The sequence below is a fragment of the Crocodylus siamensis genome, chromosome 5 (genome assembly GCF_052110815.1).
Source record: "Crocodylus siamensis isolate JL-2025a chromosome 5, ASM5211081v1, whole genome shotgun sequence".
Lineage (NCBI taxonomy): Eukaryota > Metazoa > Chordata > Crocodylia > Crocodylidae > Crocodylus > Crocodylus siamensis.
In genome coordinates this window covers 152,784,573-153,072,930 of record NC_143399.1, presented here as the reverse complement: position 1 = coordinate 153,072,930, position 288,358 = coordinate 152,784,573, and the positions used below count along the sequence as shown (strand labels likewise).

The 288,358-nt window shown below is 43.1% G+C and overlaps 2 protein-coding genes across 11 annotated transcripts; one reads left to right on the top strand and one right to left on the bottom strand.

Moving 5' to 3' along the window:
* The first annotated feature begins 136,967 nt into the window (after positions 1–136,967).
* On the top strand, positions 136,968–244,275 carry PALS2 (protein associated with LIN7 2, MAGUK p55 family member). 4 transcript variants are annotated; one of them, XM_090046756.1, is made up of 12 exons: positions 136,968–137,173; positions 196,813–196,913; positions 203,844–203,996; positions 214,518–214,670; positions 215,908–216,135; positions 219,921–220,052; positions 222,566–222,665; positions 223,290–223,358; positions 223,939–224,100; positions 228,388–228,590; positions 229,545–229,673; positions 232,787–244,275. In XM_090046756.1, exons 2-12 carry the CDS (start codon positions 196,815–196,817, stop codon positions 232,961–232,963), a joined length of 1,605 nt encoding a protein of 534 aa, XP_089902882.1. In that variant the 5' UTR covers positions 136,968–137,173; positions 196,813–196,814; the 3' UTR covers positions 232,964–244,275. The 4 variants fall into 4 exon arrangements, with proteins under 4 accessions (XP_089902882.1, XP_089902879.1, XP_089902880.1 ...); XM_090046753.1 differs by having other exon boundaries at positions 196,813–196,931; XM_090046754.1 differs by having other exon boundaries at positions 196,810–196,931.
* Positions 244,276–250,574: 6,299 nt separating this feature from the next.
* On the bottom strand, positions 250,575–287,196 carry GSDME (gasdermin E). Of its 7 annotated transcripts, none has more exons than XM_090046746.1 (11): positions 286,918–287,195; positions 286,385–286,490; positions 282,234–282,461; positions 279,983–280,175; positions 266,946–267,117; positions 265,751–265,871; positions 259,813–260,001; positions 257,756–257,883; positions 257,461–257,644; positions 254,931–255,004; positions 250,575–251,527 (listed from the first exon to the last, which is right to left on the bottom strand). In XM_090046746.1, exons 3-11 carry the CDS (start codon positions 282,442–282,444, stop codon positions 251,297–251,299), a joined length of 1,503 nt encoding a protein of 500 aa, XP_089902872.1. In that variant the 5' UTR covers positions 282,445–282,461; positions 286,385–286,490; positions 286,918–287,195; the 3' UTR covers positions 250,575–251,296. The 7 variants fall into 7 exon arrangements, with proteins under 7 accessions (XP_089902872.1, XP_089902874.1, XP_089902871.1 ...); XM_090046748.1 differs by having other exon boundaries at positions 287,041–287,189; XM_090046745.1 differs by lacking the exon at positions 286,385–286,490.
* Between the last annotated feature and the right edge of the window lie 1,162 nt (positions 287,197–288,358).

Below are 288,358 nucleotides of genomic sequence, written 5' to 3'. Positions count from 1 at the left end.
CTAACTAATTTAAAAAGCATCACCAGTCAACTCAGAGATTGACATCTCTTGATCCACTACCCCTCTGCCATGAGGTCACTGCTCAGGACAATAAAGAGCTCTCCCCTCTCATCAGTCACATAGGCAGAGCTGGTTGCTTAGCAGCTGGAGTGATAGACACCTGTGACTGAGGGAGGAGGACATACTAGCCCCAGGGTAAGGAAGAGTTTGGAATAGAATTCCATCACGAGAACCACTATTGTGGCTACCTCAATGGTTCTCACAACTAGGGTGCTGTCGCTGTGGTCAGGTAGAACTGCCCTGTGGACCTTATGCATGAGCAGATTGGTAAGCGAAGGGACAGGGCATGCGTTCCTACCTGCATTAGTGTTATCTGATAAGCTTCAAGCAGGCAAGAGTGACTGCTTTTGCTACAGCCCTTCCTGCTCTGTGACCCTCCCTTTCTCCCTACCAACACACCTCCTAGAAACAAAGGCACACGGGCCAGTTCCACCTGCCCCAAGTACCTCTGCTTCCAGGAGACACCCTATGGGGTCAGGTTAGAAAGGGATGCAGTCAGACTGGGTGCTCCTACCTGCTGTAGGGTTTGTCAGATAACCCTGATGCAAACAGGGGGCTGTGCATGAGGCATGTGGAGTAGTTCCACTTCACTATAGTCATGGTGGTGTCCAGGCTTCAGCCTACCTGAAAGGGTTGTGTGGAATGCCAATTAAGAACCACTGTTATAGAGATGTACAGGAGAGTTGGTAACCATTGTAACTATTGTTTATTGTCTGAGTTTTGTTTTTTCTCCCTCTTTCTTTCTTAAGTAGTGTAATAGTAAGAATTTTGCTTGTCTTTCAAATAGGCTGTGTTTGAAAACATAAAAAAGGCCTCAGATTGCGTCTCAAATAGTGGAATTCACATCTCTATATTGGTATTAAGAGAGAATTAAGATTGGGAATTAACATTTCTTGTTTTTCCAGGCTATAAATTTGAGTAACTTTGAAGAAAGAATCACTTGGTGTTCATCAACTTAGAATGCTTCTCTCTAACCCATAATTAATAAAAAGACATGCCAATGTATTCCTTCCTATTCTCCCAAACCAGAATTATTTAAGAAAATTAGTATAATTCATATGGTCCTAGAATGTATCGATCATATACTAGAAATATGTTGCAAGACTTAAATCAGCATTTCTAAAATTAATTAAGTACAAATTCCACAATTTATTTCTTTTTGACAAAATATCCAAACTTTTCTTCAGAGAAATGGAAAAAAATGTTAAATGTTCTAATAGATGCTGTTGTTTTGCCACTATCGATGTATGCATACCCTCTAATACAGTTTTCATGCAGGTGAAGGCAGATCCCTTAAATGAGACATGAATGGTTTATTTCAAATGCTGAAAATCATTATATTGTTATATGCTGCCATCTGAAATGGACTGATCTCAAAATCATTTTATAAACCAAAATTATGCCAGCATTACAATAACTGGAATCTCGTGTGTGCAAAGCCAATTATATAGGATACCAACAGGGACCTATCAGTTACATGAACTTTTATATAGCTTTCAGCTAAATCACAACTGTAAATGCAAATTCTATCACTTGGGAATAGCACATAGATTTGTGATTCTCCTTTGAGGACTTTGCATTCATAAACCATTGTCTGAATTATACTCAGTAATTCACAAACTCTGAATTATTATATCATAACTCAAAAGATGTCAGGTTTGTCTGTTCAATTTTAATATTTAATAATAATTTTATTAATAAATAATCTAAAGACATATTAATACAAGTCACTGATGTAAATTAAAAGTAGTCCTCACTTTAATTCTCTGGTCTAGAACACAACTTGTGAGAAATGATAAAGGAAAGTGGTTCTCAACTTTTTTGGACTCAAGGCACCCCTCAGAAAATGTTAGTTCTTAATTTTCACTTTTTTTTACTACAGGAAAATAATCAATCAATTTCTTCTGTTACAAAGAACTCAGAAAGAGCGAGACAGGTCAGAATGCTTGAACTCTATGGATTTCTGTTTGAAATCTCTGGGTTATCTTGTGAATCATTTGCACACCTAAGAGTGCTAACATTGCTTGACATGCTGGTTGAGATTCATTGTCACAGTATGTAAAGTGCTTGGGTCACAGTTAGGTTTGGCATAACTTGGAAGAAAATAATCGAGGTAAAGGTCTTGGTTGATTTGCAGGACTGAACATAACGTTGTGGCTTGCATGAGGGTCTCGGTTACAGCTAGTATTTAGGATGCCTTTTCAGAGCTAGGTTTAGTTGTTGATTCATGCACCTGAGCAGAGCCAACATAAAATGAATTTAAGTACTGGGCAGAGGCTAAGGCCTGGTCCTCTCCCTCTTCTACTACTCTGTAGATATGAAAAAAATTAGCTAATAAGGTCTTGCATGACCAGGGATCATAGAAAATTAGGTTTGGAAGGGACTTCAGGACATGGATGTCTGGTGCCTTGTGAGTCAGGGGGGCACATGCCCCACCCAGTGGCCAGTCAGTGACCGGGCGGGAGGGGTGTCGCCCCACGGCTGATGGCTCCAACCCAGAAGTACCAGTGGCATGCCCAGAAGTGCCAGTGGCACTTCTCCTGGAGCCCCACTCCCCAGCTGGCACTCTTGGGGTGGGGGGGCACCAGCGCTCCCATCTGCTTTCCCTGCCCATTGCCTAAGCAGGGAATTCTGGCTGTCAGGGGGTGCACAAGCACTCTCAGGGGGTGCACCTGCACCCCCTACACATCACCACTGCTTCAGGAGGTCATCTATTCCAACCCCCTGCTCAAAGCAGGACCATCCCCAACTAGATCATCCCTGCCAAAGTTTTGTCTAGCTGGGTCTTAAAAATCTCCAAGGATGAAGATTCCACCACCTCTCTGGGTAACCTGTTCCAGTGCTTTACTACCTTCCTAGTGAGAAAATTCTTCCTAATATGTAACCTGGGTACACCCAAGGGTGTGCCCTATTCTCAATTGAATGGGGTGGGTAGGCAGGAGGGAGTGTTGTGAGAGGGATGCCAGAATTTCAAGCAGATCCCTCTTTCCTCCACAGAGTTAGCCCAAGTCCAAAGTTCTTAACTATATATAATTTATTAAGTTATAATATACATAAACATAAAACTAAATATCATATACATATATTTACACGGTGAACACTAACCAATAACCAAGGTGAAACCCTAAATAACACTATTTACAACATCACAATACAACATTTCAATTACAAAATGTAAGGTGCAAACATGAACAATCTTAATAACATCTGTCCCTTAATATAGTCCCTGACCCATGGCAAGAGATATTCCACCTTCTAGTGGGGTCCCTTGGGGGGTGTCCAGGAAGCACCAGAGGCCCCTCCCTTTAGGGCCTTGACTAGGCCAGGGGGGTTGCTCACCCAGCCTCTTCTTGGGTTAGTCTGCCCCTAATGTCTTTCCCCTGTGCGACCCAAGGGTCCAATGACTCACGCTCCCTCAGGTGGTGATGGTCAGGGTGCAGCTCGATGGGGGTCTCCTCTGCTGGAGTGCCTCTCCAGGCCGCTCCCGTGCTGTTGGGTTCCTCCCCACCCTGTGCCCTGCTCTGGGCACTGAGGGCTCAGCTCCTATCAGCTGCTGGCTCCTGGGTGCTGGGCCTCATGCTGCAGCAGTACCATTTCCCCATGCCCTGGCTCAGCACTGAGGGCTCTATTAGCACAGGCCGGGCCCTTTAGGCTCCAGTCAGCCATCCTCATGCTGGGTGGTTAACTCAAGCAGCCTCCGCTGCTTCCTGGCTCCCAAGGCTTGGGCACATGTGCCACCCTGCGCACTGTGGGACCTGGCCACTTGCCGGGAAATGGGACCTGAGCTGCCTCACTGTAGCCCCAAGGCCTCTGCCCCGTGCAGTGCCCCATGCACTGGCCCTGCTGGCATTGCAGGCTCAAGCCACTACTTGCGGCACCCAAAACCTGGGCTCCGTGCACCAAACCACACACCGTGATGGACCCAATTAGTCTCGCACCACTCCCAGGGCCAGATCTCTGCGCACTGTCCCTGTGCACTGTCAACAGCTCGAGCAGTCTTGCACCACTCCCAAGGCTGCTCCTCCAGTGGCATCTTCAGGAGTCTTGGGCCTATTGTCCACTGGAGAATAGCTCCCCAGCTTTTCTTGGTTCTGCTCTTCTTGAGTCCCTCGCTGCACCTGTCCCTCGTGCTGGGCACACAGCTCCTTTTACACACTCCAGGGCTCCGCCCCAGAAGTCTTTCAGACCTGACAGTTTACAGTCTTCAATCAGGTCCAGGGGAACTCTTCTCCCCCTCCCCTCAGGAAAGGAGCATGACTTTAGTTCTTCTGCTGCCTCCTGATTGGTGGATAGGCTCTACCAATGAAAACAGCAGGATGTCAAGCCTGGGACTCAACCCAAGCTCTGAAAGGTGAGCCTGCTACAAATATCTAACCTAGAATTCCCTTCCTGTAACTTGAGACCATTACTCCTTGTTCTGTTGTCTGCTGCCACTGAGAAGTCTAGCTCCATCCTCTTTCAAACATCCCTTCAGGTAGCTGAAGGCTGCTATTAAGTCCCCTCAGTCTCCTCTTCTCTAGACTAAATAAGCCTAGTTCCCTCTGTCTTTCCTCATAAGTCATGTCCCCCAGCACCCTCACTATTTTTGTTGCCCACTGCTGGACCCCCTCAAACTTGTCCACATCCTTCCTGTAGTGGGGGGCTCAAAACTAGACACAGTACTCCAGATGTGACCTTACCAGTGCTGAATAGAAGGGAATAATCACTTCTCTTGATCTGCTGGCAACTCTCCTCCCAATACAACCCAGTATACCTTTAGTCTTCTTCTGAGCATACTGTTGGCTCATATTCAGCTTATTGTCTGCTGTAATCCTCAGGTCCTTTTCTGCAAAGCTGCTGCCCAGTCCATCCACCCCCAGCCTGTACCAATGCATGGGATTGTGTTGTCCTAAGCTCAGGATTTGGTACTTGTCCTTATTGAACCTCATGAGATTTGTTTTGGCCTAATCCTCCAGTTCACTCTGAATCCTAACCCTACACTCCAGCATATCTACTACTCCCCACAGCTTGGTATCATCTTCAAACTTGTTGAGGTTGCACTCTATGCCATCTTTCAGGTTGTTGATGAAGACAGAGAACAAAACTGGCCCCAGGACCAATCCCTGGGGCACTCCATTTGATACTGGCTGCCAGCTAGACATTGAGCCATTTATTACTACACTCTTAGCCTGATGCTTCAGACAGTTTTCTGTCCACCTTACAGTCCACTCATTCAGCCCATACTTCCTTAGCTTAGCAAGAATGTTGTGGGAGACTGTATCAAAAGCCTTGCTAAAATCAAGGTACACCACATCCACTGGTCTCTCCACATCCACAGAGCCCGTCTCCTCATCGTAGAAGGCAATCAGGTTGGTTAGGCATGACTTGCCCTTGGTGAATCCATGCTGACTGTTCCTGATCACTTTCTTCTCCTCCAAGTGCTTAGAAATGGATTCCTTGAAGATCTGCCCCATGGTTTTTCCAGGGACTGAGGTGACGCTGACTGGTCTGTAGTTACCTGGATCCTCCTTTTTCCCTTTATTAAATATGGGCACTATGTTTTCCTTTTCCAATCATTCGGGACCTCTCCTGATCACCATGAGTTTTCAAAGATGATGGCCAATGGCTTTGCAATCACATCAGTCAACTCCCTCAGGACCCTCAGGTGCATCCCATCCAGCCCCATGGACTTGTATATGTCCAGCTTTTCTAAACAGTCCTTAACCTGTTCTTCCACTACTGTTGGCCGCTCACCTCCTCCCCAACTGTGCCACCTGGAGCTGACCTTGCTTGTGAAGATTGAGGTGAAAAAGGCATTGAGCACTTCTGCTTTTTCTGTGTCCTCTGTCACAAGATTGCCTCCCCCATTCAGTAAAGGACCCACACTTTCCCTGGTCCTCCTCTTGCTACTGACATACTTGTAGAAACCATTCTTGTTACCCAAGCAGTTGCCCTCATCCATTGCTCCTAAATTTCCCTGGACCTCTGATAGACACTTTGTTCATGGGACTGCTATGGTACCTGAGGTGGCATTACCTGAATTAAGGCAATACTTTAATTTGGGGTAAAATAGCCCAAAATAGGACTAGATATTTGCATCAATTCATGGAATAAAGCAAGAGTTAGGAGTAGCCCCTCGAACTGGGCTTAGGCCTGAGGAATATTGGGGGCTGTTGTAGGCGGAGTAATTCACAGCACAATGGTAATGCATCATGAGCTCTCATTAACCATCATATACTATTTTCAAAGTAATGCTTTTTTTTTCACCGGAAGGCTGGATCCTAAATAAATTATATTAATAAAAAAATGTTATTTACTGAAAGTTCCCAGTCCAGATGTTAAGACGCCTATGGACAAGATGCTCTCCTTTCAGGCAAAGAGAAAATTCTGTCAAGCCAAGATATCAGATCAATCAGAAATGATAAGTCCCTTTTAATGCATAACGATGTGAGCATTTTGACTTTCATCTGCCAACATTTGCTGCCTCCGAACCAAAAATTGAGAAATAACAGAAAATTGCTATGACTCTTGATGTGTAAGCTGTGAGTTTTCTGTACCACAAGCTTAATATAAATCAACATTTAAAGGATGAATCATATTTAGAACTGCTTAAAAACCCTTCTTAAATTGACTGCCTTATCTGTCTTAGCCAGAAGGATATTTTACATTCCTTCACATACAAACGGAGGTGCCTGTGTCTGCTACGGTGGTGCCAGCACAGAATGTTTGCGCAATGGTGTTCATAGTAATCATCACAATAACATGCATGGACTGAAACGCATTTCCTATACAATGAGTCAGACATGGTTATTAGTAATGAACTACATTTTAAAAGGTAGAAGTAGTTTTTTAATTTCATTTAATAGGACTGATTTTTTAAAGAAGTTTCTTTTTTAAAAATAATTCCTTGAAATTAACCAACAAAAGTGTTTCAGATTTCTGCCCTATTAAGAAATGTTCCACTTAAGTTTACTTAAATATGGTTATTTTTGATCAGGCAAGCACACAATTTCCTTTTGTTTTTTTAAGAGGAAAGCTCCTGAGATTTAATTAAAAGAATCTTATCTCCTCTCTTCTTAGAATTTAATATTCATCTTTGGTTTTAGATAATTTAATTAGGAATCCAGCCATAAGCTTCTGAGCTTTTAAAGATGAACTGGGTTTCCAGAAAACATGTCATAGTTAGATGCAATGCTGGATACAACTGTGAGTGAAATTTTGTGAAGAACAAATTTCTGATTCTTGGATATTTACTTGAAAATAATTTTAAACTACTTTAAAATTTGCTTAGGACATCTTCAGAGGTTCTCGTTATTTTGTAGCAGGGATAACATCTAAATAGGAAGATGGTCTTATGAATACTTCTCCTCCTAATTTGCTGTTGCATATAATCACTTTCAGTCCTGTTCATGGTCATGTTATAGTTCCATGACAAATAAAGCAATTTCTTTAGTAAAATAGTTACATTCACATTCCATTTTAGCTTCCTTTAATGCTATATAGAAATGGAAATAAGGAAGACTTTATGTAATTTAACCAACCAGCTCTTCAACACCAGCAGTTATTCCCTGGACTGTTAAGAATCAAAGTCTGAGATATATAGAGGGATATCTTCTAAGTAGATGTATATACTTATTTAGAAACATGTTCTATCATCCTTACAGTGCCTTACTCCATATGGACTTCCTAAGGGTAGACCCAGAGAGGTTTGGGTGCATCCTGTCCTGCTCCATTTGAAGTTCAAAACCAATTGCCCAGCAGAAACAGCTGCAATTCTATTCAGGTGGAGCTGAGGGAGTCAATTTACTTCATAGCTCATTATTAGTTACTTGATTCCTGCTCATTCCTTTGCTCCATTGGTTTTAACAACCGTTGATCATTCTCTAATCAAGCTAGTCTTTCTTATACAATTATCCTGTCTGTTACCTACTCCTGGTACTGTTTCTCTGCTCATCCCCCAGCATGCCCAGTAAAGTTATGCTGCTATCTAGGAACCTGTACTGGATGGCTTTGTTTCTAGGAGATTTGAACCTGCAACACATCAGAGACAGGGAGGAGAGGGGCAGAGCTAAAAGCAGGCTGAGCTGGGTAGTGGTCCAGCAGTCAGAGGTACAAGGGTTTGCAAAGGTGAGGCAAAGAGGTAAGTCACTGCAGTGACTCTTTCCTGGGTTATTCATTGCAGCAGATGACAGGCGTATAAAGCTGGGCATGGGTGGATGAGAAGGATTGATCTCCCAAGGTAGAGACAGCCAACAGCTGAAGTGAGTTCTCCCCTCAACCCTAACTGTATGTTGAGGGTGGAGGGCAGTGGAAGCCAGATATGGGGCATGTTTGAGAAGGTTGGGGATCAGTGGAGGGGGGCAGTTACAGCCCTGCCAACACCTACCCTATGGTTGGGGCCTGTGAAGGGCAGGAGGAACTGTTCGGCAAAAGTTTTGAGGGGAAGAGACTCCTGGGAGTGGGGTGAGGGGATGGGTAGGGGTTCATGGGCACCAAAGGGCTTTCATGGAGAGGGTTTGGATGTAATGGGGATGAGTGTGCAGTGGATTCATGGGGGCAATGAGGGGTCAGGGTAGGACTCAGTGGGGTATGAAGGGATGGGAATTATGAGGGTTCTGGGGCATGATGGGGTGGGGCTGAATAAGGGGTATGTGGGATAAAGGGGGACAAAATGGAGTTGGGATATTTGGGGTGGCAGGGGAATGCATAATTTGTAGTGAGAGGCACTTTGGTACTTTGCATAAAGTGCCATGAGTTAGAGTGCCTCCCTCTCCCCCCCCCGCTCCCCGACCCAACAGACATTCACCTGGGTGGTGGGGAAGAGGAGGTTCGAGCCTGCCTGTCTGGCTTTCAATCAAGGCTTGGCTGATACAGCCCTGCCCCCCACTCACTGCTCTGGTGCTGTCTACAGGCAGGGAAGGGGGAGGAGGAGGAGGGGAGCTGCGGCCTGGGGTTTTCCTAGCCTGAACTGAAGGATAGGGAACAGGCAGAGCCACGATGAAAGGGGGCTCCAATCCACCTGCTCCTCCCCCCTCCAGCTCAGGCCAGGCAAACCCCAGTCCGCAGCTCCCCCTCCTCCCTACCTTCCTGCAAACTGCACTAGGGGCAGGGCTGGGCTGGGCTGCATCAGCCCAGCCCTGATTGCACTGACAGATTGACCAGAGGGAGGACAAGTTCCCTAAGGCACTCCACTTTGGAGTGCCTTCATCTGATCCCTCATTAGATAAGGGTTAATTTGTCATGCAATTGGCTACTTTTAAAGTGCTCTGCAGCCATGCATATGTGTCACAGCACAGCTATAGAGTGCTTTCAGAGGGCTGATTGTGTGACAAATATCACTTCTGTCAGCTCTTAAAGAGTCAGGCTCTCCAGCACCAGATCTAGTCCAATGACACAGAGTTGCTCTGGATTACAGTATTGTATATATCATTTGTATACAGAAAAATTGAAGAGCAATGGATGTCAACTTTGTGGGAAAAAAAGATTTAAAAGGACTGAGCATCACATCCTCCAGCAATGTGAACAAATCTAAGGGGAAGGATAGGAAATAGTGTGCAGGATATGTGATACAACAAGTGCTAGAATGTTATAAGGGACGGTGGTGCAAAGTCACCTGGAAAGTAAATACTTCAGTCACAGAGTTAGATTTAATGCAAGATTGAGTCCTTGTTTTGATAAAAATATCACTGCAGCATAAAGCCACAGGGAGATTTCCATGTTACCTTTGAAAGAACAGATTCATTATTAGGCTTATTTCCCTCTAAAAACAAAACAAAAAAAAACTTGCCATTTTTGGAGTCCAATAGATATGTGAATAGGTCTGATAACTGCATGTAGCTAGCTGCACTACAGCTCAGAGTAAAAACTTGATAGAGGTGAGCAGAGCCCCTCAGAGCTCTAACAACAGACATTAGGGGCAACAATCCACCTCTCATTCCCCCTTGCTTCATTTGGCAGCCTGCATGCTCAAGCATTTGGTAAGGCAGAAGGCCGGGCTGTATGGCACCTTGTACACTAATTTATTCAGATAGGCATGAGCTTCCTTAGCAGGGTAAGGAAAGCTCCACTATCTGGAGCTATTAAGTCACTGAAAGCAAGCTTCACAAAGCATACTGGTAACCAACTATCTCTCATCGATAAATAGCTTTTTGTACTCTACCACACCATTGACCACACCAGAATCAGCCAGAACTACCCACTGGCAAAAAGAATGGGAAAAACTAGGCAGCAAAGCTTTGAATGGAACTGTGAAGGAATTACCCCCAATAAGGAGTCAGCATCCAGCTCCAACTACAAATGGCATACATGGTAGACCCTGAACAGACTGAGAGTGGATCTTGGAAGATGCAACTTTCTCATGAAATCATGGGGCCTCTACGCAACCAACCAATGTGTTTGTCAGGAGAAGCAAACCGTGGATCAGTTCCTGAGATGCTCCGTAGCACCACAATGCACTCCACAAGATCTGGGAACACCAATACCAGAAGCAGTGGCCTGTGCAGAATATTGGGAACAGATCATAGAGCAAAAGGTCAGATTGGAGACCCAACTGAGGAGGTAACCAAAGAAGGCATGATATACTCTCACGTGTTTAAAGAGAGAGGGAAGAAATTCCACAAATTAGATGGATATAAATTAGGTGACCCGTGGAGACGGAATGGAATGTAAATTTAAATCAGTTTCTTTTAGTATACAAATGAGCCCTCTTTATTAGGGAAAGATCGGCCCACAGCAAGGAGCCATAATTGAATTAGTATTAGTAGGGCCTGAGTGCATACTTCACGGTCTACTTCAAAGAGAGCCAGTAGTCTACTTATGCCCTACCATGCTGTGGCTCATCAGAGAAAAGTGAAGATTTTTAATTTTACATCTAATTTAAAAAAATCAGGGCATGGGAGGTTTTTCACAGCAATGAGCCCCAGCATACAAAACAGTTCCCAGCAGAAGGGTATACAATGGTTATAATCATCCCTTTCCTATTTAGTATTGATTCTTCCCATTTTTTAGTTTCCCAACATACTTGGATTCTGGCTCCCATAACTACAGCAATCCATCACATAATTCCAATTTTCCTCACTGAAAAAATAAGCTGGTGGCCAGAGGGCCACAAAAAATTGTTTAAAAGGTGTCTGGGATATTGGGAAAAAAAGGAGGCAGCTTAAAATTGTAGTTGTTCCCTTAATTCTATGATAATTCTCCTTCCTTCACTTCCCCTTTTTCTTACCTTTCCTCTTCAGCCTTTTTCTTCTTTTCTACCTCCCAGACAGTGACATTTAACTAAAAGCAAGCTGGCTGCTTCCAAATGCTGCTCACCTGCAGGAAGAAGCAGGAGTCCTTCGATGTGCAGCTGCTGAAGAAGATGAGCAAGGAAACATATTCTTCATCGTACAGCTAATTATTGGACTTGACAGTGTCTAGAAGCAGCCATCTTAATTTTGAAAGGGAAAGACAGGAGAGAAGAAGCTGTGAGAAACCTGAGGAAGAAGGTGAACATGAGGGGAGAGTAGAAGCTTAATCAACAACACTGCTATTCTTGTCGTTTCTTACGATATTTAGTGCTTTTTCTGGTGGTCCGAGCTTCTTGATTCATGTGAATATGTAAGAGCTGTTGACATAGACCTTCTCTACCTGTGCAGGTAATGGCACGATGGGGTCTAAAGCATAGGTGTCGCATGCCTCCTGAGGCTAGGGGGGCATGGCAACCACTCATGGGCAGCAATGGCAAGGGCAGGCCGAGCGGGGACTGGCTGCAGGCAGCCATGGTGGTGTCGGCAGCAGGGTGGGAGGTTTCTCCCGTGACCAGACACTGGGCCTAGAAATGCCAGCAGCACTTCTCGAGGCGTGTGTGTGTGGAGGGGGTCACCAGCACGCTGCCTGCCCCCTGCGCCTGTTGCCTAAGCTGTGACCACGCATTCTCAGGGGAGGCACCAGCACTCTCAGGGGGTGCACATGCACCCACTACGCATCGCTTATGATCTAAAGTGTGGTTCACACGATCGTGCCTTCTGCCTTGCTTCACATGGGATTGCACATTTGATCTCATCACACCATAGTGCTGGTCCAGGGGGATCTCCCTGCCCAAGGGTAGAAACCCCCAGGACCAGAGGATTGCTGCAGAGCAATTCTCCCTGCCCTGGGGCTGTGGGAAATCTCTGGGCCAGAGGATCACTATGATCCTCTGGCCCCAGGGGTTTCCTGCACCCCCAGGATGGGGGGAGATCATTCCTGTTGCAATTTCCTCTCCCCCTCCTCAGGGGTTTCCCACACCCTGGAGACCTAGAGATTATGGCAGCTACAATCCCAGGGGGTTCTGGGGGTGTGAGAAACCCCAAGACCCTGAGGACTGCAGCTTCCACAATCCCTAAGGGCTTAGGGGTTTGATGTTGGGCCTGGTGCACCCCTGCAGCTGGAAGCCCCATCTGTTGACAGGGCTCCCAGCTGTAGGGGAGACCCTGCTACACATGCAAATTAAAGCTCAACAGCAAGCAGCTAGAAAGTTAGTACACATTTTTGAAGGTCTAACTCTAGAGTTGGTTGGAGCTTTTTCATCATGTGATAGGTACTTTACATGTGTAGCTGGACTCCAAATAATTGTGCAATTAATCAGTTAATTGTGCAATGCCTGTAATGTGTAGAGGGGGCCACAAGGTCAGAAGGGACCTCAACAGATCCTGCAGTTATTTCAGTTGTCATTCTAAAAGTGTAAATTTTGGGCACTTGAAGCTCCGACTGCACAATACAAATAAAGGGACCTTAAAGAATATGTTTCAACATATCTTACTTTTTAATGCAATGTCACAATGACTTTGTGGCAGGGGTGCTTGTGGTTTTTTCATGCATAGAGTTGGCAACTTCTCTTGCTCACCCCATTTCCTTTTTTTATATCTACATTATCTGTTTGACAATCAAGTGTGTAGCATTTCTTTCACTGATCATGTGATAGCCTCATACCAGGGGAAACTTCAACATCAGTGTAATGGCCTAATTGGCCATTTGTCATTGGCCTTAGTCAGCACATGTTTCTGGACTGTGTCCACAGCTGTACTCTAATGATCATTGAATCCTCCTGGCAATTTTGAAACTGATTTCTTTTCCTCCAGCTTTTGGCTCCAGCTCTTTCAAATGTCAGTCTTCAAACAACGCAGAGACTTGGGTAAAAAAAAAAAAATCACCAGTAGGTGAAAACCCTCAAATGTTGTAAAAGTACAGAAGAAAAAGATACCCAAGGGAACCAGTAAATTTATTTGGAAGAGATCTTTCTGTTGTATATCTCATGCAGCTGATTGAAATGCTAACAAAATGATATATGAAATTGTCTTTGTTTGTTTACCGTGTCCACAATCAGACAATCAGTCCACAGGGTATAAGCTACAGGGTCTTCCTGAATGATGCACTTCAGGGGGCTTCTTTTGAAGCCATCTAATATGGTTTGAGACATAATGCTGAATTTCATGATTTGTCTGTCCCATTGTAGCAATTTCTAGTTTCTTATGGCTCACTAAACAGCAGCATTAATGTTATACATGTACTCTGTCATAGTTGCTGCATTCTTCCCAAAGATATTTTGTATTGAATTCTAGTTTATAAACTGGAGTGGAGAAAAGGAGAAATAACTAAAATGCAAAACAAAAGCCATGTGTGATCTTTCTCCTAAATGTCATTATAAATAATTATGTGACTGTTAACATCTAATAGAGGGGAGATTCAAAATGTACTACCATAGTTATAAGCACAATTGGTTCCTTCTTAGAGAAGGCTGACAATTATTATTTAGTGAACATATTCTGATATAAACATGTTTAGTCGAAAAGAGCTGTGTAATACTTTCCTACATACTTACATACCTAATGTTTATAGCACTAGCTTTCATATGAAACACAATTTGCATGTCATTGCTACAAAACTATTTTAATAACAGCCAAAGGTGATGATGATAAAACTAACTTTTTTCCCTTTAAGGAATCCAGATATTCTTGAGAGAGAATCAGTGACCAAATCTGTCTTAGAGAATTACAGGCCTGAATTCAATTTAAATACATTGTGTTGTGTCAATATTATGTCCTCTAATATATTAAATAGTGTGGGCTGTACCTAAATTTCAGCCATTGATGCTTGTCCCTGACGGGCCTTCATGAGTCACTACTAGGAGTCCTGATTTCCGTGTTGTTGACCACTCCCTTTACCGGACGTGGGTGTTACCTTGGTCGTTCGTCCTCCTGAGTCGCCAACCCCGCTCTCGCCTGCTACGACTTGCTGTTACAATAGTGGGGCGGGGCTAGTTCACGGGTCCCTCGGTGGCCCAGGTGTGGCTCATCAGTAACACTTGGGGCTCCGCCACCCCTACACCCCGGCCTCATGCCACCTGTGGCCTCCACTCCCCCGTGCCTGCTCAGTGATGGTCCTGCAGGCTTCTATACCAGCCTTCGTCTTTGAGTTTTCCCCAAAACCCTTGGGTTACTCCTGCCCTGATGTCGGTTCCTTCGCACCAGCCTGTATTGGTGCCTTAGCCCTACTACAATAGATACTTCACCACAGACCCGTCACCCTACACACCATGTACTACGTGCCTCCTCAAAGGGGTTCTACTGTACCGACTACCTCGCTGACCCACCACCAGCTCCCTATGATCGTGCCCAGGAGTAACGCCTCCCGGCTGTTTAGAGCTGCACCCCTTATCCCTCAATCGGCGTCCTCTATTCTCAGCAGTGATCCCGCCCCAATCTCTCGCCAGCCAGGTGATCCTTCGGCCTCTCGCCCCTCTTCAGTGATTCCCACACACACCACCTCGGCACTTACTTTGGGGTGGTCTGGATCCCCCTGGGTTGTCCCAATCTTCCTTCGCTCACCCAATCCGGCACTTCGAGTTTGATCTGCCGGCGATTCAGTCATCACTCCTCCTCTCTGAGCCACCGTTCTCTCTGGCACGCTGGCTCTTCTCCATCTGTCCAGCAGGGCTAGCGTCGGGGACGGCCCGGACAACCATTTGCTCCCCTTGCTATCCGCTGCCTCTGGAGCAGCGGCCGCCATTTTTAAATCTGCCGGCCAGTGTCTGACGTCACCGTCAGCTGCCGGCCACAGCTGTACATAGAAGCGGCTAACGAGCCGTGCTGTTCTCCCTCCGTCGTGGCGTCTCTCCTGTCCTGCTCTCCTGGTAAGTTTTCCCTGCTTTCTCAGGCCCCGGGACAATGTTATTCCTTGGAACCACTGAATACAATTAAGACAAATCCTATTGGGTTTGGCCTTAGGTATCTGTAACCTCCCGTGCCTCTCCCCTGTATGTCATGGGTAGGGATGCCTCTCGAACCTTGCTGTGGCTTCTCAGAATGGACATTCTGGTCACCAAGTGACTTCAGGGTGGTTCCCCAGGGGCCTTTCTTTCCATGTCTTTGATTAATTGGTTTGAATCGGGAGGATGATGTTTGGTCCTGCCCCCCTGAAGTCTTCCCTTGGTCGCTTCCTCTGCTGCCTTTTATGTGGGGCTTTGTCTCCCCTACACCCCACCTACTGCCAACCGCGATGTTACCACTCATGTCATCGAGGGTGATGTCCCAGATGGTCTTCAACACTCGAGTTCATAGGGTCTGATGGCCACAGTCAATTGGTGGTGTTCCTTCCCTAAGCGTCTTCTGCAACCCTCTTTTTCCTGTTTAGGTGTTGTCTGTCCTTGGCACCATCTTATTCCCCATTGTGTCATCCCTTTCTTGGATGGGGTTCTTACTGCCCATTGGTGGCATCCGTTTTAAGGTGCCACTGGGTCCCACTGGACCCCAGTCTTCAGTGGTGCTGGTCAGTGCCAACTATGGCTCCATGGGTGGCTCCCCCAGCTCACGTTGGCTGTGGATCCCTGAGGCTTCCACCTCCTGGGGTGCCCACCAGGTCCCCTCCCTGGGACCATGGGCGCACTCCTGTCCCTACAGACTGGCTGGGGCTTTCTTTTCCGGCCCCCCCGCCACTCTTCCACCAGGCCTTTTATCTTGGCCCCGGGCATCTGGCCGGCCAATCAGCCCTGGCAGGCATGTAAAAAATGTGCCCACACTGATGCGGGAGCCATCCCCAGCTCCTTCTGGCTCATCCATTTTTTCTCTCTTTGAACTTCTGCCACGGCAGCTCCGCCCACCGTGGTTTCACTTTTCCCATGCTCGTCTCCCAGTGCAGCGTCCTGCTGCCTTCCAGCTTCAGCGGGTAAGTCTTTTCCACAATATCCTAAACCAAGTATCCTGTTTCTCATAGTAACAAAAAGGGAAGTGTATTTAAATAGGCTATATCCAAAATGATCTGTCCCATTTCATCTCTAGCTACAGCCTCCAACATTCTGAGATCTAGAATTCCTTTTTTTTTTTTTTTTGAGACTGCAACACACATTACCATGTTTAATGCCCACTTAGGAACACATTCTCCATGAATTAGTCCAATCCCCTTTTGAATATTGTTAAATTATCAGCTTCTACAATGGGTGGGCAATTATTTCACACAGAGGACCGCTTACCGAGTTTTGCAAGGTATCGAGGGTCACATGGGTAGCCCCACCCCTTGACAGGTACCCCACCCCCTGATTGCCATCTTGGGACCGGAAATCATGCCCCCTTAACCTCTGATCTTCGTCACTGGATGTCCCTCCTCTTGCCCCTGGAAGTACTCCTTTGGGGAAGACGGCTTGCCAACTTAGGGGGAAAAAAATAAATTGTATACCAAAAATCAAACATCCATAATAATAATTTTAATTTAATTTAAAAAATATATATTTGTCCTGATTTGTGTGTGTTTGTATTCTATATGTAGAAGTTATTGCATAATAGTTTAAGATGCAGTCTTACTCATATATTGTGTGGGGTATGCAGGAGTGTCAGAGGGGTATGGGTGGGTGTGGGGTTTGTGGAGAGCTGTGGGTACATGGGTATGGGGGTTTGTGGGGATGTGTGTGTGGGTATGATATTGTTGGTATGGGAGCCACAGGGTGCAGAATGGCCAGGGGGCAGGCAAGAAAGTGGGGAAAGTGGTGGTGGGGGCAGGTAGGGGGAGTGGAAGTGAGTGGGTGAGCAAGTGTGTGGGAGTGCGGGGCCTGCACTGACATCCTGGGGCCAGCACTGGTGGGGCCCAGAGTGGGGGTGGTAGGAGCACAGGGTGCAGGCTGGCAGGGGTCTATGGCAGGGGTTCCCAACCTTTTCTATTATGGACCTGCAAGCTATATAATTTACAGATTAAAATTTACTTTATGTGTTTAAATTTATTTTTTACAGGGTGGGTGGTGGGCTTGTGAGGATCAGATTGGGTTGGGACACTGGGGGACCCTGCAGGGGGAAGGGGCTGAGCAGGTGATGGCCCAGGGGGACTGTAACAGGTCGCCCTCCCCAGCGCCATCTTCCCTGGTAATCCGTGCCTTATGTGGGGTCCCCTTGAAGTCTTCTTTGGAGTTCTTATGCCCTGCCCTCTACTCGCCTGCCAAGTCTTGATGAAAATTATTGTTGATGTTCTTGCGAGTGGGAGACTGCCTAGTGTATTTTGTATGTTGGGGCCTTTCGCCCACACAGGCCTGACCCCTGTCTTTCTCTAGCTAGGCCTTCCAAATAGGGTTTGACTCCGAGGCTCTAGTCTTTTCCAGGATCTTGAGCTCCAATCTGAAGCCTGGTCCCGTGGCAAGGCCACTAGCCTCATAGCCAGGGGGCGCTGCAAGTTCAAGGCCAGGGGACGGCCCCAAACTCACCCTCTCCCAGTCCAAAAAAACCAAAAAACCAAAACAAAATTGCGCCTCAGGTGCACCAGCCCTCCCCAGACTTTCAAGATTGTGCCTTCAGGTGCCAGTGTCAGAGCACCCCAAAATCCTGTGCCCCCACAGGCTCTGGGGCCTAGGTACCCCCAAAAAGCCGTGCCTTCACTGGCACTGGGGTCTGTGCCCCCAAAAGCCATGCTCTCGCTGGTGCCGGGGTCCCCACTCCACAGTGGGCCCCAAAAATGAGGCCGCCTCTTTCCCCTAATAGCCTCACCCAAACCACTGGTGTTATTCAATAATCAAAAAGGGAAAAGTAAACAGTCCCATCCATGCGTAATAACTGCCACCAGCAAATATGATCAAGAAAAACAGCATGTCAGCTTACATTTGCAGAGTTCATGCTTCAGCTCCCCTTCCGATCAGCTGACTAGCTGGTCAGGCTCAGCATTTAACCCCTTCCTTACCAGCACTCCATGCCCAAAAAGTTCTGGCCTTAAAGGGGCGGCAGATCTGCTTTCCAGTGACAAGGCTAGGGTGCCCTGTTACAGGGTCCCAGATGGGGCTGCCCAGAAAGAAGGGGCTCTGCTGCTTTTCCTAGGAGCTAGCAGTAGAGCCGCTTCCCTGTTCTCCATCCCAGGTATTTGCCTGCCTGCATCCCCCTTCTCCCAGCTGTAAGAGGGGCTGGAGGGTCCTGCCCAGCCCAGCGTGCACCTTACCGGGTACAGACACGGTGGTGGGAGTGGGATGGGGTGCATAGAGCCAGATGCCTCTCTCCCAGGGTTGCCCCAGCACCCACATGTAGCTTCTGGTGGTGGAAGCCATGGCCTGGTGGTTGGAAACCTCTGGTCTATAGAGCTGGGCTGGGCTGCACTAGCAGGGAGAGAGGGGATCTGGCCCGGCTCCATAGAGCCCCTGCTAGCTGGGACCTTGTGCTCCTGCTGCCTTGCTCTGGGTCCCACTGGCATGGGTCGCACATTCCCATCTGGCTGCCATGTGCCTGCTCATTCCCAGCCCTGCCTGCCCTAGCCCTCCAGTACAAGTGGGGATGACTGCAAGCAGCCCCAACCCTGCGTGTCTTGTGCTTATCCATCTGGGCTGAGCAGTGGCAGCAGTGAACAAACATGCTCAGCACAGGGGAAAAGCGGTTCCCTGCTCCCCCTGCCAGCACTCCCTGCTGCAGGAGCTATTGCAAGATCCTAACATGGTTTTCCCTGGGTCTTACCGCCCCTGGCTGCTGTCATCTTTGACAGGCAGCTGGGGCAGATAACTATTAATTTTCTATATTTTTAGGTGCCCCACAGGTTGGATAGAATGGCCTGGTGGGCTAGATTCAGCCTGGATCCACCCCTGTTCTACAACATCTTGTAGTAATTGAGCTCCCCAAATTAATCACATATTATGTGGAAAAGAACTAACTTAATATAGTTCAGAATGATGATGTGCAAAGTTTAGGGTCATTGCCAGGCCTACACTTCCCTTTTTACTTACTGTCACATGATGAGTAAAATGCAGAGTTGCATCATTTCAGAGAGGTGAGTAGTACTTGTAGGGTATCATGGCCAGAGGGAGGAACAATATTGTGAGAGAGATGGACATGGGCAGATCTAGAATTTTTAGAAAGCGGGGTGCTGATAGTGAGATGCATCATCACACAAAAACATCTATTTTTTGCCAGTTAAAAATAAACAAAAAGCTTCAGTAATAGGGGAGTAAGGCTGTATTATTCAGTTTAAGATTGAAGCAAAAACAAATATAACTTCACTGGAATAAGTTAAAAACAATCTGCAGAGCTGTGAAATAGGAGCTTCATTACTAGGAGCAGGTAACAGGCAGCAGAATTGCAGAACAAAGGATAGTTTGATTGGTGGAACATCAAAACCACTGAACAGAAGACAGGGTTGTTAACATCTGTGGAATGAAAAATTTAAAAGAGATCAGGTAGATCATAAGAAGCCTTGAAGTCAATTGACTCCTTCAGCACTGCCTGACTAGAAATACTGCTGCCACTGCCAGACAGTTGGTTTTAAACTTTGGGTGGAGCAGAAATCAAAGGTGGATGTAAATGTACCAGTGCACCCTGCCTGGATTTGTCCCTGGAGATTGCCATCTCAGTCAATAATCTGTAGCTGCACCAACCACTATGAAGTTGGTGTCGGACATTTTGGAAAGGTAGTGGGGAGAACATGCAGGGAAATGTAGGCCTGTGGTCAGAGAAGGGATTCTCACCAGGGGGATATGGACATTCAAGAGCACAGTTCATCCACACAGAGTTGACCCTGGTCCAGGAGATTTTCTGTCAACTACAAATGACCCTGGCAGTACATAGATTTAATACCTTAGTAATCGAGGAATTATGGTCCATTTGAGTTTCTTTATTTCCCTTTTTTCTAACTCTCATAGAGGGAATATGATCAGAAATGTCTTTTATGCAGTTTAGCAAAAACCACAGAGGGAAATTCTTCAAAAGCATATTGTCTTATTAAGTTACCTGATTTGTGGTCCCAGCTGTTTTTGTCTGAACAAAGCTATAAGTGGTAAATCCTATATGGAGAAAGATTACTTTTGCATTCTGTTTGAGTTGTTCTGGGTAAAGATTTTACCCAACTGCACTCATTATGGCACAAACAGCTTCGGGGCACTCTGCTAAAGCAGCCAAATGACTGCTGCAATAGGAGGTACAATCTCACTCAAATCTCAGAAGTGCTATTGCAGGGTTGTAAAGGAACTCTTAAGTGTTGTGCAAACTACAGTGAGGTGTTTGATTTCCACTAATCAGTTTAAACCAAGCAACTTGAACATACCTATTTAATGAGCATAAATCAACTACCTACAGGCACATCCCCACAAGCAGGAATGAGCATTTCCCCAGTGACAACTAGCAGTGGTAGTGCACTCTGGTGTGTGCCAGATTGCCTGGGTGGGGTAAGGAGGCTGGGGTCAACACCTGGGCTGGCCCCAGTAGCCTTATGTGGAGTCCTGGGAAGTGCATGGAGCCTGGCCAGCAGCTGGAACATGGCTCTGGCTGGCCAGCCTCCAGTTTTGGGTGGCACATGTTGCAGCCATGTGCACCACACTTTTTGTTTGTTTGTTTGTTTGGGTTTATTTTGTGTTTTTTTTGGGGGGGGGGGGCGCTAAACCAGGATCTCTTGGTATCAACCCCGCCTGCCACACTGCTAATTAGCAGCACAGCAAACATATGCAGGTACAGTGTGTGTGGTTTGCAGCATCACAAACAACACATGCACACTCATGAAGACATGCCCTATATGTTTTCAAGTACAGCAGTGAACATCTTATTCCTGAGGAGATGCAGAAAACCTAGGAGCTCAAATCCACTGAAGTGGAAGAGAGTTGTAAATATGAGGCTAAAACAGAATTAGTCTTTTTTTTAAATCTACTTACTTATAATAGCCTCCATAACTAAAACAATGCACTTCACATATTACAGTATGCTGCCATTGGTACAGATGTTGTATAATGCATTAGGCAGTCTTCTAGAGGGGACAGTCCTATGTGGAATAGGTAAAAATGAGATGTCCCAAAAGGACTTTTCAGAAGGGTGTCATTGGGACTAGTATCTGCAATGCCACAGGAGCATCTTCTGATAGTTTCTGTTCCAGAAATTAAGAACCGCTGAACTACTTCAGGCAAATTATAATATCCACCTTTCCCTTTAATGCTACCTTAGACTGTGCTCTGCAACTGTCACATGTAGGTGGAGATGACATAAACAGATAATTAACAGTTCTCTTAACTTGCCAGTTAAGGATCTGAGTGAGAAATATGGTCACTTCTCTGTCTTCTTCTAATACATTTTAATATATATACATTTTGCCAAGAAGTTGCCTTCAGTCACTGTTACAGAATTGTGCTACAAATCAATAAAAGGAATCTTTTTCCTCAAATAAACAGACCATTAAGCCTCCCTACTAACTAGTGTATTTCCACTGTGTTTGATGTCTGGGGAAGCACTTCTTGCTAACCAGCACAGGAGATTCTAAACTGAGTAAATGGCCTGGGTCTGGCCAGCTGGGAATTTCTCCATGTGGGAGCTTCTAGCTGATGTCAAGCCATCTAGTGTAAAGGGTGCATCTAAAGGAAAAAAAGCATTAGTCCTAGAATTAACTCCAGGTTCAGTGCCAGTTTTCTTGGAGAACCATTGTTGATTGGTGTCAGCTAGAGCAGCCTCTGTTTCTCTTTTGTACGAAGGCTTGAAGGAAGGTATGTGGGAAGGAAAGGGGATGCTGAAGACATAATTAATATTGAGGCATGGAAGAACCTTAATAATTGTTTTTGTCTTTGTAACAAGTGGGTGTCCTGGGGCTGGTCTTATCATTGGCTTCCCACTTGTTTCAAGGCAAACTGCTTGCCTACCTCGCCTGCCAAGCCTTTGATGACATAACTGAGTGATGAAAACAAGGCGGAAAGCTATCCATTTACTCGCCCTGATGCCAAAGGCTTATATACATGGCTCTGAACATCCCCTTATACCATGTCCATGCTTTGCAGATGGCATCCATGGCCTAACGCCTGGCCATTCAATCACTTGGGGCTCCCAGCCCTTCACTGTTCCTTGGGCTCCAAGCCTGGCTCTACTCAGGGCTCCCAGCCCCTAAGGCTCCGAGCCCAGCTTGGGACCATCCTGGTCCCCTCACACCCCCCACACTGGGACTTTATCCCCTGTCATATGCTGGGCTCAAATCCCCTTTATCCCTTTCCCTGAGGAGCTTCAGACATAGCTCCCTCATAGGCTCATGGCCCCACCCCTTTGGAGCCTCACTCCTGGCTCCTTTAGTGTGCATCACTAGTTGCTGTGTGCCTGGGTTATCTCTGGCCCCTTGACCCGGCCAGGACCTTGCCTCCAGGCTCACAGTGACCCCTGCTTTGTTCTTTGGGGTGTGCTCCCCTAGACTTTCCCCTCCACAAGGTCATCCGAAAGCCAGCAGGACTGAGGCTGTCTGGCACCCCATACTCGCCCTTCACTGGGGAGGCCCCAGGTGTGGCATTTCCTGGAGACTGCCCCACCACTGGCAGTCCCACCACACCAAGCAGCCCCAACAAGGTGTAATTTTGGGTCATGTCCCAGGACCAGGAGCCTCCAGCCATCCCCACAGCTCCTACCTTTACCTTCAAGCTGGTATGAGCAGCAGCTCCAGCCAGATGGTGTTCTCCCAGCCGCTAGCAGCAGATTGCTGGCCATGCTGCTCAGAGCTCTGTTCCTATGGGGAACAGCTGGGCCCTGTTCCCAATCAGGCAGTTGTGCCTAATTGGGATTGCAACCAGCTACAGGGTCCCTTGCTGCTGCTCACACCCCTGTGAGTGACAGAGCACACCCTATGCTCTGTTACAGTCTTGAATAATTGTTTTTTATTGAAGTTACAGGTTCTGTCAATATTGAGCATCTCCATAAAGCAGTTCTCCAAGATGTGTGCCAGCAGTTCTCTGAGATGTAGGAATGCACAAACTGGTCACAACCAGATAGGGATAACAACCACAAAGGCTCTATTAAAAAGGATAATTCCCTGCTCAATTTGTGCAGAAGACCATTTTAAAATACTGTCAATGTGCAAATGTAGAGATACAGAATTCTTCCCTGCCCCGAGTGATGTTGATACTCAGTGGGACAGACACAGCAGATGGATAATGACGGTCACATCTCTCTGTGAGGTAGAGGACACATATTTCAGATAAAGGTGCTTACTTTGGGTTGGTTTGGAGATGCTTCTTGGAACCAAGGTGCTTTAAGTAAGATTTGAATGCAGAGCATTTGCCTGTTTTGCACAAAAGGTTGGGGAAAATTATCTAAGCACAAAGAGTGATGTGGAAGAAGAGGCAAAGAAATAGACTAACAAGAGGTTATTTAAAGAGGCTGGTTAACCTACCTGCTGATTTGAGGGACCAGCATAAAAAAAAAAAAAAAACCCAAGTAAGCATCACAGGTATATTGTGTGGCCTTTAGCAACTCACTTAACCTCTAGCCTCAGTTTTTCCATTTTTAAAAATGAGGATGATACTTACATAGCTCAGACGTGTCATGTGGATTTAAATAGTGTGCTATTTATTTAAATAATGCACTATATAAGTGCAGGTTTATTTGTATTGTTATTGTATTGGCCTGTGTGTGTTATTTTCTCCAGAGCTAAACTCCATCCAGATAGCAGGAAATCATTTCTCTGCAGTGGGCATTCTGGGATGTCTCCAGTTCATTGCTATTATATTTTAAACAGCTAATAGTGAGTAATCCCAATAGCAAGCTATTTTTATATTTTAAGCAGAAAAAACTTTTCAAAATAGTTTTCATTTCTACAGCTATAGTCTGCAGTGTCAGCAGTGACTCTGTAGATATTGACAAGTAAAGAAATGTTGTATTGCAGGAAGTGGCCTGGGAGGAAAAAATAATCCCTCTTTTTTTATAGATAGATTTGGATAATTGCATTTACTCAAATCACCTTCATGTCCTTTCCCTTTCCTTTCTGAGAGAGACAATGTTAGCCAAGGGAAGTCTGATGTTTTCTTGGTATTAAGGTAACCAGATTGCAGACTCTTCAGTCATAATTAGGATTTTTGGAAATGCAATACATACCATGTGTGATTGAGTTTCTGCCAGCATTTCATTAGATAACTGGCACAATACTTCTCCCATCGTGCAATATTGTAGAGAAAAGATGTGAAGAAAAGGAAGGAAACAACTGAAGAATAAGTGGCAGATGAAATAAGCAGCAGCACAGGACTAGATTACATGAAAGGTAAAGATTAAAATAAAAAGGTCTTGTCTACATGCAGAGGTATGCTTATTTGCCCAAGACCTCATATCCATGAGAAAGTTGCAGCCGCACAACTTAAACCAGTAGTTAAACTGAGTTAAATGAGTGCAAACCCCTTTGTGGAAGCTTTAAGTTTAAGATTAAATTTATTCCTAATTTACTTTAATAAACCCATCTAAACCAATTTTCAACTGAATTAAGTGTGTCCTCAGAGGGATTTGTGCCAGCTTAACTAAATCAGTTTTAATATCATAACTGCTGTTAGATCTGTGCAAGTCTCTTGTTTAAATAAGGCATTACAGTGTGCTTTTAAACAGGTTTGGTTATGCTACTGCAAACTTCTCTGTGGACATGCTTACTTGGGCTTAAACAAGTTTCCAATTGGCTTGAACTAAATCAAAGTAAGCTTGGTTTAAATCAAGATAGAGTCCACCCTGTGTCTTGCAGTGCATAAAGAAATGGTTTAAAGGCTGGGCTTTTCTATACAAGGTTTCAGTTAAAATGTAATTTGAAACTGGGGCAAAGCTTTTATTTCAGTTTAGCTTAATCAAAATAAACCATTCTGACACCAAAATAAGATTTCTGCCCACTCATGGTTTCACACCAGTCCAACCAGGCCAGCAAAAAAAAGCAATGTAAGTTAAGCTGGCACACCTGCTCCATCTGAAAAAGGCCAAAGGTCTTTGCACCAGATGAGTAAGCCAGGGAGCAGTATTTTGGCATGTGAAAGGAAGGCATGTCTACACATGCTTTTACAAGGGTTTAAATTCACTGTGCATTAAATTACTGTGCAGTAAGCAGGAATAGGCCAGTGTCTACATGTGCAGGTGTAAAAGTGTATTAACGTTGTGTGTGGACTGTCTTGGGACTAAAGTTAGTCCCAAGTCAGTCCACACACACACAGTGTTACTGTACAGTAAGTCATCTGCATGTGCATTATTGAGTAGTAACTCATAAGATGTAAATCTGATACCTTCATGTTGTGCATGCATGTGGAGATGTATGCCCATACTGTGCAGTAATTTTGGTTACTGTGCAGTAAAGGCTCATGTATAAGCATATCCAGAGAGGGCTGGGGACAACTTTGGAGAGAAAAGGAAATGGGAAGCAGCTCTGGTTTTCATTGTCTTCTATCTGTGTCTGATCTACTTTTCCTTGTCTATCTCTCTTCTTTCCTCCTTTTTTCCTTACATTTTACCTCTTCTCTTAAGTATTTTGGTTTCCTCTTCTTTACTTTTAATACTTTTGATATATATGAAGAGAAAGGTTTTTATGTTCTTTAAAATCGGTAAGATTATATAGCTTGATTACAGCCAGTGAGTTGGTCCTAAAGAAATCCTTGAATGCATGCATTCAAAAGTAATGTGGAAATAAATCTATTGTGTACAATGAGTATAAGCACAAGGATGAAAGACTCAAATCTTCATTTACTAACTGCTGTTAATCACATAATTCAAGGAAGCTAAGCCTTATTGCAATATTGCAAGGATTATCATTTAATTGATTTTCTCAGCAGAAGAAACCAGATTGCTAAATTTACTGCTATACCGTTAAGCTTTACATCTGTTTTGTCAGTTTTTTACGGTCACCCTCTTTGTTTCTGAACACATCTAAGCACTTAATCCTGATACATCCCAAAGCCCTCCAGCTATGGTGGCATGCTCATATTAGTATTCAGGAACATAAGACTAGATAGGACCTCTTGTGCTATTGAGTTTAGTCCTCTGTGTTTGTGGGCAATCACCTACCCAAGGATTCCTTAAAATGACCACTTCAAACCCTCACACACAATGCCAAGGTGCAAAAACAGCAACACCAGGGGTCTTCAGTCTGCACTACAAGTATCAGAAGTGGCATGGACAGCTTCTGTGTGTGGCACATGGCAGATCAGGGAGGGGAGAGGCAGCACAGGAGAAGATAAGGCAGGAAGTAGAAGCTAGAGCAGGATGTTCGATAGGGAGCAGAAAGCAAAGCAGACTGGGAAGAGGAAGGGGATCAGAGTGGCATTCAGGGAGGGTATGGGGCTAATTTGTGGCATGCCTGCCTAAAGGGTGGCTCCCACTGCCCTACAACAAAGCAGAAAAGACAAGGGAACTATCAATTCCTGGCAGTACATACATACATAAAGATATACAGACATGCGTGTGTGTGTGTATAAATTATATGTATAGAACTTAATCCATCTAATCCTTCCTACCCAGAAAAGCTGTACCAAAGTTGCATGAAAGGCTTATGATGAACTCACTTGATTTCAAATTTGCTAGCTTTCAGGTTTCAATACAAACCCCAATTTTGCATTTAGGAGGAATAGACCTTTTTGTCAACCTCCCCTTCCCCTCCTCCCAGACAAGGAGAGAAGTAAGTTTTGGGGGGCAAAAAGCTGTCATTCACAAGGTTTATACAATGCTAAGAGCAATGGGCTTCAACATGGTTGAAGCCTCTAGATGATACTACAGGGAAAACCTAAGAAACTTGGAAAGAAGTAGAGGAGTCTAAGTTGAAGGCTGCTCATATGCTTACCTCCTCAACGCAGCACCAGCCTTGGGTGCTGACTATGAGGGGGCACCAGAATCCCCCCTGCCAGGAGTCTTTGCAACAGCAGTTGAATTGCCTCAGTTGATTCTTCAAGTCATTTCCTTCTCCATTACTTTGGCCATGATTCTTTGATTCCTTAATCTCTGCACTGACTCTTCTTCTGCTCCCTCTTGCAGTTCAAGCTTCCCATCATTATCATCATATCCTATAGAATTCTAGTCCTCCTTGCCTTTCTGTCCTGGTTTCTCTGTCATCTGCATTTTTATGCTCTCCCATGAAATTTTGTACCTGTTTTTTGTATACCTAATTATGGAAGTAGAACACCCACAAACATTTTGTAGGGTTGGTCACTTTGTTCCCACTGACTTCAGAAGACTTCCCCTAAAAACTGAATAGTGACCTCAAGACGGGATCTTGAGTTGAATGAATTAGAAGATAGATGCAGTAGGAGAAGGAATTGATTTCTTGGATTTTATCATTTTCTTCTGATGTTTACCATTGCTGCCATTCCTCTGGTGGCAGCACTTCCACTTGCAACTGGAAGATGAATTTCATGAGCCTGTCAGGAAGTTCAGTACAATTAAATATTCTCAGCTAAATTGATAAGCTTTCAAAAGCTTGGTATTATCAAGCAAGTGAAATAACATAAATATCTGCAACTTGCAGGGGAGGGGAGAAGAAACAGTAGGGTACCATGCCTGAGTGTTAAGATGCACCATTTTAGTTTTTTCAGAGCCTAGACTACTCCTTCCAATCAAAAAAAAAGAGATAATTCCAGAATTTTTGAAAATGAGTCTGTTGCCTGTGAGCCAGATGACTAGGACCTGGGAACGTAGATCTCTACAGCAGTATCACCCTTACTTTTATACCGGTTAGAAAAAGAAAAGAAAATACCATTATTCTCATTTTATAAACTGTGAAAATTCCCACTATTATCTGATGTGTTTATTACTCTTGTAAGCTTTGTGTGTAGGTGATTTCCTTTTAAGAACTTCTCCTTAGCAATGATATATGGTGAAGGTATTGCAGCAGTTTAGCAATTTACAAAAATTGCTAAGGGGAATATACCCTTCTTTCTGAAACATGCAGTCTTGTCATAAGGGCAAAACAGAATGTTAAGGACACAGTCAATGGCTTATGTACAAGAAAAATCAGAAGTTCAATTTCCCCCATGTTTTTTATGGAGCTAGTGGGACAGTATTAAAAAGTATGTGCTCAAAATGCCTGAATAGCTTAGGGATTTGGAAGTGGTCTACAGGAAGTTTCATGTCTAGGGCACTAGTTCATACAAATGTCATTGCTTGTTATGGCAGCCGAATTGCCTGAAAGAAGAGAATTGATATATCACAAAATCAACCCATGACTGGTGCTAATTGATCCACTTGTTGAAAATTTTGACTAAGGCCTGAATGGCTACTGGAATTGCATATAGTCATAAACTATCTAATTAGGCATTTAGATAGTATGATTTGAGGCTCTGCCAAGCAACCTTCAACATTTCCATTGTGTCCAGGAATGATCAAGGTTGGGTGAATTCAGTGGTTTTCATTGATTTCAGTGAATCTGGATTGTGTTATTAGCAAACAATATGATAATTTGAAACAGAAGTGCCTCTGAATTGCTGATGTGATTTTATATTTTAGTAGTTTCTTTGGAAAAGGGTTTAGGTGCCCTAGTGGGAAAACATGCAACATCCCTGTTATTTATTCCTTTTTTGTGGCAATTTTTGCAAGAAACTTCATTTTTAAAAGATAGAATAAAAACAGTATTAAGAATAAAGAAGCAGGTTGGGATATGGTAGGCTAGTGCAAGAAACTCTCATGTCTGAAGTGACTGTAGTTTTGCATTTAAAGGAAAGGTGGGATATGCATTACCTCAGACTTATTTCCTGATGTTTCTCTAATGTTTTTATTTTGTGTAACAGCTTTCTGACTTCGCTGCCAACTGCATGTTCTGGTAACATTTGAGACTTTGCCAAACCGCAGTTCTCCTTCAACAGTTTTTTTGTAGGGACTTGGATCTGTCTCATGCTGCAGTAGGCTTTGGAGGAGTTCCTGGATCTCCATTCGTGCTGCAGTGGGGTCATGAAGAGTCATGAGCTTTGCTACAGCTGCTCATAGCTGGGCATGAAAGACAGACTCCCAAAGGCCCTTTGCCACCAAACTACATGTACCAATAGGGGGCATAGAGCAAACTTGTCCTTACTCCATGACAAAAGAGACAAGTACTTTCCTAAGTAGGCCCTCTGCTGTTACCTTGAAACACTCCTTAGTGTAAAGTTTTTTGTTGAAGAAAGGACCCTAGTGCCTCCTATGAGGTACATTACCTATATTTTTTTGGGAAAAAACAACATTGTTAAAAGTTTATATATGTGTCAGATGTGACTAAAGAATGGTCTATTGTGTTCTACAGTATAGCTTACAGGCATCCTCATTCAATAATACAGAGTAGACCTGGTATGAGCCTGGGGGAACCATCTTGTACTAAGAAGTAGAAAATATCTTCATTTTATTGGGTCTGAGTTGTGAAGTAAATTGAGGTGAAAATATGTGCAGCAGTTCAGCTCATGTAAGTGAATCCAAGATTTATTTCAGTTCACTTCATGAAGCGGTACATCTTTTTAAATCTGCCATCTTACCAGTGTGACACCATAAATAACTCCATTGTCAAGTTAGGTTACTAAAAATAAAACACTTTGTCCCCTGAGTATTTTCTTGGAGAAAAATATAGCAGACCTTTCACAAGCAATGAATCATAGGAAAGTAGCTGGCTGATAATGGGAAGAAGCTGAAGAGGTTAGTTTCTCTCATTGCACAAGCAACCCCTGCGTATGTTAACAGAAGATCAGCACAGAACTATAACCAGAGAGGTAAACCTTGAGTGCACTTGCCATTTTATGCATTGAGTGAAAGCATGATTATAAAAGAAAATGTGGAAGAAGAAAGAAGTTTCTTTTCATTGGCAGAAATAACCATGAACAAGGAGTTGGTGATCTGTTCTTCTACTTGGCGGCATAACAAAGAGTCTGGACATACATTCATTTATAGGCACTCTTGTAGCACTGCAAAATAGAATGTATGGAATAACCCCTGGCTGGAGCCCCCACAAAAGCAAGCTCTCCAGCAAAGGATGATAGGAAACTCCTCCCTGCTCCTAGGGGAGCTGGACAGGCTCGCTAACCAGTTTGCCAGACCAGCTGTTGCTGCCACTGAAGTGAAGCAGGGCAGCAGTAGCAGCTGTGTGACAGTCTGCAAAAAGCAGAGCTGCCATTTTGCCCCTGTGAGGTGTCATGGAACCAGCCACTCACCCTCCATCCTCCGTGGAAGGGGGAGAGAAAGTGGAGCACACTGGGGTGGTGGAGGTCCAAGAGACCCCCTGTAGCATTGCATCTAACTGTCCACATGTTGCATGTGGCGCAATAGTAGGAAGCACCACACATAAATTCCTATGTTAAATGTATGGATGTTTATGCTTTGTAGCACGATAGGGGTGTATACAGCATTAGAGAAGTAGTGTGTGCCCAGACCCCAATTCATATGGTCAAGAAGCAGAACCAATGAACTCACATGCAGCACTACACCAACGTGCAGCTCAACTGCTTCCACTTCTGGAGCTACCATGAGAGATCTAGCACATCCCTCGTAAGATCTCAAAGGGTATGCCTCTAAACATGAAGAGCATTATTTTTATATTGATCGATACAGTTCCCTGCTTAAAGTATAAAATTTTGTGGAAATATTGTAATTTCTCTGTTGGGTCTTGTCACCGTTGATTTTAGCACATTTGAGATGGCAAATGATGGACAGAAAATGTAGAATTTGAGATACAGATTTGCATCTTCACAGACTTCTTGTTTACTTTAACTTCTTTTCAACCTTGGAGAACTCATAAAAGCAGCAAAGTCTGCCAGTGCCTGAAGAAGGGTGTTTGTGCCTGAAAGCTTTCACGAACTTTTATTTCAACTTTTTAATTGGTCTAATAAAAGGCATCACATCTACCCAAAGAACCTTGCCTGAATTTGAGATACTTAATTCAATATAAGCATTATTGGTAGGGGTCTATTTAATTTGCAGTTTTCATGGAAACTGTGAAAAATGGCATTGTCCATGATCACCAGGAAACATTGCATTGGCTGCAATTTCCAGCAAAATCAAGCTAACCATCCCCTCAGAATGCTATTCATATCAGACGCTGTTTTAAACTGTCCCAATGCTTACTGCATTGTAAAGGCAATGAGACAATCACTGCCGCCATAGATCACGTGATTGAGAGTTACAGTCTGCTAGTGACATAGACTAAGTGAAGGCACCAGTCAGTGAAGTGAAAATGTTTCAGCACCATCTTTTAAGAAGTTAAATGCTCCTCCGCCAACCAGTGATGAGGGGAAGGGCCACCAAGAAATGCCTGCAAAATTGACTCTTTGCACTGTGACCAAGCGGTGCTTTGTCTCACAACAAGTGGACCCCTAATTATTGGTGTTAAATTCCCTAATGATTTCCACTCCCCACCTTTTCTTTTTTAACAGGCTTAGGACTAAGATGTCTATCAACTGTCTACCAAGCTCTGTCACTTTAGAAACTAAAGCATTTACCTGTTGATATATCTGAGAGAACTTTCCTTCCAATCAACATAAACTGTTAAGTTCTTCACCAGGGCTGACAATGTAAATCTCATTTTCCGGGTATATATGTTATACAAAACCTCTCATTTCTCAAGCTATGCTACTCCTAGGGCACGTCCACATGTTGCCCTATGGCACGCTATGGCAATGTAGCGATCATGTAGGTCTACATGTGATTGCCAGCTACGTTGCCATAGTGGTGCCCTCCCCGGTTATACTGCACTGCTACAGCAATATAGCGGTGAAATCTAACCATGTGCCATGTGCACAGTGCAGTAACTGCCCATACTGCGCTACATGCACAGTGCAGTAAGTGCTCAGACTGCACCGTGCTTTAGTATTTTCACATCTACACATTGCCATATGGTGACATTGCTATGGCACCATGCTTTAGTAACACACCAGTTTTTGATCTCTTATACCAGTTTATGTGTGATTTCTGTCCCAAGCCCAGGGGACAAATTTAGTTAGAGACCAGACTGTATCACAACAAAGCTAGCTGAAATTGCAAAAATGTATTTGCAAACATTAATTGAAGTTTTAATGACTTTGCTTTAAACATGTTTGTGCTCTTTCTAAATTGCCTTCCATTAAAGTTCTCATTAAACATTTTGCTTGCAAGAATATACAAACATTGACTATACAAGCTTGTAAATATTTGTAAAAATTAACTTGAAATTTATATTTACACCTGTTCATCTCACATAACCGATCAGGGAACAAAAACATGTAATGTGCTCTTGCTCTCTCTGCCCAAGCAAAACAGTTCAGATTATGAATTTTTGCTATGTAAAGCAGTACTACCAGCAGACAGTTTTCAGGCAATTTATAGACTAAAATGTGTTTGCAAGAACTCATAATCAAATAATTTTAACCAGGAAACAAATTTGAAGAGACTGACTGTGGTATGCTCACACATCATTTCTTTTGGGGAAGAAAGGGCTAACTTCAACTAAAAAAAATATTTGGTGGGAGCAGTTTTTCCACCTTGAGTTACCAGTTAACTGGTAGGTAAAATAGAAGCCAGTGTTTGTATAGGAAGTGCTCCTGTCAGGTCACACCTGTCTGGGGAAATACACTTTCTCTTATTAACTCTAAAATCTATACATACAACATCTTCAATACATCCACAAGGAGGTATATGAAACAACTGAAGTCACTGAAAAATAACACTGCGTAGTTGCAGTGTTACTGATGTTTTCTCAGCCACTTAAGACATTTCACAGTAAGCAGTCTTTTCTAAACTTCCCATCTTTGTCATTCCATACTATCTTTCAAGACGCAATCTAAAGCCAATTGCTTTTGGTGCTGTTACTTCATTTCTGGTAACTGGAGAATAGCATTCCGTTACTGGTGGGGCAAAAGTATTAATCTTTTCTAGTTATCCACCACCAAAACATCACATACTATAACTGTGTATTACTGTACCCAAACTGAAATCATCACAGCCTTGAGAATATATCATAGTTTCCCTTGATGACAAAAATATGCTGCATCCCCACTATTGTGAATGCTGACTAGCTCTCTTTGGGGAGACGGGATTCTAAACAAAAGTAGATTGTGAAATATTGCAGAAGGGGGTAAGGATTGTATAGAAAAATCACAATATCCATTTCTGTGTTTGGACCGTTAGCTTACTGTTGGCTTTTTTATGAGAGTGATTTTTATTTTTTCAGAAGACTGGCTTGCAAAAAAATGACGCAGGCCCCTGTAGGCATCTGTTCTTGTTATATAGACAATGAGAGTGCTGTAGGAAAGCTGGTTTTGTCAACAAACTTTGTCAGCAATATTTCTATTTTTTAAACATTACAGCAGTCGGAAATTTTGAAGAAATACCATTATCTGGGCAAATCCTCCCACCTGATGCACAGCTTTGCAAAAGCTCCATTCTCTATAGGTCAGGAATGTAAAGTCCTCCCTTAAGGAGGCCACAAACAACCAGTTAAATTGCTTTCATGACTGAAGCTTCTAGTTGCATGTATTCTCAGACTGTTTAGCTACATCTATAGCTTTTACTTAAAACTCACATTAATTTGATTAGTTCTGTTACCATTACTATAGGATATTGTGAGCTTTGAGAGAGGGGATGGGATGTGTTTCTATTGACTCACATACTACAACAGTGTTTCCCCCCAAAATTAGCCCTCTAAAATGGGAGGAGGGAGATTGTCTGAAGCAGGGAAACTGACTACTTCCCTTCAGTGGAATAGAAGCAGGGTGGAATGGAGGAAGCAGATGTTGTGAGTGATGGCTGCAAACAACTGGAGTCCAGTATTGACCTTCTTACTGTCCCTGGTAAGGCTGTAGCTTTTGACTGAAGAACTACTGAGCTGGCTGAGGGTGTGTGAACTGCTGTATTTGAGGCTTGTGGTATGGAAACCACATTTCATTATTACAGGAACTTATATAAAGAACTGTTTACAGTGAAGAAATAACAGTCCTGCTACTGCTCTTGCAAGGGCCTGAGGCTTAGCCTTGTTGCTGTCCTTCCACCCTGCCCAGGCTGCCTTCTGGCATGCCACACTTTCTGGACATTTTCTGTTTCCAGGAAGACTTAATCTGTGTCACACAGGCAGACATTACTCTAGAAAAATCTTTTTTTCCTACGTTCTGGCTTCTAAATCAAGGTGCATGTTTTATGTAGAGATGTGTGTTATGTAAGAAAATACAGTACTGCTTAGTATAACAGGATTTTGATTCTGTTTAGCACTGCCACAAATCGGATGATAAGTAATAGTGTAATAGGTATTTATCTGGTGCCCATCACTGCAGTGCTTGGGGAAGCTTTTGCTGGCTTCATTTACTTTAGAAATATAATTGCTTATATAGATACACATTTTCAGAGGTCCTGAGAACCTGTCAAGGTTTGGCCCATGGGGAAAGACTATATGGCCTTGTGGGCACCATATAATACTGCAACTTGACACAGCAGCAATTGGAAATTTCTCTCAGGGTCTGAGTACTGGTGGTTGTAGAGCTGCTTGGCTGGAACTTTATAAACTTTGGGTGGCTTCTTTTGTATGCATTTTGTTGCTTCCTGTTTTTGCCTGACACTTAACTTAGTACTTACAAATATTTTATTCATGTTTGTTCACATGCCATGCACCCCTAATTAAAACATTTGCAGGCCCAGGGAGAAGTGTCCGCCATCTTGGCAACCATGAGTCACAGTGTCTACTTTCTCTATTATAACCTGCTCCTGTTCCAGCAAAGAAAAATCAGCTTCCCTACTTATGGGGTCACTCTCATGGACCCAGAGGAACAGATTTTCACCTTCAGCTTCCTCTGCACAAAAATTAAGTTTATTTTCTACCTATGGGGACTTTTTACAATCTCTACTTTTCCTTGAGCCTGAGGAAAGGCGTGCGTGCCCGAAAGCTTGGAGAGAATGATTTTTTTTTTTTTTTTTTTTTCAATTTCTTGGTTGGTCTAATAAAATGTATCATCTCTGAACCAAGAGTTCTAGGCTAGGGACAGACATTGAAAAAGTCTGAGCCTGAATTGATTCAATCTTTGCAGGTTAGTCTAACCCGGCTAGGCTAAACTAGTTTGTAACCACACAGACATCCCAAAAACATAGTCAGATGCCTTATGTGGCTCAGTCTAGAAGCCAGGTGCACTAGAGCAGCCCTCCCTTTCTTTCCATAGTGTTCAGCTGGGGAGCAGGGGAATGGCCAGGCCCCGGCAGGATGCTCTGATTAGGGAGGGGTTCCCCCTTCCTTGATAACAGAGCATTTATCAGCTTTGTTATCAATATTTAACACCCCATCAGAAAACAAAGTCTCTCTCATGAGTTCAAGCTCTTCTTAAACAACTTTTTTCAAGGAAGGGAAAATTCCAAGGAGGGACATTACCAGCTACCTGTTGATTAGCTCCAAAAAGGACAAGCCCTGTCTGCCACAGTACGGATCGTAGCCAGCATGTGGTATGCTAGCTAACACTGAGAGGTGTAAGGCAGAGGGGAGGTGGAAATCCTTGCTTAGCAGGCAGTGAGGAGGGGAGCAGGAAGATGCCAGGCAGCAGACTCTTAAAGTCTCTGCTGGAGTTCCAGCCAGGGAGCAGAGAGGAGCAGCCAGCTCTGCTGTGGAGCAGAAAGTCCAGCCCAGAGATCATGCCAGGATCCTGGGGATGTCTGGTTTATCTGAAACCAGGAAGGGGTCTGGGACAGACATTGCATAAACCGGTTTGGCCCAAATCAGTTAAGTCTTATACTACATTCAACCAGGTTTATCTCAAACCGGTTTCAGCCATTTCCAAACTGGTTTATGTGCACTGAACATCTGTTCTGTTCACGGTTTAAACCAGTTTCTGATCACTTAAACCAGTTTATGTGTAACATCTGTCCCTAGCTTTAGAGTTTTGTATTTCTTCCTTGCTTAGGACATGCACCCAATTTTTGGAGGGGTGATTTTTTGTAGGAAAGGTGTGCATGACATGCAAATAAATATGTTCTGGAAAGGTTTTAGCTTAAACTAAAAGGTTTACCCTCCTGAGGATACATATAATGGACTGAGCAAGGCAACTTTTTGCTTGTTTACGCTGTACTGCACTTTTCCTTTGTTAAAAAATGCTACTAGCAGGAGAGACAAGCTCAATTTTATTTTCAGTTCAACTTAGTCTGTCACAGAGGAGATGCATCCAATTTGTGCTCCTATGGGGACTCTATTTTTGCTTTTTCCTGTTTATTGATCTCTAGATCTAAACTAAAGGTCATTCTGAGGGTTTGCTCCCTGAGTATGGAGAAGGAAGACAATAAGCACAAGCATTTCTGAGGTGATGTTTTGAGGTTTGCTTGATGCTAGAAATGAGGCAGATAAAGTTAAGCTGCTGGTGCATCATGAAGAAATGAAGCCTTAAGCCACTTCCTGCATTGGGAAGGACTAAGGAGGTGTTTTGCCTGAGCTACCTCTTCTAAACAACACTGCTTGCCTCACACATGCTGGAAGCACAGTTCTCAGCTGGCCCTTCTATCTCTAGGCCAGTGTATTATGTTTTCTCTATAGTACTGCAAACCAGTCCAATCAGTGCCAGCAGCTGATGCAGAATGGAGAACCTCTGGAGAGCCAAGAGCTGTTGCTCAGGATGGAGACGAGCCAAGGTGAGACACAACCCAGCTCTTATTAATTGTTGTCAAAGTAGTACCTGGAGCTCTGAAGTAAATTTTCTTCCCTGTGCTACTGCTGAATAAGTATATAAAAGAAATAATACTTGCCTTGGTGAATTTGTAGCCTAAGTTCAAAGCAAATACAACAAGAAGGTGCACCAAAGAAACAGAATGACCAAAAAGAGAAGGATAAGTAACAGTATTATTTTTTGCACAGAAGTACAATGCACAGAATGTATGCAACAAAAGCTTTGCAGTACATGGAAAATGTATGCTTTGAAGGTCATGGGTAAACTATGCCTTTATTGCTGTTAAAACACCACATGTTACTCACCTAAAAGCTTCTACGGGAACTTAGGAAAGGGATCAGTTAACTAGAGAAATGAGGTTTCTGCAAAGCAAACATAAAGCTAGTTTTAATGTCATGTATCACATGAAAGAATTTGCCAAATCAGTTGTATGTTTCAAGTAAATACTACTTTGAGAACAAGAGGGGAAATGATTTAAAAAGCATATGATGAAGTAAGATTACTGGAGGTGTTTGTTCCCGAGAAAGGTAAAGCTGGGAAAACATAAAACATTCATAAGAAACACGAATTTATAGGGCTCTTGTTCAAAACTGCAAAATCAGTGTTTCTATAACAAACTTGTGTTCCCAGGAGTTGTGACTTGTCTCTTAAAAAACCCCAAAAAACCCCTGCTTCATGCTAAAATGTAACTTTCAAGGGGAAATATTTTCCTTACCTCTGGTTGCAGACATGCTCTTGGTATAAGACTTATTTTTATGTTCAGCCCATGCCAGCATGGTAAGCTGGGCAATGTGCTGGATTCCAGGTCCTCAGGGTGCCTGTAGCCCTGGGAAACGCCCTCAGGCAGGTCTGCTGCGTGGAGTGGCGTGTCCCTCATCCCCCAAGAATATGGTCCACACCCAATAAACACACTGGGTTTTTTATTATATACAACTATATACAGAAAAAATGATTAATCAAAAAATGAAATAAATATATATATATATCACACTGGGTGGTCCCACTTATATCAAACAACGTCAATAATTACATTCACCTGGTGATAACACCTTACAAAAAAACAGTTTCCCCCCATAACCCAAGTTGATTTCCCTCTGGTCACACTCCCCTTCCCATAACAATAAATGGAAACTCAGCTTTAACTATGATCCACCACTAGATGGTGGAGGTGAGGCTTCTGCTGCTCCAGGGAAAGTGGACTCTGGTCTTTCTTGGTAACTCAGCAACAAGAAGTCTCTGATCAGCCACTGCAGGTAATAGGCTTCTTTTCTTTAGTTTCCTTCTGAAAAATACACCTCCTGCAAACACTAAGGGTAAGTGTCCCGTCACACACCCATGAAGATTTGGGATTTTCACAGCCTGCTCCCTCTCTGGCATAGGTGATATGTAGGGGGTGCACAGGGGTGCACGTGCCCCCCCCAAAAGCACTGGTGCCCCCCCTGAGAGCAAGTGCTCTCAGTTTAGGTGACAGGCAGGGTGAGGGAAAAACAGATCGCTGGTGCCCCCTCCCCCCCAAGATGTGCTGTTGTCACTTCTGGATGTAATGTCTGGCCGCAGGCAGACATCAGCACAGCCACCTGTGGGTGGTCCCTGCCTGCCACTGCCATGCCCCCACCCCCACCACTGCCTGCAGGCAGTCACTGTGTCCCACCAGCATCAGGAAGCTTGTGTCACCTGTGCTCTCTGGGCTGTCTCTCCCCCAGCACCTCCACATACAGACAATGGATTCCCTCTGCAGGTCTCTATTCCTGCAGTATGAGCCTTTCCTCCACAGGTCACTGACCAGGCAGTTTCTCCCAGCTAGCTTAACAACCCCTCCCCACTGTTTCCCTGGATACCTGTGTCCCTGATTGCACAGCTCTGATACGGGTGGGGAATCAGCTTCTCCTGGGATGACTCAGGCTCTCCTCCATCCTGATTGTCTTCTCCCCAGCAAGCCTAAGCTCTGTTCCCTCTGCCTGATGGGAGAAGGAGGGGCTGAGGCTGCCCTTCTCTCCAGGCTGGTGTTGCTCTCCTCTGACTTCTCCCCAGCAGCCTGGTGGCATGTGAGGCACTGTGCAGCACAGCAAGTAAGTCTGCCATGGGGAAGGGGCATGGGGGCACAGATTGAGGCCCCCGCAGTGAGGCAGGGAGTAGGACAGAGGCAGGGACTGGGGTGAATGGGGTCCCAGGGCTGGGGTGGGTCATGGTACACTTGGAGCCCAGGTGGCTCATCCATAGGTGTAAGAGTGGAGGCTCCTGCTGCTGTGTGCACCCTGGTGGAGGCCCAGGGGACACATGCCCCTCAGCTCTGTGTGCAGGGCAAAGGCAGGCTGGGCTCTGTGCCCCATACCCACAACGGCAGCCTGCCTCTGCCCCATTCACAGAGCCAGGGGACACATGCCCCCCAAGCTTCTGCCAGGGTGTTCACAGAGGTGGGAACCCCCCAGTGCCCCTGGACAAGCTCCCCTGTCACAGTAAATGTGGATGTGCCTTCACCCTAACTCCTTTCCAAATATGGGGCTTAGCCAAATAAATGATTTAGGTAAAGGTCCTCAATGGTGTTTAGACACATAGGGCATGTGTGTACGACACTTTAAAGTGGGCTAAATACTTTTGCGCTGCTTTAACGGTGTCGATGTTTTCATCACTTGACAGTGTATTGTGTATTAATTCCAGCTGTTGTAGGAAATTCAGCAGCATAATGTGCCTTAAATGACTTGGGGCTCAGCAAACAAAAACTCCTTTGAGGAGTTTTCGTTTGCTGCCCCTACAGCCATGGAGCAAAGCACCGGGCTCTGTGCAGCTTCACAGCTCTGCAGGAAGCCCTGCAGGAAGCCTGGCAGCAGCCTGGGAAAACAGGCTCTGCCCAAGAAAAGTGGTGAGCCTGATCTTCCCCCCTCGCCTTGAAGCCTGCCTGCCTGCCTGCCTGCCGGAGCTGTGCAGGGGCCTGGTGCTTCTCTCCACAGATGGGGTGCCCCCCGGGACAGCCTAAGCCGGGTGCCTGCGGACAGGTGCTGCCTTGTGGGGGGGAGGGGGGGCACTGCTGCCATGGAGGGAAGCACCAGCCCTGCCCCATAGCCCAGGGACCACTCCGCCCACTGGCAGCTCACCCTCCCCTTCCTGCCAGAGAGGCAGGTAAGGTGTGTACACGACACAGAGGTTTAATCAGCCCTAAATTGAAACGGTGTTTTTTAAAACCCACCACTTCAATTTCGAGCCCCCATTTTATCTGCACATGCCCTGATGAGAAGGCTGAGGTTGACGCCAAGCTGTTGTCCTTAGCTTGGGCTCTTTAAGGCAGCTCCTTGCTCAGAGTACTGGCTGTTGTGAATCCCACTGTTGGCATGGCACCCTCTTGCATCTTATAGGGAGCCTAACTTAGGGCTGTGGAGTTCACTAGGCCAGTGAGGTGTGGTTGCTGGCACAGGACTAAGGTGAATTACTCTGGGCACTTCTACGTGTGCAGTTAACCAGAAGCTATAAACTATGGAGCTTATTGTTTCTGGGCACACCACTTCCATGCGTGTCCAGAACCACAATGCATTGAGCTGGGTTGGAGCAGCCCTGGCAGGCAGAGGGCCCGGCGGGGGTGGGGGGGCCACCTGCCAGGCCAGGGCTGCTCCCCCCACCCCCCCAGGTGTGGGAGGCACTGGCTGGAACACAAGAGTCTTTCAGCATGAAGCTAGCTGGCTGGCAGCCCCTGCACTAAAGCACCCTCATACCCCAGCCAGCCAGGGCAGCATCTACACATGTGCTGCTGTGGAGTAAATTAGTTTACTCCAGCCTAATAGAGGCATATGTATAGATGTGGGATGTTTACTGTGCTCCTAATTAGTCTACTATGCAGTAAACATCTCATGTAGATGCACCCTCTTTGAACTTAATAGTTCAGCTTCACCTAGATCCCATTTAGATGCCTAAGGAAACAACTTGATTTTGGCCCTAAGCCCTTTTGTAGATCTAGCACTAGGGGTGTATGTACATTGAGGCTGTTCCAATAAGCTGTAATTAACGGGTCTGAGAAAACTCAATTGAGTCTGCCGGGTAACTGAGTAATTAAAATTCAATTACTGTGCTCCAACAGACATCACTGTCATGTGTATCAGTGTCCCCATGCTGAAAAATGGCAGTGGGGGCACTTTAACTAAAGCTCGTTCAATGAGCTTTAATTAAAGCACCCCAATGCTATTTTTCAGCGTGGGGACACTGATGCACATGATGTTCCAGGTATCCTCCCAGACCATGTGTATAAACGTATAAAAAAGTTTCATTTTTGAAACTCAGACTTAACCACCTAAGCCGCTTAGGGCCAGTCTTTTAAAAGTATTCAACTCTTCGTATATGGGGAGATAGATGGCTATGCCCTTACAAAAATCCCACAAGGCACTTATTGTTGGGAATCTAAAAACATTTAAACACCTAGGCCTGGATGCTTAATTGTATGGGGGGCTGATGCCATTCTCCAAACTCAGGAAACACTTTAACTGATATCAAAGAAAATTTTGTCTGAATAGGAAAAGAACAAGTCCAGAAATTGCCTTTTATTTTTGATGTATCATGGAAATTATAATAGCCATAATAAAACAATAAAATGTCTGTATCCAAAGAGTCCTGAAGGCAGAGTATAGGCCAGGATAGCAGATGGATGGTGTGGAGACCCCCTAACAAAGTCCCAACAAGCTCAAATTTGATGGCATTAAAAGGAACACAAATCTGACTAGTACTAAATAACTAAAGCCTGCCTCTCCTGTCCAAATAACAGCAGTGGTAGCACTTAGGAAATGTACTCAAATTCTTTGCATTAGCACTTCATACACATCTATTTTCATGCAAGTCCATTGTATAGGTAGTAATATCTGCTGTTCCCCATAATTTGCCTTTTAATGATGCACTGTTATTACATTACAGTGACCTGAAACTGCTTCTTAATCTTCTAGACCCCATTTGCACAGCTTGCATTGTAGGTTTAATTTCACAGCTTTTAGTTTCCCAGAATACAAATACCAACAATTTATGGAACAAAATTAAGAGTTTATTAGAAATATCAGTCACTGTGAAAATCCTAAGGGATAATTCACAACTCTGTAAAGGGTCACAATATAAATAATTCCTTGATGAATATGGACTATATCTGTTTGTTATTAAGCACCAGCAGAGAGCTAATATTCTTTATTAGTTCTGCTAAATGCTGTCTGATGGGCAAGGAATTCACAATCAAATAGGATAATTAGGTTAAACAATTACTTCTTGACTTCAAATGTATGCTTTTCATCATGAAATAGGTAAAATAGATATACACTGTAGTTTTATATTTTAGCAAAATTCATAGTCTTTACCCTTAGTTTCATAGTTTCTAGGGTCGAAAGAGACCTGAACAGATCATCAAATCTGACCCCCTGCCCTGGGCAGGAACAAGTGCTGGAATCATAATAGCCCAGCCAGATATCTATCCAACCTCCTCTTGAAGACCCCCAACGTAGGGGAGAGCACTATGTCCCTTGGGAGCCCATTCCAGAGCTTGGCAGCTTTAACCATAAAGTAATGCCTCTTGATATCAACCCTGAACCAGCTCTCAATCAATTGGTGGCCATTATTCCTTTTTATCCCAGGTAACAGAGCCTCACCTATTTTCCACTGGTCCCCCCGGTGAGATTATAGAGGCCACCAGATCCCCCTCAGTCTTCTCTTGTGGATGCTGAATAGATTCAGGCCCTTTAGTCTATCTTTGTAGGGCCTGGCCTGCTGCCCCCTGACTGTGGAAGTGGCCCTCCTCTGGACCCTCTCAAGGTTAGTCATATCCCTCTTGAAGTGCGGTGCCCAGAACTGGACGCAGTACTCCAACTGCGGCCTGACCAGCGCCACATAGAGGGGAAGGATCATCTCCCTGGACCTGCTTGTGATGCATCTGTAGATGCACAACAAGTTGTGGTTAGCCTTACTGACTGCTTCCTTGCATTGGTGGTTCATGTCCAACCTGGAGTCAATGATGACTCCAAGATTCCTTTGAGCCACTGTGTTGTTGAGAAGGATGTTCCCCAGCCTATAGGTATGTTGCAGGTTCCTTCTCCCTAGATGCAGCACCTTGCACTTGTCTGCGCTGAATTCCATTCTATTCTCAACCGCACACCTCTGTAACCTGTCCAGATCTAGTTGGATTCTGTCCCTCCCCTCCATTGTGCCCCCTTCTCCCCACATCTTTGTATCCTCAGCAAATTTGGACAGCGTGCTTTCCACGCCTACCTCCAAGTCACTGATAAAAATGTTGAATAGCACAGGCCCGAGGACCAAGCCCTGGGGAACTCCATTGCCCACATCCCTTCAGGTCAAAAAGAACCCATCCACCGCCACTCTTTGGGTGAAACCATCAACCCAATTTGCCAACCATCTGACTGTGTAGGTATCAATGCTGCAGTCACCTATTCTTATGAGAATGGGATGAGAAACAGTGCCAAAGGCCTTCGTGAAGTCCAGGTAGATGACTTCTACCTCAATGCCCGCATCCAAGGAATCGGTGACCTCGTCGTAAAAGGAAATACAGTTAGTCAGGCAGGATCCACCTGCAGTGAAACCTTTTTGGTTGCCCCTGATCATTACCTCCCATGCTGGGCCACTGCAGATGTGCTCCTTGAAAATTTTCTCAAAGGTCTTCCCAAGGACCAAGGTGAGACTAACTGGCCTATAGTCCTCCTTTCTCCCCTTCTTGTAAATGGGGACCACATTGGCCCTTTTCCAGTCCTCTGGGACTTGTCCAGAGCACCACGAGCACTCATACAGCCATGCCAGAGCCCTGCTATGACCTCCACCAATTCCCTCAGTACCCTCGGATGAAGAGCATCTGGACCTGCTGATTTAAACACATCTAGCCCCTCCAAAAGTTCCCAAACTAGATCATCCCTGACCCTAGGCATGGCATTGTGTCCCCTGAGCCTGTCCATAATCCTAATTGGGGAGTTGTTCCAGTCCCTGCTCAGAAATATGGAGGCAAAATGTCAGATCCCTCACCAGGTCATTTCCTGTGGCAAGGACCAAGTCCAGCAAGGCATTTCCTCTGGTGGGATTGTGTACCTCCTGGGTTAGGTGGAGGTCCTGTATGCAGGCTAAAAACCTGCGTGAGTGTTCAGACCTGGCTGACTGATCCTCCTGGCAGATGTCTGGGTAGTTTAGGTCACCCATGACAACCACATCCCTTGTCCTTACAGCCTCCGTGACCTGACCTGAAAATTCCAGGTCCAGTTCATCCCCGTGGTGAGGCGGTCTGTAGTAGACGCCCACTATGCCCAAGTCCCTTTCCCCACAACCCCCTTGCATTCTAACCCAGAGTGCCTCAGTTTGCTCCTCTTCTGAACCCATCCTGATCATCGAGGCTGTGTACTGCTCTTTAACATAGAGTGCTACACCCCTCCCTCCATTTTTTCCCTACTCTGTCCCATCTATACAACCTATAGCCCTTGATATCTACTGCCCAGTCATGGGTAGAATTCCACCAGATTTCTGTAACCCCAACCAGGTCTGGGTTTTTGCTAGCTAGCAGGAGGTTTTTGCTTTGCTAGCTAACTCTCTGTTAGACTATATGGTTAGGAGTAGTAATAAAGTATTCTGTCATTTAGCAAACAATCTTTTACATTATGTCCTGAATCTAAGATACGTTAAAATAAAACACCCTAATAATGGGGATGCTTCTTAATTGTAACTGCTGCCAGGAAATGTGTCCCATGTCCCTAAAACAACGTAACTGATAATTTTAGCTTGCATGCACTGTATGGCCCTAATCCTGACAACTCATTCTGCACAGGCAGATCCTGTGCTCCCATACATCTTCCAGTTCTTTTTGTGGATTTGGGACTTAAAGATCATGAAAAATATTAGAAGCAATAAGTATGGTTGTTCTTATTCCTATTATAGTGAGTTTCCCTCATCAGTAAACACATTGCCTTTTTTTATACAACAGACAGTGTACAATGACATTGCCTCTAATTATAACATATTATAATTTCACATCACAGTAAGTATGGGGCCAAAATGTGATGTAATCAGGAATGCAGGGTAGTGAGAGGGGAGGTGATACAGTCTCTCATGTGCCTAGATAGAGTACGGTGATTGAGGTGATGCTTGGGTCCTGAGTTGATTAAGTTAGACACTGTTTTAGGTGTTATTTTTACAAAATGTCTCTCTAACTTGAATTTCTGCTGTGATGGGTCCATGGAGGTAAAGCAGTCTGAATGTGGAATGAGACCATGGGAGGGTGTTGCGAGTGGATGGACTGGCTGGGTCTCAGCCCTGCACAGTTCATCACTGTTCCTGGTTTTAATGCATGTTATTAAGCTTAAAGAAAAGACACAGTGGTTGTGTCTATGTGAGATGCTGACTACACAGTTATTACTGTGAAGTCATTTAATATTTGCCTACACAAGTATTAAATGACTGTGCAGTAACTGGTGTTATGGCGCAGTAGCATCCCCACATGGCTTCTTGTGATGCTGACTACGCAGCAGCTTATTACTGCACAGTAGTGTCACGTCATGCTTCTTGCTGCACAACACTACTGCGTGGTAGTAATGAGCTACTACACAGTCAGCATCTTGTGTAGACGTGCCCAGTGAGTGTAACTTGAGAGCTTTTAATCACTGCTGGCTGCCCGATTAAACTGGTTGACAGATTGGAAGTGCATAGAGGTCACATGTCCAAAGTGTGACCGAACAATTTAATCTTTTATAACTTTGTAAAACCAGTAGCAGTTACAACACACCCATACAGGTACAACATACCCAGTACAGATGCCCATGCAGGTTTCTTCTGTTTTATTACCAGTTAGTTCTCTTATTGTTATTGTTATTTTCTTGTTTCACTTCCTTCAAACCTCCCTATCTTTCTGGAAGATGTGTCACTGCATGGGACTTGAATTCTCTTGGCTCATATTTTTGAGAGCTAAGCTGGGCCTGGAACTGTCTTCCAGGAAAAGAGAGGGAAGTTAGGAACTTAGTTAAAAGCAGGGAACTCATTAAATCAAGGACAAGGTGGGGGGAAGAGGAAGGGAGGGAGGCCTGATAAAAGCTGAGACCTTGTTGAGCCAAGGTGTTTTGCTAAAGCCTTAGCAATACAGTCAGGGTCACAGAGCCTGTAGTCTATCTAACAGAGAGTGGAAAACGTAGGAGGAAAGAGTGGGAACAGGAGATGATTTAAAGCAGGGAGTGAATGGGGACAGAGACAGGCGATGGCTGACAGCATTGAGAAGTGTCTCCAACTGCCCTTTCATTTCCAGCAGTACCTGCCCATAGACTCTGGGCATCTACATCTACCCACTCCTTGAGCTGCTCCAAACTTTCTCTCTTTATACAAAACACCCACTCCTCCCCCTTCCCACACACACACCTTATGTTCACTCCAGTAACTACTGGGTTTCTTTCAACCCCAACAGTTTCTCCCTTAGCTTGGCTCCCCACAAATTGCACCTGGCTCTCTTTCAGATCTTCTGAGGGTACAAAACAAAACAAAAAAAGGACAGGGTTTAGGGAATGTGTACCCATCTTCCCCACCCAAAAGCCTGTTTTCACTTGTTCAGTAAAGTTAGTTTACCACAAATTTAGATTATATCAAATATAACATGAAAAGAGTTCTAAGGTTCAAAGTCAAGTTCTCAACAGAACGGGTCAGGACCCCTGGATGATCAAACCCAGACATTAGCATCTCCAGGCAGAAGCCTAGGCTGCACTACTCCCAGGTGCTGGCTAGATGCCAGACTCAGCTTAGCCTGGGGTTCAGTAGGGTCCATGAGAGGTTTTCAGTGGGAGTGCAGTTAATCTAGATAAACCACTGAAAGCCACAGCCCCTGGTTGTAGGGTTGTACAACACTCCCTCTTTCTGCAGGGCCTTGGCCTAGTAGCAGCACTTGGACCTTCCAGCTTACATTCTGGTTGATCTTGTTCCTGTCCTGGATTTCCCGGCCTTGATCAACTGCTTTGCTCTGACCATGACCCTGTTTTGTTCCTTGGATTGATATCCTGGACCTTGGACTAATACCTGGCTTTGACCTCAGCTGCTTCCACTCTGATAAACTGCAGACTCTTATCCTATTGTAAAACATTAGGCATGACTGCTTGTACCTTGGTCAATCTTTTCAGTAAACATGTGCCAAAATTGTTTGCCCTTATTCAGTTTTCTTGTGCTTATGCATTATGATATCGCTCTCCTATGCCTGAAGAAGGGTGTTTGTGCCTGAAAAAGCTTGCAAAGAACAATTTTTTCAACTATTTAGTTGGTCTAATAAAATATATCACATTTACCTAAAGAACCTTGTCTGCATTATGATATGATTTTTAATTACATGATTCCCCCTTTTTTCACAGATTCCCTGCTGTATTCAGTCGTACGACGTATGGTGCTTTGTGGATGAATTGGGTTTGAATAGTGAATAAGTCTCTTGGCTGTAGGACTCCTGCTGTGCAGCAGAAGCTGGAAAGTGTGCAGTGAATAAGGCAGGAAACTGGGACACCAAATGATTTTGTGCTTAAAGCAACTGAATGCCCCCATGGAGAACTGAAGTACGTCATTGTCTCTCCTGCAGAGTTTTTGTGTGATAGTGGTCAAGTTGTGTAAACTGTATAAAACATGTAAAAACCATCTTTGGAGTAGGAACTAGAACCCAGGTTCCCCCTTTCCAAGGGAGTGCCTTAGCAGCTAAGCTCATGTTCCTCTGTCACGCTCTGTTGCATTGTCCCTCTGCCTGATGAGTCTTGGAGTATTCCATGCAAAGTGGAACAGCTTTTAAGAGAAGGGACTGAGTTGCCTCCTCTCCAGAATAACCTGTACCCTGGTAGGGAGTGTGCTCTTATGGGATATATGCCTGTGATCTCCCTTCTGGTAGAGGAAGAAATTGAACAGATGCTATGAATACTGAGTGCTCTAACCACCAAACCTTTGTAGAAAAATGGGGAGTAGTACCGCTGTTGGTCCTTTCTGGAAGTGGTTGCCATTTTATTTTGGACAAAGCCTGGTCCAATGGAAGTGCTCTAGGAATGCCCACCATAACAAGCACATTGGGGGAGATAGATCAAAGAATATCTAGTTTCTGGGGCTTAGGTGTGAACTACTTGTAGAACTGCCCAGACATCTCAAGACTGGGGCACTTTTGGGCATGCAGAACTTTAGGCGGCTAGAGAAATTTACCGTATTTTTCGGACCATAAGACGCACCGGACCATAAGACGCACCCCTCCTGGAGCCTCAGTCTCCGCGGCAGTGAGTCCCTCCTTCGGACTCCTGCCCCGTCTGTTCCGGCCGGCCATTTTTATTGCCAGCTCCCGGCCACCGGCACGGGCGCCGGCTTCCGGTCTAAACAAGCGGCGGATGTCCCGCTCGGGCTCCGCCGCCTCCGCGGGCAAGCTCCGCCCCGTCTCCCCGGGACACGGCATAAACAAGCGGCGGGTGTCCCGCTCGGGCTCCGCCACCTCCACGGGCAAGCTCCGCCCCGTCTCCCTGGGACACACACCTTCGGACCATAAGACGCACCCTCGTTTTCCCCCCACTTTTGGGGGGAAAAAAGTGCGTCTTATGGTCCAAAAAATACGGTAGTTTTGAAAGCCAAGATGATGATGGACTTGGGGCATTGCCAGGGTTAGACAGCGTCTGAGTGGATGTTTTGAGGATCTAAATTTTAGATTTAGGTGCTTATGTCCTTTATTTATATTTAGTCCTAAAATGCTAAGATAAAAGCACCACTGGAAAACTTGAGAAAATTAATAATTCTGTGTTTGGTTCAGGGTTTAAACAGTGGGAGGCCATGCAATGATGGATGAGGGTAAAAAAAATGTCAGTGGTTCCTCATTAATAAGCACCTTGCATCCTGTTCATTGAGTGAACCAGGAGTCTTGCACAAAAATGTAAATGTAGTAATGCATATGCACGAAGGGGGTGAACTAAGGTTACTGAGGCAAGTTTAATTCTGGCTTTTCTAAACTTTTTAATGCTTGACTTGATAACCTTGGAGTTTTTCTAATGTAGTTTGTTGCATCTAATTGGAAATGCATCTGTCACATTGGATGACAAATATCTTAATTAGCAGTTTTAAAGAAAATTAATCTTGTAAATAAAGTGCTAATAGGAAATATGGCAGAAAATGTTGTAAGGGCAGAAGGTGAATCCCGTCTACTGCTCTGATAGTGTCACCTTTCCAAATTGGAACAACATAATGGTGCATCATCTCATGATTTTCAGCAGGTAATCAAGAGAAATAAGGCATCATGACAAAGAACTATGTGAGGGTAATCTGTCCCTCCTTCCTGTGACAGTTGCAGCATGTAGTTACTCCTCCATAATTTACTCAAACTACTAGAAATGTTTGAGGAAAGAGTTATACTCTGATTTTTAAGGCAAACAATTTCCTTTCACATGTGGGTCTACTTTGACAAGTTTCTTTGTAAGGCTATGTAATTGGTTTGTTCCTTTTGTGTACTTCACAGGCCAGCAGCACAAGGGCTCTGCATTGCTGAACTACAGAAACAACTCTCAAACTGGAGCTTGTGTGTTGCATCACTTAATTTTGACCTCCTGGGCAGAGATAATTTCACTCCTGTATGTAGTCCAGAGCACTAGTCTCTGGCTTAATGACAAAGGTAAAATTACAGTATTTTTTCCCTTATTAAGCTCTGCAGATCCTTCACTGCTACGAGACACTGATTCGGCTTCTAATCTTGCTGGAACAGCCTCAGCAGAATTGCTTACTGAGTTCCAATTACAGAGCCAGTCAATTACTTCTGCAGAAGCATTACTAGATGGAGCATGTGGAGTTACAGAGATGCCAGGGAGGATGTATTTGAACACAGGAGCTAGGGGCAGACATTCAAAAAGCCTGAGGCTGAATTGATTCACTCTTCGCAGGTTAGTTTAAGCTGCGCAGCTTAAACTGATTAATAACTGGACAGACATTCTTTGTTAAACCAGGAAATGCTGGCTTGTGCCTGCAGTGGCTCAAACTAGAAGCTGGTGGGTGCTAGAGCATGCCTGCCAGCCACTGCCAAAGGGGAGAGAAGAGAGACGCCCTTCAAGGCTCTCTCCTCTCCCTGCTGCAGCAGAGGGGGCATGGCCAGGTACCAGCCAGGGCTAGCGGGACACACAGGCTGCCAGCCACCAGCCTGACCATCAAGGAAGCAGGGTTTTCAAACTGGTGGTAGGCTCTGCCTTCAGGCTGTCCTTGCTAGCAGCTGAGCATAGAAAGGGAAAAGGAAAATGTCAGGGCTGTCTTTAAGTAAATGTAATTGATCAGGGTAACTCATTCAAAAACACCAGTCCAGGATAGTTACATGCCAATATGTTTCTAAATACATTATAAACATATAGATAGAAAAAAAAAAGCCCACGGGGCAGGGTGTCCAATTCTTTTTTAGGTTATACTGCTGTGAATGAGAAGTACAGTAAAAGCTGTGTTAACCAGCATGAGTGGGATAGGGGGGTTTTCTAAAAATTGTATCTAAAAATTCCAGTTATCTGAGGCAGGGGTTTTCAACAGTTTTGAGGCTGGGGGGGCAGGTGGCAGCCACACCCAGAGCAGCAGCAGTGCAGGGTGGTGGGTGGCGGTGGTGATGTGCAAGCTTCCCTTCTTCCCCCGCGGCCAGCCAGGTGGAAATTCTGGTTAATAGAGTGTTCTGGATAGTAGAATGCTAGTTAACACAGCTTTTACTGTAACTCTGTTTAGGTCAATGGTGTTATGCCAGGGAAAAAATGGCATCAGGGAGAAGAGGTCTGGACCTAGTGCTTCTCAATATTCACTTTGTTAAAATAATAATTGGACATCTTTATTTTAAATTAAAGATGTTGGGCAATGAATTAAAGAGAAGCAGGTGAAGGGCCCAAACAAATGTCCATTATAATTAGTGGATCCTTTTTGAGTGCAGTGGGGAGCTGGACTGGGATTGGTGGTACCAGTATAGCTGTGCTTGCAGAATTCCTGCTATAGCTACCTCTAGAGCAATGGGAACTGGATATGTGGGCCTCTAATTATCCTCCAGCATTTGGCTATCGCTATGCTTGAAAACTGTTGCAAACCCAGCATGGACAGAGTCAAGGTCCTGGGGCATACTTGCTAGCTCCACATTTGCTTGGTAGGGCTGATCCAATTTGGCGGAGATTTGGCCCAATTCAGCAGCTGAATCTCTGAATCCGAATCGAATCAGGAGACCCTTTAATTTCTCTGAATCGAACTGGAAGTACTTCTGGTCCACTTCTGGGTCCACTGCTGAGCACACAGGGTGGCCCTCCACGCTCCTGTGGGATGCTCTATCCTCCCCACCATCGCAGCATTCATGAGGCACATTCACGAGCCTGGTACCTTGAGGTACGTAGAAAAAAACATTTAAAGCTGTGTCTATGGCTGAATTGCTGATTTCCGAATCAGCATCGAATCTTCAGATTCGGATTTGGCTGAATTGAATTGGGACAGTGATCCGAATCCATGAGTCAAATCACTATCCCCAATTTGGGCCGAATCCGAATCAAATATGGCCCATTTCACACACCCCTACTGCTCGGTGGTCTCTGTACTTTATGGCAGCACACACCCAGTCCGCTCTGCAGCCTCCTGACTCTCACTGAAAAGTTCTTTCTGGGTGATGTGCCCTCTCACTGTCCTAGTCTGACTCTAAAGGACCCCTCTAAAGGCATCCTGCTTTGGTGCCACTTGACCTGTGAATCTCAGGTGGCTGCTCAACCAAAGGGCCTGAGGTTTGTCTGTACAATAAGAAAGGTTCAGCGCTGTAAAGCCCTATGGAAGGACAATACAGTCCTGCACTCTGGATGGAATCACCTCTACTGTGAGGTGTTTTTACCCTTGTCCTTCTGACAGATCATCTCATTTATTTCCAGCAGCACAGGCCTCTAGCTGTGGAGTAGGCAGATCCAAGTTCTCTCCCCGCTTCTTCCATGAAGTTCCAAGTGGCTCTGGTGTGCAGCGGGGCACAGTTTAAAAGATCAGGCTGTTAACATCCAATACATGTAGTATGCAAACTCTTACCTGGAAAGTCACCCACATCCCTGAGTAGTCTTGTCCCCTCTATTGCCTATAATTTGTCTTCATGCCAGGGAAAAGTACTTCAGAGGGTCTCAGATGGAAGGGGACCAGGACCCTTCCAATAGCCCCCTTTTAGTCTTTGCTGCTACAGCCCCCTTTGTACCTATTGATCAAGGAATCCATACTTTTTCCTTCCCTCTACTACTCTTCAACCAACTCCCTTCAAGTTGTGTCCTCCATTGCCTTCTGCCACGGTTTTCTGGATTGTCACCAACCCCTCTCAGCTACTGTTCCCGACCACCCTCTGGCTCCTGTAACTGCCCTCTTTCCCTAGTCCTCCACCATTTTTATTTAACACCCCCCGCCCATGCGTTCTACATCACTTGTTCTTCTTTCTTATTGCTGGTTGGGCACAAGCACAGGGAAATCCACACAGCAGTTCTTTTCTCTCAGTTTCAGGGCCTGGCATCACAACACACCAGAGCAGCTAGTGCAGGGCAAAAGTTCTGCCTCCAGGGTGAAGCATGTGCAATCACTCTTTGAGGATGACATGTGCTGTCTATTCACACTTTGAAGCAGTGGGGGCATAGAGTATGCTCAGTGCAGATGCAGACTTCTGAGAGTCTAGTTGCCGCACTCTAACTAGTATCTAGTGAGCAAATTTCAAGTCCCTGCTCCAAATCATGAAGGCATTGAAGTTTCTTAAAAAGATTTGCAACCCATTTCTTAATGTTGGCAAGAGAACATATTTTCCCTTAAACTCATCCTCTGAAACATCTGAAATATTTTTTCCTGAAGCTTCCCAGAATTTATCCCAGAAAAAATTCAGAGATAGATGCCCAAATGCAAAATCAGTTACAGTTAAGGCTAAGTTGTAAGCAACTAAATACAAGGACTTCTAAAAGGAAATGAGGAGCAACTTTATCTATAAGGATTGCTACAGGCTCTAATGAGGTACCAATGGCAACCAGAAGCATTACCATCATTTCATTTAGACTTGCTGTGAATAGGTTTAGATGGCACAGTAGTTAAAATGCTAGCAGATGTCCAAAGTCCTGTCTGCAATAAGGGCTCACATCTTTTCTTTGTCACTGGTGCTGCTGTATGGATGTTGGCAACTATGAAATTTTTTTTTCCAGAAAATGGATAATCTAGACACAGTGAGGGAGAAAGGTATTGAAGTGTCCCTGAAATGAATTCAGAGCCCGTTTGGGTTTGCTTTGTCATCTGATTAAGTAGAAACATTCCCAGAAATACTGGGAAGAGTGCAGATGAATTAGTAAGTTTTAAGTCAGCCTCAGTAGTTCAGTAGTGACTGAATAGTGCTAAGAAAAATGAGGTTAGCGATGTTTATTTTGTTTGATTAGCATCTTTATAGGTAAAGTTAATTTTGATTGGACTCTACATCTCAGGGTCTCTTACTGTCACAAAGCAGTGACATAAACAGAATGCTGCATTGGGCTCTGGAATGCTTTGCTCATTCAGCTAAACAAAAGATTTGTAGTTTACAGTAAAATTGCCTCCACTTCTATTGCTTTGCTGCCTATGTATGTTAGTAGCTACAAGACAATGAACTTGAACTATAGCTTAGCACTCCTTGCCATGTTTGCCTGATGATAAATGTCAGGGTTCTATTGGATATAAGCAGCAAAGGAAATAAGGCCAAGGAAAAGGGTTGTATACTGCAGCATTTTTTAAACTGGCCCCGTGTAATATGGTACATTCTTTACAATACATACTAATTGCTCAGGTTATCTGTTGCTTTTGCTTATAACTATAGTTATAAGGATCATTCTTTACTTGCTCTCATTTTGCCAATAACATCTACTCCACTCCCTGAACTACTTCCTCCCCACCTAGCCACCAATCTTGGGATTTAAAAATATATTAAATTTGGAGTTACTTTTATTTACCCTTTGGTTTCTAACCCACTAGAACCACATTTTCAAGCTTCTATTTGCAATGATGAGGTTTAGGGTGAAATCCTAGCTCTAATTATGTCGATCAGAGTTTTGCCAATGACTTCAAAGGGTGCCAAATTTCTGTCCTTACTTTTTTTCCCCCTAGTGAACGTTGATCACCTAGCTTTAAGATGCACAGTAAAAGACTGAGAGTCACATAATTTGGCAACACTGCCAAACTATCCAAATATTCAAGGAACTCTCAGGGGCCAGAGGGGTTGAATGGACTAAACTTTTTATGTCTATTCACTGAGACTTGACCCAAGATATGAATAAGCTGAGGGGAAAAAAGATATAAGTGACCTATTTACAAGACCACCAAGATCTCACGTGATGTGTAAAAAACACTAGATATTATCTAATTTCATTGCTTGTCATAAAGTGGTAGCTAATGCTCACAGATAAACACTACAGAATCTTAGGTCCACTGTTGCAATGTTTTTTGATAAGACTTGAAGATGGGCATTTTTGCTATGGCTGACGGTAGTCTGATGATTTTTACATGGAGCATTAAATCAACTAAGATACATATTGTTAAAGCACCCTCTAGTGGGGCAATGAAACAGTTGCTTTTAGTAGTTGAGTAGAATTTATTCTTTGTGGTATGTATGCATTACGAGTTATGCCAAGTAAAGAGATTGGATACCAGTGAGGACCAGTACAAGGACACTTACAATAGTTTAATCTTTCAAAAAGTGAAAGTTCATTCCCCCAATACCTACCCTTAAGTATTCCTAAAGTGTAGACATATTATTGTTATATATGGCATAGCTGCTCAGGGACTTTAAAATATCCTTAGTTTGAAAAATTGGAAGAATTAAAAAGTTTCTGCAAGGTAATCACAGTCATTCTAGATGCAGTCTGCAGCCCTGGTCCCACAAGAAGTTCAAGCTGCAAGTTCAGTATTAACCTTTGTGAGAACCCTGGAGGAAAATTTAGGCATGTGCAGTAAAACGTGCAACCCAGGTACACCCAAGGGTGTGCCCTACTCTTAATTGGATAGGATGGGTAGGCAGGAGGGGGTACTGTGAGAGGGATGCCAGAATTTTGAGCAGATCCCTCTTTCCTCTATAGAGTTAGCCTAAGCCCAAAGTTCTTAACTATATCTAATTTATTGAGTTGTAATATACATAATCATAAAACTAAATATCATATACATATATTTACACAGCGAACATTAACCAATAACCAAGGTCAAACCCTAAATAACACTGGAGGGACTGGACGTATTTAAATCAGCTGGTCTGGATGATCTCCACCCCAGAGTGCTGAGGGAATTAGCTGAGGTTATTGCGGGACCCCTGGCATGGCTTTATGAGCACTCATGGTGCTCTGGTGTGGTGCCAGAGGACTGGAAAAGGGCCAACACGGTTCCCATGTTCAAGAAAGGGAGGAAGGAGGACCCAGGAAACTATAGGTCAGTTAGTCTTACCTCAATCCTGGGTAACCTTTTTGAGAGAATTATCCTAGCGCATGTCCACGAGGGGCCAGCAGGGGAGGTTATGCTTAGGGGCGGGTTCATTAGAGGCAGGTCCTGTCAGACCAACCTGGTGGCCTTCTATGACCAGGTCACAAAGTCCTTAGATGCAGGGGTAGCAGTGGATGTAGTCTTTCTGGACTTTAGGAAGGCCTTCGACACCGTCTCTCACTCCATCCTCATTAAAAAACTGGGGGACTGTGGTGTCAACACCTACACAGTCAAATGGGCCGCTAACTGGCTGGAGGGCCTCACCCAGAGAGTGGTGGTAGATGGGTCATTTTTGACCTGGAGGGATGTGGGCAGTGGGGTCTCCCAGGGCTCGGTTCTTGAGCCCACACTGTTCAACATCTTCATCAGTGACTTGGACAAGGAGGTAAAAAGCTCCCTGTTCAAATTTGCTGATGACACTAAGATGTGGGGGGATGTGAGCATGTTAGATGGGAGGAATAGGCTGCAATCAGACCTAGACAAGTTATAGGGGTGGACGGATGAGAATAGGATGGGATTCAACACTGAAAAGTGCAAGGTGATGCACCTGGGGAGGAAGAACCAGCAGCATATCTACAGGCTGGGGAACTCCCTTCTCATCAGTGCAAAGGCAGAAAAGGATCTTGGAGTCATCATTGATGCCAAGATGAACATGGGCCGGCAGTGTGGGGATACAGTCAGGAAGGCCAACCACACCTTGTCATGCACCCACAGATGCATCTCAAGCAGGTCCAAGGAGGTAATCCTCCCCCTCTATGTGGCACTGGTCAGGCTGCAGCTGAAGTACTGTGCCCACTTCTGGGCGTTGCACTTCAGGAGGGATGTGGACAACATGGAGAGGGTCCAGAGGAGGGCCACTCACATGATCGGGGGCAGCAGGGCAGGCCTTACGAGGAGAGGACCTGAACCTGTTCAGCCTCCACAAGAGAAAGTTGAGGGGTGATCTAGTGGCCTGTTAGAAACTAGTCAGAGGGGACCAGCAGGCACTGGGGGAGTCCCTGTTCCCCCGAGCACTACCAGGAGTGACTAGAAATAATGGTCACAAGCTGCCAGAGGATAGATTCAAACTAGACATCAGGAGGCACTACTTCACTGTCAGGGGGGCTAGGATCTGGAACCAACGTCCAAGTGAAGTGGTGTTGGCTCCTACCCTGGGGGTCTTTAAGAGAAGGCTAGACGAATACCTTGCTGGGATTGTTTGACCCCAGTACTTTTTTCTGACAAGGTAGGGGGTTGGACTTGATGATCTGCTCAGGTCCCTTCCAACCCTACAAACTATGAAACTATGAAACTATTTACCTAGCGCAATAAAACAATTTCAACAGCATCAACACAATGCAACATTTCAATTTACAAAAATATAAGGTGCAAACAGGAACAATCTTAATAACACCTATTCTTTAATATAGTCCCTGAACCATGGCAAGAGATAATCCTCCTTCAAATGGGGTCTCTTGGGGAGTATCCAGGAAGCACCAGGGACCTGTCCCCTTAGGGCCTTGACTAGGCAGGGGGGTTGCTCACCCAGCCCCCTCTCTGGGTTTGCCTGCCCCAAACGTCTTTCCCCTGTGGGACCCAAGGGCCCAATAACTTATGCTCCCTCAGGTGGCAGTGGTCAGGGTGCAGCTCGATGGCATCTCCTCTGCTGGACCACCTCTCCAGCCCTCTCCTGCGCTGCTGTGCTCCTCCTCACCCTGTACCCCGCTTTGGGCACCGAGGGCTCAGCTCTTCTCAGCTGCTGCACCACCGCTGCTGGCTCCTGGCTCCTGGGCCTCACACTGCACCACTACCATTTCCTCATGCCCTGGCTTGGCACTGAGGGCTCTTTTAGCACAGGCCGGGCCCTTCAGGCTCTGGCCGTCTGTCCTTATGCCGGGTGGCTAACCCAAACGGCCTCCTCTGCTCCCTGGCTCTGCTCCCTCGTGCACCGCCCTGCACACAGTGTAGCCTGCTGGCCTCCGGGCTTGCAGGCTCAAGCTGCCGCTTGCAGCTCCCAAAGCCTGGGCTCCGTGCACTGAACCACACACGGTGATGGGCCCACACCACTCCCAGGGCCAGGTCTCTGTGCACTGTCCCTGTGTGCTGTCAACAGCCTGAGCGGTCTTGCACTGCTCCCAAGGCTGCTCCTCCAGCGGCAGCTCCAGCAGCCTTGGGCCTGTTGCCCACTGGAGAATAGCTCCCCAGCTTTTCTTGGCTCTGCTCTTCTTGAGTCCCACTGCATCTGCCCCTGGTGCTGGGCACACAGCTCCTTTTATACGCTCTAGGGCTCCGCCCCCGAAGTCTTCCGGACCTGACGGTTTACAGCCTTCAATCAGGTCTGGGGGAGCTCTTCTCCCCCTCCCCTCAAGAAAGGGGCGTGACTTTAGTTCTCTTGCTGCCTCCTGATTGGTGGATGGGCTCCACCAATGAAAACAGCAGGATCTCAAGCCTGGGACTCAACTCAAGCTCTGAAAGGTGAGCCTGCTACACATGTAACACTTAAGCATGTATAAATGTTTGTAGAATCTTGGCCTAATACAAGCCTAATCATTGCATATAATACTTAGCACCTGGGTGATAAGCAAAGTACATAAGGTATCTTACTATCTCACAGTACTCCAGAGGAATCATTTTAAGTCCCACTCTGGACTCTGTCCAAATCTACTCCCAGGTGAATTCAAAGTGATACCTCTTAACTTAGTCTGTTGGCTTGATAGGCCTTGGCTCAGCACACAAGGGACTGCCCTCAAAGCTGGTTTCTGCTGCTCATCACACAGGTTCCAGTTGTAGGAAACTCCTGGTCTCTTTGCTTTGTCACCTGCTCCTCGTGATTTCTGGTTCTTGGCCCTTAAGTTCCTGACTGGCTGGTCTCAAGGCTTGATTAGAAAATACCCCGTGGCACAAAAAGATTTCTCTAAGGACTAATACAGTGAACTTAGGTCCTGGGTCAGTGTTACTGGAAACATGTTTGTCTGGCTGTTTGTGAGAGAACAGTAAGATTAGAGAAAGTGAGAAGGAAGGCATCAAGATAGTAGAAGGCACAGCCCAAATGAGTACCATTCTGAGGAAAAAGCTGAGAAAATGGACTTTCCCTTTAGCAAGAGAAAACGTATTGTTTTGGAAAGGAATTTACGAGTAAAACGATTATGTCCTACTCTTTATTCTACCCTTTATCTGATTATAGTGTAGAAAAGAAAACACAGAGAAAAAATAACCCAGCCCAGTTAGTAAGTGTCCCAGCAAGTCTGGCTCTAACCGTTTTTTGCCCAAAAAGCATTTTTTTTCTCACCAGTGCAACCCACACTATATGTATATCACAAAAAATGACTGATTTTTTTCTGTTCCCTTTCCCCTTAATAAGAAGGAAAACACATATATGCATGCACACACATGTGTATGCACGTGCGCACACACATGCACATGCATGCACACACACCACTTAGCAACTATGTGACTGAACAGCAAAGCAACCTTTTTTGTTAATAAAGTGATCAGGATTTTTTCTGAAAGCCAAGAATGTTCCTATATTTGAGCCAAGGTTATTGGTTATGTCTGAGTTTCAAGAACACAGTATGTTGTTCTCAATTTCTTTTAACATGGAGAAGACCTGAGAGGGAGCAGCTGGGAGCTGAGCACATGACTTGGATTACAAAGTGAACGCAGATGCCCCTCCTGAACATCCCCCATTTCGGTCTTGATTGTTTACAGTGATTTCTTGCCACAAGCCAGCTCTTCCACCCAGAGCCTGGTTTTCAGCCATTCTGCCAAGTGCCCTCAAGCTACACAAGACTGATGCTTGATTCTGCCCGCCACCTCAGAGCAGGCTGGATTTGGGGAAGGATTAGAAAGATGATAATGCCAAATCTTTCAGAACTGGCTATGTAAAGTTAGGTCCCTGTAATCAACAGTTGGGCACCCAAAAGTAAGGTTTTTTGTTTGTTAATATGTGCAGAGCCAATAGTACCTTACTGTGGGCACTCATGTTTGAAAACATTGACTTAATCAAGGCCACAAAAAGAACCACTGCCAAGACTGGGATTAATCTCTGTCTTTCCCTAGATCCTACCGCTTTTCCCTTTAGTGAGGTGCCCTGTGATGTAATACTGCTCAGTAAAGGAACTAGCTGGTTACAGACAGGTCAAAGGCACCATAAGGGTGAATAACAGAGCAGAATGGGTATCCAACAATTTCCCAAGGAAGCCACTGCTATTAGTCAAGCATCCCCTTAACACAATGAAACCCCCCATTGTGATGGACCGTTTGGAAGAAGCTGTAGGAAAGAGTCTCCAGAGCCTTGGAGCTGGCATGAAGGCAACGATCCCCCCACAGCATTAGACCACTGTACCTGGGAGATCCCCTAAAATCTTGGGGGATGCATAGTCTTTTGGAAGTTATGCTTCTTCTCTGATTAATAATTAGAATACATTTCATAAAGGGAATCCTTGGATAGTTTTCCTTCCCAAGAGCTCTTCTGGCACTTGAGACATTGTTCCTTTAGCTTTAGATCTGTAATTTAGGATTGGACTTACAAACAGCAGCAAAAAAATCTTTCCCTACTAATCAAAGAATGGGCTTTATAAATAAGACAAGCACTTATTTAATTTTACAGGTTAATAGTTTTTTTTTCTATTGCCACAGTACTGCAGAAGCAGGCCCTTGCATGTAAGCCTGTTGTTAATTTTATATATTACGACAACTTATTAAACTTGGCATGTGGAGAGATGAAACTGAACCTTACTTTAGCATTTATAGCAATACTTGATCAAATATGGTTTACGCTCATATACAATTTCTGACACTAGAGGGAGTGCATAATTTATTTTATGAAGAAAAAAGTAAGCCGCACTTGGCTTTTTTGGAAAGAATCTAAATCAAATGAAAAAGTATTATATTAGATCATTTTACTCCCTCTCTTCAATAACAACAATGTAAAGAGTTGCCAAAGAGGGGTCTTGCACATCTCTCTCAATTTAGGTAGTTACATGATATCACAAATAAATACTGAAGCACATAAAGGCATTCTGTGGGCCATATATTGAACTAGAATGTGTAATTTGTGTGCATTACTGTAATGTATTTAGGATTTCTTTTGTCCAGCCACAGAACTCTAACTGTAGCTGTAAAATGAGCAAGTAACCGAAACAACACATTACTATGGTGGTATCAGATCATTTCCCAATTACCTTCAAATGACTGAATGCACGAATTGAATAGGCCATAGCCTACCAGACTTGGTATCTGTACATGTATTAATGGGCATGCCCCTATTATTATACAGTAGGAGCACTTTATAATTTTTTCAATGTAGTTATCTTTAATACAGTTCTGTGAGGTAGGAAAATATTATTCTCCTACTTTACAGATGGGGAATTGAAGCCGAGAGACCAACCTTGGCTCAAATATATCCATGGTTTCACACAGTCTGGAGCAGAACAATACATTGAAAAATAGTTTATTGGATCTGTGGCTAGTGCTTTAATAACTGGACCCCCCCTTCTTCTTTGATATTGTGAGGGCAGTTTCCCATATGAGACTGATTCATTATCCTGTCTGGGGTTTGCTAATCTAAAACATAGCCCCTACATGCTTTCTTTTCCAACTCATGAGTAGGAAAAGTGACCTCTAGCACTTAACATACAGTGAGCTTTTGTATTACTGGAAACGTGTGGTCATGAAACCAATACCCATCTCTTGCCCACTATTGCACATCAGCCTATGCAGAGCTGTGTGAAGACTTCCTCAGCATATGAAGAATAACTCCTGGCCATTCTGTTTATGCTATCCCTGTGAATGGGTGCGGTTGAACAGCACAAGCCTGCTTCTATTACCAGTGAATGTCATTTTGATGAACTGGATGATCGTGGCCTAATATTAAAGTATCAATTAAGATACAAGAGCAATAAAACAGTGGTCAACAGAGTAAAATAAAAACATAACACTTCCACATTTACTTTTATATCTTAACAGGCTGTAGTATATGACCGTCAGAGGGGTGGGCAATTATTTGGGCCTGCGGACCACATAGGGAGTTTACTGAGCTGTCACAGGCCAGATCAGCCCCCTCTCCCATTTCACCCCCTGCAACAGCTCACCCAAACTCCCTATGTGGGATGGGGCCATGGGTGGGCAGAGAGTGGTGTTTGGGAGCAGGACAGGTGGGCAAGCCTAGGATCACAGGGCAGAGTCGCAGGGCACCAGTTCTTGCCATGGGCGCCAGTTCCACAAGCAGGAGCATGCAGGGAGTGGATCATGGCTTGGGCTCGGTCCCACACTGTCATCACTCAGCAATCCTGGACCCAAACCCAAATGCAGCTCCCTGCCTAGCCATGGCCCCATCCTGCTTGTGTGGCTCCTGGCCAGTCTCCATGGAGACCCCATGATTGCAGGGCAGTGACACAGCAGGGCCAGGGCAGAGTCGTGATCCACTCCCTGCACATCCCTGCCAACAGATCCAGGGCTCTGCCCCAGGCCTGGCCATACAGTGTCATGGCCCCATGGGGCCACAGCTGGGCTGAGAACTGTGTTTACGGTTGGGTCCAGGATCTTGGAGGGAAGGGGTGACCACACAGGGGCACAACCTGCACCAGTCACGGGGATGTGTGGGCAGTCCTGGTCCCAGCCCTGTGTTGCTAATGCCCTGTGATCCTGGGGTATCCCAGTCCCTGCCTGCCCATCTTGCTCCTGGATGCTGTTGTCTACCTCGGCCCCATCCCAGCAGTCTGGGTGAGCGCCTTGCCTGTGTAGGTCTTGCTCCTGGCAGTGGGTGCAGGGAGGAGGGGCTGGGGTGCCCAGGCAGCAGGGATGGGTTTGGCAGCTGAAAGGAGCTACTGCCACTGCTAGGGCTGCCAGGAAATGGGGTTCAGCTCCTGTGCCACCCCAGCCCCACTGCGCACCCAGGAGCAGTGGGACCAGCTGCATGTGCCATGGCCAGGGCTGCCCGCAACACTTGGGCCAGGCAGGACTGAGGGACCTGCTGTGGGCCAGGCAAAATCCCTCAGTGGGCCACATTCTGCCTCTGGGTCATATTTTGCCCGCCCCTGCTCTATCATATCTGTATCTGAATACAATCTTGTAAGTATCTGATACCAAGATCTTCATATTGTTAGTTGCACATCTTGTAAAAATATGACTACAGAAGTTGGATAACTTCTGAATTTTTAGTTTCACCACCATCATATATAACAACAGTACTACTATTAGAATTGTCTTCTCACTGGCACAATGGTAGTGTTGTAGATTATGTTACCCATATCCAGATGACTGTTTGTATTTTGGCCTTGTTTTGTCCTTCTACAGGACTCTAACTACAGCTGTAAACATAATTGGCACATACCATGATGGTGCATTCCAATGTGACATTATGTTAATTTTTACAGTACCTTCAAATACCTATAAAAATCAGTTGGGTGCTACATATTTGCTTTAGGGGTAGGTATCCAGGCCAGTTAGGATTAAAATTGTACATGCCATTTAGAAGCTACTTCCTTTATATACACAAAAGCATACATTGTGCTCTGTTGTCTGTTTAAGAAATGTAGGATCTAAACTTTGTATGGCACCAGTATTATCAAGCCTCAGGCCCTTCTTTTTTCTTTTATTTACCTGTATCAGAAATATTTCTATTCCTCTCATCTACTGTCCTCTTCAAATATATTTTCCCTTATTCTATATATAAAATAAGCAAAATAAGTGAAAATCATCAACATACTGTCAAAGGCTCTATTTGCTACATCCACAAAAACTTAGCATCAGAGCACAGTGACTTTATCTCTTTACATATGCTTAAATATATATCCTGTTGTGTCCCAGGAAGGAATGCAGGCACAAAGGAAACAAAGAGATGCCATACTTCAGAATACATTCTTTAAAAAACATTCTATTCGATTCTGTGTTTCATAGATTCTGCTGTTCTATTCTTCTGTCTTACAAGGTGGGCATCATCAGGTAGTGCCTTAAGCGATGTGACTAACATTTATCCTATGAGGTTTGTTCATTGTTTTATCCTGTCCCGGAGGGGAGAACAGTATGTGTAGGGGAGTGCTTTGTTTTATTAGGGTTTTGTTTTGATCTCTTTGTAGACAAAGATATATTTATTTTGAAAAAACAGACTTTTCTCTAGCATACTTGTGACAAATGCTGAATAACTGTTACCTAGCATCTGTTTAAAAAGGAGAAAGTAAAGTAAAACCCCACCTTATAAAATTCTAAGTTCTTATGCAAGGGAATTAAAGGGGACTTGAAAAAGAAGGAAAAATGTTATGCTTTTTTTCCTTCCTTGAGAGGACTAATGAATAGGTGAAAGAGGCCTTATTTTCTTTTTCAGTGAACAAAGGGTGGCAACTGAGGGTGAGACTGGAAGGAGCTGAAAGAAAAGGAAATGATTTGGGTACTAACTTAAGATTTCAAAGTTGCAGGTGCGTTTCCTGCTTTGCTACAGGCTTCCTACATGAACAAGGTAGCTCGCTTAATATGGAACAATCAAGGTAAATACAAATTGGAGAGTGACTACCTAGGTTGCAGTACTTGAGGAAAGGTTATAGTGGATCAAAAACGGAATCTGAGGTAATAGTGTACTAATGTTTCAGAAAAAGTAATAGCATTCTGGGATGTATTAACACAAGTGTTGCATGCAAGTCAAGGGAAGTGATGTTCCACTACTTAGCGCTGGTGAGGCCTCACCTACAGTGCTATATCCGGTTTTGGACACCAAACTTCAAGAAAGATGTAGGTATATTTTAAAGAGTCCAGAGGAGAACAAGAAAAATGATTAGATGTCTAGAACACATGATACATGAAAAAAGGATGGAAAAGCTATGATTTTTACTCTGGAGAAGAGACAGCAGTGGGGATTTGATGACAAATTTCAAAAACAAAAAAAGCTTGTTATGAAGAGAATGAAGATAGACCTATATTCACAGGGGATAGGACAAGAAGGGAGAATTTAGGTTGGATATTTCAAAGAATTTTCTACCTGTGACAGTGGTTAAGCTTTGGAACAGATTACTTAAAGAGGTTGTGGACTCTCCATTATTGGAAGTTGTTAAAAACAGGTTTGACAAATGCTTGGCTGAGATGATTTAGACAAGGCTGATCCTGCCTTAAGCAGGAGATTGGAGTGGATGACATTCTGAGGCCCCTTTCAGCCATATTTTTCTAAGTCACATAGGCCCAGATCCTCAAAGATATTTTAGGTTAAATCCCACTGAAATCATGCAAAATTTAACATGTAAGGCTATATGTATGAAACCCTTGGTGATCTGGGCTGTACTCTTTTTTCTGTAAAACAGGGAGAGACTGCACTAGTGTTGTGAGGATAAATATTGTAAAAGATCATGAGACTCTTATGAAATATAGTCACAGGAGCCATAAAAGAAAATATTATGTGACTAAAGAGAGTATCTAAGGAGATTTTAGATGGAAGAGAGTGGGGAAGAGAATGGGGAAAGAAAAGTTAGGGAAAGGAAGAAAGAGAGGGACAGTTTTTAATAAAAAAAGAAGTGGAGTGCATTATGGAGTGCATTATGGAAAGCAGAAAAGAACAGAAAACTTGGGGGAGACAATATTGTTAGAGAGTCTGGTGCAAAAATATAATGAAACAACATGACTTGTAGGTGAACTTGATTGCTGGAACTGGAATGAAGGAGATTAAGAGATTTGGCTGTGGGTGGGAGATGACTACAGAAACCTAGCATTCATAGACAGGAGCAGAAGCTTTCTTTTTGTCTATGATTTTGTACATCAGTCATGCTGGCATGACATGTTTATATGTACATGGCAGGGGAGGAAATGAGCAAGTTTGGCAGCTAGTGGTTTTGGTGTATGTTTACTGGTCATATTTTTTAAATAAATATAATTTAATATCGGCAAATAACAGTCCAGCTACCTTCCCTTTTAATTATTATTATTAATAAAATGTCCTGGAAAGTCTTAAACTTCTTTTAAATTCAAGGGATTAATTTCAGCAGGTACGTCAGATTTTCAGGGAAGAGCTTCTGGGGTCCTCTTGTTTATTTATTGTCATATCAGTATAGATTTTCCTTTCTGGTTAAGTCTAACCTGTAGTTTTTATAGGATTGGGACAGGCTCTTGCTCACCTCCAAACCCCTTACATCTACATATGTATGCTTGACTGGCTATGAATTCCTTTTGAGTACATTTCATCTCTTCTTCTTGCTACATTTTGTCACTACAAGAAAATACAGATGATATATCATGCTGTGTCATTGTCAGTCACCAAAATTGATCAGCAACCCTTCTGAACCACTAGCTACTAGGCCTGTGTGAAGCTTTGGGTGCTGATTTGATTTGGAGGAGATTTGGCCAGATTAGGTAGCTGAATCTCTGAATCTGAATTGAATCAGGGGACCAATGCAAAGGTCCAAATTGATTTGAAGCTCTCCAAATTGATTCAGAAAAATTTGGAGAGCTTCATATGATTTGGGCAGTCTTTGCTGGCTGCAGCAGGGAGCTGGACCCAAACTCCATGCTGGTAAGTAGGGGGTGGGAGGAGGGCTGGAGGAGGGAGGAGGGGACCATGGGGGGACCCCTGCCAGGTCCCATCCTCTGCCTGCTCCCCAGATCCCCTTAGTGCCCCTTGACCCCTGCCTGCTCTCCCAGCCCTGTCCCCCGTGACTGCCCACCCCAACTCCTGGCCCTTTAAAAAAACAATAATCCTGCACTCACTGGCTGGGGCTGGGAGCTGGGGCCAGGCAGGGCAGCCATTGAGAGTGGGCGGGGGATGGGGCTTGTGTGATTCGGAGATCCAGCTGATTCGGCAGCAGCCGAATCTCCAAATCAAATTTGGCCAAATTGATTCAGGACAGTGATTCAAATCACCAAATCGAATCACTGTCCCTCGAATTGCCCGAATCCCAAGTGAATACGAGCCATTTCGTACAGGTCTACCAGCTGCATGGTAATAGGGTTTCACTCTTTATATTTGTAGCTCTTAATTTCTGCTGAGATATATAATCCACTATCACCTTTTACTTTCATTAATTTCTTAGTTTGTTCTACATTTTACTCTTCTTTTGAAATTGGTAGGTTTTAATATTATGTGATGTACTTAACTTTGAAAATAACTGTTAACTTGTGTTATGTCGCACACGTTCTTGTCTTCATCTGCAAACCAAAAAAAAAGTCAGTATGTCTGATTATAGGCTTATCAGCTCTGACAGTAGCTCTTTACAATAGCCCAAGTAAATGGAATACATAACTTTTTACGTTTTTACAAAGGTATTTTATAGGGAAAGGTAGCAGGATTATGATGAGTAGCCTTTTCTATCGCATATGACTCTACTGTTCATCACAGAGAATGCAAACATTGCACACTTTTAAAATTTGTCAGTGAATTTAGTCCTTATAAAAGTGAAGGATAGACAACATTGTTTTGAGCTGGCAATATTGGGATAAAGTTGCTGTGCCAGCTTCTTTCCTTGTTCTCTATGTAAACTGCCCCTACTGTTCCAGTTCTTAGTATCTCTTCTATAGAAATGTATACATAAAGTTTTAGTGTTCAGGGTACTTAGCATTTAGATAGAAATGGGAGAAAGGAACTTACCATTGGCATATAGATACTGTATTATCACACGATAGAATTATGACTGCTTTGATCCTGCAGTCTTTGTGTGCCCCAAACTCTTTGAAGTCAGTGAAATTTTGGGTGTACAATGACTGTGGAATCATCCCCAAGACAGTTAAAATGAAATTCCTGATTGAAGAAAGAATGAATTTATCCTGCCTCTAAATTGGATTTTGGCAAAGCAGATTCACCAATCAAACCTAATATCTTTACTCTGTGACGTTCAGATGAGACAATTTAAAATGAAAAAATGTTCTTTCAGTTCATGTGCTCCTTTTCTTAGCATGTCCAGATGGATTTTTTGTAACTGATGCAAAACCTTATGAAAATCCTTACTTTATATAAACGCAAATTAAGCCAACATGCCCAGTAACTGATGGAGATTTTGGGAAATATTTCATAGGAATTCAATTTACAGATAAAAAAAAATCATTTTCTATCTGCAGGAACCATGAGTTTAATAGGGAATGGGGGTGAAAGAGACTGAAAACTTCAGAGCAACGTGTCTACATGAGACTCATTAATTTGCATTAGCCTAGTTTGCTGTGCAGTACTGGTGCACATCGACGTGTGCAGTAAAATTAGCTAATTGTGACTAAATTTGATACTTGAAAATGCAGGTATCAAATTTAGTCACGATTAATTAATGCATGTGTAGATGCAACCCAGCACTAACTTTAGTGCTGGGTCTGCCCAGCCACTAGTAGGCAGGCCTGAGTCCAGCCCCAGGGATCCTGGCTGGTCACCTCTTCTCCTCCAGGGCTGAGCTGCAATCTGGCAGCCCCTAGCTGCAGGGTATCTGTGCAGTGTGCCCCATTGTGTGTCTTGGGGCACACTGCACAGATGCCTGCTGGAGCCTGTGCACTCTCTGGGACAAGAGCAGGCCCCATGTGACCCCTGGACATCCCATAGCCTGCCTTTGCCTGGCCTGTCCCCTTTCCACAGGTGCCCCTTGCCCAGACCTGATATCCCCCCAGGGCTGCTGACTGGCTGTGTCTGGCAGCAGGGCCAGCACCTGCTCCCTGCTGCTGCTCACCCCCAGAGTATCTCCTGTCCTTGCATGCCCTGTGGTAAAATGCCTCTGCCACGCAGCTCCCAGTCCCTGGCTGTGCCCCTGCGCTGAGTGCTACTACCAGCTTTCCAGAGCCAACATCACAGGGACAGCTGTGTAAGGGCCCAGAGAGCTGGTGCAGGATATGATGCCATCAACTTCCTCCCCACTGAGCCCTAGTCCCGCCCATGTGCACATATCTGTGCTGAATGCTCTGTACCCCAACTGGTCCTGGGAGGAGGCTGGACAACTTGTGGCACTCTGGGGCAGTGCCGATGTGCAGAGGCAGCTTGTGCAGAGCAAGTGCTTGAATACCCAATTTATGAGGCCCTGTGTCAGACAGAATGCAGCAGCAAGGACACTCCTGGTTGGCACAGCAGTGCCACATTAAGATCAAGACCTTGCGGGCACAGTAGATGGCCATGACTGACTATAGATTTCATAGATTTCATAGACATTAGGGCGGGAAGGGACCTTGGAAGATCGAGTCCAGCCCCCGCGCAAAGGGCACAAAGTCAGCTGGGGTCAGAAGATCCCAGCAAGATAAGCATCCAATTTGCTCTTGAAGGTGTTCAGTGTAGGTGCTTGAACCACCTCCGATGGCAGGCTGTTCCAGACCTTGTGGGCTTGGACAGTAAAGAAATTCTTCCTTATGTCCAGCCTGAAACGGTCTTGCAGTAGTTTATGACTGTTCAACCTCGTCATCCCTTGGGGCGCTCTGGTGAACAAATGTTCCCCCAGATTCTGGTGGTCACCCCTGATAAACTTATAGGTGGCCATCAGATCACCCCTGAGCCTGTGCTTTTCCAGGCTAAAGAGCCCCATGGCTTTCAGCCTGTCGTCGTAAGGTCTGTTTTCCTGACCTCTGATCATGCGTGTGGCTCTTCTCTGCACTCTCTCAAGTTTCTCCACATCTTTTTGAATTATGGAGCCCAAAACTGGATGCAGTACTCCAGCTGCGGCCTCACCAAGGCTGAGTACAAGGGGAGAATGATGTCCTGGGATTTGCTTGAGAAGCATCTATGGATGCAAGCCAGCGTTTTGCTCACTTTTCTAGCCACAGCATCGCATTGCAGGCTCATGTTCATCTTGTGGTCAATGATGACCCCCAAGTCTCTTTCTTCCATAGTGCTAGCCAGCGTAGCACTGCCAAGCTTATAAGGATGCTGCAGGTTTTTCTTCCCAAGGTGGAAAACCTTGCATTTTCAGTGTTAAACACCATCAGGTTCTTGTCCACCCATTTGCTGAGCCTGTCCAGGTCAGCATGGATCACCTGCCTGTCTTCTGTTGTGGATGCTTTGCCCCAAAGTGTGGTGTCATCGGTGAACTTGGCCAGTCCACTCCTGACTCCAATGTCCACATCATTAATTAAAATGTTGAACAATATGGGTCCAAGGACAGAGCCTTGGGGGGACTCCACTGGTCACAGGACACCATGATGACTGACTGCCATCAATTACTACCCTCTGGGTCCGACCACGGAGCCAATTTCCCAGCCAGCAGATCATGGTGGACCCAAGGCCACAATTGGCCAGTTTTGCCAAGAGGTGATCATGGGATACCAGATTGAAGGCTTTATAACAGTCAGTCTGATGGGGCCTGCATGACCATGACCTTTACGCAGGAGCTTATGGGCGACTGCTGCCACCTGAGTCGGGGGGGCATGTACTCCCCTAGTGGCCAGTCAGCAACTGGGGGGAGTCCCCCTGTGGCCAATCTCAACAACCGGGGGGGGAGCTGCGGCTGATTGTGCTGACCGGGAAGTGGGAGTGTCACTCTCAGAAGTGGCCGCGGTGCTGCTAGAAATGCCAGTGGCACTTCATCTGGTGCCCCCACTCCCCAACCGGTGCTCACAGGGGGTGCACCAGTGCTCCCACCTGCCCCCCCTGCCCATCTCCTAGCTGGGAGTGCTGCCTGTCAGGGGGTGCACCAGCACTTTCAGGGGGTGCACATGCACCCTCATGTACATTCTACATGTCACCACACTCTGGGGGAGGCCGGCAGGGCCAGCACTATGGCCAGCAGGAGCATAGCAAAGCAATGAATAAGCACCAGAGTGGCTATAGTTGATTTTCTGTGAAAAATAAAGAAAACATACACAATGAAGACTTTTTATATGGGTTGATACTAGTAGTAGTTGGAAAATGTGGCTTTTTCAGAAAAAATTATCATTTTTCAAAACTGAAATTGTTGACAAAATTTCAACATTTTTTAAAAATCAAAAAAACCTTAATTTTCTTGGTCAAAATGTTATGGCTAAAATGATTTTTTTTAAATTTTGGAAGTATAACAACAGACCACCATCAGAATTGTAATTCAGGTGCCTCGTCCCCCCTCCCCACAACCAGCATGGGCTGGACCCTATAGCTAGATTATGTCTCCAGGATGAATCAGAGTTCCAGGTTCAAACCAGAGTTCAAACTAGTAACTTGGCTTGTTCATGTGTAGTTTGACAATTTAATGCATCAGAGGTTCACCATAAGAGACAGAAACAAAGGAAACACCTGTAAGATACTGATATATAACATTAACTTGAAGAGTGAATCACAGAATTGCCCTAGGGTCTGCTTTGTCATTAGGAAAAGAAAGAAGAGGAAAAGATGCAGGTACTTTGACTTCTGATCAGAGCAATTTTCTTCCCATCCCTCTAGCGCTATGAAAATGCTCATACGAGAGTAATAAGAGGAACATTAAAACCATAGACCTAATGGAAAAAACATAACTTTCAGAGGATGTTTTTAAGGGCATAGCATTTGTAACAAACTTTTAAATCCAGAGGCAGTAAGTTAGAGATGCACAGGAGTTGAACAAGTCATTTGTTAAACAAACAAAGAAACCTGGGGGATTTATATTTGGTAGTTATAAAAATCTAAAGCCATTTAAACTAACATGGACTAGAAAACATAGCTCTTATCTATCCTCAGAAGGAAACGTTAAGTTGATACTAGAAGACTTGAACAGAAAAAAATCAGACATTTCTTTCTTGACTAGAAGTGTCAGAATTTTTTTTTCCTTTGGGGAATGCTTTCCAGCAGAAAACCTGAAGCAAATTTGTGTGCGTGTTGGGTTGTTCAGGTTTTAATAAAAATATGAAGAACTTCTATGTAAAGCAGAACCTTTTTTTGCTAGAAATAAATCAGTCAAAAACCCGAATGAAAAAATTATAAGACACGTACACACAAAATCCCCACAATCCAACCACCTGTAAGCTTGGCAAAGGCAAGCCTAAAACTTTTTCTTAAATCAGTCTTACAGTAAGAGAGTCAGAAGACATAGTCTTCTTCTACTACCAAGTTTTAGAAAGAAGCAGTTGTATTACTTACATGACTTATGACAGTGGTTCTCAACATTTTTAGACTTAGGGCACTCCTTATTAGACTCAAGACACCTCTTGGAAAATGCCACCTCTTAGCGTTTACTCATTTTTTGACTATGGAAAAATAATAGAGCAATTATTCTGTTATAAAGAACTCAGAGAGACCACAGTAGATTCAGAATATTTTTGACACTATGGATTCCTATTTGAAGTCTCTGGGTGAATCTTGTGAATCATGTGTTGGTGTCTGCACACCTAACAGTCTTATTATTGTATGGAGATGTCTCTTAAACAGTGTGTTATGGGCCAGAAAAGCTATTTTTGGTATCACAAAAACCCTAGTGAGCCCGAGGTATATAAGCCTTACTGAGTGTGTCTACACATGTAATTAATTTGAAGCAATAAACTCCATAGCAATCTGAGCCAGCGTAAACTACTCCTGAGTGCAGCAGCTACATGTGTTCCTGGACAGCAACAATTTGAGCTGAGGTGGAGCAGTTTACACCAGGGCTGCACAGCCTTGGCCCGTGGATGGTGGCAGCAGACAGCAGTGGGGCTGGCTGAAGCGTGAGGGTGCTGAAAGTGTGGAGCTGTGTGGCTAGGCAGCAGGCAGGAGTCTGGCTGGCTGGGCTGATTGGGTGCAATTTACACTGATGATCAGCATCTACACTCTCTGGTTTACCACTCTGCCACTGAGCGCTGTTGCTGGGGAAGAACAGTTGTTTCTCTGGTTAGCGGGGTAATTTACTGGTTTAATTGCAATAAATTACCCCAGCCTAAGATAGTACTGTCAAAGACAGTACTATCTTATTGCAGCAGTAAGGGGGTTATTGCACTGCCTAAAGTAATGTTGCCTCCTGGCTGGAATAGTAGCGTCTTATTGTAGATCTCCTGCCATGTCTTCAGTGTTATGAGAGATACACTTAGGCACTACTGGGAGGCAACTAAGAATGGTTATGCACTCAAGATGTCAGCGGCTTTTCGCAGGGCTCCATCATCCCCATAACCTGCCCTCACCACACCTAATGTTCCGGCCCCCTGCCACAGCAGCATAAATTAGTTTACTGCAGCCTAATACTGCTGCATGTGCAGATAGTGATACTTTACTCCATAGCTAATTAGTCTACTCTACAGTAAAGCACATGTGTAGGCGTGGTCACTGATTATTAGTCTGCAGAAAGGCGGCTGAAGCAAAAGAGAGAACAAGGATGTATCGCTCAGGAATAGGCTGCCATATTTGTTACTGTACCACCTTTAACAGTATATGATTGCAGATGATCACCTGCTCGCAACTGCAAGGGTTGCAAATCTGAAATTTGTAAATTTATCTGTTGTGTTTTGGCAGCAGAAGACACTTCTGGCAGGCATTTAGTAGAAATAAACTTCCTGTCCACGGCTTAGAACCACACTGCAATTGCTATGGAGTATTTATGCCCTTTCCACTATTTTTTTCTGACAAGATGTAGTTTACCCAGCTGCAGCACCGTAATTCAGAAATGTTGTTTTGTATAAGAGAGAAAATGCTTTAGCCCTGAGAGAGATGAAGCTGCCAAACAGGTTAAATAATTATTTCTAGAAAGTTTGCAACCTAAATCTTGGCAGAAACTCCTCCTTTTGGGTAATTTAGAAGGAAGTGGGAAGACAAACTGTAATAACTTGGTTTAGCTCATCATTTAGTCCCTGACTACTTTAATTGTTTTGCATTGAAAGATTTGGTCCACCTTAAAAAGTGACCTGCTTTTCAGTTTAACTAAATCAGTGGTCACAAAACTATACATACATGTACCCCTTATGGGGAGCTATATGTATTAGGGGTGTGCAAAGTGAGCCCTATTTGATTCAGATTCGGCCCGAATGAGGGACAGTGATTTGATTTGTTGATTTGGATCACTGTCCCCGATTTGATTTGGTAGCAGCATGGCTCATGATTGCTGCAATGCTGGGGTGGATGGAGCATCCCACAGGAGTTGGGGGGGGCCCCCATGTGCTCGGTGGTAAATCCAGAAGTGGACCGGAAGTAATTCCAGTCCACTTCCAGGTCCGTCGGGGAGTGCACAGGGGGCCTCCCGCACTTCCTCGACTTGGCAACCGGCCATAGGGGAACCCCAGGTGCCCCCCCCAACCCAGGAGGCACTAGTCATGGTGACTTATTTTAACTTGTGCATAAATTTGATTTCTGCATTATGCAGGTATCAAATTTATGCCCAATTAGTTACCGTACAGTAACTCGTGTAGATGCCTTACTATGCAGTAACACTGTGTGTGGGGCTGACTCGGGACTAACTTTAGTCCCAGGTCAGTCCACACACAGCGTTAATGTGCTTTAATGCCTGTACGTGTAGACACTGGCCTATTCCCAGTTAGTGCACAGTAACTTAGTGCACAATAAATTTAAGCCAGCGTAAATGCATGTGCAGACACACCCACTGATGAGGAAATGCTGAAAGGTTCCCAGGCCTGGTTCAGTTATATAAGTACCCCAAAGTCTGGATGCTTGTCTGAAGCATTTTACAACTGTTTTGAACCACTTGGGACTGAAAATGAAGCTTTGAATTTCATGAGAACAGGCTTTCCTGTAAGAGAGCCAGGATACTCTCCTTCCAGTCACAATGGGACTACCATGGGAACTGCTTCTCTTGCACAGTTCAGAACAGCTGCTTCCTTTAAAAAATTAGTAGAACTTTCTTGAGCCTGAAAGAAAGTTTGCTTTGGGTTCCATTTGGGTTTTGAATGAAAGTTTCTGAGCAGGGAGCTCTTATTTTACCAGAACTTGTTTATTTTTTCTTAATAATAATATATAAGGTACTAAGAACAAAAATACAATCTCCTTCAAATTGTAGAAGCCAAAACATTAGGTCACTGGGGGCCAACCTTTTTAGCAGGCATGCCACAAAAAAAACCCTGTACCCTCCCAGAGTGGCACTCTGATCCCCTACCCCTGCCCGATCTGTTGCTTTGCTTTCTGTTCCCTGCCCTATCTGTCATATATTCCCTGGTATCTCCCTGATCTTCCATATGCAGAGGCTATGGTATGCATGCTGCAGGTGGACAACCCCTGCATTAGGCAAACAGTAGACCTGGTTGGAACATTTTTGACAAATTGAAGATCTGTCAGAATATGCTGTTTCATAGAAGCTAAAACATTTTGCGAAGATGCTGGTTTCAGTAAAGCTTTCATCAGGAAAAAAAGATCTGATCTAGGGACTCTCCGGCCTCTTCTTCTCAGGTGGTGGGAAGAGAGAGAGAACCAAAGACTTGTATTGAAAAAATGATCATCTTGACAGAATTCCATTCTGTGGAAATGTTCAAAATGATTTTGTTTTCATTCCCATACAGAACAAAAACAATTTCAAAATCTTGAAAGCTGTACAAGATGGAATTGTCATCATTCAGACTGCTCTGGTAAGAAATGTCAGGCTCTCTTTTGCAGGTTGAGGGGAAATGGGTGTTTTATATAGAATTACAGGACTGGAACAGTGGACAGCTGTTCCCAAAAGCAGCTGGTTCTACCTGGAATGCAAATGCAGAATGTATGCAATAAATGGAGTTATTTAGACCATAATCCTGCACATATTTACAGGTGCTTAACTTTATGCCCACGGCTAGTTCCATTGAGCTTTTCATGTGTATACAGTTAAGCATCTGCACAAGTATTTACAGGATCAGTGTACGTGTAAATCTGTTCAACAGGGACCGTGTGTTATTCTGAAAGGCAACTGGTACAATTTTGACTGCTCAAAAATAAATATGGGTAAAGTTTATAACAAGTGCAATTGTTGTGAAACTTGTTATGCGCAAGTGCTATCACAGAGCTTGAACAGTCAAAGTCTTTCATACCATACACATTCCCTACCAGAGCTTCAGTTTCTCCTGCCAAAAGGTAATGTCAATGCTCTTACATAAACTTTAATGTGCAAATTATGATGTGGGAGGGGAAGAGGTATCTTTCTGGTAAATACAGCAACAAAGGCTGTTTATATAAATAAAATATTTTCTAATTTTTTTCTTATATAGAACTAATTATGGAAATGTATGCCAGTTCTAAAAGTGAGTTGGTACAAGGACAGTTGTTGATCCTGAAAACTGTTTTTAAATTGTCTACTTAATTAGCTCAATGCTGATGTTGTACTGTGTAGTCTGCTGACCAAGCGGTGTAATCTTCTCTGTTGTGCTATGCCTATACTAAGTCCTCTGATGAGATTCTGTAGAAGGCATTAACCTTCTTTGTTTGACCTTAACCCTTTTATTTGCATTCCCCCGAGCTTTCATTCATTTCCTCTGCCAATGCAGTTATGAAAAAGATTGCTTTTTCATTGGCTAGTCTGTGAGCATATATATGGCATCTTACAAAGAAATGCTTATAGTGCAGAAAAAGCTCAAAATACTCCAATGTATGTTTTAAAGACAGTGTTCAGAGACATAGCAGCATGATTCCCACTGACATTGATGGGAGTCAGGAGGCTAAATCACAGTACATTGCTTTCAGAACTGACCCCAGAAGATATTTCCTGGTGGATGTAGACACAAAATAAGACATCAAAGTTTACAAAACCAAAGAACTGAAATCATTGAATAAAAACTGGCAGAGGGTGCAAAATGGAATGAGTTATGAATCTGATAAGTTTGTGCGTGACAAATAAATCTCTCAGGCAAGTGACAAGATAATACTTTATCACAGTCTCGCCATATATATATATATATATATTTCCATGATGTGGAAAACTTGGACATGGCCCCATTTTTATTTACCTGATCTAGAGGTCCTAATGCTGTTTAATAGTGAACACTAATTGACAGGCTACAAAAGCTGCAAGACACTTATCCTTCCAGCAGGTGGCTTGGCAGAGCAAAATTTGCCTGGGATTCTGGGGCTTAATATAACCAGAGGAATGTACAAGGGAGCTATTCATGAGCTATTGATGGAATAAACCACAGTTACATTTCAAGGAGTGAGTTTGAAGGCTGAGTTTCTTCCATAAACCCAGGACTTCACCAATATTCCATGAATATACAGCCAGAAATAAAGAATTTTGTCTGTGTTTTTTGGTTGGGAGGGTTTTGTGTGTTTTTTTAGTAAATCAGGTTATGCAACTTTACATCACCTGAGAATGTAAAGTGTACATGTAAGAAGAATAGTTTGATCTCTGCTGAGGCATTAGCCAGTAAGAAAATGGATAAAAAAATAGGTAGTAGGGAGGACTGATGCCTTTTCTGGAAAATGGAAGGATTAACACACCTGCTCTGTGAGATATCATAAATTAGCACTTGTGTGGCAGCTAGCCAAGCATTTTCTATGAGATCGCCAGTAACATTTTAACAAATGCGTCAAAGTCACATAACAGTTTAAGCGCCTGACTTTCCTTTGAAGATGACACAGGCTCATAAAGCTACAACTACAAATTTACCATGCCCAATAACAGTGCCCTCAGACATGGCACGTGGCTCTGCATACACTACCTCAAGACTAGAAGCAATGTAGTCCCAACCCTGAGGGGCCAGAGGCAAGTAATTAGCACTGCTCAGAGTCAATGCCAGTTAATATGCCCTTGGCCTTGTGCAGACCTGGCTACACTGCTTCCAGTCTGGGAGGAAGCTCATACAAAGTGATTCAGCATGTTTGCAGGCCTTGCTGTCAGGCATGGCAAATTTGACATCTAGACGTGGCTTCGGTTACTTATTGTTTTGAAAATGTTATCCCTTAGCTTTGAGGAAACGAAACCTGACAGTTGTATTAATACAGATGAAATGTAGACAAGTGAGACTTGGTTTTCTTGTTGTTAAACCTATGCCTCCAGTTGTTTGAATAACATATTGTTTACAGTATATAACACAAATGAGGATTCATGGTTGTGCGAAGTTGCCATAAAGGAAAATAAAACCAGGGGGGAAAAAGTTCTTCTTTGGGAAAGTGACAAAAAGTGATGAAGAACTCATAGACTGCAGACATCTGGAGTTCTAGTTTGCAAATGAAGACTGTAGGAGTGGGATGATCCCTCTCCGTGGTCCCTGCCACTGGGTGAGTAGGGCCATGGCCAGGTCCGGCTGGGGGAGGGCCGGAGCCCGGGCGGCTCATCCAGGCTCCTGCTGCTGCACACACCCTGGTGGAGGCCCGGGGAGCACGTGCCTCCCTGTTCTGTGAGGGGCAAGGCAGCTGCCACTGTGTACTGTGCATGGCTCCAGCAGGACTCGGGGCACAAAGCCCAGTGTGCAGAGGCAGCCGTCTTGCCTTGCACACAGATCTGGAGGGCACATGCTCCCCGGGCCTCTGCCAGGGGCAATGCAGCAGCAGAAGCACCCCCCTACCCCCCCCCGTGAGGCTGGATGAGCCACCCAGACTCCAATTCTCCCCCGGCCCGGCCTGGCCTGGCCTAGCTGGGGCCTCATTCACCCCTGCTCCTGCCCCACTCCCTCCCTCACCTCAGGGACTTCAATCTGTTCTCCCCCACCCTGCAAATTACCTGCTGATCTGAGGAGAAGGCAGGGCGGGCGGGAGTGCAGTAGATTCTGGGTTGCCCTTTCCTTCCAAAAGTGATCTTCACCTTTAAAAGGTTGGAGACCACTGTGTTATAGCATAAAACTGTGCTGAGGCCTTGCTTGAGATGAGCAAAGGACGATGAAGTTGTTTGAGGGATATGCTTTTACTTCAACAAAAATGCATGTCATGTGCTACACGGTGTGGCGGCTTCTTCTGCTCTCTTCCTGAACTCTTGGGACCATCAAACTCTTTAGACTTGGTAGGGAATTGAGCACTGGACTTATCCAAGCTTTGGCTTGTGTGCAATAACATGTTTAGACAATATTGTTTATGCTTGTGGAATCATGTTTCAGATTGTGCTGAGGAGGGAGAATAATGATGTACATGGTCTTTATAAATATGGGTAATGAAACAATAGTGGATCTTCCTTTATAATTAGCATCAGGGCATTGATAATCCAAACAAAGATAGGATTTGACTCCTCTTCCTATACAACGACTCTCTTTCCTTCCCTCTTACCAGTGGAGCCCCCAAATCTCTACCTGTATCATTTCTGTCTCCCAAAGGCTGCATCTGTTTCTACTTAGTGATGAATGACAGTGGCAGGTGCTTTCAGTCTCCTAATGAATCCTCTAGAATCACTTGCACCAACTGTCATGGTATTTCAGCTAGAAGCTCTGCATCAGCTAGTATGACAGCTCCTGGGATATATACGGGTTCTAAGGCAGCTATTAGGCATATCTGAGAAGAGAGAGAGACCTTTTTGAAAAAGGACCTGTTTGGAATCTTTAACCAAAGCCAGAGAACAACTTTGATCAGACTTCTTGGTGAGTGCCTGCCACAGTTCCAGCTTTATTCTGACATTGTCCTCTGAGACTTTATACTTTAGGCAGGGGTCACCTATTTATATGTGCATTTGTATTATTGAAAAATTTAGTTTTAAAACAAAACAAAAGCAACAGTTCACAGACAAGAGGTGATGGTCAGGGAAAAGAAAACTTTTGCCTGTGTGGCCAAAGCACAAAAACTTATCCCAAACACACAGGATTACACTTTGCTAAAAAGTGCCCAGTTGTGAGATCCTGAGTACCTCCTGTCTGGTGCTGAATGACCTCCATTCTTGCTGTAGTGCTGAGGTTTTAAAGGTGGTCATAACTCTAAGACTGAGTTCTTAGCTGACATGAACCAGTAAAAAATACCCCATGCCCACACTCTTATCAAATATGTTGATGATACAATATTTAAGTCATAGACGCCAACAGAAGGCAAGATCTTATGTCCTTAGGATTAAATATGTTACTCAGCTTTATTTTCCGAACAGAGGGATAAGACACCTGCATAATGAAGCAGATTAGCTGAGAGGAAATATGAAGCTGATAAAATCAGCGAGGAGGCAAAATAAAGCTAAAGACATTTAGGATCATTGATGGTTTGTTGGGGTTTTTTTGCATTTAACACAAGTTGTGGTATTTCACTTTTCCAATTTACAATGACACCTACTGAAAACTTGCATCTGGTAATGATATCTATGTATATACAGTGTTATTTCCTCTATTGGAAAAAAGTTAGGTGGCATTGACAGTCATTTTGAAAAGTGTTTCATTGTGTATAATTAAGGCACTTTGCTTTCTAATAACAAAGAACCTGATTTTGTGAGGGGTTGAAAACCTCATCCCTCTTGACTTCATCCAGGACCAGGGTGGCCACCCTGCAGCACATGTGCTGCAAGCGGTATAGGCAGCCTCTTAGTGTGGCACATGCCAGATGGGGGAGGGGAGAGGCAGTGCAGTAGATCAGCTGGGGAGCACAGGGTAGGGAGCAGAAGATTGTGCAGGGAGCATAGGACACAGAGCAGAAATCAGGACAGCAGATCAGACCGAAGAGGAGGATTGGCGTAGCAGTCAGAGAGTGTACAGGGTTAATTTGTGGCATGTCTGTCAAAAAGGTTGGCCCCCATTGTTCCAGGACAGGGGGTGCTCAACCTCTGGCCCATGGGGCAAATGTGGCCCATGAAACCATAGGTATCCAACCTGCAGGGCTCCCAACAGATAGGGAAATTTGGTGGCAGAGGAGTGGTGGCAATAAATATGGTCACCCTTCCTCTCTGCAGAATACCCAAACGGTGAGCCCCACGTAGCAGGTCGGGGCCAGGTCATCCCCTCCTCCCCCATCTCCCATGGATGGATGAGGCTGGGCCATGCCCCCTTTTTCCTGTGGGGATGGGTTGGTGCTGGCTCAAGCCCCTTCTCCCTCACCCCTTCGTGGCTGCATATCAAGCCTACTGCCCGCTTTGGGGTTTGGTTAGAGCCGGGCACTTCCTCCCTTCTGCAGGGCCAGGTTGGAGACAGGGTGCCTTTTGCCCCTCTCCACACAGTCAGATGGAGCCCTGTTGTGACTGTCCCATGCCAGATCAGGACCATCAGCTGGATCCAGCCTGTGAATAGCCTGGGCACTGCCCAACTGGCCCACCAGCCAAAAAGGCTGAGCACCACTGATCTAAGATACCTGAAGGCATTTATCATTTCACAGAAGGTGCATATTACCTTCTAAGCATGAAATTATAGTTCCATTTGTTAGTCAATTTTGCTATTACAGATTAGTTAATCACCTTTCATCCCCTAAAGTAGAAGTGTACAATAGCAGACCATTTTAGGCACCTCATTGAATCTCCAGAGGCATAGGTTCAAGCTTTGTGCCAAAGGTTACCCTGATATGACCCAGATATACAATAGGTTCCTGATTAGTCAGGCTGGTGAGTCAAAGACAGCAGGACGTGAAGCTGATCACATCGTTCCCTTGTGCACTAGTGGCTACAGAAATTAGTAATACACTAGCCTGATATACTAGGCTTAGATATGTCTTTGGCCTGTTTTATGAATTAGCCCTGCAAATTCCCTCAGTGATGAAATTAGCCTTTAATATATGGCAAGTATTTGGAACTTGCCATATTTTATAGGCTTTCTATGGAACATTCACTCAGAATCTCCTAGAAAATATAACCACAGACAAGGGTGACTGTCTTGCATTCACAGCACTTTCCAAAGCACGGAGAAATGAAAAGGAGGATGTTTGCCCTGGTAGAGACATCTGTCATACAGCTCGACTGTGTGTTGCGGATATATTGGCTAGTTTTAGGATTGAATATGTTCATCTGAGTACATATAAACATAACCACTGCCAAAAAAGCTACCATTTAGAGTCATCCTCTCCCCTCCCCTAATAATTGAATTTAATTGGACTCATTTAGTAGATTTCTAAATAGCATCTTTGTTTGTTTAATATATCTAAATATCAATTAGAGATCACTAACAATTAGTCATACAGGGTAGATAATATGACAGATGGGCCTCCTCCATGGTTGATTACACTAAAAAATGCTGTGATTCTATTTTAAAAATACTGTCATTCTAATAATTTTGTTCCATGCAAATAAATTGCAAGTCCATAATATACTGGTCAGAAATTGTACTTCCTTGTAATTTTGCAATTTGCACTGGCTGTGTAGTATAAATTGCATGGGCGTTTCATTATTGCTTCCTATTATCTCAGGATTATTACTGAAAATGATGGCGTGGCTTGTCCTAAAATGTGTTGCAATAACCTGATTATGATCATTTCGTTAGTCATGTTTTTTTCTAGTATGAGATTGATTAAAACATCAGAAACATAGGGCCACATGTAAAAACTTCCCAGGTAGACCTACAAATAAGCAATTTGCACATATGGTTATGGTAATTTGGCATGTAAATTTGGTAAGTGATTTAACACACACTTTTAAATGACCTTGCACTTCTGATGTTTTCAACTGGCCTCTAATTGTCAGCTATTTAAAAATATCTCTGGTGATAATGATGAGGGACTTTTTTCCCCCTAGAATATGAGATTATGATGTTGTATGTGTTGCTGCCTTTGATATGCTTAGTGTGTGATATAAACTATGCTGTAGATGCAGGATCCTTTCATCTTAAGCATCAAAAGGACTTTGACTTAGATTTCTGGCACTATACCTATTGTATCAGCTATTTTATAAATGTCCTGAGACTTCCATTTTGTCCAAAGGATTACAAAAAATTAGCATGGAAATATTCTATATAGTAGTGGTGGTGAGGTTTTGATTGTATATTTGTATGTTTGATTTCCTTTCCTTTTTAACTCTTTCCCTGATTTGTACTAATTACACAGCTTTTTAATACATGTGTATGTCTACAGAAATTGAGGCTTAGCAACATGACATAGTATGATAGGCATCTCTATGAGAAGAAAATAATACCAATTTCATTTGTACCCTTGAAACAATTCTGAAAAAGTGGGGGAAGGGAGAAACTCCACATTGCAAACAGCACTGTACCTAGACTCCTGGCAGCCCCAAGCAAAATTTTGGTATCAGGCCCCCCTTTGCCAGAGATAATGATAATAATGATTTTTAAATTACCATTTTTGAGCCCCCTTTCTGTCCTGGCCCCCAGTGGCCGCCCAGTTCACCGATACCTGTGTCTGGCCCTGATTGCAAAGAAGCAGAAGAGAGAGAAATCCTTTTGAGAGACATGACTAAGAGAATTTTTGAGAGGGAACATGTCAGAGAACATAAAATAAGCCTTTGAAAAAAATGATCTTGAAGGATTTCAGCCTAAGACAAGGTGAAAGGCCGTTTTAGGTAAAGAAATATCCTAACTGAATTGCAATCTTGCACTGTGTGGTACACTTATAGCACAAATCTTTGTCCTCTTCATTTATTTGGATCAATGTTCCTAAACCTTTAATTTCTGGAGAGCCACTTTGTCAGTTGGACAGATGTACATGGAATACAAATATTAAACCAGAATCTTACCCTTACACCATGGGTAGTTCTAGTGGCAAAGGGGTGCAGCCATACCACCTTGATTGTGAAGCACATGAGCAGTGAAGAGAGCTCACTGTGCTTACACCACACAGCTGAAGTGGGGCTAGTCATTCCTTGATGATATCCTGGATGTCAGGGGACACTTTGAGCACACTAGCAGCTCAGCATAACTCCTACAGCAGCTTTGCACATGCTGTAGGCTTACTAGCCGGTTAGCACAGGGTCTGCTTGGAGCCTCTGCTTGGAACCCAGGGGATGAGCACTGCTGCTGTTAGAGCAGAAGATACAGTCTGATGTGTGTAACGGCTTAACTGTAAAAATAACAATAGCGATGCTATTTAATATTAGTAAAGCAAGCATCAGAACCAACGGTTTTTTCCTCCACATTTAGCTTGTTTGGTTGCCCATATATAAAGGCTAAATGTCCATCTGTCTGTCTATCCATCTTTGTGAGTTTTCATGTTTAAGTTAGCAGTTTTTCCTGGAGCAAATGCCCTGTTGTCATTAAGGCATGACAATAGGAAGAATGTCACTAAGGCATTCTATCCAGAAAGAGCACACACCAACTGCAGAGACTTCCTCAGCCTGACAAAGGGTTTTTAAACCCAAAAGCTTGCTTAAAATTTTTTTTCTAACTATTTAAGTTGGTCTAATAAAAGATACCAGATTCACCCAAAGAACCTTGTCTGTTGTTATTAATAGACTGTATAGTGACTTAGCTAGAAACACGGACTCTGTTCTTTAGTATAAGAACTGCGTATGAGAGCTCAACCTTCATGAGCGAAAAGTCCTGTTTATTTGCATGTTTTACAAGTATTTGGCTATAGTTTCATTTCTGTGAGAGAAAGAATAGACCATATAATGGGATTTCTAGGTAATTCTCTGGGTAATATATGACCCATTATCACTATCTCTTGACCCAACCCTCAAGTAGTTTTTGAATCTGTGACAATGAAAAAATCCACAGCCTTAAGCTTCTGCCTCATTATTTTAATAGACTTGAGTAAGGGTTCCATGATCAAAGGGTATCTCCATATGACTGTATTAAGTTGACCTGAGGATGATATGGTTTGATAAACTGGAGCAGTAGCATTGGTTGGAACTCCTGGTGAAGAACTACTGAGTTGTCTGGGAAGGATCTACAGCAGGGTTGCCCAAATTTGGAGTGACTAGGGGCTGCAGGCCCCCCATCTTCACATCACACATTGCACTCAGCACTGTGCAAGTCACCCTTCTCCCTGCTGTACCACACAAGCCTTCCCTGCTGCACTGCAGGGGCCCCCAACCCGCTGCAGGAGCCTCTCTTCCCTGTACTGCAGGGTCTCCCAACTCAATGCAAAGCTTGAACCCTTCCACAGGGCCCCTGATGTGCCATGCCACGCTGCACAACCCCCTACCCTCCAGGCTCCCACATGCCATATAGGCCCCCAACATAATGCACAGGATCCCTGTACCACCACACAGCAAGCCATACCACTCAGGGCCCCTGGGCATGTACTGCATGGGGTCCTTGGGTCCCTGCAAGCCCTCTGGCTATAAGCTCCTTCAGCCCCATGGATTGTATCACTCCTCTCCACCTTCAGATGTGGGTGCAGGCAGCAGAAGCTGGGAGGGAGGAAGAGCCCAGAGCCTCCAGCAGCAGCATCAAGAGAGCAAAGGGGGAGTAGTGCCAGGGTCAGGAGCATGGGGGCTGCAGTTTAATTCCTTGTAGGCTACCAGATGGACAGCCCTGATCTGGAGTAACCCTCACCCAGTTGCAGAGGGAAGAAGACAGAATCTAGATATACAGCATGTCACCTGAAGTGATTAGTAATTCCTGCAAGGCATGCTGTTTTTGGGGAGGGTTGTTTTTTGGGGGTGGGGTGGGGGAGAGTTTGAAGGCTCCATCTATTTTCCCTGGCTTTGTTTCAGGAAGCAGAGACAGGGAAATTGCAGGCTGTGGGCACTTACTGTGGTGGCACAGTTTATTATTAAGTCCAACTGTTTCTCTGTTAGGGAGGAACCTGCCCTCACCATGATACCAATGAGACACTGTCTGAACAGAGTTCACCTACAGTGGTCTGACTACTGTATGAGACTGCTGGGATTCCACCTTGCTAGGAGGTGATTGGGTTAAGCTACCAACTTCATGCAACTGGAGCTGCTCTTTGGAGATACCTGGGGCTCTGTGTCACGAACAGTTTTAAGACCCAGATTTGTCCTAATTTTTTGCCATCTCTGACATGATTTTCTATGCAAATGTTTGTGGAACCACGTTCCCCCCCTTTTTTTTTTAACAAGGGTAAAAGTGATTGCTTGAATCAAATTGGCAAATATATGAAAGATGAAAAAATATAGTATGTAACATGATTCTTCCTGTTTGCCTATTGCCAGCTGGGATGCAATGGGAAAATGAATGTTTGGGGTTTTGGTCTGAATTAGAGAAAGTGAAAATGTTGGTACTGTTAATATATCATTGGGTGATTGGAAGTATGAATCTAATGTTCAGTGAAAGGGTTATGAAGTGTTAAGTGCAGTTTCTCGTTCAGAACAAAATATGCCAGCACGCAAAACTAGGAAAGCCCAACTTTATTTTACCCTGGGCTATGTCTTCCTCCGTCAGAGCTCTCTCCATCACACTTGTGGGAGTAAAGTACTAGGCATAGAGAAGCTCAAGTCCTAAGCTTCATCTCAAGTCATCCCTCTGTGAGCTGGAGGAGGAGGAGGAGAAGCCCTCAAACTAACAGATAGGATGTCCTTGCATGCTGATGTTCTGATCCTCCAGTCTTCCCAGCATGGTTGCAATCACTGGTAGGATTTCTCTGTGGCAGCATAGTAGCAGCTACAAGGGGGCCCTAGGAGAGTCAATTCTGTGTCAAGCGTCATTAATTGTAACTTGGTTTTCCATTTGAAAATTCTTATTGTCAGCTTAGAATGATGTTCTGGAGAGTTGTTAGATCCCTTTGTTCATCCCTGAAAAAGCCCCACTGCAGAGCTACCTCAGATGAGTTTCCTTTATGTCCAAAAGATGGGGAGCAACTTTGTACAGACAGAACTTTCATCTCTCTTCACCTCATACTGTAGAAATGCTGTTTTCACCCTTTCTACCTAGGGAGTCAGTCTGGTTCTGAGATTTTACTTCACCTAAAAAAAAATTTAAAAAGTGGGGAGGGGGAGGGGGGGATTTTTCAACATTTAGTCTGAAAGATTTTTTTCCATTATTATGCTTATTAAGCTGCCTTGATGTAAGCCAGTCCATACAAAACTTCTAAAGTATAAAGTTTTATGCTTGATATTGTAAAAGTAATAGTGTCCCAGGTTCCCATAAAAGTGTGTTCAGTAGCACAGCTGCATTTATATTACTTCTAATAATTCAGATTATATTCCATACTATGACTCTCAAGCCGAAATGTTATGCTTCTGTTAATAAATGCACTTTTTAAGGACTATTTGGACTGGAACAAAATTTTAAACCTCTTTGCTTGTGACATAGTTTAGCTAGTTCAAATAAGGGTTTCCTCTTTAGAATTTAGCCTTTTAATGCTGCAGAAATTTTCAGATAGCTGCCCTTGACCTTACTTTCAAGACTTCTACAATGTCATGAGCACCGGAGATTTCTTTGTACCTGATGACAAAAGACGTTTCATGGTCACCTGATGACCTTGTTTACAAGTATGTTATTCCCAGAAGTGATTGATGGCTCATGCTCAGTCCCATGTTTCCTGCAGCTGCCACTAATGATTAATCAAAACAGTCTAAATCTCAGACTTTTCCTAAATTCTGCTCAGTAACAGCAATCTAAAAGCATTAGTATTAACCCTATGTCCAGGGCTTGGAATTTTCTAGTACAGAGTGCTTCTTTCATTAAAACCTTACTATATTTGTTGTATAATATTGCAGCTTGACATAAAATATGTCCCGATTCTGTTTGATCCAAATTGCCATTTGACTAATCAGACATGGATCTGAAATAGGCCATAACAAGCATTTTTACTTTGGAGGAAACTATTCCTCCAGTAAATTTTAAACTTAACATTGGGAGCACCTTCCCCCAAAATATTTTTGATGCCTGATACAGTTGGAAGGCACTCTAATAGAGAGGAATATGTTCTTTTTTTAAGATAAGCCAGATTCTTTGCTGGCATAACTCCAATGATTTCAGCAGAGTTGCATCAACAAAGAATTTAGGCTATTTACAAGACTTTTCCCTCCACCAGACGGTTTTTTTCTTATACAGAAGTTTCATTTCAGTAACCTGCTCCTTCTGTTGAGATAAGATGAGGGATGGTTTCAAATCCACCATGCCTTTTGGTTAAATTCCAAAGGCGTGCAAACTACAGTTTAAGTGGGGCATAAATATTGCCTAGACCTTGTGCAGGCTGTCTATTCTAGGGTGATTTTTATCCTCAAGGAGAGGGAGAAATATTGAAATAATCATTGTAATTCTGGTTTGAAAAAAAATCAATTATGAAATTGTCATTTTATTATTCCAGAGACACCTTGATATATATACTCTAAGTTTTACAATCAGGCTTTAAACAGTCTTTGGCATTCCTCTGTAGCAGTGGTTTTCAACCTGTGGTCTGAAGATCCATGAACTATGGATCTTCCTAAAGGGTCTGTAAAAGAGGACTCTGATCAATCAAAAGTATGTGGATACCCACACTTACCATTCAAATGGGTCCGTACCTCCACTTAAAATTTTCAAAGGGGTCCACAGATGAAAAAAGGTTGAAAACCACTGCTTTGTAGCTAAAATAGCCTTGGATCTGTATTTCAGATACTTGACTACTGCCCCTGTCTTTATGAAAATGACACACATTTTCTACAAGCTACAAAAAAGAAGCTGGTTTGAAATGGGCCTTTTAAATGTCCAGAAACATTGTTTCAGGAGCACAGAGTTTGTCTTCCCAGATATTACTCAGTTTACTTTTACTCAAAAAAGGGGCTTAGCTTTTATTTCTTATCTGAAATTAATGCAGGAATCATACTGTCAGGCTAGGGACAGAAATTACACAAACTGATACAAGCGATCAGAAACTGATTTAAACCTGTAACACAACAGAAGTTCAGTGCACATAAACTGTTTTCAAAATGGCTGAAACCAGTTTAAGATAAATCAGTTAAATCTGATACTACATCCATCTAGGAGTAAGTTAAAGCGGTTTATTGAACTTCTATCCCAGATCCCCTCCAGATTCAAATTCAAATTAAATTAATTCAAATTAACCTTGGTCCAAGCTGCCTGCTCCATCTGAGCAGGGATGTGTGCTGTAGCATTCTCTGGCTTCTGGCTTGGGCCACTGCAGGCATGTGGCTGCATTTCTGAAATCAAAAGTGAATATCTATTCACTTGTTTATCAGTTCAATCTACACAGCTTAGACTAACCTCCAAAGATTGAATTGATTCAGTCTTAGGCTCTTTGACTGTCTGTACTTAGCCTTACACTTGTAGTGATAAGGGTTAGACTTTGGAGACAGTCCCTTACAAGGGAATTTCTTATCAAGTGAGGAATTTGAACATGATCCCTGGGGAGTAAGGGAAAAATCAAGATGGAGGCAGCCACATGGTCTGTGCTAGAGGAACCTTGTGATGTGGTATCATTAGAGATCTGTTCTCTTCCTCATTCATAGTTGTCGTTATTCACTGTGGAACCTAAATCATTACAACACTGTCAGATTGTTATCAAGAAAAAAAACACACACATATATTTTGCAGTCATGGCCAGCTGATCTCACTACATGGGAACTAGAAATCTTGAGAGAACCAATTCCCCTTTACCTGAAATAATTAATGGAATTAATAGAATTTCATATAATTAAAGTAATTTATTTTAATATTTGTTGAAAGTAATCTTACCATTTTAGGTATTTCTAAACAGGCAGTCAGTAAATAATTGCTACTGATGATGTTTGAAGATACAATTTTTTAGTTTTAGCAGATTTTTTTTTTCCTTTTTGGTAACTTTGAGGGGTTTCAGTAGATGCATATATAGAATCCTAGAAGCAGCCTCAAAGGTCATCAAGGTTAGCTCCCTGCACAGATGTGGAATTTGCTATTCCTAAATCATCCTAAGTAAATGGTGTTCCAGCCTCACCTTGAAAACTTCCAATGAAAAAGTGCTGCCACACTTTCTTAGGCAGTTTGGTCCATGGTCCTAATGTTACAGCTAGGAATTTTTTCCTGGGATTTGATCTCTGTCTACTTTGCTATATATTAAAAACTCACTGCCTCATGACCTGCCATTGCAGCAAGGTAAAACATCTTCTTTACGCCAACCTTTCAAAGGCTGGAAAGCATGGTATTATCCCTCCCTACTTGTGACAGGGAGCACTCTCCCGAGGCTGGGTCCCATGTCAGCCTGCCCACCCATCTCTACTGGGCAATTCACCCAGTCTCACCTGCCATGATTTTGCTGTTCTTACAAACAGATGGTAAATACAGGAGACTGCCCATTACATGTCCCGATGCCAGGGGGCACTATCTGCAGCTCTGAACCTCCCCTACGCCACAGCCCATGCCTCACAGATGGCATCCAGGTTAATATTACTTCCAGTCTGAGACCAGAGCAAACTGAGTCCAAAGTTGGGCTCCACACACACATTCATACCACCTCCCCTCTCACAGGAGGCCTCTTCCACTCTCTCACCGGGGCCTTTGGCATACTGCCCATTACTGGGCTACACTCCACTGCCCTACCCCATCTTGAGTGGCCCCTCTTGGGCCATCAGGCTTCGCTACTCCCATACTGGCCTCGCCACAAAGGACCTTCAGTTCCTGCAAATTCCCTTACTCTATGTGGTTCAGCCTTGTGCCAAACCCTAAGCTAATTCTGCCCCAAGCCTCTTATCAGGCACAACTTCTCAGGGGGCTGTCCCTGGCGCTGTACTTCAAGCTTACACCCATTCGGCCCTACTCAGTGCTCCCCTTGGACTGTCCTTCAGACCTACTCCAACTTCAGCCCTACCCAGCCCCCTCATACACATGGCCCTTCAGGCCTACTTGGACTTCAGCCCAACTCTGTGTGGGGCCTCCCAATGCTCTCTCCACACTGCCCCTCTGGGGTCTCCAGGACCTCATACCCCTGCTGGGCTCAGGCACCTACATGTGGGTATATCTGGCCCCCACTACTACCACCTGCTACCCCCTCTGGGCTCAGGTGCCTACACATGGGCATACCTGGCCCCCACTACTTTCCCAGCTGTCTCCAATGCCCACCCACAGATGGGGGCTGGGGTTAAGATGCTCCTCCCCACCTTTCACTGGGGAGGTAACTGGCCTGGCATTTCCTGAGGACTCCCGCACCACCAGGAGCCCCACCAGGCCACTCTTTCCCAGCAGGGTGAAGTTTTAGGTCATGCCCAGGACCGCGAGCCTCCAGCTCCTACCTACAAGATGTTCCATGCAGCAATTCAACCAGGCAGTGTTCCTGCCTGGCTGCCAGCAGCAAACTGCTCTGTTTATATAGGCATCCAGTGTTTTAAAATGGCTGCCACAATCAAGCACCTGCCAGCTGCTTGACTCACTCCTTAAAGTGGCAGGCACTACCAGTGCCGTGGCACACCATTCAATGCTTTTGTCGGTGCAGTCCAAGATAGCACTTCTTTTTTGCCATAGCTAATGTTGAGTTTGTGGTTAACCACAAGCCCTTGCCCCTTCTTAGTGCTACTGCTAAGCCAATTATTCACTATTACGCAGGCATTAGGTGTGTGCAAATTGGGCAGTATTGGATTTGGCTTCAGCCCGATTCAAGGGACAGTGATTCGATTAGCTGATTTGGATCACTGTCCCAATTCTATTCAGCCAAAACTAAATCTGAAGATTTGATTCTGATTTGGAGAATCAGTGATTTGACCATAGACACAGATTATATGTTTTTTTCTATGTACCTTGAGCTACCAGGCACGTCTCATGAATACTTAGATGGTTGGGTGGATGGAGCGTCCCACGGGGTGGGGGGTGGGGGGAGTCCCCTGTGCACTCGGCAGCAGACCCAGAAGTGGACCAAAAATACTTCCAGTCCACTTCTGGATCCACCGCTAAGCACACAGGGAAACCCTCCTTTACCCCCCACCCCCCAATCGGCAGTCGGCCATGGGGGAACCCTAGGTGCCCACCCAGACCCAGCAGGCACCAGTCACTGAGCCAGGGGGGTGGGGGAGGTGTCTTCCGTGCACTCTGTGGCAGACCCCCCCGCACTCCCATGGGATGCTCCATCTGCTTCACCATCTCAACGTTCACGAGCTGTGCCTGGTACCTCGAGGTATGTAGAAAAAACATATAAAGCTGTGTCTATGGCCAAATCATTGAATCTGTCCAAATCAAAAATCAGAGGCTTCCAAATTAATTTGGAGATATAATGAATCTTCTGATTTGATTCGGATTCAGAGATTTGGCCACCGAATTGAACCGAATCTCCTCCAAACCAAATCAGCGACTGAAGCTTCACACAGCCCTGGTAGGCATGTGTCCCTTTTGAGGTAGCTGCTGTAAATCAGCATAGTTCCATGTCTTTATGTGCATCAGCGACAGATCTGGAATTGTAAATCATGTATTCATTTTGATTGGAAACATTTTAAAATATAATTAAAAAATTTCCTGAGGAACAGAAGCCAGCTTTTTACAAAGTAGTCTCTTATATGTGCTTCCTTATTCTTAGGTACCGTAGCTCCAGTTGGGAAATAAAGGCAGTCAAAAATCAGAGGCAACTTTTGGAAATCTGTGCCTGCACCTGCTGAAAAAAAAAATCCTACTGCCCTTTAGTACTGGTAGCATATGCAACTGAAAATCCTTATCATAGTGCATTGCTTTTCCTGCAGGTGCTATGGCAATGGCAACTTCATCTGAGCAATCCTAGGGGGTAGTCTGACATTTTAAATATAAATATTAGAGATCAGCCTGAATTAGAATCTCAAACACTGCCAACATTCGAATACAGACGTGAGACTCAATCCCATGTTTAATATATTTATTAAATTTGGGCTTAGGGAAGCTTACAGTAAAAAAAAGAATGATTTATAAAAAAGATAAAATATTAAATAAGATATATACTTATACAATTAAAACTCCCCAGCCAATACCTCAACTTCTCCTTACTTGTAAAATGCCTGCCTAAATAGAAAGTCTTGTAGTGTTTCCAGAAGATGTCCAGGCTTGGGTTTTGGTGCACTAAAAATTGGAGGGAGTTCCATAGAAGAGGAAAGTGGCTTCCCACTGGTTTTTGCCAAGTGAACTTGGTGCACAGATAGTTGCTGTCAGCTGACCTGAGGAATTGAGGTGGGGCATAAGAGAAGTGGTGGTCCACAGAGCTGCAACTCTTTAGGGCCTAGCAGATCAAAACTAACACTTTTGAATTGTAATTGGAAAGCTGTTAAGAGTCAGTACAGACTCTGGAGTGCCGAGTTATATGCTTCTAGTGACTCACCCCACCAGATGGCTGGCTGCTGTGTTTTACACCAGCTCTAGGATGTCAGGTGCAGCCCCACGTAGAACTCATTGCAGTAGTTGAGTGTCATGGAGCAGGGTCCTAGAGGTGGCCGTAATCTCCCCTAGTGCCCCCTACCATGCCAAGTTTGCTTCAAAGCACCCTCGTTCTCACCCACCACGTCTTGATCTTATGCAAATTAAAGGGAGGCTGCCTCTTGTCATCTTGGTCACAGTTCTCCTGCTACCCCACGTCTGGCTTCTATAATGGGGTTCCAGGCACCCCAGCCTTATGGGCTATGCATGGCTCCAACCACCTCTGTACCATGCCCCAAGCCTTGCAGATGTACAGGACATTGTTTGGTCTTAGCTGCAGCCCTTGTCTCTCTCTGCGCCCCACAGGCGCTCAGTCTCTCCACAGCCTTGTCTCTCTCTGCACCCCACAGGCGCTCGTCAAATCAGTTCCCCCTTGGTCTGGGGCTTCTCATGCTGCCCCCTTGCTCTGGGGCTCGGGCTTTCTGCAGCCTTGGGGCTCATGTGGCTGTAGCCATGCCTGGGCCCCAGCTCTCCTCCTTGGGGTCTCAAACCCCCCGCAAGGCTCAGGCGGCCTCGGCCTTATCTGGCCTCTCATGCTGCCCCCTTTCTCTGGGGCTTCTCACACTCAGGGGGGCTCAGGTGGCTGTAGCCATGCCTGGCCCCAACTCTCTACCCCTTATCTAGGGCTGGGGTCCATGCACCCCTAAATGCTGTGCCCTCTCTGGCACCAGGGTCCCCACACTACCATGGGTCCCCTATGAGGCCTCCTCCAACCCCTAATAGCCTCACCCAAACCACTGGTTATAAACAGTAAATGGAAAACTCAAGCCCCTGGACTGCAATGTAAATTCAAGCCGCTTGACTATAACGTTAATCCCACCACATCAGGGGTGCTCTATCCTGCCCCCAGTCTTGGAGCTGTACCTGCAGTCTGGCTTCTCCTTTTTGTTCAGTCCAGCAGAGCCCCTTCCCTCATGGCTGCTGGCACAGAACTGCCTGCCTGGCCTCAACCTGGGAGTTATATAGGAGCCAGGCCCTGCCCCTTCCAGTCAGCTGACTCCCACTGGTTACCCTGGCAACCTGCAGCTGGGCTCCTTACTGGCTGCTCCACAAGTAGCAGTGCCCTGCTACACACCTCCCCTCTTTATAGGAGCAGAGCACCAAAGTGCTCTGTGACATCTAGCCTTGAGATAATATGGTCCAGCCTTGAGGTAACAAAAGGGTGCCTAAACCTGATTGAAAGAGAGGGTTACAGCCTTATCACCAGATGGAATTAGTGAAAGGCTTCTGGCCATTGCCTCAGTTTGAAGATCCAGATACAGCAAAGGATCCAGGTTCACCGCAAGGTTGAGAACCTGAGTGACAAGAAGAGGCTGAACTCCATGAATGATGAGTAAATAAGTTAATAGTCTGTTCACTCATTAGGTTAAAAGTTCTAGCTGGATTTAAGTTCAATGATTCTGTTATGAAAGTACCATAAACAAATTCAACTGAAATCTCAGACATGATACACTTCAAACAATTACATTTTCTCATTAAAAGAAAGCTAAACCAACAAGAAATTTCAAAGAAATGTACAGGGTCCTTAAGATTTTTTTAAATGTTATATCAGGAATTCTAACTAGTAAACTAGCACACCAGCATAGGTAATTTGCAATTGCTTGAATAAGAACTAATAAATAGAACATGAATTTACTGCTACTTGAATGCATTATGTTAGTATGTCTAATGTGTGCTGGAAATTTGTTTTTCATTAACATAAAATGATTAGAATTGTATAGCTCACTAGAGTTAGGACTCAATTGTTGGAGGTACTGAGCCCAATTTAGATTAGGAAAATGCCCTGAATTCTCACCAAAGCCAATAAAAATCAAGATGTTACAGTGCATCACAGAATTAAGCCTCTAGTTAGAAAGTGTTTGTAAATTAAATGAAGGCCAGTCCTCAAGTTTCAGTTTCGAATTTAACTTGGAGCCATTAATAAGATTGCACATTGCTGTAAATGTAGCCAAATGTCTCTATTAATGTTTTAAATTATATTTATGATTCTTACACACACACAAACTGTAAATTAAATTATTTATATCTTCACGCATCATCCAGTATCAGATTATCTCTTTAAACCTGCTGAACTATCTCACTAGGGAATTAAACCAATTCTGCCAGTTTTATAGAATGCAATATTATTCTGGTTAAATTCACAAGAAGTATAGATCCCAGAATATCATTCAGCAGCAATTAATGTTCCATGACCAATCTGCCTGGTTATTCATGGCACTGGAATGTATCTGGATATTGCCAGATCCTTGTTTTTTAAAGGCAGAGTCTGGTACTTTTCAGGATCTGCCTTGTCATTATTCGGTATGGAGAGTGTTGTGGGATCCAAATACAGATTTTTAAATGTTACAATTTTTAAATATTTTCATATGAGATACTGATGAAAAATAGTCACATCTTCTTTGTTCAGTAAAACTAAAGCAAAGCAGAAATGGAAGAGATTGATCTATAAGTTGCTTCATTCAAGTATCTACAGGGGAACTCCATTTGGTTTAATGGAACTTCACACAGTCCTCAAAGTCTGCCCCCACAGCAGTTTGCAGGATTTCAGCCCCAAAATGCAACTGTAGTGAAAACTTTAATCTACCCTTCAGGCATCAAGAAATCATTTTTAAATATAGAGCTACTTTTTATGTAGGATTTAGCACATGAAAGCCTGGCTCTGTTTGAAGTCGATGGAAAAACTCTCTCTGATTTCAATGGTGATAAGATTTCACCCACCATTAGAAGCCTTGCTGTTCTGAAGAAATGTACTTAGTTGAGGGAGAAGGGAAGTAGGGTAGCACCTTAAAGAATAACTTATTGAGAAAGAACCAGTTAAATAATACACTATGGGCCATATCTGGGACAATTGTAACTAAGATCAAAGATTCTCCGACCCTGATTCAGCAAAACACTAAGGCTAAGTACAGACAGTCAGAAACCCCAGGCTGAATTGATTCAGTCTTTGCAGATTAGTCTGAGGTGCATAGATTGAATTGATAAGCAAGTGAACAGACATTCACTTTTGATTCCAGAAATGCAACCACATGCCTGCAGTGGTCCAGGCCAGAAGCTGGAGGGCACCAGACCACACCTCCCTGCTTGGCTGGAGCAGACAGCTTTGGCCAGAGCAAGCGTGCCCACCCTGGGAGGGGGTGGTCTGTGGGAAAGGTGCAAAACATCCTGGGATGTGGGGGGACTGTGAGTTAACATGAATCTGGAGGGGATCTGGGACAGAAGTTCAATAAACCAATTTAACTTAAATCAGTTAAGCCTGATACTGCATTCCTCCAGGCATGAACAACTGTTGCCTCCTGAGACTGGGGAGGCACAATTTGTGGGTAGTAGAGTGGGCAGCGCTACCGGTGGGGTGGTGAGTGGTGACCGCCTGCAGAAGCTGGTGGAGGTGGTGGTGATGGTGGCAGGGGTGGATGGGTGGGCAGGGCGTGTTTGCAAGCAGTGAGTGGTGACTGCCTGCAGAAACTGGCAGTGGCGGCAAGTGGCGACCACCTGCAGAAGCCAGGGGCAGCGGCCAATCTCGGGGGGGTCATGTGGCCCTCTGTGCCCTCCCTACAAGTCACCTATGCCTCCAGGTTTATCTTAAACTGATTTTAGCCATTCTGGAAGTGGTTTACATGCACCGAACTTCTGTTGTGTTACAGACATGAACTGGTTTCCAATCACTTGTACTGGTTTATGTATAATTTCTGCCTCTAGCCTTAGTGGGTTCAGACATAGGTAACAATTGTACCTTTCCCAAATGTCACTGACTGGGAACCAGTTCACAATTATGTGAAATTCTGTGACTCTGACACCAGGGCATGGGAGTCAGAACCCAGATCAGCACACCACGCAGAGGAAAAAAGTGTGTGTGGGGGGGGAGGGGAGAGGCAGGGGGCTGTGCATAATTGTTGGAGATTCCAGAGGGTGGGTGACCTGTGCTGGGGGTGTTTTTATTTCTGTGCTTTCCTCTTTTTCCTAAAGGTGAGTTCAGTTAGTTCCAATAGCCTGCAACTGATTGAAGTCTGCAAGGTGTTTCCCTGACTTTAAGGGAGAGGCACAGTGTTTTCACACAGGCTTTTTCATTCCCAGTGGCTAGGAGGCATGATGAAAGATGCAGTCCAATAGGGAGTGAGGCACAACTGGTTGTTAGAAAGATAGCTTTAATTGAACAAGCACTGCAAGGGAGCTCATTGATAAAACTGTTAACAAAAGGAAAAGAGGGGGCTGTAGAATTCTGTTTGTGTATTCCAGCAGCCAGTGATGTGTGTGTGGGGGGGTGAGAAGCAATGTAGTGTGGGATGCCTAGAGGACTAACCAAACCCATGTCACGGAACACTTGGTGTCCACAAATAGCACTGATGAAGTTCACAGTTAACCTGTTGAAAACAGTACTTGATTTTCCAGATACATTTTTGAAACATTCCAAGTAGCTTTAAACGGGTTTAACAGGCTTATATGTCTGCCTGCTTCAGGCCTAAACCACACTGAAACTGTTCTAAGTGTTATATGTATCCATACCCTAAACACAACCATATCTTTTGAAGAATGTACCAATTTGTTTTCCTGACTCTGGGTCCCTATTTTCAGAATTATAAAGGCATTGTTATCAAGAAATAAGTAAAAGAAAGGCATTGTACTCTGGTTGTGGTAAGTCAGGGAGGAAGGAGGAACCACAATTTATCTGGAAAACTGAAAAGCTTAGCACTCCTACCAATTTAGTTTGAAAAAAAATGTAAACTAAACAGCCCTGCAAATATATAATTTTATGTATATATATTTTCAATATAAGAATATGATCTCACATAAGAAACTAAACCCACACAACATAAAATAATATTCAAATGCAGTGGTCTGTAATAGCAGGTCATTCTTTTTAGGTCTAACAAAGGACTTTAAAAAGGTAACTTAAATAAATAGCTATTATCATTTTACAGGGCGGATGTACAGGAGAGAAAGAGATGTGGACATTATAAAAAAGAAAAGGAAAAAAAAAGAAACAGAAATATTTTAAACGGGCAAAATGAAAAGAATATTGACATACTTTGCAAAAACATTTTCTCTTGGAAAATGTCCATACAGCATTCCAAGTGTTGTGTGCAGAAGTTTTCAGACATAGGAAATGTTCTTAAGCCTTCTTCCCAGGCTGATGCCCGCATATGTTTTTGTGGCCACTGACTTTAGGAAGTCAGTTCTTTTTATAGCCATGTTTGTATGTAGTAAGTAACAGAGCTCTATCACGTGTTCAGTGTAAAAAGAATAACTAGGAAGTGTGACAAGGGGCTGCCTTGAGGCTAGACACAATGTCAGCCCACCCACCCATCTAGGGCAGTTCGCCCACCTAGCTCACGTGCCATGCCTTTGATGTAATTGAATTAGTTGTTTATAAGGCGAAAGGCTGCCCTTCAATTCCCTGATGCCAAGGGCATAATACACATCTCTGACCTCCCCTTTACTGTTTCCCATGCCTCGGAGATGATATCCAAATTACTTCCAACTCCCCTGGCCCCATTGCTGGGTGGCACTAGGCCACTGACTCAAACTTTCCGCTATTACTTCCCCCGCCCCATTACCGGGCCATACTCTGCCTCAGGCATCCAGAGATTTACCTTGGCCACAAGCCCCCCTCACCAGGGCCTCAACTCATGCCCTTGCTGGGTTAACTATTCTGCCCCCTCACTGGGGCTCACTCTATCAAATTACTGGGAATGACTTATGTGCAGTCCTTCAGGACCCTCACACAGACCCTACTCTTTGCAGCCCCTGTGCAGCCCTTCAGGCCTGCCTGTTTGGACTCTGCGCAATCTATGCACAGCCCTTCAGGCCCCCATACAGACCCTACTCTACACCACCTACTGCTCAGCTGTTCCCTCCCATATTCCCCTGCTGGGACCACTACACCGCCCTCTCACTGGGGCTTCTAGGCCTTAAAACCCTTAGGCGTCTGCTGACATACCTGGGCCCCAAACCTGTCCCCGCTATGGGATTACCCACCAGGTTGTGGGGGCTGAGGCTACAAGGCACCCCATGCTTCCCTAGTTAGAGGTGAGTGTGCCCACCTGGTCTCGAACATCAGGTCACGCGCCATATGGACCCGAATGTTCGGGGGTGTTCGTCTGTCCGCCCCTGCTGTCCCACCAAGTGGATATCTCTCTCCCATGTAGGCTCTCATCAATCTCAGCTGCCATGACTTTGGATTTTTTTCCAAATACCGGGGGTCTCTCAACTGTGGGACAGCTATATGGAAATCTTCTGCGAGGCTCCACCTCTCCTCTACCTCACCCTTATACCCTGCCTTGACGGGTTCACGATGTCCTTCAGCCATTTCCCCCGACTGTTGGGGCTCTGTGTGTGTTCACTGGGATGGTTTTATCGGCCTGCTGGGCCTAACCCTACCTTTGCCCACAGCGCCTAACCACTGCCTTGCCTCCCAGGGGATAGTAACCCCTTTTAGGCCTAAGCAACACTTGGGCTCTAGATGCCTTGCACATTGATATAGAAGATATAAAAATAGTTAGCTTGCTTAATTAAGAAGGTCATAAGTTTAAGTATAAGTAGACCATAGGCTTATAAGTTCATAAGTTCAAGTATTCTAAGTGTTGGTTTAACAAATTGTGTAGTAAGCAGTTTAACCTATGCATAAATGACTAGATGTGTACTACTAAATATAATTTTAGGAAATATAAGTACTAATACAGAAAAGTCTAATCCGAGGACAACTTGACCCAACTGGAAAGAGGAAGATGCCCTTATGATTCCCATCGCAAGAGATAATTATAACTAACAGAAAAATATGTTATGTATAACAATGACTAATCTCATTGCAGCCGCAACTAAACATATGTAAAGGAAACCATATAAATATGGAAGTTAAAAATTCCTCTAGGTAGCTCTCGGTCCTTAAGACAGGAGATTCTACCCTTCTGCAGAAGCAATAAATTTTCTACTGGCACTCCTGTGTCTCTTGACTTATATTATCACGGCTAGTGCCTACGACGCGAGACCAAGTTGTCCTTTCCAGTTTGGACAGCTAACTCGATTTTGCTAACAAATTTGGCGACCCAGATGGGACACTAGCTCTCCAGGCCTGAGCCGCCCTCCCCTGCAGCAACACCCAAGCCGGCCATGGGGTAAGTTTGCCCTAGGGGTCTTGAAGTGGGGGAGGTTGGTGGCTCTGGCACAGAGGTAAGGTGAGGGTCTGAGACAGGGGTGTCAGTACTGTACCCTGAGTACGGTGTTTCTCAGGAAGTAATTGGCATAATGCTAACCCTCATTCTGAAATATTTGGTATTGACTGTTTATATGTGTTTATTTGGTCTTGTCTGTGTATTATAGGCCCATCTCTCTCTCAGTTCCTCACCTGGTGACACAGGTAATCCTAGTGGGTTGTCCGTCCGACCCCTTTGGGCCGGGAAAGCTGTGTGGCACAGCTTATGTCTCTGTTTGCACACTGAGGAACTGATTCCTATCTCTATCCTCTCTTTGATAAGTCCCTCTCCTGTCTGGGCACGATTCTGAGGGGGTTTTTTTGAGTCGACTCCTGGTATTTGATATTTGCTCTGGTGTTAGAATAAGGGGTACCCCGCTGAGGGAGATAATATGGGACAAATAGGATCTGTCCCTATCCCTCTAGAAAGTCCCCTCGGAACTGTTCTGTCAGATTGGGCTGAAATCCCAGGAACTAATCAGGTTAAGAAGTCTAGACTAATTCAATTGTGCACAACTGCTTGGCCTCGATATACATATGAGGATCCAAGCTGGCAATGGCCTAGTCTTGGTTCATTTAACCAAGAAGTTTTAAGATATCTAAGAGGTTTTTTAGAAAAATCCCATCCTCGTCAGATGGATTTCTGGTATGTTTGGGCAAATACAGCCATTTTAAAGAAAAGAGATCGTAACAATAATAATCCAGTAAAAACTCAAGCCCAACACTTGGCCCCTCTTCGAATCAGTCCAGAGAATCCTCCTGGAGCTTTACCGCCTCCATACATCCCAAAAGCTCCCTGCTCTGAGAAGGATGAATGGCACCCAGCTGAACTGCCGCCTCACCCTGTCATAGATCTAGACTCAGCCTCATCCCCAGGGTCAGCAATGTCCTCAGAAACGGAGGACAATATAATGGTTAAAAACTCCTAGGAAGATAATCCTGCACACCAAGCACTGGGTGATAGCTCTCCAGTATCTACACATACAAGAAGCCAGAATAAAGAAAAGTTGCTTGCCTGCCTAGCCCCGTTGCATCAATATCCCGTTCCCACTGGACTAGGGGTCAGCTTTCCATATACTCATATCCCATTTAATCCTCAGGACCTCGTTCTCTGTCAAGCTAATACTCCCAAGTTTAGGGACGATCCAGAAGCGGTAAGACGCAGGGTAGAGACTATAATCAACATCCACAATCCGACTTGGACAGATATGAATCAGCTTTTGGACACTCTTCTTAGTAAGGAAGAGAAAGCAGAAATTATTAATCAAGGCAATTTGTGGGCCATAGAAGGCGATGGTCAGGACCACACCGCCTGGCCCCTAGATCCTCCAAATTGGGACCCAAATGATGACCACCATGGTGCTGATGATTTGAGGCTTTTACAATGGGCCCAACAGACCCTCCTTGAGGGATTAAAGAGAGCAGGGTGGAAGAAGGTAGACTGGACCAAAGTCCAAGCCATTAAACAAGGACTAACTGAGCACCCCAGTGATTATTGCCAGAAACTTTTGAGTGCTATGACCAGACATGGTGGTGATTTTAACCCTAATAACCCTACCAATCAAACAGTGGTAAATTCCACCTTTGTGGGCCAAGCCACTGAGGATATAAGGAAGTATATTACTAAACACCACCCTGATTGGAATACTAAGACGCTCCCTCAGTTAGTTGATCTAGCCACTTACGTTTTCGACTGGCGTCCCGAAGTTCAGAGGCAAGAAAAACTAAAATTAAAACAAAAGGAAGTAAACATGTTAGCTGCCGCCCTCACCCAACACTTTCAAGCTGCGCCTCGCCACAACTATGGCCAAGGCCAAGGGAGAAGACGAGGACAAGGAGGAGTCCACAATAAATCACCCACAATAAATCACCGCAAATATTTGATCAGCCAGCAGGGCCATGGCCAAATGACACCTGTAATTATTGCAGGCAGAGAGAACATTGGAAGAGAGATTGCCCAGTTCATCCACGGGGGCCCCCCACACCATTTACTGCTTCACGCTCAGCTGCCACCTTACCTGAAATTGATCATCACCAACAGCTCCTAGGAGATTTACTTGGGTCTGAGGAGTGACTGAAAGGGGGAGAAAGGGGAATGAGGGCTCTTCCAAAATGAATTTCAAGAACTTTAATACAACAGCATACAAGATAAGGTGTCCTTCTTCCGAACCGTATATTAACTTACAAGTTCAAGGCCAAGTATATAAATGTTTAGTCGACACTGGCGCAGATCTTTCTTCACTGGGTGTCTCTCCGGGGCAAGCTAGATTACCAATAAGAGGAGTAAGGCGGGTTATGGGAATATCAGGAAGGCCTTTTTATGTCCCATATAGTGTCCCCACCCCAGTCACCATTGGACCCCTTTCCACTGAACATGCTTTCTTACTGTCGCATGGGTCACCTGTTAATCTACTGGGAAGGGACTTGCTATGCAAGCTGCGAGCGGTTCTGGAATGTAGCCCACACAGTATACTAATTACCATCCCTAGTGCAAATCTTTTGGCTTTCCAGGCCGTCCTAAGTGACGTAGAGCATTCTTCTCTCCCAGTAGACCTTCTAACTTTACCCAAATCATTGTGGGGCTGGACCCCCATGGCAGTGGGGCTTCTTAAATCTGCAACCCCAGTCATTATCCAAACCAAGGCAGGTCCACCTCCATCAGTACCCCAATATCCTCTATCCAAAGAAGCAATAGAAGGTTTACACAGCTATTTAAAACAAGTGATATTAAAAGAGTGCCTCTTGCCTTGCAACACGCCCATCCTCCCAGTTAAGAAACCCAAGCCTGATCCCAACGGAAAGCCCGTATATCGATTTGTACAGGATCTCTGGGCAATTAATAACTACCTTGTCCCACAACACCCCGTGGTACCCAATCCAGCTACTGTCGTGACTACCATTCCAGTGTCAGCAATGTATTATACAGTGATTGATTTATGCGCAGCTTTTTTCAGTATCCCTATACACCCAGAACCACAATACTTATTTGCTTTCACCTAGGGAAAGAGACAATTGACTTGGACACGATTACCCCAAGGATATGTAGAATCCCCCACACTTTTTTCACAAATCCTCCACAAGGACCTATCTTCAGTCACCTTGTCCTCAAACACTGCTTTGATTGTCTATGTAGATGATCTTTTATTAGCTTCAAATGACATAGATTCTTGTAAAAAAGATACTAAAAAACTACTCTTAGCCTTGGCAGATAGAGGGCATAAGGTGTCTCCCTCAAAGCTGCAATACTGTCAGCCTGAAGTCGAGTATTTAGGTTATGTACTCAGAGGAGGCACGAGAAAATTGTCCCCTAAGCATTTACAAGCTATCCAAGATCTTCCACGACCTCAGAGTAAAAGACAGGTTTGCGCACTCTAAGGTATGGCAGGATTTTGCAGACCCTGGATCCCTGGATTCTTTGGGGAAATAGTACAGCCCTACGAATTGTCCAGTCCACTACGAATGAAGCCGAGGAACCCATACACTGGTCTAAGGATAAGGAGCAAGCTTTCCACCAGATAAAGCATGCCCTTATGACTGCACCAGCCCTGGGTCTCCCTGATTACACTAAACCTTTTATCTATATGTTTATGAGAACAGAGGAGTCGCTTCTGGAGTACTAACACAACCCTGGGGAGATCGGCCTCGACCAGTTGCATACTACTCAGTCCAACTCGACCCTGTTGCCCGAGGAGTTGTTGCATGCTTCCGCTCTGTCACTGCTGCTGCAACGCTGGTACAGTGAGCCCAAGTTCTGGTCTTGGGCCACCCGCTCATCGTAAGAGTACCGCACTCAGTCGAGGCTCTCCTCCTTCAGCATAATAATCAGCATTTCTTGAACCAGAGACTAAACCGATATCAAGTTCTTTTGTTAACATCTGAAAACATCACCATACAGCGATGTGCGCAACTCAACACAGCCACCCTCCTGCCAAAGGCAGATGAAGGACACTCTCACCATGATTGCTGCAAACAGGTTGAATTTGTGGAAAAACCCCAGAGTGCAGGGTACGCAGTGACCACAGTGCAATGGGTTTGGGAAGCCAAGCCCCTTGTGCCAGGTACTAGTGCCCAAGCTGCAGAACTTATTGCCCTGAGAAGGGCTTGTGAGCTTACTAAAAACTGTTCAGTGACTATTTTTACTGATTCTTGATATGCATTTGGCATTTTTCATGCAATTGGACAATTGTAGAAGCAACAAGGTTTCCTTACCTCGAACGGACATGCTATTGCACATACCACTGAGGTAAAAAGACTTTTAGATGCTATTCTGCTTCCCAAAGAAATTGCTATTGTCCATTGCCCAGGCCATTCTAAAGAGAGCACAGAAATTGCAGTTGGGAATAACAAGGCTGACACGGCAGCAAAAGCTGCAGCCATTCAGCCTATTTCTAATAACTATGATTTGCAGCTTTCCTGTATTACTTTACCAGACCACCCCTCCATATATCAACATCTACAGCCAGCTGAAGTTCAAATGTGGGAAGCTAAATATGAAGGGAGAAAAGGAGCAGATGAGGTCTGGAGAGTACCCGATGGACACCCCATCGCTCCCCATGCTATTCTACGCATACTGGTCCAGCAAATCCACCGTTTGAATCATTCTGGAGCAGAAAATTTGGCACGTAGCATGCTCCGTGAGTGGTTTGCTCCCGGCATTTATGTGGAAGCCACTAGGATTGTAAAGTCTTGTCCTACATGTCAAGCCCATAATCATTCAACAAGAAAAATCCCTCATATTGGAGGAAGACCCTGGGCATACTTACCGTTTCAGAGGTTGCAAATTAATTACATAGACTTACCAAAGGCTTTTCATTACAAAAATTGTTTAGTAATAATTGATCAGCTTACCGGATGGCCAGAAGTTTTTCCAGCTATGCGAACAGATGCATCTACGGTAGTTAAGGCCGTTCTTAAAGACATTATACTGAGATTTGGACTTCCCGAGGTAATTGAATCTGATCAGGGTTCACATTTCACTGAAAAGGTGGTACAGGAGACCTATAAGGTCTTAGGGGTCCGAGCACAGTTCCATACCCCTTACCATCCGCAATCTTCAGGTCAGGTAGAAAGACTAAATTTATCTTTAAAAACCCTTTTAGGAAAGATCTGTGCCGAAACTAAATTGAAATGGCCTGAGGCCCTGCCTATTGTACTGTTTACCTTTTGGCATTTATCATTGCAGCATTTTCTCAGTTCTCTTCACAGGTCTGCAGTACTGGTACAACCAGTACCCCTTGACTCTAATCTTCATCCTTATAGACCCGGCAACTGGATGTGGATCAAAATACACCGGCGCAAGAATTCTTTAGCCCCACATTGGGATGGACCCTTCCAGGTTTTGCTAACAACCCACACTGCGGTTAAGATTGCCAAGAAGGAATCTTGGATCCATCACAGTCATCTAAAACCTGGACAAGCACCTGTAGCTGAACCAGAACCGTGCAGTATTCTACCTGTAAAATTCAAGAAGGCAGCAGGAAACGTATGGAAAATTCAATGAACAAAAGGACTTAAACTTTTCCTTGTTCAGGCTGAATAGTATGCAATATATACCCTGGGTTATTTTTTTCCTATTTCTTACCCCTTGCCTGATATTTTTCTTAGTACTTTGTTGGCTATGGAGGGAGGGTCAACTCTAAAAATTGTTCTTTTGTTTGGAATTTATGTTATTGGAATAATTGCTTATGAAAAGAACGTTGTATTACAGCTGATACAATCATGGGCCAAAAGACTCAATACTCCAGGCCTCACGGCTTGCTTACCCATCCCCAAGTCAGTAGAAGATAAACCACTTAGGACGTATGTAACACCCCTTGACATAGATAAAACCTTATCCAAAGGTCTTAATCATAGTGGATCTGTGATACTGGCAAACTTTTACTTAGGAATGAAGGCAAATATTTCCTGGCCAGCCCAATCCCACAGCTTAGATTGTTTTAAACCAAAAAGAGATTCTGATGAAGGAAACAGGGAATGTCGAGTTACAGTCATTCCTCTAGCATTCAATGGATCCACAGCAAAAGAAATACGGGGTTTTGATTTAAATTTTTCACTTCCCTTTTCCACCATACCCTGGGGAAGAGCCGCTGCTGTTAAAACTGACTGGCCAAAAGGGGATCACTCCCGTGGGGCCCTTTAATGACCCTGGAACCCTCCATGGTATATCGAACAAGGATCTACCTTTAATAACACATATGAGCCATGGAGGAAAAAAATTGACCTTGCCCCAGGACCAGGAACCTCCGCCATCCCCATAGTTCAGGCTTGTCCAACATGCGGCCCTCCAAGCTGTTTTCTGAGGCCCAAGGTGCTGCGACAGAAAACAAAAGTAAACACTGTACTTTCATTTCAGGGGGGTGATGTGATACCGCTTCCTGCAAGGTCTTTGAAAATGGCTTGCTGGCCCACTGGGTGATAAAAAGTTCATGATCTGGCCCCACATTCAAAAAGGCTGGACAGCCCTGCCATAGTTCATACCCTGACCTCCAGGTGTTCTGAGAGCAGTAGCTCCAGCTGGCAATGCTACTCTGGCAGTGTCCCAGCAGCAACTGCTAACTTTGTTCCCCCGGGCCTGCTCTTATGCTAAGGCTATGTAGCCCTGCTCCAATCAAGGAGCCTGCTAATGGTCATTTGGCCACCTAATTAGCTCTGCAGTCACCTGCATGCTGTCTCACAGTCTGCTCAGGCCCTTAAAGTGGCAAGCACCTGTAGGTGTGCCGCCACAGGAAGTTTTATGTAAAGGCCATTTGTGACCTTTACAGCAGCCTAAGTCTCCTGGAATGCCCAAACTCAGGCCAAATTCCTAGTTGTCCCATTGATGAGCCCCACTATATAGGTCTAAACTAGAAGGCTTCAGCTAGGAAGTAGTTAGAGCTTTAGAGAAACTTTGAGAGTTTAATGCAGGGCCAGCCTACCTGCAGGCCAAATCCACCCAGCAGAACCATAACATGCAGCCCACAGAAATTCCCAAGAGTCAAAAAATGTGTCAGCAGGGGAATGGTAGAAGCTCTGTGTGGCTGGATTCAGCCTCACCCAGGTCATTGCCCATGTAAAAGAATCAAGGCTGCTCCCCTCCTCCCCTCCATACATCTGGATCAGGTTGGGCTTCTCCTCTTCCCCCACCCCTCATATGTCTGGGTAAGAGCCACTCCATCCCTGTGCACCCTTGCATATCATGATTGGGGCAGCTCTGCCTCTTCCCTGGGTCTCTGGATTGGGGCTGCCCCACCCCATGTGGCCAGATCAGGCCCCTGCCATGCTGGCCCCACATGCCAAATTGAGCCCACTGGCCAGATCCAGCCCACAGAAAAAAATGGACCTGATGGACCCAGTACAGCCCATCTAGCCCACAGAAAAAAAAGGTTAGGCAACACTGGTTTGAAGGATAGCTATTGGGATACAGTTGCTGTCTTGTTTACTCAAGTACTTTGGTTATAGTCCAAGGTGAGAAGTGAAAAAAACCTGTCAAATTATGGTTATTTGTTAGTAGTCTGTGTGAAATGAGCTGATGATCTCATTTTATCTACATGCACTCATGTCAGTAGAACATGATCACAATAAACAGGTTCAGTTGAAATGCTGAGGCAGCCCAATCCAGGCTGCTACATGCATTAGCTGATGCATCAGGCAAAATAAGAAGGGTGTCCGCACAGCATCACTTATATGGATTAATGTTAGGTTTTGTACATGGGTTTGTTTCCCTCAAATTGGCAACAGTTTTTGGCTCAGCAGCCAAAAATTGTTGCCAGTTTGAGAGTTGCTACGAAGAGGTTAAGGCTGGATTACATTTTTGCTTCTTGCTGTCCCACAAAGACACTGGCAGCTATCTTGCAGTGCTGTCTATGAAAAAGCCATCCCTAGGTCATTCCCCTGGAAAAAAAAACAACTTTTTTTCTACATTCTGCCTTCCAAAAACATGGTATAGATCTTATTTGTGGGTGTGTGGTAGGTAAAAAAAAAACTATGGTGTTTTTAAAACTCTTGTAAAACAGTATTAGATAACTAGACTCTATTATAATGTAGTTTTCAGAGTAAGATTTATATAGCTCTTTGGGGTTATTCCTAATCCTGATGTATGGTGAGATAAGAAGGAAAAGAGTTTCTGAGATGTATCCATTTGTTGCTTCAGGTGCTAGCACCCTGCAAGGAATTTCACAGGTCTCTGGTGCACACAGGATCCTCAGCATTAACATTATTTTCATTAGAGACATTGCCAAGAAGAGATATGAAGGGGAATGAAACTTCAAGCTTCTGGTCAATGTTAGTATCAACTATAACTATAGTCAAACCTTTGGTAATTTTCTAGCTGTGTTCTAGGATCAGATAGCAGATGTATCAAAGAGTAAGATAAAAAGCTCTACTTTCTTACAATTGGGAAAGATATACATCACTATTAACTCAAAGAAAAGTTCTTGAAGGTACACAGAAATTAAAGGCTTGGGATTTATTTTGAGGAGTGGAGAGGTGAAACCTGTATAGGACTAGGACAAGGTCAAGGTAGAAAAGCAAATTAAGTTTCCCCCACTAAAAGTGAGGTGAATCTAGCCAGCTGTTACAGAAGGCTTATCATGATTTCTATGCATTTGCAGACCCATCAGCACACATTGCTGAAGATAAATTTAAAACTGTATTTCTGTTCTAATATGCACCGATTGTTGTGGAAATAAAAACATGGATGTAGTATTCTTCAGTTGCACATAATTCAGAATTTGAGAAACCCGTTATTCTTTAAAACAGTATTTACACAACAAGAGCAGTGTTAAAATAAAAATCTTCAAAAGCAGAACTCCTATTTTTTACCCCATTTAAAAATTGTTCTTAGGAGAATAAATAATGGAACTGAAATTATGTTATGATACAGCAGATATGCCTGGCTAGTACATATTTTATGGTTAGAATTTATCTTAATAAATTATTGTTATCTACTAGGGTAGGAATTTGCTAGATGTACACTATTGCCTACTAATCTGGATGCAGACAAAAACACCTGAATTATTTCAGAGGAATAGGTTAAGAAGTCGTAAATGGGCCAAGATACCAACATGAATGATGTATTTTTATGTACCACATGGAATGAATGGTTATGTCTGTGTGAGGGAGAGAAGGAGCTGGCGGGCTCCGAGGTTCCCCGCCCAGGCGCAATTACGCTGAACATACGCACCCCGGCCCAAAAAGTTGGGTGGGAACTCACCTTGTTCAGGGGGACATCTGCTGAAGGTCAAAGGAGACTCCACCCTCTAGGCCATCCCTGGCCCTAGCCTTTTTGTGTTGATCCTTGCATTTCTTTTACGGACAATTTGAGCGAGACCCAACCCGGGGTCTGCTCAGATAAGCAGTCACCTCCTGGCAGAACGGGCGAGGGTGTAGGGGTGGCTGAGCCTTCATCAACGCAGGACCCACGAGAAGCAAAGGAGTCTCACTTCTGGACGACACGTGCTGGACCATCTGAACCTATAGGCATTATCATCAAAGTCGTGGCAGGCGAGGCGAGCGCAGTCAGACGTCCAACTGCAGGTGAGCCACTCCCTTGGCTACCGGTAAGCGGTCCCGACACGGGGAGGCGGTGGCTACTTTAATTGCCCCCCCCCCGACAGTCTGATAAACCTGAGGAATAAGAAGCATGACGTTCCTTTTTGATTACGAAAGTATGTGAGGACGTGACACTTCTCAGGATTAAGAGAGAGAGGAAAACATGACAGGGGCTAAAAATAAAAATGAAGGAGTCTTAGCCAGCAGCTGTCACGTGTCAGATAGTCATCTTAAGGAGGCAGCTGCTTTTCTCTCTCAGATTTAAAGCAGAGCATTGTGGGAAAGGTTCTTACAAAATGTGAAACCAAAACTGGAGAGGTAGTCACAGAGGCCCAGTTGTCATTTATATCCCTGTTTATGGTGGAGGTTCATAGACATGCTTCTTCGAAATACCTGCAGAAAGCATCTACCCACTGCGCCAGTCCCTTAAAATGAGGCCGTGTTCTCTGCTCACCACAGCAACTTAGTTATGCTGCTAAATGTGGAATAGCAGGGAGGATTTGGCCCTTTGCTTTTCAGTATGGAAGCTGAGATTCTGGAGATAAGACTTTGAAAAAAAGGTCATTTCTTTTTAAGTCTCACAATAAAATGGTGAGAGTTGGCAAGGCAGCATCTTTAAGGACCTGGAGTCTGGGTGGAAGAGGTTTACACAGGTGGCACTTGCTGTGGGTTGAGATGATCATCGCTGTACTAGAGCTGAATTTAGGGCAAGGCTTGTTGGGAGGTCAGCAAGGAAGGGTTTATGTCACCTTTGCCCTTTTGTATTCTAGGCTGCTTTGGCCCACAGAGCAGATTAGAAAAGTCAAGAAAAAGCATGTGCTCTGTTGCCTATGGCTCCCATTGAGCTGTTCCAGCAGCCAGGAACAGCCAAAGCACAGTTATGCTGCCTTCCTGTTCCTGTATTGCTGGGGATGCCCTCAATTCCCCTGGCACTCTGCCATGAGCTTCTGCTGAGGTTGGCAGAGAACCATTACTGTAGCTCTTCAGCAGAATTCCCTGAAGATTAAATTCACTGACAGTGGGCACAAAGGGAATAGGGCACAAAGATGAATTGGGGCCTATGTATTTTTTATTAGCCTGTGATACTCTAGTAATAGAATAAAAAACACACTGATTTTTCAGACATCATCTGCTGTCTCTGCTCAAGGTTTACCATATTTTCCATTATCACAAAAGACGCTATGGAGTTGCCTGATGTGAATGGATGGTAAATGACGTAGTTACTGGTAGAAACCCTGTGTGGGAGTAGGGGATAATAACCCTAAAAAGGAGTGAGGAGTTGCTTTAATACATGGGTTCACATCGTGATATTGCTTCCCTCTGGTACATGTTACAAAAGAGCCTAAGGAGCTGAAATAAGCTCAGAGTCAAAGGACTCTGGTGTGAGAGGACCAGTATGGCAGTTGGATTAGAAATGCCTTAAAAGTAGCAACAATATGTGATAAAGCTCATTCAGATGTTTTTAATCTAGCAATGAAGTAAAGGAAGATTTTGCAAGTTGCAGGTTCACATAGTCAGAAAGCAATAAAATATTATTTGTAAACGAGCCTGGTTGGAATGGGGACCTCTTTATGACAGCATGCTGTGGCTGTAGTGTTTTGTAAAACTGTGTGATAAACTCCAAATAGCTTCTCTGCAAATCTCTAGAGGCAGAACTGAGCTAAGGCTGGCTGCTGTTGCTGCCACAGCTTTCAATGAATGAACTCAAAATGGACCCTCTAGTGACAGCTCTGTCAAAGAATAACAATCAGATATGCTCAAACATAACCACTTCAATATATTTTCTCTAAGTTTAAACATATCTGATGTGCTGGTACCAAAAGAAACCAAAGGCTCAGAGCTCTTATGATGTACAGTTAGATTATAAACAACATAAAATCAACATAGATAGTACTGCATTTCTTTTTTTCCCCATTTTAGTTTGCAAAGCACGATTCTTACTAGAATTGAGATGAGAACAGAATACAAATATGTGAGGGAATGATTGGTTAAAGGATAACTCTGACATCACCCTTAGAGGGGAAATGTGATGGGTAGGCATCATCGTCACTACCTGGTGCTTTAAAAAAACCCAAACCTATTCAGAGTGAATTGATTGTTAGAGGGATGAGCTGAATGATTTATTAAATCAGCTACAGGCAAGCAGCATAACAATCACCTTTGGATAAGATACTTTACACTGCAAAAATCAATTGGTTAGAGAGAGGCTTAATCAGAATCAAATTATTACCTCATGATGTTACTGGTTTCTCCACAGACAGTTGATTTCATATGCTTAATAAAATTTTGCATCTGCAGATTTGTTGCATTCCTTCTGTTGAGTAGTAGTACAATACAGCCGGGTATGCTTCAGAAAAGCACTGGAGGCTTTCCAGCCGTGATATGTGCTGTGGGTAAATGGACCTGCATGCTTGCATTGGGTGAAATAAAGGCTCTCCTCTGACTTGTTATCTGTCCTAGCTATGAGAATATCAGGCTGTATGCTAGCCATTGTAACACAGAAGTATATGGCACTTTTTCACAGCCACACCACAGGAGTTAAAAATCAATATGAAAGGAAAACTGTCCTTTTCTGGATTCTATTCAGGTATGACCGATTGCACAGTCTGCTGGAATTACTGCTATTGCCAATAGAAAATTAAAACAAAGCTGACTTGACTAATAAAGGACTATGAATACTAATGTGTTTTTTTTAAACTGTCAGGAAGTTTGAAGCCCCAGTGTGATATGTATAACCATTTTAAGGGGACATCATTCTACTGGTGTAGTGTTATTTTTCAATTTTTATTAAGCAAAAGGTTTGTAGTATTTTCACTGATCTTTTAGCAACCAGATGTCTAGGGAATATAGGAGCAGACTGTAAGGATTAAGTATGAAATGTAATAGTACAGAAATAATAAAAATAATGGTGCCATGTCTGCCTGATTCTCCAAAGGGCTGAGCATCAGAATCATTGTCCTATGGCTCCATCCAACAAAAAATTCCATATGATATAGACATATATTTACAGATATGCCAGATGAGATATACACTGTTTAGAATACTGGGTCATAGTCACTGAAGTTCTGTAGGATATTTTTCTTGGGTATGTATTTTATAATGGATATCCTTCAGCAGTTTGTCTTAAGTCACAATACAAGTCTTTGACATTGACTTTAAGCATCCACATTGCTTTAAGGGGTTGAAATTTGTCTTCTGTTCCATGTAGAACTTGTTGCTAGGAAGAATGACCCTCTCTTTGAGTATCATTGGTGCTAGATAGAAATAATAGGTAGTACATTTTTGTATGAGATTTCCTTCATTCTGAAGTGTCCAAGTATCTTGTTGCTCTTCCATTTGGATACTTTGGGAAGACTTACTCCCTGACACTTCAACAAATAAAGCATTGTCATCAAGAAGCAGATTTATCCATGAAATAAACAGGGGGCTTTGAGTTTGCTCAAAGAGGATATAGAAAAAAAATATACATTCCTTTGAGTCCTGTTTCTCCATGTATTTCATAGATCTGCCATAAAAGGCATCCACATGATGTGGCTGAGAGTGTCTGTAATTACCTCAAAGCATTAGACAGATAACTTTTTCATCATTCCTTTCACCTTGAGCCAGGTAAGCCTTCTTTGTTCATTGCATATTTTTTTTCAACTCTCCAGCTGTCTCAATAGCTGCAAAATTATTTGGTCCAATCTCTTGATAACTCTGTTGAGAAGTGCTAGTTGACCATGCAGAAAACTCAAGCCGAACCTCAGAAACTGGTTCCTCAGTGAAATTCTGTGCCGTTGTAAGGAACTTTTCTTGGGACATGAAGTTTGACATCAGAGCATCATAAATTTGCAGAATGTGTCATCACTAAAGAGTGCTGCTATGTCCCAGAGAACTTGCAAATAGCCTTCAGTTCTTGCACTTGGATGGTGTATGTATGAAAGCACTTGTACATTTTCATGACTCTGCATTTCACATTGAATGGCAACAAGCCATCCGTTGTTTGCCCAGTATTATGCAGTATAACCAATACAATTTATCTCTCTGCTGTGATGGTTTTTATCATCACATTTATCTCAGCCTTGTCCTTTTTCAGTTTGAGTGCCCCCTGCAAAATTTGTGTTCTCCCCTTAGAAAGCTGTGTATTTCTTCTCCGTGTTTTCCCTCAGTGTTGTGATGAGGCGATCCACAAGAGTCTCTGTTGATTCCTCTGCCACAGCAGCAAATTCCAGTGACCTTGTTTGCTGCTGACAGAATCGAAGTGTCACTCATGAACTGGATCCATTCTGATGTACTTTTAGTTAGATGTATCCATGGCAGCACTCAGGTATGTTACCTCTTTCAACTCAGCTCTGTTTTCTTCCTCAGAAAAAGGAGCTGGTACTTCAGTCGTGATCATTTCAGTTTTAATGCAGGCTGATGTAAACTTAACTTCAAACATCTTGTTTCTGTGGTACAATTTATCTGCTGGAAGCATGCAAACAAACACCATGAGCATCCCCTATACCTTCCTCTACTCTCAATATTAGTTCACTGTCACTTGCTTGTTTGCTTTAAAATCGTTTAATGAAAAGCTTGAAATTTGTGCTTTGGATGCTAAGTGCAAAGCAAGCTCTGCCAACTCTATGCTGCTCTTACAGCAGCTCCCAATACAGAGGTCATTCCAGGGAGGAGTAGGGACATTGCCTTTTCATGCTGAGGTTTTTTATTGGGAGTTATGTCCAGTTTTCTTCCATAAATGATGGAGTGTGATGAGTTGCACTGCTTGCAGGGCCCTTCCATCTTCAATTTTATTTCAAGAAAAATTTATTCTTTATCCATTTATTTACGAAAAATAGACTTCCTTCTCCCTGCCTGTACCTACTGCCCCCTCCCTCCCTCCTCCCCATACTTCTGGAAATTATTTTAAGGAAGGGAAGAAGGAAGATCCAGGGAGTACAGACCAGTCAGCCTGATCTCTGTATTTGGAAAGATCACGGAGCAGGTCCCAAAATAATCTATTGTGAAGCACATACAGGAGAATAAAGTAATCAGGAAGAGCCAGCATGGGTTCACTAAAAACAAACCATGCCTAACCAACCTGATTTCCTTCTATAAAGGTGACAAGTTCTGTGGGTGGGGGAGAGCAGTGAATGTGATATATCTTGACTTTAGTAAGGCTTTTGGCACTGTCTCTCAAGACAGTCTCACTAACAAGCTAAGGAAATACAGACTAGATGAAAGTACTGTAAGGTGGATACATACCTGATAGGATCCTTGTGCTCCATGTCTAGCTTGGAGAAAGTATCAAGTGTGGTTCCCCAGGGATCTGTCCTGGATCCAGTATTGTTTAATATCTTAATTAACTATTTGGATGATGGGATCAAGCACATGCTTAGCAAATTTGTGGATGAAGTTACAGATACTCTGGAGAGTAGAGCTGGGATCCAGAATGACATGAATAGACTGGAGAAATGGTCCACAATCATTTGGATTAAATTCAGCAAGGACAAGTACAAAGTCCTACACTTGGGATAGAATAATTGCATGCTCAAATACAGTCTGGGGAATGACTGGCTATGCTGCAGTACTGCAGAGAAGGACCTGTGGGTGACAGCAGACTATAAGCTGAAAGTGAGCCAACAGTGTGCTCTTGTTGCAAAAAATATCAACAGCAACCTGGGTTGTATTAACAGGAATGTCATTTGCAAATCAAGGGAAGTGATCATTTTTGTCTGTTCAGCACTGGCATAGCCTCACCTAGAGTACTGTGTGCAATTTTGGGCCCATAATTCAAGAAGGATGTGGACAGCTAGGAAAGAGTCCAGTGCAGAGCAAGAAAAATGATAAGGGACCTGGGAGGGAAGACTTTTAAGGAAAAGGTGAGTGAGTTAGGGTTATTTAGCCCGGGGAAGAGAAGACTGAGGAGGGATTTGATAAGTCTTCAAATACCTGAAGGACGATTATAGGGAGGCTAGAGATGAGCTTTTCTCTGTGGCTGTAAAGGACAGGACTAGAAGCAGTGGTCTCTGGTTGCAGCAGGGGAAATTGGAGATTAGGACAATGATGGTGGCCAAGCTTTGGCACAGGCTATCTAGAGAAATTGTGGAATCCCAATCCTTGGAAGTTTTCAGGAGTAGAATAGGCAGATTTGGTTTAGTCAGGAATGATCCTGCCTTGTGCAGGGGACTGGACTAGATGACCTTATGAGGTCCCTTGTGAGCTTCTTTCCAGCCCTACTTTCCTACGATTTTAATATTACAACTCTTTTTCACATCAGTTTAATAATTATTCATTAGCAATACTTGTCTACAGAAAACTATACTAAGCAACTGCCAGGAAAAAAAATGCAGCAACATGGGCAGGTGGAAGTTGCCAAGAAGTGCTGTCAAGAGGTATCGTGGCATTGCTGAAATCAACTAATCTTTCCTGCAAGGTGGTGATAGATTACCATTCAGCTGTGGCCAGAGATATTCATGAAAAATAGGGCCCCTATCCAAACTCGGAGAAATTAAGACTATGAAGCTTGTGGGGACACAACACTGCCTAAAAACAAGGGATCCTGGGAAGATCGGGACAATTGTTAGCTTTACCTCTAGCCCTTCTGCATATTCTAATGAATAACATCAGTACAGAGGGCCTTTATGCCAGGTGATCAACAGTCTCTGCCTACAGTATGCTGCTTTTGCACCAGCTCCCAGTACTAGATACATTTCAGGGGCAGAGTGGGGACATACCAAAAACAGAGAAAACACATCTGAACTGAACCTGAGCCTTAGTGATTTTTAACTCCTGCATGGCTCTGTACAGAAACAGAAACAGAAACAGCCTGACTTACAGGTGAGAGCACCACCTATTGACTGAGCAATGTCACTTCCTAGAGCTTGTCTGTGCTCCCCCCAAATGCTGATCTTTTCCAGTTTGTTTGCTGGTGATATGTTATCATAGGATCAAAGATTACAGTGATATATTTATTTCTTTTTCTGCATGATTAAACAAATATATAATTCTGTAAATATATCAGTGTTAAAACTTCCCCATTATTCTCCCTGACTATCTTGACTTCGCTTTTTGGAATTTAACAGCATCTCCCCAAAACAGTACCAAGACAAGTGAAAAGTCAGTGTGCTGGAAGTGTAAGCAAAGAGCAAGCTGTATAACAGATGACTCAGGCTTCTTTCACTATAATGATTATAATAATACATTTTCTTTATATAGCACCTATCTGCATGGCAGTTGAAGTGCTTCAGTGAAATGAAAGATGACAGCAAACAGATTAAAAAGCTAAGATTCCTCTTGAAATGAGAGAAAACAATCAAATGAATCACAAAACCAAAGAAATGCAAAAAGCATAAAAACAAAACAAATGAAAACTATTCCCTACAACTCTTCTTTCTCTGCTGAAAGATTGAGTGACATCTATAACCCTGTGCAGAGAGCCAGTATAAACCCTTTGCACCACTTATGCCTTTTTTTGACATCCCCAAATGAGACTTAAGTGAGATTTAAGTTGTGAATAGACTTTGTGCTGACCCTCTGCCTTGGGGTGTAATTCATCCCTCAAGCGCCTGCATAATGCACTGCAGTATCTCTTCTCAATTACATTATTCATTCTGGCACAAGAGGGGGCACAGCCCTACTGTCCAGCTAAGAGGGGGGACACTTTTTTTTTGCCAAATTTTAAACCCCCTCAAACATAATGGATTTTAAATTGACAGTAATGTGGCAGAACCTCTTAATATTCAGGCTTCATTTTCCCATGTGGCATTTATCAGTTTCTTAACTATAATTACTTTGCATGAGGTTGTCAGTCAGCCAACCTCAGTGGTCCATTCATTTCCTTCTCCTCTTCCCATCTCTGTACCCTCATCTATTTCTATTATTTATATCCTTCCCATTTTCAGTTTCCCTGCCCCTCTGTACATTTTATTTTGTACCTCCAAGTAGCTTTTAGTGATTTCTGTATCCTTCAGATTCTGCATAGTTTCTAGGACCAAAATGGGCTCTGGTGTAAACTATCAGGTCCTTTGACTAATTCTAATTTATGGCAAACTGACTGAAGCCCTCTGTCTTCTGGTGGACTTCTCAGCCCACACTGAAAGTGCATTAATGATCCAAATATGTTGCTGGAATATTGTATGAGAGATATGATAGGGGACAGAATCTGTCCCACCTGTGAAAGCCAGAAGAATTGATCTGTCAAGTTAATAAAGACATACTATAATTAGGGGTTACTGAGCCCCTCTTCTTTGTGTTCATAAACCTAAACAGCTGGGCATAATAAAAATACATTAACACAGAGACATGTCAATTATTTTCCTTGGTTAGCAGCTGGTCAATTAAAGCTTAACTTACTCTACTGAAATTGATAGCAAATCTCCCCTTTACTTTAGTGCCTCAGAAATGGCCCTCATAATACAATTAGGGCTTTAATATAACTGACCACAATCCTTACACCTTCTGAAGGAGGAAAAGAGTATATGACTGTTTTAAGATTTTGCAGAAAGAAATGTGAGTGCCTGAAATTACTTGGTGTCATCTCTCTAATTCTGCTGGATGATAAATCAGGTCGTAGCTAATCAGTTAATGACATATGGCCAGATCCCATAAACGACTTTGGCACCTAAAAGAGAAGTAATGTAGAGCCTAACTTTTGTGTGTCCTCCCCCCGTGCCAGTTCCAGAACTGTGTGGTAGGTAGGTACCTAGGCTCCCCATACCCATGGTGAGGATCAGGGCATGTCAATATGGTGACAAGCAGAGCCATTCAGAGATTACCCCAAACTAACTTTATGTGCACTTGCTCAGGAACCAGGAGTGGTATAGTTGCAACAGTACAAGAGCTGCAGCTGGGCTATTAAATTCTGCCTCTCTCAGCAGAGCTAATTAGCTGTGTGAGTGCCCAGACAACACAGCTACACTGCTTTGAGTTCTGGCCCCAGCACGTACAGAGATGGTTTGGTATAATCACTGCAGGGCCTTGCTTTAAATTGTGCAGACATAGGCTTGGCACCTCAGAATGGGATTCAGTACACTGATCAGGGAACATCCTAGAGCTAGCTAGGGAAATATTAAGGACAGGGACAAATATAAATCCTACTTGTGTTTCCTGGGCACTTTACTATGGGTTTCAGAGAGAAGTCTCTGCTCAAGTTCCACAATGCTCAATTCTCTCTTGACAGCAGGTACTGACAACCTTTGCTTTCAAAGGACTGAATAGGCAAAGCAGGTGTTGATGCCCCACCCCTTATATGCAAGCCTACTGGTTAGCCCTCCCCCTCCCACTTCAGAATTGGAACAGGTTCAATTCCTTCCTGTGCCTGAGGAGGTTCAAACGTACATCTTCTACCTCCTAAGAGAGTGCCTTAGCCACAAAGTTGTACATGAGGGGCAGGCAGCTTTATCTGGCCCTGGGTTGGAATAACTCACCCCCGGTAAGAGGCAGGTAGACGAGTGCTAGGACCTGACTGCCACCACAATTTGTCCCCACAACAGCACAGCAAGAACACCAGTAGGTGAACCCCTGCCACCACTGAATGCTGCCAAAAGCCCACACCCACAGGCTGGATTGAGGATCAGAACTGGCTCATGGGCCATAATTTGCCAACCCCTCCTGTAAAGTAATGCTCAGTTTATTTAACCTAGGGAAAGAAATAACTCAGCTTTAACATTTTATTTTAAACAGTCTTAGGAACAGGGAAAGCTGCAACCCAGTATCCTCCCCTTGATGAGTACCCTAACCATTAGACCATGGTGCCATGTTGTTTCAGACAGAAGGGGAAATTTAACTTAGGCCTTGCATGTCCTTGAGTGCTCTACTTTGCATTAGATTCAGCACATACTTCCTGGCAGAGTTCATGTGAAATCCTGGTCTTTTAATCTGATGGACCTTTATACCCACTTTGCATAGGGGTAGACAACTACACCAAGTGCAAAGGAGCAGAGAAGCACATTCATCAGATTCGTGGGAACAGAATTGCAAAGTGGTATTTTTTTAAGGGTACTGGGGAATAAGGATAATCCACATACCTGTTTCATGGTTATTTTACATTACATGGATGCCTAGGGAATGGCAAAGTCAAATGCTAGGAAGGAGGGAAGTGGTCTTGGGGGAATAGTTTCATTTGGGAGAATCCATACGATTGATTCCTTTACAGTTAGAGAATAGGACCACATGAACTATAGTGGGATAAAGCTCTTCTCTCTCCCAGTCAGTCAGGCACAGATTGGGAAGTGAGGACAGGATCTCTTTTAAAAATAGAGATACCAGGAGGGCATAGCTACTGGCTGAGAAAGGACATTGTTGAAAAGGGTCTGCTGGGAGATGCTGATTGAGGCTGCAGTTGGGCTGAGCTGTCACAAAGGCCTCAAGGAGGCTGTAAGACTCCTAACCCAGAGAGACAGTAACTGTCTGCGCCTACAGGAGAGCTGTTTCATTTGATTTGAGTCTGAACAGAAGAGGAGTGTTAGGCCTGAGAAGCTAAAAAGGGGCTGGATTTTGTAAAGGATATAATAAACCTGATCCCAGCAAAAGGGATCTAAGGGATTTCAAGGACAGAGAGGGAACTGATGGCCACATGCCTGCAGGCCCATGCCAAGCCATAATGGAGTGTGTGTTGGGCCAGTGGCATGCAAAAAACAACCGTGTATGTCAAAAAGGAGTTAGCTGTTTGAATGGCTAACTTAAATTATCATCATGGCCAATTATGCCATGACTATTTATTATGTCTATCAAACAATATCTAGACCTCTGTCATACGAGATTAATTAACTGACCAGAAAAACAAACTGACAGCAGACCAATCTCCTACAGAATCACAGAATATCCATATATCCAAAATGGTAATATAATTTGTTACAAATTTTCATCCCCCATATGCTTAGAATAATAGTTAGGATATGGTGATGTTTGCACATGGTTTTGCACAAGGATTAAGGTAGTGGCAATATCTTTGTGTGTGAACGAAGTGTCCTTTTTCTAATTTGGTTATAGTGAAAAGCAAAAGTTTTGGTTCAGATACCATAATAGCTAGATTTTAGATTATATTTGGATGATAGACTTGGTGGTAAGAATCAGCCTAAAATCAGCTATGGAAGAGATGTATGGTAGGTGCATAATTATAGCATACGGTTTGAATGTCTTTGAAAGCATACTTTTCCTATTAGGGCATGCTAGGATACCACTGATGGGAATTAAAAAATATTTTTTGACAGCCCAACAGTCTCTATATTTTCCCATGACTACTCTAAAAATATACTGAAAATTACTAACACATTACTTAAAAAAATGAACACAATAGTTGTGAAATACATTGTGCATTTTATATTACATACATGGTGAATATTATATTATATTATATTATATACAAGCACGGTTTGTTTTCATGTAAATTTGCTTAATTTGCTTAATGCTTATATTATGTCTAGCTCTGCAGCAAAACTCATGGTTCACTTGTTTTTATTAAATTCCAAATATTTTTGGAATTAATCTGACTAATCAGAGGACCAATCCTACCCTCACTTTCACAAGTCTAACTTCAGGGGTGCTGTTTTTTTTATTCCCATGGCTGTAAACAAGATCAAACAAAAAAACCCGGACATGTGTACCTTTTGAAATAGAAAACACATTCATTCTCTAACAAATCATATGTTTTATAAAAATAATTTCCACTAGAAATGAAGGGCCCACTTCTGAGAAAGCTAAACTTTAGCTGAAGTGAAAAGAAGTCTGCATTTAACAGTGGTAATCTAATCCTGTAAATTGCTGGCTGGTTGACTTGAACCCTGTTGACTTAATTGGCAATACAGTAGTGTCAAACTAGAAATACGTTGTTTTTGTAGAGCTAAAAAGTTTGCAATGCTACAAAAATAGATCACTATAGGGGCCTCTGCACACGCACATCCCCCTGGCTGGAGTGCAACAACAGCTTCATAAAGGCAAGCTGTCCAGCCAGGGAGCAATAAAACGCTGCTTCTTGCACCCTAGCCCTCAAACCACATCCCAGGGGAATCTGTCAGTGAGTAGGAAAGGCTCACCAGCAAGCTCCCTTGATCAGCTGTCATTGCTGTGACAACAGTAGATGGGGCTGCTCACAAGCCACCTGTAGCAAGGGCTGATCAAGTGGTGGGAACTGGCTGATCAGCCCCTGCTGCAACCTTGTCACCATTGCTGACTGGTAGCAATGGCTGATGGGGCTGCTTAGCCCGGTCTCCCTGACAGCTTGTTTGCTGGGCAGGTTATCAGAGAGCCAGCTGCTGTCTCTTCCTCTTCCTCCCTCCCCCCACACTTTGGAGGAGGAGAGAGGAAGCACAGCACTGTGGGATACTGTGGGGCAGAAAGACCTGGAGAGGCGTGTACACACATTAAATTGTCATTGACAGGTTCAAAACAGCAATTCGTTTTGTGGATCCACTGTTTCTGTGATGTATTTGCCATCTTTTAAGTGCTACAAACAGCATGAACATGTAACCTCTAGCTTTTTTCTCATGCTAAGAGTAGGTATACATTGTGACAAATGTAACCTGTGTCTAGGGCCACAGTGATTGGAAAAGAGCAAGAAGTGCTTAGCATCCAGAGGGATGAGATCTTTGGCTGCCACAGACATCTCTGTTATTTAATGAATTGGAAAGGAACATTTTGAAAATATTTTAAATATTAATAGAAAATAAGTATAAGAGATTAAGGATTTAGTCATGTGCTATACTGATAATCTCTTAATTGGATGCTGAGAGCCTTTGTCCCCTTTTTTAAAGATGTATTTAACTCATAGGATCACATTTTCCCATTTAAATTAAACATTTCCATATTAATAATCATGTGCTCCCAGTTAATAATATAATCTTTATGTTCCCAAATTTAATGAACATCACAATTAATTTTAAGATTATAATCAGAATGTGTGATTTGCACTTCGTGATAAACAGCAAGTATATGAAGATGTAAAATAAGAATCTTCTTCTATTTCCTCCACACATTTTTGATAAATGGGGCACATAGTACTGTAAGTTTTGTTGTCTGTGATGTTAAAGTAAAAAAGTACAAAACCATCAAAATAATTACATATTAAGGTTTAATAATCAGCACATCAAGTTCAGTTTTGCATAAACAGATACTGTTTTTGTAATTTGTTTTGAGTCACTTCCATGTTTACCTCTATTGCCACAGCTTGCTTGCTTCACTGTATTTTTGTATGTCATTTTTTTTTAAGTCACTGGAAAATTTAAAGCTATTTGCTCCTTTGTAAACTGTCGGTGTATACTAATTTGGATTGCTTTGCTGTCATCATCATTTTTGTTGCTTATTTGTTAAAAACTGACAAAGTACAAGACACAAAAGTACAAAGACAATCTTCTCCTCCAAAGAATTTATAATCTCAAAGACAGGCTCAGAAAAAATGGATTGGAAACCCTAAATAAGGAGTAAATTTGGATTATTTTTAATTAATCTGTTCTGGTTTAAATAATCTTTTCTCTTTTTGAAACATACTCTGTAGTCTTAGCCATAACTAAGTTTGAACCCTGACAACACCATCTGAATACTGGTACAGGGAAACGAGATGGGAAAACAATCTTCATGTCTGTAAAACAGAACCAAATCATTCCTTCCTGCATGTATACTTGTGGAAGGGACATAGTAAATCAAGGAACTCCACATAGTGAATGCTGTCAGTTTTCCATTGATGAGGGATGTCAACCTCATCCAAGCCTGTGGGCTGGAGGAGGTTCTCTAGGTCAGTCTGTGGGGCAGATTAGGCTGCGCCAGAGCCAGAACATAGTGTTGATCTGGCAGGGTGCTGCATACAGCTGGGCTGTGTGTAGCTGGACCACATACAGCATCCATCTCACTGGGCCAGCCTAGGTGCCACCTGCAGCACATGCCAGCCCCAGGGCTTGTGCTGCCTGTGGCATGCTGGACCCAGCACCATGGGTGCTGCATATGGTCCAGCTACATGCGGTGCCCCACTGGACCAACCTTGTGTGCTGGATCCAGCACAGCCTGTTCCAAACCAGCCCCAGAGCTAGTATGCCAGGTTGGTCCAGCACAGGCACTGCATACAGCACATGCCCTGCACCAGCCCTCTGTGCAGCAAACAGTGCCAGTGGCACTGGGTCCAACCTGCATGCTAGGACGGCCCTGCACACCACATGTGGCATACTGGGTCACTCTAGAACTACGGGCTGGATCATACATCTCCATAGGCTGGATCCAGCCATAGATCCTTACGCTGCCATAGAAGAGGGGCTAGAGAGCCCATGGAGGCACCTTAGCAGGATTTCCATCAGGCAACATTAACTCTAAATCAAGAATCTGTAGGAAACTATGAGGTATGACTGGGTAGTTCTGCACCTTGGACTGCTGACAGTCCTGGGAGAGTGGTGGCAGCGGCTGCTATTTTTGCTCCCTCTGTCCCCAAAAGTCAGTGCCTGGGGCTAATCCCCCATCTTCTTTCACTAGACATAGGGTTAAAAGGGACAATTACACTAAGAGTACTGCAGAGTTCTCTCCATGAAGCGCCAAAAGAAGTGTCAGGAGGGGAGACATTTTCCATTCTATCTACCCATCTATCCTTCTTTCCTTACTTAAGTTTTCCTATAATGATAATAGCTGAGCTATCTAAGCTGAGGTATCTAAGTATTAATTTACTTGATTCCCATCCCCTTCCCCCTCGGAGTAGAAAGGAAAATCTGACTCAAAATCTTTTCAAAGAACTTTGAGAAACATCATACTTGGGGGTTTTCCAACTCTTTATCTCAGGATATTTACAGCACAATGTTTTCACTAATTTTCCGGGCAAAGAGTAAGTCGTATGTCTCAGTTGAATTCTACTTCTTTCCTTCCATAATATATTACTTCAGTAATAAGATACAACAGTCCATGTTTAAGTGGTCTATTGAAATGTGTCTCCTGTGCATTGTAAAGAATGAGGCTGAGTAACTATAACCACCCAAGTAGACTAATTAATGTAGAAGTGTACCAAATATATACCAATGAATGCATACCTTGCTGTGCATTATTTCTCTAATAAAATAGTAATTTTGCATTTTATAGCAATTGAATTATAAAAATATGTTGTGTGTATTTCATTTACTTTTTTAGGGAAAAACGATTATAGTAAAAGGTAAGTTGGACTTTGGTTTATTATTTGTAATGAATTTTAAACTTTGTCATTTTAAAGTTGATTCACTGAAATGATAGAAGTTAATCATAAATCCTATTTGTCTACTGGGTTAAGAATTAAAAATGGAACAGATACTACTGTGATTGGTAACAGTTAATTCCTCCAAACAAATTTAAAAGGCGAGATTTTTAACACATTCTCTTAAGCAGGTCACAAGAAAAGAAGGACAAAATATAAAAGACGGATGTACTGAGCCGTATGTTCTCTACTGTTTCTGTGATTGGAAAATAGCAAACAGCTGTTGATTTAGGCAACCAAATGGATACAGAGCAGGGACTGCCAGCTCTATGGTCTCCTTTCAGTGGTTACACAAAAGCAGTTTTCCAACTCTGCCAACATTAATTTATGCTGGATCCTCCACAGTGGGGTAACATCTCCTCTTTGCTAAAGAGGGCTTAAAGGAAGCACTATGGAAGTTTTGCTGCTATAGAGCACAGACAAGATCTCCAGGATCTCTGCTTTGGTCACTGCAGATACTGGAGATCAGCATCTGTTGAGAAAAATATTAAGAGTCTCAAATCTTAACCTTTTAAATTTTTTATTTTAAATTATTCAAATAGCAGATGTCTTCTTTAACTGCTTGCTTTTTAAAGCCTGATTTCTACATTTGCTGTTTTAGAATTGCAGGGCCTCTGTTCAACTGTCACTTTTATTTCCATCCTGGGACATGAGCCTGTTAGATTTCACAAATGGCAACACTGTATACATTATCAGCAGTTGAATGGCAAACCACCAAGGAGCACCAAATCCTACAAGAAATGGTAGAAATAGAGTAGGTGTTACATCTCCTTCAGAAGCAGCAGCAAACTAAATGCCAGCTTGGAAGAATATGCTCTTGTTGCTGGTGACCCAGGTTCCTTCCTGTATTAGGGCCACATTATGCTAAGCTTTTCAGCTCTCAGAGGCCAAAAAGCCACTGTTGATGGCCACAGGAGGGTCACTTCTGCAAAGGACTGTGGTTTACAGCTGGTGTAACAGGCTCCTGCAGTGCTGTCTTCCCACTGTTTACGTGTAGATAAGAGGACATGGCTGGGACTTACCTGTTTCCTGCTAAACCCCAGTCACTCTCTAAATTATGACAGCACACAGCTGGAGAGCAATTGGGATATTGCAATAGCAGCTATAAGTACATTGGTATCCACCTTCTGAGCTATGCTGTGTGTTATTTGGCCACGGATGAGGATCTGGGTCACTGCCATCTAGGTAAAGTGGTATAAAACAAGGGATTTGACCAGCTGTGGTGATTAAAGAACATAGGGCAATATCTGGAAGAACAGGGTTGCTAAAATGGATTCTTTGGGATGACCAGGGACCAATTAAATACAGTCTTCTCAAATTCAATCTATAGTTAAGTTTGGAATTCAGCATAGTACTTCACTTCCTGCTCCACAGTGTTTTGTAAAATGGATGTGCACCATTAAATATCTATACTGTCTCTTCTGGCAAGAGGTTACAGTATCCTAGTGATTAATTAAATTGTGCCCTTATATAATGTGAGCATCAGCTCATTAAGTGTTTTGGGATTTCTGAGGTTGAACACCAATTCATAACAATGCTGAAGTAGTTACCAGTATTTTGCAGAATAGCTTTGAATAGTTTTATACCCAGGATGCTACTGCTTTCAGGGTTTTTTTTACTGAAAATGTGTTTAATTGTCTAGATTTTTTTTCTTTAATGAGAAATGAAAATCATACTTGCCATAACCATAGATGAAGCACTATTAAAAGCCACTGGCAGTCTCCTCTGAAAAAAAAAAATGCCTGCCTTTGATGGCACTAGCTTAGCTGTGGTTCCCAGAATTGTACCTGTCTCGCTCTGGAGCTTTTAACTTTTACTCTTAAAAAAAAATAAAAAAGAATAGCATGGTGCTTTAAACACCACAAACCATTTGACCTTTTTACTAAATTAAAAAAAATGTTGAAAAGAAGCACTATGGTGCATTCAGCACTTTTAAAAACCATAAATGTGCTAATGCCAAGAAGAGGTCTGCTAAAATCTGAAGCCAGAAAAAGAAGTGTGAAAAGAGGAAGGCGGGGGGGAGCTAACATGTATGCATTATGACTAAAAATAAGCGAAAGATGTTGTTATTTTAATTGTAGTTTTATAATTATATTATTTATTAACAATGAAAATAATAATTTTAGCTAAAGTGAGCATTTTAAAGGATGTAAAAGTCAAATAGAGTTAAATACCTCTCTTAGTCTTTTCTTTTTCTCTTTTTTTCTCCAACTCTGTCTAACTAAATTGCATCATATTTTGTCTCCCCTGTTTTTCTTCTTTTTTCTCTTTAGGCAGAAAAATCTCCTCTGACGCTACTGTCATCCTTACCAGATTTACTTGTGGTTGCATTTAAATGAATTTGCCATGGCAGACAGCAGGGAACAGGTAGCAATGCATGCTACTGAAGATCATCACTTTCTACAAGACTTTAGTGAACATTCAGAATTTCACTGGCATCCCAAAGATCTACAGGCACTGAAAATTATACCCTTTGATTCTAGAAGATTTGCAGCTGGTCAAGGAAGTTGGGAAATATTCAGTCTTTTTCAGACATAGATAGATATTCACAGCCTAGAGAAGACGGTCCTAAGGATACTAATATTGTGCAGCACTATGCAATATATTGACTGCAGTTTGATTTGATATTCACCCAAATTCAAGATGACTTTGAATTTAAGACAATCCCCTCTGCCAATAATTAGATTCTATACATAGAAAATTATAAATGTGTTAAAATTTTACATGTATAGAAACTAATTATTAGAGGATAGTCTTAAATTTGTCATCTCCCACCCCCCTGCCTCCCTCCCATCTTTCTGTAGCAGTGAAAGCAGTGGCAAGGGGCTAGATCCCCCTTGGTTTTCATAGATATCCAACCCAGCTGGCTTCTTGAACTTGCTCTGCCTAGTGTTTTGGCTCTCATTTAGATGCCTTGACCCTGGCTACACTTTGGATCTTTGACTATTGATTGGTGCTAATCACTAGGGCTGTGTGAAGCTTCGGTCGCTGATTCGATTCGACAGAGCCTGATTTGGCAGCTGAATCTCTGAATCCAAATTGAATCAGGAGACCCTTTAATCTCTCCAAATTGAATTGGAACCCTCCAAATCGATTCAGAGAGATTCAATGATTTGGACATAGACAGAGCTTTAAATGTTTTTTTCTACATACCTCAAGGTACGAGGCGGCTCATGAATGCTGAGGTGCTGTGGCGATGGAGTGTCCCACAGGAGAGCAGGGGAGGGGGCAGAGGTCCTCTGCGGAGCACACAGGGGATCGCCTCCCTCCACCTGCTGGCTTGGCCACTGATGCCTCCTGGGTCTGGGGGGACACCAGTTGCCAAGTACTTCTGGTCCATTTCTGGGTCTGCTGCCAAGCACACAGGGGGGGAGGGAGAGGGGGACAGGACTGGCCTGCGCTCCTGTGGGACTCTCCATCCACCCCACTGTCGCAGCATTCATGGGCTGCGTTCATACAGCATTCACAAGCCTGCTACCTCGAGTAACATAGAAAAAACATTTAAAGCTGCATCTATGGCCAAATCACTGATTCTCCAAATCAGCATCGAATCTTCAGATTCGGCCAAATCTAATCGGCACAGTGATCTGAATCAACTAATTGAATCACTGTCCCTGATTTGGGCCGAATCTGAATCAAATACGGCTCATTTTGCACACCCATATTAATCACTAGTCAGACTGCCTACACCTCAGTACATGACACTACCCCCCTGGTGTCTGTCCCCCAGCCACTTGCCCCCTCCCAATGTTTGCCTTCCTGACTTCCTGCTGTGCCTGTGTCTGACCTGCTACCACTTACCCTCCCTGCCACTTGCCTCCCTCAGTGCCTGCCCCTATGCCATGTGCCTTCTTGCATCCCCATGCCTATGTCTGCCTCCCTGCTCCTTGCCCCCTGCACTATGCCTGCTCCTCTGTGAACTATCCTGACCAGTCCTGGTACTGGCCTCTCTATCCCCTGGTCCCCCTGTCACAAGCAGCTCAAGCTGCTTTCTTTCTGCCAAGGCTCTGACTCTGGGCAGTCAGTGGTAGTGGCTCCAGGGCAACCTGGCCAGGCAGAAGCAGCGTTGGCAGCTCTGTGCTTGGCCGAGTCAGAGCTGGAGGCAGAGCTGAAGGTAAGCAGTGGGGAAGGCAAGTGGCTGAGGGAATGCAGGTGGTAGGGGGGGCAGGTTGTATAATTTCCCCTACACTCCCTCCAAGTTGCATGGGTCTCCCCCACATCCCTGCTCTCCACTGTGTGGTCCCCACAATGCACCTTCCACCCTCACTGTGCAGTCTTTCCTGTGCTCGCATCACCATGAACCTCCTCTACTCCATGAGCCACCCTGGCTTGGGGCAGGCCGTGGCTCTGGCTTTGGTCCCAGGCTTAGGGCTTAAGATAGCTGAGCAACCACCTGCCGTAGAGCTGGTGCTCAAAACTGAGTGGGGGGAACCTCATCTTGGATTTGAGTAAATATGGTAGCTTTCTGGCAAGAAGCATTAGAAATACTAAACTTATCATTTATTTTGGCTTGTAATGGTATATTTTGTAGTGTGGACTATTAGGTAGTAAGCAGATCCCATTCATGTAGGCCACCACACTGCAGCTTTTCTAACTTGCTGAGATCCACAAATGATTTAAATCCCCTGAGGTTATATGAAGTTTTTAATTAATTCTTTTGCCTCTGATTTTTTGCATATGAAAAAAGATTTCTTGGGACTGATTCTTATTTACACTAAGGCCCCTATACAGCCCTCTGGCAGTGTAAAGGGGCCTTCCAGTGAGCATAAATTACATCAATCTAGCAATGTGATGGGAATCTTAGTGCAAAGAAGAATTTGTATTTATTTTTTTTACTGACTTTAAGCTTTTATTTATCTGGATTGATGAGGTGTTGCTGCAAATTTGTTGAGAATTATTACTTTCATATCTGAGTATCACTGAGCTTGCATACAAAGATTTCCACCAGGTGAAGGCTCAAATAGGCTTCAAAATGTATGACAAATTATGACAGCACACAGCTGGAGAGCAACTGGGATACTGCAACAGCAGCTATAAGTTACATTGGTTCCCCCCTCTGATTTGTGCTGTGTGTTCTTTGGCCACAGATGAGGATCTGGGTCACTGCCATCTAGGTAAAATGGTATAAAACAAGGGACTTGACAAGCTGTGATGATGAAAGAACACAGGGCAATATCTGTAAGAATAGGCTTGCTAAAATGCACTTTTTGGGGTGACCAGTTAAATATAGTCTTCTCAAATTACAATATTAGAGAGATGCAAAATGAAAAACAGCAAAAATAGAAAAGAAAGCTTCTCTGATAACTTGGACAGCTCATGACAGCTTTGTTTCTTTGGAACAATGAAATTGTCTGCCTCTGGGGTGAAATATGTGGGCAGGAGACAAAGCTTTCTTGCTGCCCCAGACAAAATAATTCACTACTTCCATATTAGCAAGCTTAATATCATTGGTCAGGTCTTTATGAAGCTATTAACGTCAGTGCAAATTTGGTATAAAGCACTAGCATTCTAATCTGGTAATGTTCTTGTTTTGTACTCACTCTGCAATATTGTAAATGACCGTATAAGTTATGGGGGAAAAGTGAATCAAACCCTAAAAGAGAACCCAGACCTCATTTCTTTTTGATCCAAACTTACTTCTTCAACTTACTTATTATGTATATAGCTACCTTAGAATTTAGGAGCAGTCCTATAAACCCTTGGAGCATCCACATGCAGGGAGAAAAATTGAGATTAAATTTATACTGTAATTTCATGTTTTCTCAGTTTTTTTGTCAATTAAGTCAAACTGCAAGAGGAGAGTGAGTTTTGACTCTACACACTAAGGCTTAAGAGCTGAGAATATAAATAGGCTGTCCACAAAGAAGAGGAGTTGAGCCACAGAAAATAATTAATGTTCTCTGTCTAAACTCTTAAAAACATCCAAGTATAGAAATTCCAAAACAGGTTTCTTTGTGGCCTGTTCCAATGCTTTACTACCCTCAAAGTCAGAACATTCTTCCTAATATCCAACCTACATTGTCTTTGTGGCAATGTAAGACCTTTGTTTCTAGTCTTGTTCTCTACAGCCAGAGAGAATAGTTTATATCCATCCTACATTTCACCACCCTTCAGGTGTCTAAGACCATTATCAAATCCTCCTTGGTCTTCTCCAGATTAAATAACCTTAGTTATATCAACCTATTCTCATAATTCATGTTGCTCAAACCTCTAATCACTTCTGTCACTCTCTGCTGAACTCTTTCTAATTTGTTCACATCTTTCTTGAGGTAAGGGGCCCAAAACTGGACACAGTACTCTGGCTGAGGCCTCACCAGTGCTGAATAGAATAGGAAAATCACTTCCCTTGATCTGCCAATGACACTTTGCTTCATACAACCCACTATGCTATTGGCCTTTTTGGCAGCAAAAACATATTTGTGGCTCATATTCAGCTTATGGCCTCCCAGGCCTAGCAACTCCCAGGTCCTTCTCTGTGGTAGCACATCTTAGCTAGTCTTTCCCCAGTCTGCATTTGTCCATGCAATTGTATAGTCCCAACTGCAGAACCTTGCACTTGCTCTTGTTGAATTTCAGCTGATGGATTCAGACCTTTCTCCAGCTTATCCAGGTCCTTCTGGAACCTAGCCCTACCACCAGCATGTCTGCAACTCCACCCAAATTTGTATGATCTGCAAATTTGCTAAGTGTGTACTCAGTCCCATCCTCCAAATTATTAAGAGTTTCCTCTCAAGTTTCCCATTGCCTTCACATGTGCACTTTCAAATTGTACAGTATGAATTATAGCATATAGAAATTGAATTTTTTTCTTTGAAATATGAGTTTCTAAGTGACTGTCCTTTTACTATAATCCTTCTACCTTCTAAGAAAAAATATAAAGGGCTGCCACATTCTTATGGATAATATATGTCTTGCAAAAAGATATAACACAATATTTTCAATTGTAACTAATATCATCTCCCTGATGCACACATTGAAGGAAAATAAAATTCAAGTATACAGACAGAACACCTACAACAATATGTTCATGCAATTAAGAAAAAATGAACAGTATTTCTAAAGCAAAATATTCCATACACATGTCATTTCAGCTTCCAGCTAAGAAAAGCTGATTGTATTTGGGACTAGGAGTTCATGCTTGAACCACCACAGGAAAGGATTGAATTCCCAGAGTCTATACTGAGCTAAACAGAAGAGAATGTATATTTGTAACAGTGGAGGCAAAGCCACCTTTAAAATCTTATTCATTGCCATTTTTGTGTCTAATCAATCTTTTTTGGGATGGTGTACCAGTCTTAAATAGGAAAGTTTCTGACAAACACTTAGCAAGAATGTACAGAGGCAGTAATGTTTTCACAGGATAAGTATTTTTTCAACTAATTCAATTATTTATTCCTAAAATACTAGACTTAATAGGGAAGGTACTGCATACTAATACAACAGGCATACAAGACTTTATCTCCTGTCTGTCTGGCCTGCTAGTCCATCTGCTATACTTAGTACAGCAACCAACAGGAGTAAATTTCTTTTTTGCTTTAGAGTAAGGTACCTCTGCCTACTAATAATGAACACAGTTAATTGTCCAATGTTGCATATAAAGGAAACATCTTCTCCTGACCCTGCAGGGAAATAGTGTGTTGAAGCATGAGATTTGATTAGCCTTATTTTCTCATCTTGCCTTTTTACTAGTATTGTAAGCTGTCTTGAAATTATCTGACCCTTTTAAAAGTCTAGCCACAGTATTCGTCTTAATTATCTCCTCTTGTGGTGTTGAATTGTACAGGCAAATATACAACAGTGATGGAAACAGTATTAGAACTTGGATAAGTAGACTTCATGAAGAAGTGTTCCTTTGAATTTATTCCAGGTGTACTATCCAGCTTAATGTAACTGAATTTTCCCCTAATAGTTACATTTGGGGTCAGGAAAAAGGGGAAAAATTGGTCAGTTTTCAGTTTCCCTTCTTATCATTCTTATCATTCTTATCCCTAAGAATTATTTTCCTGCCAAAGCTAACTTCTAAAACTGTTCAATTTCTTATCAAATGTAGATTGTATTGCTTATCCCCTTTGTTATTCTTTGGGGGAGTTTTCTATTCATGTTTTGAGGGATGTCTCATGAAGAGACACAAGTTCATATTAATGCCTCAAACTACAGAAAGAACCTGGTATGAAAAAAGCAAGCAAGCAAACCAGCCAGCCTTAATGTTGATTATGATTGTCTTGGACAGTATGTCAGTAGATACATAACCAAGCCATAACTCCAGATGTTAGCAAATATGGCAAAGGACTTGCAGTGTGTTGATTATGTCACATAATGTAATAAGCAGTGCAACACAGTAGCACACTAGATCTCCAACTAAGCAATAATAATAACAATTGCATTTTCTCAAAAATCTCTAGAGTTAGAAACCTAACCAAAGAGTGTGTTGACTGGAAACACTCTCCTTTACAACTAGATTGTAAAGAAAAGATTCTCTGTCAAAAGATAGGGTTTTCTGAGAGTCGATACGTTCACTTCTTGGTAATTAAATCAGAAGCTACACAGAGCTAGATACAGTTAGACACAGATGGAACTGCACAGAGTGTAAGACAAATTTTGGCTCATGAAGTAGCAACTGGACAATAATGGGTAGGTGAGGGAAGGAAAAGTTATTCCTACTTATGTCCTCAGGTGAAGGGTAGTAGGTAAGGCAAAGGAGAGATATGTAAGATTGTACTAGTGAAACCCAAAGAAAACCATCACAGAAACAGGAATCCTAACCTCTGTAGCTTTATTTACAAGAGTGTCAGTACTAAGACTAGGCATAATGAGGAGATCATTCCACCACATAGAGAGCTATTTCCTCCTAACGCAGAGGACTGAGTCCACAAATATGTAAGGTCATAGCCTCCATTTAAAGTATAACCCTACTTACATTATGTATAGTCTGCTATGCTTATGTATACTCTGGTAGAGTTGTATTCCTTTTCTGCATACCTTCAATAGCATGCTTATTCAAAGGTATTGGAGGCTACTCTTGCTGGAAGGGCCTGTTAGATCAGAACTTTGTGTCCACCAGGCATCCCTTCCAGAGTTGTGAGATTGTAGGTACACAAATGTTGCAAGCTGAAAGTAGCTCAAAGGCTATTAAGGGGTCAGCACTCACTGTGAGCTGGACAGATCTGCAGTGGGATCAACCTGTGTTCGCTGTTAATTCCAGCACAGCAACTGTATATGTATTTATGAAGAGCCAGTGGGTTCAGATAGAACCTGATACTACATCTAAAAGAGCTAAACAGTGGCATAACTAGGGCAGCATGACCAGAGCAACTCCCTGGGCTGTCTACTTGTTAGGGGAGGGAAGGCTGCAGTTGATTGCCATGTGGTCATTAACATGCTGGTGGCGTGGTAGCAATCAGAATTTGTGAATGCCCTGGGTACCTGGCTGTGTCACTATGTTGCTGGAGCTGAAATCATTGAGCATGCTGTTGTATAGGCCATGGTCTGTGTGGCGGAGCACAGGTGGGTTGCTCACCACGTGACTTGGATGGCAGCAGGCTGGAGAACAGCCAGCAGGGAAAACACCTGGGAGATACCCCGAGGGTCATGTTTTTAAGGGGGAAGGTGTGTGGTGGAGCATCAGTGGGGTACTCACCACTCTGGGGCTGTTACAAGCTCTGTGGGAGCCCGCTTGCATAGCAGAAGGGGAAAGCCTCCCCCAGGAACCATTTTAAGGGGAAGGTGGGTGGCAGAGCACATCTGGTTCCTGCCACTTTAAGAGCTGGCAGCAGGTGATGCCCCATCTCTGATGAGTGGCCAGTCTAGATCCAGGCTAGCAGAGCTGAAGGTAGCAGTTTGCTGCCAGACACTGAGGAAGGAAGACTGCTGCTACTCCTGCAACAACTAGGAGGAGGTAAGGGCAGGAGCTTATGGAGATGTCTTGGAGGCTCCTGGTCCTGGGCATGACCTAAAACTTCACCCTGCCACGATAGGGAGGCCTGGTGGTCCTGTCTGTGGCGGGGCAGGGCCAGGAAATGCCAAGTTCGAGGATCATCCCAGTGAAAGGTGGGTTGGGGTGCCTTAATAACCCCTGCCACCACCACCCAGTGGGTTACATGATAACATCAGAGAGAGAGGAGTGGGGCCAGGGATGTCCATAGGGGACACCTGATCCCACTGGGGGCGTAAGACCCTGAGGGGGAGTAGTGAGGGCCAGGTAAGCTTTGAGAAGCACCTGAGCCTGAAAGTGCCTGTGCTGATGAGACCAGGGCAGAGTCAGCACAGCATTTTGTGAGCAGCCCAGCACTCGCTCAGATGAGGGTAGCAGGAGATGCCCAAAAGCTGCATGTTTGCTGGCCAGGGAGTGAAGTCTGAGGACCCTCTGGGTGAGGGCAGCATGAATGTGGTCCACAGGAGAGAAGGGGCAGTATGTGTGGGGCCCAAGAAGGGCAGGATGCAAGAGACCAGGTGGGAGCCGGTGGAGAGCGAGAGGCCTTTTTGAGAGGGGGTTGCTATGAGTGTGACCCTAGCAGAGCAGAGTGAAAGAGACTCAATACTGTGACAAGTTGGGCCTGGCCTCAGGCTGGAGCTTAACATAGCTGTGAGCAACAACTGCAAGGCATGGGACGCGTAAGGGGAGGTACTTCTGGCACTTAGACATTAGGGCCCTTGAAGGGCAGCCTTCCACCTAATTATGAACCAATTACTTAATAGCACTTCAGGAAGGATGTAGACAGCATTGAGAGGTTCCAAAGGAAGGCAGCTCATGTGGTCGGGGGGGGCAGGCCCTACAAGGAGAGGCTACGGGACCTGAACCTCTTCAGCCTCCACAAGAGAAGGCTGAGAGGGGATCTGGTGGCCATCTATAATCTTACCAGGGGAGGCCAGTGGGGAATGGGAGAGTCCCTGTTCCCCCGGGCACTACCAGGAGTAACTAGGAATAACGGCTACAAGTTGACTGAAAGTAGGTTTGGGCTAGACATCAGGAGGCGCTACTTCACAGTCAGGGCGGCTAGGATCTGGAACCAACTTCCAAGGAAAGTGGTGCTCGCTTCTACCTTGGGGGTCTTCAAAAGGAGGCTAGATGATCACCTAGCCGGGGTTGTTTGACCCCAGCATTCTTTCCTGCCCATGGCAGGGTGTTTGACTTGATGATCTGCTCAGGTCCCTTCTGACCCTACTAACTATTTAGTCTTGGGCAAAGACTGATGTGGTAACATTTGGGAGACGTTCCCTAAGGGGTCTGCAACTAAGCAAGCAGCAGCTGCAGGGGTGGGAATGAAAGAAATTCTAAAAGCTGTGGAGCGGTCAAGGCACTTTGTATTTAGACATTTTTGTTATAAGGAAGTAATGGGATCAAATGTTTCACAGATTTTGATTCAGGCTTTTGGCCGAATTGTAGCAAGAAACTTCAGAGTTTTATAATAGAATTGTGATTTTCCTGCATTGACCTTGAAGGTAAAGTCAGGATTTCATTATGCTGAGACAAATTGCTACATCTTTCTCATCCTCCTTACTTCTTAAGTCTTAACAGAATATTTTTTAGACTCTTAGAGTGCAAGACTCATAACAGACGTGTACAACAAGATGTGAGGCGGGAAGCTTAGAATCAGATGACAGTTATAAATGTTATGGCTCAAGTTCAAAATGGTTTTCCATTTATTCCAGGGCCACAAAAACTGAACAGGGGGCAAAAGAGAGGAAATGCTTTTACATTTAATTTGTCTTGCTATTTTTTTACCACTGTGAATTTTGTTGTCTTAATTGATGGGCCTTGAACATGGAAAAAGAGGATTGGTTATAATCTGGCTCAGCATCTTTAATGAAATGCTGAGCTTTCTCTCAGGTTCATGAGGGAAATTACAATGGGCTTTGTAGAGAAGGATCACAAATGAAATGAATGTGGATGTTTTCCTGAGAAACTGAGTACTGAAAATTGTTTGGGACAAGGGACTTGTGAATCCACATGTTTGTACAGCTCCCTGCAAAATGACTGGGCCCTGGTTAGAGCTTTCAGTTGCGTACTGCAAATAGTAAATAATAATTAAACAGGGATTTTATAACCTAGCTCCCTAAGGTAGGATTGCATGTATAATGGCAAGATTATTGCATTTTTGCTGCTTAATCTGCAAAAGGTTATTAACACACTGCTCACTATTTCAGTTTTAACTGAGCCCACTATATATACCCCACTATCTTTGACGTCTCTGGCTGTATAAAAATGAGCTTGTTATCTGATGGGAAAGCACAACCTCAACCTCTTAAAATGAAAATCAATACCTAGTGGATTTTCTGTCCAAATGAACTCTACCCTCAAGCAGCTCTGACTATTTCTCCTCCCCACTCTGGCTGCTCCCACTGTGAGACCCAGTACAAACTGTACTGAGCTGCATTTTTAAAATTTGGATACGCCTCTGGTGGTATGTGGCGAACTTCAGGAGGGTATGCGAGAGGAATGAATGGGAGGAAGGGAAAGGGGAACTATGAATGGAGGAGTAAGACAAAGGAAATAGGATGAACAAGTAGTAAGGACTCAAGAATTGCCATTAACTGGGTCAGACCATAGGTCTATCCTGCCCAGCCTCCTGTTACAGTGGCAGAGAGTGGATACTGACAGGGAGACTGAACTGGGTCTGACCAGGGGGTTTAGGGGATTTGTTTTGCCACTGTTCCCCTCCCGCTCCACAGTGGCTGGTGGGCTCGTACAGTGCGATGGCAGTAGTGCCACCTCTCAACTGCCAAAGCAGAGGGGTGCGCTGCAATATATCGCGCTTCACGTGGGGCGGGGGAGGGAAGGAATGAAACAGCGTGAGGCACGGGACTCCCGGCTCCGTCCCTCGGGCGCAGGGGCCCTGCCCGCACAAACAGCGCAAGGGGCACATCCAAGCCCTCGGCGCCTGGTTGTATTTCAGCCTCCCCACAAGGGTCGTCCCCCCAGCCCCCGAAGCATCTGCTGCGTGAGCTGCCAGCGCGCCCCGCTCGCAGCACCAGGTGCAGGCAGCTGCCCCCCCGCGCGGGTGGTTCCGCGTGCACACGCCCCCCCGAGGCCCGGTTCCCGAGTGGGGCGGGGCTGGGCCGCCCGGAGGGGCGAGGGGGCGGGGCCTGCGCGACGAAGGGAGGGGGCGGTGCGTGCTGCCGTTGGGGGCGTTGTGGGGCGGGGAATTGCTGTGCCGCGCGCCATAGCCGCGGCGGCGGCGGCGCGCGACGGGAGGCAGCGTGTGCTCCGGGCGGCGGCCGCGCGCAGCAGCACCGGTAGGAGCTGCCGCCACAGCCTCCTGCTCCTCCTCGTCCTCCTGCCCCGCCGCCGAGCGCTGGAGTTGGTCGATGGGGCTGAGCGGCGCCCGCTGAGGAGCAGACGGGGAGACTGTGCGAGCCGGTAAGCGCCCCCCGGCCCGAGGGGATTACCATCTCCTCCTCCTCCCTCGGGGATTATCGCCCCTGTGCCTCCTCGCGGGGATTATCTCCCTTCCGCCCCGGCGGGAGCGTCCTCCTCGCGGGGGCAGGGGGCGGCCTCCTTGCGCCGCGCTGGGCCGGGCCGGGCTGGGCAAGCGGCGGGGCGGCTCCAGCCAAGCGCTGACGCCGAGGCTGCGGCTGCTGGAGGAAGGAGCCGGCTGCCGGGTTCGTGTTGGCTCTGCGGGCCGGAAGCATCCCCGCTATTCCTGGCCGAGGAAGCCCTGGGGCTTCGGCTCGGGACCTGCATCGGGAGCGGCCTCGGCTGCACGCGGGGAGGAGGAGCCGCGCGGGCGGACTCTGCATTGGGATGCGGGCTTGGGGGCTTCTCCCCGGACGGGTCCTCTTCCTCCTCCTCCCCCCCACCCGGCTGATGCTGTTGCTGAATGGGGAGGAGGCAGGCGTCTTGTGGGGTGTTGGCGTGGGGGGTATTGCTGCGATGATGGACTGGTTGGGGGGGCTTGGAAGGGAGTTTGTTTTAAGGATTTAAAGATGAAAGAGAGTTAATGAGTGTGCGTGTGTGTGTGTGTGGGGGGGTTATTGCTGTGATGATACACTGGTGGGAGGGAGACTTTTTTAAAAAGGTTTAGAAATGGAGGGTAGGTAGAGCCAGTGAGTGTCTGGGGGGAGGGCGGGGTATTGCTGTAATGATACACTAGTGGGAGGGAGACCGTTTTAAGGGTTTAGAAATGAAGGGGAGAGTGAGTACATGTGTCTCTCTTGTCTGGGTTACCCCACTCCTTAGTTCTTTACTGCTAGTTTCTGCTGCTGATCTGGCGGTGGGATGGCTGGACCAGAGCTGCAGAGTGCGTCTTAACAACTCTGAAGCACAGCGCCCAGGGTGACATCCATTAAACTTCCACTGGCTTGGCTCTGTGAGGAGGAGGGGCCGCGGGAAATTGAAGAGAGGTTGGACAGCTATAAATAGGCAGTGGACTAGAAGAGGCTGTGAACAAATCTTGGTGTGTTGCTTTTGAACACATAGTGTCTGTTAAGCTAGTGGAGTTGACTATAGCGTCCTAATATTCACTTTTATTTCGGCTGCGGTAGCCGGCTTGTCATCTAGTCAGAGCACATGGAAAAGTATAACTATCAAAAACTTTTTTGGAAAAATCATAGAATTGAACATGTTAAATCAATTAATTTAATTGGAGCTAGTTTTATTAGTAATTATCATGAATTATGTAGGTATCTGAGTTTTCCTTGGGAAGTCATAAGTTGACAAAAGCATTCAGATCTCATGCTTTCTTCCATATTTGTCTGAGCCTGGTTATTATGTCATCTCAAGAAACTATATTGCTCTGAAATGTTTTTAGTACCAAGGTTAAGGCAGTGGCCTAAGGATGATGATAGTCTTAGCTATGTATTTCCTTGTCTATTTTAAGTGAGACATTAGTTTTTCCTTATGTTCTAACTCCTTTAATTGTGTATTTCTGAAGTGCATGCATCAAAGCTTCCCTTCCTTTGAAGTGTGTGTGGTTTTGGGTACAGATTCTAAAGATCACCTGTGTTTCAGTTTATCTTGTCAAAAACTACTTAATATGGAAATTGACAAAAAAGACCATAGCAGCTCTTTGGAGCTATGTCTGTTCTGCTGCTATTAGTGGACTAACTCTGCATACCAAAAATCTCTGAAATGATTGAAAAGCTGTTGCAGCATATGTGCCGTGGATCCTTCTTGGAAGAAAGCTATCATCGTATCTTTCCAAATGAAAGAGGCAGTTAACTTAAATCATAAACTAACAATCCATGAGTCTTTTCTGTAAAATTTTTCATTATTTAAGCACAGTGTAAAACTAGTGTCATGGGTGAAGATCAAGCTCCAACTGATTTTACATCCATGCTGTCTGTCTCTTGGGAGTCTGATGCGCCTATCTCTGCCTCAGAGGCCTAGAACTCCGTAGACTAGACATGTAGAGGGAGAAGGTGAACTGGGGTGTTGAGATTTAACCTTGGCTAGATTATGTAGGAAGACCGTGGCAGATTTGGGTGTAGAACCAAACTAGCCCTGAGTGTTGGTTCAGTTCCTTAGACCACAAAGTCTTTTTAATGTGCTTATCACAAAACTATTTCTACTTCTACAAAAGGAAAAAGATAAGTTTGTTTCTACCTTGAGAAGTAGATGTATTGTTGTAATGGAGGACCATCACTTTTTAACATTTTTATTTTAGTAATAGTTGAAGGGCATTCCAGACCTAGGGATGCCTTGAAAAGAGTAGGCAAATGGAATATAAACGCTGGTATTGCTAGAAAATATGTTGTTTGATATGTTAAAGAATGATCCTCAAAGGTGACGAATCAAAATTCCTTATTGTAGAAAGAAGAAAAGACAGTGAATGGATTTTAAGCGAGAGTAGGCTGATTAGTCAGAGGAGATCAGCTAGGACTTGTGCAAACTTGAAAAAGGTCATGCTTCTGTAGAACAGGAACTTGAAGTACTGATTCGTACACTATATGAAATAATGCCAATTGACTCTCAAAATATTAAAGGGGCAGATGGAGGTCAAAAGAGTTCAGAAACCCACCTATATTTTTATTCGATGTTTAATTGTTTTCAAGGTCTTGCTGATTTAAAGAATCAGCATGACTAAAACGCATGGGATGCTGCTAATTTGAAATGTTCTTGGTATGTAATTTTATGGATTTTCAAGAACTAACAACTGAGAGTCGAATGTTAATGCCTGGGTCTTGTGACATCCCAATGAAATACAAGTTTCCCACACTTTATGCGGGTTTTGTATGTGCAAATTCGCTCTTATGCCCTTTTTATACCAAAGCTTCATTGTATGAGTGAGATGGTGTGGTAGAAGCCTGCAGTCAGCTGCTTTGTGTGGTGTATTGTGGGAGTGAAGCACACCAAAATGTAGTCTCGTTTGTTGTCTGCAACACTTGGTTCTGTAGTTGCCATCCCCATTATGATAGTGTCCTGTGCTTGTTTGTACTGTCTGTTGTTGGTGAGTACTAAAATTGTAAGTGTGGTAGAAATGGGTCTGGGGATCAGTACAGTTCAGGTCTTGGAATGTATCCATATTTGTTATATTGTACAGTAAGTGCCCTTCACGTAAATCTGAGTTATGCACTGTTTTCCAGGAACGCATGTACAGCATAAAGCGAGAGAAACCTGTACTAAAAGGAAATGCATTTGAATTGTTAGACTTTTTGAATGCTTGTTGTCAACAAATGACTTAAATATCAAAGCATGTGCTCTTAAAATAGAGGTTTGGCTAGCTTAAACTGTTTTACTCTTGATTTTCTTACTTAGCCTTTTTACTGACAGTAGCAGAGCAGAACCTTTATCCTTGCTCACTACAAGAATATAACTTTTTTTTTTTTTCAAGTTCATGGAGCTTGGTTAGGGTTTGAGGTTTTTTGCCTCTTGTGCTGGTTTGTTGGTCTCTGGTTTTGATCTGCAGAAATGCAAAGGATCAGATCTTTTTCTGCCAAACTCACTTGTCTAGTGGGTGGAGACAGCTGTTGATTTCCAACAGGTTTAAGCCTTTGCTTTTAGATCCTGAATATTTTGCCAAAGTGCTGTCAGAATGCAGTACCAAAGTACTGTCATGAAGCAGCAGAAGGCACGCTTATTAGCACATGTGCTAATCTTACTATAGTTTTGCTCATAGCACCCCCCCTTCCCCAAACGGCACCTCTTCATCAAAATAGTGTGAGCATGTTGGTGTTCTTGGCCAGGAAGAGTGACTAATTAGTTTCATTGGCTGTTGTGTTATGGTGCTATCTCCATCTAGTGGCCTGACATGCTTAGCTGAAACGCTAATGTGATGTTTGACTTCTTCAAAATTTACAGGCTAGGTGCATGCAAAAAGGACTTGGTAGAATAAGGACAGGCTATTTTTTTTGGCATGGAATAACTGTGTAAGAGGGAGAGGAATACTGTTTCAGTGTTTCCAAGAGAGAAAAATGTTGAAATGGAGATGAAAGGAGAAATGCTAGCAAGTATACATTTTTAGAAATCTCTCAGAAGATTGATTGAAATTCTGACTCTAATCCCTTGGAAACAGATCTGGAGATACCAGTTCTATTGCACCGGGCATCTGTTTGGAAACTCATAACATTTTTAAAAGATGTTTTTTAAATCAACCTTTAAATACCTGTTCCTGAAATTGCTTCACCTGACTTATGGTTTTCCTGTTGATGATAAAGTTCTGCTCAGCAGGAGAAACTGCTTTTACAGCAGAAACAATGAAACATACTAGTCACATTGCAGTCAAATCCATAAATGATAAAAGCAACTTTTTAATATCTTGTCTAGCAACCTTTAGGTTATAGGAATCTTATTACATTGTAACTCGGTAAAATGATGCTACACAGAAAATGACTTTTAATTCAATAGACACTTAAATCAACTCTGCCCATACCTCACACAGTAGCCTTTACTTTTTAAGGCAGTAGAAGCACACAAAGAACTATTTTAATGACCAGGACTCTATCATTTATTGGTGGCAAATGAAGGGAGAGAGTAAGTAGTAAGGTGCTCTGAAACTTAAGATTTGTTTCCTTATGCTTTTATGACTAGCTATGAGCCAGGCAACTTAATGCCATGTGTACAAGTTTCCCTCGTTTTATGCTGTACGTGAGATCCTGGAAAACGGTGCATAACTCGAATATGCATAAAGGGAACCCACTTTACAATGTAACAAATAGGGATATGTTCCAAGACCTCAATTGTACTGATCCTGAGACCCATTTCTACCACACTTACAAGACAATTTTGGTACTCACCAACAGCAGACAGTACGCACAAGCACAATTGTAATGGGGATGGCAACGACAGATGCAAGTGTCGCGGACAAGTGAGGAGCACAGATCCACACAGGAGACTATATTTTGGTGCACATCACTTCCACAGTGCACCACACAAAGCAGCTGACTGTGGGCTTCCACCACACCGATTGCATAAGAGTGAACTTACCTTGCCATATCATGAAGTTTTGGTATAAAAAGGGTCATTGCATAAGAACGAATTTGCACATATGGATTCTGTATAAAGTGAGGGCAACCTGTAAAGTGATTTGGTGTGAATAGTTTTCCCTGCCCCCAGAAGTATGGTAGGCAGTTTCTGTAGCTTTGCTGCTGAATGTAATTTTTGCTAAGCAACAGCAGAATGTACTGATCAGTGCTCACTCTGGTCAGTTTTGATCTAGAGCCTTTTGTGCTGTTTTGGTTAACAGTAGTTTTTGAGTATCTTCCAAAAATTCAGTAAATGATATGATTAGGACGTGTCATGTTTCATGCTTTCTGAAATATTTAAAGCCATTTCAAAAGTGGGGCCTATTTTGACGTGGGTAGCTGGTGATATTTGATGTATTAGTCTGTGAATTTGTGTTATAGTTTTAGAGCTTGTATACACAAGAGTTTTGCGGTTGATTTAACAGTTTGCAGTGGATCCATTGTTTCTCAGCAGAGTTGTCTGTCAAAGTCCTCATTCCAGAGTTTAAGATAATATTTTGGGTATCCCGAGTCAAGATCATAGTGTTATGTGGATAGAGGCAGATTCTAAATTTGACTCTTCTGCTCTATGGGAAGCTAGGCTAGAGAACAGAGGGACAGATTTGCTATGCGTATATTAGTTTGTGGTGCTGAGCTGTTCCAGCATTCTGCAGTGTTTGATGTCTGCTAGTAGCTGATGGCAATATTCTCATTACTTTTGGCTTGAAAATCTTGTAGGCAGCAGAGAAAAGATTAGGAATCATGTCAATTTGATGTTGCTGTTGGTAGGGAGGGAAATGTATGAGCAGTTTCAAGGACATGCAGTGGGAGGGGTAAGAATTTTGTAAGGTGTTTTCATTATTTTTTTTTTCTTTCCAGGAGCTTGAGCATTTCATTTGGTAAAATACATTTCCTGCTCTATGAAAAGCTGTAGAAACCAGAGATAACAGCAATTTTTGCTGTTGGTATGAAACAAAAACTGTGCATTGCCTCATATTCCCAAAGGGTGGTGGTGGAAAGTGGACAGCTCTCACTAGTAGACTTCCACCCCTGCGTGGTAGACGGGGAATGAAATAACACCTATTGGCATAGACAACTTATTTCAACAGAACCTGTCTGTTTCTAAATAGAGATTTAGTTAGAGTATGCCCTCTAGTGGTTAGAGTAAAATTAGTCACTCATAGAGGGAAATGAACTCGTTCATGATACTGAAGCAGCTTTTTTTGTGTAGATATGCCTTGTCATATCTTGACAAAAATTGGTGATGGCTCTCATATAGATTAATGGATACAGTCACATAAACAGTTACCATAAACGATAGAAAAATGTTGCTCAAAGGGACCACAAGAAGTTATTTAGTTCAGATTCCTGCTTGGGGAAGAATCATTCCAGCCCAAGGGCTTGTGTCATCTTTACTTTAAAAACTTGCCATAATGGACATTTCACAACCACAAACTGAGGTGCTGTGAAACTTCTTCATATGGGAATGGGGTTGAAAACATCTAGTTATCTCTTGGTTCTCCATTCATGACAAGTAGGAAAACCACTTGAGTCAACTTAACTGAATTTTCTTTCTCCTTCTGCTTAAAGCAAGTGCGTTTATTAGCTCTTACGGTGAGAAGAGAATTTTTACTTAAATGTGCATCCAAATGTATTGTGTTATTAGGTCTTCGCAGTTATACTTCACTGCTGCTCATAGCATGCTCATACAACAGCAAAGTGAAATAGATGTGGAAGTGACATGAATCGCATTCTACTACAAGGTTTTGAGTAACAGGTCAGTTTTAATATGCTACAGTTCAGGAAAGCTATGAGCCTTAAGAAGGAAGTGGTTTATGTAGAAAAGGAGGGGGAATTCTCATAGTATTTCAAACATGTTTCATAGGAATAAAAATGAATCGGATGTAAGGCAAATCTGTCAATGCTTGCATGTTTTAGCTACCAGTTTTGTTTAATGTTAAAGTCCTGCGATTCTGTCTAGTTAAAAGAATGTGAGATTACTGTCATTTACAGTCACCTTGCCTTGGTTTGAGGCTGTTTGCTTTTCTTGGAAACTTGAAGCAATTAATGTCATAATGCTAAATGTTATTACTACTGTATTATTATGGTTATACAATGACCCTGTATATAAACCATTCCAATATTTCAGATTCTGTTTTAGGAGAAATGGCTTTGTTCCTAAATATAAGTCTCACTATGGATGAGGTCCTTGAACTTCTCTTGCCCTTGCAGAATCCCAGAGGATGGGGGTAGGTAACTTTTGTCGTGGGTGCCACATATGGCACAGGCAGCTTCTGTGTGGCACACAGCAGATTAAGGAATGAACAGGCGGCACAGTGGTAGACAAGGCAGGGAGCAGAAAGAAGAACAGAAGATTGAGAGAGGGAGTGGAGTGGTGCTTGTGTGTGTGTGGGGGGGAGTATGGGGCTAATCGTGGCACACCTCCCAAACGTGTTTAGCACTCTACTGCCGTAGGAAAATCAAATAACCAAGGAAAGGATGTGAAGGGTTAAATGCACTGGAAACACTAAAAATAAAAAAGCATCCCTTTTACTGCAACTTTGTCCAAGGGTCACTATGTTGTCTTCAGACTATAAAATTCCACATGAACCCATATCAAGACAGTATGTTTTAGTTGAATGGAAGCTGCTTACAGGGCTTGAATAAAGGCAGACCCTTATTAAAGGTCAGGTGTGAATTGTACTTCATATGTCATGTACAGCCAAACCCCTGGAGCAGGTTTTAGGCATTCAGATCCAGATTTTCCTCCTTGTTTTCTTTTTTCTTTTTTTTGGTAGCAGGTAGATGCAGGGAAGGAGAGAGTATGAGTTTGCATTTATATCCTTGCATGCTCAGTTGACACTTCAGATTTTACCTCCTAAAAGTGTGAGCAAAGTGTTAGGCTAAGTTTGTGTTCTGGAAATAAGTAAAGTATTGCTGCCTTTTAAAATATTTAAATTTTATCCCAAAAAGACTGTTGTTAGTGATTGGCAATCTCAATGATTTCTGTATTTTCAAATAACAAATGGTCTGTCTAGTGGCATTTAGGTGCCTCTTTTTGTTAAATTGGGGAGATGTGGTTTTGTTTTTTGTTGGTATGTTTATACATCTAAGTGTCCAATTTGGCACAGCTTCCCGACCATTTTGTATACCACTGGACCACTCAGAGGGCACAGTATATTGTGGAAGAGGGCTCGCTGGTCCTTAAAGTGTGATCACAGGTGTGTAGAATTGGGAGCAGTGCAGGTGTTTTCCTCATTTTCATTTGATTCGAATTGTTCCTCTTAGTTTGTTTTCATGACTAGCCCTGTTTGAGTTCTGTGTCTTTTAACTGTTGTTTTTTTTAGTTTTTGAGTTAATTTATTTTCTTTTTAATAATAAAGGATAATGAAAGTCAAAGTCCCCTTTGCCTGACTGTATACCAATTTTTTTTTATACACCAACTTGCAACTCTTGCTATTGTGTAACACTGTTCTTCAGTTTTATTGTATTTAATATATGCACTGTTAAATACAGTATAGCTTTACATCAAGGATCATGTGTTAGCATGTATAATACCCTCAGAGGATGCTGTGGTTTCACTTATTTAAATTGCTTCTCAGCAGGTGCTTTCAAAGGCTTTGGAGAAACAATGATATTCTGTAGCTACGTCAAGCTTCTTTCAAAATCCTACAGTTAAATAGGCCAAAATCTCATTGAAATAAGTGAGAACTTTTTCTTTATATAGACTGAAGTGCTGTAGCAAGAAGCTCCAAAATGTCACTTACTAGCGTAAAGCTATATGTAGAAACTGCATGGAAACTGCACAAATTAAATTAAACTAAAACAATCATATAAACTAGAAGATAAAAGCCCCTTGGCCAGAAGGTCTTTCCATGCAAACACTCGAGTGGTTAGTGCTCAGTGGTGTCTGCAAAATTCTTAGCCTCCCTCAGATTTTTAAAAAAAGCCTTTTTTTTTTTTTTAATTATTTATTTATTTATTTATTTTATTTCTGGAGTTGGGATAACTACCTTGGCCACAGCAAAAACACAATCAGTAAACTTTTCTGAGGACAGTGTCTCCAGGTTAGCCTAGGACTAGTTCAATCTGGATTACTGTCACCTCTTCCAAGTGAAGAGTTGATGGCTAATGAAGTAATGGCTTTAGTTTAGCATTCTTTTGTTATAAAAGTAGGTTGGAATCTGAAGGTAGTAGTGCTTGCTACTCACTGTTGTTTGGATGGAGGGAACTGTAGGTACCCATGCAGTTATGAAGGAGACTGTTTTCTCATTCCTATAACTTCCTCTCTGCAGTTGGTTGCCAGCTATTTTGTTAGAACTCAGCTTGTGTATACTTCAGTCTCACTAAAAAGTAAATAGTTCCATGTTACAGAAACTGTTTATTATTCTAACAGAATCTGAAGAATACATGATGAGAAATTTTAATTGCTGGCTTGATTGAGATGATGAGCTTGGACACCGTTTTGGGTTAGAGGTTTTTTGAATGCTTGTGATAATTTTGCCTCTAACTCCAACTGTGATAGGATACCTGCAGCCTCATTGAGAGTCCAGCAGGTCAGGTGAGGGAGCCAGCAAACAGCTTAAAATAAGCTGCATTCTCTTTGCTTCAGCCATGGTTTTAGGATGGAAAGCTCGTCTATCTTGTGTTGATGGAATAGCAGGTATGCCTTGGGAGAATACATTTTTGGTCAGAAAACTAATTTCTACTATTCCTTTATCTTCTTAGGGCAGCCTGAACAAATGACAGCCCTAAAGGTCAACAATCTAAATCTCGGCTGACTGAAGTGGCACTTCTGTCCCCTTGCTGTGCTCGGCATGGGCACTTCCCCCTTCACTGCACTGCATGCTTGCATGTTTCCTATACTGTTGAAAGAGTAAGCCAAGACAGAACTTGAACAGAAAGCCTAGGCTGCAGTTGAGATTTCAATTATGCAGTTTGGATTGCAGTCCAACTACAGACAAATGTGGTATGTGGAGGGTGGCATTTGCTTACTAAGTCAGTAATTAAAATTATAACCTGAGACTGAAGGATGGAGCCCTTGGCCTTTTGAAGCCATAATCAACCTTGCTATGTGGTGGTGAAATCCACTTTTAACCTGGATGAATCCTCATGAAAAACAACAGGATCTTGTTGATGGTTTAATCTTTGCTGCTAGTCTCTTGTTCTAAATCAAAGATGTCTTTGATCCTGGTACTGTCTTTCCACTTCTAAAATGTATCCCAGATGGCAGTAAAATAGAACTAGTAAGGGGTTTACTTGTTTTTGCAATGTGCTAAAGCTCCATCAAGTTCAAGCTTAGGCAAATGTTCCAACTTCTGAAGCTGCCTGGATGAATTGGCTTGAGTAACTTTGGTTGCTATGTGAATAGTTCTTGTATGTCTTTTCATGTGTTCTTCGTAACTTATATTTGTCATCTGGTTGTCTTGTTTGAGATGAGACTGACAGTTAAAATTCCAGTTCTTATTTTGGAAATAAAACTGGTAGTAATTAATGTGCCTTTTGTCATTAATTTATATCTGGGTGAAATGTTTTTCATGGACTAGTGGGTCATAACTGACTGCTTCCTAGACTTTGTTACTGTGGTATTGAGTTTGTCTTTTGAATGAAGCAGGAGGTAAAACCTCTTTAATGAAGTTTTGTTCCAAATCAGATTGTCCCTGCTACAATGTCCAAAAATACTTACTGGCACAACTGTTACAAGTGGAAAAGTTTGACAGGGGGAGAGAGTACGCACGTGTGTACCTCAGCCAGACAGTAATATTTGAAGAATTTCAAGCTGCGTTTAAACATTCCAGATTTGTTACCCTTGAGTAACAGCTGAGCATACTTTGCTGTTTTATTCTCAAGTTGCTGTTTTATCCTCAAGTTGCTTTGTGGATGAGATCATTTGCTTTGGATGCTTGGCTTTTGGTCTGAGAGGCTGCAGGAGATCTGCAGACTTTATTCCCTGGGTCTCTCTCCTTTTTGATTTATTAAAGATCTTAAATTTCACCTGCTAGCTAAAGGTGATGTTTCTGTTAGGTCTCTTGCTCTTGAGTCATTCATGCAATATTGGCACTCTTTGTCTCTAAGGGCTGTTACAGATCAAGCAGAGCATGAGTCAGGTTCCCTTCAGGGAATAACCAATGACCGTCTGTAGCTTAGAAATGTTAGTCAGCTGCTCATTGAGTACAATCAGTGCAGAAGCTCCATGTGGTGGGTTATGCTTTGCAGATCGCATTCCAGCTGTTCATTTGATCTCGGTATGAATTATCCTTTTCTTGCTATATTTTTACTCTCCAACTGGGTTTCATAATACTTTCAATTTTTAGAATTCTTTGGTTTGAGCTTTTGTTTTGGCAGTGTACACAGCCATATCTTTTGGGCCTCTGATTTCTTGGAGATTTGCCTTTTGCATTTTCGCTTGTTTCAGTGCTTGCACACCAACAGTGCTCATGGTTCTTAGGCCTAGAATCCAATGCTATCTTTATCTCATGTCCTTACAGTTCATCTATTCCTGTGTTTTGATTATGCTTGCATTTACTGGTATGGTGCTTTTCAATGACCTTTACTCCTTTCTGTCATCTGCACCCCCAACACTTCCTATATGGCTTCCAGTGTCTAGAAAATGTATTCTGTGCAGCAGGCTTACCCCAGATCCTATGCTGAGCACCCAAACCACAGAAATGTCAGGATGTTGACATTTCTGATATTTAAGGAAATGGCAGACTTATTCAGATTGTCATAATGCAGACGTGGTCCTCATCTTTGCAGGTTCAGGCTTGGAATGGGTAGGACATGGTTCTATGTAAATTGACTTCTAAAACAAATTCCTAGCTAACTTACATTTCTACCATTCCACAGGTAATTCCATAACTTCACAGTTGTCAATTTTTGACCGTGATAACTTCCAAGAGTATCTACTAGCTTTGAGAGAGAAGAAAACTTGCTCTTCCTGTCTAGTTGTTAAAGGTTGGATGTACACCATGTCCATGGCCAGATGAATGAGAACATGTTTCCTGCGCTGCATATTTGCAGCATGGACTCTACATTTTGATACTGGGAGATCCTGGTATCAAAAGAAAACAACCTGGAAAAAAGCAGTGCAGTGTAGGGTGTGTTCCTGGAGCATGCCTCGAGGCAACCAGAGGCTGGGTCCTCCAGTGAGATGCTTTAGCACCTGGCCAGTGTCTCTATGCCTGCTACGTGCCCCTACTGCTCCAGTCTTCTGCCTCTGTGCTGGAGCGAATAGAAGTGGGGTAAGGCTGGCAGCAGTGGCTTGGACCCAGGCTCTGTCCCCTGTAAGCAGGGACATAGGGTTTGTGTGTGTGTGTGGGGGGTACCACATGCCCACCCCTCCCTACCCTGCATAGTGCTGCCTGAGACCTGGGGGCTGCACATGGCAAGCAGAGCAGGCCCAGCCTGCTGGCGCACACCTTCACAGAGAATTGGGTTGTGGAAGACCAGCTCAGTCTGATGGTGTGTGGTTCCTGCATGTGTTGCTGGTAGCCCCAGGTGGCGGCAGGAGCTGTTCCTGTTTTAAAGGCATGCGCCAGCAGTTGGGTCAGCTCTGTTTGCCATGTGCAGCCCCTGGGTCTTGGCCATAGGGCTGTGCCTGCAGCGAGCCATGAGTGGGCCAGGGCTGTGTGCTGGAGGAACTGTGTGCTGTAATGAGGTGAGGGGGTGGGCAAGTGGCACCCCCCCCACACATGCACTTTCCCACCCCCACATCCCCCTCACATCTTACATCCTGCATGGCCAGCCACCAGAAAGGATGGGACCTGCTGGCAGGAGCTGTTTGCAGGGGCAGCTGTCCCCACATCCTGGTTAGCAAAGGGGGACGGGGGGTGGGGGGCTCTGATTTTTTTTTTTTTTTTTTTTTTTTTTTCCTATAATAAAAAAGCCAAAAGCAAACACCAAAACATAGGTATTTAGAATTTATTTTGTTATGATGATAGAGGCACTGGTAGGCTTCCAAATTGCTTTGAAATTGTAAATATCTCAATAAAATATTGCCTGACTGATATCTCACCCTTGCCATTTCATTTTAATCATGGAAGAACACAGATTTTTTGGGTATTTTAATGAGTGAATCTGGGATTTTGTTATCAGAGAATTTGTAATTTTTAAATGGGGAACACCAGGATTCCTGCTGGTGAGGAAAGTGGCAAGACATAGACAGAGAAGTCTTGCCCAGGCCTAGCATTGGGGACCCAGCTGGAAGGCAGATGAGGTGGCTGACCTCCTGGCCATTTAGGGTCAGGACGACTTGAACAGTTCAAAGATGCTCATTGTGATGGCCCAGTCTTCCAGGAGATGGCTGCCCAGCTTGCAGGGCAGAGGCACATATGGCAGCAGTACTGCATGAAGGCCAACTGTACAGCCTTGGCCCACTGGCAGCTGGCCCAGAGGTGCAGGCAGCTCTGCTGCAGTGCCGTGTCAGAACCCAGGTGGCTGTGCAATCTTGTCCAGGTCTGGTGGATGTGGCACTGTAGGTCCAAGGGGACGATGCTGTTGCAGGTGGCTGTAGGTCCCAGCCAGGCAGCAGCCTCCACTGCTAGACTGCAGCAGTGGGTAGAGGGTGCAGGGTTCACTCTAGGTCAGGGCTGCTGCAGCAGCCCAGCTGGCACAAGACTGGTGTCTGCATATATCAACTGGCCAAGCCTTGGAACCTTCTAAGGGCAGGTGTCCCTGAGCTGCTCACCAGGGCAGCTTTTTATACTGCTGTGGACAGCACAGGTGCTTGCCTCAGCCTTCAGCTCTCCCTGGCTACAGATGCAGGAGGAGCTGGGTAGGGTCAGTTTGCCCTAAGTGGCACAATTTGCCTTGCACCAAAGTGCATGTTCAGGCATGTACACTGAGGCACAAATCTCCGGCACAAATTTGTGCTGCTGCTGTTTGAGCTGTTGCAAGTGTATGTGCCTGTATGTGTGGATGTGGCAACTAAGGATTTCTGAGCTGCCTTAGATTCATGATAGAGGGCTAGTAGACAATAGCATGTGAAATGCTATGTGATGCAAGATCTCGGAACACTAACAGATAACTGTAAAAGGTACAAATATTACCACAAAATTTCTAATTCTTGTTGCAGGTTTTTGAGAATGATGTGCTTCAATAGACCTGCAAATACAGTGTCACTCTAGTATTTGTTAATGAAGTATTGGCCTCTGCTCAATCTCTCCATCCATAAATTGGAAAAAAGTATCCTGATTTTTTTTTTTCTTTCTTTTTCTTTAAACCAGGTGGTGTGGGTGCCATGATAGAAAGCAGCTGGGGTAAATGTATGGTTAATCATTCAGGTCTCTCTTTAATCAAGAGAGTAGCTTTTGGAGCCCTGTCAGCTAGCTGGCAGTCTGTGACTTCATTTTTTTTTTTCTGTTTGTTTTAGGTGAGCACCCTGCTTCCTGATGGACTTATTGACTTAGCTTGTCCCCATTCCCCCCATAAACTAGGGAGAAAAGAAACTCAGTATGACCTTAATAAAAGGTCAGTATGGAATAAAAATCCTGGTTACAGGGATCTCTCTTGGCAGTGAAAAGTGACAGCTGTCACTTTCAGTTCAGGGCTCCATGCTTAAGTATGTTGGTGTTCGATTTTGTTTTGTTCAGTTTTCTGATCTTTAATCTAGTCAGAGCTCTCATTTTCTGGTAATCTCAGGTCACTGACTGGAGGCTTTCCTTCTTTCTTGCTTAATAAATTGTTCCTTTTTGAAGAAGATTGAGGCCACCTGAATCTGTCACTGTTTGAAACATTTGTCTACACTGTTTCAGGTTTGAGCTACCCTTCAAGAGACTTAAGATGGCCCTTAGAAAACGGCAGTGCTGAGCAGTCACTTTGTTTTTGATTACAGAAAAGTAATTTTTCTGTTGCAAAGAACTTGAATATCATAACAGGCCAGAATGTTTTTAACACTAAGGATTCCTGTTGAAATCTCTAGGTTTATCTTGTGAATCATGTTTGCACACCTAACAGTGCTAACATTTTGTCATACCCAATGGCACCCTTGAAAGGCTTCCAGTGCACCCCCATGGTGCTGTGGCACCTTAGTTGAGAATCACCGACTTAAAACTCAATTACTTTTTATATTGATACCTTTATAACTAGAACACTACTCTGTTGATTTCAAGGCTTCCTGTAAGTCCAGGCAGTAGTGGGAACATTCATGTCTCATCTTTCAAGGCATGTGTTTGGGTGTAGACAGAAATGACACTTCTGCTCCATCTGGCAACAAAGTATTCTATAGCTGTGACCAAACACAAGAGCATGGCTGCAGACTGCTTCAGAAATGGTCTATCAGGCATGAACCCTCATTGCACGAAGATTCAGATTAAGATGTTTCAAGACATAGTGTTGTCTGTAATTTGTGTCTGTGGTGCCTCCCAGCCATTTTGAGAATGAGAGGAGGGGAAAGAGAATGGAGGGAGTTTTGGTCTGGAGCTTTTTAGCACCCCCCCCCCCCAAGTTTTGGTAATATAGCTATGGTCATGAGCATGAAGAAAAATCGCTTATCTACAGCAGGAGTTCTTCTGACAGTTAACTATGTTGGCAGAGAATCTCCTTCTGCTATAGGCTGCATCTCAACTACATGGCTCTTCAATTGTAGAAGAAGCCAAAAATATCAAGAGAAACTGTTACAACTGGAGTCTCAACCTATGCCTCTGATTTTGAGCTATCTAATACTGAAATTGTGCTTTAGGCACCTGAATGGGACATTAAGCTTTCAGTACCACCAGTCCAGCACCTTTATGCTTACATTACAAAAAAATCTATAGGAGTATTCCTTGCAAGAGTAGGAACAAATACAGGCAAAATTATGAAGTAGGTAAAATCATGGACATCTATATTCAGTTTTGGTGTCAAAGTATGATAAATCAGAATGAAAATTGTTGCATTAGGAAACCTGAGTCATCCCAGTTTTGCACAGTAGTCAAAGTTTATAACAGAAACAGTTGCTTGAATAAAGACTTTATTAAAATGAAAGTCTTAGTGTTGCTGTCAATGTGCATATTATTCTGTAACTTTGTACAATTTACTAATGCTGTGTAACTTATGGCAGTGTTTAGTTTATTGCAGTTATGGACTGCAGTAACAAACTGAGTACATGGGTTTTTGAAAGGATAAGAGATGATCTCAATAAGGCTGGACATTTTAATGGTGTTGGTGACCATTAATTGACGGATGTCACATACTTTTAGCATGGTTTCAGCTTGGAAGTTGGCTGTGGTGCACAAGAATGTTTAAAGCCTGGGTTGCAACCTGTGGCTTGTAGGCTGGATCTGGCCCGTGGATCTGGGAAGCTTTGGCAGCAGAGGGGAACTTCATTGTGCTGCACTATGGCTGGCCAGTGGGGAGAAGTGGCAAAGGTGCTGGCCCGCGTCAGACTTAAACTGGATCATTCTGGCCCGCTACCAGGTTGCTGACTGATGTAACTGTTTTATGTTTTCATAATCATGTAGTAATGCACATTCGTTGACTCCTATTTTTAACCCTGCATGAAATGAGGTTAAAGGTTAAATGAAATTAAAACTGGAATAGTTTTGTTATGCTTATATTGCTGAAGGAATACGCAGCTCTAAGTTGCATTGTAACGGTTTATTGGTATCATTTGATATAGATACAGTTGCATCTGTCTATATTCTGAGGATGCACTATTGTGGTGTTAGATTTGGGGTTCTTAAATGCTAATGTGCAAAACTTAAAAGGAACTCTTGAGCTAAAGTTACATTTTTTAGTCCTTTAAATATCTAAACTATTATAAATATGGACAAGAAGGGTCAAGTTATTTGGAATTAATTTTTAATTTAATCTAGGACCCAATAATTGTTGTCTAACAATTGCCCTATGGTTACATAATACAGTTAACATTTAGGGGGTATCAGCACTATGTTTAACTTTACTCTAAATTTCCTCAGTTCAAAATGCTTTGTCTTTGTAGTAGTACTTTTCAACCTTTTTTCATTTGCATACCCTGAAAATTTTTTGAATGCTGGTGCAGACCCCTTTTAATTGTAATTGTGGGTATTCACATGCTTTTGTTTGTAGTCATCTTTTTGTAGACACCCAGGGGTCCAGGGACCACAGGTTGAAAATCACTGGTCTATAGTAATCTGGGGAATTCATTAATAATCCTGAATACCATAGTACAGCAAACTGTTTGAGTATAGTCAAGTAGAAGGAGCAAATATGGTAAACATAACAAAGTTTTCAAATTGTCCCTTATACTCTTGATGTCAAACACTTGCTTCGTTTGATACCTAAAATGCTTCTTTTGTGTAACTTAGTAATTGTCTTGCTATAACTCTTGTAGCAATAAAAAATCCTTTTTCAGATATGTGGGGAGCTGGAGGAAAAGCAAGGGCAACACTGGACCCCTGCTGAACCAGATGGAACAACTGATGCCCAGGAAAAAGCCGATTTATTAAATGGGTACTTTGCGTCGGTCTTTCGTCAGTCCCATGGGATGCCCATGCCCACCATGGGACAGGGTGGTTTGGGTGAGGGAGATTCCTTGCCCTCCATTAATGCTGACCCTGTGAAGAAACACCTTGAGAAGCTGGACACCTTCAAGTCAGCTGGCCCTGTCAATCTACACCCCAGGATACTCAAGGAACTGGCAAGCATCATAGCCCAGCCTCTGGCACGGATCTTTGAAAACTCCTGGGGCTCTGAAGTGTCCGAAGACTGGAAGAAGCCCAATGTGATGCCAGCATCCTAAGGATAGTCAGCGTGGGTTTGTTGCGGGTAGGTCTTGCTTGACCAGTCTCATTTCCTTCTACGACCAGGTGACCTATCACCTGGACAAGGGAGAAGAGATTGATGTCATATAGCTTGACTTCAAAAAAGCCTTCAATCTGGTATCCCATGATCGCCTCCTGGCAAAACTGGCCAATTGTGGCCTTGGGTCCACTATGATCCGCTGGCTGGGAAATTGACTCCATGGTTGGACCCAGAGGATAGTAGTTGATGGAAATTAATCATCATGGTGTCCTGTGACCAGTGGGTTCCTCCAAGGCTCTGTCCTTGGACCGATATTGTTCAACATCTACATTAATGATGTGGACATTGGAATCGGAAACGGACTGGCCAAGTTCGCTGATGACACCAGACTTTGGGGCAAAGCTTTCACACCAGAAGACAAGAGGGTGATCCAGACTGACCTGGACAGGCTCAGCAAATGGGTGGATGAAAACTTGATGGTGTTTAACACTGAAAAATGCAAGGTTCTCCACCTTGGGAAGAAAAACCTGCAGCATCCTTGTAGGCTCAGCAGTGCTACACTGGCTAGCACTACGGAAGAAAGAGACTTGAGGGTCATCATTGACCACAAGATGAATATGAGCCTGCAATGCGATGCTGCAGCTAGTAAAGCGACCAAAATGCTGGCTTGCATCCATAGATGCTTCTCAAGCAAATCCCGGGATGTCATTCTCCCCTTGTACTCGGCCTTGGTGAGGCCGCAGCTGGAGTACTGCATCCAGTTTTGGGCTCTACAATTCAAAAAGGATGTGGAGAAGCTTGAGAGAGTCCAGAGGAGAGCCACGTGCATGATCAGAGGTCAGGAAAATGGACCTTATGACGACAGGCTGAGAGCCATGGGGCTCTTTAGCCTGGAAAAGCGCAGGCTCAGGGGTGACCTGATGGCCACCTGTAAGTTTATTAGGAGTGACCACCGGGATCTGGGGGAATGTTTGTTCACCAGGGTGCTCCAAGGGATGACGAGGTTGAATGGTTATAAACTCCTGCAAGACCGTTTCAGGCTGGACATAAGGAAGAATTTCTTTACTGTCCGAGCCCCCAAGATCTGGAACAGCCTGCCATCGGAGGTGGTTCAAGCACCTACACTGAACACCTTCAAGAGCAAATTGGATGCATATCTTGCTGGGATCCTATGACCCCAGCTGACTTCCTGCCTTTTGGGTGTGGGGGCTGGACTCGATGATCTTCCGAGGTCCCTTCCAGGCCTAATGTCGCTAAAAGCTATTTGAATTATGCCAGGATTTGTATTGCCAAGCTTTTTTTGACAGCTCACTAGCAAATTTCACTAGACTCTTAATTTATGATGGAAACTTGAATCCTGATATTTCTGCCTCTGCTGCTTCTCTGACCCTTTCTTCTCCTGATCAAAGATGTCTTTCAAATCCTTTTTAAAGCATAGTAAGTTTCCTACAGGTCTGAGTTGTTCCTTTTGTTTGTAATAAGAGTGTTGTACCCAAGCTGTTGTGGTTTTAGTTAGTTCAGTAATTTAAGAGTAATAGGGAACAGCTGGGAAATAGGAAGACCAGTAGGAAGGACAGTGTTGGGGGGGGGGGGGGAAGAGGAGAAGACAAAACCATGGCACTTCAGTGTCCAGGCTATGATGTTCTGTAGAGCTTTTCTAGTAAATTAATTCCGTGGTTACTTGGAATTCAGGAAATCATTTGAACATATTTTGCTATGCGGATATCTTCAAGTAGTATCAGTATTCATTCTCTTGGATTAGTCACAAAGTACCATTTATGCCACATAGCATAACTTCCACTTTATGACTGCCTACCTAATCAGCATTCTCAAACTTACAGCATGGATTCTTGTTCATGGAAGGTAGCATGTGCTTATGCTTTCAGTGAAAAGTGTTTTTAACCTTTTGATGAACAAATGCTGCTTATGAGAAATAAAGAAAGGGTGTAACACTAATTATTAAAAGATTCCTGTTTGAATAAATATACAAACTGCAAAGGGGGAAGGGGAAGATGAGGGCAAAGGAAGCCTTGGACCACTAAACCAAGTGGCATCCACAAGTACAGCCCAACCTAGACCAATGACGAGCAGAACAAATACCCAGGTAAGCAACAGGAGCCAGGGCAATATTGAGATTAACAGGCCAGTGCACACATCTTCAGGAGACCTCAAGTGCCTCTACATAAGCACTCCGTAGTATGGGGAACAAGCAGGAGGAACTAACCCTCCTGCTAGCTGACACCAACCCAGACATAATGGGGCTCACAGAAACGTGGTGGGACGCAACTCATGACTGGGTGGTTAATATCAAGGGCTATAGGCTATACAGGAGAGACAGGGCAGGGAGGAAAGATGGGAGTGTGGCGCTCTACATCAAGGAGGAATATACATCCTCATCAAGTAGCACAAGGTCGGAGGAGGGGCACACTGAAGTGCTCTGGGTTAGAATACAAGGCAGTCAAGGGGAAAGGGACTTAACAGTGGGGGTCTACTACAGACTACCCAACCAAGGGGAAGAGCTAGACCAGGAATTCTTATGTCAGCTCACGGAGGTAGTTAGGTCAAAGGACATGGTCATCGTGAGTGACCTGAACTTTCCAGACATCTGCTGGGAAGAGCAGTCAGCCAGGTCTGACTGCTCACGTAGGTTTCTAGCCGAAATATAGGACCTCCATCTAACTGAGGAGATGCACAGCAAGGCAGCAGCCCTGAACTTCAGGAGGGCGGACTTCAATGAAGTAAGGAGAATAGTTGGGGAGGCACCACTCGTGGTGCTCTGGTGTGGTGCCAGAGGACTGGAAGAGGGCCAGCATTCCCATCTTCAAAAAAGGGAGGAAGGAGGACCCAGAGAACTACAGGCCAGTTAGTCTTACCTCAATCCTGGGTAAGCTTTTTGAGAGAATTATCCTGGTGCATGTCCACGAGGGACCAGTGGGGGAGGTTATGCTTAGGGGCAACCAACATGGGTTCATTAGAGGCAGGTCCTGTCAAACCAACCTGGTGGCCTTCTATGACCAGGTCACAAAATCCTTAGATGCAGGGGTAGCAGTGGACTTAGTCTTTCTGGACTTTAGGAAGGTCTTTGACTCTCTCTCTCACCCCATTCTCATTTAAAAAAAAAAAAAAAAATAGGGGACTGTGGTGTCGACACCTACACAGTCAAATGGGTCACCAACTGGCTGGAGGGCCGCACCCAGAGAGTGGTGGTAGATTCTACAGGGCTCAGTCCTGTTCAACATCTTCATCAGTGACTTGGACAAGGTAACACAGGGTAAAAAGCACCCTGTTCAAATTTGCTGATGACACTAAGATGTTGGGGGAAGTGAGCATGCTAGAAGGGAGAAACAGGCTGCAATTGGACCTGGACAGGTTACAGAGGTGGGAGGATGACAGTGTTGAAACCCATCCTGTTCTCAAGTGCAATGTGATGCACCTGGGGAGGAAGAACCAGCAGCATACCTACAGGCTGGGGAATTCCCTTCTTGTCAGTGCAGAGGCAGAAAAGAAGTCATTATTGATGCCAAAATGAACATGGGCCGGCAGTGTGGGGAGGCAGTCAAGAAGGCCAACCATACCTTGTCTTGCATCCACAGATGCATCTCGAGCAGGTCCAAGGAGGTGATCCTCCCCCTCTATGCGACACTGGTCAGGCTGCAACTAGAGTACTGTGTCCAGTTCAGGACACCACACTTCAGGAGGGATGTGGACAACATGGAGATGGTCCAGAGGAAGGCCCCTCCCATGATCAGGGGGCAGCAGGGCAGGCCCTATGGGGAGAGGCTACGGGACCTGAACTGTTCATCCTCCACAAGCGAAGGCTGAGGGGGAATCTAGTGGCCTGTTACAAACTAGTCAGAGGGGACCAGCAGGCACTGGGGGAGTCCCTGTTCCCCCGAGCACCTTCAAGAGTGACTAGAAATAATGGTTACAAGCTGGCAGAGGGTAGACTTAGGGTAGACATCAGGGCGGCTAGGATCTGGAACCAACTTCCAAGCGAAGTGCTGGCTCCTACCCTGGGGGTCTTTTAAGAGGAGGCTAGATGAACACCTTGCTGAGGTCATTTGACCCCAGTACTTTTTCCTGCCACAGCAGGGAGTCAGACTTGATGATCTGCTCAGATCCCTTCTGACCCTACCAACTATGAAACAGGGTTTTGCCACATAGATCCTCTTCATTCAAAAGGGTGAGTATTCTAAACGTCCCGTTCACTTAAGTCAGGGGTGTCAGACTCATCTTAGACCCTGGGCTGGATTCAGACCACAGGGGTTCTTCCAGGCCAGATTTGTGGTGATGCATTTGGGTGACAGTGTGAGTTTGGCTGTACAGCTGTGTGGAGACATATTCATGCACTGTGGAGCTGGTGGCCTACATCTGCAAGGGAGCCAGGTGCATGTGGTAGTGTGGACCTCTGGCTGGATGGTGCTGTGGAGCTGGAGGTGTGCAGTGGCATGAAGTGGCTGCATGGCCAGAGCTCTGTGTTGCCACATGTTCTTGGCTCTTCATAAGTGCATGTCCCCACCTCTTTTTAGTTGCGCATCCCTAAACCCATGGTGCTGTACCCCCTGATAACTGCAAACTGGCCAGAGCTCTGCGCCCCTGGCAGTGGCATGGAGCTGGGGACATGCAACTGCACAGAGCCTAGTTTATGTAGCTGTTTATGGGTGTGTGGCAGCATGGAGGCCAGGGTATGTACTTCTGACAGCCCACCAGTAGTCCGGGGGTTCTCTTCACCCTTTTCTATGGCCTGTGTTCTGAAAAACTTAAGCGTGTGCTTAATTCTGAAGTGAACAGGAATATTTTATTAAAACTGAACACGGGAGATGTTAACCTCTGTTTCTTGTGTGAAGTAAAAACAGTGTAGCAGAAAGTAGAATGCTAATGAAGGGATAAAGAACCCATGTTTTTTAGAAAAAGCTACTGCAGCTTGCAGGGAGGGTAACTGCAAAGAACAGCAGGTGTAAATAGCACAGCTAAGAGCTACAGGATCCAGACTGCAAGCAGCAGTATGCCGGGCTGCTCACGGGAGTTGGCAGTGTCAGGTCAAGTGGCTGGAGAAAGGGACCATATGAGCCTGAACCTATGTGGTTAGAAGGTCAGTCTGGATGCCCAGATGCCCAGAAGGAACAAGTTCTGCTGAGATTCTTGCAGAGAGAAGTAGTTTATGTTCCTTTTAGGTCTCGGTTTCCTATAATTGTTTCCTTTTGGGTCTCTGTTTTAGAACTTTGAGGCTTGGGAACGGCTACAGAACAATTGGAGGCTGAGGGAGTGGGGGAAAAGCTCCACACCGAGTTGCAGGTTTAGGGCCCAGTGGGCTGAAGCCAAGATAGGGTGCCAAGATGGGTGGAGGCTAGCTACAAATAGTGATGCTTGTAAGGCATTGGTATGGCCATGGGAGATGCTACTTATCTGGGACGGATGGGGGGAGGGCCTGCATAGAGCGGGGAGATTGCAGGCCCCAGAGAGAGAGGGAGCCTTCTGGAAATCTCATAGTTGTGTCCAGAGAAATAAAGAAAGCCCTGCTGTGGTTAGGGTGTGAGGATTGGATAGACTGGTAGTCCGAGCAGGGTGGAGCATGGCATCAAAGATTTAACTCTAGTTTCTTGGGGACAGTTTCCTAATATCTTGTTTGTACAACAAGGTGTGACAGGAAAGAGGGCGAGGCCAGGCTGGGGCAGCTGGAGTAAGAGAATGGGCATAGTGAGCCCACCAAGGTGCTACAGCTGCCCTTGGAGGTACACCCTGTTACAATATTGAACATATACGACCATGTTTAGTAGAAACAAATCCCATAAAAATGCTCTAAGTCAACAATGATGCCTAAAGAACATTTCAAGAAGCTTTCTAAAGTTGAAACTTAGAAAGCAGTTATTTCAGATCAGCTTTTCTTCTAAAACACTTAACATGCATTTGAGCCAAGTCATGATTGTTAGTGTTAGAACTGATTGGGCAGTACTTTGTTAGCCACAAACTTCTGAATTTGTGGTTTTGTTTATCCTAGCCAACAATTCTTACAGTGCTATATGCATGGAAAAGGCCAGCCTTAAAATGGCAAAATAAAGACAACTTAACTCTACTGAAGGTTAGAGTTCAGAAACATAAGACTGTCCACCACCTACATTCTAACACATTGCTTTTCCTTACATAAAAAAGACTTCCATGCAACTTCCTATCTGAGTCTTTCAGAGGAGATCATTCTTGTTCTTGGGAATAAGATAAGTGAGTTTCTATTTCTATTTGTTTTACTTGGATTTATAATCCCATTCATTTTTCAGTAGACAGAATAAATGTTGCCCTAGAACTGTCATTTGTCTTCATGCCAATGCTTTGCTGTTGCACTCAATTGGGGGTTGTCTCTTCTATCTTGAGTGAGAAACTTTCCATAACTGAAGCCAAGGAATAATACTACTGAGGAAACAAAAGTTCAGTCAAACTGAAGTATTCCGCTCCTTGTCCCTACTACAGAAAAATGGGAATTAAAAAAAACAAACCCCATCAATGTTATGTATATGCACCAAATTGCAGAATATACCCCATTATTGGGTACCCACTGAAATTAACAGAATACAGATTAAAAAGAAACAAACTGAAGTGTTGGGGTTTTTTTGGGGGGGGGGGGGGGTTTGGGGTTTTTTTTTTTTTTTTACACATTGCATAGTTTAGCTTTAAAAAGTCATTGCTACAGGAGGTTCAAGAGGCAGAAAGTATAAACAGGCTTAAAAAAAAGGATTAGACAAGTTGATGATTGTGGGTCCACTGATTAGCTATTTAAATAGTCTAGGATACAGGTGCACCGATATCAGTTGTAGTATTGGATTGGCACCAGTAAAAGGAAAATTTAATATTGTTGGCAACTGTTTTTTTTTTTTTTTTTTTTTTGGCCAGTGTAGCTGATAATGCCACCAATTAAATGCTGTGTGCATGTGCGCAACTGCAGCATGCAGTTGGGCAGCTTGGAGAGCAGTGTCCTGCTGGTAGGTCTGGGGGGGGTGGGGGAGAAGGGGTATGAGGGGGTGGGCAAGGGGCGAGCCCGTAGCAGGCAGCCTGGGCTAGGGGCTGTGACACCTCTTCCTGGTGGTGGGGGGAACTGGGCTGGGGCAGGGCGGGTGCCGGCGCTGGGAGGGGTGGCTACAGGGTGGGCTATAGCCACCCCAAAATTCCCTGTAGCCACCCCTCCTAGCACCTCTGCCACATTCACCACCCTAGCTGAGCAGTGCCTGCCCCAGCCCCGCTCCCTCCCTCTGTGGGAGCCTTGATTTGCCTCTTCTGTGCCCCTTCCCCAGCACAGACTTGGATCCATAAATTGTAAGGGGCTGGAAGAGACCTCACAAGACCATTGGGTCCAGCCCCCTGCACCAGGCAGGGAAGACACCTGGGGTCAGGTGACCCCAGTGAGGAGACTAGAAAGTCACCTCCTTAAAGATTTCCAAGGTAGGTGATTGTACCACCTCTGGAGGGAATTTATTCCACAGTCTGGACACCCTAACTGAGGAAGTTTTTCCTAGAGTTGAGCCTGAAACAGTCTTCCAGGAGTTTGTGGCCATTACTCCTGGTTTTCCCTAAGAGTGCCCTGGTGAACTGTTGTTCACTGAGCCCTTGATGTTTTCCTTGGATATAGCAATAAGCTTCTACCAAGTCACCTCTCAGCCTTGTCCTCTTTAGGCTAAAGAGACCTGAGTCCCTCAGCCTTTACTCGCATAGCTTTCCTTGCAAGTCTCTGATTGTACTCTTCTTTGGATTCTCTCAAGCTTTTCCATGTTCTTGTTGAAGTGTGGCGCCCAGAACTGGACGGCAGTACTCCAGCTGTGGTCTCGCCAATGCTGAGTAAAGCAAAAGAATCGCTTCCTTGGTTTTGCTTGAAATGGATCAGTTGATGCATGCCAGAGTGTTATCTGCCCTGCTGGCTACAGATACTTAGCAGCAGGATACTGCTCTGCATGCTGCCCAGCTGCATTGCTGTAAATTGGCTATTGGATTAGTATCAGCTGATATGGCTGGTTAATAATTGGCTAACAGTATCGGTCAAGAAAACCTTTATCAGTGCTCCCCTAGTTTGGGATATATCCTCTGCCATACCTAAATCTGTTATGGTTGTTGATGGCGGATGGATTATACTCGACATGGCTGCTTATATACTTTCATGTACTCTGTGTTCATTCAGCACCACCAATAATCCGTAACTGCCAATTCAAAGCAATCCTTTTATGATTGGCTTGTATTTTTGTATGCTGTACTCAGTTTTACCATAGCCGCTTTTAATAGTATTTTCTGTGGAAAATGAGGTTTCTGAAAAGTTCTGGCTTGTAATTTAATTACTGTTTGCAAAAGTCGTTTTCAGATAAACCTCTTTTTTTCTAAAAACCTAATGTTGATTCCTCTGTGTGTAGAAATGGACTCGGGGACAGATTGGTGATGCTTTAACACCATATCACTTTGTAGCATAAATGTTTTCAGAACTCACAAATGTTGCCAACATAATGGCAGTTTAAAACTCTCAAGTTGCTTTCTTGCTTAGTAGCTTCAGCTGTTAAACATTAAGTTCTCGTCACAGAATCAAGGGCTATTACTATTAGCTTCAATAGCAATCTTCAGATATTTATCTGGTACCTTTTCAAAAAGTAGTCTTCAGACCAGATATTGAGGCTTTGCATTTATTGTACATTGCCTACTACTGATATAATTATCTTTTTTTTTTTTCTCCCAACTCCTTTTGATGGTCTTGGATTGATTGTTCCAAAAAGAGTAATCCCCAGGAGTCTGACCCTAGAAATGGATCCTTAAGAACAAACCTTTGTTGCTCTCTGGGCTCTACTTTATGCTCCAGTCTTTCATGTAGACACAGTTGTTGGGCTTCACAAGCTTACTTAGGAAGCTGAATAGTGTCAAGTCACTGTCTGTATACTTAGCATTTGAATAAACTACTTGGGCTTCAGGGCACACTTCTGAGCTCTCTAATAATTTGTGTGATGCACTTCCTTGACGTCATCCAGTCTTTCTAGATTAGGGGTTCTCAACCTTTTTCAGATTCAAAACACCCCTCCATCTCTCTTGTGGACTGAAAGGGATCCCGTTTCAAAATCTAATCTATTACAATGCTTATGTCCTTACAGGGGGCTGGGCAGGCAGGAAGGAGCTGCAACCTATGCTCATCTCCTTGCACCTCCCTCATCTACTTACACCATTACATACACCGTTTAAAGGTTGTGAATCACTGACCTAGACCATGACACGTGCTGTGAACCTCTTAACTCCTCACAATTGCTTGCTTGCACATGCTCTGCCAGTTTTGCCTAGGTTGTGGGTATTTGGGGCATGGTCATTTGAGCTCTTTGCAGTCAACAGGTAGCAAGGAACATAGGCTTACTGTAGAAATCTAATTTTTAAAGACCTTGAAAAACAGGCCTTTGAATATAAAATTTTAAAGGTGCATTAACTTGACCCACATACTACCTTACATTTGGACAAGATATTCTCTTGAAGTGCTTCAAATTTTTGCTATGATATGCTGAAGTGCTCCAAATTTGAAGCATTTCATGAGTTTTAGCTTGAGAAATGTTGTCAGGACCAGTACTATCACTCTGGAGAGCAAGGAATGGCGGCCTACCACTTTTTGTCCTGCATTCCCTGGCTGGCCAGTACTGGGACTTGCTGTTCATTCTGTCAGGCTTTTATTCCCTTACTTAACTAGGTTTTGGCATGCTTTGTATCCTTTTCTAGATAATTTACCAGGTGGTAGGCAGTGGCATGGCATTGCAGGACACCATGACTGAGGCTGAAAGGTGCCTCTGAGATGTGCTACCTGTTCTGTACCACTAATAGCAGCATGCCCAACAACGTGCAAGATCCCATGGAGGATAGCATCTTGGGACCCTTTGCAGATGGTATGCTTGGCACTTCTGGGCAAGCTGATGATCAGTGTGACTGGTGGAGGCATGTAGTCCTGAGAATATGGGATCATGCACAGTGGCTGCAGACCTTCAGGATCAGCTGTGCTGAGCTAGCTCCACGGTTTGAGCAACAATTCATTAGCCCTAGAGCACCTTTCACTGTGGAAATGCTCATGACAGTCCCCATCTGGAAGCTAGCAAATCCTGGCAGGCTCTGGTCTGTGGCCAGCCACTTTGGCATGGGCAAGTCCACAGCAGGATCAGCCACATGGGAGGGGTTCTGTGCCATCCAGAGAGAACTGATTCATGGTTATAATAGTAGAAGTTTGAACTGTAGGTAGTGAATTAAGCCAAGCCTTTTCGTTCATCCTGAGGGAAAATGTCTTGATGCCTAGGTGAAAGTAATTTGAGCTTAAGATCCTAGTTGCCTAACTCTTTAAAATGAGACAGCCTTTTTTTTAACCTAGGCTGTTGAAAGGGAGTAAAAATGTTCAAGTTTTTAGAAGTCACACATCTCATCCTCCTCCCCACTTCATATTCATAGACTGAAAGAGAAAATAATAAACATTCCTGGTTTTTCAGCTCCCAGTCACTTTCTCAGATTTGAGTGAACAAGTCCAAATGAAGAAATTAGTCTTTCTATGCCTTTGTTGAAGCTGGACCCTGAAACAAAATAATTAAAAGGGCACTCATACTGAGTGTTGGTGCATTACTTTAAAGAAAAATCCCTCCTGCAGCAGATGTTTTATAATCAGTGTTTCAATGATATAATTTTCCAAATGCAATTCTATAGGGAAAGTACTTAAAAAATCATAATGGTCATCATTACATTTTAAATCTTTTTTTCTTTTATCAATATAAAATAGCTCAATAGGATTTTATGAACTGTAAAATTATTTTTAAAAATTTATTCTGCACAAGATACCTTTACCTAGCTTGTTTGTATTTTTGTTGACATTGCCCCTGCACTTCTGAAATTAAGTTTTATTGCTCAATGTTAAAAATTGACAAATATTCCCACAAAGTAGCACATCCATTAGATTTTAAACACATACTTTTTTAACACTTAAGTCATCTATGCAAAAAACCTAATAGTATTGTCATAAAATTTATCTTTTACTAGCATTGCAGTATGTGGTAGGCAATCCACAAGAATGGTTTAAAAATTGGTTTACTAACCAATTGATCCAGGTAGTGATATGTACATGTCTGAGCAACCTTCAAGTTCATTGCCTTGTGAGAAGCGTCTCTTAACAGTGTTGCTTCATTTGGGCTACCAGACTTTGCATCTTTGAACTATTTACCTTTAGTCTGTGTTCCTCTCTTTCCTAGTAGCCCAGGAAAAATTTTTGAAAGTATTCCCAAATAGGGTCTCTTTCTCCAGTTTCCCGGTCTTGAAATCAAGAGTAGTCTACATTCCACACAATGGTTGTTCCTTTTCCTATGCTGTCTTGATCCCAGCATTGGTCCCTCCTGTTGTGCATACTGCTCATTACCCTGCTCCCTCTCCCGCCTCCACACAAGAAATTAAATCAATCCTCCTTCTCCCTGTGACAACCTTCTCCCACCACACCCTTCCTCCTTCATCAAATTCTTCCACCCTTATCTCCCACCAAAAAAAAATAAACCAAACCTGTCTCCCTAACACCCATGTGTTCTACTATCATAACCCTCTGGCTTTGAGTGCTGCGGTATCTTAGTCGGAGACAGGGTAGAACACTTGAAGTGAATGTGAATGCATCTTTGTGCATATGCAGAGCAGCCAAGAAAAGTCACTTATTGAAGTACCAGAATGGTTTAGAAGCAGAGTTAGTTCGTAGTTACTGAGCAGATGGTTCATAAGCTGCTGAATTAAACCTTCATTATGGGTGCACAATCATAAATAGTCAAAATTCAAGAGCTGAGCTAATTGGTGCTCAAGTAGAGAGAACAAAACAGGAGTTTGATACTATACAGGTAGGCCCAGTGGATAATCCTGATCAAGGAGCACATAGGATAGTGTCTGCTAGAGTCAGAGACCAGGTTCCAACACCTGTGATGATTTTACTGATTCTTTGCATTCAGTACTGTAGAGCCTGCATCCCTGGCAAGGTTATGCCACTAGTGTATGAAATATTGTGCCATATTTTTAAAGCTTGACCTCCAAAAGTTAGAGGTTTACTTCTTTTTTCTTGTAGAGAAGAAAATCAACCTTTAATTTGGCAGTTTTTAGTAGAGGTTTGTTGACTCAACATATTTTATTTAAATAATATTGATAGATCATACTAAATTTATATGTTAGCATTGCCTTAGTCTATGCTTTATTAAATTCAGATTTCATTGGAAGCTGGCATATTAGAAATGTAAACTAATTATATTTTAAATGTGAAAAAATCTGATTTTTTTTTTTTTGGTTGATTTATTTGATTGATTTTAATCCACCCTGGTCAGTAACAAGCCCATTAGAAAAATGAATCCTTCGTTAAAAGTCTACTGGTGCTCCTTCAATTAAGATGCTGAAATTCATTCGTATTAAAGTCCTGAAAATCTCCAGGGGTTTCTTCAACATAAAGTAGAAAAAGTAAGGCCTGGTATTATATTTCTTACCAAAAACAAAAGGGAAAAAGTTCCAATTTTTTGAAAGATCACTTGGCATTCAGTTTTGTTTTTGCAAATAAGGTTGACTGGCTCTCTGATCATATCCGTATTATACTAGTTAAAATATTGTCACTTGGTTGACCATTTAGTCATACTGCCAGTTTTCAGTCAGGTCAAAGACCCTTGCTTTTGATTTTGCTAATGATCTTACACACTTTCACTTTTGTATGAGCCACTGACCCAAATGCGGATTTTTCTTCATTTTCAGTTGGCTACAGATAACAAATATGATTTCTGTATTTCCTGATGGGTTTAGATCCTCTCAATTAGAGTACATAACTAATTTTTTTAATTTTCACATTTTCAGTAAAAGATTATTGTGGTGTGTGTGTGTGTGTGTGTGTGTGTGTATGTATATAAGTTTTCAGAGCAGCAACTTGGGAGATGGTTGAAGAGAGCTGTATTGTATCACCATGAAGTTTGACTTTTCCTAAGAGGAGAGGTGTAAATTTACAGTGTCAGTGTAGTCCTTCATCCACTGTTGAGCCATTTGTAGTTTGGGTTTCAAAGATTAAAGAAAATCAGCTGCCAAGGATGATGAATAAGTAATTATACAAGCCCTGAATAGGTGAATATGATTTTGTTAACATAAGAAGTAGTTTGAGAGTGATAATAACATGTCATTTTATACAGTTGCATCTCCAAATAAGTAAGACATAGTTTTGGTCTGCAGCATCCAGGTGATCATGCATTTAGTGTTCTCTTACTGTAGTCATACCCTGGTATGGATTAGTGGCTCTTAAACCACCCATTAAGCATAATTTAACAATGATAACTTTTTGTTTTCTAAACAGATGAGAAACATGATTACATATCTCAATTGTTCAAAAAATAGGGTATTTAAATTGACTTGTATAACTTTGGGTATTTTGGTACTTGTTTTGAGTAGTGTATTAAACTGGGTAAGTTGTGATAAATGTACTTATCTGGGTGACTAAATGAATATGTGCTGGCAATGGTAGAATGCTAGACAATGTCAGTTTGCAGCTATTAAGCTTAAGAGGACTCTGCATGAGAACAGGATTACATTTCTCTGAATTAGTTTTCAGCACTGGGGCCTATGCCTGTATGTGAAAGGATGCTATATTTAAGTATGTATTTTCTTCAGATGTAATCATCTAGCACTTGCTATGAAATAAGTCTAAAATGTGTAAACACAATGTTACCTGATTCTTTCACCTGATATCCAAGCGTTTTAACTTCAGGAGGTTATGAACAGCCTTTCTCCAAAACAGCAATCGTCGAGGCCCAGGGATTTGGGAGGCTCTATGCTTTATCTTTTGGGGCTTTGGGATGAAAGTGCTGCATGGAGAGTATTCAAAAAGGATCTAATTTTTATGTTGTATATTTATTGTACAGTGAAATCTGATTAATTATTCACTGGGAATATTTTATCACTGTGGCCTTACTAGTGTACTGAATTCCTACCAGAGATGCATTGATTTGTACACAGAAAGCATTAGCTAATTCATCTTCTGTTTTAAGTGGACTAGTCACTTCTAAATGTATACCTTTACTAAATTTAAATAGATGAAATTACCATGGCATTGGTTCCTGATAATTAGTTCATCTTAAAAGGTACTGACCTCTGTGCCCTCATAGCCCCTCTCTCAAACCAGCAGAGGCTTGCATAACATTGGACATTCTTCAGCTTTCTTGGCTCAACAAGGTACAGACTATCAAGTGGTCCAGTTTGCAAAATTATCTGTTTTTGAGTATGTAGGTGTGTAAAGACGGAAAATCTTTTGACCTGTTTATTTTGTTCCATTCTAAGCATGTCATTCTTGTATAGAGAACATTTAATTGACAGTTTTTTACTAAAAATTAAGTTGTTAGTGCTTTATACAGCTTAGAATTGCTTGGAACTTTTGTAATCTTTTTTTTCTATATAAATGAACATGTATTGGTGGTTTTGTTTTAAAGAATGCCAACTTTTATTAAATTATTTAGCTTTTAGCAAAATAACTGTTGAGCAAGTAGCATAGATTAAAAAAAAAAAAAGACAGACTGCCACTGAACAAATGTGTGGACTTTGAAATACACTAACAAACATCATCAAATAGTTTGACTTTGAACTGTACTTAAAAACAAATCAGCAAGGAACAGTTCAGACTTTACAACATAATAAGGCTATGTATGTGAGTCACAAATATATGTTGGTGTGGGTTTTCCAAATGCTAGCTTTCTTGTATGTGTTGGAATAGTGTTGAGGGGGAGCCTCCATTTGTGTCTGAAATACACAAAGGTGGGGTCCCACAACTTCTGCTCCCCGTATATTGTCACGTGGAATAGAGTAGAGGCTCTGCGGCAATGTTTGTATGGAGAACTGCTATTTCTAGTAAGTGTCCTTATTGGGCTGTACAGGGTAGAGCTATGCTTTGGTAGTGTCATACATTTTTATAACGACATGCTTTCTAGCATACTTGTTTGTCTTTTTATATTGGCTTTAGGAACTGTTAAGGTATGACCGTGTCCTTTTCAAAATTGTCCCTTGTCAAGCTATAATGTGTTCCTAATCAGCTGTCACTCATCTTATGATGATAACTCCCCTCTGGTCTTTATCTTGGACCTTTTATGAGGGGCTGAAGGGAAGTGGCCCAGCAGTTCTTTTTAATTTTGTTTGTCTGGCCTTTCAAATGGGTAAATCTTGTCCTTGGACATCTTGGGCTCTAAAAGTAGCAAGTGCCTATGGTGAACTGAGAAAATTAACTCATGATACTTATTTTAGTCTTCATGGCCACAATGATAAAATGTTTCCTTAAATTTGGAATGCTGTTTTATGTTGCTTCTTCCCATTTTTGAGCTTGTGATGGTAAATTATCTCTGTTTACTATTTGCTCTGCAAGTTCTACTTTGAGCTTTTGGGTGAGATGACCTGTGCCCCATAGAGGTCGTATCAGAGTCTTGGTTGACTTTGGGGTAAAACTGAGATGTTGATCAGTTGAAGAAGACTTGTAGCACATTGAGCAGACTCCTGTTTTTGTTTTTGTTTTTACTGGGCCACTGTCTGTTGTAGGGAGTGATAGAACATTTCTTTACCTTTTTTTACAAAGGAAAATAATTTAAAAACTATATTGGCTATTCCATTTTGGGTGGGTTGTAATTTTGTATGGATTGCAAGTAGTATTTGCAGTCTTTAATGATGCTGCCTGGCATGAACTGTTTGTTCCATCTTGCTGCAACAAATAGGTTAAATGATTCAGAGCTCTATGGCAGGAGTATAGCTATAACTGCAACAGCTTTATGACTCATCTGGAAAGGTACATGTACCAGAGAGTCATGGTGGATGGGTCGGTTTCGACCTGGAGGGGTGTGGGCAGTGGGGTCCCGCAGGGCTCGGTCCTCGGACCGATACTCTTTAATGTCTTCATCAGCGACTTGGATGAGGGAGTGAAATGTACTCTGTCCAAGTTTGCAGATGACGCTAAGCTATGGGGCGAAGTGGACACGCTGGAGGGCAGGGAGCAGCTGCAAGCAGACCTGGACAGGTTAGACAAATGGGCAGAAAACAACAGAATGCAGTTCAACAAGGAGAAATGCAAAGTGCTGCATCTAGGGAGGAAAAATGTCCAGCACACCTACAGCCTAGGAAATGACCTGCTGGGTGGCACGGAAGTGGAAAGGGATCTTGGAGTCTTAGTGGACTCCAAGATGAACATGAGTCGGCAGTGTGACGAAACCATCAGAAAAGCCAATGGCACTTTATCGTGTATCAGTAGATGCATGACAAATAGGTCCAAGGAGGTGATACTTCCCCTCTATCGGGCGCTGGTCAGACCGCAGCTGGAGTACTGTGTGCAATTCTGGGCGCCGCACTTCATGAAGGATGCAGATAATCTGGAGAGGGTCCAGAGAAGGGCCACTCGTATGGTTAAGGGCCTGCAGGCCAAGCCCTACGAGGAGAGACTAGAGAAACTGGACCTTTTCAGCCTCCGCAAGAGAAGGTTGAGAGGCGACCTGGTGGCTGCCTATAAGTTCATCAGGGGGGCACAGAAGGGAATTGGTGAGTATTTATTCACCAAGGCCCCCCCAGGGGTTACAAGAAATAACGGCCACAAGCTAGAAGAGAGCAGATTTAGATTGGATATTAGGAGGAACTTCTTCACAGTTCGAGTGGCCAAGGTCTGGAATGGGCTCCCAAGGGAGGTGGTGCTCTCCCCTACCCTGGGGGTCTTCAAGCGAAGGCTAGATGTGTATCTAGCTGGGGTAATGTAGGCCCAGCACTCTTTCCTGCTTATGCAGGGGGTCGGACTCGATGATCTGTTGAGGTCCCTTCCGACCCTAGCATCTATGAATCTATGTCAAAGATGATAAATTATGTTGAAAGAAAAACATGCCTGCCTTAAAGGATTGCCATGCCTGTTGTACTGCCATTTTGTCTTTCTAAATATTTATTTAAAAATTCATCATTCTTTTTTCAAACAAAAATTCTTCCCTAAGCCTGATGGGTAGCTTTTTTTTTTTTTTTTTTTTTTTTGACCAAAGACTCTTCCACTGACATACAGATTTGAGTGGGCCAGAACTCTATGAAAACTTGTACTGATTATGGTGAATGCTTAAAGAAAAAGAAATGGTTACATTTCATCACTTTTATAAATGGAACATTTTGCTTTTTCCATTCTAAATTAATATTTCATTTTGCAGTTTATGTGTTTGCTGAAAAGTATTAAAAGTTTGGTGTCATTTTGATTCTGAAATGGCACCTTTCATTTTGTATTAAACACAGTATTGTTTGACTTAAAAATTTCAGGGATTTTTTTCTTTTTGACTTGCAGAAAAGAATCAGAAGAATCATGGTTTGCAGTTTGCTCAGTTTGTTTTTTAAGGATGTCAGTCCAGGCACCTGAAGTGTTGGGGGGCAGGGGGGCCTTCTTTGCCCAGGGAAGTATTGAAATTCACATTTGAATAGGGCCCGTCTTTACTATCCCACCCTGTAGGGCTCCAGAACTGGGGTTTTGTTTATGTTGGTTAATTGTGGATCATTTCTAGGGAGGATTGCGAAGAATGCTAACAGCATATTGGGCTGCATTAGCAGGAGCATTGCCAACAGATTGAGAGTAATCTTCTCGGCCTCTTGAAGGCTCGGATCGAAAACATTTATTATTCCCCTCTGTTCAGCACTGGTGAGGCCAGAATGGGAGTACTATGTCCAGTTTTTGGCTTCCCACTGCAGAGAGGATGTGGACAAATTGGAAGGAGTCCAGCTGAGGGCAGTGAAAATGGTGAGGGGGCTGGGACACATGACTTGGGAGGAGAGGCTGAAGGAACTGGCTTATTCAGTCTGGAAAAAAGAAGGCCAAGAGGGGATTTAATAGCAGCTTTCAACTACCTGAAGGGTGGTTCCAAAGAGGAAGGAGCTAGGCTGTTCTCACTGGTGACAGATAGCAGGACAAGGAGCAATAGTCTCAAGTTGCATCAGGGAAAGTTTAGGTTAGGCATGAGGAAGAAATTTCTTATGAGAGAGGTAGTAAAGCATTGGAACAGGTTAGCCTGAGAGGCTATGGCATCTCCATCCTTAAAGGTTTTTAGGACTTGGGTAGACAAAGCTTTGGCTAGGATGGTCCTACTTTGAGTAGGGGGTTGGGCTAGATCAGGCTTGTCAACATATGGCCCGTGGGCCGCCATGCAGCCCACCAAGCCATTTTATCTGGCCAGCGGAGCCACTGTTGAGCGTGGAGCCGTGGTGGAGTTGCCACCGCCGCAGAGCTGCTGAGCCATGGCGGCAAGGCCAGGTGAGGCAGGCAGGGCCAGCTCATGGGCCCGGGTCGGCAGCAAGGGGAGGGGAGCTGCTTACCCCTGTGGGGGTGGGTTCATCAGTGAGCCAGGTCCTGCCACTGCTGCCCCGAGGGCTGCATGGCGCAGGGCTGCCCCAGCTGTGCCTGATTAGATGAGCTGGGGACAGCGCGTGCAGCTTCCTCTGGCTCTGCCCCTTGCTCCTGGTGCGTGGCTGGGGGAGCTGCAGCATGGCCCATGCCCTGCCTGCATGCATGGAGGCATGAGAAAGGTTCCTGTGTTAAGCTGGGGGTGCCCCGGGGCTGCGGGGCACGCGGTTGCCGTAGCCGGGTTGGGTGGGAGCCCGCAGGAGTAGCCCGGCCCAGAAGCACTCTACATCCAGCCTCCTTCTTGGCGGTTCAGGTTCTGCAAATGTAGCCTGCATGGCTGAGGATGGGGGTCTGCATGCTGCTGGAGCATCCTGTGCAGTGAGGGGGTCCTAGGGGCCCACCCCCACAGCATGCAGCCTGTGCAACACATGCTGGTGTCATCTGGGGCCCACAGCCTCACCAGATCTGAACAGCCCTGGACTAGCTTATCTTTGAGCTCTCTTCCACATCTCTGCAGTATATGCCTACAATTTCTATTTAATTAACTACAATGACCATGATCAAGTTAGAAAAGGATTTCAAGGATAAGCTAGATGACCCTCCAGAAGTTTCTTTTAACCCCAATTTTCTATGATTCTATGACCTGCAGGCAAAAACATAAAATGAAATACTCCATGTTCAAATTATCTTAACTAAATGCTGAAATACCTGCCTTAAACCTTTTAATCTCTTCAAAGGCTTTTTGTCTATTATTTTGCTACTTAAAGAACACTTTGTGTTGGTGTTCCATAGACTTTTAAAAATATCCCCAAGCTATCATCTAAATTACTTGTTGGAGCAATTGTCTAACATCTTTCTCAAGTATACAAGTTTGTGTAACATCTCTGCCAGCTATACAGTTGGTCTGCTAAAAGATGGTACCAAACCCTCCCCCACCTAAAAACACAAATTAAAAAAACAAAACAAGCCTATTTCTTGCATATTTCCTCAGTAGGTTTCTACAGCAACATTTCAGCCCTGTCTAAATTAGTACTCCATGAATTTTGGCCAACCATAAACAACGAGGATGCTGATGGTTTGGTGAGGTATCACCTTGTTTGCTTGACTTGTGGTAAGGTGGCAATGTTTGATCATCTGTTTCTGTGGTTTGTGTGTTTGAGTTGGCGGTTCTTCTTTTTCCGTGGAAAAGTAGTTAAGATTCATATCTTACTCCATATCATCAATTATTGAAATGAATGTGCATTTTATTTATATGCTATATAGCATATCAAGTTGACAAAAACTAATTTTTGGTTAGAAATGTCATGTGACTGAAGGGAGTGAAGTACCCCACTGAACATCTGGGTCTTTTGGGAAATTGGTTATTGATCTCAACACCTAAATAGCTTTGTCTTGAAGTAGTTCATAATAATTTTTGGAATTTAAATTGCTGTCCTCATCATATTTTATTTTATAGCAAACTGGTAAATATCAGTTTTGCTGTTCATTTCACTGTGGTTACAGTCCCTGATGCTGATGTGGTAAACCAGTGGTTATACTTGGTTACTGAAGAAATGAGAAACTTGAAGTTTTATTCTGCTTTTAGTCAATTATTAAATGCCCAGGTTTAGTTAGTTAACTGCTTATGGAGCAGATTGACTTTTATTAGTAGATGTTTAGGGTTGTGAATCCAAAAAAGATGACAAAGCCAGTAGGGAAATGCATATCGCCCGAGCAAAATACTAACATTAGAGGGATGGGGGTGAGGAGGGGAATGCAACCAGGTTACAGCAGATACGATGTTAGCCAACTAAGCCTAGGGGAAGCAGAGGGAGGGGGTTCACGGCTACACAATCAGTAGACCTGACTAAGTATTTTCACTCATACGTAAACTGTGGTTTGAATCTATGCATTATAAACAAGAGAATTATCATGCTCCCTACACTGCTTAAAAACAAAACACCTGCCCCTGGAAAAAAGTTGAAACAACAACAAAAACCCAAACAAACATTTTGTGTTCATGCTCTGATTGACTCTAAAAGTTCTCAATGAAGTAACTCCTATGAGGTGGCTGTTACCAGTATAGCTTTACTTTTCTTCCTTGAAGAGCCATAAATATTCCAAATAGTTTGTGTAGGGTAATATTATAACTGAAAACAGTACAATACTATTATACAGATGACCCTGCTGGCACCTGGAAAGCCAGCTGGTGTGCTATCATCTATTCTGGTTCTTAAGGCTGTCATAGAGGGACATCGGTTTCACCGTTACAGTGCTGGAACAGATGATCCTGCATGGCACCCTTAAGAGCCACATTGGCTAGTGTTGCCAGCCTTGGCCATTTTCATGGGGCTTAGGTCAAGCTACACAAGTGTGGCTAAGCAGAAAGGCCCAAAGACTGTGTCTGAGTGACTGTAGCTTGAAGCTTTGCAGATGTCAACTAGTTTGGTCAGCAAAGTAAAGGAAGTCATTCACATGTCTAACTAAACAGAACTAAATAAAGCATGCGGCCTGAAAGAAAACATTTATAAGGGAAGATCATACATTAAATAATCCAAATATTCTGTATCATAGCCTTATCTTAAAATATTAGTGGTAATGATTAATGTAACCAAAAGTTATTTTGACACTTAGATAATTTGTAAAAACAAAACAGCCTTGTCAGAGAGAACCATAAACTAAGATAAAAAAGAAACAGGCCAGTATTGAACAGCATTCCACAATGGGGAAGGAAGGGAGATAAGAAAACCTTCCCTTTTACTTTCCCAAGGATATGGATTCTAGTTAATTGACACCTTCCGAGTCCATAAGAGACCTGGTTCAGTCCAGTTAAAATTTCAGTGAAACAAATAAATTTAAATAAAACCAGTCAGAGTTAATTTGTTAGACTATTAGAACTGGCCATCTATAAATATCGGGTATAGGCTGGAGGGAAATTTGGATAACTCGACAAATTCAAGACGACCTGCTGCCAAGCTACATGCCACCCTCCTCTCACCTCAAGTCTCCCCAGCCAGTATAGGTGAGAATCTGTTTTGTGCTGTCATGGGTAGCCCGATAGATTTTTGGAGTAACTGTTTGTTTTCATGTTTTAAAGTGCAAGCAAATAAAAGGTTGTTTCTGCCTTTCTTACCAGTAGCCTATCCACAAGGTTACCTATAATCTAGGTAACGCTAATCGGGGTACTGTGCGGACAACCTAGCTAGCCAAGCTGCCACGCTGGAGTCTTCTGCTCCAGTACAGTGGCAGCAGAGTGGCAGGGTTATCCCGTGTGAGGAAGGACTTGCCACCTTGCAGTTTCCTATGATGTCTCTGGCCTCCTTCCTTATGAGGTCCTAGGAGATCAGGAACCCTAGAAGCCTTGTGATATTTTGAGGTTTCTAGACTCTGGCTCAAGAACAAGGAGCTCTTATGCTCTAAGTTAGTCCATGTTGACAAGTCATCACTACCAGGAAGAATTCCACAGGGTAGGTTGGCAGGAAACCATAAGTGTTGGATGATGCACTTAAGTGTGGAAGTTAAAATAAATAAGTGACAACATTTAAAATCTATTATACTTTTTATTTTAATTAATATAGCAACTCACCTAAACATTGTCTGAGGCTAGGTTTTTTTTTTTTTGTTTGGTTTGGGTTTTTTTGTAATTTAGAAGATGGCAATGTGTTTCATTTTTCCAAAATGCAAATTAGCAAGGTACATTCAGCTCTCACCTTTTTAGGAAAGTTCAAATCTGAAGTGATACCTGCACATCAGGTTGTGAATATAACCACCCACTTTCTCCTTCCCTGCATACCTCAAAAAATAAATATATTAGGAAAACTTGAGGTTTGAACTCTTATAGTCATGGTTATTTGGATCCAGGATTTTGGCTCTACATGCCACATAAAGTTTGAATCCAGAATTGCAGTTCAAATCTGGCATTTGTGTAAGGGCCTGTCTTTGTTAAACCTGTAGATAGTTGACTAAAAATTATATGGATTGACATGAAACTTTGGGCTGAAGACAATAAAGTAAGCCTTGGACCAAGTTACCTTTGGTATAGAGAATTCTTTTCTTTTATTATTTCAGTATTTCTAGTGCATTCAATCCTTGGGGTCCTTTCCTCAGTTATGTAATTCTCTTAAGGGGATTCTCTAAGAGCAATAATGATTCATGGATTTATGTCCAGGAATATTTCTATTTCACCTAACACTGACTCTGAACCTGAAGATGTGATGTCAATTTATATGTATGATTGACTTATAAAGAAAATAATACAGTAGTCCTTCCTCTGTTAGCCAGTTTTTCATTTTGAGGTTTATAGCCCTAGGCATTAGGATTTTAGGCCTGTCTAGAATATTTCTAACACCTGCGCATTAAAAGCTTGAGTTCTAGGAGTTGGTGCCACTCAAGTACTAAAAAGAGTACTGTTTCTAAAAATATCATCAAAGAACTGTGCTAGACAATTCTGCCAAACATGGTACATCATGAAGCAAGTCTTTATCTGCAAGCTTTCTTCCTTTTGTTTTTGAAATATAGTAGCATCAGGTAATATAGTTTTTACTACAATATAGAGGGCCATATCTGGTTATAATCTTTTCCTTCCTTTCATCCAGTCAGGAGACTTCTGTCTGTCTTATGCTTTGTAGGGTTTTCTCTCAGATTATATATAACTTAATTTTCTTGTATCTAATATGCAACTTCAATGTTTTACTCTGAACACTACTAGATGGAGCTTTGTCAGATTAGGAAGGGGGATGGGGGGTATGTGCAAAATAAGGCCTATGGGCTGGATCTAGCCTGCCAAAGGATCTTGTCTGGCTTGTGGCAGGTCCCTCTGCCCTGCCCACCCCAGTGGCTGGGGAGGGAGAGGGAGGGAGCCTGGCCTGTAGCACATGCAGCCAGTCCCATTGTTTCTGCATGTGCAATGCTGAGGTGTGGCAGCTGGACCCATTTCCTGGCAGCCCTGATGGCACAGCTTCTTCCAACTGCTGTGTCTGCCAGACATGGCCCTGCTGCCTGGGCACCATGGTCCATCTACCCTGAACGCACTGCTGGGGGTTGGAAGTATGTGGGCAGGGCGTGTGGCTGAGTTGGGGCCACAGGACAGTGGGGAGCAGCATACAGAAGTAGGACAAGCAGCCAGAGCCAGGATTGTGGGCTGGTGACAGCATGGGGTTGGGGCCTAGGCCAGAGCTGCGATCTGCTGCCTGCACATATCTGTAGCAGGTGCCAGTTCTGTGGGCAAGGGGTGTGTGGAGAGCAGATTGCAGCTCTGCCTCAGGCCCTGATCCTGTGCTATTACTGTCCAGTGATTCTGGGGTCCCCATGGAGACGGTCTAGGACCTACATGGGCAGGGCCACAGGTGGATGGGGAGCTGAGAGCAGGTTGAGCAGGTGGAGCTGGGACTGGGATCCTGGGGCAGTAATAGCATGGAGCCAGGGCCTTGGGGCAGAGTCATGATCTACTCCCCACATGCCCTTGCCCATGGAACCAGCACCCGTTGCAGGGACATGCAGGCAGCAGATTGTGTCTGTGCTCTAGGCCCCTGCTCTGTGCTGTCACTGCCTCAAGATCCCAGCCCTGCCCACTCATCCTGTTCCCAGGTGCAGCTTCCTGCCTGCCTATTGCCCCATCCTGGCCATGCACCCTGCCTGCATAGGTCATAACCAGTCTCCATAGAGATCTGAGATTGTGGGGTGGTGACAGCGCATGGCTGGAACCTGGGGCAAAGCTGCAATCCGCTCCCTGCACTGCCAGGCAGGCAGGTGGTGCCTCACCATGGCAGCATGAGACTGAACCAGCAGTGGCACCGAGCCTCCCTATCCTGCTCTGCTGCAGAGGTCCCAGGAGGAAGGCAGCAGGGCAGGGAGCCCTGAGCTCATGGCAAGCAGCCTGTATCCATGCTCCCACACCTAAGGCTTGGGCATGGGGCTGTGGGCCCTGGTCCCTTAGCCCTGGCAGCTAGGGCTCCTGCTATCAGGGCAAGGAGCAAGCAGGGGGCTGTGGGTGGGGAGTAAGGGGCACCTGAGGGGAGCACGGAAGGCTGTGGCTGGGGGAGTGAGGGACAGTGGCATAACCAGGGAACAGGCATATTGCAGCTGCTCAGTGCCACAAAGAAGCAGGGGGGACAGGTGCAGCTGGACCTGCATCTTGGTGAATGAAGGGGGCAAAGGGGGGAGCTCTAATTTTCCATGATGATAAAACCTAAAATCTAACACCAAAATATATGGGTATTTAGAATTTATTTTATTATAATGACGGGGGAAATAAGGAAGGATCTCGTCTCCGTCCTCCTGGTTTATTGATAAATGTCCAAACATCTGACTGGGTATTTATTTCCTTGTATTTTTTCCCCAGAACTTTAGTCCTGGTACTTAATCAACTTGCCTTCTCCAAAAGCATTATTCTATTGTGACATCATTCCTGAAGATTTAAGCCTCCACTATCTGAGGACAGCAATTTCAGACGAGACCTGTCCTCACAGCAGCATCTGATGAACTAAAAACATAAAGCATGCTTTATTACTTGCTGACCCTCTGATAACAGCATTAACTAGAGGTGCACCAATATATTGGCTCATAGTTTCTAGGGTTGAAAGGGACCTGAATGGATCATCAAATCTGACCTCTTGCCCTGGGCAGGAACGAGTGCTGGAATCATAATACTCCAGCCAGATATCTATCCAACCTCCTCTTGAAGACCCCCAAGGTAGGGGAGAGAGCACTATGTCCCTTGGGAACCCATTCCAGAGCTTGGCAGCCCTAACCATAAAGTAATGCCTTTTGATATCAACCCTGAACCTGCTTTCAATCAATTTGTGGCCGTTATTCCTTTTTATCCCAGGTGGTGCCTGGGGGAACAGCCTCATCTATTTTCCACTGATCCCCCCAGTGAGATTATAGACGACTGCCAGATCCCCTCTCAGTCTTCTCTTGTGGACGCTGAATCGATTCAGGCCCTTTAGTCTATCTTTATAGGGCCTGGCCTGCTGCCCCCTGACCATGGAAGTGGCCTTCCTCTGGACCCTCTCAAGGTTAGCCACATCCCTCTTGAATTGTGGTGCCCACAACTGGATACAGCACTCCAACTGTGGCCTGACCAGCACTACATAGAGGGGAAGGATAATCTCCCTGGACCTGTTTGTGATGCATCTGTAGATGCATGACAAGTTGTGGTTAGCCTTACTGACTGCTTCCTTGCATTGGCGGCTCATGTCCATCCTGGAGTCAGCGATGACTCCAAGAACCCTTTAAGCCACTGTGTTGTTGAGAAGGATGTTCCCCAGCCTATAGGTATGTTGCAGGTTCCTTCTCCCTAGATGCAGCACCTTGTACTTGTCTGTGTTGAATTCCATTCTATTCTCATCTGCCCACCTCTGTAATCTGTCTAGATGTAGCTGGATTCTGTCCCTCCCCTCCAGTGTGCCACCTTCTCCCCACATCTTTGTGTCATCAGTGAATTTGGACAGCATGCTTTCTACGCCCACCTCCAAGTTGCTGATGAAGATGTTGAATAGCACAGGCCCAAGGATCAAGCCCTGGGGAACTCCACTGCCCACATCCCTCCAGGTCGAAAACGACCTGTTCACCACCACTTTGGGTGTGATCATTGAGCCAATTTGCCACCCATCAGACTGTGTAGCCATCAGTGCTGCAGTTGTCTAGTTTTTTTATGAGAATGGGGGGAGAAACAGTGTCAAAGGGCTTCTTGAAGTCCAGGTAGATGACATCCACCTCAATGCCCACATCCAAGGAATTGATGACCTGGTCATAAAAGAAAACAAAGTTAGTCAGGCAGGATCTGCCTGCAGTGAACCTGTTTCACTGCCTACAGTGAACCCCTGAGCATTACCTCCCATGCTGGGCCCCTGCAGATGTGCTCCTTGATAATTTTCTCAAAGGTCTTCCCAAGGACCGAGGTGAGACTAACTTGTCTATAGCTACTCAGGTCCTCCTTTCTCCCCTTGTAAGTGGGGACCCCATTGGTCCTTTTCCAGTCCTCTGGGACCTGGCCAGAGCCCCACAAGTGCTCATGCAGCTGTGGCGGGGTCCTGCTATGACCTCCAAGTTGCTCAGTACCCTTGGATGAAGAGCATCTGGACCTGCTGATTTTTAAACATGTCTAGCCCCTCCAAAAGTTCCCTAACTAAATTGTCCCTGAGCCTATCCATAATCCTAGTGGGGGAGTTGTTCCAGTCCCTGCTTAGAAATATGGAGGCGAAATGTCATATTAGCAACGATTTAAAAACAAAATTGACATTATCAGCAATTGGCTTTTTTTGGCTCACATGGCCAGAATGTCACTGATAAATGCTGTGTGTATGCATGCAGCCTGGCAGCTTGGAAAGCAGCATCCAGCTGATAAGTCTGTTGGGGGGAAAGAAGTGGTGGGGAGGCAGATCAAGGGCCCTGAGGTGAGGGAGGGAGTGGGGCTGGGGAAGGGACAGTCACTGCTCAGCTGTGGCGGGACACAGGATGAAGCTGCAAGTGGTTCATCTGAGGAGTACAGTGGGATGGGGGGGCGGGCTCCCAGCACTGGTACACCCTGGGGGAGGCATGGAGAGGCACTTTCCCCCTGGATCTGTGTGCAGGGTGAGGGTGGGCTGCCACTGGGGGGGGGGGTGGTGGCACCAGGCTTTTCTTGGTGGGGTGCTGGGCCAGGGCTGCATTCAGGGCAGGTGGTGGCAGTGCTGGAAGGGATGTTTTTGGGGAGAGGGCTATTGTGAATTCTGGGGTGACTATCCTGCCCCAGCCCAACCCCCAGCTGGGAAGAGCCTAGCACTGCTCCTGGCCCCAGCTTGCAGTGGCAGCTTGCCCTTACCCTGTGCACATATCTGGTGGGCACATGCCCCTCTGTGCCCCCCCCCCCCCCCGGGTGTGCTAGGAGCAGGAGCTGCTCGTATCTCCATCCCATGCCTCACTCTGGCTGAGCAGCGCCTACCCCCACCCCCACTCCCTTCCTTACTGTGAGGGCCTCACTCTGCCCCGCCATGTCCCTTCCCTCCCCATCCCTTTTCCCTTTGAGGCTTACCAGCTGGATGCTGCTCTCCAAGCTGCTGAACTGCATAACGGCAATCAAATCAGTATTGGCAGACATGGTTCATTAATAATCAACCATCAGTATCAGCCCAAAAAATCTTTATCGGTACATTCCTAGCATTAACAAGTTTTGTCTATCTGGTGGTAGTTTAAGAAAAACCGATACTATTGGTAAATAAGTTAGTGATAAGTAGCTGCAACAGCTAGCAATTCACAACTTTGGGGATAAATACAAATTACACACCTTAATTTCTCAAAGATAAAAAAAGACTGAGATTTAAAAAAGGGAGAATGAAACATATTTAGATATTTACACAGATGCTTCAACTGCTGAGAGTCTGGTGTGAAGAAAACGTGCCAGGAGTTTGGTGCAAAAGGGAGTTTGGTGTCAGGACAAATAAGAAACTGAATAACTCCTAAAGTTAATCTGCCTCCTTGGACATACGTGGCATTATCTTGTGCCTTGTAGAGAACAGAACAATAAGCAGTATTGATGCTTTGCCATAACACTGAGCAGCTAAAATAGCAAATATTATAAACATAACATCTTTTACTATAGAGTTTGTTAGCTTAAGAGTGAAGTTTAAGGAGACTCCTATTTTCTCATAGGAGAATATGTGATGTCACTAAATCTTTTTGAAGTGTAGGGGTTGGATCTAACACTGTAATGTATATTGCAGCTAATCCAAATAAAAAGATGACATAAGCCAATCTTCACCATGAAGGCAGTCTCTTAGAAGGATTGCTCTCGGTGTTTGGATCTGATTCTTACTTTGGTCAATGATGAATGTTCTCTGAGAATATCTGAGATCTCAGTTTTTTTTTCCTGTCTTGGCTGAACGAGGAATAGTCTACAAACTCTCCAATGCATCCTCAGAACACAGATTCAAACCCAATTGGGTCAAGAGCCAAGGCAAAATAGCAGCTAACCCAGCATTAGAGAATAGTACTTGGGGAAATGATATTATTCTAAGGAAATGGAAGAGCAAGCAATTCATCTTTTTGATACATTGTTTTCCTTCTACAGCAGATTCTGAAAAGAAATTTTCTCTTCCAAGCTTTTCATTTTCAGGATTTGATAAAGGCAGCAAACTGGACCTAAGCAAATAATTTGTGCCATCATTGTGACAAGAAACTTGAGTAAAGGGATCATAAACAACACCCAGTTTTAATGAAATTACTGCTGCTGCTTTTTTCTCTCATTAAGTAAATCTTTAAAGTCTTCTAGTTCCATACTGGTTCCAAGAGTGATCCTTTTAAGCTTTAATATAGGAGAATCTGAGGACTGGCTCCACTGAGGTTCAGTTTCCATTTATGATTATTATCTGCAAGCTTCAGCTCCCTTCTATGTAACTTTTTAAAAGGTTGCTTTGATAAGGGTAACAGCGAATCATATTTCCTTTTCTACATACAACCGGCACCAAAGCTGGTCTATACTGCATCTTGGAAAAAGTTATTGCCAGATCTAGTAGGCTCAGCTGTTAGCATCTGCTGAAAAGGCATGGCTTGTTAAACATATCTCTTTCCATTTCCTGTTCCAAGCCCCCATGCATGCTTGTCTGATGCTGAAAACATTGAAATGCAGGAAGCATCTTTTAAGAATTGGTTTTATTTATTTTTTATTTGTGGCTCGGCCTTTTGGTCTTATTACATTTTTTCACTATGTTCTCTAAAAATAAAATTAACAAGTCTGGGCCCCAAGGCAGAGCCACACATCCCTGTTCAATGGGCGGGGGCATGTGGGGAAATCATGGCCTTGCCCTAGGCTACAGCCCTGTGCTGTCATCACCCAGCAATCTTGGGGTCTCCAAGGAGACTGGCCAGGACCTGTGTGGCCAGGCAGACAGGATGGGGCCACAGGCAGGCGGGGAGCTGCATCTGGGAGTACAATGTGTGGTTCTGGAGTTGGTATCTTGGGGCTAGTGACAGCATAAGACCACAGTCTGCTCTCTGCATGCCCCTGCCTATAGAACCAGCACCCATCATGGGGACATGTGGGCAGCAGATTCTGGCTTTGCCCCAGGCACTGACCCTGTGCTAGCACCACCTCAAGATTCCAGCCCCACCTGCCTGCCCATCATGTTCCCCAGACACAGCTCCCTGCCTGTCTGTGGCCCCATCTCTTCCACCTTGCCATGTAACCTGCCCTCATAGGTTCTGGCTAGTCTTCAGAGTGCTCAAAAGCCCCCCCTGGCTCACCAAAGGCATTCAGGAACGCCTGAAAGCCAAAAAGGAGGCATACAGCCAGCGGAAGGGAGGGGCTATCACCAAAAGAGGAGTATATCTCCATCGCTGGGGTCCGTAGGGGGCTGTTAGGAAAGCGAAGGCAGATACAGAACTAGGGCTAGCATCAAGGAGAACAAAAAGTCCTTTTTAAATACATGGGGAATATAAAGAAGGCACTGGGTAATGTGGGGCCACTGCAGGATACGCTTGGCAATCTGGTGGTTGCACCAGAGGAAAAGGCAGACCTTTTTAACAATTTCTTAGCCTCCATTTTTTTTGTGCAGGCACCGGGACTCCCCCCACCAAGATTCAGGGCTGACTCAGGAGAGACTCCACCAGGCCTAGGATCAGGGAGGACCAAGTTGGGGAACTTCTGGAGAGGCTGGACGTGTTCAAATCGGCAGGTCCAGATGCTCTCCACACTAGGGTTCTGAGGGAATTGGCAGGGGTCATCACAGGGCTCCTGGCACGGCTTCATGAGCACTCATGGTGCTCTGGCCAGGTTCCAGAAGACTGGAAGAAGGCCATTGTGGTCCCCATTTTCAAAAAAGGGAGGAGGAACGACCTGGGCAACTGTAGGTCAGTCTTAATTCGATCCTGGGGAAGCTGTTTGAGAAAATCATCCAGGAGCACAGCTGTGAAGGACCAGCAAGTGGGATGATGCTCAGGGGAAACCAGTATGGGTTCATTAGGGGCAGGTGCTGTCAGACCAACCTGACTGCCACAAAAGCATTGGACACAGGTGTCACAGTGGATGTAGTCTTTCTGGACTTCAGGAAGGCCTTTGACACCGTCTCCCACCCCATTCTCATTAAAAAGCTAGGCAACTGTGGCATTGATGCCTACACAGTCAGATGTATCACAAATTGGCTGAGGGGCTGCACCCAGAGAGTCGTGGTGGATGGGTCATATTCGACCTGGAGGCATGTGGGCAGTGGAGTCCCCCAGGGCTCAGTCCTTGGGACTGCACTGTTCAATTTCTTTATTAGCAACTTGGACAAGGGGGTGAAAAGCACCCTGTTCAAATTTGCTGAGGTCACCAAGATTTGGGGCAAGGTGGGCACGCTAGAAGGGAGGGACAAGATACAACTGGACCTGGATAGGTTACAGGGGTGGGCAAAGGAGAATATGATGGGATTCAATACTGATGAGTGCAGGGTACTGCATTTAGGCAGTAAGAACCAGCAGTATATCTATAGGCTAGGGAACTCCCTTCTTGAAAGCACAGAGCGAGAAAGATCTTGGAGTCATCTTCGATTCCAAAACGAACATGGGCGCAGTCAGTAAGGCTAACCGTACCTTGTTATGCATCCACAGACGCATCACAAGCAGGGCCAAGGAGGTGATCCTCCCCCTCTGTGCAACACTGGGTAGGCCACAGTTGGAGTACTGCATCCAGTTCTGGGTGCCGCACTTTAGGAGGGATGTGGCCAGCATCGAGAGGGTCCAGAGGAGGGCCACTCATGTGATCTGGGGACAGCTGGGCAGACCCTATGAGGAGAGGCTACGCGATCTGAACCTGTTCAGCCTTCTCAAGAGAAAGCTAAGAGGAGACCTGGTGGCTGTCTATAAACTTACCAAGGGGACCAGTGGGGAATGGTCCTCCCGGAGTAACAAGCACCTACCGGAGTAACAAGGAATAATGGCCGTAAGTTGTTTGAAAGTAGATTCTGGCTGGACATTAGAAAGCAGTATTTTATAGTCAGGGCAGCTGGGATCTGGAACTAACTTCCAAGGGAAGTGGTGCTGGCTCCTACCTTGGGGGTCTTTAAGAGGAGGCTTGATAATTACCTTCATATGAGCCCAGTATTCTCTCCTGTCCAGAGCAGGGGGTTGGACTTGATGATCTACTTAGGTCCCTTCTGACACTACATCTATGAAAGTGGCTGCCAGCTCAGCAGTCTGTCCACAAAATTTCCTAGCAGTTGCCTCAAGTTTGGTAGACCCCTACTCATTTGCCAAAAGCTTTTCCCAGGAAAATGGCCTCTAGTTTTCACAACCCTCAAATCTTTACTTGTCTGCAACCTTAACTGAAGTTAATTTCTGTCAGCATTTTACCATTCTTCATCTCATTTGCTCTGGTGTCAACTAGTCTTCACTGTCCTAATAAAAACTCCTTGCTCCGAGCTAGACCTAAAAACGTCCAATATATTTGAATTGACTTAACTGATAAATGAGGACCGACCAGACAGATATATCACCCATTTGAGATTATTAGAACAGTTTGGGGACAGAGATTGTACATCCAGCGTTCAGTTCTGGTTTAGTTTCTGTCAACGAGGCACAGGGTTGATCCTGAATTCCAGGAAATTTTACAAAAAACAGTGTTTGCAAGTAATTTTAAAATAGAAGGTTAAATGATAATTCTGCTTTTCAGTATCATTTAAGGCAGTATCAAAAGACTTTTGTTCCAAATGTGATTTAAGTATTAGGATTTTGTTGTTGACTTTTTTTGCATCTTCATTTGTGACCACATCAGAATTGGCTGTCTTTTTCAAAGATGAGTGTGAGTCTTTTACTGGATCAACTGCATGGCTGGAGTGAAGTCAGGCAAACTTTCAAATAAAATGCTTTCTTCAGTTAAGCAGGAGCATTGCAGGGGCAAATATATGTATTAATAAATCTGTGTGCTTAGTCATACTACCCCTAGGAAAAGATACTAATATTAACTACTTCCATGGGTGTTAAAGTTTACTCCTATTAAAAGACAGAGCCATGGTAAAAGATACTGCAGGGAAGAACCAGTTCTCTTTAAATGATCACTTATTTCTCCAGTTATAAAATTATTCCCAAAAGCTATCCTCTCAAAATTCTAGTGCCTGAAAATGAATGTTTTAAAATTATGTAAACAAATCCGGTCAACAGTACTGTTTGAACAGTTGTTACTTACTTCAACTTGGCACTGAAATTTAGCCAAAAAACACTTTAACAGCACTTCAGCTACCATGAAAAGCATTACAAAGGGTCACGTATACCACATATTGCTAGAACATTGTGGTGCTTGTCACATTATACTACAGTGATTGAATCTCGCTAACCAGGAATGAACAGACTGAGAGTATTTCAAAACAAGTACCACCAAAACCTATGGAATTTAAATTTAAACCCTTTGTGAATGTGTATTATACTACAGTCTTATATAAACAGGTACTAGATGCATTTAAATTGCACAGTGAAGTGCTGTGTACAGTTAACTTAGTTCAGGGCTCTACCTGGAGAGATTAGAATTGAAAGAGAACGGAGAATGAGCACTGTGCTAATGCAGTCATTCAGTTTCTGGCACCTTAGCTAGCTCACATCTCTTTGCATGTCACTGCATTTTTTATGCAGACGTACCCACTATATTTTCTAAAGAATTCCTCTGTCATTCACTACATAACAGTCCTGCTCTGAAATAAAAATCAGTGGAGGCTGTGGTCTACAGGACTCATTTCTGTAGTCGCAGAGGTTGTAGAGTATGCAACAAATGAACTAAGTATTGCAGGAAGTGAAGGGATAACTTCAAGTGTAGTTTTATAAAATGCACTAGGATTAAAAACCGAAAAAACCCATGGATGAGTAGGATTGTAAGGTCACTTAATGGGCAGCTTCCCCCTACCATCCAGCAGCAAGTGAGGTGGTGGTCTTTGGCCCTGAGAGAGTTAACAGATGGACCAGGGCATATCTATTACCACCCAATCCACCTAGTGATTAGTTATGATTTGATTAATTAGGACTCACACCAAGATGTTACTGATACTAATTAATGTTGATATAAAACTAACAAAAACAGGTAAGTATCATATGCCATACAGCTACACAGGAACCCACTTAGTCCTAACAGTCACTGTAAAGTCTGATTACCTGTCAAATCCTACATTGCCTATACTTAATACCAATGCCATACAAATCCTTACCCAATAATATCTAATTACAACAATGACAATAAGGGGACTAAACTTTATTATAAAGGGACAGGGGAACTTTATGCACTTCAGCTCTGGTCGTTGGCACCTCAGGTAGTGGCTTCTGATTTTCGTTGTACGCACACCGAGAAGACCCCCAACAACCTGAAAGAGAAGAACAGGATAGGGCAATGCTTAGAGGCCCAATCAGAGCAGAGGGCCGCTACTTTACGTGATAAAGTAAAGTAGCGGCCCTCTGCTCAGGGAAGAGCCTGGGGAGCCAACCCTGTGTGCTCAGGTGGCAGACAAAAGATCTCTCAGGGTAAGGGCCTACAGCGACTAGGCCCAGCACCAGGAACCTCTGCGGTTCACACAGTTGATCTGTCACTCAGCCTCTCCATGTCTTTCTCTGTCCTTCCTGCCAACAAGCACCCTGGCTTCTTTCCTTTTCTCAGTCACGCTCAGGCAAATCCCAATCACCCATGTACACACCAAACATGCATGCACACACATGCACACCCTTTATACTAGTTGTGCACATGGCTCTTACCCATGCTCTGCATGCATCTCAAAATCCTCACCCAACACCTTTCTCAGATGCCTTACATCATTCTTAACCAGGTAGGGTTATCTGGAGTTCACATGGTGACCTACTTACATGGACCAGATGACATGGCCTCACTGATACAGATACAGACCCAAATTTTTGCCACAAGAAGGGAGTTTTGATGAGCTGTCACAGGCTAGGTCAGCACCACCCATACTTGCAAAGGCTCACCAAAAATCTCTAAGTGTCTCTGCCCTGAGCCTGGCCAAGTGGCTGCAATGGGGCTGTGGGCTAGCAGGGAACGGCATCTGGGAGTGGGCTGGGATCACCAGGCCATAACAGCATGGGGCTGGGGGCAGAGCCATGACCTACTCCCTGCATACCCCCAAGACAGGCACTGGTTCTGCAGGTAAAGACACTGTCAGCCTGCATGGGGAAACCTGCTGTTTCCTATGCTTTTCTCTTTAAAGGGAGAAAAATCTGTGGTGTTCTACATTTTTCCATGGTGAACAGAAAACCCAGATGCTTGCTTATTACCAACAATCTTCTAACAAAAAGAATTCAGATAAAGCATACAAGACACATCTTTGAATTTTAGGCTTCCTGTTTGACACAGAAGACCAGGGCTACATTCTGATTTTACCCCAAACTTTCACCTTTTGAAAATCAACCATTCCTATTTCTACTGTTACACTCCATAACCATAGACAGACTATAGAAATCCTCCTCAATACACATTATATTTGACTGGAAAATATGATCCCTTTCCCATCTACCCCATCTAGTCCCTTGCCTGGGAATCCTTCTGCAGGAATCACTAGGATCAGAAATTCTGGCTGTATTCAGAAGAGAGAGATGAGATATTTGACAGAATTCAGGTGTTTCAGGGATTTGAGCTTTATTTAAGGTATTTCCATCTTTCTGAATATCATCAGACCTTTGACCAGAATTAAAACACAGGAGATGGTTATAAATATGTAACCCCTCTTGCATGAGGGCTACTTGAACTCACATGTAGAAAACATTGTAGAGCTGATTCCTAAGCATTAAGTTGTTCATTGAAATGCATTATAGATTTCCCTTTTGTGGGGCAGTGTTTTGTCTCTGATTTAATAGTGACCTCAGTGTTGAAGCCTTGTTATCCTATATGCATATCTAAAGAGGAGAACCTTCCAATAATGGGCTCAATTAGCTGAGCTCCAACTGATGTAACTGCAGTATGATTGGCAAAAAGATTATTTTTGTTTTAGATTTAGGAAAAAAAAGTTGTTCAAGTGAGCCTAGATAATATCCCCATAATGTTCTACTGATAATAATAAAGTGCACCTTCCTCAATCATATATAGAGACTATGAGATTACTGGAATTACTGCATCATTCCCACAGCAGTATGTCATAAACATAGAAAAGTAGGGCTGGAACCTCAGAAGGTCTTTTAGTTCAGTCCCCAGTACAGGATGGAGCCAGATTCAGCTATATTTCCTTTGGAGTAGTATAGAGAAAAATATATAACCAAGAATATTCTGATTTAGATGAGTGGTTTCTGGTAGGCATGCACCAATAGAGAATTTTGGGGCTGATACTGATAGCTGATTTTTAAGGAGGCATATTGCCTGATACCGATCCAATTTCTGATACAGCATGGAGAGCTGCATGCAGCTGGTAAGTCTGCTGTGGTGGAAAGTGGGGGGTGGGGAGGGGGAAGAGATCAAGGCCCCCCACTGTGAGGGAGGGAGAGGGGCTGGACTGGGGCAGGCACTATCCAGTTGGGGCAGGACAGGGTATGGGATGGAGCTGCAGCTCCCACTGCTGCGTGTACCTCAGGAGGGTAGGGAAGAGTGTGCCCCCAGATCTGCGCAGGGTGGGCTGGGGCCGGGGCTGCTCCAGGCTCTGCCCAGTAGGGCCTAGGCTGCACTTGGGGAGGGCAGCAGTGGTGCTGGCACAGCCTGGCCCAGCCACCACTGGGAAGAGCCCTGTGTAGTCCTGGCCCCAGTCTGAAGCTGCAGCCTGCCCCATCCAGTGCAGATTGGGGGGCACCCCCCCCATGCCCTCAAGTGCACGCAGTGGCAGGAACCCCCCTCCCTCCCCCCCCCCCCCGGTCCCTGGACGAGCTACAGCTCCATCCCGCACCCAGCCCACCCCACCCCACCAATGCCTGCCCCATCCCCGTTCCCTCCCTCATTGCAGGGGCCTTGATCTGCACCCCCAGACACGTTCCCTCCCTCCTCCCCATCCACCATGACAGACTTACTAACTGGATGCAGCTCTCCAAGCTTTTGACAGGAGCGAGAGGCAAATAAATATTAATTTTAAAAACATTTCTAGGGGCCCTGTGGCCTGGACAGAACGGCCTGGTGGGCTATATCTGGCCCGCAGGCTGTATTTTTCCCACCCTTGCACTAGAACATGCAGGAATAGATTGGCAGGTGAAGGAAGTTGGGGCAATGAGTTCTCCAATGAGAACTACTAATCAAGTAAAAATATTGAGCTGGATGCGGTTGGTACATACTATGGTTTTATGAAATGAATGTTTCTTGAATTCCTATTACCTGAAATATCACTTCCACCATAATCTTTTCTGAATAGTGAAAATGTTGACTTTAAAATGTGTTCATATTGATTATAGGTTTGAAACTGATATAGTATAAAAACTGTATTTTAATGCTTTCAGAATTATACATGTTACCAAGCTATAATAATTGTTTAATGAAAAATTATCCAAGCTTGCATTCCTTAGTAGCTTCAGCAATTTGAATATTAAATCCTCTGTAGAGACCTAACGTGTCATTCTTACTAACTAGAGTATTTGGAGCAATTCCACTGCACATTTCTGCAGAGCAATATCCTTTTCCTTGATAAAGAAAGTTAAAATTCTGTCTCTGTTCTTCACATCATAGCTTATTTATTTTGTGGGGGGAGGTCATTTCCTTTTCATTTTTCCCCATTTATTATTTTTAGCATCTCAGTAGCCTGTCTCTGTAGCTATAGATGAACTTCATTCATGGAGTCTTAATACAGCTATTTTTCAAATGAAACTCAGATTAGTGTCAGAAGATTTTCCTGTACTAGGAATTAAAGTATGTTAAAAATTATTCTGAAAAGTTATAATACTTAATACTGTATATACACATCTTGTTCTATCCAGGTTCCTTGACTCTTGTGATTTTAATTTCTTTTCCTTAAAAAAAATACAGGTAGTTGAAAGGGGAAACAGTAATAAATTTGATTAAAATTAAGTACAGTTTAAGATTTGAACAGTTAAAATAGAGTAGCTTATTCTAAAATGCACTTTTATCTCATGCATGCTCTCTAAGTCATGAAAGTCCTTATCACTTGCATGGATGTATTTTGGCACTCTGTAAGAGCATGGAGAATGTTGAAAATTAAATTATATTTGGAGCAGACTAATGAGGCGTGCATAATTACGTGAGTTCTAAAAACAAGTTTAAACAACAAGATTAAAATTAAATCACCTATGAAACTAATTCTCATTGTTGGGCCAGATCCTGCCTACTTTATTCATGTCAGGTTGTCTACTGAACTCATTAGGACTGGCTTTATAAGCAAAGTGCTGTAATTCTTGGTGTACAAGTGCAGGTTATTGGCAGAGAGACAGAGGGACTAAATCTTTTTAGTTTAACTGCTACCCCATAGCAGTTGAATACAAAGCATGGAAAATTTCATTAGATGATTGGAATAGTTTGTACAGGTGAAAAACAACCTGAGCACCTGGACTCAGGCTCAGTACAGACAGTCAAAAGCGCAAGGCTGAATCTATTCACTCTTTGCAGGTTAGTCTAAACTGCAGAGATTAAAAAACAACTGGACAGACATTCACTTTTGATTCAGGAAATGTAGCTACATACCTGCAGTGGCTTAGGCCAGAAGCTGGGGCCGCTAGGGCATGGCTCTGTGGCATGTAGCCAGCATGGGCAATGTGTTCACTTCCTCTTCTTGCTGCCTCTGAGGTCTCGGTGATTTGCAGTCCAGAACCACAGCAGCAGGACTCTACAGGGTTGCTCTTCACTGCTTCCAGGTGCCTCTGGGATGTGTAGTTCACAGTGGCAGCCAGTGGTAAGTTTTTAGCAGGGCAGGAGAACTCTGTACTCAGGGGAAATGAAGTTTAAACCCCTCTTTGGCCCCAGACCCTAGCCAAGGTTTGCCTGGGGGTGGGGGGGCAGGAAACAGTCCCTACATCCTCCCCCCCCCCCCCCAACCCTTCGCTGCTGGAAGAGAACCCAGCCCAGGTCTAGAAAGCATGATGGATGCTGGGGGACTGTGACTTAACTTGAACGAGGAAGGGGTCTGGGATAGAAGTTTCATAAACGAGTTTGACCCAAATCAGTTAAGTGATACTATATTCAACCAACTTTATCTTAAACCAGTTTCACTTATTTTGAAACTGGTTTATGTGCACTGAACTTCTATTAAACCAGTTTCTGATTACTTAAAGGCTAGGGACAGATATTCAAAAAGCTTGAGCCTGAATTGATTCAATCTTTGCTGGTTAGTCTAACCTGGCTAGGCTAAACCAATTTGTAACTGAACAGGTAATCCCTCTGGACTGAAAAAATGCAGGCACATGCCTGCAGTGGCTCAGATTAAAAGCTGGGGAGGTGCTAGAGCAGCTCTCCCTTCCCTTCTGATTTGAGGGAGGCCAGGCCAGTGGACACGCCTTGGCAGCATGCTTTGATTAGGGAGGGGTTTCCCTTCTCTCCCCACCTCAGGAGCATTCCAGCAGGGAATTGACAACACAGTATTCATCACCCATAACTCAGTGTTTGTCCCTCTGTTTTCTTAATGGAGTGATATTACCAGCTACCTGTCGATTCTGCCTTTGTCCCGTCTACCACAGCAGGGACCGTAGACAGCGTGTGGTCTGTTAGCTAATGCTGTGCATCTATGTAAGGCAGAGGAAATGGTGGAATCCCTGGAGTCTTGAGGGGGAAGGCAGGCCCATCTCCGAGCTCCAGCCAGGGAGCAGAGGGGATGGGCCAGCCCAGTTGTGGAGCAGATAGTCCAGCCCAACCCAGAGAGCATGCCAGGATGTATGATTTATCTTAAACCATCAAGGGGTCTGGGACAGACATTGCATAAACCAGTTTGAGCCAAATCAGTTAAGTCTGATACTACATTCACCCAGGTTTATCTCAAACCGGTTTCAACCATTTTCAAACTGGTTTATGTGCACTGAACATCTGCTGTTATAGGCTTAAACCAGTTTCTGATAACTTAAACCAGTTTGTGCAATGTCTGTCCCTAGCCGAAGTGGTTTGTATAGAACTTCTGTCCCTAGCCATAGTCAGGAAAAGCAGGGACAGGAGCCACTTTTAACCGTTTCTCAGACTCAAGATATTTTTTTTCTTTCGGATCCAACTGTTTTACTTTATTTATTACAGAGTTTCTCAGTTGTGGACACACAAGATGGATAATTGTGTAAAAGACACTTCCAGCTATTTAAATAAAGCATTACCTTGTCAGATTGAGAAGAAGTATGCAACTCACCATACATTCCTATTTAAATTATCTATGTATGAGTGTACACTCAAGATGGGCAATATAGACTCTTTTGATCCTAATTTATCATACTCTTCAATATTGTTCTTTGTCTTGGAAGACTTGTGACTCTCAGTCCATCAGGACTTTTTACTCCATAGAAATTTAGTTATTCCTGAAAACTTAAATAATGCAGACAGTATTTGAGGGACAGAGAATTTTTCCGAATACAGGTTGTAAAATATTGTTAAATATTGTCAGATAATAAAACAGGTTAAAGTGTTTGTTCCTTGGTTTAGCATATTACTTTTATTTGCTTGAATGTGGGGATTACTTTTGTGAATTGTGTGTGGGAGTTGGCTTTTGTAGCTTGCCAGGAATGCTAGTAACAGTATAATGGCCAGACACAAGAATCTGAGAGCCATATTAATAAATTCTTTCATTCACAAACTTTCCTGTCTACATGCACAACACTTTAAAATAGGTAAAGTTTTGTATAGCTTATATTATGCTGTGTGTGTGGATATTATATAAGAGAAGCTGTTTGAGATTTACACATGTTAACTTTTGATTGGAGTATTTTGTATTTTTTTCCACTTGGTCTTTCTACAGTCGAAGCATTACAACATTTTTTTTTAAGATGTAATGATTTTGAATAATTTAATACTTTCAGTTGGAGAGAGTGCTCTATTAAAATGCAGATGCGTGGAATATATTTATTATGCATGAATTTGCTGACATGCAGTGCTGAATTTAATGCTAGGGTTGGGATGCATGCTTTAACCTGAAGGAGGGTTTGTGTTCATTTTCTCCAGGATCCTTTGCAAGGAAACAAGAGAACTTGCTTTTAGTCTTTCAAAATGAATCTTTATGGAATTTTTAACAGTAAAAGGGAAATGGCCTGGTTTGGTAAATATTGACTTGAATGTAAGTGAAGTAAAATTCAACTCATTTTTATGGCAAAAATTGAGTTAAGAATTTCAAGAGAGGGAAGAAGGAAATTGGCTGTAATTTACTTTCTCTGGCATAATTTGTCAGGATTTTGTAGAATAAGTACCGAATCTTAGGGGGAACATGAATCATAAAACTATAATGGCTGAGTACCACAGAAAAAGTATGTGTTTTAACATTTGTGAGCTTATCATTGCCTAATAAAATGCAGCTCAGAGGCACCTCTGTAGTTCTGGAAATGCTATATTCATTCCAGCTTTAAAAAGGTAAATCTTTGGTTGTATAGTTGACAATTCAGAAATTGGGACTGGCAGTTAGGGTTACTTGGAACCTGAACTAGAACCAGTAAAGAGATTTAACAGGCATATCTTAGACTATATGCACTCTGATCCTTTATAATAATCTTGTTACAATGGTTGAGGTACAGTGTGCAACATAAACCTCACAATGTGATTGTCAACATTTTATCTGTCAAAGACAGCAAAAAAAATAATGCTGTCACTCTATGAAAGTATAATATAACTGTCATTTCCTTCCTACTCATGCTTTCAAGAACTCACTTGAAATGGGGGTGCTTTTAATACAAAGCCTGGTGAAAGCATTTTGTATTTGTTAGAAGTTATTTGACATAAAGTATTGTACCTTATTTTAACTTCAGGGTAGCATTTGATTGTTCAAAAATTCTATTTGATGAAGAATGCCCAGAAAATATTTTTGTGAAATGGAATTTTCTAGGAAGGAAAGATATCAGAATGTAGGTGTTTAAATACCATCCATTCTGTTACATTGTTGTTTCATAATGAAAGCTATTATGGAAAGTCATGAAGAAATAATGCACGTTTAGAGCACATTCTTTTGTGGGAGGAATATGTGTTTTTCTGACTCTTACCATGTCCTTTATGCAGCCTACAGTGTAGTAGTTTAAAAAATAGACTTTTTTGTAAAAGATTTGAAATCACATGCATGCAGTTGAAAAATTCTGATGAGTACACATATACAAGTATTTGCATATACTGCAAAATGTGTATGCATGCACAGGGGGTTTGAAAATATTTTGTGAAAGAGAAATGGAAGGAAAAACAGCCATGAATATATGTTCCATTAATAGTATATGGAAGGTTATCTTTAAGGATCTAATATAGAGAGCATTGTGCATTTCTGCAATAAAATATAGTAAGCATCTGAAGAAAGGCCTATTGGAAAGCCTAATATAAAGGATTAATATTGATTAAAAAAATGTAACAAACAAATGAACAGTTTTCTGCCCCCCTTTCTTTGTAAATGTAGATAACCTGTTGGTTGCCTTACTATTCTAATTTGCAGTACAAAACGACTATAGTAACTCTTCCATTGTAACTGATGCTGTATCAGTAATTTTACATATCCAAGTTATTTGATAAATATTGGGATTTTTTTAAAGACTTCTCTAGAGTTCTTTGGGTCATTGCTCATTATACTTCTTTTCATCAGCAGCCATGCAGCAGGTTTTGGATAACCTTACGGACCTACCCACATCAACAGGAGCTGAAGAAATAGACCTTATTTTCCTCAAAGGAATTATGGAGAACCCTATTGTAAGATCACTTGCTAAGGTATTTTTTTATTGATAGTTTGAATAAAAATCTGTGCAAGATGCATTGGGTATTTTCACTTTTAGGCCAGGAAATCTGAATAGTATTACAGAGTTTTGTACCGTTCATCTTGTGTATGTCTACCATGCATAAAGAAATGTCAGCAGTTTTGGCACTTTGGCTTAAACCTTTTTGCACCAATTGAACTGAAGTCTTATTTCAAACACTAGATGGTAGATTCTGAAGATGAACATAAGCTTGGATTAGAAATATTAGCTATAGTATAGCAAAATACTTCATGAAAGTGTTTTAAAATAAGAAACACTTATTCTTTGCTTATTTATACAGTATTGTACCAATCCTTAGTGCATGGAATGCTGTCTACAAATGCCTTCTTGTTTTTTATGTTACATTAGCGATGAAGAGAAGACAGCAGGGTCCCAAAATAAAAAAAATAAAAATCTATTCCCTCCCAGTTTACTTTCATCATTGTTTCTGGCCCAAACCAGCATTGCAGTCAGCATAGGTGGCATGCTGTGTCTTCATGGAGCCCCATAAAAGTTAATTGGTTTTGTATATGTCACAGAAACCTTAAATGGCTTACGAACTGGGGCATTTGTAAGATCCTCAGGGCATGTGCTGCTGTTGTTTGTGTTCTCAAAACTTAAAGTACAGTGAAATGTATTTAGTTAGTTACTGGGATTATTTGTTATTATGGTCTTATTAGTTTATTGAATCCCCAGAGTCCTGTTAAATTTGTACACAAGACACTTGGGCTAATTTGTCATTTATTAGTTGCCTCTAAATGTACAGCTGTACTAAATCACCATAGAATTTGCTCAGCTTAGAAGGCATTGGCCAATGTCTTCCATAGCACCTGTCAGTTAGTTTCAAGAATTATCTTCTACTTTGGCAATTAGTACATGTAGTAAAGAGCATAAAGCAAGTCTGACTAATTATTTTACTCCTGAATTTTTGTAGTAAGAAATTGTATAATAAACATGCGTTTGTGCAGCCATGTAATTCTCATATAATAAGCCTCAGTGCATACAGTTTGCACTTTAAATTTTCTTCATTACAAGTTAAAAAAAAAATTACTTTGGGAGCAAAATACATAGTCCAAACATTGGAAATGGCTTACTACCTATAATTCATCTATACCATTCCTCTGAGAGTGGTGAATTAACCAAATTTGAAGACTTTTATCCCAGACCCCAAAACTTGGGTGTGTGTCCTGCTGAGCATGTCTGATATGGCAAGACATGTGATTTGGGGGATCCAGAATGAAATTCATTAGATCTCAGGTGTGTGCATGACAGAGACATCTACAAAGAGAGAGCTCATAATAGAAGTGTAATAATGGAAGTGTAAATATATTGCTTATTGTGGGCTTGTATGGTTAAAGCTTACAATTTTCTTTAGTTAAAAATAAAAAGAGTCACTGTCACATGCCTTGTATAACAACTGCAGTCACTTTTTAAGAGATTTTACCAAGTGCATCACTTGCAGTCTTTACTCCAAGGTCTGGGCAGACCTTTCCCCCCTACTATCATGGATTTACTCACTGCTAGACAGCCTTTAGTTGAGGGCTTACTTTATGTGCAGATCCAGACCCAGCCTTTTCTATACAAGCAATTCTTCTCATTATAATTTATTTCTTTTGAGAGCAGCTGAGTGATAATTTGACTATGTATGAAAATATCCCCAAAGGGTAGAAAGAAAAAGTGAGGGAAGTGTCAAAGCCTGTGTGAGCTGAGCTTGCTACACCTTCAGCTGTTAAGAAGGATGACAAACCATGCAATAATCATAGTTGTTAATGCATAAGAATGTTTGTTCTAAATTTTAATTGATCTTTCAGGTTATAGAACTATAGTTCTGTACCTTATAGTTCATATAACTATAGGTCTGCAATTTCCTTAATTGTGCATTTTCATACTTTGAATTTGTCCTGGGAGTGGGAAGTGCTAATTAGTCAAACTTCTGCTTTGCACTCTTAGGTGCCATTTGACTGAATTTTTGTAGTAAGATAATTGTAAAATTGTAAAATAAGTATTGTGCAATAAACATAATGTTTCTTTGTTTTTTATCCTCTTCATTTTCTATGTTTCTAATTCTGGTAATATTTCCCTTGAAGGTACAACTTGCTCTCAGCCATAACTGCAATTTAATATAATTTCACTTAGAAAAAAAATATCTTAACCATAGTTCCACAAGCTTTACTCCATCTTAGTTGCCCTTGTGTCAGATATGTGCATGCACATGTACATATCTAGTTTATTGCTTTTGTTTCTAAGTTTTTCAAATTTTGCTTTCCAGTTAGTAACTTCATAAAGTCTTGTATTTAGTGTCATTTATGGTATTGCATGGTCAGCAGTAATTATGGACTGCACCAAATCTCATCTGATCTTGGAAGCTGCATAGTTTTGGACCTAGCTAGAATCTCTGGGAATCCCAGGTGTTTTTTTAAGAGAAGTCAAGTATCAACACTTAAGTGAATGTTAGAACACACAACCCCAAAAATGGCCCCATCATTCCTGCTGATGAGATGGGCAGGAATAAAAACAAAACACATTACTTCAGGATCTAAAATTCATGTCTTGCAGTATATTGTCATCCCCAAGTGTATATGTGCTTCTGGAGGGGAAAAAAAAAAGTTAGATGATAAACTTGCTGCTGCACAGTACTTGCACAGTCTTTGCTTTCTGAATAAAAACTATGGATAGTAACTGGTCTCTCTTTTCATGGGATATGTTTGCTTAAGCTAACACGTCCAGCAGTGGAGGTGTTAGGTGTTTTTCTGAAGGAGTGAAATGCATAGAGGACACTTCAAATTTAGTTGCAACATGCGTTTGGAAATCAGTTAAAAGATCAGGATGGTCTTATCTATTGTAAAAGTAGCATTCAGTTCAAAGTAGTTAGATATATTAGCAAGTCTAATGCTTGAAAACCAGAAGCCCCATTCATTTAGAGCAAGGATTGCCAATTTATGTCCTACGGTTTGGATCTGTCCTGCAAAGGGGTCTGATTTAATCTGTGATGATCTGATCTGACAGAGGATTAATGGCATAGGGCTGCACCTGGCTGCCCATCCCCTCCCTCCTTAGCGCTGATGTGGATCTTACTGCCCTGCATGTTTATACTTGCTGCAGAGTGAATGGTGATCAGGGTAAGTACACACAGCTGGCTATACTGTGGGGCAGAGACTTGCAGTTCATAGTATGGGTTGGGTCACAAAGGATGGCCTGTGCTAGTGAAGTGTTGCCAACCCCTGCTTTGGAGTATGTTGTCTCAAGACTAATAGTTTTTATAAGTATGGCTGTTTATTCAGCAACTTTGTTTTTTGAATTTGTTCATTTGAACTAGGAAAAAAAAATTAATGAAGTTTTATCCTTTTCTCCTGTTGCCAATCACAGTTTGAGGATTTGCTTAAGTTTTGTGGATGAGAATGGAGATTGGAACTCTGCTTCACACTTGATATTCATACATTATTTACCTGAATAAGCTGCCCCCTGCCCCCATTAGATTCTATTAATGGACATGTACATTTATTATAATTTAATGTGTATAGAATCTGATCATTAGAAAATCAAAGTAAATTTATGTTCACCCATCCCCTTCAAATGCTGCAGATGGTAGTGGGGGAGGCAGTCAGGGGGTAAGTGAGCTGTATTTGGCTCTTGTTTGTGGTCCTGTTTTGCTTGCACTGTGTGAAGTTTTGTAAACCTCATCACAGAAATATTTTGGAAGATTCAGTAGGACAGAGCCAAAAGGAACTTACTATGTCAGCCTGCAAATGGCAGACCTGGATCTTGAAGTTTCTTGCTCTGTTCATGAGAGAATCCTTCAGCTCTTTTTTTGTTCCTGTCACTTGTCCAGATGAAAAAAAATCTTTTCACAGATGTTGTTATTATAAGGATGACTCTTGTGTCAGAATTTGGCTAAACAGTCCTGTTAAGAGATCAGAGATACTGAATTGGTACTGGCTTTGCTCAGTGCACACGATCTGACATTGTCCGATTCCAGTTATCTTGGGTTTTCTCTTACCTATGTTGTGTCACTTAAACAGTTCTTGGCAGTTGCTAGTATTTACGTATACTGTGCTCCTACAAAAGGAAACTCTGTCTGATCTAGAGCAGTGATTCTCAGTTGATGACATCCTGGGGTGCCCCGAGATCCTTTCAAGGGTGTTAGCACTCATAGCACTGTCAGATGGGTCACAAACTGGCTAGAGGGTGAACGACTGGTCATTTTTGACTTGGAGGGACATGGGCAGTGGTGTTCCCCAGGGCTTGGTCCTTGGGCCCCCACTATTCAATATCTTCATGGGCGACTTGGACGAGGGGGTGAAAAGCACCTTGTTCAAATTTGCAGATGATACTAAGATGTGGTGAGAAGTGAGAATGCTAGAAGAGAGGGACAGACTACAACTAGATCTGGACAGGTTACAGGGGTGGGCGGATGAGAATAAGATGGGTTTCAATACGGACAAGTGCAAGGTGATGCACCTGGGAAGGAAGACCCAGCAGCATACTTACAGGCTGGGGAACTCCCTTTTCATCAGTGCAGAGGCAGAAAAGGATCTTGGAGTCATCATTGATTCCAAGATGAACATGGGCCACCAATGTGGGGACGTAGTCAGGAAGGCTAACTAGAACTTGTCATGCATCCATAGATGCATCATGAGCAGGTCCAAGGAGGTGATCCTCCCCCTCTATGTGACACTGGTCAGGCCGCAGTTGAAGCGCTGCATCCAGTTCTGGGCACTGCACTTCAGGAGGGTGTGGATAGCATAGAGAGGTTCCAGAGGAAGGCCACTTGTATGATCAGGGGGCAGCAGGGTAGGCTAAAGGACCTGAACCTGTTCAGCTTCCACAAAAAAAGGCTGAGAGGGGACCTAGTGGCCAGCTACAAACTTGCCAAGGGGGACCAGCAGGCAATGGGAGAGTCCCTGTTCCCCCAAGCACTACTGGGAGTTGCAAGGAATAACAGCCATAAGCTGACTGAGTAGGTTCAGGCTAGACATCAGGAGGCACTACTTCACAGTCAAGGCAGCTAGAAGCTGGAACCAACTTCCCAGGGAAGTGGTGCTCACCCCAGCATCCTTTTCTGCCCATGGCAGGGGGTCAGACTTGATGACCTGCTTAGGTCCCTTCCAACTCGACCAACTATGAAACTATAGGTTTATAAGCATGATTCTCAAGATGAACTCCAAGATTTCAAATGCAAGAACTTGTATTTCTATTTATGAGTTCTTTGCAATAGAATAACAGTTCTGTTTTTTCTGTAAGCAAAGAGGTGAAAAATAAGAGCTGGTATTTTCCATGGAACGTCTCAAGCCTAGAGGTGCCTTAATCCTAAGAAGGTTGAGAGCAACTGTCCCAGACAAATAACTGTTACTTACTGAAGGTTAATTTCTTAGTGACATTTGTTTCAGCGAAGAGATCCTTTTAATGGGAGGACTAGTAATCAGCTCTTCTTATCCTACAAAGGAGTCTCAGCTATTGCTTAAGTTTCTGACCAGAATTTTTTGCTTAATTTCATTAAGTTTATCTTTCTGTATTTCTCAGATCTGCAAAGCCATTGTGGGATAGTGAAGTTAAGTATTCAGCAAAACAGTAGGAAGAAAACTTGGTATGAAGTGAAGTTAAATAATATTAACTCTTAGGTGCTACTTAGAACAAACCCATTTGGTAAGGAGGCATGGAAAAAAAAAAAATCTAAGGAGTGCCAAATGGAGACTCAGTGAATAAGGCAACTGCAGTCAGTCTCATATTAATTAGCACAGTGGGGGCTAACCTTTTTGGCAGAGTTGCCACAAGTTAACCTCATCCCTTTCCCTGCCTTATCTGCAGTTCTGCTTTCTGTCTCCTGGCTCTTTTGTGCCTAGACCCTGGCAAGACACAAAACACTCTTGTGTCCTCAAACACTATTGGGACCTTCAGCAACCCCTGGCAGTCCCAAACCACCAGTATCAAGTGCAACAAAGGATTAAGCCAACTGGCTAGAAGTAAAACTCCAAGGCCTACTGGCTAGCTCACCAAGTAAGCTTACATTAGGTCCAAACAAGTAATTGCTTACTTCTTACCCCAGGTTGTATGCCATCAACATTTACTGGTAGTCCTAGGGTAGGTGCAGAGTCAGCTAGGTATTCTTCTACAGTCTTCCTATCCAGAAGCTCTTACCTCTATAACATGTAGAGCTAGACTGCTCAGGCTGTGGGTTTATAAACTGCCTAAGCCCTGCTTCTTCCAGTCAGGTGGTGTCCCAGCCACCTGCAAGGCTTCTTCCTTAGCACCTGAGGGCTGATTGCCAGGCAGCTTATGACAGCTGCTCTAGCATCCCCTTGCTGCTGATGCTAGGTTCTGCCCTACTGTCTTATTGCAGAGCAGCTCATTTTGGAATAGCTGGTCATAGCCTCTGCTCTTAGCTGCTTATTCCTTTCCAGCCAGTTCATCCCAGGCAGAGTTCTTCTGACTAGCTGCAGGTGTACCCCTTCACTCAGATGGGTATCTCCCTGCCTGTCTAGGCAGTAGTGTTTCTTTGCTGCTTTGCAGCTAGCCCATGTTCAACTGTCTGTTCTCTATCTGCTGCAGCTTTTCTCCTTAAAGAGAACATGTCTGAAAGTTTCAGGATTCCTTGTGGCTGTATCACTAAGAGGGCTTCTAAAACTAACACTTCTTGAGAGTGTGATGAGTGTGTCTGAACACAAGCATGTTTTGCCAAGCGCTGTTTTAAAAAGTTTTTGCAGGTGTGTGGTAAACTAGGTAAGTAAATCTGGCAGTGTAGCTTTGCAGGCATAAACACAAAATCTTCTGTTAGTAACTTCGTATGTGTTCTTAATGAATGATACATCAATAACTTAATTATGGGACGAAATGAATTAAAAGTCCTGGTTGTTATAAGCACTAAACTCTGTTTTGTTATTTCTTACAGGCTCACGAGCGACTGGAAGATTCTAAACTCGAAGCTGTCAGTGACAACAACCTGGAGTTAGTGAATGAAATTCTTGAAGATATCAGTCCTTTAATAAACAAAGATGAAAATATTGCAGAATTAGTTGGCATACTTAAAGAACCTCACTTTCAGGTGCTATTTTGTTTTACAGTTTAAATATTTAAATAATTCAGGTATTCACTTAGGATATCAGCATAACATATTATTGTAGTTAGAATAAAAAAATTAACTCCAACAAAATAGAAACATTTTTGAAGGAAAAAAGAATTTTTTTTTTTCTTTTACAAAGCCTATGGTCTAAGAAAACTAAGATCCAGACAAAAAGCCCATCAGGGCAGATTTATAAAATTAAGTCTGCACACTGTTTAGTATTTCATTTGTATAAAAGCATGTTGTATATTCCTTGAAATACTTTCAAGTCTCTTTTATCTAATCAACAACTTGGATTTTTTCTTTGCCTGGTCTAAAGCTACTGTTCTTTGGGTAAGTTTGTATATTATACACACATTACAATCTATTTACCTAGAATTTTGTTTCTCCACTGTCTGTTGAAGGAACTTTCTGTAACCAGGAATTGATACATTGATGTTCCTGAAGTACAGAAACTGCACTAAATAGTCTTGTGTGTCCACATTTATACAGGGGCTAAAAGTGTTTCATTGCTTGTTGTTATTCTGGCCTTATTTTTATCTTAAATTTGGTTTTCCTTTTTTTTCCACTGCTAGCACCTGTCTGGCAGCTGTTTAATTACACAATTATTCTAGTATTTCGTCTTCGGCAATAGGCAGGAAGTCAAACCTTCTTGAGAAGGTTCAAGAAAAAACCTTAATTAGAAATTTCTTTTCTAATGAAACTTAAGGGTCTGGGGGAATATAAGTTTATTAAACAGGAAAACCTATGATTCTGTAGATTTGTTAATCAAGTTTTTACTATATCCTTTGAACACTGGGTATAAGCACTATATCTTTTAGTGAAGTTACTTTTGTTACTTAGGAGCAGGAGAGTTCTGAGCTGTAAGCTCTAGAAGTAGATTATATTTATACATATTTTCATTAAGACAGTGACTTAATCATGAATTTATATTTTTATAAAAACAAATACTTGAAAACATAAACAAATGTTGCCATTAGTTGTCTGTTCGGCTTACAAAACTATACGCTAGAAAACTAATGGGGTTGGAGGGCTGTAGCTGCAGTAGTCCAGGAAATATACAAGAAGCAAGGGTTTGTTTTTTAGGGGTTTTTTAATTATTATTGGATGAGCTGTATAGTTGACAGAGATTGTTAGACCTGGCTGCTAAATGGGTATACATTTTAAATAGTATTATTCCTATGGGTTTTATAGGCAGGGGTCACAAGTTTCCTAGGGAAGCACTTGCATGGGAACCCCAGTTTTTTATAGCCTCTTTAAGTATTCCTAGTGTGGGTGAGTCCCTCGCTTCTTGGACTTTTGGTCCCTGACCCCCCTGGTTATCTGTGCTACCCTCAGAGCTACCTTCTGACTTAAGTCCTGCACAAGGAACCTCACCTCTTTAAGGGATGGATTGTACCTGAAATTACATGCAGTGAAGCAAGCAGCTGTTTTTAAAGAAGACAGTATTTATTAGTCTATGACAGTACAGCAGGTAGAGTCTGTGGGTGCCAAAGTACAGACTAATGTGCCAGGAAGCCTCTGTCTGGTAAGAGACCAGGCTGTTCTCTCTCAAGTTTTTCTCATCCTGTCCTTTTCTCTCGCTTTCCCCTCCTTGTCCTTGGGGAAAAAGACCGTTGCTTTGTATTGCACTTCAGAAGCATCTCTCTGGCACCAGAAACAGCGGGGAGTCTCTTCAGGGATGGATCTGTTAACCCGGGTAGTTTGTTTACTTGTTGCTTTTTGGCCCATTGTATCCTAATGGAGTTTTTAGGTTCATACTCACAGGTCTGTTTCAAAATGTGATTTCGAGCAAGACCCAGGATTGTCATCCTTCCGCTGTACTTGGCCTCGGTGAAGCCACAGCTGGAATACTGCATCCAATTCTGGGCTCCACAATTTAGGAAGGATCTGGAGAAGCTTGAAAGAGTCCAGAGGAAAGCCATGCAAATGATCAAAGGGAAAGAGAACAGGCATTATAAAGAATGGCAGCGAGGTATGGGACTCTTCAGCCTGGAGAAGCGCAGGCTCAGGGGAGACTTGGTGGCAGCCTATAAGTACATAGAGGATCTGGGAGAATGCCTGTTCACCAGAGCACCCCAAGGGATGACAAGGTCCAATGGTCACAAACTCCTGCAAGACTGTTTTAGGCTGGACATGAGGAAAAACTTCTTTACTGTCCAAGCCCCCAAGGCCTGGCACAGACTCCCCCCAGAGGTGGTGCAAGCTTCTACTCTGGACACATTTAAGAAACATCTGGATGCTTATCTTGCTGGGATCCTTTGACCCTAGCTGACTTCCTGCCCCTTGGGAAGGGGGCTGGACCTGATGATCTTATGCAGTCCCTTCCAGCCCTAATATCTATGAAATCTATGAAAATACCATTTTTTCCTTTCATTTCTAAAGAGTGGTACTATTGTTTAATCCATTATTTCCCTGTGTACAGGTTAGTCAGAGAAACAGAGGCAGGCAATATTATTATAATATGAACACACTTAACCCTGAAATGCAATTACAGTAGCTGTCACAACAGAGCAGACAGCACTATTTATTCTACTACTATTATTAGATCCTATTTTCTCTTGCTTCTAACTTTGCTAAGCTTAACCCAGAAAAGAGGCAGAGATGAGGACTTCCTGAGCAAGTATGCTAGTCATAGAAGCAGAAGTCTGAGGAGTAGAAACTGTGACTTACTGACTGGCAAGTTTGAAATAAAGATCAGGTTCTTAGATAGTGATAGGGATGGAGAAAATTGGCTCTATGTTAACTTTTACCATGCAGGAAAGAGATCATGGGAATCATACATAAGTAGGGCTAGAAGGTACTTCATGAGATTATCTAGCCCAGCTCCCTGCTCAAGGCAGGAACTTCCCAGCCAAGCATCTTTTTAATCTGCTCTTGAAAATTTCCTGGGATGGAGGTTCCACAACTTTTCTAGGTAGCCTGTTCCAAGGCTTCACCGCCCTCAGAATCAGAAAGTTATTTCTAATATCCAACCTTAATTTCCTCCACTGCTGCATTAGGTCATTGCTTCTAGTCTTGTCTTTTACAACCACAGAGAATAGTTTATCTCAGGGGTGCTCAACCTCTGGCTCACGGCCAAATGCAGCCCTGTGGAGCCATTGCATCTAGCCCGTGGGGCTCTGCATGGGTTGGGAAATATAGTGAGGGAGCAGTGGCCATGAATAGGACTACCCTCCCCCTGCTAAATTTCTGAACCCCAAGCCCCATGTGCCTGGATGGAACAGGCTAGGCCCCCTTCTCTCCTCCTGCAGGGCTGGGTTGGAGCTGAGCCATGCTCCCTTTCTTCCCATAAGGCTGGGCCACATCCCCTTTTCCTGCAGGGCCATCCTGTGCCAGCCTTTTCTACATGTAAGGCCAGGTTGGTCTGGCCACGCCCCTTTCCCCCTCTCACATAGGCCTCAGGCCTACTCCCTTCACCCCTACCTGGGTCATGTCACTTACCTCCCTCTCCACCTCCCTGCAGAGCCATATCAAGCTTCTTTACCCCAGGCTGCGCTGCCCCCCACCCCTCTCTGGCCAGATGGTACCTGCCATGCCGGCAGGTGCTTGTTCAGAACCATCACCCAGCCTGCGATCAGACCAGGCACTGCTCATCCATGTTGCTCTTCACTGGACTCTCCAGACTCCACATCCTTCTTCAAGTGTGGGGCCCAGAACTGAATACAGTACTCCAGGTGAGGCCTCACCAGTAAAGTGAAACGATCACTTCCTTTTATTTGCAAGTGACACTCCTCTTAATACAAACCAGCATGCTGTTGGCTTATTTTGCAATAAGGGCACACTGGTGGGTATATTTCAGTGTTTGGTATACTGTCTTTCCCAGGTCCTTCTCTGTAGTATTGCAGCCTAGCCAGTCATTCCCCAGTCTGTATTTGTGTGTGCAATTTTTCTGTCAGAAATGCAGGACTTTGAATTTGTTCTTGCTGAGTCTTAGCTCACTGACTGTAGACCATTTCTTCAGTCCATTCAGGTCATTCTGGATCCTAACCCTACCCTTCAAAGTGTCTTCATTACTGTCATTTTGTCCCTTAACTTAAGTGGTGGATGTCTTTACAGTGCTCTAAAGCAGGGGTAGGCAACTTTTTCCAGCTGTGGGCTGGAATGACCTACCCCAGAGGCCTTGGCTGCCCCCTCCGCAGCTTATCCGCATGGTGTCGTGGGGAGAGTACCCACAGCCAGTGCTCCTCCCAGCTGTGGCCTGGGGAGGAGTGCCTGTAGCTGGTGTTTTCGAGTCGCATCTGCTTACAGGCCATTTAGCTGACCTCTGATCTAAAGTTGTGGAGCTCAATGTTTTAGAGCAGCAAAACCGGTCCTTCTGACTTAGTGTGATCACCACTCCCCTCCAGTAGTGGAGTAGGGGGGGTGGGAAAGAGGAAGAGAGCTTAGCTCTGGTGAACAGCATCTGCAGTATGAGAGTGGGGAGGGAGGAAGGGAGGGAAAGGGTACACTGCCCCAGTTGTATGAGAGGAGAGAAGGAGAAATGGGGGAAGCTGCAGAGGGCATCTATGGCTTAGTGTAGGGCTGTGAAGGGGACTTGTAAGGCCAAGCTGCTATTTGCTGATCCCTTATGCTGCCAGCTGGATACAGTCACTCTGGAGGCTGGATTCAACCTACAGGCTGTAAGTTGAACACGATTAACCTAAAGATTCTGAACCTGCTGGCGAACAAGATGGGGGTCCCTAAAATGACATAATGGAATTTCTTTTTTCAATTTTATTTTTAAAAAACCTAATAGGGTACACACAGACTACATTAACGATCCTTATGTTTTAAAAATTAAGCAGTGAATTCATACAAGACCCAAGTATCTTTTTTCAACTATTACTTATCTGCACAGCAGGGTGGGATAGGAAAAGAATCTGTCTGCTAGACCCCCTGCTTCATTTGTTGTAGCATTTGGAAGATCTACATTTAATGAGGCAAGCAACTTCAGGAGGAGAAAGGTGAATGCTGCCCTGGAGAATTGGATTCTGTCCCTGTTTCTGTCAGGGTTCCTGTGTGGCATTACATAACTTATTTAAACAAGGCTCTTTCTGGATGGTCCCCTACTGTGTGCTCCTTTTGCCTGACTTGACCCTTGGCCTCATTTGCAGACATGCTGGGTGTTTGGAGCTGCAGCTGCTGAAGTCGATAGAAGCTGTGCTTTGAACATACAAAATGCTATGTAATTTCCGTTACTTAAAAAATAAAAATGAAGAAGTAATGGAATTCTTAGGTTAGCCACCTAAAATTAGCATATGCTTTTGATCTAAATCAAGCACAGTCTCTCCTGTGCTTGCCCCCAAACAGGTCTCCCCTATTTCTCTTCCACCACCACACAATCTCCCTCCTGCTTCCTCTTACTGCCTGAGCCACCCACCCTCACCTGGGACTAGTGGTGGCTCAGCTCTGGCTTCAGCCCTCAAGCCTACCACAGGCCCTGACCAGTAATAATGGTGATTAAGGAGAAAATAAAATACTGACTAGCTACGTAGGAAGTGAGTATCGTTCACTGAGTGCATTGAATGAAGCAGGGGTCCTAAAGAAAAGTATCATTTGATTTTGTAATGAAATACCATATCATGTAAAGTCACAAAAAGGTTAGCTTAAGGTTGCATGGGAAATTTATAGAGAGCTTGGCTCTTTAATCTTAATGTTCTTTAACATAGTTTACTATAAATTATAAATCATTACATGTGAGAACTATATTTAACAGCCTAACCAAACATAAATGTTAAATATCATGCTAATATCTGTGGAATAAATATTTCTCCTCAGATATAAAATACAGAATAAGGAAACTAATTTTACAAGTTACTCTCTGAGGCACTAGATTTTTATTTTATTAAGCAGAACACTTAACTTTTATGGAAGTGTTTTGCTTTAAAAATTATGTTGAAAAGGAGCTGAATGAGGCATTTTTCATAGTGACTTGCACAGATAATTTTTGCTGTTAGTAAGACAGTATTGGCTACTGCTGAAGATTTGGAGTATCTAAATTGTCTTCTGGTCAGAACTTAATTTATAGTACGTTGTTCTGCCACATAGTTGCAGCCCTTTGGCTGCCCTTAGAGATCTGTCTGCACGTCCAGATTTTTGCATGGTCCTCTGATTGTGTCAGAGCCAATTCACTGTTACATTCTTTCTCACTCTTGCATGTCAATAGAGACTTGTCTTTATTTAAAAGTAAGATCATAATCAGTCATGTTATTGAGAGAAGACTAGGTCAAATTATAATGTTTTGAATTTTGTTCTGAGTTTTCACAGGCTTTGATCATCCTCACACTTACAAGAGTGAGTTTCAGATTCAGTGGTACTTAAGTGCTGTCTCTTGTATGCATCAGTTAAACTCCTGAAGTTCATTGTCCCAGTGGAGTGAAAATGGGAAGATGTTATTATATAGGGGAAGGCAAACCCTAATAACTTGGACTACGTATGAATGGCTTTTGAAAATGAAAATAAAGAAACCTTGAATTTGAGCCTGTACTCAACAGTAATGCAAATAGAGCAGTGTTCTGATAGGCTGCTAAGTGCCTGTTCCTGAGCAGTTGGTCTACTCAGTTTTGAACTATCTATAGGCTTTTAAAAGAGCAAATTTTGTCTAGGTGCAGAGAATTACTACAATGAAGCCTGAAGGCTTTGAATACATGGATTGGTTGGTTGAATCAGAATCTTACAAAGGGGCTGAATCTTATTGTTACCCAAGCTGACTTGGAAATTAATTTCTCCCTGGCCATATCCATTGGATATTCAAAAGCCTGAGGAGTCTGGGAGAATAAATGAGGCTGTAGATTGCTTTTACAACCCAAGACATTTCATAGATTGATCTGCTGCCGACAAAGTGGAGAGTTCTTTATATTCATGGCCAGTTGTCTCAAATGTTGCAAGGAAGTACAGCAGTGACTATGGATGTATAACCATGGTCTGTCACCAAGATTCTCCAGTGGTTTTTAGTACTGTACGTTATGCATTAGCTTAATTGAGTGCGGTCCTATAAAACTAGTGTAGACTCATGAGTTTCTTCATTAGCTTGAACAGAAATGGTGGGTGAAACTGGAATACTTCTCTAATACAAGCTGAACTCTGGTGTGCTTTACTAGACTGGGGCATTTTCTTTCTCAGCAAAAGTTTTCACAGTTGTAGGTGGGTAGTGTATTTTTCTATAGTGCTTCTATGACTTGGGGTTCTCAGTTGAAGGTAGTATTATACTTGCTGAGCAATACTTCTATGACTTTGGTTTATGTGAATAAGATGAAAAAAATTTTGTGACTGAAATACACATATCTGGCTCATAACTGCTGCTTGTGGTTGAAATATTCATAGAATCAATGAGTCAGAAGGGACCTAGACAGATCATCTAGTCCGACCCCCTGCCATGGGCAGGAAGGAGCACTGGGGGTGCCTGCTGGTGGCCCCGATAAGGTTGTAGGCAGCCACAAGATCCCCCCTCAGTCTCCTCTTGCGGAGACTGAAGAGATTCAGGTCCCTCAGCCTCTCCTCATGGGGCTGGCCACGGAGGCCCTCAACCATACGAGTGGCCCTCCTCTGGACCCTCTCCAGGTTCTCCATGTCCTTCTTGAAGTGCGGCCCCCAGAACTGGACACAGTGCTCCAGCTGTGGCCTGACCAGCGCCGCATAGAGGGGGAGCAAGACCTCTCTGGACCTGTTAGTGATGCCCCTGTTAATGCATGACAGGGTGCGGTTGGCTCTGCCTATTGCTTCATCGCATTGGTGACTCATATTCATCCTGGAGTCAGTCCTGACTCCAAGATCCCTCTCTGCCTCTGTGCTGCTGAGAGGGTCAGCCCCTAACCTATAACCATAATGCTGGTTCCCTCTCCCCAGGTGCAGTACCCTGCACTTGTCCTTGTTGAACTGCATCCTGTTCAGATCCACCCACTTCTCTAACCTATCCAGGTCTGCCTGGATGCAGTCTCTGCCTACCGGTGTATTCACTTTACCCCACAGCTTGGTGTCATCAGCGAACTTGAACAGGGTGCTCTCCACACCCTCGTCCAGGTCGCTAATGAAGATATTGAACGGCACCAGCCCAAGGACTGAGCCCTGGGGGACTCTGCTGCCCACACCCTCCCAGGTCAACATCGACCTGTCCACCACCACCGTCTGGGTGTGCCCCTGGAGCCAGTTTGCCACCCATGTGACTGTGCATTTGTCAATGCTGCAGTCCCTCAGCTTGCCCACCAGAATTGGGTGGGACACTGTGTCGAAGGCCTTCTGGAAGTCCAAGAAGATGACATCGACTTCCTCCTTCCCATCCAAGCTCTTTGTTACCTGGTCATAGAAAGGGACCAGGTTAGTCAGGCAGGATCGGCCTTGCACAAACCCATGCTGGTTACCCCTCAACATCACTTATGATTATGTATGAAAATATGCAAGGCATGGAGGAATCTCTTTTGAGACACAAAGGCATCTTGTAAGGATATGGTAGGACTTTTCAGTTTAACATAATTATCTTCAGGGAGTAGTAGATTTCTAGGCCAGGAGTCTGCAACATATGGCACTCAGAGTGGCAGGGGCTTGCATGTAGTGGGGAAGCTTTGCATGCAGTGTGGTCAGGCTGTGAGGAGGGGCTTTGCATGTGCCGTGCCATGCCATAGGTGGGTGGTGGTAGGAGAGGGGTCCTTGCCCACGTGGCAGGGAGAAGTAGAAGTAGAAGTGGCAGTAGCAGTGGGAGTGGCAGCAGCAGTTCAGGTCAGAAGCACTGCCCTCTCCAGGACCTGAGCTAGGGTGATCTGGCCCATGGTTCCAAAACCTCACTGAGTATGACTGGATGAGAAATCTGGAAATGTCCTGTTGGTGAGTCTAACCTCACTTGTTTGTATATAGATGAGTCCAAATTTGTGGATTCTTTGGAGACAGATTGTAATTTGTTTAATTTTGGAAATACAAAATAACCTCTTTGCCCAAGGTATTTGGCAGATGGTTCATTTGCCCTTTTGGTCTGGTTCAAATATTTAGGTAATGAGAAAGCAAAAGTGCCACCACCATGTATTTGTTTTCTGATTTATTGAATAGGCAGCCTTGTTTGCAGTCCTTATGCAAGTGCCAAGGACTAAATTGGTATCAATAACCAAGGGTAGCCCTTTCAAATTAGGGTTGAAACATATCAACAGAAATGTTGTACTATTGCTAAGTATGTTGCCTGTGGGAGGTAGACCACATGACTTTTGACTGCCAGTATGGCACCCTTCACAACATGTAATTAGTCAATTAAAAATGGAGGTAAGACACATTACTTGTTTTAAGGTTATTTTTGTCTAATCTGTCAATTGATGCTACATTGTAGGTGTTATTATATCTCTCTTAAAATATGCAAGTGCTATCATGCACAAAAAGTGAAATAATTCACTAGCTATCTCAAATGTAAAATTTAGCAAGAGATTTGGTTTAAATTAATTTTTTCTTCCATAGATACCTCATGATTTTGTATATACAATATAATTTACAACTGAGTGGATGTAGAGTAGTAATTGTTTTTTAAGAACATATTTAAAGAATATTTAAGGTAGGGAATGCACAGGGTGAAGAAACCCAAACAACCTCAACTCTCTATCTAGTAATAATATGCAATAATAATGATAAAGTTCTGGAAAGTAGATTTTTCAGTGAAAGATACCATAGAACTGTAAATATAAAATCTTTGGAAGATGGTAATTGGGTGTTTAAGTATATGGACTGACCAAAAAAACCCTGTTACCTGAAATGTGCAGGTATCTGTTTTAAGCCAGTTGGACATTCTTTCAATTTGCACGCATCTCAAATTGTACATATCACTAAAATTCTGTCTTGGTGGGTTTTGTAAGTACGAGGCATATATTTTCCAAAAATGCCAGAAATGTTTATACTTATAATAACTATATTTGCTTGCATACAAAACACATTTTTTCCCCAAAATCAGCTGCTGGAAATTGGAGTGTGGGTTGGAATCAAGAAAATACAGTTTCTGCCACTTAAGACTGCCAGGAGAAAGTGAAAGTAAATTTTCAGGTGCTCCATGCAGGGCTGCCTAGCTGTTAGCTGTGGACACTTTCTTTTTTGTCCCCAGCAGAAGCTCTCAAGGAAAGATCTTTTATTTTTTCATTGTGTCTTTCAAAAACAAGGTAGGTATTTTATTTTGGGGTGTGTTGTATATGGTCAAACACAACAGCTAGCATTTACAGTTAGTCTATTTCTGATGCATTTTATGCAGTAAATTTTATTGTAATTATGCAATGATGAGCAATCTTAGAGTTTGGAGTTTTATTTATTTTGCTTTTACCTGAGCCTCCCATGTGACTAGTCTTATATTTGCTTGCATGTTTTTATAATGGGGGCCACATAATTACATATATGTTGTTAGATCATATGAATTAGTGTTACTATATTCAAGGAAAAGCAAGGATTGTAAAATCTCACCTTGAGTATGCTGTTTCAAGGTTTTGGTGTTGAAAAACGGTTGAAAGATTAATGCTTTTTACAGGTACTTAATAGTAAAAATATTTTTTCGTTTTTAATTTATAGTCACTCTTGGAAGCCCATGATATTGTAGCATCAAAGTGTTATGATTCCCCTCCTTCTAGCCCAGAAATGAATAATTCTTCAGCAAATAACCAAATAGTACCAGTAGATGCCATTCGTATACTTGGTATTCACAAAAGAGCAGGGGAGCCACTGGTGAGTAAGTAACTGTAAATAAGTACTCCTGTCTTTCATGTCAGTTGAAGTTTTAGACACAGATTTGTTTGAATCACTTGCTAGAGTGTGACAGTTGCTTTGGGTACATTCTCTTGCCAGGAAGGCTTCCCTTTTGCTCCTTTTTGCACCTTGTACCTGACAGCAGAGGGACTGTCTACAGGTGATGCCACTGTCGGCATCAGCTGGAAGCAGTGGTGTCATAGAAACAGCCCCCAGCCATCTGCAGGGATGATGAGGCATGCTCTCCTCACTCTTGCCACCTCCACAGACAGCTGGGGGCTATGCTTGACAGCTTCTAGTGCCCTGCTCCACTGAACAGCTGTTGAACAGCTGATTGACTGCCAAACAGCGGATTGGCCACCATGGCCAGCGTAGCTGCACCTTTGCTTATCATGGTGGCTGTTAGATCCACCCTGCTAATCAGCTGAACAAGACAGCTCTACTTCTTGCAAGCTGTCAGGGAGCCAGGCACTCTGCCTCCCTTCCTCCACTGGAGCGCTGTTTTTTTTTATATTGCTATGTGTAGCTGTGCATACATTACGTGCAGCACTATAAGAAAATAGTGCTACAAAGAAGTTCCTGTTTCAGACAGGAACTTTGTGCAGTGAGTCTGCCATTTTATAATGCTACAAACAGCCTGAACATGTGAATGTAACTTTTATAGCACTATAAGGTGTGTATAGCCCTATAAAAGTTACTTGTGTCTAAGGCCTAAAAGAAAAGTATTTTGAATATATTGAATATCCTTTACTGTTTTTGCTCCTACTTTTTAGTCATTTGATCCTTTATAATTGTATTGTGTAATATCAGATAGAAATATTAATCAAGCTAGAGATGCTGTAGTAGTAGACACCTGTTTGCAAACATAACTATTCTACATACTTCTCTCTTAAAGGGTAAATGATAACCTAATAGCTAGGTAGGGTGGTATGCTAGTGTAATTAATATGAAGAGACCTGTTTGGCCTTAAGAAATGAGAAAACTTAGTTCATTTACATCATGCTTAAATGCCAGTACCCTGGATAAAGAGCACATGCTGCTTTTTTCTTTTACTTGATGTGTTGTCAATATGTTAGCAACTTACTGTGGACACTATTGAAGTTAACATTATACTTAAGTAAGTGGGGATATCTCAGTAAACTGTGATGTAACTGTAGGTAAATAGCAAAATGATAAATGCAAACAAACTCATGGTATCATTCAATATTTCCTTTAGGGGGTTACATTTAGGGTAGAAAATAATGATCTGGTTATAGCACGAATCCTTCATGGTGGAATGATAGATCGACAAGGTCTTCTGCATGTAGGTGACATCATTAAAGAGGTCAATGGCCATGAAGTTGGAAATAATCCAAAAGAATTGCAAGAACTACTGAAAACTATTAGTGGTAGTGTCACACTGAAAATCCTGCCCAGCTATAGAGATACTATTATTCCTCAACAGGTCAGTAACACATTTTCTGTATTTTTTGTAGAAAACTTTTTCATTGATGTTGTTCCTGAGGTATATGACTATTGTAATGAAGAGTTAACAAAAGGGTTTACTTTTTTGGTTTGCTTGCTTTGCACCTTTGATAGCAGTCTGAATATAATCATTTAATTTTTTTATTCTATAGTTTATCACTTCCATCTATTTGTGTAGTCTTTCACACATCGGAGAGAAGTCCCCCTTTTTCTTAAAGAGAAAATAATACGTAATTGTAAAACAGCAAAGTTTAGAAGCAACAGCTGAAGCATGTATATATCTGTAACTACCATGTTTACTCAAATATAAGACAAGTGGCCCTCCACCTCCATCAGCATGGGGGGGAAAAGTCTCATCTTTATATTTGCATATAAAGCAGAAAGGGGAGCAGGCAGCTGCTGTGTCAGGGCTAGAACTTGGGTCAGGGCTACAATCGGACCTACAGCAGCCTTCTTCCCCCACCCCTCTACTTCCCCTGTTCAGCCTCTGTTCCCCCACCCCCTTTCTCTCAGTCACAGCTCAGCTCCAACTCATGCTAGGGTCTTCTTGGGCACAGAGCACATGGAAACTCCTTCCCCTGCCTGGCCAATCAGTAGCACTGGTGCTAGTGCGTGGCCATTCAGGGGCTGAGTTTCCACGTGCGCTGCTCTGTGATGGAGCAGCCTGACCTCATGGTGAGAGGGGAGGGGAAGAGGTAAAGACTAGGGAGTTGGGGGAAGAAGAGGCAGAAACTGGGGGGAGCAGAGGGGAAGAGGCAGAATTAGTGGTGGGAGGGACAGAGGCTATGGTGGGAGGGACAGGTGTCAGGGAGGTCAGGAAGGCTACAGAGGGAAGAAGTGGTTGGGGCAGAGAGCAAGGGGACCATGTGACACCTCCCCCCACTCTCCCCTGCCAGCCACTGCTTTCCCTGATATAGCATTGGTCAGGGGAGGCGGATTCCAGACAACCCTCCAATTCTTAGGTTCTGTGCTTGGAAAATTATAACAAATTTATAAATGTTCCAAATATAGAATCTAGTTATTGGGGGGTCATCTTATATTCTGGGTCATCTTCTGTTTGAGTAAATATGGTATCTTTAAGTGATCGGATTTCAACTTGTGCATTTTTTTCTCTTAAAAATATTAGACATAAAATATATGGTGTAACAGATTTTTGTATGTTCCCATCATATGTCCTCTTTTAATCCCTTTTACCACTTCATAATCTGTAAAGATTTAGACTTTTAAGACATAGTTCTGATTAACAGTGGAGTAGGTTCACTACTTCCTCATGAGTTTGTAGCTGGTTTTGTATTAACAGTGGAGTAGGTTCACTACTTCCTCATGAGTTCGTAGCTGGTTTTGTATTAACAGTGGAGTAGGTTCACTACTTCCTCATGAGTTCGTAGCTGGTTTTGTATTAACAGTGGAGTAGGTTCACTACTTCCTCATGAGTTCGTAGCTGGTTTTGTATTAACAGTGGAGTAGGTTCACTACTTCCTCATGAGTTCGTAGCTGGTTTTGTATGTCATTTTTTCAGTCATTCAAGTTGGACTTTATTACCTCTGTCTTCTAAAATTTGTCATCTTCATGATTCTGTAAGGTGTATAGTAAGAATAGCCCTTTGCACTTCAAAAATGTAATTGGTTAGAAGATGCCAGCTACCTGAAGTAGATAAGTAAGGAGTGTTAGCTCCATTTTGCAGCTGGAGGAAGTGAAGTTCAGAGAAGTTAAAACCCTGTTCTGCCTACCAGGTCTCAGGACCATAGTCTTTCCTTTTCCCAAAGGTGCATATCTTGCTCGGTAGAGTAATACTGTCCAGGTGGGAACATGGCTATCCCTTTCTTTCGTTGGCAGCCTTGTGCACTTCCATGGGAGGTACGTAAGTGTTGTTCATTCCCTTGGGGCACAACAAAACCTTAAGTGCCTATGTCATGTTGGGTTCCAGCTGACCAAGAGGGAAAACATTTACCAGAACCAGTGCAAGACAGCATTGACTTCATAAAGTAAAGCTAAGGAGTTGTGATGGCCACCATCTCTTGTCCATTAACCTAAAAGCAAAAGCACTTGCCCAGAAAGTGAGAGACTTGGGTTCTAGGCTTTGTCCTGTCAGTCTCGGAGGGTTGTGACCTATGTCTGCCACTTCCCAGAACAGTGTCCAAACTACTCTGCCTTAGGCAGGGCAAAAAGCATTTCTTACTCCTCCTCTTTAATTTGTTGTCACTAGGCAGCCACGACTTAAAAGATCTATGGCAACAGGTAAGCAAGCAAGAGGAGCCCTGATTGTGGGGGCCCAGTACTTTGGAAAGGATGTAATCTGTGGTTCTGGATGTTGTTCTGTGCTCCAGTGCAGTTCTATGTATTTTGCATTACATAGTCATTGAACGCTGTGGGTCCAACTATCTGTCTTCTAGAATCAAAACTTCCATCCCTGAGCAGTTATAGAGGAGTTAGGCAAGACCAACTACAAACCTCAGATGTAGAATAAAAAATGATTTTGTGAAAGTTGGATGTTCTTTTGTTGCTAGTGGATGGAGGACATTGCTGTAATTCAGTCTTGTTTATAGATGACATACCAGTGTGCTGCCTGAGAGAGTGTCCTGGAGAATACAGTAAAATGGCTAAAGGTTTGGTAGGAGTTAGATGCTGACAGGGTAGTGATGAGGTACTGCAGTTCTGCCACCAGCCTCCTTGGCTTGGGTAGTTTCCCAAATAATAAATATTGCTTTGATATAGAAAAATTGGTAAGAGCATTTTTTTCAGACCATTATTTATTTTGAAACCTACTCCATTTGTAAAGTGTCTGGTATCCCATTCAGTTAGGGGTCATCTGCAAATACCTCCTCCCAGTTTGACATCAGTTGTTAGCTATTCTTCAAGCACAGTTTATCTAACCAGTTATGTACCCACCTTTGTAGTAGTTTTATTTGGTTTATATTTCTTTAGCTTGTTAAAGATAATGTCAAGGGGAGACGGTGACAAAAAAGCCTTATGCAAGTCAGTATATCACATTCAACCCATCTGCCAGGCCTGCTATTTCATCCTCAATAGAAATCAGGTTGGTTAAGCATGACTTGCTCTTGACAAATCCTTGCTGGTTGTTTCTTATCACTTTGTATTCCTCTAATTACAAATCAGTTGTTTGCTATATGCCAGTATCTTTCCAAGTGTTGATGACCAATCTAGATACCATTTTTAAAGATGGGCACTAAATTTGCCTTTTTCCAGCCTTGTGGGACTCCACCTGACATCCATGAGTACCCAAAGATAATATTGACTACAAATTCTTCAGCCAATTCCTTGAGTGCATTATGGTGAATCTCGTCAGACCCTGCTGATTTTTCAAGCATGTACCCTATCTAAGTAATCTCTGTATTGTTCTTTGTCTACCTTAGACTTAGTTTCTCTTTCTTTGTCCTTGACATCCAATAGCTCACCTTTCTTATTAGTTTCAAGTTATCATATCAATACAAGTTGCAGTTTTGGATATTGAAATAAGTGTTTTTCATCCTAGTTGACTTAATTTTTTTTCAAGCCATGAAAATAAAACAATGGCAGGTTTTTGGTATTGCAGCTTAGCTGAATACTCTCCAGGTTGGTTTATCCATGAGCTACAGTGTTCTTTAGATCTGCTCAAATGGCCTGTATTTTACTTGCTGAAGGCAAGCATAGTCATTAATGAAGTGTAGTATGCCTGTAGCAAAGATACTGATTTGACAAATGAAGTAATAAGCCTGTTTTTCAGTAGCTGTTTTTTCTGCATTTACAATTTACCTTCTCTTTCAGGTATTTGTGAAGTGTCATTTTGATTACAATCCATTCAATGACAACCTGATCCCATGCAAAGAAGCAGGTTTGACATTTTCTAAAGGAGAGATTCTTCAGATTGTAAATCGAGAGGATCCAAATTGGTGGCAGGTTGGTAAAATGCTGGTAGCTTCACTAGCTACATTTTGTTAAAGCAATAGTCTTACATTAATTCAATTATTTAGGGTTTTATGAAGAAATATTCATCATGTACTGCATACTCTAATCACAAAATCATTTTGATAAAAATATACCAGTCTGCTTCAGTATTGTATATAATCACCTTATTCTTTTCTATAGTACTATTCGTTTGTCTTCATAATTGTGTTAGCTTCCAAACATCAGTTGAAGATGGATAATTTCCAGCAATAGAGTATTAAATTATAGGATGCCTGTATTGAATATAGTAAGCCTACCTTTGACAGTGAATGGGGAAGTCCTTCCTTACTGCCAGCTGTTCTGAAAAAGCTAGTTCTTCCACTTCCAGGACATTCTTTATATGTGTGCATTGATATTCAGTAATGTTTGAAATGTTAAACAGTTTATTCAGTTTAGGATATCACTGATATGATCAGTACCTTTACAGAGAGTCCACTTAGCATTTGTTCCCCCTACGCCAGTGCTCACCATCCAGTAGATCTCAATCCACCGGTAGATCTTGGAGCCTCTTGCGGTAGATCTTGGAGCCTCTTGGAGTCGATCCGAGGCTGGGATGCCCGCGTGAATGCATGTTTGTGCCCCAGCCCGGCAAGTTGGTTTGTAGGGAAGGGAAGGAGTGGGGGGTAGACTGCGGCCCCTGCAGTGAGGGACAGTGCCGCAGAGGCAGGAGCAGGGGCAAGTTGAGCGGGGTCCTGGCTGGGTGGGACTTACCTGCTGGGCAGGGGTGCCCCCAAATAATTTTTTCTTCCTCTGCCTCAATCTGCCCCCCACTTTCCCTCCCCACAGACTTATCTGCTGGGTGGGGGAAAGGGGTGGCAGCAGCACATGGTAGATCTTGGGTTGCTTTTAAGTAGGAGATCACCTTTTGGCATTTAAAAAGATTGGAAACCACTGCTCTAAGCACTGTACAGTTTCAAGCCCTATAGAAATGTTAATCATCACCAGCACCCTTGCAAGGTTAGGTGAGTTGATTTTTAACTCTGCTGAAGAAATCCACTTATTCAAAACATGCTGCAAATCAGTAGTAGAGTTAGAACTACAGTTTTGAAGGTCTTCATTTATAGTTCCAGCTCAAATGATAAAACTTTTTGCTTCTGCTTCTCCATAAGGAGTGGCCAGTTGGACATAATTCACTTACCACTCTATAGTGTTTATAGTATTTGAGCGTGCCAGAAGACTATGAAAGCAAAGGTTTTTAATGGCTAATTATAAGAAGCTACAGAAATAAGTGTACACAAAAATGAACAAAATAACTCTTGCTAGCCAAGTCAGTTAAGTTGCAGAAATTAAGGTCTTTGAACCTCCTTTAGTAGACTAGACATTCAGCTTGCATTCTATCTCCTGTACTGTATTTTCAAGCTCAGACAAGTGACAATTTATAGGAGTCCAGACAAAATAAATTAAGCTTTCTTACAGAAGCCCCTATTAGCAGGTTACTGTATTTTACTCTATTGCTGACTTCAGGAGCAAGGATGTGGTATATTGCAAGTATTCTCTTGCAGATATACCAAAGTAGACATTGAATTTCTTCAGCCAGACATCAGACCATCCAGTATTTCTTGACTGGACAAAGAAAGACTTTAACTTCATTTAATCTAGTTACTAATAAGATGTAAATATAACACAGTCAAATTTATAAAATTCCTTTCAAAAGAGACCTACCTAGCTGCTGTCAGGGGTCCAGAACTACAAAAGTTCACAATTTGTATTTTAGACTTTTTGCCAGTTTGATGTTTTGCCTTTAAATTGATTTCTGTAGTGAATATCTGAATTTTAAATCTTCATAACCAGTAAGTGAGTTTGGTTTATGAAACTTGGATATGGTAATTAACTTATAAAAGCAGCAGACTGTTCAAAGATGTTAGTACTTGACAAGATGGTTAGGTATGAGGAAAATATGACAATGCATGTTTATGAAATTATTTAAAAAAAAAAAGAAATAAAACCAGTAGTCTGTACTTAAAATCATATCTAACATAAGGAGTCTCGATTCCAGCAAGTATGTAGAATAAATGCACATGAACGGCAGAGCCGCTAAAAAGTTGCACCATATTTTAAACAAAGTATGTTTAATAAACCTCTGATAATTCATTAAGAGGTAAACAGTATATATACTTTCCTCATCAAGAAGCAGTTGTCTCTTGCTTTTACTGTTTCTCTGTTTTTGTTTTTTCTTGAATTTAAGATGCTTAGATGGACAACAGAAGTAAAACCCCATTGTGTTTCTGGGAGGAAAATCATTTTACTCCTGTGTGTTGAATTTGCATCTCCAAATGATGATCACAATTGCATCAATATACAACGTTAAGAAATCCAAGCTTGATAGTGTGATGAAGGAGTTATATTTTCAGGAAGTCATCTTTCACGATGAAGATCTGAGGGAAGACTTCCTACTTCGTTGGTTTACAGGACTATGGTTTTAAATATTTGTGAAAGGATTTTATTGCTTATTAATTTCTTTCTAGGCTAGCCATGTCAAAGAAGGAGGAAGTGCAGGCCTCATTCCTAGCCAGTTTTTGGAAGAGAAGAGGAAGGCATTTGTTAGAAGGGACTGGGATAATTCAGGTAAGGCTTGATGCACATACAGTTCTCTGTGAATCATGCTCTTTCCTTTTTTTTTTCTTATGTAGATACATTCTAAAAGAAGGTCTATATATGATTTCAGTCCAGAAAGTGATTGCTAATTATTTCAGGCATCTTCATATCTTGACCTTGACTGGAAGATCAAGGATCAAAGTGTATATTAACTCTTTATAGATATCTGAGGGTTTTTTTTATGACCTGCTGGTAAATTAAGTAGGAAAGATAGGAAAATCAGCCATGGTGTACCCATTTTATTATTGTTTTTCACGTTGCTTTTGAAATTGCATATAAATAATTCCTGAAAACTATTTCTCTTTGATTTATTTTTATAAATTTTGTTTTCTGGTAGCTTAATGCAGAACATTTACTTTTATGTGCCCTATTAAATCACATAATGTATATAAAATGTTATGGTGGTGTTTAGTCTCTTCATGGAAGTACATGTTTTGTTTTTGGTTTTAAAAAATAATTTGCAGTGATCCTTTAAAATATGAGTGTAGATGTAATTCCAAAATTTACATTGAATAAGCCACTATGAAAAGAGATTTAACAAGAAGTTACAATGTTTTAAGAGCTTCTAGTACTATTGCCTCTGCTTATTTTCAGGCCCTTTTTGTGGGACAATAGGTAGTAAAAAAAAGAAAAAGATGATGTACCTCACAACCAGAAATGCAGGTACTTTTTCCCTTTTTCTTTACTTTTAGCTCCAGTGTTATAATGGGTAGTCCAAAATTTTGTAAAATTTCTGCATCTGCTTTTTAAATTTAGTTTAATCTGCAGTGCCCAGTATGCTAAAACATTTCTGTTATAGCAGAAGGTTCTCAGATAAAATAGGCAATCTTGGTTTGCAGGTAGTTCAGAAACTTGTAGGTATATAACTTTGAAATTTTTAAGTCATGATCTCAAAGAAAAAGTATTGGTGTTGAGACATGCATCAGAAGCCCGAATAAGGACTCAAAGGGTATTTCTTTAAAATTTTTAGGACAGCAGTTAGTACTGCCAAGTTGTGATGATTATCTAAACATACCCCCCCCAAAAAACCTCTGCTAAAGAATTTCTGTTTTAAAAATTTACTGTGACTGAAGGAATCTGCTGTGTTCCTATTTCTGTTAACACAGGAATATCATGCTCAAAATACCAGACTTGAATTTTACTTTGTCAAAGTAATAGGTGATATGAGCATACAAAACGTTGAAGTTTTCAGTATATATATAATGACTTGAACTGTATTTTGTTCTTTTTTTTTCCTGTGTAGAATTTGACCGCCATGAAATCCAGATTTATGAAGAGGTAGCCAAAATGCCCCCTTTTCAGAGGAAGACGTTGGTCTTAATAGGGGCCCAGGGAGTTGGTCGAAGAAGCTTGAAAAATAGGTTTATAGTATTGAATCCTACTAGGTTTGGAACTACAGTGCCATGTAAGTTGTCAGCACTCCCACTATAAGATCCTATTTCCAGAAACTGATGACTCATCTAGAAAACCTACTCTAATCTGAACCTTATCCCAGTATCTCAGTTTGGAAGTAACAAGAGTTGAATTTTATGATAATATATTTAGTTTTCTCTAATCAGTCTTTCCAGTGAATTGGAACAGCAAAACTTTGTCTGCTTATGCTGAGGAAATGATTTCCAATACATGCATTTGGCAGTATTACTCCAGTATACGTCTTGTGTTTTCTAGAATGTCAATCATCATCAATGGCTGAGTGATTCTAAAAGTTCCTCAGATTATAACACTTAGTGAAATTTTGCCTGTGAACTCTATTTTTTCCAAATGCCCAATTTATTTTGGTGAAGTTCTTTTGAAATTTAGTATGTGAATTTAATCCCAGAGTCTCTAATGGCAGTATCGTAGGGTAGAAACAGACATTGTCTAACAAAGTGGAGCAGCTGTGTTGGGATGTGTCCCAGCACAGCTGATCTGCTTTATTGAGTGACATGCACATCACTTGTTGTCCTGCAGCATCAATGGGTAGGACAGCCGGCAGTGTGTGTTCTGGTAAGGTGTGAGGGGTTCGGTTTTGTGCACCATGGGAATTCCCACACAGGATCGGGCCCCTTGAGCTTGGCTTGTCTCTTGGCAAGCAGAGGATCTCTGGGGTGCCCCTTGATAAGCAGGGGAAGTTGGGGTTTCTCTGATTACTGAGGTGTGCCCCTGGAATCTCCAGGGTATGCCTTGGTAAGCAAGGGTTGTTGAGGGATGTGTATGAGTGAGGAAACCCTGACTTCCCCTGCTTACTGAGGTGCACTTCAAAAATCCTTGAGTTCATATCTCTGTAAGTAGGGAAAGCTAGGCAGGAACTCCCAGAGCTTTTGGGGCCCAATCCTGCCCAGGATTTCCCAGGGTGCATAGTATTAGGTCCCTCAAAACCCTGGAATGCCTGCCAGGCATGGCTGGAGAGTGTAGGCAGTTCTGAGCTGCCCATGCTTTCATGCCATAAAATAAACAGACAGCCGCTGCTAAAAGCAGCACAAATTGATACCACCTTTGTTGCAGTCACTTTGTGGTGCAACAAGGGTGTGGACATCTGTTTGCCTGGCATTTGTGCCTTTCTCACTTTTATGGCGGCACAAAGGCAGTGACGGATGTCACCTGTTTCTATTCCTGTTTCCCTTTCTGCACCTAAATGCATATACATACAGCTGCATAACTGTTTTTTTGGGCAATTACAGTTTATCATCCTGTTTTCTGTGGCAAAAAAAAAGTCTCCCCGTGTGTGCATCTGCTGGAAAGGAAATAGAGAGGGAGGGAGAGAGGGACTGTTTTTCAATATAATTTTCCTTGACAACAATGTAGTTGGTCCAGTGCAGCTGTGCTTCTCTGGTAGAAGTCTGTCTTGCATGTTCAAAAACTCCTAGCCACCTTATCATCACTGAAACTCTTTCCACAAAAGTCTTTAACTTGTGGTCAGGTGCAAGTTGGAGTGAGCCACATCTAATGAATGGACTGGATGGTGAAGCATTTCAAACCCGTTTGGTTGCTCTGGTCTTTGCCACCTGAGATGTGGGGTGATTCATTGTCCTGGAAAATCAGTGCTCTTAAATCAGCTTTCCATGATGATTGTTCTTGGTGGCTTCTTGGAAGCACAGCAGTTCACCAGTATAATAATACTGAGGTTGTGAGTCTTACTGGGCACAACAGTGACTGGAGTCTTATTGATACTTTTCTCATTTCTAAGTCATCTTTGAGAGTGGCATCCACTGATCTGGTTCATGTTCCCATTATCACAACTATGTTCCTGACTGCTGATATTTTGTCGTTCATCAAAAGCTGGTGCATTATACCAAATTGTTCTGGTGTAGTTGCCTCCCTGGAGTATTCTGACTTTAAGGCATCCTCCCTCACATAACTTCACCTGCCCAGTTTTTTTGCATGCTTACCACTCAATTCATTCTTAATTTGTCGTATTTTTGGTGACCGACTTACTTCAACATGTCCTTATACATGTTCTGCACAAACTAAAAGAAAAGTGCAAAGAAATACATCAAACTATCAGTATTTTGTTCTGTGAAATCTATTGGGTCCACTTTACCATTAAATAAATCAGGATAGATATATTATATTCCTAATGCTTTTCACAATTGCTTTCTCCCCTTAATGTCCGCACTATCAAGTCAGACTACAAGTTCTGTATGCATTCTTTCCCAACCATTTATAATTCTTAGATCAGTCTAATCTATTCTTTTTTCCCATAGGCAAGTAATTGGACTAGCATTAAGGCCAGGTACAGACATTACAGTTTTACCAGTGTAAGTGACCAGAAACCAGTCTAAACCTATAACAGAACAGAAGTTCAGCGCACAGACTGGTTTAAAAATGTTGGAACCCGGTTTAAGATGGGCAGCCTGCATGCCTCTATTCTTCCTACCCCCACCAAACGTGCGTTCTGTTTGCTGCTACAGCTGTAAACTGCGCTGCTTACAGCAAACCATGCAACTTAGATTGATTCTATCTCAGGTGTTTTTTTTTATGTCTGCCTAGCCTAAGACAGAGAGAGCTAGGACTTACAGATAACGCAGGGAAATTTGTGCCCAGTGCAAGGAAAATGAAGGGCTTGTCCTGGGAGTCCCAGTTTTATTTCCCTCTGTAAACCTTTCTAAACCATCACCCTGACCACTGAAGAATCGATATGTATATCTATTAATATTGTGTTATGTTATATAATATTGTGTTGTGCTAATATAAGTGTGCAATATTAGCATAACAATATAATCTCTTCATAGGGGCATGGGTTGGAAATCAGTTAATAACTGGTGTAGGCAAAAGATAATATATAGCATGAAGAGTAAGTAATTGTCTAAAATCACATTATTTGCAACTGTGACATCTCACAGTTAATATATGTGCCAATATTAATATAATTTAAAGTATTCTTGGTCAGTTGATTAGGCACTTCAAGGCATAAATAGTGTGGTTCCTATTAAAAGCAAGTTATAGCTAAGCAACATACTACCAAAAAAGTGAAGTTTTAAATCTGTTTAACCAAGCTAACGTAGTAATTTATCTAAAGATAACTAACAACTGTGTATACAGTATTATTTGTATATATGGTTATAAATAGATAGAAGTGTGTGTGTATATACAGAACCAAACAAATATTCCTATTTGTAAGAAGGAATAGCTTTAGAGAGGCCACTCAGTTTCTTTAAGTAATAAACTTTATCCATTTTTTCATGAAAGATTTTTTTTTGTTAAGGTGATATACTCTTATTCTCAAATATTGTCAATATTGATCTCAATTCTTTTGGAATATGTACATATTTAGAAGCTTGGCATTGAGATAGGATCCACTTGAAAGCAGTACCATGTCAACCTTTCCTCTCATGCAGACTGCAGAATTTATAGGACCTATCATAGATACAGTGTCTGTTATTGCTCACTTTTGAACTGTTATTTCAGATTATTCAGCTTAATTATATAGTCCATCTGTGCTTTTTTATCATATTAATTATTGTAAGATTTGATACCATTGTTTAGGCTGCATTTGCGACTAGGGCTCTTTGATGCTAAGCAAATCTGAATAGTAACATCACAACAGCATACGGTGCGTCATGGTGAAATGTACAGTTCTCCATAATGATGAAGATGCAAATGATGATAAAATATTTTATGTTTGTTTGTTTTTTCACTTGCTGAGAAGTGACAAATTACCCTAAGCATCAGGGTAACTATGCAAGTATTGAGGTCTGCGCTTCCGTGGTTAGTCTAGTTCCAGTTCCCAAGTGAATGTAAACTAACTCTTCACTTCACTCCTGGTACAATATAGATAGGCCCTGAGTATTTTAGAGTGAATCAAGCATTTAGGCATTGGATAGAAAGGTTGGAGATTGCAAAAATTTCGTTTTCAAAAGTGACTTTGGTATGTAAGAGTGTAGGTTCTGTTGACTTTCATGTCCTTTTAAGTGCTTTTGAAATGTTATCTATTGTTTGGTAAAGGGGAAAAATGAAAAAAATATGGAATAAGGAATGAATGAGATCTGATGATGGAGAAGAATAGACAAATAACAGGGTATATAAAGTAGCATAAAATGTGGGATTAGAGAATACAAACAGATGGAATAGGCGGGGTTGTATTCAGAGATTTTAAGCTTAAGTCTATACAAATATACAGTAACATAACAGTAAATCTAATTTAAGTGTTTGTGTACTGCGTATTGTGGTTTTCTATATCTAGTTTGTGATTTGTCAACAATTTGATATTTAGTTACTTCACGAAAACCAAGAGATGATGAAAAAGATGGGCAAGCATACAGGTTTGTGTCACGAGCTGAAATGGAAGTTGATATTAAAGCTGGCAGGTACTTGGAACATGGAGAATATGAAGGGAACCTTTATGGCACCAAAATAGATTCTATCCTTGAAGTGGTTCAGACTGGAAGGACATGCATCTTGGATGTGAACCCACAGGTATGTTGTCTGTAATACTATACCCTAAAACAATGGTTTTCAACCTGTCGAAAGGGTCTGCAAAAGATGACTATTATCAGTCAAAAGTATGTGAATAACCACACTTAAAATTCAGAGGGGTCCTCACCTCCATTTGAAATTTATTAGGGGTCCACAAATGAAAAAAGGTTGAAAACCACTGCCCTAAAATGAATAACATGGACTATTATGTTGGAGAGGTGTGTGTCAAGCTTGAAGATTTAAGTTGGTCTTTCCTTGGCAAACACAGGTTCCTTCTTTTCTTTTTTTTTTCCTTTTTTTTTTCTTTTTTAATCTCTGCCACTTGAAGCTAGAAGAGGTTATAGGGCTGGGTCAGACTTTGTGAAGGATTAAATCAGAGTGTGTTTTGCATCGCTGATCAGAACGTGTTGGACTAAAGTGGGGTGTCAAACTTACCCCATGCCCCACACCAGGATTGCAGTTCTCTTTTGAGGGCCATATTCAGGCATAAGGTAGCAGTAAGAATAGTGGTGGGACAATGGCGGGTACAGTGGTGGGACTAGCAGGGACAAGCATCAGTAAGACTGGCAGCCGCTAGGTGAGCAAGGACTGTACTGACACTGAACAGATCCACCAAGGCCCAGGGACCTCAAGTGCCTCCCCACTTCCCCACCCCGCTGCCACACATACACGCACATGCACACACTTCTGGTAACCCACCAGTAGCCAGGTGGGCTGGGTAAAACAGCTCTTCAGGCCAGATGTTTGACATCCCTGGGCTAAAGTATGAATGGTGTTGACAGTTTCAGAAGGGGATCTCAAGCTGTCTTTTGGCTTAGTGACATTTTAAAGATAGGGTAGGAATGAAGTGTTAATGATACCTTACTAGAATTGTAATATTTTATTGTTTGATGACTGAGAAATGCAAATCTTTCTTTTTTTTTTAGTTCAGTTAAATAATATTTTTGTTTCTAGGCTCTGAAAGTATTGAGGACTTCAGAGTTTATGCCCTATGTCGTATTTATTGCTGCTCCAGAGTTAGAAACACTGCGTGCCATGCATAAGGCTGTTGTGGATGCTGGAATTACAACAAAACTTCTAACTGTAAGTCAATTCTTTCTTAGTTACAATTCTGTTTTGAACAGATTTTTCTTAAACATTTTTCCATTTAAATTGCACTCAAATTACACTCAAAAAAGAAAGATCTTAGTTTCACTAAGGAAGGGGCAGGCATGGTTTGTGATTGATTACATAGTTAAGTGTAATTTAAATAAATCGGAGACTTAGTAGGAAATACAGATTTTTAAAAACATGGATTTGTAATGCCAGGGTCTTGGAAGGAATCCTTTCTGTGATGAAGGAATCTTTTATAGCCTCTTTTTGAGGCTCACATTTCCATTATTTGCAGCAAAAAAATGTTTGGGAATTATGTTACCAAAATGCTTTTTCTTTGTTCCATCACATTTTTTCAGATTTGCCTAAAATATAAAGTGTTAAATTGTGGGAGAGGGGAAATCATCGAATCTTCTCTGAGTAATACAGTGGGCCAAATGAGGCCATGCTAATGGCACTGATACAGGTGCAACACATACTGTATTTGGGACTAGCGCGGACCTATCAGAGTAGAAGAGGAAAGGTGCCAAGAAGGAAAAGCTGGTCCCTTACCTTTATAGAGGTCCAGGAAGGTGAAAAAGAACTGGCTGTTACAAGCCACGCCAGGACCCAGGATATGATGCCAGTTCCCCCTTGTTGGGGCCAGGGTGTTGGATAGGAACTCTCCCCACCTGACTCCGGAGGCTTGGTGGAACAGCCAGACCTAGGTGGCTGCAGGTTCTCCCGTGTCTCCTTCTGTGCCTGCTTCTCTCGGTGCAGGGGGAGCGGTGGGAAAAGCTCCCATGGCTGCCCTGCCTGGCCCCATCCCCTGCCCAGCCCCAGCCTCCTGACACTTTAAAAAATAAAAATAAAAAAGCCCTGCACTCACTGGTTGCAGCAGTGGTGGTCCGAGCCCCTCCATGCAGCATGGGGCAGCAGGGATCACCCCCAACCTGGAACCCACATGGCACCTGCTGCAGCAGGGCACTGCGCGCTGTCTGGGAGCTGGGGCCACTGGGGCTGAGCAGTGCCAGGCTCTGGATGATTTCTGGAGCTGCCCCAGCTCCCAGACAGCACACAGCACCCTGCTGAGCTGTATTGCACCCACACGATGCGACAGGTGCCAGGAGGGTGGGGGCAATTCCCCACTGCCCCAAACTGCATGGGGGGCTCTGACACGAGCTCTCAGGCCCTGATCCTTACTGCTGCAGTCGATGAGTGCAGGGTTGTTTTTTTTTTAAAGTGCTGGGAGGCTGGGGCCAGGCAGGGGAGCAGGCCAGGCAGGGCATCCAGGGCTTGTCCTGTGGCTCCCCCTGCCCAAATATAGGCAGGCACAGCCGGAGAAGTCACAGGAGAACCTGCAGCTGCCCAGCTGTGCCTGACTCTCCCTGGCCAATCCGAATCTCCGAATCTCTTCTCCGAATCAATTTGCAAGCTTTGGATTCAGTTTGGACCTTTTTATGGGTCTCCCAATTCAGTTTGGATTTGGAAGTTTGACTGCCGAATCGGGCTGAATCTCCTCCAAATCAAATTGGTGACCAAAGCTTTGCACAGCCCTACTATGTAGCTTTGGTACAAGCAGTCTGTGCTGCAACACTGATAGCTCAAGATTCAAACTCTACTGATGATTCATGACCGAGTGCTAGTAAATCGTACAGATTAGAATTTCCTTTTTCAAACTAGGGAGTCTCATGCATAAGAATGTGCAACCTTAATTCTGCATCTTAGGATGCTGTCAAAGCAGGGAGCTGGTATTCCGTGCTGGATCTAAGGGATGGCTTGTGGGAGCCAGCTCTTCTTTTTACTGTATTCCTTGTCAGGATTGTGGTTATCCTTAATTGCGTGCTTTATTCAGGGGTGTAGGTTGTAGCCATGTTGGTCAAAGGACATAGGCAGATAAGGTTCTCTGGGTAAATCTGATCTCTTTTATTAGACCAACTCAAATAGTTGGAAAAATTCTTTGCAAGCTTTCACACAAAAAATGTGTGTGTACCTGTGCACGTGTATTTGTGTTTCTATTTAATTTCTTCATGCAGCACTTGCAGAGTAAATTAATATCTGCTATACATTTTGAGGGTTGAATCAATTCTGTTCATTAATGGTTTATTTTTAATTATTTCTAAGATAAATAACTCCTTGCAAAGGTCCCTACTTCTTCTGGTCCATCTGATTCCCAGGGTACTAAATAAGTTTCCTCCTTACTTAATTGCAAACGGAGTTCTGTTTAAACCTCAGTGGGGAAAGGAGGCTTTTAAATGTGAATTTACAGGAACATCAATACTTAAAACTTATTTTTAAGGAAAGGAACAGTTGAGTGGTGATCAAGGCTTTTATTAATTGTCTGTGTGCAGAAGTGATTTGACATGTTTTTCTTGGCAAAGCTATATGTGGGTAATCCAGGATTAATGAAGTATAAAACAAAGGATGCCAAGTGACACTTTGCCATGTCTGACACTTCTACAATGGTTTTTTAGCACTTTATTTTTTGATCCACAGAACCGTTGGCTGCAGTCTTGAAACAGGGCTCACATTGTGTCAGCAGTAATAGGTGCAGTAGCGACCTACAAGGAAATGGATGTGTGCAGATGAAAAGACTGGGTGAAATGTAGAGCAAAATAGCAAGGGTTTCCAGAGTTCGTTCCATGATATTGAAGCATGAGTTTTTAAAAAATCATGTATAGAAATTCTTTCTTTTGTAGCAGTCTGTTGAAATTCAAATATATTTAGGGACAAGGTTTCTAAAACTGGCTGCCTCAATTGTTCCTGAACTGTACCTGTGCAGAACAGGGAAGTATTTGGAAGGGTCTTTCCATGGAGAATCCTTTGTATGTGCTCAAAATTGCAACATCCTTCTGGACTTTGGCTGAAGAGGGAATGCAAACTTGGGTGTAATGCTTAACAGTAATCTAATGACTAATTGGAACTGTTTTCATCTCCCTCAAAATATTTTAAATCAAGCTTTTATGTATATTTGTAATACATGAACTTTTGCTTGTTCAGTATTACAGCTAAAATTAGAAGCGAGTTGCAGTGCTTGACAAACTGATGTTACTGTTATCTTTTTCTGAACCTGTAGCAGCTTGCCCATGTTGTAGATTTTAATTAGTTTCAAATGTTTTTCACAGGACACTGATTTGAAAAAAACAGTTGATGAAAGCGCCCGGATTCAGAGAGCATACAACCACTATTTTGATCTGACCATTGTAAATGACAATCTAGACAAAGCCTTTGAGAAACTACAGACTGCTATAGAGAAATTAAGGTTGGAGCCACAGTGGGTCCCAATTAGCTGGGTATACTGAGAGATTTCTGAAGATGGTCTTAAATAAATGAAATAGCTGCAACAGGCATTCTGCTGAGAAGACACGTAGAGAAGATAACTGCAGCACCCATGCATTTTTACTCTGTGTATATTCAAATGGTACACTATTCTGACTTTTTATATAAAATGCTGAAGGGAAAGTGTACTTAAATATGTAACTTATTTTAATTTTTCTAACTTTTTACAGATAGCCTTTCTATTCATATCACATGAAGGAAATGCGTTGAAGCATTTTTATATGTTTTGATTTAGTACCTTTGCCTTTTTCATCTAAAACTTTTAATCATTCACTTAAACATTTGCATTTTGGTCTTACATTTTCACTGTGATTAAACAAGGATACTTGAAACAATTTTTGTAAAATTCTTGTGGAAGTCAGTGTTTAACTGGTAATATGTCAGTTTGTTAATAGGAGAAAACACTAAACTTTTCCTAATAAGCATCTTGAACTAATTTTACGGGAGCAAACATTTTAAATACTGAAGTGGCAACCAGCACACAGCTACTTTGCTCCAGCTTCTTACTGCTCAATGTTTTTACATTTTTGCAGTTTCATAGGTTCTTAATGTGTCTCATGATTTAGACAAATGTATTGTAGATTCCCCCATATGTATCTTTAAAAAATAATGTAAGCAATACCTTGCACTCAACTTATTAGGCTACTTTTGGGGGCTGACCTTTTAGCCCATTACAAATGAGGTACTGTTGTCAGAAAGGTTTTATGTAATGTAAGTCTTTGTAATTGGAATCCTGGTGTAGTAGCCTGAGAGAGAACCATATCATATGGAGCCTTGCACTGAGGCTTAGTGTATAGGACTTATTTATTCGCACTTGTTGAAAATACATTACTAAAAGAAAGACTCCTGTTCTTTCATTGAGACATTGTTCAGTATTTGTATATTGATCTGTGAATTCAGCTCCTATGCTAGTTAGCTGGTTCTTATTTTACTTTGGGGAATATTTGTGAGTACTCAGCTGTTGTGTTTTATGAAATGTGATGTAATGGGGGTTTTGTGCTATTTGTTACATTGTGTTTTAAACTGCATTCTTCACCGAATAGCTTGTGAAATTGAAAACTTGTCAGATGCTAAAGATCAGTGTTTATACCTTTTGTTTCATAACAGGCTTTTTTGTGTTTGGTGATAAAATAATTCTTCCTTTAGTACGCTCATTGGCATAATTCACATTATTTCCAAGGTCATAGTCATTCATCTTTTCAAGACTTGCTAATGTAAATTCTGCTTAATGAGTATAAAATGAAAATACAGATTGTCAGTAAGACAAGCTATTCTTGTGACCATATTTTGTTATGCTACTTGTTGTATATAGCCACATTCATTACATATCAGTATAGGTGCCTAAATTGCAGTCACCTACCCACTTAACTTATTTTCCATATGGTGACAGGCACCTGACTTCTGAATTTTTTTCCACACCAAAGCATAAGGTACAATGCCAACAAGAAGGCAACTCACTAAAAAACTCAAAAGAGGCTGATACAGTATAAGACAATAGCGTACCTTTTGGTCTTTTAAAGACTTCCTGTGTGTAAGAAAACAGGGTTTGGATTGTTTTAAATAATTACTTTATACAGAGAAATGGCAAGTCTCAGCAAAGTTATATTATAGAAGATTAAAACCTCTGAGGTATTTTTTTAAAGATTCCAATATATTTTGTAAATGTTATACAAAATTTTGCATAGCCTTGGTCTTGTCCTTGGCTCTTGGTACTGAGATATTTCAGTCTTTCAAGGAAGTCTGAAATCCTCAAAAAGATTTTTATCACTGCTTTATTTATCACTTTTCATTTAGTTAAGTTTTGTAGGATGTATTTGGTTTGTGTGTTTTTTATTAAATTTAATTGATTTTATAAATATGGCACCGGCCTGCCACTTCCATTTGCTATTCTTAGGAGCCTAGTTCGATGACACAGATGTTTAGGAGATGCCTGGAGGGGAATAGTCTTGTACTGTAGTTAGCAGCAACAAATAGTAAATTCATTGCTTGAATACTTTAATGAGCCACTTGGTACTACAGTTTTATGTCTGTAATTAAAACTACCAGTTTCCTTTGTTGTATGTTATGTAACAGGAGACCAACATATATGCTATCTAGACAGATACTATACTCTCTAATATGAGGTTTAAATTACAATTCAGGAATTATAATAATGCCCTAAGTGGATTGGGCTAGTACCTCAAGAGTAAGTGAAATGGAAAGATATTCACAAACGCTAGATGCTTGGGAGAGATGATCCTGCCCTGAATGTGAGTTGGACTAGATGACCTCCTGAGATCCCTTCCAGCCCTATTTTTGTATAATTTCCTTTCCATACCATAATGTAAACTCCACTGGTTCTGTTGCTTTTGTTATATTTCATTTTGTTAATGAAACCATGTCAAGTTTTCACACCAAGAAAACTACTGTACCATTTTCATCATTGTTTTAGTGGTAATACTGTTGAAAGGGCCTATCCAATCAGCATGGTACTCTAGTAGTTATATGTATAGCATGTGTTCAGTAGTGCAGAAAATGTGAAATCTGTCACTCTGGAGATTAGCACAATTACCACTAGATTCCAGCCTCTTAAAAGTGAATAAGGAATACGATTCGGGGACTCCCTCAGATAAAGGTTTGTCTGCCAGGATGCATGTATATCAAACCCAGCGTAGGTATAATTTGGGTCTCCGATCTTAATTTTGTAAGAGAACCTAATTCCTTTTTGTTTGTTTTAAGAAATTTCTTGGATTATCAAAGTATGCTGTCTTTATTCAGGACCAGTTTAGCTGTCTAAACTCATGTAGTTTCTATTTAAAACAGCTGTTAAGAAAATGTGTGATTTTTTTTTTTTTTTCCCCCCCCACCATGCCCTTCAAAATAAGAAAATATAGGTTTGCATCCAAATATACCAGCTTAGAAAGGCTAGACATCTCTTACACTTTAAAAACATTTTTTTGAAAGATCTTAAGCCATTTTTATAGTTTTTAAGAATTTCCAGCCTATTTACAGAGACAAGTGACTTGCAATAATACAATATTGGTAGGAAGTATGGTCAGCTAGAAGATGTTTCCACAAATTCAATTGTACTGCATAATATACAAATAATGAAAAAGTTCAATGAATGCCATCTCTTTAAATTGAAAATACTCAAGATATACAGTGTTGTTATGCTTATAAAACTGGGAGTTTTAGGTGAATATAAGATTTCTTATTGTTTAGGATTTCCTTTTATTTGGTGCATCTTGCTGAATCCTGAACACTCAGTTTTTGCAGATGGTGAAAAGTAAATTTTAATGCTGATTCACCATAAAAAATAATAGATGGTTAGGCATGAAATGGAAGTACTGCTACATTTTTAAGGTACCTGGTGTTTATTACAAGATAAATATAGTTTTTAAAAAGTTGTAAAAAATCAAATGGATATCTATGCATATGTATGTATGTAGGTGATAAAACAGAAGATGTTTGTGTACACAGTCATGTTATTGATGTACCAAGGTTAATCCAGAAATACTTCTGCAAGGTGAGATATAGTAAAACTAGCCCATGTTTCTAACTGAAATGTGACAAGTAATAAAATATTTTTTTAAGCATATAGATATTCCACCCTAAAAATTCTTTGTTTATCTATAACTTGCACCTGTATTAAGAAGTGCACGAGATGCTGTAAAATTCTTTGCATATGTAGAGAGAGTTGTAGAGGAAATATTGGCTTCCTCAGTGAATGAAAGCTTTTACTTTAAATGCAGTCAGAATGGCAAGAATGATAACTTATTTCATGGATGGACTAAATTTAAACACATTTCAATTGTAAATGCTTTGTGTGCACTTACATATACACAAGTGGTTATTTCATAGCAAAATGGGGTCAGAGGGGCAAGCGGAAGTGCTCTGGGTCAAGATGCAAGGGGGCTGTGGGGAGAGGGTTCTACTACAGATCCCCCAACCAAGGGGAGGAGCTGGACCGGGAATTTTCGGGCCAGCTTGCATAGGCACTTAAGGCAAGGGATGTAGTTGTCATGGGTGACTTCAATTACCCGGACATCTGCTGGGAGGAACAGTCAGTCAGGTTGGGCCGTTCCAGGAGGTTCCTGGCCGAGATACAGGACCTCCACTTAATTCAGGAGGTGCACAGTCCCACCAGAAGAAATGCCCTGTTGTATCTGGTTCTGGCCACAGGCGATGACCTGGTAAGGGGCCTTCAGGTCCTTGACCACCTGGGTGATAGCAATCATCGTTTGCTGAAATTCACCATCCAGCGCAGGGTGTTAAGAGCCTGCAGCAAGGGGGTAGCCCTAGACTTCAAGAGGGCCAACTTCAACGAGTTGAGATTAGTGGGAGAGGGTCTGGGGTTTTCAAGAGCAGGGGAGCTCAGTGCCTAAGATGAGTGGTTGTTCCTTAAGAAGACGATAGTCAGGGCCCAAGTGGTGACCATCCCAACAAAAAGCAAGGGGGGCAGGAGTGCCCGAAAGCCCCCCTGGCTCACCAAGGGTGTACGGGAATGCCTGATTGCCAAAAAGGTGGAGTGCAACCGGTGGAAGGGGGGTGCTGTCTCCAAAGAGGTGTAGACCTCCTCTGCTCGGGCCTGTAGGGGGACTGTCAGGAAAGCTAAGGTGGACATACAGCAAGGATTACCATCCAAAATCAAAGATAATAAAAAAAAATTTCAAATATATAGGGAGGATGAAGAAAGAACCAGGAAATGTGGGGCCCCTGCAAGATCCTCTGGGCAATCTGGTGGTTGTGCCAGAGGAGAAAGCAGACCTCTTTAACCAATTCTTCACCTCCATTTTCTTGGGCAGGGACCGGGACTTCCCCACCATGATGCAAGATGGACTAGAGGGGAACGCCTCCAGACCTCAGGGTGGGGAGGACCGGGTTAGAGAGCTTCTGGAGGGGATGGATGTATTCAAATCGGAGGGTCCAGATGCTCTCCACCCCAGGGTGTTGAGGGAGCAAGCAGGGGTTATTGCAGGGCCGTTGGCATGGCTTTATGAGCATTTGTGGTGCTCGGGCCAGGTGCCAGACGATTGGAAGATAGCCATCGCGGTCCCCATCTTTAGCAAAGGGAGGAGGGAGGACCTGGGCAACTATAGGCCTGTCAGTCTTACCTCAATCCTAGGGAAATTCTTTGAGAAGATCATCATGGAGCACATCTGTGATGGGCCGGCCTCAGGGATGATGCTCAAGGGCAACCAGCATGGTTTCATTAGGGGCAGGTCATGTCAGACCAACCTGATTGCCTTTTATGATCAGGTCACAAAAGCATTGGATGCAGGTATCGCCTGGGATGTAGTCTTTCTGGACTTCAGCAAGGCCTTTGACACCGTCTCCCACCCCATCCTCATTAAAAATTTGGGCAACTGTGGCATTAATGCCTACACAGTCAGATGGATTATAGATTGGCTGAAGGGTCGCAGGCAGAGGGTGGTGGTGGACGGGTCATATTCGACCTGGGGAGTAGTGGGCAGCGGAGTCCCCCAGGGCTCGGTCCTTGGGCCTGCACTGTTCAATTTCTTTATCAGCGATTTGGACGACGGGGTCAAAAGCAACCTGTTTAAATTTGTTGATGATACCAAAATTTGAGGTGAGGTGAGCACACTAGTAGGGAGGGAAAGACTGCAGCAAGACCTGGATAGGTTACAGGGATGGGCTAGCAAAAACAGGATGTGCTATCAAGTGCAGGGTGCTGCACTTGGGCAGTAGTAACCAGCAGCACACTTATAAGATGGGAAACTCCTTTCTTGAGAGCATGGAGGCAGAAAGGGATCTTGGAGTCATTACTGACTCCAAGATGAACATGGGCTGACAATGTGCGATCACGGTTGGTAGGGCTGACCGGACCTTGTTGTGCATCCACAGATGCATCTCTAGCAGGGCCAAGGAGGTGATCCTCCCCCTTTTTGCAACACTAGTCAGGCCACAGCTGGAATACTGTGTCCAGTTCTGTGTGCCCCACGCCAGGAGGGATGTGCACAACATTGAGAGGGTCCAGAAAAGGGCTACCCGCATGATCCGGGCACAACAGGGCAGACCCTACAATGAGAGACTGCGGGACCTGAACCTGTTCAGCCTTCACAAGTGAAGGCTGAGGGGGGACCTGGTGACCATCTATAAACTCACTAGGGGGGACCAGAAGGGTTTGGGAGAGACCTTGTTTCCCCTAGCACCCCCTGGCATAACAAGGAATAACAGCCACAAGTTGTTGGAGAGTAGGTTTACATTAGACATCCGTAAGAATTACTTCAGTCAGGGCAGCTAGGATCTGGAACCAACTTCCAAGGGAAGTGGTGCTGGCTCCTACCCTGGGGGGGAGGTCTTTAAGAGGAGGCTTGATGCCTACCTGGGGTCATTTGAGCCCAGTTTTTTCTCCTGCCCTGGCAGGGGGTCGGATTTGAAGATCTACAAGGTTCCCTTCCGACCTTACTTCTATGATTCTAGGGTAGCGGCACTATTTTCTAAAAGTTATGTTAGTGAGTCAATCTAAGATCCAAAATATTTTGATAAAGCTCACCGTAGTAAGACACAGTAGACCATGTCATCCTTTATGTATTTTAACTTTTTAAAATTATAAAATTAACTAAAATTAGCTTTTTTAAATTATAAAATTAACTAAATAAAAGTGAAATTTTAGCAGTATCACAAGTGGATGTAAGTGAGGAAACTCAACAGTATGAGTTTGTGTCCATCTGCAGTGTTCTCAGATCGGTATGGCTGCCTGAACCTTGTGGTGCAAGAAATTTATGAAACCAGGGTATCAGCCCAACTTAAACTTTTTGAATGTCTGTGTTTATAGACCAGGGATGGGCAAAATATGGCCTGCAGGCTGGATGCAGCCCGTGAGGCCATTCTGTCCGGCCCACGGGGCCCCTAAAAAAATGTAGAAAATTAATATTTCTCTGCCCTTGGTTCCTGTAAAAAAAAAAAATGACAGGAACCAAGGGCAGTAGGACCCAGGGGAAGCCTGACGGGCTCTAACAACAGTGGAACTGCCTGGCCCCACCCCCTAGCCAGAAGCCCCAGCCCTGGGAGCACATGGCTGCCCTGGTGCAGGGGGCGGTGTGGGGAAAGCCCTGACAGGGAAGGAGAGCAGGGCGGGGGGGAAGCAGCCCCTCCCTGCCCCATGCTGCAGCTACTTGTAGCCCGCATGGGGCTGCCTGTACCTCTGCTGGAGAGCCCCATGTGGGCTGTGAGCACCTGCAGTGCAGGGTGCCATGCATGGGGCGGGGAGGGGCTGCTTTCCCCACCCCACTGCGTTCAGCACCACCTTGTAACCCAGCCCCACTGCCAGGCTGACAATGGGGCGGATTACAAGCTGGTGCTGAGCGCAGGGAAAAGTGGCCCCTTGCCCACCCCGGGGCCAGCCATGGGATGGGTGAGGGGCCACTTCCCTGCGCTCAGCACCAGCTACTTCCCTGCTGGCAAGCAGGGGGTTGGGGCTGTGCACTGCCCCCTGCCTGTAACACAGGGCTGGGGGGCACTGGGAGTGAGTGCGTAGGGAGCCAGTGAGAGCATGGGGCCTGCACTGGTGTTCCAGGGCCAGCTTCCCTCTCCCTGCTGGTGCAGCCCAGCCCAGCTCCACGGACCCCTGCCAGCCTGTGCCCTGCTCCGGGCCCCACTGGTGCTCGCCCTGGGACATTGGTCCCAAGTTAGTGACCAGGGGGTGGGGCACTTGTCAAGGGGTGGGGCTATCCATGCAGCCCTCGACAGCCTGCCAAAACTGGGTAAGCGGCCTTCCTCTGCAAATAATTGTCCGCCTCTGTTATAGACACTTCTAAGGTTTGCAGGCTTAAAATTTGATGTATTCCATGTCCATATTGGCTTGATGGGTTTCCAAGATGGTGATGCAGACAATAGAAAAATATTTTTAAAATCTGGAAAGTTCCAGATTAGGTGCCCTTTTAAAACTTAATTTGCATCCTACTGAGTCCTTACTTTAAAGATGGCAAAGGCAACGTCTGGAAATTGGGAGGTACAGATTTCTTACCCAGTCCAATCTTTAACCAGCTCTAAGAACTTAGCCAAGTCCCTCTTTGTACCTGTTTCCTCTCTGTCCTTTGCCTGATTCACTTTTATTTAAGTGGTAAGCTCTTTGGCTAGGGACAGACATTCAAAAAGCCTGAGCCTGAATTGATTCAATCTTTGCAGATTAGTCTAATCTGACTGGGCTGAACTAGTTTGAAACTGGACAGACCTTCTCTCTGGACTGAGGAAATTCAGGCACATGCCTGCAGTAGCTCAGGCTTGAAGCCAAGGGGTGCTAGAACAGCTCTCCCTTCCTTTCTACAGGGAGCTGAGCTGAGGCGGGTGGGGGCATACCCTGGCCAGGCCCCAGCAGGACTCTCTTATTAGGGAGGTCTGCCTGCACGGTCCCAGGCTTTTCTCCACTGGCTGCTCAAGGGGTGGGAGTGTTGCCAGCCTCCGGCTAGCACTCAAGTCAAGGGTGTGTGTGGAGTGCATGCATCTATTGATGATGATACAGAGCTTTTCAATCTCCCTCCCTGCTTTATCATATTGTCTGCAGCAAACTGACAGGCCAGCAAGCCAGAGGGGGGTGCAGGGGCTGATAACAGTCTTTATCACCTGATTAGCAAAACAATAGTCTCTCTTCACATTACATCAAACTTCTTAAACAGCTTACTGGCTGACCTGTTGATTAGCTAATCAATGGCTCTGATTTAATTAAAACCAGCAAGGGGTCTGTGACAGACATTGCATAAACCAGTTTGACCTAATTCAGTTAAACCTGGTTGAATGTCGTATCAGACTTATGTCAAACCGGTTTTAGCCATTTTCAGACTGGTTTATGTGCACTGAACATATGTTCTGTTACAGGTTTAAAGCAGTTTCTGATCACTTGAACCGATTTATATGTAATGTCTGTCTCTAGCCTTTGACAGACTTTCTCATTGTGTTTATAAAGTGCCTACTCTGATATAGCCCCAATTTCCACTAGTACATGTAGGCACTAATGTGATAGAAAAAATAAGTACTATGACCTAGATGTATGGTACATATTTCCTTCCCCATCTACTGTGCACTCCCACCAGCATCCAAAAATCCACTGATTGAACATGAACATGCGTGGTTCCTACTAGGCTTCTTGACTTAAGCTTCATTGTTTTGAAGTTACCATCATATTTAATTCATTCATATCCTATAGAGATTAAGAAACATTTTTAGTTGAAACTCAATATCTAAAATATTGGGTAATACTACATTTAAAAGGGAATGCTCTGTGAGAGATCAGGTATCCACATCAACCAAAGAGAGATACAAAACTCTTCAGTATATCGGGCCTGTTGCCTTAATTGTTGTCCCTGTCGCTGTCGACCCCTATGTTAGAAAATGGTCTGAGGCCATAAAAGGGCGTGAGTAGTTGGCGGCACTTCCTTTGGTATTAGGTTTCCTTGATAGACTGCCAGAAAACAAAAGTGGGAAAATCAGTATGGTACAAGACCCTTAATTTTTCTTTAGTTTGTGTCTGTTTTTTTTATGTAACAGTCTTTCTGGTTGCATTTCTTTCTTGCTTATTGGTATGACCTGTTTGGGATTAACATTTTGTCTCTAAGGTATTGAAGCTTGTAGCTGACAGGATTGTGGGAAAACAAATATTTTTATTTAAGGCTGATTTAAACTATTTTTGTTTGTAATAGTTGCCATGATAAGAGCTAGAAAAATAATAAAAAATATTTTGAAAATACTTGTCAAATAACCATTTTTCACAGAAACACTGTTGACTTCTTCAAATATACTGAGTGATCCCTAAAAAATGCATAATTTTCTAACCTGAAAAACAATGTACTAGAAATAACCTACATACAAGTTAATGACTGCTGTCGGAGTTTTATTTGTTGAACAATGGTATAGGGTATGATTCCTTGTACTGGTGCACATGCTGAGTACCAGTCTCCTGCTATGAACTTCTATATCATTTATTGATACTTTTATTGAAGCTGTAGTTTACCAGTACAGCTTTCAAAAAAATGCAAAGCATCTTGGCCAGGGCATCATGTATAATTAGTACCACTGATTAGTAACTTACTATTAACAGGTAAATTTATTTTTACGGTGGACTTGGACTATAATTATATTCTGCGAGCTATTGTAAACGTGATTGTAAATCACATTTTCCATATTTTTAACTTTGTCAAGCTATGTGGATATAAATTCTTTTTTGTTTTGCTGCTAACACAAGATGTGGTATGGTCAGAACCCTAACCAAGTCTCAAGCATGAAAGAGTTACGTTAGCTCTAGGGACACTTCCTCGGAGATGTCCCCCCCTTTTTTAATGAGGTTGTATCCGGCACTTCATCAGGCTTAAGGATGGGTTAACTGGCCACAGACATGGCTAATGTAAATACTGTCCCATAGGTGGGCCAGCAGGTATTTCTCTAGAAAATGGGTAATAAAGTCACTTTGTACTATTTGTCCTCAAACAGTACATGTAGTGGAGGCTGCAAACAGTAGTGGGGTGGCCAATTTAAACTGGATTTTTGTTTCAAAATACAGTACAGTGTACTCCATATAATATGCAAATCACCTCTGCCATAGACTTTCTTTCTTTCTTTTAAAAATGCATGTTGATTGTTCTTTACTTCCACAAATGATCCATTGCCTCTGTATATGTTCTTATGTATTTTTGGTACAGTAAGAGGGCCTACTAATACTGAAAGGAGTCTGTAGCCTGAGGTTACTTTTTCAGGAACTGGGATAAGAAATTCAGTATTTTGCTCAAGTTACACTGATTTACATTGATATTAAATGTGTCCATCATCTTGCGTTGAGATTTCACTTATCTTGCTTGTTTTTTCACCTGTGATATTCCTTTTGGAAATTAATGTGCATGCCTTTTCTATAAACTAATGAATTTAAAAACTGGACTTGTGAGTTTTAAACTGCTGTCTTCTAGTGTATACAGTTCTCAGTAGTGCAAAAAACACAAAAGAGAATCTTTTCTGCCACACTGACCGATTGTTGAATTTAAATTTTGTAATGCAAGCCTGTGAAAATCATTTAGTAATTAAATTTTTACCTAAGAACCTCAGTACTATGGAAGATCCCCAATGGGTGGGAACTGCTGGCATTACAGCTTTACATATATAAAATGAGTTCATATGTAGGACTACATTTTAATCATATTTTGTTTAAGGTGCCCCCATTATCCTATTGTCTTTTTCATGTTCTGTATAGTCCAGCATTAATATGTTAATGTACAAATCTGTGAAATTGTTAATTCCTAACAAACTATTTTTGTATATAATAAAGATTTAATATTGGGAAAAATGTAAATTAATTCTTTTCTGATTTTAGATATGCTCTGAATCTTAACCAGCCAGGTAAATTGACATGGTCAGACTTCACCTTAGTGTATACCTAAGGTAATACCTGACCAGTGTCATTTGTTGTTTTAAACTTCAGTTGTGTATCCATTACAGAAAATGGGCTGCATACCTGTTTCCCTGATACTCCCAGAAATCTTGATTTTTGTCTGTATAGTCTTGTTAAAGTGCATGTGGGAGTTACATATTAGCTAAAGAGACAACATGGCTCAGATTGCAGGTTTTCAGTTTACAGATATTAACATAGTGAACTTTATTAAAAAGTTTTAATGAGCTCATAATCCAGAGTACATGAATGTTCTAAGAAGTGGATGAGAGAAACTGGCACATAAAAATTAGATGAAGTCTGCATTGTAAGTTGAATGGAAAAAGATATGAACTCATGCCTTCAAAAAATATTTTAAAGATCTCTTATTCTTTCTGTGCATTTGTTTGAAACTACAGCAGTGGTCCTAACGTTTAGTTCAGATATGGGATAGCTGATGAAACTCTTGTGAGAGGCTGCTAGACAAATTGCATAAAATAAGATAAATCTGAAAAGAGTAACTGAGAGAACAGGGAGTGAATGGGATGCAATCCCATTATAAAAATATCAGGGAGGACTTTTTCCCATTTCTTGATTATCCAGAAGCATTTTGGTGTTCGTGTACCACTGCAATTTTTAAATGTCATAATGACAGTGAAAATTGTCATAATGTTTCTGGTTATGCTGTTAGAACTCCCCATAGGTGTCTAGAGTCACCAGTGTCATCAGGGCAGACGCTGTCAGTGTAATTTGACTCCATTGGTGGTGTGCAGGGGAGTAGGTGCTGCCAGTCACGTCAGGTTTTTTCAGTTTGGATGGTCTCTGCACATGCTGTCAAGATACTATCAGTTATGTCATGTCCTTAATCTAATTGTTACAAGACAGAAAATCTTTGTCTCTTTATGATAAAGAGCTTAGCCAGGTTTATTGTCTACACACAAGCCTAGACACAACAGTTGGTCCATGATGCTAGGTGGATTGTCTGCAATCATGATACAGGTATAAACATAACCACTAAGCCCAGTGTGAAGTATTGAGGATTGCCAGGCTCCTTTTTATACACTGATCAAAACAACTTTGAATTTTACGGCATACACATCCTAGTTCTCATCAATTACTGAAACATCTTCAGGTGACATCGCCAACATCCTACTTCTCACAATTAGGAAACACCTGTTTGCCAAGTCACTTATCTGGTGCACTATCTTTGTCGTGGCATTCTGTACTAGTCTCATCAGTTTACTCTCTATCTGTTGGCCTTGGAGGCTCCTCTAAAACTAAAAAGCCACTTTCCCAGCAATTTCTGTGCAAGCCACACACAGTATGCCTAGGTTTGTATTCATTGGTCCTATTTTGGTTCATGCTGTTAGCAAGACCTCCGTATGTGCACCGACCTGTAGTTGTATTAATCCATATTCTAGCAGGACCTACACCCTCTGCCTCCTTAGAGATCTGTCCTGGGCAGGATTCTTATTTCTGGATCTTGTACTCCCTGTTAGTAAGAAAGACAGAACTCCCTAAGCTTTTAGAGTTTTGGTTACTAAATGTAGTGTAATAGTTGTAATCAGCAGGGATTCTGGTTTTCTCTGATTAAAAGAAATCCAAAATTCTTTGATTTAACCCCCCTCTCCCCCAAATCCACATTTTTCTGTGATTATGAAACACCACTACACACACACGGAAGTCTCCAAGTACAGGCACTCAATGTGCCAAAATCTGCATACTGAGGCACCAAAGACCTGATGTGAAATGAACTGACAAAGTACTGAAAACAAAGGTACTATTAACAAGAACTAAGGAATTGTCGTAAAACCCTGACCAGACACTGCACAACTATGGGCTAAAGAAAACAACAATTACAAGTTTCCAATTACGGTTGCCGGAGTCATGAGTGGTGCATTTAAGTACAGGTTTCCCTTGCCAGCCACATGGGTTAAGTTCCTGTGGTTGGCAAAACTAAAGACTTATGGGGAAAATGGGGTTAGGGACTTGACTACTGTACATTATAGTGTATAAAAATCATTTTTACCTGCCTTTAATACACAGGGTGGTCAACCAGGTGTAGGCATACTGCTAGGGTTACTTAGGTTACAGGGGGCATATGCTGGCAGATGGGGATGGAGCACACCCAGGGCGCGGTGGCAGCATCTTCCCCAGCGCATTTGCCTCTTAGCCTGGGGAGAGGGACATGCCGGCCGGCCAGCCCTGTGCAGCACACCATGGCGCTTCACGGCCCTCACCCACCCATCCATCTGAATGGTGGGGAAGGGGGAGGCGTCTTTTGTTCCCACCTCTGCCAGTGCGTGATTAGCTGGTCAGCCTGCAGAAAATAGTGCACATAGCCAGGTAAGTCAGCAGTCAACCTCAGACTCAAAGGAAGAGTGTGGTAAAATGGTGCTAATAAGCTTGGAGCAATGACTGAAGCTGGAGCCCTGTAACAGGGCTGACAAAGGCAGTCAAAGTAGCAGAGACTACATGTCCAGCTGGATCATCAGATCAATCTGTCATCTAAAACAAAATGATGCAACTGGAGATGGGATGGTGGAAGTCTGACAAGCAAGTCAGTGGTGCTGAGTGTCAGATTTGGGACAACTACATACTAGAGGAGAAGCTGCTGCAACATCCAATAAGAAGTGAGTCTGGTTCCTTTAATTGTGCAGGACAATGTCTTTCCAGAAATATTGATGGCTGTTTTGTTACCTTAACCAAAAATTAAAAGGAATAGTGATTTCTGCCTGCGGACAATCTAACTGAATCTTGGGCTGCATCAAGGTGTGCTATGAAATTGGCAATGTGGATCCACTAATCTGTTAGAGAACATTTAAAGAACATTTCACTGGTGCCCAGACAAATTCAGTCCAAGACAGCCATCTGGAGCTCCATGCACTCTGCTACCAACACAGTGCTATCACTGATGCCCCAAGAGGGCCCAAAAGAACATTTCACTGGAGCCTTTCATTTGACATGACTGTCCTTCAGTAACTATAACTTTGAGGTGCAATGCTACATGGAGTTGTTCACAGTTACCCTCGAGTGGGAATGTATGTAGACAAGTACTCCAAGAAGAAAGAAGTGACTTGCCAGTTAATGGAGTGCTTTGAGTTGTGACCTTTATGTAGATTCCACGCCCCATCCTTCTCCTTGTACTCAGAGGCTGACAGGAGGCAGAGAAGTAGGAAACATGCAACGCCCTTAAAGAGCCCATCTTAAAGAACTCCAGTTACCTGGAAAAAAACCTTCTCTTTTCTCACTAAGGGGTTGGAGCTTGCCTCAGGTCAGCTATACTGTCCAGCCAATGAACTCTGAGTTTGTATCCACCAGTGGCAGCTGCCAAATTGTCCCTGGCGGATGTGATGAGTCATTTGGTAAATGAGCCATCCCTTTGGCAGCCTATCACTGACTCCTGCTGCTAGCAGGCCGGTGGCCCTGCCCCAAACACAGCCTTCAAAGCAGGAAGGCAGAGAGTTAAAAACTCTCTGTACAAGTCTCCTGGTGATCTTAACCTGCCCTGATTCTACAGTTTTGCTGTGATTCTCATACCTGCTCTTGGTAGCTGTATCTGGCTTCTGACCTTTGACTTGCTCCTGACGACAACTTTCAGCTTCTGACCCCAGAGCTATTCTTGACTCTGGCTCCTGGCCTTGGCCTGTCTCAGCATCTGACCCTGAGTTCCTGACCCTGGAAGGATCTGTGGAGCTCTTGACTCTTTGGCTCCTAATCCTAGTGTGATCTGTCTCTTCAAACTTTGGCTGCTTGATCCTGGCCTGCCTTGTGCTTGCAGCCCTGGTTCCCAGCTCACACTTAGTCTCCAGTGCCTGCACTGATTTTGGATCCTTGCGCTTTTGCTGTCTTTATGTACCACTACTCTGGCTTGCTGGCCCATTTGTGACCACAACTTCAGTATCCAAACTTAGGCTATCACACTGTCTTCCCTCCTGTCTTAGGACTTAAACAGTTTCTCAGACAACACCAGTAGGTTCCAGTTCTGACAGAACCAGTAAGCCTGATTGACAATTCCCAGTCTGGACAGAGAAATTCTGGATGGAAGGTTTTTGCAAATTTAGATTTTTCTACAGCCATAGATGGGGGTAAAGAGCTCCTCCCTTAGCAATTAAGAGCTTGTGCAGAGGAAGCAGCCCTGTGGCTGTTTTTTTTGCCTGTGTTTTCACCACGATGAGAGTGGAGAGCTCCTGTCCTGCTAGCACTTCAGGTCACAGCACCTACACATGTACTCCCACTGTGCTGTGTGTAACACTATTGATCCTGGGAGTGCTGGCAGCTGGTTACCAGAATTCAAACAACCACCTCAGAAAGATCACAGGATCCACGCAGCCACATTGATCAAAGGGTTTTAGACATTCAGATTTCCTTACAATTTCCCCAGTACACTCCCTACCAAATACCATAGGGAGGGGAAGAATATGGCACTGTGATTTGCTCACAATAATGCCTCCCAAATCACATCCTCCCACAACTTCTAGCTCTGCAATTCCTGGTTTTTAGCCCGTTTTTATTCCCAACTCTTGACTTCCAGATCCTAGAAGGGTGTAGATGTGCTCCTCAGCAACTTCATCTCCCTTGTAATGAATATTTGGCTTCATGATTCTAAACAATTCTCAGCACCTGGTTGCTATTCTGTTCCCCCATTTAACTTTTATAATATTTAAATCATTTCCAGGTCAATGATGCCTAGCAATCCAGAGTGGTTATTAAATGATAAACAGCAACACACTGGGTAAACGATAACATTTCCCAGATAAATCTAGCCAAAATATTCCTGGTGCCAGTTTGGCAGACTTAGACACACAAGGAGAAACATGCTGTTTAGGAATGGCCTTAACAGTTCCTATTTACAGGTACCTGAGAACTTGCAGTATGTCTACCAAATGGCAAACACCAAATAATTCTGAACATGGAACTGCTGTAAGAACAAGCATTACCTTTAGAGAAAAAGGCCCTCATTTTTAAAAGTGGAAACAAAAGCAATAGGGGGAAGTAACTGGGAAAGAAGGGAGAATGCTGCCCTCATTAAATACCTTGTCATAAAAATAACTGGGCAAAACAGTGTACACAGGCTTATCACAAACTGTTTATAAGATCAGATCTCAATCAAATGGGAAGTAGTGCCAAGCAGACTTTCATGTGTCCTCTAGTTCCTCATGTGCTATTCCCAGAATAATCACTATTTTTATAATGCATAAACAGTGGGGATAAAGTGAAACTATTATTCATTCCACTATTTTCACATAAAATGTTTAAGAAGAAAAATCTGATAAATGCACTGTTGGAATAGAAATGCTTTTTTAAAACAGGGATTGGTAATAGCAGACTAAAGGACTTCTGGTTCAATTCCTTGTTCCCTGACAAACACGAGCAATGACAGCATCTGATAAAAGCTTGCATCTACCAATCAGACAGACATTTAGATGACCTTGATTACCACAGACACTGAGCACCTTCACAATCGTTATCATCATCATTATACAGATGAGAAACTGAAGCAAAAAACAAAGACTAATGGCCATATTTTTAGGTACCAGAAACCCCTAAATATGTAGGTAGGTTGCATAATTAGGTGCTTTTTGTGAGTGTCACTTAATGCCTAACTCTCACTGAAATTACAGTTTCTATGTGAAATCCCACATAGAAGGCTTTGTACATCTTCAGCCACCGAAGAAGTACGCTTTGACAATGTGGCCTTAATGGACTTGCTCAAGACCACCCAGGAAGGGAGCAGAAGCCTGAACCCAAATCTCCAGAGTCTGAAACAACTGTCCTAATTAGTAAGCCATACTTTCTGACTATGTACACTTTCTCAGTGGTGTCTCTGTTTATTTTGCAGTCAGCTATGTGGTATGAAAACATAGCATCTGCAAAGAAATCTTTCCAAACCAGTACTGACAATTATTTCCACTGTACTTTCTCCCCATTTAGATATTCAGAGAAAGCTATTAGGAACAAAGATGAGAGATAAAGTAATGTGTGCAATCAAACACTTTGTTTTCATTAACTACAATCCACCAGGAGATGTCTTGGGGGTAAAACAACTGGGTTTTCTAGACTTAAGCAGTGTAACCCTTGTATTCAAACAGCAAAAGCATGCATTGTGTTTTTGAAGGGGTAGTGTAGTAGGCATTAAATGCAGTATGTGGCCAAAGCTTTCTAGCTTGCAACAAAAAGTAATCAGCAGATAGAAGAACAGATATTATACACTGGTGTAGTCACAAAGATTTTATTAGTTTTAGGAAAACCTATACAAAAGACGTGGTATTTGCTACATTTGGAGTCTGAGCATAAATAAATCTGAGTTACAATGGGTCAAATAAAAGTCTGACCATGCACATTACTGAGTTCCCCCAAGGCTGAGCTGAGCAGTGCTCAAAAATGTTTTATAGGAATAGGCACTAAATCTAAACAACGCAATGTTGGGATGCAATGCCCTTGGATTTTCCACGCTTATCCACCAACTCAGTTACCAAATTTAGTAATTTGCAGTCGTCTCCCAGTCACATTAGTACAAATTAGCAGGACTCAATTGCACTTCAAATGTGCTATTTATTCATGCAGTCTGTTCAGCTATTATTCTAGCCTCTTTAGTCCTTAAAGTCTGTGCATACTAGTGTCACTGCTATGATTGTAGTAGAAAGTAGATGCACCACAGGTAGCTTTAAAGAAGCTAGCTAGTAGCTGCGTACCTGCAGCAGCATGGATGTGAGCACAGGCTATCTATGTATATGTCCAGGTAAATGGGTAGGTTTAACAAGGCCATGCTGGGGTCTGTGTTGCTGTGCCATGACTCCTGTTGATATCTGAGCTACCCAGTTTGAAGCTATCTTGGCTATGTCTACTAGACTACAGACAGATATGAATGCAGCACAGATGTACCGTAAGAGGAAAGAACAGGCTAGAATAACAATTGAACATACTGCAGTACACAGAGATACCCTTACAAGTTCCCACCTAAAGCATAAAACCCATACAATGCAATATAAAGAATGAATGGAAAAAATCTAGGTTCTTTCATAGTTACAGCTTTTACTGTAGACTGTGTCATTTTGAGGTTAATGTTTGATGAGGCGAACAGCCTTTGCACTATGTGAAATCTTCCCATGTCACTGAAAGTGGCCATAGTAGGATCACTCAGTGGCAAAGTGCCATCAGCTGAAACGATGTTAGGCTGCATTGATAAAGAGAAAGACAGAGATATGAAAGCTGCTTTCTGGGAAGTGTAATTTCTGCTATTGTGCTCTCTGTTGCAAAAACTGGAAAAGAGCTCCAATTCTGAGAAAAAAAAATTCTCTCACCATCTCATAGCTAAAGTTACATTAATGTTAAGTTCAACAAGTCTGATACATTCCGCCTTAACTGAGACTTAATACACTGCTGCACTTTCAGAAGGGTCTGCTAATTTGGGATTGTAACAGGGGGGCCTGCCCACCTGTTCTGGGCTACCCGCTGGCCATGCCTTGTTGGTAATTAGTTAATGATGTAATTAAGCAGGAGGCTGCCCACATTGGGCCCCAGAATCCTCCTAATTGAACCCCACGTGGATTCCTCCCCTCAGGCGGTCTCAACCGCCTTCATCCTGGGCAGCATAGCTCTCTGAACCGCCTCCCCTTCCGGCCCCCTGGGACCTTTGGCTACTAGCCCTGGCCCACCTCCAGGCCAGTCAGGACCCCAGGGCCTCAGCTCTTGGGCATTCCTTGCGGTGGGCCCTCAGCCCTTCAACCCTTCCAGTCCTGGCCCCAGCATTGACCAGTCAGGGAGGTCCAGACAGGCCTGAGTCTATGGCCTTTTCTCTCTCTCCAGGAGTCCACCCTCCAGACCCTCCAACAAGGCATCACCCACCCAGTTGTAACTGGCCTGGCATTTCCTGGGGGCTCCTGTGCCACTGGGAGCCTCACCAGGCCACCCACTCCCGGCAGGTGCAGTTTTAGGTTATACCCAGGACCAGGAGCCTCCTTCCCTACCCCTACAGCTCCCCACTTACCTCCAGATGATAACAGCAGCCCTCCAGCCAGGCGATGTTGTTGCCTGGCCTCCAGTGGGGCAGCCCCAGATTCGAAATGGCTGCCCTAATCAGGCACCTGCCAGCTGCCGGCTCCAGGCCCTTAAAGTGGCAGGTAACCGCAGTACCCTGCCGTAGGGATGCTTCCATTTTGGGGTATAATTTGAGGAAACTGGACCTGGCTTTCAAATGACCTCAGTGCCCTATAATGCTGAGACTTGGATGGGAGTTTTGGGTAGATGAGAAATCTAACCACTATAAGCCCAAGACATACTGACCTGGTCATCAATAACTGAGGCACACATTTCGTGACAAAATTCATGTGAACATCAAAGTAGGTGCTTGGTTTTAAAAGAAAGCCATGTTTCAACTACAATCCTTTCAAAGATGGGTGAGGACTCTTGCTCAGGTTTTGATTGTGGGGCTCCCTATCTTCCAATGCATCTTTCAGCCCCTTGTAACCTGCTGTCACTGGTCTTAAAGAAAGGATGAAATCCCATATAGTCTTTTCTAGGCCCTATAAATATGAGCCCCTGAGTCAGCACTTGCAATTACTTCATTTGGCAGGTTTTCTAAAAGTATTTGTTGCAGGGTTCCCTATATGCATAGGTAAGTAGTGAGACACTAGTGCACTGCCTATAGTGTTATAGCCTACCTCACATACTAGGCATCTGCTCTAAATCTGCATACTCCTAATCCATTCCCTGTACCTGTTTACAGTCTTAGCTATCATTCTGCTTCCAAATGAACAGCTCAGCTTCTCTCTCCACATAGTATTTTAACTGGATCCTTGTTCTCCACATACAGATGGCTACTTCATCAGTGTCTGTTTCTTCCAACTAATGTTTTGTCACTGAATTCAGCAGATTTTAGAACAAATGATATTTTCCCCTCAAAAACCATTGCTTACAACATTTTAGTATACAGAATCACCACTGCCAATGTACCAGGGGTGTAGGTTGTAGCTGTGTTGGTCTAAGGACATAGGCAGACAATTCTTTGGGTGAATCCGATATCTTTTATTAGACCAACTTGAATAGTTGGAAAAAAAATTCTTAGCAAGCTTTCAGATTTAAAAGCCCTTTGTCAGGCTGAGGAAGCATCTGCAGTTGGTGTGCGCTCTTCCTGGACAGAATGAATTGTAAAGAAGCCAGGGGCTGGTACGCATGCAAGTAGGGCAGTCAGCGAAGATGTAAACTGAGGAGTTAGTGGACGAGAGACCAGGGGGTGGGAGAGAAGGGGGATGAATATAGCAGGTAAACAGTGGAGCTGTACCTGGGGAGTCATATGTTAGGCAGGTTATATAATGTGTCATAAATCCAATGTCTATATTTAGTCCATGCACGGACAAAGTTCTTTGCATGAATCTGATATCTTTTATTAGACCAACTTAAATAATTGGAAAACAATTTTTAAGCAAGCTTTAGGGTTCAAAAACCCTTCATTAGGCTAAGGAAGTTTCAGCAGTTGATGTGTGCTCTTCCTGGACGGAATGAAAAGTAAAGAAGCCAGCTGGTATGCATACAAGATATGCAGTCAGTGAAGATGTACACTGAGGAGTAAATGGGTGAGAGACAGGCTGGGGGGGGGGGGGGAAGGGAGAAAAGGGGGATGAATAGTGGAGAGGTACCTGGGAAGTCAGATGTCAGGCAGGTTATAATGCGTCATAAATCCAATGTCTACATTTAGTCCATGATTTTTAGTATCCAGGAGTTTGATGAAGTGGACTTCATAGGCTCATCTCTGGGAAGTGTTTTGTAAGTTTCTTTTGAGGATCAGGATTGAGACATTGGAGAGAGTGGTTTTCTACATTAGTCCATGATTTTTTGTATCCTGGAGGTTGATGAAGTAGAGTTCATAGGCTCATCTGTGAAAAGTGTTTTGTCAATTCCCTTTGAGGATTAGAACTGAGAGACTGAAGAGAGAGTGGTTTCCTTGTGAGAAATCTGCCCCCACAGGTAATTAGGTATTCTTGTCCTTAATAGATTTCTGGTGTGCAGCTGTTGTTTGGTCTTTACTATTCATTCCTGTATTTACTAGTCATTCCATCCAGGAAGAGCACACACCAATTGCGGATGCTTCCTCAGCCTGACAAAGGGTTTTTAAACCCAAAAGCTTGCTAAGAAAAAAATTACCAACTATTCAAGTTGGTCTAATAAAAGATACCAGATTCACCCAAATAACCTTGTCTGCTCATGTAATGCTGCTACCACAGGGAAATTCCTATCTGTCAGGACAGAGGTACCCACTGAAGGTTCTCCTAGTAATCCAATTAGACTTTTAATAAAATAAAAACACAGCTTTTGCCACTCAAACCACAGTTCCCATTCTCTCTTGCTCATGTTTAATGACATACATGTGTTGAAAGCAATAACCCCATCTTCAGATTAATTTAACATCTATTTGTCATTTTACAGACTTTTTTACATTCTGAGTAAGCTACTCTCTACTAGAGCTAGAAGAGATTCTGACGTCTCTTGCGGGCAAGAGCTACGGTTAGCCAGAGCTTACAGAATCATGATAATCTGCAGTGCTGGACTTTGAATAGTACATTTAATTTTTGATTACTTACCAAACAACACAAGGCAGGGACCACCTGCAGATCACAGCAAGCACCCAGGAGGGCAAGGGTTTCATCAGGCAGCTCTGTGAAGGAGTTTTAAAAGGAGAAAAAGTCACAGTCTCCAATGAGCTCTGCAGCAGGTTGGCTGTAGAAAAGGAGATGGTGTATATGCATACAAGTGACCTAAGCCTGCAAATGCCCTTATGCAATTCTTACACTGGGCAGGGAAAGGCCCACTGCCTCTTGGAGGGCTTTCCAAGTGCAGTGCTGCATGATTGCAACTTTGGAGAGCACTGCAGTCCTCCACAATTATCACTGTCCTGTACTGAGCGGTGTCAAGGGGATGTGCACCCAGATGCCAGGCCCTTCTTTGCAGGTGCAAGCTGGCTCTGGGGGCAGAACCAGTACATGGAAAAAAAAATGGGTGCAAAATCTCACACAGACTACCTCAGCTCTTGGGAGAAACACCTGGAAGGGAGCAAGTAACATTCATTCCACCTTGTCACAGCCAATGACTAGGCATCTCTCCAGTGCCTGGCTTGCGCATTAACTCAGGGTGCGTGTCTGAGGACAGGGTCTGTTCTATGCAATACCACCACAATCCCCAGAGAACTAACAGCTACAAAGTGGCCTTTTTTTGGTTACTGCTACAGCTCTAGTTACATGTGGATGTTAAAACTAAATGTTATGGCCAAAGCAAACTGATCAATATAACACACTTGTTTAACTGTGCATCACTGCTTGTAGCACTTGACAAGTGCCGTTACACTAGTGACTCTGTTATGTTTGCTTTATTTTGCATCTCTGCAACTGGGTCTGCTGTCAGAATGTCTCCCTTACCTTTCATACACTGGTTGATCAGCTTTAAATGCAAGAAAATTGACATTCTGTTCTACAGTAGGGGTGCACCGATACATCAATCTGGTATCAGATCAGCACTGATTTAAGAAAACTGAGTGTATCGGAAATTGGCCTGATGTGGCCGATAAATGCCCGTGCGCACGTGCATCCACAGTGCAGTATGTAGGTTGGGAGGAGCACAGCTGGGCAGCGTGGAAAGCTGCATGCAGTTGGTAAGTCTGGTGTGGCAGAAGGGGAGTGGGGAAGGAAGGGGTGTGGGGGTGCAGATCAAGGCCCCTGCAGTGAGGGAGGGAGTGGGGTTGGGGCAGGTGCTGCCCAGCTGGGGTGGGGCACGGGACAGAGCCATGGTTCATCTGGGAGATGTGGGTGGTCAGCTCCTGCTGCTGCATGCACCCCAGGAGGGCACGGGGGTGGGTCATGTGCCCCTGGATCTGCATGGGCTGTACTGGTCTCTTCCTGGTACATGGCCTGGTGCTGGGCTGGGGTGGCCATAGCAGCACTAGGAGGAGGGGCTATGGCAGGAACTAAGGTGAATTTTGGGGTGGCTGCAGCCCCCCATAGCCCCCTCCCAGCACCACCACCACCCACCCCAAGTGCAGCCTGGCTCCACCCCCTCCCCCCATGCGCCAGGAAGAGCCTGGCACAGCCCCAGCCTCAACCCACAGCTTGAGCCCACCCCGCCCACAACCCACACAGATCTGGAAACATGCCCCCACACTCTCCTGGGGTGTGCGCAATGGCAGGAGCTGACCACACCCTTTGCCCCCCCTGTGATGAGCTGTGGCTCCAACACACACCCCGTCCCACCTGGGCAGCCCCAGCCCCACTCCCTCCCTCACTGCAAGGAGCCTTGATCTCCCCTTACACCACAACAGACTTACCAGCTGCCTGCAGCTCTTCAAGTTGCCAGGCTGGTATTGGAAATTGGATCAGTATTGGCCGATATGCCTCCTTAAAAATCGGCTATCAGTATCGGCCCCCAAAATCTTTTTTGGTGCATCCCTAATTCTACAGTACAAAATATTTTACCCATTTACCTACTGTAACACTGTGCTTCCTTTCAATACTTCCCTTAATGTAATGAAGCATTTTTTTTTTTATACACGAGAGGTGAAGGGGAAAAAAAGACTGACTTGTATTTGCAGGTGGTTTTTAATTAATGTTGTGGTGCCAAGTACATTGTGAGGATAGCATTTGTTTGACATTTGGGTTTTATTTCCTTTTTCTGTGGTTGCACAACCATCCCTCTAATTGCCATGTCTATGTGTTAAATTTACTTTTTGCTAAATATAGTTTGTATTCAACAACATAAGCCATAGATTTAGCACCTACTGTGCAATCTTTAGCCAGGATGAGACATGGAAAGTCCAAGGCACAATGAGAACAATAATTAGTTAATAAAACGGAATGAAAAAGTTTGGGTTCAATGGACCTTTGGGTGAAGTGATTTCCATGGGAATGACAGATTTTACTTGTAAAAATATGCAGAGATTGAGGTTTTAATTTAATATTTAGCCAAAATTATGAACTCCTACATTCAATCACAGCTCTATCAGAGTGAAAGAGAATTGCATGACTTGTCAAAACTGTTATAATTACGTAAAAGGAAAACATATAAACTCTCCACCAGGGAAACTTCTAAATGGAAAAGTTACTAATTGCTCCATTTGTGACATACCTGCTACAGCACTGATCAAGAGGTGAGCAGCTGAGAAGAGTCTTTGCTCTTCCTCTAACAACAGCCCATTCTGTAAACTGTACCCTACCAGCTGCAGAAAGTCTGCTACATCTTGCTGCTGCTCAGGTTTTAGCTCCTTCAGTTCCATCAACCTTGGTTTGTCACCCATACAAATATTATTTACCTGGAAGCAGAGGAACAAATTAAAAAACTAATTTATAAAAAAAACAAGGTTTGAATAATGGACAGTATCAGCTCTATTAAAAATAATTTTTAAAAAGTCTTGTTATCTTACCATATCCTCCAGTACAGTCACCAGTTCATCATGATACAAGATTTCATAGAGGGTTTTATATAAAGCCCCTTGCTTGCCATCTGATAGCTCCACAAAAGGCTGGAATTGGGTTTTTAACTCCGATATGCCTTTCCAATAAAAAAAGTATATTGTTAAACTCGTGACTCCTTCAAATGCCAGTAAAAGCAGATAAATTGAGAGACTTGATTACCTGCTTAATCACCACAGCGTAATACTGTAATTTCTGTCTGCATAATTCCTAATGAAATACTGGGACATATTTGACTCCAAATGTGCTTTATAATGATCAATCCCAGTTAATTGTCAGTGCAAATAAACACTATCAGGAATTAACATTCAGTATTAATATTTAATTTTTTTTTATATGAAATCTGTTCATAAGTCTGCAAAGAATGTTTCTTTTTAAGCACAATATATATTTCTATTACCTAATCTTACATCTCAGACAATGGATTTTATTTCTTAACTGGTTCATATTAAGGTCTAACTCTATGACTTACCAAGCCTAGTGGTATTAATTCATATTCAGAATTAAGAATTCAGATGGTGATGCTAAGTTCTTATTGTCCTTGTATTTTGACAGACTTAAAAGAACTTATATTAAATATTCATGTATACCCTTTTCTTCTTTGACCAAAAAAGTCATCTTTTCATAAAATGCAAGAGGATCCATTTATTCTTATTTAAAATATTTAATTTATTACAATGCATAGATTACAAACTCCACAGAGACCTCACTGGACTCCATCCTTCACAGTGTAACTGAAGCATGAAGCCAGGATGTTTTATGACTACTAATTATCAATAAGCCAACACTTACTTCACCCATCAGCAGAACTTTAGTGGTTGGAGACGCCTCATGTTATTTTTAGAATAAATTCCCTTCACACAAGAAATACAGCCCCTTAAAATATATGTTTCACATAAAAATAATAAAGCTATTGAAATTACAGCAGTGCCTCTACATACAATACAACCATATAATTACAAAATCAAATACTGTCACAATGCTGTAGGGGTAACTAACTGTAAACCATTTCAATATAACAGTTTTTAAAACTATTTTGTGAAGAGAGTAAGTCAATCAAATAAAGTAGAATGACAAATCTGTAAGAACAACAGGCACAGTGGGGTTTTAAGCTAAAAAAATAACAGTGACCTATAACCATCCTTCATACACAAAAGTGTTATTTGGCCATACAAAGAGATGCATTTATTTCCCTCACTCAAGTCTAAACTGGAGAAATGTATGTTTTACTCCAGTCAACAAAATGGCTATTTTGGTCACAGTTAGTCTATTGACTAAGCTGTGAATGCAGGGCCACATAAAAAGCACCACCACATCGTAGAAATGGACATAAGGACAGATCTGCAGTAAGAATCAACAGGAGATGCAATATAAAGATTGGAGGCCTGCTTTATATTACCCTATCTTCCTCCTCACTTTTGGTTGCACTCCTTGCTACAATCCTATCCCTTTCACCACCTCAGTAAGTTATGCCTAGCCACTTACACTACTTACCAGCATGTAATTTACACTATCATTTAAATCACAATGGAATTTAACCTCCAATTTCTTCTAAGTTTCTCAGAACACAATGAGATTCACAGAGAAGAAAAAGAGGGTTGTGTTTTCAGAAATATAAGCTATATTGAGAATGTTTATACCCAATATACATTTCTCACATCATTACTAAACAAGTAAAGACATAAATCACTATGAATCTTATGCAACATAGCTAGAATATAACAAAATTGATGCAAAAGAAAAAATATATAAGATTTTGTTTACAAAAAGGCATTCCATATGCTTTGAGGGTATAGCCAGCTCTCCACATATGTTCATTTCAGTGCTAAATGTCTTCTGATTGTTTCTAAGCATTCACCAAGGAATTCCTGATAGTGGCTATTCAAATGTGCCAGCAATTTCTATGTACAATTTTGCAAGAATATCTCCTTCTATTAAATTGCTTAACTAGTAATATAAGGGAGAAATGTAGTGTAAGTGCAATCAAATAAAGTATTTCTGGTAATACCTTGTTTCAGTACACTTAAGGAAGCATCACTTGGAATAGTATTTTCATCCCCAGAATGTCTCATGCTATCAACAGCATCTGGCTGATATAAAAAGGAGGTGTCTCTGAATAGCACTGAATGGGGGTAAGAACAGCCTGCTGTGTCTTCTCTTTCAAAACCTCCTTGTTGTCCATTTAGCAGGCAGAATTCTGTAATTTGAAACACATAAGAATAAACAAACCACATGAGGCTACCAAAGCAAATATCAAGCATCATTTCTAATGTACACTAGTTTTCCTGGACATACACACATATGCATCTCATCTTTTATAGATAGAAAGAAAAAGATTAACAGGCACTGTCTACATGAATGAAATACACATTGTAAGTCACTCAAAAGCACAGTGCAAAGATATACATCCTGAGGCATAAATGGAAGTGGCAGTTACCAAGTAGATATAGTAGTTTGAAACAAATTTTTCTGGATTGATTAGATAGATTCAGTATATGTCCAGAAAGGAAGAGGCCTGATGGAAAAGCAAAGCTCTTCATGGATGCTGAAAACTAGCATTCCGTATATCAGATGTGTCAAATTCATCTAGCTCCATGTACCAGATGACCGGTGTGGAAACAACCCATGGCCCTGGTGAATGGCATGTGGCCAGCCCCACAGAGTTGGATTCTCCTACATGTGAGAGTACAAGTCAGAAAAACCCTACAGACTCTAAGAGGATCCCTCACAGATCTTTTCACTGGTCTTTCATCACTGGCCCTTTAGCTCTCAGAAAGGAGCAGAGGCTACTGGTTCCTCCCTGGGCCCTGTCAAAGACTAGGCCAACCCAGGTCAGTGGTTGTATAGCTCCCATGCTGCATTACAGACTTAGGAGGGATGCTTCCTGTCCCACCCTTCGAAGTAGTCCCCCATCCTCTGTGTAGGCTGCCATATTTTTCCTAGCTAGTTGTTATGAGTTCATGGAGGAATGATATGCATCCTTTTATCTCACTCATTTTGGGGTCCTCTAGGAGCAGTGGTCTCCAAAGTGGGGTGCGCAAGACAATCCATTGGGGTGCAGGAAGAAAATATTAGAACTTCTATTTATATAAATATACATATATTGGGGGTGCATGCTCAAAAATTTTTTACTGATAGTGGTGTGCAATCAAAAAAGTTTGGAGACCACTGCTCTAGAGCAGAGTTTCTCAATCCCCATGCCATGGCCCAGTACCAGGCTGCAAGAGGTGGGCTGCTGGACCAGAAGTGGCCATGGACCAGCAAACCACAGCCTCCCAGAGCCAGGCAGAGAGGCCACAGCTCCTTCTGTGGGGCCCACAGCAGCACAAGCAGAAATTCCAGCTGCGGAAATTTCTTCCAGCCAGAAATTCTGGCCATGGTCAGCTGTGACTGCTGGGCTGCGGTTTGCCACAGCATAAAAACTTTGGGAACCCCTGGTCTAGAGGAAGAAAAAATAGTACCCAAAGAAGACTGAGGAGAGATTCGTATGTAGCGGATAAGTCTTTCTTCCCACAGGTCACAAGATACAATCTGGCTCATCACATGAAAGGATACTGTTATCCAACAACTTCTAGTTTCAAAGTCCTTTACAGACAATATTCCACACCTGAACCAGATAAGCAACTTCCAGTCCTGTGCTCTGAGCACCAAACCATGCCCAAGAGGGTAAAGTACATACAATTCCAGACAACCATATTTACTGGCAGAAGGCAGGCTAGATTTGCACCTCATGGATTAACTAAATCAGAGATTTATAGCATGAGCTTTTGGGAGCTCAAGCTCACTTCATCTGATTTAGTGAGCTCAGACTCATGAAAGCTCACATATCATATATCTCTGACTTAGTCTATAAGGTGCAGATCTACTCTGCCTTCTATCTGACTTTAGACTGCCACAGCTAAACTACCTCTCTGTATTTACTGGGACAGACCAAAGATTTTGAATCAAACACTGTCCATTTCACTTGCCACAGAACGGCATGAGAAAAACAGAGTAAAGGAAGAAACTGAGTTTTAAAGTAGTGCATGCCAGTGAAAGAGGTAAGCTGCCCCCCAATCAAGGACAGTGCTCAAAAGCACTGCGTTCACAATCTAAATATAGCTTCCCCTCACTTATAACAGACTGTCTTACTGAATTAAGGGCATTCAGATGAGATGGGAAAGCATCAACAGCAGTCCACCTTTACAAAGAGAGAAATGGTGAAGACATTTCTGCTATAGAAAGAGAGAAAGGGAAAAACATTTTTTCCACTGGTAACACCTGCACAGCCCCTTACAGAGTATAAAGCCAGTTACAAAGGGCTAGAAAAAGAATACCACAAACTAAATTACTTCCTAGTGTAATGAGACCCAGCTAAGGTGGCAACCAACACACGAGACTGAGGTGCCTGTGCTCTTACAACAGTGTACTTGTGTTACTTCCATTACCGCTAACAAGAGCTATTCACAAACTCTGAAGGCAGAGCATACTGCTAACAAACTAACCACCCTTTATGGGCGAAGGAGGCTAATGAGAGGAACACATACACAGCATCATGTGAAAATAAGTGAGACATCCACTTTTGTTAAACCCCATAATAGGACTAGATTCAAAAGAAAGTACAAGGCTATGAAAGTCTACATTACTGTTACCATTAATTATTTATATAGCTAGTTAGGTCTATGTAACCCTTTATAGGAAAAATAAAGAAAAGAACCAAACACTCAATATCATAGTGCTATTATATACATACTAGCTAACTGCCCATCAAGAATGACAGAATTTAGGGAGTGTTTAGATGGCACCTCCCCCAACCCCCACTCACCCTTTGGGGCCAGCAATGTAAAGACTCTATCCACCATCTTCTCCTTCAACCTCCTGTGCTGTGGCTCCCTACCCCCGCCTGCCTGCCTCACAGCAGGGCTTCCTCCCACCTCCCATCCCCTCCCCGCTGCCTTGCCCTCTCTACCGGCTGGTGCCAGGGCCGGGCAGCAGGGGGGTGACCCCCCTTCCCTCCCCTCCCCGCTACCCTGTCTCCCAGCCCTGACAGCACCCGCCACAATGACTCTCCCCCCTTTATTTCCCCCCCATGTCTACAGGCCTCCCTCCCACCCACCGCTTCCTCCTCCCTGCCAGCTGTTGTTGGGGCCCCCTTCCTGCTCCCCTCCCTCCCTGCCACCTGGCCCCAACAACAGCCACCACGGTGACTGCCCACTTTTCCCTCCCCCCATGCACTCCTCTCCCTCCCTGCCAGCTGCTCTGGGGGGGTGTCAGGGACAGGCAGCAGGGGGGCACTACCACCATGACCTCCCACTTTGCCCTCTGGCAGGGAAGCATGGGAAAGCCCCACTTCTCAGGCAGCCAGGGCATGTTTACCACCGCCACAAACTACCCCAGCAGCAGCTCAAACTTGGGCCCACGCAGACAATTGCCACCGCCCTCTGAGCAGTGCATAAGCAGTTAGCCAAAAGCATTACGGACAGACAGGCTAAGCCCTTTATATATATAGAATATACACCCAACCCTCAATATCATAGTGCTATAGTGATATATGCATTATAGTGATATATAATCAATGCTGCACCCTCACATAGCATGCTGCTTTCAGTTCTTATCTTATCTGAAAAGTACTGGTAGAAGCAGAAGAGAACCCGAGATGGGAAATGAAGATGATTAGAGGCAGAGAGACTCCCATGGGAAAAGGGACTGAAAAAGTTAGGAGTGTCTAATTTACAAAGGAGGGTTTTAAGAGGAGTTATGTCAAAAGTATATATTTTTTGAATAATGAATGGTACAAAGCTAGTTAGCCAGGTGCTGCTATTTATCTTTTATCATAATGAGGTGATTCATAAAGAAACTAAAAGGGCAAAAAAATTAAAGTCTTAAAAAGGAAGTGCTCTTATATACAGCGGACAATTAACCTGTCAAAATCAGAGACACATAAAAAAAAAAAAAAAATCACTGTGATAAAGGGCGTAGTAGGACTTAGAAAAGAATAGGCATGTTTATGGCCAAGAGGCCCTACTCATATTAGAGAGTCCATTTTTATAAGCTTTATAAACCTTCATGTCTTAAAACCTAAGCCAAGAACTAACTCTAAGGGGTGAGAAAGAACCCAACTGGAACATTTCATGCAAGTTATTCCATAATTATGCACTATGGATCCTTCTGCTTTTCTTTGAATTTCTCTTCTCATTGAGGGAAAGGAGAGATAACGGTAATAAAAAAAAAAAGAAGAAGATGCAAAGCATGTGGTTTATTTGTCTGAACAAACAAAGATGACAAAAGACATATGTTATTTATGAAGCCTGATGGATTAGATAATTAAATAAGAAAATAGGGTTCTGCCAAAGTGGAGAAAGAGATAGCATGAGAATACAAGATCAATGAAAACACATGTGTATTAATTACCAACTGGCAGTTTTCTAAGGTAGAGATTCCCAGCTACAACCATTATACAACCATTATACAGTGCTGGTTTAAGTACCTGTTGGAGCAAACAGTTGTAACCTTTAAATTGCAATCCTGTTCTGAAAAGCGTCTACTGAATGAATGAACGTCCTTTAGGGGTGTCTGCTGGAGGTGTGCGAAACACCATTGTTTCGTTTCAATGTCCATTTCGTCATTTCAGAGGGATGGTGTTTTGTTTCGTCGTTTCATTTCAAAGCACTGTCCTGTTTTGCTTCACTGAAACTGTTTCACCCATAGGCTATAATGGGGAATTATGAAAATTCCTAAAACTTTGCCATTTCTTGCCTGTTTCAGATGAAAATTGCAGGGATGGTAGCTCTTCCTGAGGACATATGTACGCAGGTTTCTGGGAAATTGCACCTCAAACTGTTCAAAGCAAAAGTCTTGACACTGGCTGGCAGCAGCAGCCTCCTCCCATCTGGTGCACAGATCTGGGGGCTCGCACCCCTGGGAGGGCTGCGGGGCTGTGCCGGACTCCTCCCAGGGGTGTGAGCCCCTGGATCTGTGTCCCATGAGGCTCAGGCTGCTGACTGGGACCGGCACTGGGCACAGCCTGCACCCAGTGCCAGGAAAGAATGGTGCTGCCGTCAGCTCCAAGCAGCAGTAGCAGCCTCCCCACAGCCCGCCCAGGGGTGCGGGCCCCCGGATCTGCGTGCCAGATGAGAGGAGGTTGCCGCTGCCAGTTGGGACCAGTGCTGAAGTCAAGTAAGCCTGGCTTCAAAACTTAAAATGTTTCTAAACTTTCTGAGTGCCCTTGTTTCATTTCAAACTGTTTCGATGCCTTTTGTTTCATTTCGATTTCCCTGTTTCAAGCTTGAAACACATCAAAACAGCTTTGAAACGAAACACCTGGCAAAATTTCGCAGAGAGTTAGTGTCTGCACATTCATTATATCTGAAAAATTCTAGATAAAAAATGTTCTGTTCACAAAAAACAGGATATTGTTTCTTACTTATGGCCCTACCAATTTACCCCATGGTTCAGAAGTCAATCTAGATGCATTATGTACAGCTTAATCCAGACCCAACCTGAGATACTTTATAGATATATAGCATCTTAAAGATGCCCTCCATATATCTCAGATACATTTTATCTACCATTTCTTGGTTCCTCCATCTTGAAGATCTCCCTCAGAAACCTCATTTGTATCTGTGATAAATTATGTACAGGTGGAATGCACTGGGAAGAGGTTTACCAGAAAAAGACAACCACACCAGCCCAATCCAATGAATATTTGCATGAAGCATTTGACAGAACATAGCAAGAACATGTTATGGTCATTTCTTCCAGCAAATAGAGAGGAGAAATTTTCTGAAAGTCAGAAATATTGATGAACTACCAGATCCATGCTTTGTTTCTCCATCACATTCGTACTAAAATGGACAAATCTGTTTCACCATCATATTCTGGACCTATTATAGAGATCAATGAAAAGATATTTTGCAAGAGGTAGCTCTTTCTGACTACATGCAAAAGAAGGTGGGCATGCTACTTACCAAACTGGCCATCATGCTTTATGTACAGTTCAATGACACCATATGCAATAGCGGTAGGGGCAGGAATCTCTAAGACCACATTAGAATCCTTCATCATGTTTCCATTTTCGCTCACTGAAACCTGAAGACATATTCTCCCACTGTTTATTCAACTCAACTTTAAAACAACTTGTGCACAAAATATAACTCAGGGGGAGGAAAAAATTAGGTTAGAGGAAAAAAATGTAATTTCCCACCATGTTCACATAGAGTACATATATTTGATTTAAGTCACAGAACAATTGCAGTGAAGCTCAGACTTAACAGCAGAGTGGAGGGTGAGAAATGATAGTAGTCTGCCTGATTCGCAAGAACCCAGTTTAACATAAGCTCCAGCAAATTAAAATACTTCAGTTAAAGCCTCTTTGACTTATACTGCTGATGTAAGGTCCCACAGAAACATGACTGCAGTGAAAAGCTGGTTTTCACTTCAATGTTCCTTTGCTTTGTCCTCTCCTACCAAATCTCCTGCTCATCTTGCCCCTATTTTAACAATGGGCAGCACAGAATTCAGTCAAACAGGATAGTGAAAATGGCAGAAGCTGTAGAACTGTCATTGCCAGTTCTGTGTCAGTGAAGACTCCCCTATATACAACAGGAGACATTTGTTGTATATACTTTATATTTTCATATAAAGTTGCTGATTTCTTCTCAGCTTGTTAGACTAGTATATCAGGAGATTTTTTTTAACAACCCCCTGTGAAGCCACTGGGATCATTATACTCAGTGGAGCTTGATGGATTCTAAAACATTTTCTGTGAACAGTCACTTGACTTTTTAAATGAATTGGTTTCAGCCACTCTCATGGGCCTTTAACATTCACTTTCTTTTAACAAGTGTAAGGTTTTTTTACTAGCAGGAAAGCTCACAGAAACTGAACCACATGATAGTATTCATGGAAACCAGATTCTAGGTTCATAAAAGAGCTTGTACTTTCAACCAGTTAGGAAACAGAAAAAAAAATAGCATGGCATGCTTCTTTTCTGCTCAATTACAATTAAGTAACATGAGGAATATTTGCTGAGAAACATCTGTAACTGCTAGCTTAAAATGTTATCAAAAATGCCAAATACTTTAAAATAAAGAATGCAGCTGAAGAAACTGTGATCTGTGGTAGTTGGATAACTGGTCTATGGGTTATATAATTTCCTTTTACCTTCACAACTTTTGTGCTGAATCCTGCTATGCCACCAATTTTCTCTTCTGTCTGAATATGTTCAGATATCAAGCACTTTTTAGTTGTTACTATCTTCTCTGTCAGGACACACAGTACCTCATGTTTTCTTTCCAGTATTTGTTGCAGTAAAGTATTGTTTAGGTTCATTGTTCTGAAATTAAAAAATATGGCATTAATAGTATAAACACTGGAGCTGGGAAAACACATTTTTCTTAATTGTATGCACAAAGCAATCTTTGTAAGAAGCTTTTATTGTAAAGTATTAGTGGTTTCTGTATGAATATCTTACTCAAAATGATTATGTACTCTTTTGTTATCTGGCAGCAGCAAGACTGTAATTATCTGTATTATACAGTTTAAGTCTCAACATACCCACTGAATTCTTGGTTCATCTTTTCAGGAGAAATGTCAGTTGGGGCAACTGTTTGGTTATTGTTTGCTTCAATAAAAGACAAGGAACTTCTAGCAAATCTAAGTTTCCTGTGTAATCTGAAAATAAATGAGCTAGTCCTGCAGATTTTGAGGAAACCCCTCAGCTACTGTAAACTTACAACAGCAGAGCTATAGTAAGTGATGCCAGCTGCCCCATTAAGTCTACTGGGGACTAATCTAAATAGTTACCAGTGAAGTCCTTTCATCACACAGAGCCATCCTTATTCAGGGATCTGCTAGAGAGGGCGCATAAAAATAATTGAGACTCTCAGGAGAGACGCACTATAGCAAGACATGTATGTCCTAGTCTAGTCCTATTCAATTATTTCATATGACACACACACATGCATGTTAAATTATTAAAGTAAAAAAGTCAAATGCTCACACGTTAGAAAATAACCAAATGGTCAGATTTGTGTCCCTTTACCATGTCCCCATTCTTTCTCATACAGGTTCCTAGTTCCAGTCTCCTTATCCAGTTGGACAGAGTCTCTTCCCTCATTCAATCTTAGCAAGATGCCAAATCAGTTCCCAGTCTCTTCACCCCCTGGTCCCTATTCTTCCCTCTGGCTCCCAGCCCCTTTCTTCTCACCCATCTGTTCCTGTTGTACCATGCATCAGTGCTAGCCTCCCATGGCATTCAAGTACATACTTCCGCCCCATCTCAAATCCCAAGTCTCAGACTTCTCTCTCCCAGTCTCCTTGACCAACCAATCCCAGTTTCTCTACTTGCCTCCAGTCCTGCCTCATGAGTCTCCTTGTCCCAACAGACCCTATACCCTTCCTTCATCTGGTTTTTGTCCCCTCTGCCTTTGAAGCAGACAGTTTCCTCTTCTGGGCTGCCTGGGTACCCAGGCAACCCCACAAGTGAAGTATAGGTTCCCCTTGTTTTATGCAGGTTCTGTATGTGCGAATTCTCTTTTATGAGATGACCCTTTTTATACCAAAAATTTATTATATGCACAGTAAATTCACTCTTATGTAATTGGTATGGTGGAAACCCACAGTCAGAGCTGCTCTGTGCGGTGCATTGTGGGAGTGATAAGCACCAAAATAGTCTCCAATGCAGATCTGTGTTCCTTGCTCGTTGTCTGAGACATGTTTCTGTAGTTGCCATCCCCATTATGATAGTGTCCTGTGCTTGTGTGTACTGTCTGCTGTTGGTTAGTACAAAAATTGTCTTGAAAAAGTGGTAGAAGTGGGTCTGAGGGTCAGTACAGTTGAGGTCTTGGAACATATCTCTATTTGTTACATTGTAAAGTGGATTCCCTTTACGCAAATTTGAGTCATGCACCGTTTTCCAGGAACACGTACATCATAAAGCAAGGGAAACCTGTATACAGATTTGCTCTGTAGAAAAAGTGCACAGCTGTCCATTCGCGTCAGCCCTAGTTGCTGTAAGAGACTCCAGCATGCTTAGGGAGGAGGGACAGTTCAGAGATGTTTAGCTATTAAATTCTATTGAACACATATATAGGGCTATCTTTGAGGACTGAAAATGAGGGTCTCAAAACAAAGCAAAAAGGCACAACCCTGACAACACTTTCCCTCCTACAAGCACCTTCCTCCTGCCTCTTTTCTATCAATGTATAACCTCCTGCTCCAAGGCAGGGAGGTGCTAACCTTTCTTCTCAGAGAAAAGTTGGCCAGAATTTAAAATGGAAAAAATAACTTATTTTTCCATTGCCTTGTTATCAGAAACAGCTGAAATATTTCAGCTGATTTAAAAAAAAAAAAAAAAAAAAAAAAGCAAATAATTAGCCAGGAGCAGACAGCATGATGGTTGGGCAACCTTAGGAGTAGATCCTCATTTACTGGCTTCAAAACATCTACATTTGAAACTGGTTAATTATGAATCTCAGTATCTGATCTAAAAAGTACATTGGGTTTATAATTGACCAAGTACTTCAGGTGGCAATGTGGATAAGGATGTTAAGGACAGAAGGGACTATTATGATTATCTAGTCCAAGGGTGGCCAGTCTAAAGCGCAAATGCCACAAGTGGCACCAGCAGCCTATGTATGGATGGCACACAGCAGGTCAGGAATGGGTCAGGCAACACAGCAGCAGCTATGTCAGGAAGCACAAAGTGGAGTAGGAGATCAGGCAGGGAACATAGGGCAGGAAGCAGAAAGCATAGGAGACTGGACAGAGTAGGGAGCAGAAGACAGAGAAACAGACTGGGCAGAAGAATGGGATCAGAGTGGCACTCAGGGATGGTGGAGAGCTAATTTTTGGCATGCCTGTGAAAAAGGTTGGCCCCCACTGGTCCAGCCTAACCTTGTCCACAATGCATACAGATTATAATGCTTACTGTCACCCAGTAATTCTGTACCAAATCCAGAACTTCTGTTTGAGTTTCAGTGCAACATTTACAAAGAACTATCCAACCCTGACTTAAAGAACTTCCTTGAAATTGAGTTTCTGGGATTAATTACCCTTTGTTAAAAACCTGCGCCTTAGCCATGTTTGAATTTCTCTAGCTTGAAGGCCCTGTATGATTTAAGACTATCCTGATTTTATTCCCTTTGTTGGCTCCAGTGAGTCTGCAAAGATGGAACATTTTCAAAATCAATTAGTAGAACTGTCATATTCAAAAACCAGCTAAGTGCCCCTCTTCCCAGTTCTGTCCCCACCAATATTAACACTGATTAACATTTTAATATGCATTTCATTTAGCATATCATCCCTATTAAGCAAAGCATTTAGTCTTTTGTTTAAAACCCATTGAAGTCACTTCTAAATACAGGTTGCAGGGTTGGCCCTAGGAATTTCAGGAGACAGAATCTTTCTAAGAATAGATTATAAAATTTACTAGCACATCTTCTGGGGTCAGCAACAGTCCTGTCAGTGGAACTTGTTAACTGTATTCTATGGACTAAAATTTATATCAGAATTTTTTCCAAATCTCCACCTGAGATTCACAGAAGTGTCAAAACTTCTATTAAAAGACAACTCAAGCAAGACAGCTAGGAGACTGAAAGACTGCTATCCTTCACTGGAGTTATTTAATTTTTTCTTTTCCAGTCTGCTGGAAATAGGATATCCATAATGGTTAAACTGTAATTCCCCAAAATGACTAAAATAACATGTTATTTATTTTGTAAAGTTCTCTACTTTTTTAATTGAAATAAGTTGTAGGTGTTCTACCTTCTAGATTTTAGAAGTGTTATAGACTGCACAACTTTGGAAGTCAGCTTGGAGCTTTATTAAATTAAAAAAAATATCTTCAGGCAATTTTTGTTCTTTGTTGAATTATAACTTCTAAATGTTTCTATGAAAGCTCAATCATTCAGAATGGACTGTCTGAAGGCCTTAAAATGGATTGTTTAGACAAGAAAAAAATAACTCAACCAAAGCAATGTATCAGTCACCACTACACTGCACCCAGATGTTCTTGTGATTCTTATGTTCTTTTCAGCCATATTTTTTATTTGGAAGGTAATGATTTCCAAGGTAAACAAAAATCAGAGAACTTCCAGTTTGTCACAAACCCTAAAGGTCTTAAAAATTTCTGCAGCTATGCAAAACTAGGGTTATTAAGTAGCATGGTCTCTCTAAAAGACATTAAGCTTTTTCCATTTCATATACCATACAATTAATTTTTTGCAGTAGTTTTTGGACTCAAAAAGTCCAAAATTCAATTTCACCAGCCTCCATTGAGCTGGTACTTCTGCAAGAGATGTCTTTGATTCAGATACTGTCATTCTTTTACCTGTCACAGCTATAAACATCCACCCCCTTTTGATTGCCATTCTATCTTACAATGCTTCCAACAGGCTTGACTCTCCTTCTATCTCTTCCTGGCATTTTTTTTCCTGTCTTGCATGAATGCTTACACTGAGTCATTTAGGTCTCCTCTATACATTACATTTATGGCATGATTTGTGTGTTAACTGCAGCATAACTAGGAAGGGTGCTACACATGCACCTGATTTAAGGCACCATAAAATGGGGAATAAGCAATGAAAATGTTCTACAAAGAACGTGGAACATTTTCATGGCTCGTCTGTATGACGCCTTAAATTTAATGTGTTGCTGGTGGTTGACAATCACCTTTACTGTCACCTGATGATCATCCAGTATATTTTCAAATGACTATAATAAAAATATGCAAGGCCCTAATCCAGCATGTCCCTGTGTAAATTGCTGAAGTCACTGGGGTTGGTGTTCTGTCCATACAGGTCATAATGTAGGACTGTGCTCCTAGAGAACACTGTGATCTTTGGGTGAAAGAAATAGAAAAGCTAAGTCAAGTACTGAGTAGCCATCAGATAAGGTAAATGAACAGCCAGCTTATCTCAATCATCTTCAGAAACAGTCTTCAAGGACACGATATAACAGGGCAAAGGTTTGGTAATTAAAGCTGGGTTTAACATATTGAGAGGCAGTGATCATAACATAGCTAAGCATTGCAGTGTGCCTTTGTAATGGTTCATTTTGTTACTGAGATGCTAAGGGAAAACTACAAGCTAAATATCAAGAGAGGCAGGATAGGCTACAAAACTGGAGATGCATACAAAGCAAGCTGCAGTTTTTCATTCCAGAAGTCATGTTTCAAAGCTCCTATGAATAATCTGTGAGCTATCATTCTTCTAATCTCTTCCACATTCTATTTTACATGCATTACTGCCAATCTGGTTTAACATCTGATTGCACCATTATGTTTCTTTCAAACTCTTTAAAGCTGAACTGAAATCGTCTGGAAAGGAAACCACACGCAAACACATTTGACATGTCAGATACCTCAGGCTACAAAAATAGTACACATGTAGTATTAAAAATTAAAAATAATAATCACTTAAAAGGTGAGATTTTTTTTTAAGACTTGCCTTAGGCTTAATGATGTTTTATAGCAGTGGTGCCCAACCTTTTGGCACTGTGGGCCAGATGAGCAGCATGTGGCCAATCTGTAGGCCGGATCCCATTTGGGGTCGATGCAAAAGGTTGGGCTCAGTGCTCCAGATGCTACCACATACTGGCCCAGTCTGACGCCTTCACCAAGGCCTGGCCCCACATGTGTGCCAGCCCACGGGGCTACCCACAGGTCCAGAAATTTGGCAGCAGGAGAGTGGCAATTAACACTGCCACTGCTCCCCCACCATCAAACCCCTATGGGCCAGGGGTTGAGCATTCCTGTTTTATGGCAATGAGTTCCATGGTTTACACATAGGTAGACAAGGTTCTTTGGGTAAATATGATATCTTTTATTAAACCAACTTAAATAGTTGGAGAAAGGTTTTATAGCAAGCTTTCAGGTTTAAAAACCCTTCATCAGGCTCAGGAAGTCTCTGCAGTTGGTATGTGCTCTATCTGGATGGAAATTATGTTTAAACATGTAGCATGTAAAAATAATTTCCTTTTAAAAATCACTTTGTCTGTTCCTGCCCATATTATAGTCAAAGACAATGGCAAAACTCCCACTGACCTTTAATAAGAGCAGGGTCAATCTCTTCTGTTATGGAAAGGGGAGCCGTAATCAGCCAAGTGAGTCTTAAGTTAGGTAGAAGGTGGGAGGCAGAATTGCATAGTAGCATTTGACGGCATAGGCCATCACCTACAAAAGCTCATGTCTCTGAGCCTGTTAATTTCAGAGGTGCCGCTCAGACCTACCTTCTACAATGAAAAGGTGAATAAGAACAGTGGCTACTCCTCCTTTCTGTCCTCCACTGCAACAAAGGGGAAGCAGACAGACAAAAGTAGAAGTCAAAATAAGACGGAAGCAAAACAAGTAGCTAGAAGCCACCCAGCCTCTGGCACTATGACAGTCCCTGCCAGCTAAAGAAGCACAATCGTAAAAAACAAACCCAAGCAGCCCCACCACAAAAGATCCACAGTGACCAGGGTTTCTGGGCAAGCTAGAACCACTCTTGCCTCCAGTCCTAGTCTCAGTACTCCAGGCAGACTAGATAAAATGCCCAGGCCTGTAAACCCTTCATCCAAGCCATTCACTGGGAATACCAAATCCAGAAGATGTATAGCACTGGCCTTTGACCACATCAACTCATAAGCAACATCTTATTTTCCAAGTTTCTACAAGTTGTTCTAAATCATCCATACAGCCAACTAACCCCATTGTCCTACCTATGTAAAATACAGTTTACTTTCCTGGCTGTACCAGCTCCCCTCAAGAAGAAATACAACTTTATATTTAACATTAATTTCATACTTTATTCTATAAAAATATCATCCCTCGGAACTACTGAACAGAAATGTGCTAGTTAGTTCAATCTTCTTCACTTCACTTATAATACACAATAGTCTGATTACTTCTACCCAGATAATGCCTGTCTTACAATGTCAGCGCTTGCAAAGCTTTATTCCTTCTCAAAACAAAAGTCTTTGGTTTGGACTTACATGACAGAGAACACTAATCTAATCCTCTGTCACATTCCACCAAACACAGTACAATATTATTTCTTTTATTCATCCACTGAAAATATCAGCTTTCTGACCATTTTCTTACAGACACACTAGAAAACAATACCTCTGAATCAGCTTATACATGGCATTTCACAATTTCTCTAGGGTCACCAGATAATTAATTATTCTATGCCATGTTTTCCCCAGAATACCAAAGATTTGATGAGAAAAAGGACACATTGCTAAACACTACTTCTATATCTTCTGTAAAACCTCCTATGCTTGCATCTTATTTTTTATCCTTTTACTCAGACACACGAGTATGAGAATGCTCATAAGTTGTTTCTATAGTGTTCAAATCATCTTTGGCGCTTTAAAGAACAAACGAATGAACAAAAAGATGTGGTCTCCACTCTGAATTGATTACAATTTAATTTCATGTTTGACCCAATAAAAATATAATGCAAAAATAGGGAGAGGTTAGGGTGATGTTTACAACAATAAACACCCACCATAATATGCATTCATATTACATTATTTACATCATTACAAATTATATACAGGAGAGACTCATTCACAGTAAATGGAAGAAAGCAAGCAAATTACCTTATTTTGAAAACTAGAAAAATAATTTAGCAAACATAGCAACAAAAAAAGCAGCAGCAGCCTATATAACATATTGCAAATTATCTGCGTTCATACGTCTGGCAAATACCATTTACTTAAATCATTTTGAGACTACATTTTTGAAACTACTGTATTTTGTAAAAATAGTGAAAATTGAATCATAGGGGCCCCTAGTCCCCACCTGTCATCTGTTACATCTTTGTGAAAAAGTGAAGACCAGTATTTAGAATAATTTAATTATGAGATCAATATGGTACTTTAGAAAGTTAAGAAATAAGAAGTCCTATACTGGGTCAGAACAGTGGTCCATCTAGCCCAGCATCCTGTCTCTGACGGTTGCAGCAGTGGATGCCTTGGAGAGAGAGTAATGAACTGGACTGGATCCATCTATAGTGATCTATCCTCATTCATTACCCTTCTTGACATCCAACATTACTGGTTTAGACATGCCCGAGTAAAGATCACCAAACATTCTGTTCAACAGCTATTAATATAGCTATCATTCATTAATTTGTCCAGACCCTTTTAAAACCTGGCTATGCTATGCTATGCTATCTGCCTCTACCATCTCCTGTGGCAATGAATTCACAAGTTATCTATCCACTGTGTAAAAAATATAGTACTCTCACTTCTCAGGGTAAACCTGTCTCCTACTAACTTCAGGAGGTGCCCCTGAATTCTAATATTCTGGGACTTAGTGAATAACAGTTTCCTGTTCACTTTGTCCACACCATTCATAATTTTATAGACCTCTATCCTATTCTCTCTGTCTTCTTTCCTAACTAAAGAGTCCTAGCCTTTATAGTCTCTCCTGGTACACCAACTGCTCCATACCCCTAATCATTTTCATTGCCCTTCTCTGTACCTTTCTCCATTCTACTACATCTTTTTTGAGATGCGGAGACTAGAACTGTAGTCAAAATGTGGGTGCACCATAGATACTGCCTAATAGCTCATTAATGTTCTCCACTTTATTTTTAAGTTCCTTTCTTAATGATGCCCATATAGTTCATATAGTTAGCAGTAGAAAAAGGATTTTTATGACATGCTATACTGTATCACACTCAGAATTTCAAGGATGTAAATGACTTGTTTTAAAATTCTTATTAGTTTTTGTTTTCTTAGTTTATTAAACTATTTATGTGCAACTTCTGAATTACATGGAAAGTCAATAATGTAGTACAAAAATCACGTTTGCAAGGCAACATAATTTATACCTAAAGAATTATGAACAAAATTACCACATATCCAATAAACCTGAACAACAACATATTTTCCATTAAATAAAATCAAGAATACATATCCAACTGTCTTAATATCAAACCAGTTGGTATACATCAGGCTTGTCCAACATATGGCCCACAGGCCGCCATGCAGCCCACCAAGCCATTTTCTGAGGCCTGAGGTCCCTGGCTCAGGACAGGCAGGTGGGGGAGGAGGGGAGCTGCTCACCCCTGCACGGCCGGGCTCACGTAAACTCCCACGTCACGTGAGCTGGGTCCTGCCGCCACCCTGAGGGTTGTGCGGCATGGGGCTGCCCTGGCCGTGCCTGACGGGATGAGCTGGGGACAGTGCCCGTTTTTACTTGCCTCTGGCTTGGCCCCTTGCCCCTGGCATCCCGCCCACCTCCCGGGACCCGCTGGGCCCAGCAGCTGCAGGGCAGGCAGGAATGGGGCACGACGCCCAGCACAGGTAGTCAGCAGGGCAGCCCCAGGGGGGCTCCAGCAGACGGGGCCCTGGTATGACCTCTGTGGGGTAAGGCAGTGGAAGCCAGTGTCCACCGACCCCAGCGTTTGGGGCTCGCAGTACTGAGGCCGCCAGGGCCATGTGTGCAGGCGGCCGAGCACCGTAGTGAGCGGGGCTGTGGTGCAGTGGCTGCCTTGCTCAGGCCCCCCTCAGCCAGCACTGGCTTGTGGGGCTGCACTGCTCGGGGGCAGAGGAGGGATTGTTGCTCCCTGTGGCTGGGCTGGGCACTGCTGTCCTGCCACAGAGGCCCCCTGGAAGGCGCAGGCAGCCATTTGCTTTCACCGCAGGGAAGCACAGAGGAGCGGAGCGGCCAGTGTTCCTCCGAGGCCTTCCCCCTCCAGGAGCCACCCTGGGCAGAACAGGCCTGAGACCCTGCCAGGCTGGGAACCGGCTTTGCTCCTGCTGTTCCATTGTCCCCCATCTCACACATTGGTTGGGCCCCAGCCATGCCTGCCTGAGCGCTGCCAAGACTTTGGGCAGCAGTGCTGCTGGTGTGGGCAAGGCCTGGGGAATCAGTGGCATAGGCAGCCCTTTGACCTGCATGAGAGCACTGGTTACATTGGTTTGGTCACATATTTTAACACGGCTGTCAAATATCTTCTGGGGCTGCCTTCAAACGGTGGTAGTAGCAGGCAGAAGGGGGGCCCCAGGTGTTGGGATGGCTGGTCCAGGACATCATTTGCTGTAGTTTGTCACTGGCTGAGCACAGGTGGGGTTTATGCCAGCTATGCCTTATTTCAGGTTTGTCCAACACACAGCCCGCAGGGTGACAAAAGAAGAATATGGCTCGCCGGCCCACTGGGTGATAAAAGGTTCACGATCCGGCTCCATATTCAAAAAGGTTGGACACCCCTGGTATACATCCTATTGGTAATGCATTGCTTAATATTATAAGCCCTCAGTTTCAAGGCCACCAGAGTTTCCAAATATCATTACATAGGCTATGTAGAGACAGGCAAAAAGCCCGAAGACAAATTGATTCAATCTGGCAGGTTAGTCTAAAATGAGTAGATTGAACCAATAAGCAAGTGAACAGACATTCACTTTTAATTCTGGAAAAGCAGTTGTATGCCTGCAGTAACTTAGGCCAGAAACCAGGGGATGCTAGAGGACACCTCCCTGTTTGGCTGGAGCAGACAGCTTAGGCCAAAGCTAGCCCACCCACCTGGTAAGGAGGAGTTTGTGAGGGAGGTGCAAAGCATTGTGGGATGCTGAGGGACTATGAATTAACTTGAATCTGGAGGGGATCTGGGACAGAAGTTTGATAAATCTATTTAATGTAAAATCAGTTAAGTCTGATGCTACATCCATCAGGTTATCTTAAACTGGTTTCAGCCATTTTGAGAACAGTTTATGTGCACTGAACTTCTGTTGAGTTAGAAGGCACAGATAGAAGAGCAGCTCCCCAATGTAACTCATGGCACTTCACAGGAAATACCATGAGTTACAATGATCCCCCAGACCCAACAGGCATTTGCTGTTGGGTCCCAGGGGTTAAGAGATCCTGTTTAGAGTGGCTGTGAGTCTGCAATTGCTGTCCCCTAACAACACCCTTCTAGCCTGGGCACCGTTTTCAGAATGGGAGGGGGAAAAGGGAAAGAAGGGACCTTATTGCGGGGGTTGCCCAGCTCATTGGAGGGTGGGGCAGGTGGTTTGAAGCTCCCCTCATGTACAATCCACCCACCCCACCCTCCAGCATTAGCTGAAGAAACCCAGACCACAATCCCTATGCTCCCCTCTCCCCACTTCCATTCTGAAGACAGCCCTGGGAGCAAGGCTGAGCTGTCTCAGTTCAGCCCTGCTCTCAGTGCACAGACATAAGAGGGTGCTCTGTTTTGGAGCATCTTCACCTGAATCCTCATGCAATGAGGGCTCAGACTGCTGTGGAATTGGGCCCTTTGAAAGTGTACTTGTGTTTGGTCACAGCTGTAGAGCACTTTCAGGGGCCAGATTGGGTGAAAGTTATCACTTCTGTCTGTGCCTACAGATTTAAACTGGTTTCCAATCACTTATATTGGTTTATGTGTAATTTCTACCCCTAGCCATAATGTTCTGTGAGTAACAGGCTGTGGGTCTCACTTCACATAGTGAGGGATACAATAAAACTGAAAATTTTATTCTCTTAATCTTCTGTGACCTTCCAGATCTTAGCAAAGCTAAGACTGACTGGAACTTCAGCTGTATATTTTAGATCTTAAGCAGTGAAGCACTGTTCCTAGATAATGAGTCAGATCCCTGGGTGAAGTGCAACCACATTCCATGGACACATTTCCACAGCAAAATCTACTCAGTCAGACTTGTGTAAGTACTCTTTCATCTTCACAAAAGTGAGAATTGTGATAACTGGTTTCTGAGTCTAGCATGCCAAAGATTTTGCTGCCTCATGCAGTTTCCCACAGCATAAAAATGAAATACATAACTTTATTAGGCCTCTGTTAATGCATTATAGTTACAACCATGAATATTTACATGATCTTAACTTTCACTTTTAGATATACACGGATCTGTATATACATTCTGACCATCCACAGTGGAATGAACATCATCTTAATTGCTATGAAGTCTAAGAGCACACAGACACTGACTGGATTATCTTTCTACATTTCCCCTTGAGTGGGGAGTGTTGCTTGTTTTATAGAGCAGAATATGACAATAACAGAAACAATAGATCACATAATACAAGAGGAAAAAAAAACAAACTAATACTTGAATTCATCTTTTCCAGTGAACACATTTTTCCTCCTATTGCATCATGTGACCTAATTGTTCTGTTACTGTCATATTTTCTCTTGTAAAAAGACGACACTTACCTTGACTGAAATTGTATTTCCCTGTATTATATAAGCACATATTAGTTTTGCAATTCTGGAACGTTCATTTACTATGGTGTTTATGTTTTTAATGAGGATATTGACTACAAAAATAATAAGGTGCCCTTCACTAAAACAAGTATGACAGCCTTCTGTCAAGGCTCATGGCAAAGAAAACAGTAAGCAATTGTTATGTAACTGGAATGAAAAACTGATTACTTTTAGAGCACTTGCTTAAGTAAAGAAAAATTGCATTGCTTTAGACAACTATCACACAGCTAGTGAAAAATTCTAGTTCCCCACTTTCTTCTGCCATTTCTATAGCTGTCACTTCCCATCATCAATTTCAGAATACTAAAAAAGGCTGTTAAAATATATTGCTGAATCTATTACATTAAGGCTTGATACCATCACTCACTCTCAACCTCAACTCCCATACAATTCAGCCTGCTACAAACAGTCCCATTGTAACCACCCCTTATTCCACCCACCCTGCCCCCTTCTTCATCCTTACCCCACCCCCCATCCCATGCTCCAAAACTGCACAGCTTCCCATGCACTTCTCCTTGCTTGGTGACAAGTTTATTTTTTTCTTGTTGCAGTGAGCCCACTGCTTGGGGATGATTAAGTCTGGGGACGCCATTAACCCACACTTAACAACACATGGATTAATGGTGTCCCCAGGCTTAATCAGGGTAATAAAGCTACAGTTTCAAACCATGTGGCAGTCTGCATGGAGGGGCAGGACTGCCATGACGCCTCAGCTGATCAGAGGTGTGGGGGGACCCTGCCATGCTTAACCCACAAAATGGCAGCTGACCCCAGGATCTGCCTGTGAAATCAGGCTACCTGCCTCCTCAAATTTGGTAGACCCAAAGCTATGAATGCCTGAGAACAACAGGTCATAATGCCTTTTCAGCTTAAACCATAGCAGAACAAATGCATCAGTGATTATATATGGTATATGCGTCTTTGCCTTGAACTTCTCTAGCTGATTTTTTAAAATCTTCACTTAAATGCCAAAATTAAAATCCATACCTTCCCTTGACATCGTTCATAAGATGCTGCAAGTCAACCTCTTGCTTTCTCAGATTTCCAAATGAAGATTGACTTTCTACTAAGCCTTTTCCGCCAGCACCCAATTTGACATTTCCAAATGAGGCTTCAAGATTTCCTCTGACACAATCTTCAAACTTCCCCTCATATTTCACAAAGTCAGACTCCACAATTACTTGAAAAAATAAACAAACAATATTAATATAGACTTGAAAACATCAGATCATAAAACAGCAACAGGATTATATTGAAAAACACCCCCCAGAAATCTATGGGAAAAAATAAAGGGCTAAACAGTCGCATAAGAGTTTATGGGCCAGGATGATTTGTTCCATCTTTTCACCATATTTGTTCTACTGGTTTTTCATTTCCCACTTTGTCATTTTTTTAAAATGTAGCGGTTTAAGTTCTCAGTTCAAATCCTCGGAGACCTTTTTCCTTCCCCACAAGGAATTATTATGGAGCAAAAATTGCCTGTATTCAGATTTTTCCATATCTTGGTTTTTCTCCTTTCTATCCTGATCCAAAGCCCACTGACACCAACAGATATCCCATTGATTTAAACAGATTTTGACCCCAGGGCCTATAACAAAAATGTAACACACTGTGTTACAAATTCAGAACGGGGACTGTTACCTACAAGGTTATGAGCTCAGATTGCTCTTAGGCCCATATTGCTGGTTGATGTTGAACAGTCAGCTGCCTATTTACTGGCCTCATCCACACTATCACCTTTCCCAATAAGCAGCTAGCCATGATGGAACTTGAGAGAGGAACAAGTAGGGAAACACAAATACAGAGAAGGAGCAGATGCTTTTTCCATACTGAGCAATATAAAACATCTGGGCACTATCAACAGAAAGACTTCCACTGTTGCTACCACCAATGGAACTCTATTAATACACGAAAGCATTGACTAAATCTCTTGCTAGTTTCAGTTCAGTCCAAAGGACCAAAACAGCTGGTAAAACGAACTCCCTCATGTACAACCGCAGCTGGACTTGGAGTCAGTTGATCAATATTGGCCTCTTTATGAACTTGCATTGTTGCTATTGTCAGAACTGTACTGATTTCCAGGGTTTAGGAGCCTCAAAAATACTGCCACATCTTCTGAAGAGTGTCCAGAGGTATAAAGAGATAAATCAAGGATTAAGAGATAAGCAGCCGAACTAAACAAATAAGCACAGGCTGAGTTGTACCTGCCTGCCCAATTCCCCCCCTCCCATTACTACTGCCAGGCCCCTCTGCAAGGGGGTAAGTACCATAATCTATAAATTAGTTTTTGATATCGGGTGCCACTCAATTCACAAAAGTTATGGATGGGTGTTTCAAGTCCAATGAGGAGTGCCTCAAGTCCAAAAAAGTTGAGAACCACTAATCTATAAAAGGTGCAAATCTACTCTGTCTCCCAAACTGCAAATCACACAAACAAGTAATATATTCAATACATGCTTTGTAAAAGCTCAGACAGCCCTCAAAACCAGGTGTGTATACCCTACAGCCCTCAAGCTGGATCTGGCCTGTGGAGCCTTTAGAGCTGTGGATTTGGCAGCATTCAGCTTCAGGGGGCCCTGCCTGCATCACAACACAGCCAGATGCTGTGAGCTTTGGTAGAGGAGCAGTTCTTTCTGTGCCACATTGGGCTGCATGGGCTGCAGTGGAGGGAGGCTCTCCACGTGTCATGCAACATCGTGGTGGCAGGGAGAACGGCAGGCCATGTCCTAGTGCCCACCTATCTCCTACTCAAAACCAATCTGTTTGTCATTCCCCTAAAAGGTGAACAGTAGCCTGAAGCAAGAGCTATGGGACGCATGTTATAATATTTGTGGAGGGGCAAAGAGCAATAGCTATACAATTCACAGTGCATTCACCTGGAGTGCTCTATGATTTCACAGTATAATCATGCGCTGGGACTCCTGACAGCTGCTCTAAATGAGATCTTCAGAATGTCAAGCCATAAAAGATATGGCTTAATAACACTGCCATTCGGAATCTCCAGCGTTCAATCACACTGCTCCCCCTGGAGAAGATGCGTCACCTTTTAACTAACGTTTCATTAGCACTATTTTTGCCAAGTGACAAAGCAAGTGTAGAAAGCCATGAAATTTTTTTAAAAGGTTGAATATTTTAAACCAAGAGTCAGCCCTCAAATACCACGACAAAAGAAGTAATAGAACAGATTGTAGCTTGCATTCTTTTTATCTTCCATTATGCTTTATAAGTATAGTATTACCTGGTTTTATAGGTTTATCTTCTGCAAGTAGATCACTCAATGTGACCGTCAAGAAGTGATAGTTTGCTTTCTGCCAGCACCAGAATTTCTTCCTCTTTGTTACTAGGCTCAGAAGCTGCAATTTGTCTGAATCATTCAAACGGGATACAGGGATCAAATCACCCCCACAGTCAGTCTCTCGCACAAAATTCTTTGTTGCTTTTGCAAACATCTTGGGAAATCAAGTACCTGAAAGAACAAATTGTCTTTTAAAATAAAATAGGAAAGTATCATTAACATTTTCCTTTTTTGGGAGTTCACAGTTTTGGGGCATTAACCAAGGAATGATCAGTATAATAGCTCTATCTTCTTGTTCAAGGCTCTCTCTACCTAAATCAGTATTCTACTGCATTTACTCTAAGGTTTATCTAAAAGGAAAATTGACATTATAAGGAAAATGCTGAAAATGACTGTAAATAGGGTGGTATTAAATGCATAGTATTAAAGAAGTTCAAGAAAATATTTTTTAATCTCCTTCATATTTTGTAATTTCAAAATGGAACATGATTTTTTTCAATTGACAGTTTTCCTTTAAATCCCCCAGTAGCCACTGAAGCATTCAGGTAGTGTCTTATCTGCCCATTTCTTTTCTTTGAAGCAGCACATACACTTATTCTTCATTAATTACCTGTCCTGCTCCACACACATATTAGATTTGTTAATTATAGATACAGACCAAGATAATGGAGGAGATACTTCAAAGTGAGAACAGATAATGAAGGGAGCTGAAGAGTGAGTATTGACTGAAAAGAGAAGGAAAAGAAAAACACTGAGGACACAGCACTCAGGCTTCATTATCAATAGGGAGGAAGAAGAAAATATTTTTATAGATAGAAACCTGGCTTTCTGTTCGCTCTCCCTATACCACATTTCAGTTAAAACGGCGTTCACTGGTTGATACTCAGGTATCTTCCCATGGAACTCATATGACTTACCGCCAATTCTCTATGTGAGCAAAGTTAGCAAAAGACATTTTAGTATTACCCAAAATGAAAAGTGTTTTGTTTTAATAAAGGTAAAGTCACACAACATTTTATCTAAAAGGATCTCAGCACTTCTATAAATTGCCATGAACTCTGAGCATAATCCAATATGCAATAGGAATATTTTCTTTTGACTTCACCAATTGTTAAATTGTTTTCTTAGCTCTAAATTCTGATTCCTGAACTTTGCCCTGTAATCCAGTGAGAAAGAAGAAAAAGTCTGCATACAGGCAAATATGAGGCACATTTTAACAGCCAAATTGTCCCGGCTTCCATTTATATCTGAAAAGTTGAGTTTCTCATAGAATTTGGCAAAGATGACACTGGAACTACCTTGATGATTGCTTTGTAGTGGGAAAAAAAATCTCACTCTGCTTCTGAAAGTGCAATAATCACCAAGAAACAGTCTTTTCTTTCAGCACATAGACACACTCTTCTTGGGTCTGCACTATTGTTTACCCATATGAACTCAGTCCTGCAATGGGATCTGAATGGGCAGACCTTTCCCTTTACAAGGAGGCCAGCTGTCTTCAAAGGTGCTGAGGAGGGCCCACAAGCCACATGGACTTAATTTCTGAAACTGAATCTACCAGAAAACAAAGTTACATTAGTTTACAGCACCCTCACCTGTTAGAAATTTCAGTCACTAAAATTCATTCACTGATCTTAGAAGAGGAATCTGTAACATTTTTCCATTAAGATTAGTTTTTGCTGCATGATGCTTTTGGTCTTGTTTTCTCAGTCTAAATTTTAATCGTGTTGTTGTTAAAAGTATAATTGTCTTCTTAAGCTTGGCTGTGAAGCAGCCAAATAATACTATGCATCTTTCACACGGATTTCCATTCATACAGAATTGAACATCTTGATTCATAATAGTGCCACTATGTGCTGCTTGCATTTCCTAAAAACACACAGTATGTAAAGGGGAATACAGCAGGAGGGAGGAGAAAACAATTAAGGAAGTACTCTAAAACCATTCAAATCTGTATATTGTGTGCAACACCAGTGATCACTGATCATACACAATCTTGGTGTGTATGCAAGCAGGGCCCCAAGCGTTAAGAAAACATTCTCTTTCAATTTCCTTGCTTTGGAGGTTTAAGTTAGAGTAGGGCATAGCTTGGCAGAACTAGAGGGAGAACTGTTCCCTTTGTCAAAAGTGGAAGTAAAAGGGCATGGAGGAAGAATATTTTCCTTGCTTAATTAGCAAGGAAAGCTAAACCTTTAAAGTGAGTTTCCATCAAGGATATGGGAAGTTATATTTAAAAGTAACAGCACTAAAAGACAGAGGAAAAACATAGTTTATCTATGGAAACCCTGTCATTATTTAGCTGAGTAACCACATCTCACTGAGCTTCAAAACAGCTGTATAAGTTTGTGGCAGTTCCACAAATTTTCTTTTTATTCCTTTTTCTGTTTTTAGAAATAGTACCTTGGTCACCCATTCAAGAACAGGAACTCAACAGGAACACCTCACATGGAGTTAAAATCTGCTCACTCTAACAAGTCTCTTATTTTGGGACAGTGAAACAGGAACTTTTATGCAGTTGCCCAATACAGTGCATGCAAAGCTGCATCATAAAATTATTTAAAAAACAAAACAAAAATAAAGTTCTGTTTCGACTTAAGCAGAAGATTACTTGAAATGCTTGGCAGCACAGCCAGGGAGCATAGAAGATGAGAACATTATTACTTATCAATTGCCTAAACATATTTTAAGTAAATGTTTTAAAGGACATCCTTTGTGAGCCAAATGAGTCTGAACAGTAGCTTGGCAATCAGAAGAGCTGCTGGACATTAAATTTAGTCTGTAGCAGAGGAAACATATTTGAATTTTAATGGGGCTTGAGTTTATACTGAACTATACTGAGACACATAAAGAAAAGAAGTAATGCCAAGTAATACAGATACTTTACTAGGCTTTTAGAGCAAAATTTGAAACCCATTTCATTACTTTTTGAAATAGCTGATATGGATTTTAAAAAAATGTAAGGTAATGCATGAATGTTAGCAGCTACATACATGCAATTAAATTTAAAAGAGCTACAGTTTTATGTAGCTCTAAGTCTGGAAACACATGCATGTCATTTAGTACTGAAAAGAAAATTGTTTCAAATCCTGATGAACCAAAACCGTTCCCTCATCCAAGGGCTTATCTACCCACAAATGGCTTATTAGAGCAGTAACTCCCATCCAAGGTGGATGAAGGTTACAGCAATACACAGAAAGGAAATCAAGCAGCACTGGTAGGAAGTATATATAATTATTTTGATTTAAAAAAAACAAATCACTGCCCTAACGGAGAGTCACACAGATACAAAACCCATGTATGGGTCAGGCTGTAAGACAAGAATGTCTACTCACAGGGGCAGAGCCATAGGATGTGCAGTAGCATGGCTGCACTCCCCTTTCAGAATAAAAAAGCCCCCAGGGTGTTATCTAAAATTCTTAAAGCATGTAAGAATCCCCTGCCTTCCCTTCTGTGCTCAGAGGCAGGTCCCCTTCACTCCTCTCTTCTCCTCCTCCCCTTTCAACCCCCACCTTTTCCCACTGTCCCAGGGACGGCAGAAGCTGCAAAGCTGTTCCTACCTACTCCAGCCACATTATGTAGGGACAAGCTCAGCTAAGAACAGAGACAGCAGCAGAGGCAAGGGGCAGAGTGGTCCCCTCTTCCTGTGCCTGCTCCTGGGGGGGGGGGGGGAGGAGACTGCTGTCCTTGTCCCAGCTGAGCTCAGTCCCCTTGTAGCCTGGGGGGGAGTGTGCAGGAGGGGCTTTGAAGCTTCCCTGCCTAGGGAAAAAGCAGCAGGTGTGAGATGGGGAAAGGGGAGGGAAGAGGATGTACTTCTGAGCAGGAAGCAGGGGGATGGGGGGACATGACTCTTACCTCCTTTGGTGACTTAAAAAAAATTCTCCCTAGGCTCCAGCATCACGGTCTCCCCACACCCAGGGCAGCAAGGGGCGGGGGGCTGGGAGCAAAGTGCCCTCTGCATGGATGGTTGCTCCTGCATCCCCCCCTTTGCCAAATCCTGGATCCACACCAGGCACACACGCATCTAATGGCATAAGCCCTGCAGGTGACTGCCATCAGCTTGAAGCAACCAGTATGGTTTTAGTGACACAGATACAAACCAGCTGAAGGCGACCAAACAGCAGCCACAGGTGAAGTCACAGGAAGGCAACCTGAACTGCTCTTCAAGCTCCGGCTTCTAATCAAACCCAGCTGAGCACCTTATGACTGACAGAAACAGATGGGTCTAGGTCAGGGGCAGGCAATTATTTTGGGCAGAGGGCTGCTTACTGAGTTTGGCAAGCCATCGTGGGCTGCATGACAGGCAGCCAGAGGCAGATTAATATTAATTTTCTACATTTTTTTAGGGGCCCCGTGGGCCGGACAGAATGGCCTAGTGGGCCACATCCAGCCTGCCTTTTGCCAACCCTTGGTCTAGGACGAGCCACAGGCCAGCTCCTTCCAGACAGCCCCCGTGCCCTGCGCCTCCCTGACCCACCACAGTCTACGCCGCACGCCAAAACCACGGCACGGGGGAAAGGCAGGCAGGAAGTGGCCCACGTGGAGGTGTTGGTGGCAGGATGCCTGCACGCGGGCGAAGGCGATGCCTACGGCAAAGGGGAATGGGGAGGGAGGCCAGGCCCACGTGTGTCACCTGCATGGTCACGAATGTCGCGCACACGCAACATGCCCCACACAAGTGGGCTCGGGGTGACTGGCCATGGCGAGTGGGCGCGCTCCCTGGGCGGGCAGGGCAGGGCCGCACCAGCCTACTCACAGCCCCGCTGCGTGTCGACGCCCGCGAGGATGCTGCGGTCGGGCGGGGCCGGGCTGGGCCTCTTGTGCGCGGCGGGGCGGGGCCTGCGCGGGCGTAGCGGCCGGAGCAGCCTCAGAGCAGGCCTGGCCGCGCCCCGCTCCCTCCTCCCCCGCCTGCCCGCCCACCGGCCCGGCCCCTCCTCTCCCGCCTGCCGGCCCACCGGCCTGCCTCGGCGGGCCTGGCCCACCCCGAGAAAAGCTGCGCCACCCCTGCCTTCGGCACCGCGCGGGTTAGCCCTGACCCATCGCCGCGGGGCCCCGCGCGCCCCAGGGAGAGCGAGGGGCCGGGGCGGTCAAGGAGCAGCTTGCGAAGATCCGCCGGAGACGTCCACGCGGCTGTGACGGTCCCGGGAGCGCGCAGGGAAGGAGAGGCCACGAACTCGCTCCCTTTCCAGACCGAGGCTTGCTGGAAGAGATGTTAGGCTCATAGGAAAGCAGGGCTGGAAGCGGACCTCGTCAAGGTCATCAGCCCTTGCTCAAGGCAGAATCATTCCTGATAAAGCCAGCCCTGCCCCGCGTTTATCTAACCTGCTTTTGAAAGTTTCTGAGGAGGGAGACTCCACGAGCTCCCCAGCCAGCCTGTTCCAGAGCCTGAGCACCCTCTGCCTCCAAACTTTCCTCATAATCGGACCAAGCCTAGTCCTATGCTTGCCTGGCAAGGGAAACACCATGACCACTGAGGTGGTCCGCCTAGTCACACATGGGGAAAACCACGCTTTTGGCACAGGGGATAGTACCTGCAAAGTAATGTATAGTAAACCTCCCACTTAGCTGCTGGAGTGGGAAGGTCTTGGTTTTATGCCCACTTTACGGGAAGGGGAGACTCCGCCCGAGCTTGCCTTATGGCTGAGGGCAGGCGAAACTCGGGGGCATCTGAACCCCAAGCATCCAGGCTTGGGCCTGCAAGTAGGATGTCCGTCAAAATTTTGGAAACATCTGAAGCCCCAGATGGGGTTGGAGGATGTTTGCCGGTAGTAGGGCCACTTAAGGTTCTGGACTGACTTACGGATTTGGAAGTTGTTTTGGCTAATTTGGCTTGGAATATGGAAAATTAAAAAGATAAATCTCCAGCCTCAATTTCCCCTGCTACAGCTTACAGCTGTTGCTCCCAGCCCTGTCCCCTACAGCCACAGAGAAAGTCCCATTTCCATCTTCTCTATAATCACCCTTCAGATGTTTGAAGACTGCTATCAAGTCCCCCTCAGCCTTCTCTTTTCAAGACTAAATAACCCTAATTCTTTAAGCCTTTCCTCATAAGATTTATCTCCCAGGCCCCTGAT

Coding starts and splice junctions, on each gene's coding strand:
- PALS2 (XM_090046753.1), top strand. CDS start 196,815: ATGCAGCAGGTTTTGGATAACCTTACGGACCTACCCACATCAACAGGA. Junction 196,932..203,843: donor TTGTAAGATCACTTGCTAAG/GTATTTTTTTAT, acceptor TATTTCTTACAG/GCTCACGAGCGACTGGAAGA. Junction 220,053..222,565: donor AGGATCCAAATTGGTGGCAG/GTTGGTAAAATG, acceptor ATTTCTTTCTAG/GCTAGCCATGTCAAAGAAGG.
- GSDME (XM_090046746.1), bottom strand. CDS start 282,444: ATGTTTGCAAAAGCAACAAAGAATTTTGTGCGAGAGACTGACTGTGGG. Junction 267,118..279,982: donor ATGAACGATGTCAAGGGAAG/GTATGGATTTTA, acceptor TTTTAATTTCAG/AACAATGAACCTAAACAATA. Junction 251,528..254,930: donor TCCCTGCCTTGTGTTGTTTG/GTAAGTAATCAA, acceptor TTATCAATGCAG/CCTAACATCGTTTCAGCTGA.